Source organism: Lynx canadensis, chromosome E2, assembly GCF_007474595.2.
Source record: "Lynx canadensis isolate LIC74 chromosome E2, mLynCan4.pri.v2, whole genome shotgun sequence".
In the NCBI taxonomy this organism is placed as follows: domain Eukaryota; kingdom Metazoa; phylum Chordata; class Mammalia; order Carnivora; family Felidae; genus Lynx; species Lynx canadensis.
Window position 1 is genome coordinate 10,294,130 of NC_044317.1, and position 232,406 is coordinate 10,526,535.

At 44.7% G+C, this 232,406-nt stretch overlaps 1 protein-coding gene and 2 long non-coding RNA genes across 3 annotated transcripts; 1 reads left to right on the plus strand and 2 right to left on the minus strand.

Moving 5' to 3' along the window:
* Positions 1–59,178: 59,178 nt before the first annotated feature.
* On the plus strand, positions 59,179–198,778 carry ADAMTS18 (ADAM metallopeptidase with thrombospondin type 1 motif 18). Its single transcript, XM_030299518.1, has 23 exons — positions 59,179–59,268; positions 59,376–59,454; positions 62,185–62,501; positions 123,059–123,341; positions 125,712–125,905; positions 126,167–126,250; positions 128,148–128,307; positions 129,663–129,768; positions 132,176–132,313; positions 134,389–134,542; positions 142,780–142,875; positions 147,481–147,629; positions 154,030–154,202; positions 158,749–158,879; positions 159,714–159,837; positions 160,546–160,790; positions 179,334–179,475; positions 181,692–181,818; positions 185,160–185,364; positions 188,003–188,188; positions 190,130–190,342; positions 192,612–192,759; positions 198,616–198,778. The coding sequence occupies exons 1-23, from the start codon at positions 59,179–59,181 to the stop codon at positions 198,729–198,731; spliced, it is 3,660 nt and encodes a 1,219-aa protein (XP_030155378.1). The 3' UTR covers positions 198,732–198,778.
* Positions 191,653–194,967, minus strand: LOC115503360. Its single transcript, XR_003965352.1, has 5 exons — positions 193,905–194,967; positions 193,280–193,419; positions 192,551–192,747; positions 192,290–192,426; positions 191,653–191,924 (listed from the first exon to the last, which is right to left on the minus strand). It is a non-coding gene; the product is annotated as an uncharacterized LOC115503360 (long non-coding RNA).
* LOC115503361 lies at positions 195,088–198,852 on the minus strand. Its single transcript, XR_003965354.1, has 5 exons — positions 198,772–198,852; positions 198,557–198,673; positions 196,715–196,823; positions 196,088–196,218; positions 195,088–195,337 (listed from the first exon to the last, which is right to left on the minus strand). It is a non-coding gene; the product is annotated as an uncharacterized LOC115503361 (long non-coding RNA).
* Between the last annotated feature and the right edge of the window lie 33,554 nt (positions 198,853–232,406).

A 232,406-nucleotide genomic window follows, 5' to 3' on the forward strand; every position in this document is an offset into this window, starting at 1 on the left:
TGTTTCTGAAGTCTCTGCTGTTCCACGTGTCCTTGTCGCCTTCCCGACACTGACCTTTGCCTGGTGTGATTGGTACCTCTGGAATTAATGGTGCCAACACTCTTACTCCCACTGCCTTCCAATAGAATGATGATGCATAAAGCTTTCCTGGGGTAATATTCCCTCCCATTCTTTCCCCCCTTACCACTGTCAACCTCCTCCAGCTGCTAAGTGGGGACTTCTCTGGTGACACAGCAGCTGAGTGGGACACCTCCAGTCTTGCAGTGAAGGACGCTGAGGACGTTTGGTCTCTCTGCTCACCTTTATACTGTACCTGGCGGAGCTCATTTGCTCTGTCTTTGCAGGTAAGGTGTTCAGTTGAGCAAAATACCACTCGCCCAATACCTCCAACGTGCCAAGCGCTTTGCTAAGCACTTTGTGAGCCTTCTCCGATTTTACCTCGGCTCCCGACAAGATTCTCGATAAATGTTTGTTAGAGGGATAATTTATACAACAGTCCGTTGAAGCCAGACTTCAGCGTATTATACAGAGTCTCAAGGGGGTTCCGTAACGTGCTGAGGGGTCACCCAGGGGCTGCGGGGAAGGACCAGCACTAGGACCCCAGTGGTCTGATTCTCAAGCCCACTTTCTTAACAAGGACCAACTACTGAGGCACAATGTGCAAGAGACGGCACGTACCAACCAGGGCCGCTGGCAGGAGGGGTCAGCCCCAGTGCTGGCTGTGAGGGTGTTCCCCATTCTCTGACCCCTCTCCTCCTTACACTCGCTTATTCAACAAGTATTTATTCAATTTCTGCGACGTTCCAGGTACTGCGCTGGTGTGTGGGAGGCAAGGAAAATAGACTAACACTCCTGCCCACAGGAGTGGGAGGTGGTGGTCCTCGACAAAAAATACATACATAATGTACACATGCTGAGCGTCCCTGAGGAGATGAGTAGGCGGGCGTGCCTACCGTGTGGTAGACGAGGAGATGGTACAAATGCACGAAGACGACAGGAGTCGAATTTTGTTCTACTGTATATAAGATGCAGGATAACTGGAGGGCTCACAAGTGGCCTCTTTACCGTTAATAACTGTTGTGCTTTGAACTGTGTCCCCACAAGATACCCATGCAAGCCCTAACCCTTGGTAGCTGCCAACGTAACCTTATTTGGAAACAGGGTCTTTGCAGGTACAATTAAGATGTAAATTAAGAAGAGGATAGGGGCGCCTGGGTGGCTCAGTCGGTTGAGCGTCTGACTTCGGCTCAGGTCATGATCTCACCATTGTGGGTTCGAGCCCCGCGTTGGGTTCTGTGCTGACAGCTCAGGGCCTGGAGCCTGCTTCGGAGTCTGTGTCTCCCTCTCTCTCTGCTCCTCCCCTGCTTATACTCTCTCTCTCTCTCAAAATAAATAAATAAATAAATAAATAAATAAATAAATAAATATAAGAAGAGGAGGAAGGACACAGGGACAGACACACGGGGAGGAGAAGGCCAAGGGAAGACACACACCGACACAGAGGACAACCGTGTGATGTAGGGGTCATGAGCTGCCACAGGTCACGGAATGCCCAGGATTGCCAGCCATCACCTGAAGCAGGGAGAGAGCGTATAGTTCAGCCAGTGACTTAATTTTGGACTTCCAGCCTCTAGAACTATGAAAGGACAAATGTCTGCTGTTTTAAGCCTCACACTTCGCTATAATTTGTCAGGGCAGCCGTAGGAAACCAATACCGTAACCTGTTATTTGCCACGATTCTCCCCACGATGATAGTCCGTCGAAGCTGTGAGCCCCTGCTCGTGAAATGAGCGTCTCTGCGGTGGTGAGGGGCTTCTCCTGCCTCCCTCCACTGGTGACAGGCACACCAGGGGGCCCACCTTTTCGGCCACAGGGACTGCATGCTTTCCACTTCTTCCAGAAGGGCTACACGGCGCTGCTTCTCCACCATGGGCTTTGTCAGAAGGCAGGACCCTTGAGGAAGGGTGGCGCCCTGTCCGGGAAGTCGCGGAAGCAGTGGGCGGGCCCATATTTGCACCTTGGCCTCACTGCTGACTGTAGGATGAGCTGGGGGGTCGGTTCTATCTCCTGGCCCAGCAAAAGACACTCTCACTGTCCACGCGTAGTGGTGTCAGTCTTCTTCTGCTCCTAAAGGGTCACTCCCAGGTCCTTGTATGTCCTGCAGTTGGGAAAAGGGGGAAACACGGAATGGGGTTATGCAGACGGCATCCTCTCTGTGGGGGGGGGGGAGGGGGGAGGTGGGTTTCGATTACCCTAACATGGACTTCAGATAATTAAGGGGAAAAAAATACTTTCATTTGCCCCAGAGAGCTTCTTTGCTTGAACAAGTGTTCCTCATTAACTAAACAGAGGTGGGTTTTTTTTTTTTTTTTCTCCACCCTGCATGGCAATTGCCTCTTATTACTAGCACATAGTTCTTGGTCTCAAGCATGTTTTAAGGAATTGAAAAACAGTATATATTTCAGAGATAGGGATGAATTCGCTGGTGGGAGAAAGAGGCTTCTAGGATGCTAATGGCAGGCATGGTCGCCGGTAGATTTGGGCGCCAGCTGGTGATCTGGGGGAGGTGGTTACCTTCCCGAGAGCTGTAATTCCTAGTTCGTACAGTTACTGCCAAGATTCAATGAAATCGTGTGCCTCAAGCTCTTAGGAGTGTGGGTCAGTCTTAAGCACTTCCTCGGGCGCCCCCATTGTATTGGAGGCAGTTGGTGTTCGTTCGGGGACTGGAACCCGGGACGGTGGCTTGTTGATAGCCCAGATGCTTCTAGGTTGCACTGCCTGAGGATGCACAAAGTACCTGAACTCTTTCTGATGTGCCACACGAGGGCCTCCCCACCTTGTTTTGGTGATAGTAGACGGGTGGCTCTGCCTTTGGATTTCTCTGTCCATTCCCCGCTCCCCCAGGAAGCATCCAGCATTGTGGCATCTGAGATGCTACCCTACCTGCAGGCTAACAAGTTAGCCTGCCAAGAATTCGTGGATGTTGGCTGGAGACTTGAGACTCATGGGTCACCACTAAAGAACTTTATTACTCCTGGCCCAGAAACCAGCAGGAAGCTTCAGGTTTGTGCCAGCTTCCTTCCCCTGGCTCCCACAGGGTGATGCAAAGAGGGCCGGGCACCACCTTGCAAGTTGTAGGGTGTGTCACAGAAGAGGAACTGTGAACTTAGGGAACCTGAATCTTTATGCGGGACGGTAAGCAGGTCTGCCCACTGCTCCAGAGGAAGACACTACCTCTGTTTTCCAAGGCTGTTTGCTACACAGCCTTGGAAACGTGGTACCTAGGGGCACCTGGGTGGCACCGTCACTTGAGAGTTCGACTTCAGCTCAGGTCATGATCTCATGGTTCATGAGTTCGCGCCCTGCATTGGGCTCCATGCTGTCAGCACCGAGCCTGCTTCAGATCCTTTGTTCCCCTCTCTCTCTGCCCCTCCCCTGCTCATGCACTCCCCCCCCCCCCCCCCAAAACAAATAAACGCTTAAAAAAGATGGTATGTAACAAAAGCAGTCAATGTCTCTGCTCCCGAATGTGTAGGACTGACTCGTGCAAAATTGTCTTCTAATAGTTCTACCTGTTGCCATTTTGTGTTAAAATTATGAAGCACTAGTAGTCGTTTGGAGACTACCCCTTGTCACTCTGCTCTCCTCCCTTGTTCTTAGCCCCCTCCTGCTTTTAGTTTAGGGAGACTCTATGATGGAAAGAACAGAGTCTCCGGAACTTGGTACGGCTGGGCTTGCTGGTATTAAAATCTTGATGTGCTTCTGATTCATTAGGAAACCTTGAGCGAGTAAGTGACTTATCCTGGAGCCGTAATCTTCCCACCTGTGAAATGGGGATAAGAGGGCCTACCTTACAGGGTGAAAAAGTTTGGCACAAGAATCCTGCCTTTATATATAATTAGAATCGGCATGTGATTGTGGTAATGGGTCTGCAAAAAGGGTACCAGGGTGGAGGCTGGCCTGAGCATCAGTGACGTATTTTGAGCAAAGTTGCACAAACAGGAGCTTTCCTGCCCCAAGCTTTCCTCTGGGTTCCTTCCAAAGAAAGCTCATGTATCATCTTGGTGGGAGGCTCGTGAGCAGGCCAACTTCTCAACCTGAAGTAAGGCAGTTTTTTTTTTGTTTTTTTTTTTTACTTTTATCTGGAGCTCCTATCCCATGACTTGTGTGTATCCCTGTATGTTTTCCATTTCACCGCTATTAATCTAATGTAAGACACCCTCCACATTCCCACCCTGCCCTCCCTGGCCTACTTTCTGTGTCATTTTCACCTCCCCAAGGCCTGCCTCTCCGATTTTTTCCCTTAGCTGCCTCTCTGAGTGTGTAGGCAAGCTATAACTCACCGTCGTGGCCCTCCTCCTCCCTTCCCAGTGACTCTGTCCCTCTTCACTCCAAATGGGCCTTGGCTAGCCTCTGGAGGGGTAGGTGGGGTATGGGGGAGGCAGTCAGACATACTCCTCATGCTCAGCCCTCAGGGCATAGGTGGCTGAACTCCTCCTAGTAGCCCTACTTCTGCTCTGGGAATTTCACTTGCTTTTGATTTCTTAGGCAGAGAAAGCAAACTAGACCCTAGACTCCTTGAAGGGTCCAGAGTCAAGAGGAGTGAGAGGGCTACTGTGGCCAGGGTCCTGATTCCACCCGCATCCGAGTAAGGAGTGCATCTGTCCCATGGGAACAGCATCTTTCTTCCAGTTTCCATATTACCCTACGGGTTGGTGACCACCTGGAGAGAATGACATAGCTCCTCCCACTGAAATCTCTCTTCTGACATTTAGCTGGTATGTCGTGTCAGATCCCCTTTTAAGATGACTTCAGAGTACTGGTGGTGATGGAGAAGGAAACCAATGGTTCAAACAAAACTAATCATAACTTAACATCCATCCATCCATCAACCCATCCATGTACCATCCATTCATCCGTCCATTAACCCATCCATCCACCCACCCATTCATAATTCATCCATCCATCCATCCATCCATCATCCCTCTATCTACCCATCTATCTATTTATGTATCTTTCAATGTCTATATTGGACATTCTCTTTCAGATGACCTAAATGTTACTGATTGAAACTGTGGCATTGAGAATGAATATCTGTATATTCTGGGGTTTTTTGTTTGTTTGTTTGTTTGTTTGTTTGTTTCCTGATGAGAGAATCTCTATGGTCCAAAGTTTTGCGTGCATTAATTAGTTTCCATCTTCTAGAAAAAACCCAGCACTCGTGGCATTCACTATCCTGCCACATGTGGAATATTTGTTCTGTGGGTTTCAGGTCAGTACTAACAAGTATTCTTTGGCCATTAAGATTTTAGTGTTAGAAGTCTCATTCAGAGACTTTTATTTAGCTTGAAGCTTTATATACATATTATATATATAACTTTATATAACATATATATATTATATGTATATATATTTAAGTTAGTATAGTGTAAGTCAAGTTAGTATACTATATAGATATATATATAGTTAAGAAGTACTCTGGGCTCAGAATTGCTTTGCATTTTTCCCTTTGAACAAAAATTAAGCTTTCTTCTTTTTTTAAAGTAGGCTTCATGCCCAGTGCAAAGCCCAATGTGGGGCTTCAACTCATGACCTGAAGGTCAAGACCTGAGTTGAAATCAAGAGTTAGAGGCCTAAATATATATATATTATATATATTATATATATATTTATAATAATATATATAAAGTTATATATATATGTTATACATATAATATATATATAAAGTTAGATATATAAGTTATATATATATAAGTATATATAACTTATATATATATAATTTGTTTTTAAAAGAAAGCAGGGAATGTGATGATAGATCCCGCATCACCATGTGTTCCCATAAGAAGAGGCAATACCCAAAAATGCCAGCAGGCACTGGGCCTTCTGGCAAGCATGACAAGCAGGTGGAACCAGTGCAAAAATGGGGAATGGAAACTAAGTGCCTGGCAACAGTCCTGCGGGTGGGGGCTCGTGCCCTTATCAGAACAGTGTGGGGCAGTGGGTGCTGGGATAGGGCAGCATGGAAACCTCGCTTTCTGCGCTGGGTCTTCCAGTAGAGTCAGATCACCATGTATTGAACTGAAGCCTCCTTAAATTCTTTTATCAATGGCTTTAGGGTGGTCCCAGAGCCAGGGTGGGCTCGTGTGGCCTCAGCTACATAAAAAGAGGGGGTGTGAGGGTTGGAGATGCCTGCAGGGGTTTACTCCAAGGCCCTGAAAAATTGTGAAACAACTATTTGTAAGTTCCTTCTTTATTGAACAGATTTTTAAAAAAATTTTTTTAACATTTATTTATTTTTTGAGCGACAGAGACAGAATGTGAGTGGGGGAGGGGCAGAGAGAGAGGGAGACACAGACTCTGAAGCAGGCCCCAGGCTTTGAGCCCGACTTGGGGCTTGAACTCATGAACTGTGAGATCATGACCTGAGCCGAAGCTGGACACCCAACCGGCTGAGCCACCCAGGTGCCCCAACAGATTTTTTTTATTGTTTACTTATTTTTGAGAGATGGAGACAGAGTGTGAGCAGGGGAGGGGCAGAGAGAGAGAGGGAGACAGAATCTGAAGCAGGCTCCAGGCTCTGAGCTGTCAGCACAGAGCGGGACAAGGGGCTTGAACTCATGAGCTGTGAGATCATGACCTGCGCTGAAGTCCGACGCTCAACCAGCTGAGCCACCCAGGCACCCCTATTGAACAGATTTTTAAACCCATGTGTAGCAATAGAATGGGTTGTTGGTGACTTATTGAAGCATTTCTTAAAAACTTCCCTATGAGGTGCTGAGGGGTATTTGTCGAAGGCATCTTATCTAATCCTATACGGTGGATGGATGCAACAATACTTGTTGAAGGAGTGAAGGAACAAATAATGGGACCAGAGTCTAGGACAATGTCACAGTTGCCAATCCGCCCTTACCTTCAGTGCCACAAACCTTAATTATCCGGGTCATTTGCTCATGGGGGAAGAGATGATTTCTACCTTCCTCTTCAATCATCCAGGGTCCTCATTCAGTGTCCCTCCCATAGTCTGTCCTTCCTCCCACCTCTTTCTACTGCAGTCTGTCCTCAAAAAAGACTTCATTATTGGTCATCTGTATCTTAGCGTGATTTTAAGGCACTGGTTCTACAACCTCAGGTGTGCTTATTTCATTTCTCGTTGGAAGCAAAAGACTTTATCCCCAAGGATTAGATGTCAGGAGACCGAATGGGGTAGAAAAACAGAGGGTGGTTTCCAACCACCAGTTAGCTATGGGGACCTCTTCCTGGATCTCCCTAAAATTTACATCTTCTCTATATGCCCCCAGGCACTTCTTTGAGCCTAAATTTTCTCATTTGTAAAGTATGTTATATCCACCTCGGATGGTTTTAGCAAGTAAAATTGCAAAAAGATCCCACAAACCTCTGTACACAAAGCACGTACTAGAGTTCCTGGCACATGGTCAATGCTCAACATGGTAATTATCGTTACCCCTATTTTTGTTATCACTGTCAATACTAGAGGCTAGATTAAAAGCACAGAAATAATCATATAGAGAGTCTTTTTTAAAACATACTAAATTTTACTTTAAAGCTTTAGGGAAGGCATATCTTCCTTAACGGAAATATATTGGACATTGCATATAAAAATGATCGTGATGTAACTTGCACTTTAAAGATCACAGAAAACCTTGGCAGTGAGGCAGTTCCTTTAAGAACACAATGATAGAGTACAAAAGCATCAGCCTGGGTGTCCCAACCTTAAGGAAGCAATCCTAACTAGACAGAAAAATTCACACTTCGGGAACCCGCCTTCTAAATGTGAGGACACTATTTTCCTTCCTGACTTTCATGTTGGAATTCAAGTTCTTTTGAAGACAGATGTGTTCAGTTCGGACTGTGGTTCAAAAACCATAACATACTAAACACTGTGAAGAGTCAGGGGTGTTTGGGTTTCTAATTTCTGGGTGGACACGTTGGAACTTCTCACCAACCATGGGATGTCCGGGTACTGCAAACATTCCTGCTGAGATTCAGGCAGCCCAAAGTTGAGTTGGCGTTCACGTGAGCTGAAAGCAAAGAGTGAGGCGAGTGAGAAGTAGCCCGAGTATTAGACAAGAACCTCCCTGCTCCCTTCTATGCTCTTCCCAAGTATTTACTGACCACAGCTGGGTGACCACCTTGCCCCGTACCCACTGAGGAGACAGCATTGATGACCCACAGTCCACCACCAAGGTACGTGTGACTTAAAAAGAGAGTCCCATTCACGCTGATAATACATTCCGAGCACGCTCTCCAAGTTAAGTAAAAAAGTTACAGAAACATGGTGCATGTATCTGCTTAAGTTTCTAGGCATTTGGGGAAGGCTTCTTAAAAGACATTGTTATAGACTGTGTCTCCCCAAAATTCGAATGTTGAAGCCCAACCCCAATGTGATGGTATGAGGAGATGGGGCCTTTGGAGGTAATTAGGTGTACATGAAGTCATGAGGTTGAGGCCCTCAGGATAATATTAGTGCCCTTCTAAGAAGAGGAAGAGACACCAGGGCTTTCTCTCACCACCATATGAGGACACAATGAGAAGGTGGCCATGTGCGAGCCAGGAGGAGGACCTTCACCAAGAACCAAATCTGCTGCAACCTTGACCTTGGACTTCCAATGTCTAGAACTGTGAGAAGTAAATGTTTGTTGGGTAGGCCACCCAGTCTCTTGTATTTTGCTTTCATAGTCCAAGAAGACTAGGACGTGGGTGGCATTTGATTTGACTCTTGTAACGATGCATACAAGTTCAATAGCAAGAAGGACCGTTTTCAGCAGAGGGAGTAACACATGAAGGGAGTGTGGACAAGCACAGAGTGGACACCACATCTGTCTTTTTTTTCTCTTTGTGACTGCGTTATATGGCGAGAAGAAAGAGGGATGAAAAGGTACCAGTTGTGAAAAGTTCTTGTGCCATGCTGAGTTTGGCTTCCAATTATGAGCCAATTGGCGGGTTTCTCCCAACCAAGTCATAGCTCTTAGTTTACTATTTCTGTCCTTACTTCTCCACAGCAAATTGCAACAGTTATTTTTCTTTGTGCTGAGTGCTAGTTATTTTTATTTGTCCCTTTCACTAAATAGAGAATTGCTTGAGGTCAAAGATTCTGGTTTTCTCTTTCTTTCTTTCTTTCTTTCTTTCTTTCTTTCTTTCTTTCTTTCTCTCTCTCTCTCTCTCTCTGGTGGGAGGAATCCCATAATATGCCTAACACATGGTAGGAGCTTAATAACTAAGTATTCAAAGGTATTGTGATTAGGCCTTTGAGAAGAGGTGACATTTCAACAAGGGGCCTGAGTACAGCTGAGAAGAGCTTTCTAGGTAGTGAGAAGGGTAGGCACCAAGGGCCTAAGGCTTGGTAGACTTGGTGTCTTTGCAGAAGACAGAAAAGGCTTATGTAAGAGGAACAGCATGTGAGGAAGCCGGAGAGTAGTTTAGAGATACAGGGTTGAATGCCTTGTTGGGGAATTCATTGACATTGATGTCTGGTTTTTCCTCTGCTTCCAGTACCTCCCTAATAGCAAACTCTGATTGTGGCAGGTGGACTTATAGGTGGTCCCCAGTGATCCCTACCTCGTGGTGCTCACATTTTTATTCCTGTGTAATACTCGCCTATTGAATGTGGGCGGGATCTGTGACTTGCTTCGAACCAATATGATACGGCAAAGGTGGTAATATTCACTCCCAAGTTCAGGTTCTGTTATAAAAGATTGTGATTTCCGTCTTGCATTTTCTTTCTGGGACTTGCTTTCCTGCTCTGATGAAACAAGCTGCCATGTTGCAAGTTGCCCTAATCGTGAGGCCATAGGGTAAGATCCTGAGGATGATCTCTTGCCAACAGCCAGATGGAAACTAAAGTCATCAGTCCAACAATTTTTCAAAACTAAATTCTGCCAACAACCATATGAGCTTGAAAGCCAGTCCTTCTTCCAGCTGAACTTTTTAGATGAGCACTCAGCCCTGGTTGGCACCTCGATTGCAGTCTTGTGAGAGACCTTGAAGTAGAGGGTCCAGCTAAGCTGTGCCTGGATTCCTGCTTCATAGAAACTGTGAGATAGTAAACGCATGTTGCTTTAAGTCTCTAAACTTCTGGTAATTTGTTATGTAGCAATAGTGATGTTCCAAGATCCACTGAAACAGAAAGGAGTATGTGGGATGGATAAGAAGCCATTGGCTGGGACGCCGGGGTGGATCAGTTGGTTAAGCATCTGACTTTCAATCTCAGCTCAGGTCACGATCTCATGGTTTCGTGAGTTTGAGTCACATCAGGCTCTGTGCTGATGGTGTGGAGCCTGCTTGGGATTCTTTCTCTCCCTCTCTCTCTACCCCTCCCCCACTCATGCTGTCTCTGTCTCTCTCAAAATAAATAAATACAACTTAAAAAAAGAAGAAGCAGCAGCAGCAGAAGAAGCCATTGGCCAACTGCTTCCTGGAGCAGTGGGCCTGGCAAGTTCCCGGGTGCAGCCCTGCTATGATGTTAGCATTGCCCCACTGCAGACTAGTCTGGCTTTGTGAGACTTGGGCAAGAGGCCTCTCCTAGAATGAGTCTGTGAGTCCGCATCTTAGCTCCGACTTTCACAAAGCACGGACTTGGCCAGACAGAAGGACAAGTCTAAGAAAAATCACAGCGCTCTTTCAGAAAAGCTGTTGCCCACTAAATGTTTTCTTGGGTCTAAAAGAATTGGAAGATAAATGCTGCACACGGCTGTGGTCTTTTGTTTTGTTTTGTTTTCTGTTCTGTTCTTTTCCTAAAGTTCAGCTGAAGGAATCGCTCAGGACTCAACTTGCGGTGTCGTATGCATTGAACTTTGAAGAAAACTGAAAAACCCAGTGAATGCCAAATATTTGTTCTTGATCCTCCTTTAATGCCCTTCTGAACTTGCCTAAAATATTGGGATTCTTCCTCCAAGTCGTGTTTAATTGATATGCTCACATTTTAATCAGGGTTTATCTGGACTTGTAGAGCTTGAGTTTTGCTCAAGTGAAGTATTTGGATCTGAAGCTAAGCTTTAGGAGTACTGTAAATGCTGAGAGGCAATTCTCCAAACCATACATACCTGCTTCTATCTGTTTTATATACTGGGGTTCTCTATAAGATTGCATTTGAGGGGCACCTGGGTAATCAGTCAGTTAAGTGTCTGACTTCGGCTCAGGTCATGATCTTGCGGTCTGTGAGTTCAAACCCTGCATCGGGCTCTGTGCTGACAGCTCAGAGCCTGGAGCCTGCTGCGGATTCTGTGCCTCCCTCCCTCTCTGCCCCTCTCCTGCTCACATTCTGTCTCTGTCTCTCAAAAGTAAATAAACATTAAAAGAATTTTTTTAAAAGATTGCATTTGAAAAAACATGAAAAGGGATACAGTGAGAAAAAAAATAAGAACAATCTTAAAAAAAATTTTAAGCTTATTTATTTATTTTGGGAGAGAGAGAGCATGAGCAGAGGAGGTCCAGAGAGAGAGGGAGAGAGAATCCTAAGCCGGCTCCACACTGCCTCACACGGGGCTCCAACTCAAGAACTGTGAGATTGTGACCTGAGCCAAAACCACGAGTCAGATGCTTAACCGACTGAGCCACCCAGGTACCCCCAAAATAATAAAAAAATCTTAAAGTGTCCCCCAAACCCATGGATTTTGAGCATCTGCAAAAAATGCTGGTTATTTAAACCATGGTAGATTATATTCATATTTATATTTAAAATATGCTTATTAGTATAATCTGTTGAGTTCTTACCTAGGCCAGGTATCTGGGTGAATTTATTTCCAACATCAGTGCATCATTCATTCAATGCAAACATAGTCTTCATCCGTAGCAGGTAATAAAACATGCTCTTAATAGAGACAACCATGGCATCTTGATCCCTGCTCTTTAAGGATCTAGTGATGTGGAAGTGGACACAGTGATCACATGACCTGTGATGAGGCTCACAGTGGGCTCCAGTTTGCCAGAGACTGCCTCTGTTGACCAGAATAATTAGAAACACCCCTCTTCACTTTTAAAAAGGTCCTCATTTGGTAGATAAGCTACATAGTCCAATCTAGCTTAGGCCAATAGGCCAAAAGCCATATGTATGTAAAAAAAATAAAAAAGCGCCTTTTGGTAAAATCAATGACATTTTTTGCTTCCACTTAATGTATACAAATTTGATCATCAGCATTTATATATGCAATTTATATGTTGATGTAGTTAAGTTACGTGCTAGGGGTTTACCATGCCATGAATTATTGGCAATTTTCTCATTCTCTTGACCAATATGTAAAATTAGTCTCGCTTTATCCAGGTCAAGAGAAAACGAACTTTAGTTGACTCACTTCTTCCAGTTCCGACAGTTTCCCAGTTGCCATGGAGAATATTCATCCATTGGAAAGCATAAATATCTGCTTTCCTATATGGATATGATGACTATCGTGAGTTTCTGGGGAGGGAACCTACCACCCACACTGTACTTTCTTTTACTTTCTGCTCCTCCAAGGAATAATTGTGAATCAGAGAAAAGCAATATGGAAATCAGAGCTGAAATAGCCTATAAATCACACTTGTCATCGTTTCTCCAAACTGTGGTTGATTTATGAAACACCCTAATGCCTCATTGCTATGGCCACACCATTCGCGTGATATGAAATCACATACGCACACCATCAGGGACTAGTTAAAGACTATAGGAAGGGAGAAATAAAAACAAAACAGAATCAAAGCTGGAGAACACTGAGACACGTATGGGATCAAACGCATCAGTGGGAAATCTGGGGGATGCTGGAAATAAATGTTCACACTATGGAGAGCAAGAGGGACCATTGTTTGGTCAACACTGGATTGATTACCTATGCTAGTGGAGAATGGGGGGAGGGTCATGCAAATGCTGAAAGAATTGAATTTTGTCTCTAGGTACAAAGGTGCCCTCATGGCTCCCTCCTGGGGCCTCTGAGTTGATTATTTCAAAGCAGAGGAACAGTCAAGATTAGCTCCCAGTCAAAGCTGGGTGAAGTCTTCCCAGTCATGTTGGTAGCACAGTGCCCTGAGGGAAAGTTAAGGGTATGGCCAGGGAGAGGAAGTGGAGGCTAATAGTCCTCTTCCATCCTTAACTAAGCCAGACATTGGGGACTTGAGGAGAAACTTGGGCAACTGCCCCATATCATGTCCACCCAGATTAAAATCACAGAGCTGGGATTCAGCTTCCAGTCCCCATCAGTCTTACCCCAAGAACATACTTCCTCAGATGAGTCAATATTTAGGCTTGCTCTCCGTGGAATGTCCTTCATTTAAAAAATGTCCAAGTCCTGTGCCTTCCAGAAATCTGTCTGGGATAATTTTCTAAAATATTTCAGCAGAGAAAAATAGTCAGTGATGACGTCGTGAGGGAGGCTAATGAGAAACCTAATTGTCGTCCTTTTGGGCTGCCACGAATTTCCAGGGCACGTCCAGAAACAGCACAAACCCATCACAGCGGTACGGGGAATGGGCAGAGACACAGAGCGAGAGCGATCTGGATTGAGCTCACCTTTGCCAAGGGCAGTCCTGTCTCTTCCAATTGCAGATGATCTCGCTGGTGATGGTTATTGGGAGGTGATTCCACACTTGTGGGTCTTCTCCCCTTCACATGTTCTGCCACTTAATTTGTTTCATTTTGCCTCGTTACTTGTCATCACTTCAGGAACGGAGTCCAATCTCGTGGTCACATGGACTTGAGTTCAAGTTCCAGCCCTGTCTCTTAAAAGCTGTGGGACTTTAATCAAGTTACCTAATCTTTCTGAGCCTCAGTTCTCTCATCTGCAAAATGGAGATAATAGTAGCTAAGTGTAAATTACTTATGAGGATTAAATGGATATAAATAACCTGGCATATTGCCTGAAAGATACTAGGTCCTTAGTATAACTATGTGTGTGTGTGTGTGTGTGTGTGTGTGTGTGTGTGTGTGTGTGTGTATTAGTCAGGGTTCTCCAGAGAAACAGAACCACCCGGATGTGTGTGTGTGTGTGTGTGTGTCTGTGTGTGTGTCTGTGTGTGTGTGTGTCTACCTATCTATCTATTGCTCAACTGATTGAAGAGAGATTTATTTTAAGGAATTGGCTCATTGCAGTTGTGAAGGCTTGGTACATCCCAAATCTAGGGTAGACCAGCAGGCTGAAGACCCAGAAAGAGTTGTATCTCTAGTTCAAAAGCAGCCAGCAGGCAAAATTTCTTCTTCCTGGGAGAGGTTAGTCTTTGTTCTGTTAAGGCTTTCAACTGATTGGATGAAGCCCACCCACATTGTGGGAGTTATCTGCTTTATTCAAAGTCCACCAGTATAAATGGTCAATCTCATCCCATAAACACCTTCACAGAAACATCCAGAATAATGCTGGACCAAATATCTAGGCACCATGGCCCAGCCAAGTCGACACATCAAGTTAACCAACACAGTGTATACGTATTTAAAATGGGAGCAGCGTAGCTCCTTATACGTGTCAAATAATTTAGGCGGTGCAGACTTCCTAATACATTTTGAGTAGTCACTGACTTTATGTGGAAAAAAAAGTTGAATAACTTCGACTGGTCATTCCAGACCCCACATTTTGGATCTTTCCAATTTTATTCCACTCCAGCTGTCTGTGCCAAATCTTGAGTTAAGCAAAACTCCTCTCTCCGGCTGACCTGAAGCAAATCTTTGGGAAAAAAAAAATGAAGCATGTCTAGGCAGAGACATGCTGAAGAGAAGGAAAAGCCAGTCACTCTCTCCTCAAAAAGACATGTGACCCCCTTCTGGAACTGTAAACTCCTCATTTTGGCTTTATTGACACCATTCCACAGCTTTGATGGAGAGACCATTTGGCTTTGTCAGTTCCTTGAGGATTATGGGCCTTCTCAGAGTGGGCGGTGAGACATCCATTCTGTTACCACCCAAACCACATGGAACATAGCTTTCACTCATGGCGATCCTTGGACCCCCTTGAAATGAGCCTTTTATACATAGAAGGGTGGGCCTAGCCAAAAGGACTCTTGGATGGTCAGGTGGAGTAACTGATATTTCACACCTATGGAACCAGCAACTATGGCTCATGAGACTTGCTTTCTATAGCTTGCCTCTTGGCTTTTTGAGACATTAGTCTTGGCTTCCCCACTTGTCTCTCTCAGATTACGGTGTCACTAAATTATAGATGGCTTTGACCGTAACCATAAGCTGCCTCCACAGAAGAATATGGTTGAGAAAATGCTATGCTTCCCTGGTCTTCCTCCATCTTCCTGATGCCAACAACCATCTTAGAAGATCACACTGATGTGAAACAAGATAGGGCAAGTTAGATAGACAGGTCCTCAGATAGTTGAGGTTGTTTTAAGACCGTTGTTCCAGACTGGCCACATTGCCATGGATTCCTCTGGTAGGAATCCATCCTTACATCCCAAATATTTTTCTGAGGTGGCCATTGTTTCTACTTTTTAAAGCTTTTTCCACCTCTGTTTTTAGCATCCGTATGAGGTGAAGGCTCTCTGCCTCATCTCCCCATAGCTGCTCACATATCTGTGCCATTTTTTTTAGATTATCCACTCTCTTGCCTGACACACTGTTCTGCAAGCCACAAAGTTGCGTTCAAATATAACTCTTTCCAGGATGTCTTTCCTGGAAGTCAACCACCTTCTTCTGTTTCTGTAAGATCTATTTATCTTTGTTACAGTTCTTACCAAATTACCGTACCTATTGGGTACATGTTTCTCTCCCTGCTACATCATAAGCTCCCAAATTGGGGAATGAGGCGCCTTCCTCTTTCAACCTCCATCATCTTGTATAGACAACAGCAGAGAAGACCTTGAATAGAAGTTTGTTTGATGGATGGATGGATGGATGGATGGATGGAAGGAAACTTCAAGAAGATCTCAGAGGTGTCCCAAAGTTCTAGTACCCCCAACTTGCTGTGTGACATAGAGCAATTTGCTTGCTCTCTCTGTTTTTCTCATATGTCAAAATGAAGGTGCCTTTTATTTGATAACCAAGTCCTTTCCTGTTCCAATAATCTGGGCCTCCCCCATGCTGCTAGTTTTCTGTGTGGCGAGCAGCTTCCAAGCAACGATTCATTGCTTTTATATGGTGTCATCCTCCTCCAGCAATCCTGGGTCATGTTGTTATATCAGCTAGGACTCAAGAGAAAGTCTTGCTCTTCCAATGCTGTTTTTTGCCTGATTCACGGGGCTGAGAAAAGGCATCCTTGCACTCTCAGAAGTCCTTCCCTCCAGAATTCACATGTCCTGGGAAGGCAACTTAGCAGTACAGTCAGGACCATATACACCTTGGTGACACCAATAGACGCCACAATGGTTCTAGGCAGTTTTGCCGTAAGTATCTCTGCCTCATCACCAACTGGCTGAAGGGAATTTTGCTGTAAAATATTTTTAAAAAGATAACCAGTTGACAGTTTGGTTTAATTTCTCTTTTTTTAAGATTAAAAAAAAATATTTAAGTGTATTTATTTTTATTTTGAAAGGGAAAGAGAGCATTCAGGGGAGGGGCAGAGAGAGAGAGAGAGAGAGAGGAAGAGAGAGACTCCCAAGCAGGCTCCGTGCTAACAGCACAGAGCCCAAGGCGGGACTCGAACTCACAAGCCACGAGATCACGACCTGAGCTGAAAGCAAGAGTCAGACGCTTCACCGGCTGAGCCGCCAGGCGCCCCAGTTTGGTTTAATTTCTGCATTAACACAGTACTTTCATTTTTATGTTATATGCATCTCAGCCCTCATAATGGTCCACACAGTGGTGCAGTGTTGAATCCACATTTCTTGCGGAACTTTGGAACATCTATCAACAGACCGGTGACACTGTGCCAAGAACCAACAATAGCATAGAGGTTTCCACCACACAGCACAAAGCTCAGTTACGAATGTGCAGCTTTGTATTTGTAAACTGATACCTCTCTTGGTGAAGGAAGAAATTTTAGCGAGACAGAAAAAGTGGAACGCCAATGAGAAGATGAATCCACAAGAAAAAAAAAAGCATAGCGTGAATGAAAGACTTTGAAGACAAATGCTTAGGTAGGGTCCACAAAATAAAAGCAGTCATTTGCACAGGACTGCCGTGAATATGCACTACACATTTTGAATGTATTCAAATAGTTTGCATTTTGCAATAGTCCTTCATGGTGGTCTTCATTTCTCATGTTGCATTATGTCCTTTTTAATGAATGTCCCTCTTTTTCTTTTCATGACTCTGTCTTTTACGACAAAACTGTCTTCTGGCCAATTAGTTAACGCAACAAAAATGCTTGTGGCAACGATGCCAGACACACACCACAATCTGAGAGATACAAGAGGGAAAGCCAAGACTGGTGGCTGAAAAGCTCCGAGGCAGGTCACGAGCATCTAGACGCTCAGTATTGGAAAAGACCTAAGGTCAGTGGCTTCACCCTAGATCAGAAGCATCTTCTCTCTGTGGACATTCTCTATCTGTTTGGTTCCCCTCTGTGATGTGCAGCTCTTTATATACGGAGGCAATCCATGCTATCCTCAGACACCGAGATGGAATAATGGTCAAATTCTACTCAAACTCTACTAAAGCTGGAGCCTGCATTATTTGAGAGCCCAAACTACCGTGATATTAGACATTCACATATTCCAGCCATTAGGAGTATAGGTTCTGCATTCAGTTGTCATGAGTACTAATACACAGTCAGCCACGTGCTGTGTGACCTTGTGCAAAATACTGCTTCTCTCCCCCCCCCCCCCAGTTTTCTCACCTGCAAAATGGAGGTAATTGCAGTACCCAACTTGTAGTATTGTTATGAGGTTTAAAGGAGATGATAAAGGGGCACCTGGGTGGCTCCGCTGGCTGAGCATCAGACTTCAGCTCAGGTCACGATCTCACGGTTCATGAGTTCGAGCCCCTCGGCAGGCTCTGTGCTGACAGCTCAGAGCCTGGAGCCTGCTTCAGATTCTGTGTCTCCCTCTCTTTCTCTGTCCCTCCCCCGCTTATGCTCTCTCTCTCTCTCTCTCTCTCTCAAAATAAATAGTAAACATTAACATTTTTTAAAAATAAGGGAGATGATCAATATAAAATGCTTAGCATTATGATTAGCTCTGACTGTTAACACGTATTGAACACTATCTTGTAGCCCAACTGCCACTCAGAGGATCCTCGTTTTCCTCTTTTTAGCAGAGAGGTCATGGGGACAGACACCAAGATGGGTATTTCTAGCCACCAAATCCAGGAGTATCGCCAGAAGGGGGTTGAGTTTGGCAGCATAGTAGTGGGTTCCAAGTCTTGATCTTGCCACATCAACTACCCGTGTTGCCTTCTGGAAGTCAATCTGGGATCAGTTTACCTGTCTGTAAGCGAGAGGTTGTTACTAGGTCAACATTGCTCCCCTTTTAATGAGCGTCAGCAGCTCAATCCCTTGGAATTCCAAAACCAATGAAATTGTCTGAACAACATTAAATCTAAGCACCGAGGTGATTTTAAAATATTTTTAAGGGTGTGCATGAATTTTCACCCGGGAAAAGTCTGATGTCTCCCTTCTCTGTTTTTCCCTTCCCCACAAGACTCATTACACACCACGTTAAAATCACCATCCTAGACAGCCTCTAACTTTTCTCTTCCAGCCTAGAAATGTTCGCCCATTATGCTCATGAAACACAACCAATGGAGTTATCACTCAAAAGTTATCATGGACGTTTGTACATCTGTCAAAAGATAGCAGGAAAATTGCGTCGAGGGGAACAGTGGTATAATATTTCATAAGTTCTTTCAGTAGTATATTTTAAAATAAGTGAAAGTCGACCTGTCACGGAATGAAAACATGGTGGATCAGGGTTAATATCTTACAAAACTTGTGCACACCCTGAACTCCGGTCCATTCATCGGATCCACCCCACATAGAATTGAAAAATCATTAAGCCCACAAAAATTCCATTTGTCCATAATGTCTGCACTCATTTTTCCTTCTTCTCCACCCATGCACCAATGGCTCAGTCTTTCCCTTCTTATCAGGTTGGCCCTCACACCACTGCCCATCTCAGACCGGATTAGAGGAAGGGAGGCTTGCAAATACCTGAACGATGGGCCTCCAAGGCTGGATGACTTCCTACCTCCATCCCCGAAGGCTACATCTTTGCCCCACATTTCCTTGGCTGCCGACCCCCGCAAAGCAGCAAAAAGGAAACAATAGCCGTCAGCCCCCGCCAGGCTGTGTCTTTCCGAGATACAGCTGAATAATCAATTACTGGGTGAGTGTATCTCAATTTCCCTGGCTGCCTTCCACAGGCCTTCGAAACATCAAAGTCTACAGGAGCGGGTGGGCAGGGCCCTCCTCCCAGACACTGTCACCGTCTTGCCACTCAGCCGGAGCCCAATCTGGAGGCCGCTCCCGCCCTCACCAGCCTCGCTTTGTGTCATCCATCCTTTCCACAAGGTGCCTGGAAAGAAAGACCACTGTTTCCTTTCAGAAGGACCAGTTGGAAAGGAGAGGAGAGGAGAGGAGAGGAGAGGAGAGGAGAGGAGAGGAGAGGAGAGGAGAGGAGAGGAGAGACGAGACGGTGCAGACGGCAATGTTTGGCAATTTGGTGGCTGGGGGCCAGGACCAGGAGCTCTGAAATAGATAACTTCAAACAATTTTTGTTTCCGTTTCGGTACCTTAAGTGGCTATATGAAAATAAGGCAAAGGGATCCAAAGTGTGAGGACCTTTTGTGAGAAACCAGGGCCCTGTCGGTCCTCACGTTTCTGTGTGCCCAGAACCCACACAGTGAGAGAGGGCGCCTGGGCTGCTGGTTGTTTGCGGAGTTTACTCTAAGAAGAGTCAGAATATCAAGTGATTGAACAGAGGCATCTTGCCAGCTCGAGAGCAAGCTGGGAAACAGTTTAAGGAGCAGAAAAATTCTTGTCTGCGGAGATGTCCAGTTTTCCTGAGTGTTGGTGTGGATATTTATGTCACTTTGGGGAAAATGATGGCACAGGCGTCCGCCTGCCTGATAGGAAGGTGGCTGGCGGGCAGATCAGACGGCAGGTTCAGTTTGAATGGTTCAGTTTGAAAACAAATATTGTTTATATAATAGGTCGCACACCCCAGTGAGTCCTGCTAAAACAACGTTTTCTCAGGCTTGGGGACCTTGCTTTTTTGTTTGTTTGTTTGTTTGGCTAAAGCTGAGGACTCAGGTCCATGTTGAGCAAATGGGTTAACAAGTCTCAAAATCAGCCAGCTGGCGCAAGGGGAGCCAGACTTGGGTGTTCTCATCTGTAAAATGGGACCTGGGTTCCCTTCCCAGATGTCTGTGGTGGAGGCAAAGTGAGATCATTACCAGCTGCCAGATGGTGTGATATGATTCCTTTATTCTGGCCACCAGGAGAGTGTGATAAAGGTCACCAAGTAGCAATATGTATTTTGAAATATCCTTGGAGGGGGTCTTTCACTTGAGTACGTATGCTGACAGCAAAAAGATGTTAACTCTGTCCAGTGTGTGTTTATGGAGAGCCCACCACATGGAAGGCGCTAGGAATGGAGATTTGTTGCTATTTCAGGCACTGAATCCACAGAAAGTAGATTACTTGTTGTTTAGGGTTAAAACAGTGCGAAGAAAAATGAGTGCTGATGGGTGTGAGGTTTCATCTGGGTGGCCAGAAATTCTAAAATTAGGCAATGGTGATCGTTGCAAAGTCCTGCAAAGATACTTAAATGCATTGACTTGTACATGTTTAATGGGCAAATTGTATGGTGTGTGAATTATATCTCAATAAACCTATTAAAAAAAGGTAGAGAGGGGGGCGCCTGGGTGGCTCGGTCGGTTAAGCGTCCGACTTCGGCTCAGGTCATGATCTCACGGTCCATGAGTTCGAGCCCCGCGTCGGGCTCTGTGCTGACTGCTCAGAGCCTGGAGCCTGTTTCAGATTCTGTGTCTCCCTCTCTCTCTGCCCCTCCCCTGTTCATCCTCTGTCTCTCTCTGTCTCAAAAATAAATAAACGTTAAAAAAATAAAAAAAAAAGGTAGAGAAAGAGTATTAAAAAAAGAAAAAAAGAGCCAAAAAAAAAAACAAAAACAAAAACATAAACGATACCAGGTCTCGGGCAGGAATATACCAAACTGACTTGGTTTCTAGCCTCACAGAGCCTGAAGTCTTGTGAGATAGCCACACATTTGCTAATTGGCCAAATGAAGAGGCCGCTGGATAAAGAATAAATGGGAATCAGGCAGTGCAGCCGATCCTGGTGATCACCTCGAACTATGGATACATGTTCTGTTTTTCTCCTGCCTGAGGGCGGAGGCTGTGCCTATAGACATCCCTGCTGCCAGGTTTGGCTCTGGGATTAAGTCCTTGGCTAGGGGGGTGTGAACAGAGGTAGTGTGTGCATTTTCCAAGTCGGTAGTTTTTTCCTTTAGAACAAACTCTGTTTCCTTTTATACTATCCCCACGGACTGGGGAACCGGCAGCCCCCTTGTGAACGGGGTCAGTCCTTTGCAGATGGTGCACAGGAAGGCAGCAAGCGCAGACTACATGTTGCTCTAGACTGCGTCTCCATTGTTTCCAGTAAGAAAGCTGCTCTCATCTTTATGTTAGCTTTTTTGTACCTAACTTGTCTCTTTCTCTGGCTCCTTTAAGATTGGCTATTCATCGCTGGTTTTAAACCTGTTTCAATTACGATTTTTGACGATTTTGAGCACGTTTTGGTTGTGATACACTTCTTCGTGTCTCTCGTGTTAGAAAGTCATTGAGTCTCTTGGATCCATAGGTATATAGCTTTTATTAAATTTGAGGGGGGATTGGCCGCTATTTCTTCAAATGTTCTCTCTGCCCACACCTGTTCCACACCCCTTCTCTCCTTCACAGAATTCACTTACACATATATTAGCCTGCTTGAAATTGTCCTTTGGTTCACTGATACTCTTTTCTTTTTTTCTTTGTTTTTCTGAGTTTTATTTTGAATAGTTTCTATTGCTATAGCTGCAAGTTCACTAATCTTTTCTTCTGCATTGTCTCACCTGCAATCAGTCCCTTCGAGGGTATTTTCCATCTTACACACTATATATGTCATCTCTAGAAATTCAATGTGGATCTCTCTCTCTTTTTTTTTTTTAAATATATTTTATGTCTTTTTAAGTCAAAGCCATCTTCAGTTAAAGCTCGACTTTTGGACATCTGGAATACAGTTATAATTGTTCTAATGTCCTGTCTGTTAATTTTAACATCTGTGTCAGTTCTGGGGTGGATTTCAGCTTACTCACTTTTCTCAATTTGGGTCGTATTTTCTGGTTTCACTGCATGCCTGGTGATGTTTGGACGCTAGCCGTTGTGAATTTCACTTTGCTGGGTGATGGATATTTTTGCAAGTCCAGAAATGTGTTTTGAGATTTTTCTGATCTGCAGTGAAGTTTCTCGGCAAACAGCTTGATCAAAGTTTTGGGTCTTTGCGTGTGTGATTTGCGAGACAGGTCTGGGGGCAGCGCTCATCTGAGAGGTAATTATTCCCTATGACTGAAGCAAGACCTTCCTGAATACCCTCCCCAGTGCCCACGAAACAAGAGCCCCCGCTGGGGTACACGGCATTATCCCTGGTCCTGTAAGAGTACCAGACAACGTTCCTTTTAATCCTTTCGGATGATTCTTTCCCTCATTTTGGGTAGTTTCCTCAAATGCATGTGCCCATCACTACTCTGCTGCATATCCTGGGAGGACCATCTTGCTGATCTTTGGGGTTCTCTCCATGTGCAGCTCTTGCCTCTCCAAAAGTCTGCCCTGCATACCCGGGTCATAGATGCCTTGGCCTGCCTCGGTCTCCCTGGAGACTTAGCTCAACGATTCAACTCACAGAGTCCACCGGGGCAGACCTAGCACCAGCTTCGTTTTCCTCTATCTCTCGGGGATCACCGTCTTTTGCTGCATGCTGCATTGGAAACCATTGTTTTCCCTGTGTTTTGTCTCTTTTTGTCTGTTGGTTTGTTTTAGGGGGTTGGTTTGTTAACTTATCTTGTCTGGAAGCAGAAGATAGTCTTCCCGATACCCTACTGAATCTCATCAACGAGGCTTTGAAATAGCTAACCTATCCTCATTTTGCAGGGGAGGAAGGTGGGGTTCAGGCAGGTACCATAACTTGTCCAAGCTCACACTTGTAAGGGTGTAAGTGGAAAAGCCCAGATTTCATCCCAAGTCTCTCTCTCTCTTTTTTGAGAGAGAGAGGGAGAGGGAGTAAGTGAGCGAGGGGCAGAGAGAGAGAGAGAGAGAGAGAGAAGCAGGGCTCACCCAAAGCAGGGCTCGAGCTCACCCGATGCGGGACTCAAACTTACCAACCGTGAGATTGCGACCTGAGCTGAAGTCAGATGCTTGGTGGCTGAGCCACCCAGGGGCCCCCAAGTTTGTCTCTTAAAAATAGTGGCTTATATTCTTTCCTGTGCTGTGTATTCCCTTCACTTGAAATGCTCTTGGGTGGGAGGGAGAGTGGGAAGAGAGGGCTTGAAAATAGGACCACAGAATACTCAGAGAACTGCAGACCAGTTTCCTGTTTCTTTTGGGTGTGAATTCATTCGAGGTGAAACGGGAACATGTGGTACAGATACAGGGACCACACGGGTTATCAGCCACCTTTCTCTTTCTCATAGCAAAGGATCTTCTAGCTCAGCAGGTTTCCACGCTGAAAACAAGCAAACAAATGAACCCTTGGTTGGGGAGGATACACATCTTGGGTTATTAACAACAATAAAATTGAGAAAATAAAGATGAAAAATTAATATGCTTCGTTTCTTTTCCTGAGATTCTGGCATGTGCCCCCAATGAGAATTAGGGAGAATAAATTCTTCAACACAGAGAATTTCATACTCTGAGTGAAAGTGTGCAGTTACTATTTTCTTTCAACACCCCCTTTCTTCTGTGGATCTGCTGCTCTGCGTTCATTGTGGGTCGGCAGAGACGTGGTTGGGCATGTAACGCAGACTCAGCCAATCGTCAGAACCCCAGTGTCTCCAGCCGTGGCAACTGGCCCAGCCTTTAGTTCCATGCCCCGGGCTGGGTCACTCCAAGTTCTCCCCCAGGACTTTGTCCATCCAGGACTGAAAGAAAAGGAGTTTTGTCTTGTGGCCTACAGAATCGGAAGGCATGAGTCAGAGCTATCTGGGAGCCATCTACCAAACCATGCAAAGAACTTGTGTGCAGTAGGGGAGAATAAGACAACACATAAGAGAAACAGGCAAGAATGGAACACAGTGGGGCTAGGTGGAGGGGTGGGGAGAGGGTAATATGTCAGAAAAAAGGAGGTCATCGGGGTTTAGTCATCCATAGTCTTCACATCCCATTGGGTTCGAAGCCAGCGTGTGGATCTCCCAGTTGCTTGCTCTGATATATCTTATTTTATACTTACATTTGTTTGGGTTGGGTTTCTGTTAGTTACCACTGAATGAGTCCTCGTAAATACGGGGGGCGTGGGAAGCAATGTACCCAATACACGATCCTGAAGGGAGGCAGGGATGAAACTTCTACTCTTTCTATTTCAAATATACCAGGCAGGAGAGTGAGACTGGGACCTGTTTCTTTACCTTGGGGTGAGCAAAGGTTGCCCCCTGCACAACCGCTACTAACAATTTTTTATTATCATTGGCGTATGCATGTTGAAGCAATAAAAAGTTAGTGCTGGGCACATTCTGGGTTTCGTGTCATTCTTGCACAACCGATGAGGAAGATCTTGCTATCGTCTCCCTTTGGAAGATGAGGGAACGGAGGCTTGAAGAGTGTGAGTCCTTCGAGTTTGGACCTGGTTAGTGTTGGAGGCGGGATTCTGAAAGGGAGGCAGCCTGACCTACCAGCCATGATCTTGACGGCTGTGCTGTCTTGCCCTTGTGTCTGTGCATCAGCAGCCTCTGCCTGACTACCCAGTGATGCCGGGAGATGACCTTTGACCGGCCTCTGACAGTACACGACGAATTTTCCTTCTGTATCAGGCATTTTCGTCCGGGTTCCTCCCTGCAGGATGAAGGAGCTGGTGGAAGCTGTGTCTCAGAGGGACAGGATCGCTCCCATCTTGTAAAGCTGTGTTCTCACACTTCTTGACCCGAGTGACTCCTCATTTGCTGTTTGCTCCATTTCCGCAAGTGCTGGTCAAGGGAGCGGAGAGTGAACTCTGGCGCACGAGGGAATATCCTTAACGTAAGTTCCCGGAAAGATGCGCTATCCCGTCTTAGGTGTTGTCTGAGCGTAATTCAGACGCGGTTCCTGCTCAACCAAGAAATCGGCGTGCTTGTCCTTCAACGGCGCCAAAGCGCGTGATGTCCTAGAATTCCCAGTTGCCCTGATGGCAAAACAAGTGAGAAAAAGAAAAGTCCCAGGGAAAACCACCGGGGCCGGCACAAACTTCGCGATTTTTCAGTCTTTGAATGAATACACCATCTGCGAAGTCAAGGGGATGTGTGTCACTCAGTGCGGACAAGTGAGGCCGGGAAGCGATTTTCCTTTGAAACTCTTTTTGTTGTTAAAAAGTAAGTGGGCTTTCAACTATCGGTGGGACCAAATCGAATACTCAAGATGACACGGAGACCTCTGGCATTTTCTACAATGGCTTTTGGCTTTTATCAGCAGTAGGGTTGGGAGACGTTTCCCTGGGCTGACAGAAGAGAACTCGGTAGGGGCGGCATATTTAGACAGGGTGGGGCTGGGAAGCAAATCACAGAAAGGCCCACCCTGGGTCTGGGCTGTGGGAACAATAAACACAGGCTCGACTCCCATGTCATAGGAAGGAAGAGACCATCATTAAGCTCTTTGGAAGAACGGAACTACAGGGTCTCCAGTGGCTTTGGGGCTGGTGTCTTCCCATCCCTGAGGTCATCATCACACGTCTTTCTTTCTCACACACCAGATGGTCTCTGCCTTGGAGTTGGCAAGCTGAGGCTCCTCTTGTCCCATTTGGCCAGTACCTACAGGCTAGAGTTTGCAGGAAGCAAGTACATTTGGAACCGAGAAGACGGTACTATTGTCCCCAAGCCCACTTGAGCAGCTTCGCTCGGCAGATGGCAAACGGGGAGCCATGAGTCCTCGTGTTGGCCCTGTCACTTCCCAGCCCTGTGAATCTGGGCAAATTCCATTACCTCTCTGCACCCCAAGAGTCTCATCTAAAGAGTAAGCAGTTAGAGCCTGAAGAAACCTTAGAGGTTATCTAATTAAAACGAGCTATGACTCTAAAAATGAAGGGAATATCCAAGAGACCATTGTTGTATAGCATGTGGAATTTTCAGGAGGTTAAAAATTCCTCATGCTTATTCTCTACCGTCAGGTTGCAAGCGAAGGGGCAAAAAGTAGATTGTAGAGAAACATCAGGATCCCTCGGCACCTATTCAGGGCACCCTGTGCCCTCACACTTCCTTAATATCTGTCTTTAAGCCAACTCACGTTTTTTGTGTTTTTTTTTTTCAAATAGAAATCCTTAAAAAGGAATCCTTCCATCACTTGCCATTATAAGAATTTTAAAACATTGCATTCTTTTCATTGTATTCCCCCCCCCCCATTACCTTCTAATTAGATACTGTTGCCCAGCCTAAGATCCTAGCCCCCAGGCTCTTTCTCTCCTTAATGCTTGCTAATCTCTCTTTTTAATAGAGGAGTAGTAAAGACCTCCTCCTTCTGAGCCAGAACACTTCCTCCTGATGTAATCAGCAAGTGAGAAAGTGCGTCCCTTTTCAATAATGTTCAGCCCCGGAGATTTCATCGTTGTTTTTGTTCACGCACTTCTGAAAATGCCTGCTTCGCCTTTTCTGCTCCCGGCGATCGGGAAGGTGGATTCTCTCATGCCTAACCAGAAGCCCGAGGAAACAGTCGAATCCTTGGTAGGCTGAAATCAGTCCTGGCTCTTAAAGAGTTTTCCTTGAAATAGGGCAGGACCCTGTGCTTTAATCACTGCTTGCTTTGGTGCAAGCTTTATACGGGCCTTCCATAAAAATAAACTATTTTTAAACCACGCTGGCCCTGTCCAGTACTGACTGGAGAGTGAAAGAATAGAAGCCTCAGTAGAAAGCACCAGGCGTTGTCCAGCCCCCCACCCCTCCAACCCCGTTGAAAAGTCAAGCTTCTTGAGAACTGGTGAAGTTTGTATTTGGACGTGGCTCCTGAAGTCAGGCTGTTCCTGTGCACACAAACTTCCACGTGAGTCAAAATACTAGCACAGCAGTAAAATGTAAAGGTAGAGACTTAAATACACACACACACACACACACACACACACACACACACAATACTAAGACTAGATATAATTGCAGCAAAAGAGTTCCCTAAGGTTCCTTAAAGGAACTGTGAATACGTTACCCCGGGCTTTTTCTTACCCATAGCAACTCAGAGAAGAAATGCGTGCTACTTTGAAGATTTGGAGGTTAAAATATATGTTTGTTGGAAAATGCCTACCAAAGATCGAAAAAAAAGCATACTCTAAGTTGCCGCATTGACAAGGGAGTTTGAGGTTATGTATGAAGTTAAATTGCCCTGGAAGAGTTAGGGTGCTCTGGCTACATTTACTGCTTTCACCTGTTAATAGGATTTTATTGAGTGCCTACTCTGTGCCACACCCTGTAACAGGGATACCGGTGATAATGGGCATTATGGAGAAAAAGCAGGTTGTAATGGAGCCTTGCACTGGGAGCTGAAGGTCGTCTGTGGCTTTAGAGAAGGCTCCCCAAAGACAGTTTTGAAGCTTGCTTTCAAGGGAAAATATATGCAGGGTCAGAAGCCCCCAACTTACAAAATCATAATGATATACCTCCAAACTCATATTAGAAATAAAATCCAAGTGGAAAGAAAAGCTTTTTTTTTAGCTTCTTTAAAAAAAAATTTTTAATGTTTATTTTTGAGACAGAGAGAGACAGAGTACAAGTGGGGGGAAGGCAGAGAGAGAGAGAGAGGGAGACACAGAATCTGAAGCCGGCTCCAGGCTCTCAGCTGTCAGCACAGAGCCCGACAAGGGGCTCGAGCTCATGAACCGTGAGATGATGAGCTGAAGTTGGATGTTTAACTCACTGAGCCAGCCAGGTGCACCCCCGCCCCCATAAAAAAGCTTCTTAGATACAGCATCAGTTATATCAACTATTGACAGTAGAAATCTAATCTAGAAGATCAACAGTGGTGTCATAAATCATTTATTCAGTATATTCCTCTCTGTGGTAAATGTAACATTTGCCATTTTAACCATTTTCAAGGGTACAATTCAGTGGCATTAACTACAATTCACAGTGCTGAGCTACCATGGCCACAATCTATTTCTAAAACTTTTTTGTCAGCCCAAACAGGAACCCTGAGACCCTTAAGCAGTAACTCCCCATTCTCCCTTCCCTAACCCCTGATGATCTCCAGGTCTGCTTTCCATCTCTTTGAAGTTGCCTATCCTAGATATTCCATAGAAGCGGATCATACAATACGTGCCCTTTTGTGTCTGCCTTATTTCACTTGGTGTGATGTTTCCAGATTTATCCACATTGTAGCATGCGTCAATACTCCGCTCCTTCCTATGGCCGCACGATATTCCCTTGTGTGGATAGACGACTTCCATTGACCCACAAGTCTGTTCATGGATCTTGTATTGTTCTCACCTTTGGCTATTGTGAGTAATGCTGCAGGGAACATTGTGCATATAAGCATCTGAATCTGTTTCCAAGTCTTTTCAGCATACACCAAGTAGTGGAATTGCTGGACCTTGGTTCTCTTTAGCTTTTTGAGGAACGTACGTACTGCTTCCCGTGGTGGCTACACCATTTCCCTTCCTGTCTGCAAGGTATGCGCGTTCCCATTTCTCTACACCCTCCCCAACACTTGTTATTTTTCCAGGTTTTTGACTCTAGCCCTTGTAATGGATATGAAGCGATATCTCACTGTGGTTTTGAATTGTATTTTCCTGACGACTACGTGGGTTGTCTACCTATGCGCTCGTTGGCCATCCGTGTGTCTTGGTTAGAGAAATGTCTGTCCAAAGATTTTGCCCATTTTAAAAATCGAGTTGTTAGTCTTTTTTGGTGTCAAGTTGTAGGAGTTTTTTAAAATATGTTCTGGATATTAAACCTTTATTGCATGATATGCAAATGTTTCTCCCCATTTTGTAGGATTATCTTTTCTACTGTCCTGATGATGTCTTTGGTTGCACCAAGTTTTTGGCTTTGCCGAATCCAGTGTCTGAGGACTGCCGTCACAAAATACTCTGTTTTGTTTTGTTTTTTTTTTTTTTTTCCTTTCACCATATCAGAATTACTTTGGTTTCCTCTGAGACCTCTGTCTTTGGCTCACAGATGACCTCAATCTTGCTGCCCCTTCCCATGGTGTCTTCTCATTCCTGGTGTACCTTCATGTGTCCAAATTTCTTCTTATAAGGACACCAGCCATACTGAATTGGGGCTTACCTGTATGACCTCATGGAGCTTTAATTATCTTTTTAAATTTTTTTAATGTTTATTTATTTTTGAGAGACAGAGAGACAGAGCATGAGTAGGGGAGGGGCAGAGAGAGACAGACAGACAGACAGAATCCGAAGCAAGCTCTAGGCTCTGAGCTGTCGACACAGAGCCCGACACAGGGCTTGAACCCACAAGCCGTGATATCATGACCTAAGCCGAAGCCAGATGCCCAACCGACTGAGCCACTCTGGTGCCCCTAATTATCTTTTTAAAGGTGTTATCTCCAAATACAGTCACATTTTGAGCTCCTAGGGTTAGGGCATTAACATATGATTTCAGGGACACACAGTTCATCCCATAACAGTGTCGTATCCAATAACCATTGCCAGCTCCCATTCATTTAATTTTGTCTTCCATAAATATTCACTGACTGCTTACCCTATGGCCAACAATGTGCCAGGCACTAGATAAGTAGGACAGAAAATGCTCCTGCCCACATGAAGCCTAATTTCTTATTAAAGGAGACAGGAAATAAACAAATAAATGAGGTAATATTTGATAGGAACAAGTTCTATGGTGAAAAATGGAATAAACTTAAAATGTAGAAAATGAAATGCCAGAATAGAATAGATGGAATAGTGAGTAGGGGAGAGATCAATCCAGTGATCAGGGAAGCCCTCCCTGAGGACTTGATATTTCAGCTGGCACCTGACTGATTAGAAAGGACCAGTTATTTAAAGATCTGGGAGATGGGGCGCCTGGGTGGCGCAGTCGGTTAAGCGTCCGACTTCAGCCAGGTCACGTTCTCGCGGTCCGTGAGTTCGAGCCCTGCGTCAGGCTCTGGGCTGATGGCTCGGAGCCTGGAGCCTGTTTCCGATTCTGTGTCTCCCTCTCTCTCTGCCCCTCCCCCGTTCATGCTCTGTCTCTCTCTGTCCCAAAAATAAATAAACGTTGAAAAAAAAAATTTAATAAAGATCTGGGAGAAAATTCAAGTGGGAAACGACCCACTTAAAGTCAGTGCACTTGGCAGAGACAAGATAGGCACCCAGGTCTCTCAACGTCCTTTGGACACAAATTGGATTATGCACATCAAGGTTAACTAGCCAAATTGAATGACTCAGTATCTTATCTCTAGTGGGAGAAAAGGTAAAGGGTTGGGGGGGATGTGATTTATCTATCTATCTATCTATCTATGTATCTATCAAATTTGTGGATTCTTTGGCAGCCATGAGGGGGTAATCAAAGGACATATTAATTTGATTAGTATATTGACAAGCTCCCTAGAATGCAGGTTCCCAGAATTATGCGAGATCAATAAACAACCTTTCTTGCTGGGTACGATGGCAGACACCCAGATCAGCTGTCCTGGGGAGGGATGCGGTGCTTACATTCCATTCTCCAGACCTGGGGCTGGCCACGGTGGGATTTCTGGGCTTCCAGGGCCAACAAGAAGATTCAGATGCTTGGTCTTGGGCGGACTCGCCTGAGAAACATTGAAAAAACAAGTTGTCTTTCATGGACCCTAGTGTCGGCTCACAAAACACAGTGGTGGCTCGGTGTACAAGTCACGTCCCACTTGTACAGGCTCGTAAACCAGCTCCATTCTCAGAGTCCTTTCGGACCCCAGACCAAACTCTCCTCCTTGGGAAAGCACCACCCAAAAGCAAACACGCCCCAAACACTGCATTCTCCCACAGCACAGACCCCAAAGAGTTGCGTCGCTCAGCACAATCTCTGCTTTAGAAAACACACTATCAGAGAAGACCCTTCTCTAGGGAGAAGAGTTTCGGTCTGATTCCTTAGGAATCAGCCTTGTTTGGCCCTGTTTTCTAACTTAAGCAGCAGAGAAAACGTTTCCTTTGGGTTCTGATAAGTGTTCATCACCAGGAGCTCCAGCTCCCCTTCCTGCCCCAAGCAGGAAATTTTAAATCCCAAATTCGTTTCTCCAACCTTTGCTCATAGCATCTCGTACACGCAGGGCATTTTGCATATTCTGCCCCCAATATCTGTGCTTTCTTTTCTTTCTTTCTTATCCTTCCTCAATTGCATGTTTCTGAATATAAGCGTCATGTTTGACTCCCGTTTGTCTGTATCACGGCACCTAGCGTGCCTGCAAGAAATGTATTCTCAATAATTTTGTTAGGGAAGACCAATTCAGTGAATTTTGAAAACGGTTTGCACGTACTTTTGCCAGGTTGAGAGCTGCCATTGTTGGTTTCTGCATACCTGTAATAACGTTAACATTAGAGGGGCCAGCGCTGGTGGATATTCTAGAAAAAAAGATGATGCAACGCTGTCACGTAAGAAAAATCTAATTGCACTCTTTCCAAAGGAGAGGGATAAAACCAAGTCAAGCACATTTCTTTTTAGTTTACCACTGGGGAAATCCTATCGATATCACAATTTGTAGACTGTCCAAGTACCCACAGCCCCAAATGGAAGGCTTGATGGGACAATACCAAAGAGAAGACTCTCTACTAGAACAGAATTCTTGAAAAATCAACAGTACATGTAATGAAGTTGCAGTTTTAAACAACATATTTGTGCACGAGTGGTAGCCCTATAAATTATTAGAAGCCCAAATGGTAATATCCATGAAGAGGAACAAAAATATTCATTATGACTCAATTTTCTGTCTCATGGGAGTTAATATCAAAGAAATAATTCCAATAGCTAAAAGGCAATTCTTTACTAGTACAAATCTTTCTTCACTTACAATGAGGTTATATCCTGGTAAAGCCCGCACTGGAAATATTGTAAGTTGAAGGTGCATTTAATACATTTAACCCACTGAACCTCATGGCTTAGCCTAGCCTATCTTGAATGGGCTCAGAACACTTGCGTTAGCCTACAGTTGGGCAAAATCATCTCGCCCAAAACCTGTTTTATACTAAAGTGTTGAATATCTCATGTAATTTACCAAATACTGTAGTGCAGGGAAAACCAGAATGGCTTTATGGGTACAGATGGTTGTCAGTGTTTTGGTTGTTCACACTCACGGTTGCCTGGCCGATGGGGGGCTGAGGCTACCGTCCAGCGTCGTGAGCAGCATCAGACCACAGGTTCCTGGCCTGGGAACGTGATCCAAATTCAAAATTCAAAGTACAGTTTCTCCTGAATGCCTATCACTTGCACACCACCGTAAAGTAAAAAAAAATAAATAAATAAAAAAAATAAAAATCATAAGCTGACTCGTTGTAAAGTCAGGGACCATCTGTCTAGACAAGATTTTTTTTTTCACATTTACAAAAATGAAATGTGAAAGTTACGTAGTTGTTGGACCCTCAATGTTTTGAGATCTACAGGATCGTCTGTGCAGCTGATACATCACTCTTTGCTTAAACGTTACCACTGGTACAGCACAAACGAGGGTGTATTTTGATACTAGTTTTAAAGTGGGAACGTAAAAGCGTATCAGTGATTGCAAATAGGTAAAACCTGAGAAAAACTGGTTTCTTTTAGTTATTGAGCTGAAGTGCAAGAAACTTGTGGCTAGGTAAAGATTTCTCCTAAAGCTTTGTAAACCAATTTTCTCATTTCAGAAGGTAAATAAACTAGAATCGACAGAAGGAAGGCGCGCTCAGATTTGTTTGATAAAATAAACAAAGAAATAAGGTATTGTTCATGTGATGTCCATTCCTCTCTTGCTGGTCCGAAATGAAACTCCATCACTCTGTCTTCTAACAGCAAAGAAAAGATCAAATAAATTTTCGAAAAGCGGAAACTTTCCTAGCTAGGAAAGGAGATAGTGCTCACACGCATAAAAGCAGATATCTTCCTTTGGGGCTTGCGAAAACAGTTCTGCGGTCTGAAGATTCATTAGTGTCATTTCCTCTAAATATTGAATTTTATTAGAGAATCGGGAGGGTGCCATTAGATTAGAAATACCCAAATGTTCTAAAATGGAGACAAGTTAAATCACTTCTGAAAACCAAAGAAGTGACTTAACCTTTTTAAAGAGAAGCAATCTTGTCTAAAGAGGCTGGTGCCGATTATTAAATTGATGAGCATTTACAAATGCGTGTTGAAACGAATGCAGTTTGTATTTCTGTGCCAGAATAACTCCACATACGATGTTGATGGCTTTACCTTGAGGCTAGAGGAGCAGGGGGACAATTGCATCCTGCTTTTAGAGAAGCATTTGATAAAGTTTCCCTGATAGTCGTGTATGCAGGGTTATGACATGGGAACTAGATTATAGGGCTTCTGAACACAATCATACACGACTGAGGAGCTTGATTAATGACTTCTTGTCAACTTGGTGGGAGGTCTGCCGCAGAGTGACATGGGGATCACTCTCCGGGTCTGTCCTGTTTGTCACTGTTTATCAGCCACTTGGGTTGAAAGTATGCTTACCATATCTTCAGCTCCCACAACGTGGGAAGGGATTGCTAATTGTGTAGACGACAGACCCAAGTACACAATGAAATCAACAGGGAGAAAAGGAAGTCTTACTTTTCCGACTAATGGTAAAATTAGTACGCTTACCATGAGAGACGTGAGACTTGGTTAGAGATCAGGGAAAAGAGGTGTGATTTTTTTTTTTTTTTTGCTTGTTTCATCCATTTCTAAGGCAAATAAGGATCTTTGGAATGATAAGGACATTAAAATAAAAAGTCAGCGTTTATGGCATGGGGTCTGACAGGCCCACCTTCCTTTGTATCAGGCACATCTACAGTATTGTGTGTAGCTGGGAGCCTCACATTTCAGGAGGTTTGTTAAAAAAAGATGTAGGGGCGCCTGGGTGGCTCAGTCAGTTGAGCGTCCGACTTCGGCTCAGGTCATGATCTCACAGCTCGTGGGTTTGAGCCCCACATCGGGCTCTGTGCTGACAGCTCAGAGCCTGGAGCCCACTTTGGATCCTGTGTCTCCCTCTTTCACTTCTCCTCCCCTGTTTATGCTCTCTCTCTCTCCTTCAAAACAAAACAAAAAAAAAAAAACATTTAAAAAATTAAAAAAAAAGATTTAGAGAAATCAGAGGAAGGTCAACAAAAGAATGAAAGGGGAAAGAAAGCCAGCGGGTGCTAGATTCTTATTCTGTGCCTGGTACTGTGCTATGCTGGGAACTTTCTGTTTTACTCCTCAAGAGCCCTATGGCCTGGACACTGTGTTCATCAATTGATGAAGAGATTAAGACTCAGAATTTGATGAAGTTGCCCAAAGATTAATAACTAGCAAAGGGCCAAAGTGAGATTTGAGTCCAGAACTTTAAGTTGCCTAAACCTATACTACTTTCTTCTCCAGGGAAGCCATCCAATTTTATTGAGAACACGTGCATTGTCCTCATATCTTTCAAACATTTGCATATAGAATAGGAACGAGACTTAATTATATGGGTTTCCAGATACAAGAACTAAAGCATTTGGTGTAATTTCTTAGAGCAACCAGCTTCTGCTTAAGTTAATGCGGAGTTTTAATGAGTTTAGTGAGTAGTTTTATCCAACAGTGCAAAGATCTGTCCATATGAATCTTAAATTTCCTTTTACTGGAGCTATTTAAGCAAAGAATAGAAGGTCATCTACCATGGACATGTGGACAGGATTCCTTAATCTCTTTCTGATAAACTGGTTGAGCTCAAAGACCTGGACCATCCCTTCCAATGCTAAAAATTCTATGAGTCTATAAGTCAAGCCCACGAGAACTTCAACCCTTGGTCCTGAGAAAGGACCAATTTGCCAACCTCTCTGCTTCGGTACTTTTGAGTTCCTGAATCCCATGCATCTTTCCAGGTTGCTGGAATTTAGTTTCCAGCTCTGCAATTTACTGGCCCAGTGACCATTGGCCTCACCTTTCCACTATCACTTTTCCCACCTGCAAACGGAGGTAATAAAAATGCCTTCTTCAAACACTCGTGTGAACAACGAATGAGACATTCATTTAAAAAAAATCCTTGGGGCACCTGGGTGGCTCATTCAGTTAAGCGTCCGACTCTTGATTTTGGCTCAGGTCATGATCCTGAGGTCTGTGAGTTCTAACCCCGTGTCAGGCTCCGCACTGATGGTGTGGAGCCTGCTTGGGATTCTGTCCGTCTTCCTCTCTCTCTCTGCTCCTCTCCCCAACTCATGCTCATTCTCTCTCTCAAAATAAATAAATAAAATTAAAAAAAAATCCTAAGCACCATTCCTAGGTCACAGCAAACTCTTAATAAATGTTAATGATTGATAGTAATACAACTGATTATAGTTACGATAAACAGAGAGACTTAACATTTTCTTTCTCTTTTCTGTTCTTAAATTCTTCAAGCAAGGATATCACACTGCTCTGTGTGGCAACTTGAGGCGGGGACAGGCCACAATATCTGAGGTGCTCTTTCCCAGGCCCCCTCCCCCACCCACCTGCCCTCTTACCTCAGGATCCAGTCAGCCGTCGTGGGGAAGGACGTACCTGTTGGATTCCAGTTGGTATCACTTGATTCAGGATACAAATCAAGAACCAAGAACCCCTTCCATGGGCACCGTTGGTCTTCTTGCTAGTTTAATTCTTCAGTGTTTGTTTAATCATTGACATTTATACATGAGGCGTGTCCATTTTTAACATATTCACGTGGCTTGGAAGTATGTACAATTCAAACTGGGAATCCTGCATCATGCCATGTATCAATCCTCATCCCAACACACATCCCCACACCTACGCATTCCCCAGAGGAGAGCTTGTTTGGGAACTTGATGGGTTACCCTTCTGGATTTTCTTTTTCTCTCCAACCACAAAGAGGCCCCACCTCACGACTTCCTGTATGTATATGCTCAGCAGTCATGGGAGTGTCACCCCTCTACCTGTGATGACTGTAGGGATCAGAGAGGAAAAACGGAAAATTCTCCTCCTGATAGTAAGCGGCCATTAGGGTTAGAACTCTGCTCTAGGTCTGTTGATTCTTATCACCACGAAGGCGGCCTTGTGGTTGCTTAACCCAGACTTCTGGCTTATGGCACAAAGAATCCTGAAAAAGATGGTGAAATAAAAATTGAATTCATTAGTGTTTGCTTTGAAGCAAACACTGAGGAGAAAACTAATTTATAGGATCCTGTAAAGAAATATATAATCCAACCCGTATCACCCAAGAATGTGTCGTAATTCTCTTCTTTAAAGCGTAAGGCAGAGCAATAACCCTTACATGTTTAAGAGGCCACTTAGACATTTTGATATCTCTTATTTGGAATAAAATATGATTTGATACAACCTCAATTTCTAGCTAGTTCAGTCTTTTCCTGCCACCAACTCATGGGAGGAATTCAAGACGCTGCAATTCAGGGGAAGAAAATGTTTGTCTTTCCTCATAACGCTTCCTTTTTTGGGAGTTGTTTATATAATAATCAGAATCAGACTTTTTTTTTTTTTTCTTTTTGTAGGCTTGGCAAGTGGCTACCAATTTTGGATCCATTCTTATTTGATTAATTGGACCACAGAGAAGACCCTGGAGCAGAACTGACGAGATGTTTCCTTTTATTGTAACTAAATATTTGGGCTTTGCTGCTTTTTTTTTTTTTTTTTTGCCCGTATACACGAGACTGCAGTGTTACAGATTCTTAAATCCACGGTCGCATTTAGAACATTTGGCATTTTGTTCCGTGATACCTTCTCTTCCTGCCGGGTAACTTTTTGCAGTTTAAATTTGGAGCTCATTGTACACAAAATGTCCAGGCTTCGGGTAATGTGTCTATGACAGGTCCTTGGTGTGGCTAGCAGGCCCTTCCATATGTCACAGGATAACACGTGGTCAGGTTCTGCAGACCAGAGTTTCCCAGGCAACCGAGACGTGCCCTATGGGGATTCCTCCGGGAAGTTGAAAAAAGAGGTTGGAGATGAGAGGTCTGGAGCCACCACGTCTCCAGGCCATTGTTTTGCTTTCTTTTGTCTGCTCTCCTGCCTCCCCCTGGATTCTAACAGGAGTCTCCTACGTGGGGAGTGCATTCCTTTGCGGGCACTCCAGAAGCTTCGGGGGCGGGGGCGCGGGGGCGTAGAGAATTCAATTTTTTTTTATACAGCTTGATGTTTTAAACAATTAATATAGTCACATTTGATAAAACCGTTGTAAAGCTTGTGAAGGGAATCAAGTTACATAAACGGTAGTGAATAGTTCGGGTGGTACACAGATTTGGCCAAAAAGAAAAAAAAACAAAAAAGGTAAAACAAATAGGAGGCAGCAAAGCTACTGGACTCAGTTTCCAAAATTCCTACCATTTTTAGTTTTTCTGCTGATGTCATTTCCATATTCCTTAACAATGCTGATCACGATACCTCCTGCTTTATTTTCCTTCAAATTTACCCAATTTTTGTATCTATCTATATGACTATGTAATCTTCCTTGAATTTTTTCAGCAAGGAGGAAGTTATTATTTATTGGCTGGAGGGAGGGAGAGGGACACATATACAATACTGCTTCCTGGTTCCTCTTAACTTGGGAGTTTAGTCTAGAGCCCGATAAGCCTTTATCTTAATCCCAGCTCCTTCATTCACTAGTCAAGGGGCCTTGGGTAAATTATTTGATCTCTTTGTGCCTCCGTTTCTTGTTCTGTAATGTGGGGAGAACAACAGTACCTTCCCTGTGGGATTAAGAGGAGTCAATGGCCGACGCACGTAAATGCTTAGGATCGTTCTCAGCACACAGGAAGTACCCCCTAAATTCTAGTTATTGGGGATTCTTCTCATTATCACCGAGTTTCTAAGATGCTGTGAATTCCATGACAGCTTAGTTCAAAGGTGAAGAGGAGTGTGTTTCAGAGGGATGGTGCCTGAAATCACAGGAGTGAAGCTTTTCGAGTCCTTGCCAGGTTATATCGTTCATCAGGATTGTTCCCTTGAAATTGATGAGATTTCTGGAGATATTCCTGGTTCCAAGACTTCCTCCAAGGTAGAGCCAACTTGCGGTTGTTGGCTGGGGACATGTTTGGAGTTAATAATCTTCACGTCACATCTCAGGACATGGCATCACGGCATACTATTCCCCTGTTCTCAGAAGGCTAAGCCAAGAGAAAGTGAAATTCCTTCAGTTGACCCCAGGAATATACTCATTTCTATCCAAAGAAGTCATAATGTCATTAATCATTTAATACATTTGCCTTCCTGTCTCAACCCTGGATTTTTGTTTTGTTTGGTTTTTAAAAAACCTGTCTCAGATCACCTCTAGAAACACACCCGTTTGTCCCACCATTTTGGAGTCTCTTACAACTCCTGAAGATTGCCTTTTAATTTCATCGTAAAAGTGCGTTACAGATTATAGCTCTGAAAGAAATGAGATCTTCCAAAGTAATACACGTGATTTAGTAATATACATTTTTAAAAGTGATAAGTGTAGGGGTTCCTGGGTGGCTAAGTTGGTTAGGCGTCCAACTGCAGCTCAGGTCATGATCTCACGGTTTGTGGGTTCGAGCCCTGCATTGGGCTTGGTGCTGACAGCTCAGGGCCTGGAGCCTGTTTCCAATTCTCTTTCCTTTCTCTCTGCCCCTATCCCACTCATGCTCTGTCTGTCTGTCTCTTTCAAAAATAAACATAAAAAAATATGATAAGTATGTATGGTGAGAAAAGTCGGATGAAGTCATTGGCCTAATCCATCCCGATACGTGTAATATAAGGTAACATGTCCTTAGAGAAAGCAACATAACAAAGATAGTCTAATCTGTCTTTAAAAAAAAATTTTTTTTTTTGCTAGGATGAAATCATGCCTCAGTCTTTTCCAGTTTTTCCAATAAAGATAGACGCTTAAAGTGAATGCCCAAGTTTACTGGATGGAAGGCAAAACTCAAACACGCTCCCTTCCTTGGACCCCCCTTCCAGCTTTTCTCAAATTGGAGCTCAAAAAAAAAATAATCCTATGAGAAAGATTGAGAACATTATCTAGTCAAGGATTTATTCATGCAATAATTCCGTAAATAATATTAAGAGTCTTTCCTGTGCCTTGCACAGGGCAACAATCACTAAGGTTTGTTGAGCATTTGATGGGCAAAATGTTACGTCGTTAGAATCCTCAAAATATATGTGTGAGGCACGGACCGCTTTCCCCCCATTCACAGATGGAGGAACACACTTCTCTTCACATTTAACCAGCTTGGAAGGAACGAGTAACTTGTTTCGATGGAAGAGCCAGAGCTTTATTCCGGTGCAGGCTCTGCTGTTCTTACTTTTTTTTACCTTTTTCCTCCTCCTTCCTCCTTCATGTTATTATACAAGCTTTTACTGAGCCCCAGGTGTTGAGCCCCACATAGTGGAGTCACTCTAGGAGGGATCCTGAGACCTATTTCTCACTCTAGACTCTTTCACTGGTGTGCTTCAACCCTGAGACCTCAATGTGGGCGTCACCTCGCATTTTGAGATTTCCAACCCAAATCTTTTCCCTCAGATCCGACTCCAGGCTGACAACTGTAAGTCTCAAGGACAGTTAAGACTCAACATTTTAAAAACTTAATTCTTTTGTCTCACCCCCCACCCCCACCCCAACCCTGTCCCAAATCTGATGCTTTTCAGAGATGCTGCTTCCTTGAAAGGGATCCTCATTTCCTCTCACCATGCAAGCCAGAAACCGCGCTCATTCTGGACACCTTTGTCTCCCTCACCTCAGGACTCGGTGGTGGATCTTGCCGACACCTCCCCGTTCCATGTTTCTAGATCTCCACTTCCACCACCCTGGTCCCCCTACCTCATCTCTGGCCTGGACAACTGCATTGCCCTTCCACTTGTACTTCCTAATCCATTCTCCCATCCGTTCTCTGCACATCAGCCAGAGTGGGATTGCTCCAAATGCTCTTCCCCCCAAAAAGAGCAGATTTCGCTCCATCCCTGTCTTCACATATTTCAGTGGATGGCATGGATCTGGTAAGAGACCAACAGTCTAACACGGTTCCAATGCTATTTTGCGCAACCTGTGTGGTGACTGTTTGCCCTTTGATCTCTGCGCCTGGGCCACCCTGATTCTCCGTCAGGTCCTTAAACCAGCCACCTTCAGCCTCATGCAAGACCTTGACGTATGGCTGATGGCCTGAAAAGTCATCTCTTTTCCAAAGTTTACCACCATACTGTCTATGCCGCCTTTATTTCTCAGCTTTATTTCTCTTCCTCGCCAAAGCATTTCTCAATTTCCCGTACTGGATTAGGTCTGTAAATTTTGTTCAAAGCACTTTAAATAATTGGTGCCCGTACAGCTACCTGTGTGCATGTGTGTGTGTGTTTGATGAATATCCATTCTTTTTACTAGAAGATAAGCTCAGGAGAACAAGGACCACGTCTCTGTATTTACCCTTATGCCCGCCTATGCCTAGCGTAGAGCTAGAACATCGTAGTGGTTCGGTACATATTTGAATAAGTACATCGTGAGGAGGCACGACGGGATTACGACATGATTAAACAAACTATCTTGTGTTCTAGTTATTGGGCAAGAAACAATCTCCGTCTCTAAAGCAGGGATTCTCAAACATTGGTGAGGATCACGATCACCTGGGGAACTTATAAAGTGTGCTGGCTCCCGCCCCCAGCATTTCTGATTCAGTAGGCGTGGGTGTGTCAAAACTCTGCATTTCTAATGAGCTTCCTGGTGAGACCAGACTTCCAGAACCACAGTACGAGACCATATACATTTTTGAAGACACTTCTTCCATTTTTGAGAAATCGTTCCTTCTTCATTTACTGCACGAGGCATAGCCTTGGATGCTACAGGAAAGGGTCAGCTTTGCTCCTCCCTAGTTGTTTCCAGCCTTGGGAGAAGCTCCCATATTTCTACAACTGTGCCTGGCATGGCTCGGGGACTCAGTTTCCAGCAGGGATTTTACTCACTAGAGGACTCTTGTGATTCTCAACAGGGACAAGTGCCTGCAACTGAAACGAAAGCGCGGAGGGAGGGGAGGGAGGCTTAGGTTTCAAACATCTTTCACTGAGGAATTAGCTATAAAGAGACACACAACAATAAAGCATGAATTGAGCCCAGACACCGTCGTTCACAGCAAACTTACCCTCTGAAACTGGCTCCACGCCAGCTTGAAGCCAGGTGCCTCTCTTGGATCTGAGTCAAGTGCCCTGCGGCCACCTACGGAGCACTCAGGTAAGATCCTGAAAGCCCCTCACCTCCATCTGCCCTGCTTGATTAGTATTTCAGGTCCCACCAAAGGACTCCCAGCTGGCTGGCCCGGGTCCAGCCGCTCAGGCTCGCCCATCACATCCTCGGTGCCACCGTGGGGAGGATGGGCTAGACCGTCAGGAGGGGGATGACAACTGGGCCACCTTCGTCTCTCGGAGCTCACCTCAGAGAGGTATTGTTTACACATGATTACTGTCTTTATTATAGCTTATTATCCTGGGCCTAGTGGCTGCAGAAAGAAACGGGAGGGCCGGCCCGTCAAAGCTAAGATACAGGTTTTAATAAGATACAGAACGAAATAATAGGACTTTCTGGGGGGGAGGTGGGGTGGAGTGGCAGAAGATCAACTGTACATAGGGAAGGGCATTTATCACCTGTCCTGCAAGCAGGTGAGCTCACTGGCTCCACACAGTGATGCTCAAGTGCAATTCGGAGGGCCGGCTAGTGACACCCTGTTGGCCCAAGGGCAACTCATTTGAGTACATGCGTGTCCGGTTGAGTTGAAGGCAGAGGATTTGTGCTTGTTCTGTTAAACCTTTGCAAGTACCGAGTGGGACGGTCATGAGCACGCCTCACCAGCGTTCAGCTACACCAGGTTAGTGACCCAGGGCCCAGCTGCCGTGCCCTGGCTGCCACGGCTGCACGTGCCCCACGGCCACACTTCCGGTGGACTGCGTCCAGCCAATGAATGGGTGCAGCAGCCATACGAAGGCAGGCCTCCTGCTGGGAAACACGGGAACTCCTCTGCTGGTGCGCTCTGGCTTGAGGCCACTGCAGTGGGCTTCTAGAACCTTCCTAATATGGCACGGAAGTCTAAGATGCTTCCATCCAACGCATCATTCCCTCTCTCCTTCGCTTGCAGTGACGTGAAGTCCGCGTCCCAGACTGATGGGTTTCTTTGACTTTCTGGCTCCTGCCATTCCCCGACCCCCCCCCCCCCAAACATTACCCCTGAGATTCTTTCACATTTTCTCCTTTTAGAGGATCCTGGTAAAATGCGAAGGCAAGGGTATTCTTCACCTGGGTGAGGAAACAGGAACTTTTACTGAAAGGGGTAGATTGAGGTTCTGAGCAATGGAGAGGTTTCCTTTGTCCCTTGGTCCATGACCTCATTATCCACATCATCTACCAGAATTCTGTCTGTTTTCTGCCATCTGTTAGGTTCCCCTCTCCCAATGCGCGCGCACACACACACACACACACACACACACACTCATTCTCCTGTAGAGGATCTTCTACAAAGGTTCATCATCCCTGGAGAATAATTTGGCATTCGAGATCCCCTACATTCGTGACCCCTTTAAGACTTCTCCTCTCCCACTTCACGTGACAATCTAGGATCTTTAAAAACCACCTACCACAGCAAAGTTCATTCTTAAGGTTCTAGCCTTAGAACTAAAAATCTACTCTATTTGTGGAGTCATTAAATTAAAAAAAAAATGAAATAATGTAAATAGCCTAACAGCCCTATGATGTATATACTATGATTCCCAATTGCTTTTTATCTGGTAGGCAATTGTGAGCAATTGTTATGAATCAGGAAACATAACGCAGATGCTGTGTTGCCTTAAGAATCTTACCCAGCCATGGGGCGCCTGGGTGGCTCAGTTGGTTAAACGTCTGACTTCGGTCCGGGTCACGGTCTCACGGTTTGTGGGTTCGGGCCCCATGTCAGGCTCTGCGCTGACAGCTCAGAGCCTGGAGCCTGCTTTGGATTCTGTGTCTCCCTCTCTCTCCGCCCCTCTCCTGCTCACGCACTGTCTCTCTCTCAAAAATAAACGTTAAAAAAAAAAAAAAAAAGAATCTTACTCAGCCTCTCCGGGCTTCCACTCTGTCATTTGAGATGGTGATGTTACAGAGATATTGTGCAGATTATAGAAGATAATATTGTACGCGTGAGGAGTTAGCATAGGACCCCGTACCCTTTAATGCTCATCGGTTATTGATCATTATTGTTACAAAAGTAGTTCCAGCCCTTCGCACAAAGCACGTGGCTGTGCCAACCCTTAACACAAGGTGTGATACATAGACAGCGCTTAGTGGATATTTGCTAAATGAATATCCTTTAAGATAAGGCTTCTCAACCTCAGCACTGTTGCCAATTGGGACAGGATAACTCTTTGTTGTGGGGGGTTCTGTTCTGTGCAGCGTATGGTGTCTGGCCACGCCCTTGGCTTCTGCACACTAAATGCTAGTAGCAACCCCTATCCCGCTTTTGTCCCCCAAAATGTCCCCAGGCGCTGCCAAATGTCCCTTCGGTATAGAGATTGCCCCCAGTCGAGAACCACCAGATAAGGCAGAATTAGCACAGCCCCTAAATCTCAGAGGCTTAAAGTCCAGTAGGGAGGCTGTTCCACTTTATTTTAGTTTGGGGTTTAATTTTATACGTCCTCTGACAGAATAACACACTGTTTGAAGAGCACAGAGCCGTCATTGACCCATTTTGGAGGATTTGGGGATAGTTCGCTTCCCGTAGAGAAATCCGAGCGCAGGTTCCTACCAATTATGGTCTATTGGATTGACCTTTATAAATGGACCCATTAGGTCAGTCTGAACTCATGAGGATTTCTGGCTTGGTTTTTATCTCCATCGTTGAGAGTATATATCCCAGCTTTTATATTTTAGACATTGACAATGTGGAAATTAATAGAAGGAAACCTCATTTAGAATGGGGCTAGGAGGCCGGCAGGGGGAGCTCCCCGGCCCAGCACCCAATTGCAGACCCAACAGGAGGAGGGGAGGGGTCCTTGCAGGTGGCTACCATCTAGCCGGAGGAAGAAAGGCTTTGCTCCTCCCCTGGCAACAGCCCAGCCAATGAGAGACAGGTACAAGGCAGCCAATGAAAAGCCACCATAGTTCAAACTCCCAATTTACTCCAATGGCCTTTTCTTTTACAACAGCCGTTCCCCCGCCCCCTCTTTCCTCTATAAAAGAGCGGTGCTCCCCTTTGTGCTGTGGACTTTCCTATAGCTTGGCCTAGTCGTCTGCGGATGCCTTTCTATGCAATTCCCAAGTAAACCCATTTTTGCTGGTAAAATAACCAGCAGTTTTATTTCTAATAACAACAACAGCAACAACACTTTTTTGTAATACACCTAAACTGAAGATTAATATATCTGCCTTCTGAGGGACATGATGCTCTCCATAGCCTGAGGAAATCACTCTTTTAGCTTCTTTTCTCTTGAGGGAGATGGGGTGGGCACAAAGGGGTCTCGAACACCAGTGCTTGTCTTAGTTGTTCTGCTCTACTGCCAGGGGACAAAGGGAAGAACAACCTGTTATTTCTGCAGAGCACGTCAGTGACTTATTTGATACGCTAAGACGGGCCTGGATCTGGACAGGGGGTGGAGGCTAGATTCTTCTGCATAAAAAGCAAGGGGAAAAGAGAGGAAGGGAGAGCCTTTGGGCTTATGCGGATCTCCAGCCACATGGTGGGTGGCCAAATGACTTGTAAGAAGGGGATATCTGATACTGCCTGAAATCAGTTTAGTCTCTGCCGTAAACCCATTTGATGGTGGTGATGGTTGCACGATGTTGGGAATGCACTTAATGCCATCAAATTGTACACTTTGAAATGGTTAAAATGGTAGATTTTATGTTATGTATACTGGTGACGGGTAATTTTATGTGTCAGCTTGACCAGGCTAAGGGATACCCAGGTGACACGTAAAATATTATTTCTGGGTGTGTCTGTGAAGGTGTTTCTGGAAGAGATTAGCATTTGAACGGGCAGTCTGAGTACCGAAGGTCACCATCAAGGCCTGTGGGCATCATCTAATCCTTTGAGGGCCTGAATAGAATCAAAAGCCCCAAAAGTCAGAGGAAAGGTGAATTCCTTCTCTGTGCTTGGGCTGGGACGTCCACCTTCTCTTGCACTTGGACTTCAGCGCTCTGGTTCTCGGGCCTTTGGATTCAATACCAATGGGCTCCCCTGGTTCTCGTGTCTTCAGGCTTGGACTGCAACCACGGCACTGGCCTCCAGCTTGCAGATGGCACGTCATGGACTTCTCAGCCTCCATAATTGGATGAACCAATCCCTCCTAAGAGCTATGTTTCTATTCTACAAAGAGCCTATTGGCTCTGTTTCTCTGGACTAAGACAGTATTGCCCCACAACAAAAAATGAAAGTATTTGAGTCCCCAAACTTTTAGTTTGCCTCTCTTGAGTGGTTTGGGTGAAACAAGGCACGGTGCTCTTTGTGTGATGCAGGAGAAAGAGGAGAGTGGACGAGGTGGGAGTTGGTGACACTGAGAGTTAGGTGAGAGCCAGGAGACACATTGAGAAAGCACCTGTCTAGGAAATCCCTCAAATTCTGGCAAGACTGCTAGTGGTCCAATAGTACAAGGGATCTGGGGACCATGCCCATTGTGTTCACATTTTAAGGGACAGGGTGAATTCAGTCATCATTTGGCTTATATAAAGATGAGAGTTTGACAGGCTCAAAAAGAGGAGCCTCTGGGTGGCTCAGTTGGTTAAGCAGCCAACTCCTGGTCTCGGCTCAGGTCATGATCTCGCAGTTCATGAGATGGAGCCCTGCATTGGGCTCTGTGCTGACAGCTTGGGATTCTCTCTCTGCCCATCCCCCAATCTCTCTCTCTCTCTCTCTTTCTCTCTCCCCACCACCCTCAAAATAAATAAATAGACATTTTTTTTTTTAAAAAAGTTCAAAAAGACTGTAGTCTATGCTCTAGCTTGGAGCTTATCAATTGCTATTTATATCACTGATCTCTGTAAGGGTCAAAGGAGTTAAATAGCTATACAAATTTAATACATACCAATTTTTGATGTCCCATGCTACCTTTCCACACACCTTCCACCCTCCCTTCCACCCTCCCTTCTTCCCACCCACCCTACCCTACCTTCCCCACCCTACCTTCCACCCTCCCTTCGCATCTGTTAAATGGATTGTTTTCATATTACATCTGTACGATAGTCATTGTCTTCGGTTGTTGTTCTCGAAGTTTTTATTCTTCTCAATTTCCTCCTCCGTCCAGCATGCCTTGAGTTTTGCTTCCCTCAACTCCTTTCCCCTATAATTTAAAGATATGAAGGCCATGTTGGGTCGGGCCTGTGACTTTCCTGGGTGACTATTCTGACACACGGGGTAGCCCATGTGAATTGCGAGGGTCCTTTTTGGTGTTAAGTCTGAATTCCAAACACTGCCCATTCCCAGCTAAGGGCTGATCTAGGCAAGCCTTCAGGGATGGCTACACAGACATCTTCTGGTGGATTCCAGGAGTACGGCTTTCTTTTCCCACACAAGACTCCCTAGAAACCTGAAGCTACTGCTGCATGGTTGGGGGTGGGTTGTACCCCACCCCCACCCAATGCATCATGCTCCCTAGTAAAGGACGGTGACATGGGCCTCACATGTGTTTCTACCATTGCCACTTACCCAAATCATGTCGGCTGGCAATTACCTAACTTCTTTGTGCATCGGACAGTCTTACTTTCATTTTCCAGTTTAGGAAACTATTTTGCAGAGTACTTTGATGCTTATTTTCTTTCAGTGTTCATGGTGCTTGGCCGACTACCAAGTAAGCAATCAATTAGCAGGGTAACTTTCATCATTGTTGTTGTCACAATTATTCATTTCTCAACCGAACTGGGGTCTCTCTCCGCTACAGTGGAACTTTCTGAGATATGTGGATGCCTGGCGCCTCTATTTTCCTAATTCTACATTATTAATTAATCCTATGATATCTTTCATATGCAAAATTGAATTATAAATTGCAGCTCTTAGGGAAAGATACCACCTTGTGAATCTCATGTTTGTGGCTGCAATCCCTAGGTTTCTGAGTGATGGTATCCATAAATAAAAGGTATTGATGTAACATGTATTCATTGGGCACTTCTCTTTTGCACGGTTTGAGACAAGTAACACTTGGGCTCCAAACTCCTGTTCTTTCAACCACACTTCTTTGTGTCTGCATGTGGATGAAGAGTAAAAAGGAGAATCCAACAGGCCTGGGTCTTCATCCTGGCTCTGTTCCTCTGGCTCTGTGACCTTGGCTGGTGCCCTCACCTATCAATGAACTCAGTTTTCTCATTTGTTAGGGGAAATTAGTAATAACCCCCTCACATGCTACTGGAGGATGGAATTAGCTGCCCTACAGCACGTTCCCTGGCATAGCATTTGGTCCAGAGTAACTTCAGGAGTTATTAGTCTCTACCTCCCTTGCCCATTATAGGGGCAATGGTACAGATGTCCTTATTGCTGCCATGATTTGTTATGGCTCAGCTGTCTCACAACAAAAGGGATTCTAAATTTTTGCCAAGGGCGTTATGTTATACTCCTTTGATGGACTATGTCCCAGGCATTCACTATGCAGGGAATCTTCATATCTGCAGCATATTCCGTACATGATACTAGTCTAACAAAGCAGTGCACGCAAGGATATCCAACACGATCCCAACTATGTAAAATGGTGCTCACGGCAGGAAGATCCTATGTTATCTGTGGTCATCTTTGAGGGGTGTATAATGAATCATTTCAATCCTTTCGTTACATTTTTCTTTGTTTTTCAAGACTTTCAAAAAGAGCTTGTGCTGGTCCTTATTACTATTTTTAAATTAAGTAATTTCTTCAATCCCTCCAAAGTAGACCTACTTCGCCAGTTCCATAGTGTCTGTGGCAATTTATCTGCTTTTTTTTTCAGGCGGGGGGCGGGGGGGGGCTGTTTTTGTTTTGTTTTTGTCTGTACTCTCTTTATGTGCTTTCAAACCAAGAAAGTGTTTTATAATTAAAGCAGTGTGTTCAAAGCTGTGTGTGTTTGTGAGAGATCTTTCATTTACTGTACAGTGAGCTCATTGAACAAAGCAATATTTAGGCAATTCTGAAGAAATGTTTTTTTTTCTTTCTTTCTTTTCTTTTTTTTTTTTTTTTTTTAGGCATGAGGGAGCACGGGGCGGGGGGAGCATGGCGTGGGGGGGAGTTTCAATTGTAATGATTTTCCTCCGTGTCATTTAGCAGTTTTCCAGGGCTTTTCATTATGGCAGCACTGGGCCATTTGAGGCACTTGCTTTCTAATCAGCCCTGGACGCCTTCCAGTGAGCCTCGGCGGAAATTCACTGGGCACAGGGTTTAATTGGGGCCACCCACCACGGAGGCGCTTCCCCCCTTTGTCCGGAGAGTTGGAAGCTCTTAATGTAATGCACATAAAAACGTCCAGTATTGCAGGGCAGGAGCGAGCGGGCTCTGATGTCCCGAGGCTGTTATTATGCCCCAGTTTAATGTTAGCTTTTCAGGGAGGCTCGGTCCAATCATGGGGGATACAAGAACTCTACAGAAAGAGAGCAACATAAAGTATTAGGTTGCAGTCTGAACACAACCCCTGATGTTTGGAACCTCTCTAAATAGATCCCAGACTGCTTGAAAAATAAGAAATACCCCCCTCTCATCCCTTCTCCTATAATCCCCCTGGCACCTTGGATTCCTTAAATTAATTCATTGCAAAAGCCGGTTGAGTTCCAATAATTGGTTTTAAATGATCTGCCTCTTGAAATTGTGCCTTGCAGTCTAGTGGAAACGCCAGCCTCCAGCATGGTGGGGCCAAGTCGCTATGCAGCTTCTGGAAACAAATTGCCTGTGTAATGGGGTGCAGGCTCCATACAGCACTCCCAGCGGGATGGGGATTGTGTAACTGGGGTAGGCAGGGTGTCTAGAAGGCCAGATCATGGTGGTGTTTTGGATGATGCGGGTAAGTCAAGGGAGCTGTGACCTCTTTGCACGCTTAAAATTGGAAATGTTTAATTTGGATGTGACTGTGGCATCTGCAGGCTTCTTCCTGGCTGTGCTTCCCAGGATAATGCAGCCAGCATCCTGGGAATAAAGATTATTCTTGCTCGGCCCCTCCCCAGGGTAGCGGGATAAAGAGAGAGAGAGAGAATGGTAATGAGGCTACTGCTTATCAAGGGCTTGATCTATCTAGCACTCAACCTGATGATTAGGATGATCTCTCTCACCCCTCCCTCCATCCCTAGGAGACTGGCCCTGGAGTCAGATTCACCTGGAGTCAGAAGCCCTGACCGTGCTCCCAGTACCTTTCGGACCCATTGGCTCAGAATCTCGGGATTGGGGGGCGGGGGCTTGGCCCCCAGGCTGAGCACAACGGCCGAGGTGGGGAACTGCATGGCTTTAGCCATCAGGGTGAGCGTCCAGACACTTAGACTTATGTGAGCAGAAGAACACAGGGAAGGAGGAAAAGACCACTGTGCATTCTGGGGGAGGGAGGAAATAAAAACGGGCCACGCTGGGAATGAGGGAGGGGGAGAAAACAGCTGGAGCTTGTTCACAGGCGGGTGTGCGACCCCTTGGGTTATGGAGCCCGAGCCTCACAGGAGACCGTGGAAGTGAGTTTCCCCGGGGCAGGGCTGGCTGAGGACGTGATAGAAAGTGCCTGCCTCAGCCGTCTGGATCAGTTTCTTTCTGGGCAACCGAGGGCTCCATTCAACGTCTTTCCAAGAGTGTCTGTCCCAGCCAGTTCTCCGTACGAGAAACAGAGATGGCCGGGTGCCCTCCGCTCCAGGCCCCTGGGGAGGCGGCAGTGGCTGGGGTGGGGGTCACGGCCTCTATTGTACGTGTCTCATGGAGCTAAGGAGCCCCTCTGCCCCCAGCCAGGGGAGGTCTGCCCTGGATGAGACGCCCCATTTTCTAGTCGGAAAGGGTGCCGAATGCCAAGGGCCTAAATTAAGGCATTTGCAATGAGGACTGAGCCTGTGGCATTTCTAAAGCAGTTTTGGTAACAGCTGAGCCCCCTTCCTTCCCACATCCTGGACGCTCCCAAACCTCCCAGTTTGGGCTTCAGGGCAGATGGCCGCAGCTGGAGGATAGCTGATGGCTTTTGCTCGGTGCCTTGTTGAGTTTAAGGTGACTCTGACGCATCCGATTAAAAATGCCCTGTAAGTGATTAGAAATGTGACTCTGGAGCTTTGGATTGCAACTCAGGTTGGAATTACAGCTCAGGGAGTCACCCACGATTCAGATAGGATCTGAGCGCATGAGGGGAGGAGATGATCTTCTTGGAAAAGATAAGAGACAAGGATGCATATTCTGGGGGGCACCAATATTTAAGGAACAAAAAGGGAAGGGAAATCATTGATTAGTAAAAATTAAGGGGGAAAAACCCACAACAGGCCACAGTAATGATCTGGAACTTAGGAGGTGAGTTCTTTCTGAGAAAGAAGCACTGATCATTAGTTTCAAACGCTGTAACTATTTAAAGAAGTTAAAGCCAAAGCCTCTCTGGAATATTTTTTAATAGTTCTGAGTTAAAGGAACAAGGTGTGTGGGGGTCTTTATATTTCTACTTATTTTTATTTATTTTTTTAATGTTTATTTATTTTTGAGAGACAGAGAGTGTAAGCAGGGGAGAGGCAGAGAGAGGGGAGGGACAGAGGGTCTGAAGCAGGCTTAGCATTGAAAGCACAGAGCCTGATTCGGGGCGCGAACTCAGGAACTGTGAGATCAGGGCCTGAGCCGAAGTCAGATGCTTAACCGACTGAGCCACCCAGGAGCCCCTTCCCCTTATTTTTAAATCGCTTTAGTCTCTTTTCACAATTTTGAAATTATCCTTTGGAGTCTGGCCATGGTGGGGACCATTTCAGGGGACTTGGGGCAGAAGTGAGGGGTAAGTGACTAATGGTATGAAACTGCAGAGTGTGGCCTTTTAAATTTTTTTTTAATGTTTATTTATTTTCGAAGGAGAGAGAGAGAGAGACAGACAGACAGACAGAGCTTGAGTGGGGGAGGGGTGGAATGAGAGGGAGACACAGAATCCAAAGCAGGCTCCAGGCTCTGAGCTGTCAGCACAGAGCCCAACGCGGGGCTCGAACTCACTGACTGCGAGATCATGACCTGCGCGGAAGTGGGACGCTCAACTGACTGAGCCACCCAGGCGCCCCCGCAGAGCTCAGCCTTTTGAAGAGCTCCCTGAGAAAGCGCGACACGTGGGAAGGATGCTGGGTAAATGGAAGAAATGATAAAACTGGTGATTTAGAAGTAGAAGCAGTACATGGTGGTAGCTGGGATGAATCTTTGCTTCCAGTCAATTCTCGAATCCCGATAAGAAAAAACCTGAGAACGCACCCCCAGCTGGGCTCTATGAATGGTTGCGTCCTGCCTGAGGCTGACTCGAAGTGAGATGCAGTAGGTCCTAGGCTTCTAAATCCTGTCCCCAAAAGGTGTCTGTAGCCCAGAGGGGCTGTTCTTGTCCTAATTTGCTTATCTTCCAACTTTTGGCCCCTTCTCCGCGCCTTCCTGTGGGGAAGAGAGCACTATTTTCTTTTCTCTTCTTTTCTTTTCCTTTTTTTATTTATTGAGGTATAGCTGACATACAATATTACATTAGCTTCAGGTGTATGACCTAGTGATCCAACATTTGTATACATTGCAAAAGGATCAACACAGTAAGTCTAGTTACCCTCTGCCATCTTACAAGGTGAATACAATAGTTTTGGTATAGGCCCCATGCTGTACATTATATCCTCATCACTGGACGTTCGCATCTCTTCGTCCTTATCACCCATTTTGCTCCCCTGCCCTGTGGCAACCACCAGTCTGTTCCCCGTTTCTATGGCTCTGGGCCTTGTTTTGTTAAATTTTTAGATTCCATGCACAAGTGAAATTTTGTGGTATTTGGCTTTCTGTCCGCTTTATTTTATAACCAGACGTTATATCCTGTATAATACCCTGTAGGTCCATCCTGGTCACAAATGGCAAGATCTCATTCTTTTCTATGGCTGAGCGGTGTTCCATTGTGTATATATATACTTCTTTATGTATTCATCTGTCAATGGATACTTAGGCTGTTCCCATATCATGGCCATTGTAAATAATGCTGCAATGGAAATGGGGGTGTATATATCTTTTTGACTTACCGTTTTTGCCTTCTTCAGTGGTGTAACCCAGCAGTGGAATTGCTGGATCATATGGTAGCTCTGGTTTTCATTTTTGTGAGGGAAACTTCATACTGTTTTCCACCGTGACTGTACAAGGGAGCATCATCTTGTAATGCACACCCAGGCACTGCCTCTAGGAGCTACGGCCGTGGAATCAGATGAGAAATATTGGGGGTTCAGTCTGGAAATTGGAGGAGGGAACGTGTAAACGACACCATCTCTAAGCAAGAGTTCACAGGCCCAGTCGCACGGCCACAGGAAGAGGGCCCAAAGGAAGTTCAAGAAAGGGGAGAAGAGCTGCCATTTATTGAGCCCTGGTGGTTCTGGATTCTGCATCAGACTATTTTATTTCATTATCTTTTAAAGTTTATTTAATTTGAGAGAGATAGAGAATGAGCAGGGGAGGGGCAGAGACAGAGGGAGAGAGAGAGAATCCTAAGCAGGCTCCACACTGTCAGCACAGAGCCCAACGCAAGGCTCGAACTCACAAACCGGGAGATCATGATGTGACCTGAAACCAAGAGTCAGATGCTCAAGTGACTGAGCCACCCAGGGGCCTCCAGACATTTTATATGTGTTGCTCCTTTTGACCCTTATGAAAATAAAAATAGGTCAACGATTATTTTCTCTGTGTGAACAACAATGAACACATTAGGACTTTGTGTTCAAGGTCACATAGCAAAAGTACGAGGATTGCTCTTGTTGCAAGTGTTAGAAGACCAAGTTAAAGGGGGAAATAAAGTCGGAAGGAGGTCTCTCAGCTTAAATGGTAGTGATTCCAAAGATTCACGGGGAGCCTACGAGAATCATGGGCACCAGCTGGAGCCTGTTTATTTCCCTCTCTCCTACTTGGTGAGTTTCATTTTCGAGCTCAGGGGGATGACTGCCGACAAATCCAGGTTTTAGTCATACATTGTGACAACCTCAGCTGAAGATGGGTTCATTCTCCCAAATCGTATAGATAAACACCAGTGGATGATTCTGATAGGTCACGCTTCAGTCCAGATCCCACCCGTAATTTTTGGCCCCCCAAAAAGTGCTCTTCCAAGTTTGGGCAGGTCTAAATCACGGATTAAACCAGAAAGAGGGAGATGGAAATGTGTCGAAGGCAAATTATCCTCTCCCACCCACAAATCTAATCAAACAAGCAACAAATACTTACCACTCATCACGACAGCAAGGATTCAATCTCACGCGGGCCCTTTATTATTTCTATTATACTTTGATTCCTCCATGAGTAAGGAATGACTTGAAGGCATCCCCGAAGCTTTAAATCTTGGGGACTCAGAAGCAGTGCTGGCATTTAAGTGAGGGTGTAGGGATGGTGGAACATAGCTACCAGTTTGTGATATCTTTAGTTAGGTCAGAAACAGCCAGGCGTTGGTTAAGAGACAAATGTCTGGGCCTCATCCCAGACCCACTTTACTGGAATATTCTTGGGGATGCCCACGAGTGTGGTTCTACAATTCCCGTGTGATTTTGGTGATTTTGGTTAGTAGTAGTGCTTGCCAATCCTGGCCCGCCCAGGCTCAGTGAGGCCTGGCTGGCCTTATAGACGTGAGCTAGGGAATCACCAGGGGCAGATGTCTGAGCCTGCGTGTGCTGAGATCCTGGTGGCAGGGGAATGAGGAGAGAATATGTCACCTAGACAAGAGTTATTTCCCTTTCTTAGGCAGCCTGATATTTTCCAGAGCTTTTGCAAAGTCTCCCTATTCCACCCTTCCACTGGGCACAGAGCTCAGAACTTGGCCTTGAGTCCGGTTGTGGAAATAAGTAGGTCTAGCTCCAATACAGCCTCCTGGGCTTCGGGCAAACAAACCACTTTTAATAGTAGGTCTTGGGAAAGTACTAAAAATAGAACAGGGAAGCAGCACCCTCCAGAGCAGAATCAACAGAGGCAAGTGGAGAGGAGGAGGGAAGAGTCTCACCACACAGATAAGTTACGACACACACGCAGGTTGTGAAGCAAAGAAATCGAGGTCCGTGTCCTAAGAAGTGCAATGAGAGACTGCAATAAAACGCAAGAGGGGAGAACGTTGACAATTCCTATATGGTGTTGGATGACAATCTATTTCCAAAGCTAGCTGCTAAGCTAAGAGGCTCTGCTTCCTGCATGGTCACTGACAAATAGCAAACGAATCTGGCTACATGGCACCGGTTGGAATTTCACTCTGTGTGTGGTGCTCACCTTGCCTTTCTGGGTGGTTATCTCTAAAGAACACGGACAAAGTTTGGACCTGCCACTCTGTCATCTTCCACCTCCTCCCTCCTCCCCCACGATTTCTGAGTACTGTGTCAAGAACTTTGGCCGGAAGGAAGCCCTTCCCTTGGGGTTTTGAGGAGGTAAATAGATTTCCATCGCTTTGCTTTTCCTTTTGGCTACCGTGTTGAAATAAGTTAAACCTTGTTTTCTGTTTCTGTTTTACCCTGTTCTGGCTTTGGAGGCATGGCTTTAGATGTCTTTCTCTTCGGACATGAAAATACTCTCTCCGGGAAGCTGTTCAGTAAAACCTGATGAAATACTCAATGCAGCTTTCAAATGCCAGAGGAGGGGCAGTGTCCTTACGCTCTCCGCACGGAAAGAGGGGGAGAAAATAAGGGGTCAGTTATGGCACAAACAGTCAACAGTGGTGGGAGAAGAGCTGAATGTTCTCACTTTCCATGAAAGAGACACTTGCAGCTTCATAAAGCAGACACCAAGGGAAAAGTGGGTGAAATAGCAGGGATTGCCTTTTTTTCTCACGCTGGCCAGGAGGAGGCACATGACTGATGGCATATCCTTTTGAAGAAATGTTACACTTATGGCAATGTAGAAAGAAGAAAAACCAGTGCCTAGAATTGTATCATTGATATTAAAGAAGGAAAAAAGAGGGGAAGTATTTAAATAGGTAGGAGTGAAACCATGTGGGGGCATCTGAGTGGCTCAGTCGGTCAAGCGTCAACTCTTGGTTTTGGTTTGGGTTGTGATCTCACTCACATTTCTTGAGTTCGGGCCCTGTGTTGGGCTCTGTGCTGATAGCACAAGGAGCCTGCTTGGGATTCTCTCTCTCTCTCTCTCTCTCTCTCTCTCTCCCCCTGCTCACGTTCTCTCTCTCTCTCTCAAAATAAATAAGTAAACTTTAAAAAAAAAAGAGTGAAACCATGTAATCTTCCCATCTCAAGCTTTCCCACCATGTCCTTCCTCCCTCCCTCCCTCTCTTTCTTCTTACAAATATTTACTGAATGCTCGCGGTGTGCCAGGCTCTGGGCTAAGTCTGACAAAATACGACACAACAGGTTTTTTTCCCTTTTCCCCCTTTGGTTTACGTGATGAACTGAATGTTTGTGTCCCCGCTCATTCATGGGATGAAATCTAACACCCAAGATGGGGTCTTTGAGAGATGATTAGCCCATGATGACTGGGTCAGTGCCCTTATAAAAAGGGATGGAAGAGGGCTCCCCGGTGGTTTCCAACATATGAGGACACAGCCAAAAGAAGGCGCTCTATGAACCAGGAAGCAGGCTCTTGCCAGACACCAGATCTGCGGGCACCTGGGTCTCGGGCTTCCCGGCCTCCAGAACTGCGAGAGAGAAATGCTTGTTGTTGATATGTCACCGCTGCTGTGGTATTCTCTTAGAGCAGCCCGAACAGACTGAGACAGATTCCAATGAAGTTTATTATTTTTTAAGTGTATGTATTTATTGAGAAACAGGAAGAGAGCACAAGTGGGGGAGCAACAGAGAGACAGAGAGAGAGGGAGAAGCCCAAGCAGGCTCTGCACTGTCGGCGCTGAGACCGATGCAGGGCTTGAACTCAAAAGACTGTGAGATCCTCACCTGAGTGGACATCCAGAGTCCGGCGCTCACCTGACTGAGCCACCCAGGCGCCCTTGAACTTCAGATATTCATTATTGTGTCTTAGATTCGTACTTTTAAAATCAGCCAAGATTGGTGTTTCCAAATAACAGAGATGGGTGCTACTTTGCAATTCACAGCCCAAGGGCTGGACCTTGTGGTCCTGACTCTCTGTCACCATCTAGAGGCAATTTGTACATATTGCAGGGCTAGTTCTTGGAATATTGAGTGCATAAAATCCTCTCAGAAGGTATATATGGCTGGCTTTGCAGTGTTTATATATTGGCCCTGCAGAAGAAATTGGATCCAGTCATCTGAAAATGGATGGGACTGGACATTATGATCTCCCGAGCTATGAGTATGTGAGAAATGGGTCTTGGTTTCTGTATCAAACCGTGGAGGGCTGGGATTTACCCAGGGCAAAGGTTTACTAGGGTATGGGAGAAGAGGGATGAGCCATTTATATCAGGTTCAAGAGGAGACCTCCACACCCTTGGCGTGCAGTTCGTTTCTTACTAAAGTGCTTAAGTCACGTGTGTTAGAGTCACCCACAGGTGCTTGCCACAGATGCGTATGTGAGCACTACATCAAATCTCCTGGCTCAGAATTTCCCTGGCACATGGCCTGGGAATCTGCATAGGAAGACAGCATCACAGGTGACTGTCATGCACATTCAAATTTGACATCGGACGTATGAAGGAACAGAAGTACAGTGTATCCTCTGTTCTCCCTTTTAGAGCCCATGTATAAAGTGCTTAGAGAAACAGAGTCAATCCTGGAGATACCCTTCTGATGCATTGTGTGTATTCCTATTCCGCTGATTATAAGATCGAGGCCACAAGAGCTTAAACAGATCACGCGGGGAAACCCAGCTGGTTTGTTCCATCTGGATTTCCTCCCCGTGTGGCCTTATTTCAGGGCCTTCCCTAGCAGAAGTGCTCTGGATCTTCAGCCCCCACCCATCTCCTCCTCTCTGCTGCGACCGGTGAAACTGACCAGGCCTGTTGAGCTCTCACTCCTCGTAAGCTGTGATGTGGACCTCATCTTAGCCACCTCGGCACTCTTAGGGTCAGAGCAGGGTCCACATCCCCCTCTCCTGCTACCATCCTGGTCCAAGAGGCCCGAGTTATTTACCTTAATTCTAGCAAGTTTGCCTGCCCCCCGGCCCTGCCTCAGCCCCTCCAATCCATATCCACACAAAATCTGAGACTTTTTTTTTAAAGTTTATTTATTTTGAGACAGAGAGAGAGAGAGAGAGAGAGAGCACGAATGAGCAGAGGAGGGGCAGAGAGAGGGAGAGAGAGGAAAAGGGAGAGGATCCCAAGCAGGCTCTGGGGCATCAGTGAGGAGCCCAACGTGGGGCTCGAACTCCGGAACTGTGCGATCGTGACCCGAGCCGAAGTTCGAAGCTTACCCAACTGGGACACCCAGGGGCCTCTGAGACTTTTTAGGAGATAATGTCATCCTCTCCACTCTCTGTCTCTCACATCTGAAATCTAACAGGTTCCTTCAGGCTTCCTCTCCCCACCCCGCCAGGTCCTATTGATGTGGCCATTAGCTTTCCGCCTCTCCCTCTGGCCTGTAACTCTTCGGCCCTTTTCACGCTGGAAGACCTCCGCTTACCTTGTGCTCCCTCTCCTGGCACACAAGACCTTATTCCTCTCTTCCCTGGGAAAATCAACCCACTCTCTTTGGTCTTCCTTGGAAGGCCAACTCCAAAGAGACACGTGACGCGCAGACACTCTTAACCCCACTCCAGCTAAATTAGATTCTGCTGGCATTCTTTCTCATGTAGGCACCTATTCTGCTCCATGATAGTATTTGCGACCATTTGGGTTCTAGCGCCGTCGAGGAACCCAATCGCCGTCTTTCCCACTGGCCTGTGAGAACATATTTCGTTCATCACCGCCAGCAGGAGGGATCCCAAGATCAAACGAATGTATTGAGTCAAGAACGGGCGCGCGGCAAACGAGACGCACGTTCACCGCGACGGCAGGTACCGCTTGTTCCGGCCGAGTTCTGCGGGTCGTGGTGCTGGGGGCCGGGATTCCGTCTGGAGGAGCTGGAGGCATGGTCCCTGGGAGAAGGGAGAAAGATGAGAAGGATGAGAAGCGGTGGCCCACCGCCGGCCTGCCGTGCGCCGCGTAGGCAGCGACGAGGCTCAGGGTCCCGGCCCCCGGGCTCCTCCGCGTTTGCCAGCTCCCCGGTCCCTCGGGTGGGCTCCCGGGAGCCCAGCCGAGCCCAGTTTCCTCTTCTTTATCAAGGGGTTAATGATTCCCCCCTTGCCAAGCAGGGCCTTGAGGTAAATGGAGACAAAGCACCTGGCACTCGGGAGGCGTTCAGAGCGCGAAATACCTCGGCTGTGTCGCCGGAAGACTTGTCCAAGAGAAGTCTGCACAGGCAGCGAGGGGAGTCGCGCCGCTTACCTGGGCCTGCCCCCTCCCAGCTCGGCCCTCCGTGCGCCGAAATTACGTTTTCCGAGCCGGACCCAGGGCGCTCCCCCCTCCCTCCCCCCGCCACTCCCCCAGGGCCCTCCCCCTCCGCCTCCCCCCTCCGAGCGGGAGCCGGGGATCCCACGCCCTTGCACCAGCCCGGGGGCTCGGACGGGCCCGGGAGCCGCTGGTCGCCAATCACCGTGCGGTGGAGAGGCGGGCGCTCGGCTCGGCGCGCCGGGGGAGCCAGCTGGCGCTGCTTTCCCCGGGAGCCTCAGACGCTCGCACAGACAGACGGACGCACAGACTGGCGGGCGAGCGGGCGGGCAGGCACGGACAGCGTCCCCCGGCCGTCTGCGCTCCGAGGCGCGCGCCCGCCCCGGGGAGCCCCCACCCCCGCCCCGTGCGCCCCCCCCCCCCACCCCTCCCGGGAGCGGCGGGCGGCAGCTCCGCGGGCCGGCGCCGGCAGAAGGGAGGGCGCGCGGGCGGCCGGAGGAGGGGAGGCCCCGGCGCGCGCGGCCCGCGAGGTGAGCGGCGGCGGCTCCCACCTGGCGCCGCACCTGGAGCGCCGCGCTCCGGGCCGGCGGGGAGAATGCGCGCCGCCAGTGCGCTCCGCCCGCCGCGTCCGGCCGCCCGCAGCCGCCGCGCCCGCACCTGACCATGGAGTGCGCCCTCCTGCTCGCGTGCGCCCTGCCCGCCGCCCGCTCGGGCCCGCCGCGGGCTCCGGCGGGGCTGGGGCGCGTGGCCAAGGCAGGTGCCCGCCGAGGGGCGCGCCGAGAGCGGGGGGGGGGGGCGGGGGGCGCCCGGCGCCAGCCCCGCCGCGCCGCTCACGCGCGTTGTCACCTTTTCTCTTGCAGGCGCTCCAGCTGTGCTGCCTCTGCTGTGCGTCGGTCGCCGCAGCCCTAGCCAGTGAAGGCGGCGGCGGATTAAACGTCGGTTCGTATTTGCTCCCCACCCCGAGAAAGGGCCTTCCCGGGCACTTGTCCCTTCTTTCCCCCCCTCCCCGAAAGAGGGGAAAGTGGGAAGGCGCGTTCCACGTCCCCCCTCCCCTCCCCGCCCCGACCTGGCAGGTGTGTGCCCATCCTGGAAAGGGTTCCTGTTTGGCGGGGCGGGGGGGGGGGGGGGTGATGTGGCAAGGACTCTGAACTTATCAAAAGAATCAGTGTCTTGAGCTGAAAGTCGCATAATTGAGAAAACAATACTTTCCCTGGGTCACAGACGGCTTGTTTAAAAAACATACTGCGGTGAGAAATTAGGAAGGGGACATTCTGGTTGATAGCAGAAGGCACCTTCCTTATTTCCTTCCTTTTCTGGGAAAGCCTGTGGGAACTAATGCTTGGGGGGGGGGAGAGTGAAAAAATGCGAGACCTCCCCTTCCCCGTCTCTCCTCCTCGTTTTCCTCTCCACTTGTGTTCCTTCTCTTCTTTTCCTTCTCTCCTTTTTCCTGCCCTTGGGTCACGGATGCCCCAAGACTGCTTTTAGAAGGAGGAGAGCAGGTAAGCTGGAGGTCTCTGGGGGCTTTATCTCTTCTGAGGTTCCCAGCCAAAAACCTCCAGAGAACACCCTTCCCTCCTGTCATTTATTAACTTCCTGATGGTTGCCATTGTTTCCACCAGCTACAGGAGAACAGCTCATCCACGTGTCTAGCAAACCTGATGTCCAACCCGGATTCTAGGAGTTTTAGCCTTGCAGGGTCCTCTCCTGCTGTGGGAGAGCCAGGCGTATTGGGGAGAGGGGAAATGGCAGAGTCCTCGAATCAAGGCTGGGGAAAATGTGGGTGAGATGAGGGGAGGGGACAGAGCCAGGAATTAACTCCTGAGAAATTCACCGTTTGTCCAACCAGAGAGGCTGACTGGAGTTTCTGAAACAACCCCTCATTGTTCGATTAGAGGTCAAAAGCTGGAGGCTCCCTCTGGGGCAGGGGGATTTGTGGGCTGATGGCCTAGAGGGCTGGCTGGATAAGGCTACCCATGGCCTCCTAGGTAAGAGCAGGCAGAGTTTCAGGTGGGTTTGGGGAAGGAGGTCAGAAACATCTTCCTGCAGAGACTAGCGCATGCGCTGGCCCAGTTTCCACCCTTGGGTTTTAGCACGGTGGAGAAAGGAGGTGGTTTTTTAATAAGAAAAAGTTGCATTTAATCAAGAGTCACATTCCTGTAAAGCAGTGCAACAGAGTTTTAAGACAGAAGTAGTGTAAAAACAAAACTCAGTTTTTTAAGGGTAAGAGAGGAGGAAAACTTATGTCCCAGTTATTTTTTAATAAGCATGTCAGAGATAGTATTTCTAGTCAGAGGAGTCGAGAAAATGGGAGAGGCAGGATGTAAAGAAGACTGAGAGAAGGGTAGTGGCTCAAGCAATCAGAGTCACAGGTGGTTCATACACAGAAGAACACAGTTGAAAATTATTGTCATGTTGGGATTTTATTTTTCCAAACGGAGGCTCAATTAGCATATCGCTCATGGATCCCTCTTACCTACAAGCCTTCTGTTCATTCCTGAGCTTTTCTTACTTGGTTGTTGACTCTCTTGGGAAAAGGGAAATGCCTCTCTCTTTTCCTCCTCCAGTAACCAGGGACCCAAGTGACTCAAACATGCCTCTTAGTTATTCGGAATCATTCTAAACACTTTCCAAATTAGTTTCCCATTCTGTGCCTAGAAAGTGGAAACGCAGAATGTCTTCGAACACGCAGAAGGTCTGTCCCAAATCCTTTTGTGATGGTAGTTCTTGGTCTCAGCATTCTGTGATAGAAAACGGTGTGCTGGCTTCGGTTTTCCAGCAGCAAATAGTTGGCTGGTTTTTGGGTTTTTTTGTTTTTTGTTTTTTTGTTTTTTTGCAAGCAGCAATTAGTGCTGCTCTAGAGAGCAATGGGGAAAGTATTTTTAAACGTGCCTTCCAGGTGTTCCCCTGACTGATACTCCCTCCCTCACCAACATGTCTGAGCAATTTTAAACATCAGACTCAATAGGAAAGTTCTGACAATTTTGAGACATTTTTGAATGCATCCACTGTATTTTATGCTTACGGTGAAATGGGATTGTCCCTGGAAAAGCTCAGAGTAAAACGTTCAGAGCAATACAAGCGCTGGGGTTTTATTATCACATGTAGTTGCTCTCGGAAATCTGAAACTGCCAGTATTCGCTCGTTATCTGAGATAGCATCTCAAGTTACTCAGCACTGGGAGTTATCATTTGAAATTTAAACTCTGCCTCCCCCTATGCTCCCAGTTCAGTTTAAGCCCGAAGATACTAATCTCCTCGGAAAAAAAAAAAAATTGATGCATTTCTTTACTTCTGCGGTTCTGTATTTATTTTGTGTCCCAAAGATCACTTTTTATGTACGGATGGTTCTGCAGCTCCGAGACTCCAGTTCATCTCTCTCTGTCTCCAGACCATGAGAGAGAGTTGTGGCATTTTCTCGCAAACATTCTTGGCATTCGTGAAGATCGTGCTTGACTTCTCGGTTTGGTAGGCATCCCTGTCACAGAGCTCCTTGCAAAAGCCCCAGAGTTCTCCTCTTCGGGAGCAGCTCTGAGTTCCCGTTAAGCGAGGTGCAGGGCAGTGGAAACAAAGATACCTTTGAGCTGTCCTTTGCTCCCCGCCAGCCTGTTGGAAAGCGAGCCTTTGGCACTGTGGGTACCGGGTGCTGACAGCTAAAACTTTCCCGTTGCAGATTACGTCTTTGTCACGCCGGTGGAAGTGGACTCAGGCGGGTCGTATATTTCACACGACATTTTGCACAACGGCAGGAAAAAGCGATCGGCGGGGAGTGCCGGCAGCTCCCCGCATTACCGATTTTCAGCATTTGGACAGGAACTACATTTAGAACTGAAGCCCTCGGCGATTTTGAGCAGTCACTTTATTGTCCAGGTACTTGGAAATGATGGTGCTTTGGAGACTCCGGAACCCGCAGTGCAGCGATGCTTCTATCAGGGATTTATCAGAAATGACAGCTTCTCCTCCGTCGCTGTGTCTACGTGTGCCGGCTTGGTAAGCACCCCGCACGCTGGGTCGACTCCCCCTTTCTTGTGTTTTGTGGAACTCGAATGAACAGATGTCTGCAATATTAAGTGTTCTTCCAGCCAGCTCGACACATTCACACTGTCAGCTTTGATACTTCTAATATTCTCAATTAATCTAATCTGCTCCCAGAAAAAGAAAATAGAATAGAACTTTAATTACCATTTAGAACATTCTTTTGATGTTTAATGGTCTGGGCCTCTTTATTCTCTGTGTTTGAGACGATCCCTGAGGAAATTAATTTGATGGATGCCATTCGCTTTGTAAAGTCTTAAGAGACCCAGGCATTATATAAATCTAACAAGCTGCATGCTTCTACACTGCTTTGAGACGGGAAAACTGTATTTCAATGCAAAATTGTGTTCAGCAGCCCCGTTAAGCCCAACCTTCACTGTAGAAGGGAGGCCCTTTGTTTTCTTTGAACTAAGCTGTTCATGTCCTGCTCGCACAAGACATCCTTTTAGACTGTGGTGTGGTGTGGTGTGTTTGAGGACTGGCAGGACTGAGTGTGGCATCCAGGGAGGCAGAGCACTTAAAAAGTATTGGGGACGAGCGTCATTTCCTCTCTGTGCGATCCTCGACAGCTGAGCTCCAGGCCAAGGCTGTTGGTGTAAAACGATACTTGCCTCAGGATTCGGTCAAATCTACGAGGCAGTAAATGCGGCTCTGGGTTCGCACTGCCGTTGAGAAGCGTCTTGCACGGACGTAAGAGTGTGTGTGTGTGTGTGTGTGTGTTCGAACACATCATTGGCCATGCCCTGGCATGTCCGGAAGAAGTGTGGGAAAGCCCAAGTGGCGATGTCGTTCGTAACGTGCACGGTAAATCAGGACACCGAGCAAGGAGCGGGGCGGGAGGTGTAGGTGCCGGTGAATGAAAACTCCCACGTTCTGCGCCAGTCGAAACTTTATTATTCAACTTCGTTTTCATAGCGTGGCCTGAAATGCAGCTATCACCTTTCATCACAACTAGAGTTTTGGTGTTCTTTGGTATAATTTTGCAGTATCGGGCGAGGCAAAGATTTGACAGTTCCCAGCTAAGCTTGATCCATGTAAATGACCGCCATGACTCACTAATGACGTGGCTACGCACACCCACAAATAGATTTGGCGTTTTGTTGGTGGTGGTGGTGGTGGTGGTGTTGGGCTTGATGGTGATGGGTCTTCTGCTCTTTTCCGGGCATTGTCCCGTATTTCCCCCGTCTCCTGTCTGCTCCTGTATCCTAATGCCTTCGGGAGTGGAGGCACCTCACTGTAGTGGCTTAAGCTATCCCATTCCACATAACACCGTGGAGGTGCAAGTTATGAACCTCCATATGCCTTCGTGTCTTCAGCTCTAGAGTGGAAATAACAAGAGGGTTTACAGCACAGACAGAGCTGTGGGGATTAGGCGACTTCTTACATGGACGATGCGAAGCGGTTCCTGGCAGGGAATAATCGCTCCCTGGCGGTTCTAGTTCCGGCAACGCTTAGCCACCTCACGTACCTCTCTTGGGATTCCCCCCTCTGTGAATGACAGGAAATCTGATCAGTTGCCTCCTATCAATAGATGTCAGTTGATTTCTCCTGGGGAGGAGAGTCACCGGGAGCAAATGATCGTTTAACAAACGGGAATGAGGCAAGTGAAAAATTTCCATCGTTGTGATGGATGTGAGAGAATTGACGGCCACATGCGCCTGTGTCTAAGGCCAATGTGGGTTGGAATCATGACATTTGGATTCTGTCTCCCCTACTCCAGAAGCCAGCTGCATGTAATCAGTTAAATAACTTTTCTAGGTCTCAGTTTCCTCTCCTGCATCATGTAAAATAACTTCTCAGACCACTGCCATCTCTAGGCATCTGACTCTGATTAGCCGATTTGTTGACCCTGGCGGGGCCCACTTGCTATGGGGTAGGGTGAGAATCAAGCCGATCCCCACCTCTCCGTGACCCTGCCAAACGACTACGAAACACAAACACATACCCCCCAAACTTGATGAGAAAAAAACAACAAGAAAGAAACATGAAAGGGGAAAAAAAACCACAACTCAGAAACTGGACGCCACTCTGAGTTAATTTTTGAAGCCCCGTGTTGAAGTATAATGTGTGTATGGAAACGTGCAAAACGAACATGCAGAAAAAGGCAAAAATCATAGAGCACAGCCTAATGAACTTTCACACAGTTCGCACCCATGTACCCGCCACCAAGATGAAACAAGACATTCCCAGTGTCCCAGACGATCCCCCTGTGTCCGCTCCCCGGTCCCTACCCCACCCCCACCCCCAGAGGTAACCACTGTCCTAACTTCTAACTTAGCTTACTTTTGCCCATTTTAATATTTTACGTAAGGCAAATTACACAGTATTCGTCCGCGTGAATATTTCATCAGGTTTCCATTTAGAGGTCGGTGGGCGTCTAAGCGTTCTGGTTTGGGCTATTCTGGAGTACCGCTGAGCATTCTTGTCTGTGCCTTGTGGTGAGCCTGTGGACCCCTGTCGGAAGTATACCTAACAACGCGTTGTTGGGTGTGGCTGTGCCACTTTGCACCTGCCATCAGCGGGTATGGGAGCTCCAGTCACTCCACATCCTTGCCGACACTTACTTGTTGTCTCTGGTTTCCATTTTAGCTACCGAAGTGATGGGCGTGACGTGGTTCCCCATGACGGGTTTAGTTTGTGGTGTCCTGGTGGTGATTGCAGTCGAGTACCGTTTCTTCTGCTCACCGGCCATCTGTATGTCCTCTTTTGTGATTCGTCTCTATCCTGCAGACAGATGGTATTAATGCTTCCAGCCTATGCTGTGGTGTTTTTCCCTTTTCTCTGTCAATAGAAACCAGAATTCTGAGCAAAAACACTGCTCTGCTGGTGTGACCTCTCTGTTAGGATGGCTGCGATTCTCAATCGTTTATTTATTTTTGGGACAGAGAGAGACAGAGCATGAACGGGGGAGGGGCAGAGAGAGAGGGAGACACAGAATCGGAAACAGGCTCCAGGCTCCAAGCCATCAGCCCAGAGCCCGACGCGGGGCTCGAACTCACGGACCGCGAGATCGTGACCTGGCTGAAGTCGGACGCTTAACCGACTGCGCCACCCAGGCGCCCCGGCTGCGATTCTCTAACAAGGCATTGACCTGCTTATGAAGCACTATCAAACGGCAGTAGTGAAGACGGTGAGATCATCTGAGGTACCACGGTGAGGGGACACTTCCAGGGAGAGAGGGTGATGGGGAGGAATATTCGTGGCAGGAGGAAGACTTTCTTCATCCTTCCAGCCCCTTAGGAGTCATAGACCTTGCCCTCCTTCTTTGGCCAAACAAAAGGTTATACCTTCGCTAAAGTTCATTAGCAGCTACTCTGATGGCTTCTGAGCAGTGAATAATGGAAGAGTTCATGAGAGGGGCGAACCTCTCCATGCTTTTTTGGAGAGACTTGGCAGGGTTAACGTGCTAAAGGAGACGAGCAACTCTTCTTGCCTTGATGTAGAAGCTGACAGGAGCCGAATGAGACTGATAGGTAGAGTCTCTTCCACTGGAAGGCTCTGTGTCAGGGTTTCTACCCCCATGGAGCTGGATGACTGGCCTCGGAATGCCTTTAGAGGTTACAGCAACTTCCTGGAGTGCAATGCAGTGTGTCTCAGGACAATAGGTCACCTTTCCATAACGAAGCACCCATGGAAGAACTAACCTGTTATCTTGGTCACCAGGGAAGCCCCAGGAGAGAATGAGAAAGGGTAGGAAGGTTATAATCATGAAATAGATGCCTATGTATATACATGTGTACGTGCATATTCCAGAGAGGATGTCTCTGGCAGGGAATTTCCCTCAATAATTCAGAATTAAACTGTCCTTCGAGTATTTGCTTAAAATGCACTCCCCTCCTCACGACTGACAGGGCTCGCTTTACTCAGGAGTTGAGCAGGCCATTATTTACTTAGAACAAGGGACAGAACAGAAGTTGCAAACTTCCCTGGGTGAATCCTGCCTCCCGCGGTGTCCCAGCATGATTATTATTTTTTGGGGTTTTGAGTGCATTTAGACAGGAACTTGCCTACTCCAACTCCTCACTGCCCCCTACATCTGACTGCCTCGCACTCTGTGAGGGTGTCTTGGGTTTCAGCCTTTGTCCCAGAATCTTGGGGGTGCAGATTAACCCAATCACCATTTGCCATGTACATTCCTCCTACCGTATCTAGCCTCTCTTCCACTAACACAGCCATGGGAAGGTCATTACGTCCAGGAAGCCCATGCTGTTGTTAGCATTCGCTTCTTGGTGTTGAACTACCACCTACCTTTTTATGACTTTCACCTGTATTTCTTAATTTTGTCTTCTGGGTTGGTAGAACAAACTTGTACCTTTCTGCCTCCATGCTGGGAGATCCAAAAGGCCTTTCTGCTCAAAAATGTTTTGTCTTAGAGCTCCTTTTTTTTTTTTTTTTAAATCAGGACATTGGTTTTCAGAGTGTGATCAGCTGCATTAACTTTGCCTGAGGTGTTGAAAATTTGAATTTCTTTACCCACAACAGAAGGTCAGAGAGGCTAAGCTCAGGAATGTGTGTTTTTCTAATTCTCCAAGTGACTCCTAATGCATATTAACAGTAGAGAACCATTGGATCAAGACGGTGAACAAATAGGCAAATTGTTTTAATAACTGCTGTTGGGAAAAAAAATAATTGCTTTTGGTTTGACAGACCGATCCCATTTCTAAAAGTTAGTGGAAATGTCGTGTTTTAAGAACAGACTGAAAAGACACATTGAAAGATTATCCTTTTATTCAACAAGTTTTGATTAGCTTCTGTCAGGCACCTGTCAGGGTACAGCGGATAAAGTCACAAGCACGTTGGATGCCATGTTCTAGTTTATAGAAGAAGTTCACGGCGTAGGGTTTTAAAAATGGGGGAAGGATAGTCAAATAGTACTAAAAGCCACCTCTGGGAGATCTACTGTGCACATTAGCATATTAGCAACTTAGAAATGCCCTACTTTAAGGACATTTGTTTAAGCCTAGAATTTTCCTAACTGACAGTCTGGTACTAACAAGAAAATCGAAGCGATGATTCCCAAAAAAGATCTATTATGTATTGATTTGTAACCGGGGGGGGGGGGGGGAGATGTTCCCGGAATAAAAGGATTTCATGACCATATAAGTGGCCATATATTCCCATAGAGTTAGGAAACCTTAGGTTTAAATGCAATTAGAAGTCTTTTCTGTAATAGGGTCCACACCTTTTAATATGCTAATGTGGATTGCGGCTTGCGAAGCTCCCAGAGGTGGCATTCTAATACTAATTGGGCTGCTCCCCTCTCTTTTTTTTTTTTTTTAATTTTTTTTTTCAACGTTTATTTATTTTTGGGACAGAGAGAGACAGAGCATGAACGGGGGAGGGGCAGAGAGAGAGGGAGACACAGAATCGGAAACAGGCTCCAGGCTCCGAGCCATCAGCCCAGAGCCCGACGCGGGGCTCGAACTCACGGACCGCGAGATCGTGACCTGGCTGAAGTCGGACGCTTAACCGACTGTGCCACCCAGGCGCCCCTGCTCCCCTCTCTTGAAAGCGTACTTTCATCAATAACTTGTCCAGATTTCTGTGGTTCACCCTAAAAGAGCAATTTCTAGCTCTAAGATTACTTGCACTTTGCGGGTGCCTGATAAACCTAATTTCCATGTGTTCCCGTTGGGGAAATACACCCCTTGCTTGACACACTCGAGCACCAAGCTCCGTTCACCATGTCAGGATCAAGTGACAAGGCTCTTGGGAACTTCCGCCGTATTGCTCCCCTCCCCAGATCTGTACTAAGTGTACTTGGTGCTCTACCTTTGATGAATAACAGTGAGCGAGCTCCCAGCTGGCGAAGAGCGGAGGACTGCTCGGCCCGCTGTCTTCCCTCGTCTCCAGTCAGGATCCAGGCTCAGCACTGCATCAGAGGATCAGCGGAAAGTGCGCAGGAGATCCCTCTGGCCTCAAGTCCTGACACACCGCCTAGTTCTTGTCCCTCAGCTTACTTTCGTTTCTTCTCTCCTTGTCCCCAACAATTAAACCGTAAGTGGTGTTTCTCCTCCGTGGCTGGCTGCCCCGGTGTCCTCATGCCTTTGTTAGCGGTGGCCTCTAGACTGCTCTCCAGAGAGCCCCGGTCCCTGCGAGGAGCTTTAGAAGCGGTTGTGTTTCTGTAGGCGGTAGGACAGCTTTGATCTCCCCTTTTCAGAGTCATTTTATGACTCAGAAGGCTCAGCCATTGAGTTGTCTCTTGCTGGCCACTGCCTTCCCTACAGTCTTTAGAAAGCTGGTTTCCGTTCATAAAAGGGCTGAAGTTAAATGACTTTAGTCCAGACGTGCAGAAAGAAACTCCGCTGTCTTGCTTTGTGGCGACTTGTTAGCTAAGCGGGGGTTTGCTGAATTACATACACCCCCTTGGAACTTCTCAATCACTTGAGAGGATCATGTGAAATTAAGGATTAGACTGGGCTGTATTCACAAGTGTTTGGATACAGGCTGATCCAAATCAGAGATGTTTTCTTAGGTTATTGATTCATCAAGGGTAAAAAGATGTTTTTCTTTCTTTCTTTCTTTCTTTCTTTCTTTCTTTCTTTCTTGGCCACTCTTCAGCCATGATTTGCTGCAAGCAATACTTGTAGCAAAATGCCAGCTAATTTCTTTTTTTCTGAAAACAGGGCCAAGGTTCTTGCCAAAGAGCAGGGTCCCGAGGCTGCCTTGAGGGGTGCTCACATGGGAGGGTGGAGGGCTGACTCTTCCCCCCGGGGCTCTCTGGCTGTGAGAGGGTGGCCGCCAGAGGAATGTAACCCCCAGCCTCCAGGATTGTGAGTGCTGGGCTTTCTCCGTGCCTCTGCACCTGTTGTTTTTCACCTGTAACGTGGATGTAACTCTGTCGCTTTCGGGGGACTGTGGCGACACATGATGAGCACTTAGCCTGGCACATGCTGGGCACCCTGTCCTTCATTACCCTTGGCTTTGGACTAGGAGGGGGTCTGGGAAGGAAATGGCAATGGCACGCTGGTCCTGGAGCCTCCTCAAGCCTGTCCAAAGGGGAAGAGGGCCCTGGGTGGTGGCAATACCCTGCAGACGATATTTGGAGATTTTATGGGAGCAAGTAACCGCTACGTGATCCACCATGAAGGAGGGAAGCAAGAGAAAGGTAAAGAATAACGGCGAAAGATCAGCCCACACGTGAAGGTCTGGATGGAGGCATGCATGGTAGAGAGCGTGGTGTACCGGCTTTGAGCTCAGACTTGGAAGTCCCAGCTCTGGCCTTCAGTAACCACGTAACTCGGGTCAAATCACGGACCTCTGCACGCTTCATTTCCTCATCGGTGAGATGAGGAGAATGGGGCTTATGGATGCTGACTTGGAAGGAAAATACGGAATGGTGCAATGCTTAAAACAGCGCCTAGCGCCTAGTAATGATGTTGATAGTGGTAATGAGAGAGTGATAATTGCCATGATTGCGGACCTCCTTCCGTAAAGGTGTTTCCAACGTTGGCTAATGCCAGTCCTCTTTACCACCCGCAGGCAGGAAACTTGTAGCCACGGTAATAATAGTTTGTATTTATGGAGCACTTCCTTTCGTTATTAAAACTGGGGCCGTGGAGAGAGGAGGATTCAGCTAAGACACAGACTGAGGCCTTCATAAGATTTAACTGCCAGAGAGCGTAGGGGTGTTCAAGGTCTAAAGTAGCATACCCCCCCGGCCCCCACGCACTACAAAAGGACCGAGGCACCTAAAAACAAACAAAAAACCCCAGCATCATATTTTTAGGCCCCACCTCTGAGATTTCTGTGGATCCTGGGTAGAGCCAAGGCGTCCATTTGAGTAAACGCAAGAAAAACCTTCACAGATGGTCCCACCCAACGGGCACTGCTGACTGAATTAGCATCCTGAGTGTGTCCGCGAAGAATCTTCTCAGGGGAGACGGGACGGCTGGAACATCTTTGGGACAATTGTTTTTGCTTTATGGATGCATCGCGGCACGTAAGTGTGACTGTCCATGCTCTAACTGGCACCAGCCGATGTGTATGCTAAGAGGGCAGGCAGCGTGGCTAGTGTGGCTCCAAACGTAGAACATTCTGGTTTGTGTATCCTGGGAAGCTTCACTGGCGGGTAGAATCGCTCCACCTCGAGCTAGGTTAAGCCTAAAAAATACATTTTTTTTGGCTCAGAGATCACTCACATTCATCCTTCCCACCCTCGTCCTTGTCCTAGGATGGCTAGCCTTGAGCAAGGCGGGACCCGAGGTACCCAGTGATGTCATCACTGTTGTCTTTCTTCTGACTCTGCTCTTTTTGTGCCTCCTGAGTTCTGGAGAGGAGTCCAACGTTTCCTTGGGTGCCTGGTGTCTCAGGTGCCTTATTTAGCGGTGACACCACAGTTGGAACCTATATACTGTGTGAGAGCACGTGTGTGGGGCTCTGGACTTGATTCCCTCTCTCATCTCTCCGGTAGCCTCGGGGCCGTGCTCCATTCCTCTGTGTTTCCAAACAAGACCAAATTTTGTCTTCACTTACGTCATGATATGTGAGTTAATGCCTAAAAGGAAGTGAGGGGTGATGCACAGCAAGCCAAGGATTGCAGGTATGGGTTTGAATCTCCTTTTGAAACTAGAGTTTATTACGTCTGGTGGGGTGTGTGTGCGTGTGTGTGTGCGCGCACGCGTGCGCTCATGTGCACATTTAAAATGTCCATAAATTGTATTAGCCAACATTTTTCCTGAAGCATTTTTGTGATGGGAAAGGGGAATGCTTGGGAATAACATATATCTGGGAGTTCCTTCTGTATTGGTATGCGTACATCTATCTTATTCTTGCAACTGCTGCATATTATTCCCTTCTGGTCAATAGGTTTGTTTCCAGTCTTTTGCTGTTGCTGAAAAGGGCATGCATATGGATGAGTCTTCTTAGTTGCATGCAATTCTATATTTCCCGAGAGAGAGACACCGAGAGACCGCCTTTGTGAAAAGCTGAGGCATCACACACACACTAGACATTAGCTATGGCCAGAAATTTCCTTGCTGAGATTGATTCTAGCCACCCAACGTCACTGGCTATTACTGGCTCTGATTGGTTGTAAATCACGCATAGTTACTGAGAACTCGTTTCACCTTTGTCTTCGTTGAGCCCAAGAAAGTCACTTAGGTGAATGGTTCTCTCCAGTGGAGCACATGTGCTGGTAAAATTGCACGGTTTCCCACCATCAACGATAGACCGTTTAAGAGAAGGTGGTCCCGATGAATTCGTGAAGTCCAAATATAAACCGGCCCAGTGAGCACTGCCCATTAAAGCTTTCATGACCCATACTATTTGCCCGGGCTTCCTACCCATCTCTGTCCACAAACCCAGGAGTGCCCTTTCAGTTATATCAAGTCGTTTCTGTGGAAGCCTGTTCCCACGGTTTCTCTATCCAATTACAGGGCAGAGTACCCTCAAATACCCTAATACAAGTCTGGTGAGAGCATGCTATCTGGACGGCATGCTCACCTCTCCTGAAGGGATGCCTTTGATGGATCTAAGGATTTCATTCGTGGCTGAATTCTTTTGATTGCTTATTCATGCCGCTGAGCTCTGGAATATTTTATCTGCCCTTATTACCGCTACAAGTCAAGGGGGCGTGCTTTCTAATATAAATTATATAATGCACACCGCTAATTTACTGGAAGTCGGCTACCCTTAGTTGAGAGACGGCGCTTGAAAGGGACTGCCATAATCTAGTAAGAAGAGATTATCTCTCCAGTGATTTCCTGACCTCTCCTACAGCAGCCTGCTTTTTCAGTGTCGGCTCCTTCTGTGACTTGACCATCCTTCGCGTCCCTTTCATATTGTTCTTTGCCACCTCCGGGGGGCAGAGGAAGAGTTACCCCAGATTAATTTCTCTGTGGATGAACAGTGAACACAGTTATTCTCCAACCTCGGTTGTTGAGTGTAGGTCTGTTTTGTGCAGCACAGAGAGTCCAGATAAAGTTGGGACTTTATTTCAAAGTGACAGAAACTAGGTAGAAAATACTACTTAAATGCACTCTTGCTCTCTATATGTACTTTACATAATACACACACACACACACACACACACACACACACACGCATGCATGCATATCTTGTATTTTCCTGTGTCTTAGTCTTATCTCAGTATTTTGCACTCATTGTTTTCCAGTAGGCTGCATTGAAGCCAGATGAATTTCATGCTTTCAAAAGGATTCTTTTTGTGTGTAAAGCAAATACTAGTTTCTGTTTAATCCGGCATATGTAACAATGTCATTTATGATTAAATCACATCTAGGTCAGTGATTCTTAGCCTAGAGAGCCTTAAAAAAACACAGATGCCCAGATCCTACCCCAGACCAGTTGAAGCTGAATATCTAGGGGTGGGGCCCAGGCATGAGCATTTTTTAATGGCTCCCCCGTTGGTTCTAATGCACCGTCACTACTGAGAACCCCTGGGCCAGATAAATACCAGGGGCTTCAGAGGCTCTATGACCTTAGAAATGCCTCGTGCAATAGTTTAAGAAGGCTGGCATGTTCCAGTGCATGAGATCTCAGAAGCCCATCGTTTTTACTTACTAGTTATGTGATCTTGGCAAAATTATTCTTTTTGAAGACCTTTTATTTTGAAATACTTTTAGACTCACAAGAAGTTGCAAAAATAGTACAGAGATTTCCCATGTATCCTTCCCTCAGCTTTGGGAAATGCTCAACTCCCCGAGAATCTGGTTTCCTTATCTGTAAAGTAGAGATGGAAAAAACCCTGTGAAAGGGCTGCTTTGAGAAGGAAGTGACAAGATGATGCCATGTACAAACTGTGGCCCTGAGCTCCGCAACCCCTGCTGCGTGCACACGCGCACGCACACGTCTCCCAATTATTCATTCAGCTGCTAATTTCAGTACTGCTGGGAAGAGATTTTGCAGAGGTCCTTTCAAATCAGTTGACCTTAAGATAGGGAGATTTTGCAGGTAGGTTTGACCTGATAATTGTACGATCACGCGGAATCAGGAAAAGTCAAAGAAGTTCATGGCTCCAGGGATTTGACACGGGACAGAGTCTCTGTTGCTGGCTTTGGAGATGGAGAGGTCCATGTGGTGAAGAGTGCAGGTGGCCCCAAGGAGCTGAGAATGGCCTCTAGCCGGCTGCCAGCAAGGATCGGGGGCCTCCGTCCTACAACAGGAGGGAACCGAATTCTGCCAACAACCTCAATGAGCTTAGAAGTGGATTCTTTCCCAGAGCCTCCAGCGAGGAATGCAGCCCTGGCTGACACCCTGATTTTGGCCTTGGGAAACCCAGAGCACAGAACCTAGTCGCTCTGTGCCCAGACTTCTGACTTGTAGAGCTGTGAGCTAATAGGTGTTACTTTTAAGCTGCTAAATATGTGGCAATTTGGTTATGCAGCCATAAAAACCTAACAGAAAATTTCCACAGTGCTCACTCTGCGGCAGGTGGGTCCGGAGTAAGTCCCCTCTGTTTCCAGAATCATGGCCCTCTCATATCATCCATCAACTGCTCATGCTACCTCATGGGGCACGTCAGACCATGGGTTCAAGGAGAAGCAGTGAGTTTCCATAGATAGTCCCTACTTAAAATTGCTGAGGAAATGTGGGGCGCCTGGGTGGCTCGGTCGGTTAAGCATCCAACTTCTGCTCAGGTCAGGATCTCACGGTTCGTGAGTTCGAGCCCCGTGTCGGGCTCTGTGAGGACAGCTCAGAGCCTGGAGCCTGTTTCATATTCAGTGTCTCCCTCTGTCTCTGTCCCTCCCCTGCTTGTGCCCTGTGTCTGTCTGTCTGTCTGTCTGTCTGTCTGTCTGTCTCTCTCTCTCTCAAAAATAAACGTTAAAAAATTGTAAAATTGCTTAGGGAATTTTATACTGTTTCTCAATGGGGCACTACGGATATGGACGGATGCTTGTGGGCACTAGCCTGTGTGTTCTAGGATGCTTAGCATCTCAGGCCATTAGCTGGCAGATGCCATTGGCACTCCACAGCTGTATCAAAATGTTTCCAGATATGGCCAAGTGTCCCCAGGGGTATAATTGTCCCCAGTCGAGAATCCCTGATAGCACACAATCACAAGCTGGCGGCTTTAATAGAACGCATTTATGTAAGGTTTTTTTTTTTTCCAGAAGATACTCACTGTTGATTTCAGAGTCTTTAGGAATAATGATTTCAGTAACAGTGATGATTCAATAATGATTTTTCCTTTTGAGGAACGTATTTGGGGAGACTGTGTATGAATGGTGCGTGGGGACTGGGGGTAGATTGGAAGGCAGCAAAAAATCATCTGGAAATCTTTTTAAAGATGTGTATTTGCTTTTGAATTTCACAGCATGCCAATCCAGACTGCTGAAATTAAGTGGATCTTTGCAGAAACATATATTTCTAATAAAATTTACCCTTGCATTCTTAGGAGGGAGGGAGCCTATCTTACGAGGGAGGGAGCCTATAGGTTAGAAACGTGGATTCCATTTCTGGGTGTGCTGCCAACCTTCCATAAAAGTTGAATGTCCCCTGTATCCTGTTGATCTGCAGCAGTGGGGGCAATGGGCAGCTCTGGGAATGAGATGGGGAATGTTCTCTGTGTTTTATTAATGTGTGCTCAAGCCTGAGAATCTTGTCAAGGTGTATTGGGTTTTTCTATCTACTGAATGTAGTTGGGCAATTTATGCGTTTACAAGTAAACGTGTAAATTCTTCACCATACTTGATGAGGCAAGGAGCTCTGTTTTCACTGGAATGCAAGATAAGGCAGCTAATTTTTCCATATGCATGGACTCATCAGCTGACCTGGTTATGTAACCCATCTCTGCCATCGCTTCCTTCCGTCATCTGAAAGTGCACGGTACCTCGGTAGCTCGTACCTCCATAATAGCAACATCCTCGAAACCCCCAACTTCTTTCTAGATGTACCAGGTAGACAAATTCAAGGTCATTTGGGGACTTGTATTCTTGGCTAATTGCTTGATGTTTCTCCTTTCTTTTCTCTCTGTTCCTTCCTCCTCCCTACCACCCACCCCCTCTCGACACCCATCCACCCCTCCACCCACCCATCCTTCTAACTCAAAGCCTTAACTCCCAGCTTCTTCTGTGCTTCAGGGCTATGACAGACTGTGAAAGTACAAAAAGGATAATATGGTCCCTAAATTCCTAGATACTCCACTGTGAAGGTGGGGAGTAATGGAGACAGGAAGATAAACACTTAAGGACAGTGCAACAGAATTACTATTATGGTTAAGGTATCATTTAAAGCACCACGAGAACACAAATAAGTGTTGAGTGACTAATTTTCAGTGTGAGCAGTGTAAATGAGGGTATGTAAATAGCACATACTTTTATACACTTGTCCGTGTAAATTTCACTGCTCCCAGGTCAATTGAATTGGGTATTTCGAAAATAAAACCGATGCTGACCACTTGTTATCCCCTCTCCTGCCACCATTGTGATCCGAGCCGCTGTGCTCTGTCATCTGGATTCTTGTAGCAGCTTCCAGTCTGGTGGTTCTCTTACGTCTCTTGTGTCCCTGTAATCTATGCTTCTCACAGTTGCCAGATTCATTCACCTTCTTTTTTTCTAGCAGCTAAAGGCTTTCCATTACTCATAGTGTGTCACCCAAATTTCTTGCCATGGCCTGCAAGGTGCTATGTGATTGGGCTCCTTTCCCCCGATGTCCGGTCTTTTCTACCATCGTACATGTCAGCCCAGCTCTTCTGGCCTCCATTGCCTTTCGGCATATCCCCGGATGCCCCTGTTCCATTGACTTTGCTGTTTGAACGCTCTTCCCTCAAATGTTCACCTACCCCCTTCCTTCACCTCCTGTGTATTTCATTTCTTTGTGTAAATATCATCATCGCAGAAAGTTCTTCCCTGCACCTGTCACTCCCTCATCCCCTTATCTTGCTTTATCATTCTTCATACTACTTATCATTCGTCTAATAATCGCTTTATTATCTTGCACGTGCTGCCTTCCCTGCTTGAATAGCTGCTTCACGAGGGCCAGACTTCATCTCTGCTGTTGACACCTGTGTCTCCACTGGCAAGAGCAGACCCTGGTAAATAGTAGGCGCTCAATCAACATTTGTTACATGAATGTATGTCATTAACATCCTGGTAATTTCAAAATAACAGACATCATTTCTGTGTTTGGGATGCATCCTGAATTCATTTTTCTGAAGCGTTCATGCATGCCTTCATTCACCGGAAAAACTCATCAGTGGGTATCTTTTATGTGCAGGTCAGATATGGGGGTTCCGAGATAGCAGTGGCCACCGGTCATTTTTTGTCTGCCCAGCATCTGCTTCGCCAGTCTTTTGGCAAAGACATTGCAGTTTTCTTTGGGGACCTAGCTTTGCCACCTCTGCCTGAAGTCTTTGGAATTTGGCCGGAGGTGACATGTTTTCAGGGTGACCAGTCAGCATATCACATATCCTTGACTACAGTGATGGGTAGGGATTCATATGTAACAGGATCAGAACCAATGAAATAAAAGTCTGGGACACCTAGGGGTAGCAGAGAGGATGGGCTGTAAGTCTGGAGTTGCTGGCAACCTTTGTGTCCCCTGAGAATAGGGTCATCGTGGTCTTGATGCCTGACATTGAAGTACTTGGGGCTTTTCATTGGCGTGAAACATATCCCCCTTTCTTGTTGCTCTAGCTTAACGTTAGTTTCTGTCACTTCGAAATAAAGTCCTAAGTGTGATAGGACCCTTTCTACAAAGAACCCCCAGCCTCCCAGAGGAAGCAGGCAGGCAGAATGTAACAAGGGCCTCCAGCACGCACCGGCCGGGAGACCGATGGGGTGACTCCTCGCCCACACTGTGTGAATCGACTTTTAATGGGTGTAGAGCGGCGTATGACTACATTTACCCTTGTCGGTATTTTCTCCCGCTGGCGCATCTTGGATGCATTAACTGTCTTGCTGATTCACTCCTCTGTCTGTCAGTTGTCTTGTTATTACACACCTCTCTATGTCTGCCAACAATAACCGCAGATGGCTTTAAAGCAGCAAATACGAATGAGCACGTTATATGCCTGTCAGTGAGCAGTTGGGGAGAGACTACTCTCCGTGGTTGGCTTCGGGGATGACCTCACATGCCATAACCACTTTGAATTGATTTCTTTGGATGATGACACATGGGGCAAAGTTGTAAAGCAGGAATGCTTACGGATGGATGACATTGCTCAACATTCATGTGCAGTTCATTTGCGTCTTTGAAGAGCTTTATTTCAATGAGTCTAATTTTAGTGTGCAATGGTTTTTATTTTTAAATTATGACAACAGAAGTGTTATTTTTTCCCCCATGAAATCCTCTCTTTCTTTTTCATGATGCACAGAATTCCATCTCCTCTTTGCCCCAGCACAGTGCCGTCCAGTAGAACGTAACACAAACCGGCAGACGGCATTGAAAACGTTCTGGTAGTCCTATTTAAAGAAAGCAAAAAGAACCCGGTGAAACTTGCGTCGGTATATTTTGTTCAATCTAACCTCTTGCAAATGTCTCTTCAAAAGATCACCGATGAAAAAAATGGAGACAGTTCGATCTCATTTCACACACATGTCTTCAACATCCCGTGTGCCTTTTCCAATTTGCGCACGTTTGGTTCAGACCGGCCGCGTTGCGAGCGTTTGGGAGCAGAGCCCGTCTTGGAGGGCTAGGTCTAGCCCTCTCCTATCTGGAAGTTCCAGTTCCAGGACTTGCACGGGGAAAGTGAGTGGGTAGGAAAGAAAGACTCCCTCTTTATTTCACTTGCTAAAATTGCTTATCTTCCAAGCAGTGCTTGCGGAGGATCTTCAGGTTTGTTTCCAATATTCTCTGGTGTGGACAGGTTGACTTGTGGGTTTGGAGCCACTTTGCCGTCATACGGTTCCACATGCAGTTGTGCAGTTGTGATGGTGGAAATCAGACTTAAAATTGGGTGAGATGTTTCTTTTGAAGGTAACTGAAGGATATTATGGTTTGAAAGATTGCAAAATTTACACCTGGATTTTCTTCTAATTGTATTTGATCAAAACTTGCTAGCTTAGTAACTTTTTTTTTGTTTTTTTTTTTTTTAAGTGGAAGCCTCTTTATTAGGTCTCATTTTTCTGGTTTTCATAATAACCTTTGTAGTTATGCTAATTAATATATGGAGAAACCAGAGCGAAGTACAGTTTTAAAAAATTCCACGGTTGGGACGTTAAGAGGTAATGTCACATGATTACAAATTTCCCTCTGATGAAGGGGTTCGGTGGCAGAAAATAACCCAGATCAGTGAACAGTCAAAAATACATTGTATCTGGGGTGCCTCGGTGGCTCAGTTGTGCAACTCTTGGTGTCGGCTCAGGTGATGATCTCACGGTTTGTGAGTTCAAGCCCCCCATCAGACTCTGCGTTGACAGTGTGGATCCTGCTTGGGTCTCTCTCTGTCTCTCTCTTTCTGTCTCTCTCTCTCTCTCTCTCTCCCTTTCTTCCTCTCTCTCTACCCTCCCACATGTGTGTGTCTCTCTCAGAATACAAAAACTTAAAAAAATACATTGTATCTGACTTAGGATCACATTTAATGTATCAGAAAATTTAGTTATCTCTTTATATTTTTACTCAAATGGTGATATCTGAGCAAATTTTCCTTGCTGGTGGCTGTGCACAGAGGCAGGAGAAATCAACCGATGGATGTGCGTCTCCGTACCCTGCCCTGGGGGCTTCTTCCCTGCCGGCCACGTAGAGCTGCCTGACCATGGTTCCCATGATCAGGTCTCTTGCTGAGCCCTGCCTTCCTCAAGCCAGAAAAGTAGAGGACAGTTTTCTCAGGAACCCTTGAAATGAGGAGCAGATGGGCTTGTATTCTAACGGAAAGGAAGGAGACCTTCTCAGTCCAGGGAAATGGTCGCAGGTGCTTTACAGGTACGTCCACTTCCGCTTTCGTGTCTTGGTGGTAGACTGAACGTGTGTGGGGCTGTGTTAGGGTTCTCTTGAGAAACGGAAACAAGTGTGTGTGTATTATAGATACTCTACGCATGTAATATTAAGATCTGCCTATATCATGTTAGATCTTGATATATAGTTTATAATGATGTAATGTTCTAATATAGTATTTATTATGTATACGATAACATATATACGTATGTGTGTATTTATTCCATTTATTCCCACACATAAATAAATTTATATATATATATTTATATATACATGTATATATAATATATAATTTATATTAGTATATAATTATACATATACATATATACATATATAAAAATATGCATATATAATATATGTATATATTAATATATATAAATATATGTGTGTATATATATATTAATATATATGTGTGTGTGTGTATGTGTGTGTGTGTGTGTGTGTGTGTGTGTATATATATATATATATATATATATATATATATATGATTGACTCACATATTATGAGAAGCTGAGAAGTGCCAAGATGTGGAGTTGGCAAGCTGGAGAGCCAAGAGAGCTAAAGGTGTAGTGCCAATGTGAATCTGAGGGCAGGAAAAGACCAGCGTCCCAGTTCAAAGACCATAAGGCAGGGAGCGGTTCTCATTCCCCCTGCCTTTTCAAAGAAAATTTTTTTTTAATGTTTATTTTTGAGAGGGACAGTGTGTGAGCAGAGGAGGGGCAGAGAGGGAGACACAGAATCCGGAGCAGGCTCCAGGCTCTGAGCTGTCAGCACGGAGCCTGACACGGGGCTTGAGCTCACAAACCGTGAGATCGTGACCTGAGCCGAAGTTGGAAGCTTAACCGACCGAGCCACCCGGGCGCCCCACCCTCCGCCTTTTTGTTCTGCTCAAGGCCTGCAGTGATTGGGTGATGCCCACCCACACTGGGGAGGGAAACCTGCTTTATCCAGTCTACCGATTCAATGTTGATCTCAACCAGAAACACTCATAAAGACATACCCAGAATAATGTTTAAGCAAATATTTGAGCCCGGTCGAGCTGGCACACAGAATTGGGCGTCACAGAGTCTTTTTTTTTGCCCTCCTCTGGCACAGTTTTGTCCCTCTTCTTCTTCATAACGTGCTCTGGTCGTGCTTTCACACTTAGTAATGTGTTTATTTCAATAATGCCTATCTCCTGTGCTGGGTGACAAGTGTCATGAGGGCATGAACCCTGTCTTAAGTTTTTTTTTTTTTTTTCCCTAATCGCTGTATTTTGAGCGTATCTGTCACGGCACCTGGCACTCACTCGTTGACGCTCTCTTGAAATTGATAGAGAGAAACCTATATACATACAAAGAGGCATCTCCCCAGTATACATTCACATATGAAGTAATATTACTTCTTCAAGTTAATTCCCTCACTTATGTACGGAGTGCCAACCAGGAAGGATCCAGGAAGCATCTAGCAGTACCTGCAGAGGCACTGTTTGGGATGCAGCTCTGGAGAAGGGCGTTTGCATCACACGGATTCCACCACGAACCACGGCACTCGTGCTGGGGAGCGGAGAAACCGTGAGCGACCTTAAACTCTGTGCGTTTCTCATTTTCCTCATCCGTAACCTATGGATAAGGTCACCTGCCTCTTACGGTGGTGGTGAGTCTTCCACCCTTCGTGCAAAACCAGTGTCACAATGCCTTGGAGAGGCAATCAACGCACACACAAATGAATGAACACGTATGTCAGAAGGCCACAGTGCTCTACAGTTCTACTGGGGGTGAGGGGGGCTAAGGAGTGCTGGCTGGGGAGGGAAGACTGGGGCGGGGGCATTTGCTGTTCCCTGTTGAGTGGTCAGGAAAGGTCTCCCTGATGAACTGACAGTCGGGCAAAGGCCCGAGGATGGAAAGGAGCAGCGGTGTGGCTTTGCTGGGGAAGAGTACACCGGGAGGAAAGGCAGTGAATGGGAACGCCCTGGGGTGGGTGGGAACAGCCAGCACGCTCTAGGAGCCCCAAACACTCAAGGGGCACCTACTGTCACAATCATTGCTGCCCGTACACTCTCTTCAGCTCCTCCCCTGATACACGGAGGCAGTATGTATTTGTGCTTCGTCAGCACTTTGCAGGGAAATCAGGGTTTCAGCTGGGATAAGTGAACCAGTTCGAAATGATGCAAGGGTCTTCTAAAACCGCCGGCTAAACAGGGAGCGTCCCAAGGGCCAGAGTATTCTGTTTCTGGCCACCTTCTGAGTTTTGAGGATAAAAAGGCAGGTTTTGGAAAGATTCGCTCCGCCGAGCACGTTGTGTCGCCCTATTGATCGGAAGGAAGGTATCGTCAGCTACCTGCGCTCAGTCCTGGGTTGGGTTCTAGCTCATTTCTGCAACGGGACCTCTGACGTTTTTAGTCTTTTTCCCTGCTCATGCTCAGTTTTATTACTTACTTTTCTCCACAGAGGTTAAAATAAGAGGAATGGTCCTTGGCTACCTGCCGAGATGCTCTGGGACCCTGGAGCCTTGGTTCTAGTCCCAAAGCTCTTATTAGCTACTCTGTGACCTTGTACATATCTGGGCCTCAGTTTCCTCGTCTGAAAACAAAGGGATGGGTTTAGAGAAGCATTTGTCAAACTGCTGTTGTCAGTCTACCTGCAGAGGCATTGTTTGGAATGCCTGATAGAGAAGGTCAGGTTCGTGAGCCTCACTAAGACTCTCAGGATCTCTGGGGCTGAGACCCTGGGAATCTGGACTTTGAATAATTCTCAGTTCGTCAGGTTTTGAGAATCTGTGAAATAAAAAAATAAAATAAAAGCCTGACTCCCACATTTGAAAAAAAAATTCTGCTTCCTTCTATGTCTTTTTCAAACTTTGGGTTCAACTGATTCATGGGTCATGAATCCATTTCGTCCGTTATGATGAACGTCAGTAGGAAGGAAAATAGAGAGGAGCATAAAATACAGTCGTCTAGACAATACCGGGTTGTTTTCTAGAAAGAGCATCTTGGGAAACCTTGCAGTGTGGGTGCGTCTGTGTGTGTTTACTAAACCGGGTCATAAAGCGTGTGTGCGAATTTTTGGGACATGGCTTTTAGTCGGAAGGTTTAGAGGAGACCCTATCGTAGGGCAGCCAGATTTAATATGTGATAGACAGACTTTCTTGTCCCTCCAGAAAATTGTATTGTGTGACCGTACGACCCAGACAGACGTGGCGAATTGTAATGTGGTGACGTCTGCAGGAGCTGTGGAGTCCTTGAATAATAAATCTTTCTAGCCTTGATAGGTCTTAAAGAGTATGTACATCTCTATGCATGTGTGCCATTTTTTTTTCTTTCCCCCAAAAGCCCAAGAAAGATTTCCATTAAATATTTGAACAGAAATGGAGCATTTTCCCTCTCATGTTAGCAAATGCTTGGCTTTGATAGCCCAGCTTTTAGCCGAGCCCGGATTCAAGACAAGGCTTGTTTGACGAAGCAGACCTGTCAGAGTGCTTCGCCATCGATGCCATAAACCTGTTGATTTAAGGGTTTCAGTGTATTACTGTAGGTCATCAAGCTCCACACAGAGCACACGGGTTTTGATCTGAGGATTCAGTTCTCCATTGTAAATCTGTCAGCCTGGGCTGTTGAGTCAGCCACTGGGAGCGGAATGTCTGCGGGACTATTTATCCTGTGTCGTATCAGCTTAGGTGCACAGTTTTTTGTTACCCTCTGTGGAACAAGCCAGTCCCCCGTCAAATGCTACTTTTGACTCTAATGTAGTTTCTTATCTCTGCTTTCCTCCGTGTCCGCTTCAGCAGGACGGGGCTGCAGACAATGTAGCTTTGGTCTAGAGTTTTCCACGACAGTGTGGCCACTCCGTTCACACGGGTGCTTCTGAAATCTTGCCTACCACCTCTCTCCCTTAAAGAATGTTGCAAGTTCTGCTTTTTTTTTTTTAAATCAACTGAAATAGCGTAAGTGTAGAAAGATGCAGAAATAATGAGTAGAGAGCTCAGTTAATTTGTACAACGTGGCCACATTCATGTAACTGCCTACAGAATATCACCTGCGCCCCAAAAGGCCTGCTCTCAATGCCTCACTCCCCGAACATAACCATTATCATGGTTTCCATCACTCCAGATCACTTCTGCCTGTTTCTGAACTTTGCATCAGTGCCATCCACAGAAGGCTCTTCGTTGACTAGCTTCTTCTGTTCAACAGCATGTTTGAACATCGCTGTAGTTTATTCGTTTTTATGGCTCTAACGCTCCCCCTGCGTAAAGGGCCACACTTGATTTATCCATTTCTCCTGTTGATGGGCCTTTGGCTAGTTGGGCTGTTCCCTGCTTTGGGCAGTTCCAAATAATGCTGCAGTGAAGATTCTGTTGCAGGTCTTACGGCTCAAAGATGTACTCATTTCGGTAGGGTTTCTAGAAGTGGAATTTCCGGGTCGTGAAGCACGTGCAGTTCTACCAATTTGCTGTCCAAGTGGCTCTCCCAATTTACTTTCTCACCACTGATTTTACTTGTTCCTCATTTTTGCCAATACTTGGTCTTTTTACCTTCATCTGAACGAAGTGTCCGGAGTACCTTATTGAGATTTTTGTGTTCCTCTGATGACTAAAGAGATTGAGCGATTTGCCACATGTTTAATGGGCACTCCCAACTCATCATCAGTCTTTGGCATCCCGTATCACCACCCTTTCCTATACCCAAGATCTTAAAGGTGTTTTCCAGTGTAAAATTCTAGGAACTTGATTGACTTACGTACCTTCATTTGTGGCCTGCAGTCTACCTGGAATGTAGTTTTGTGGATGGTGTGAGGAGAATAGAATGTATCCAGCAGATACAGCCCCATTTATTTCAAAGATGATTCTTTTAAGCACACTGCATTGCAATGTTATCTTTATCATGAATCAAGTGACAGTATATGTGTTGGTCTGTTCCTGATTTCTCTATTTTATTCCATTTTTGACATTGTCTTTTTTTGTAACACCACACTTTATTAATTACTGTAGCTTTGCCATAGGTCTTGACAGCAAGTGGTAAAAACCTTTTGTCTTTGTATTTCAAGATAATCTTGGCTGTGTTGGGTTTATGTTTCCAAATGCATTTTGGGGTCCGTTTGCCAATTCCTACAAAAATGCTGCTGGGATGTTTACTTGGAATTCATTGAATTTACAGGCTAATTTTTACAATAGTATTTTTTAAAATTTATTTGGAGAGAGTGAAGGGAGAGTGAGTGGGTGAGGGGCAGAAAGAGAGGATCCCAAGCAGGCTTCACGCCGTGAGCACAGAGCCTCACGTGGGGCTTGATCCCATGAACCAGGAGATCATGACCTTAGCTGAAATCAAGAGTCGGATGCTCAACCCACTGAGCCACCCAGGCGCCCCTACGATAGTATTTTTTGATGCATGAATTTGGAATATCTTATGTGTAAGCCTTTAAATTCTTTCAATGATTTGTAGTTTTCATTATAGAGATCTTGTTCATCCTTTGTTAGATGATTTTTCTTGACTGATGTTTTTGATGCTGCTTAAAATGTAATGTCCTTATTTTCTAAATTTTTGCTACCAATATGGAGAAATGAAACTTATTTTTTATATATAGACTTTTATCTAGAAATTCTTCACTTATCAATTTTACAAATTTACTTATAAATTCTTTGGATGCCTCTACATACGATCATGTCTTCTGTGAAGTGACAATTCCCCACCCCCCCGACCAAATCTTCACAAATTTGGGGGTGGGGGGACTCTTGCCAAATCAAGGACCTTAAGTATGGTAATGAATAGAGATGATATTATTAAACCTCTTTGTTTCCATCCTGAAACAGCCCTTGGGGGGGTGGCAGTATTTTATTCTCTTACCATTAAGAACTATGTTAACTGTAGGTTTCTTTGTAGATACCCTTCATCAGATTGATAACATTCCCTTTTATTTGTAGTTTGCTAATAAATTTTTTTTAAAAATATTCAGCATCTGGAGAGCCTGGGTGGCTCAGTTGGTTGGGCATCCAACTTCGGCTCACTTCATGATCTCTGTTTGTGGGTTAGGCCCCATGTCAGGCTCTGTGCTGACAGCTCAGAGCCTGGAGCCTGCTTCGGATTCTGTGTCTCCCTCTCGCTGACCCTTCCCCGCTCACACTCTGTCTCTGTCTCTATCTCTCTCTTTCTCTCTCTAAAGTAAATAAACATTAAGAAAAATTTAAAAAATATTCAGCATCTATGGAGGGCATATGATTTTTCTACTTTTTTTCTCATTAAATGTGTTGGTTGATTTTTTTCTAGTGTTAAGCCAACCTTGCCTTTCTAGGATAAACCTTATTCGACCATGATGTGCTGTCAGTGTTAGTTATTGCGGAGGTTGATTTGCAAATAATTGTTTAGGTTTACTTACATGTGTTTGTGAGGAAAAATTGGTCTGTAACTTTATTCTCTTGTTACAGCCTTATCAAGTTGGGGTATTGAACTTAGGCTGGCTTCATAAAACAAATTGAAAAATGTTTTTTTTCTTACCACTTCCCTGGGGTTTAACTTACTGTTCCTTTATTTTTTATAGAGTCTTAGCTCATTGCTTTCCAATCTTTTGTCTTTTTTAATATATATGCTTTTAAGTCTAAACATTTCCCTAGAAGCATTACTTTAGCCGCATATCACAAGTTTTACTGTGTGAAATTTTTATTGCCATTTATGAAGAAAATTTCATAATTTCCCTTTGGATATCTTTTTTAACTCAAGGATTATTTAGAGTGATTTGATTAACTTGCAGTCATTTGGGGTTATCTTGTTGATTTTGGGTTTTCTGCTTAATTTCATGGTAGTGAGAGAATATCCATCCGCTTTTCAATCCTTTGAAATTTGTTCAATCTTGGTTCACGGCGTAGGATGTGGTCATTTTTAGGGTAAAGATAAATACTCCATATGTCCTCGAGACAAATGAGCGTTGAGTCGTTGTGCGTATGGTGTTTTACACGTCACTTTTGTCAAGTATATTCATTGAGCCGTTCAGACCATTTTTGTCCTTAATGATTTTTCTGTCTGCTTGGTCCATCAGCTTTTGAGACATATATGTTAAAGTCTCTCATGATCATTGTAAAGTTGTCTATGTTTTTTGTCAGTTTCAGGATCTCTTCCTGGTCATTTACCCCAACTTAAAATATGCAGTATCTTGCTTTATCTCTTGTAATGCTTTTTGCCTGTAAGTCTGCTTTGACAGTAACCATTTCATCTTGGTTGATGTTTTCCTGGTGTAAACTTTGTTCTATCTTTGCACTTTGAACTTTTTTGTCCTTTTAAGAGGAGTCATTTATGGGGTGTCTGGGTAGCTCAGTTAGTTGATTGTCTTGACTCTTGATTTTGGCTTAGGTCATGCTCCATCCCAGGATTGTGGGTTCGAGCCCTTTGTTAGGCTCCATGCTGAGTGTGGACCCTGCTTAAGATTGTCTTTCTGCTGCCCCTCTCCCCTGCGTGCGCACATGTGTGCGTGCACGCGCGCTCTCTCTCTAAAAAAAGAAATACTATATCTATATAAATATATATAAATATATATATATAAGTTAAAAAAAAGAGGAGTCATTTATAAATAACACGTAATGGAGTTTTGAAAATTCATTCTAAGATTCTTTTCATTTTAAACAGAGTACAGTAAAACCTTGGTTTGCGAGCATAATTTGTTCTGGAAACATGCTTGTAATCCAAAGCATTTGTATATCAAAGCGCATTTCCCCATAAGAAATAATGGAACCTCAGATGCTTCATTCCACAACCCAAAAATATTCATATAAAAATGATCACAATACTGTAATATAATATAAAATAATAAAGAAAATACAACACATAAAAATAAACAAATTAACCTGCACTTACCTTTGAGAATCTTTGTGGCTGGTGTGAGGGAGACGAGAGAGAGGGTGGTTATTGTGTAGGATGACTTTCACTATCACTAATGGAATAGCTGCTACCTGTTGGCTCAATGGAACCTTTTTCTGCGTGGGGGCCATGGTATACTCTCACATGGATGTTGGCTACAATACTGTATTCACACCATATTTAATGTAACTGCCAATAAGACAGCAGAGGAAAGGGTCTGTATCTGCAGGCAGCCTGACCTAGAACGAAGCAAAGCATTCCTAAGCTTACTCTTGTATGGAAAAGCAAAGAACTGTCCATAAATGCTTTGAAGTGACGGAAAACCCACTACTGCCAGTGGTGGGCACCTTCCAACATCTGAAACATCACCGATTTCTGCCAGACACCACGGCCTGAGACTGAGCATCTGAGCATGGGAGATGATCACCCACAATCCTGCCGGGGGGGGGGTCAGGGGGGTGGGGGACCATTTGCTCAGTTGTGATCGTGTGACGTTCGGCATCACTTGTCACTCATATGGCAAGACATCACTCGTTTATCAAGTTAAAATGTATCAGAAATATTTGCTCGTCTTGCAGGATAATCGCAGAACAAGTTGTTCACAATGCAGGGTTTTACTATATGTTATTCATATAGTCTTAATATGATTACTTGTACGTTTGGGTGTTAAATTTACTACCTATTTGTTTCCAAATGGTCCTACCTTCTCTGTTGCGTTTTTTTCTCCTTTCTTGCATTCTTTTGAGTGAATCATCATTATCACGACTGTTCTATTTCCCCTCTTTTGGCAGGTTAGCTGTGAATTATTTTAAAAATTCTTTTAGTGGTCATCCTAAAGATTTCAACGTACATCTTCGATTTGTTGGAGTGTAACATAAATGAGTACCGTTACCACTTCTGTTACAATGCAGCAAATGTGAAACATTTGACATTCATCTACTCTTACCTTGTTTGATTATTGCCATGTATTTTAATTTTTAAATCCAAGATGTCACTGTTGTTTGTAGAATTAATAATTATTTAGATTTACCCGTTTTCCCTTTTTTTGTTTTTCCTTCTCTTTACATTCTTTCATCTGGGAGTGAATATGTATGTGGGAGAGGGAGTGTGCATCCTTTCATCCATATTCTGCCTGCAGAAATCTCATTAATGTTTATTTCCATATATATCTGATAGTGACAAATACTTGTCTCAGTGTTCATTTGCCTGGACATTATCTTTAATTTTTCTTCTTCTTCCCTGGGTCTAGAATTCCAGGTTGGTCTTTTCTCCTTAAAGATAATTCTTGCCTCCTGGCTTCCATTGTTTTTGTCAAGCGGTCCATTGTCATTCTTGTTGTTGTTCCTTTTAAGGTAATTATCTTTAAAAAAAAAAAAAACTTCCTCTGCGGGGCCCAGGGTGGCTCCGACTCCTGATTTCAGCTCAGGTCCTGATCTCATGGTTCCTGGGACTGAGCTCTGCGTGGGGCTCAGCCCTGAGAGTGTGGAGCCTGCTTAGGATATATTCATTGATATTTTCTCTTTCTCTCTCTCTCCCTGCCCCCCCTTAAAAAAATAAGTAAATAAACATTTTTTAAAAAATTCCCTCTCTATCTTTAAAGAAATTTTTAACACCTTTTTGGTTTTTAACACTAATACTATGATGTGTCTAGATATGTTTTTCTTTTTTATTTAAACTTCTTGGAGCTTGGAATGCTTCTTGGATATGCGGATATTCAAGCCAATAGCTCTTGGCCATTATCTTTTCAGATTTCATGTCTTACACTGTCTCACCTCGTCTTGTGAGACTCCCAATTGCATAGGTATTACACACACATTTTCAAATCACCAATAGCATGTATATTATATACATTTTTCTACTTCCTTGTTTATCCAAGTTATCAATTCTCCCTTTAGCTGTATCTGAACTTTTGTTAAATCCCTCTGAATTCTTAACTTCAGTTATTATAGCTTCCATTCAAAAACTTGAATTTTAAAATAAACTTGGGGTTTCTAGTGCACCTTCTCTCTTCCTCAATTTCTAATGAGTTTTCGCACTTGTTACTTACTTTCCTGAACATGTTACCCACAGTTAAACTCTGTGGCCAACACCACCGACATGTGCATTATCCCCCATGATGAACATTATGTATGAGAAATTAGATTCTACATGAGCCTTCAGCTTCTTGAGGCAGTTAGGTGAGAGTAGAATCTACCAGGCAGACCAGTTGAATCCCATGAGCTGTTTTAAGGCTAAACGTCAGTCTTTGGAAAGTCTGGTCTACTTCTGCTTTTCCTTTACTTCTAGGATCTTCTGCTCCAGGTGTGTCAAGAGCAGATCGGAGGCATTCACCAGTTTTTCTTCTTCCTTGGTCAGTTTTCTTTTTATCCCTCCTTGAAACGGCCAAGACCTCGGTTTGGCTCCTCCAGATTTGGGGGTGTCTCTTTCTGCGTGGCTTTTCTGGATCGGCACCATTGATGAAGTCACAGATTCCTCAAAGAGATCAGCATTTCAGACTGTCGGCTTCACTTCCTTGTGCTTCTATTACCGTGAGATGTTGGCCCTCTTAGTTTTAGATAATTTGGTAGCCCCAAACACAAGTTTCCTTCTTTCCTAGTTTCTTGAATCATCATCATCATCATCATCATCATCATCATCATCATCACCCTGAGGTTTCTGTCTTTTTGCAATTGCTTTAAATTAGGCTGTTTAGCCTCTTCACTGAACGCCGGGAGGGGACAATGAAGTCAAATGCTCAGGTCACCTAATTGTGTTTCCCTTCACTCTTGGATCTCAACCCTTTTGGTCCTGGATGTCAGATTTTTTTTTTTTTGGGGGGGGGGGGGCTGGTACGTAGAAATCTTGCAAAGTTTATCTAGTTGTGCTCCGTGGAAAGAATGGTCTGCTGCAAGATAGTCTTGATTGACGTCTTTATTATTATACAATTGAGTTATCGAGGACCCTAAAAAAGAGAAAAAAGTAAAATTTGGGAATGATGGGAACAGCTAACACAAACTTCTGTTGCACACCTGTTTTGTGGCGGGCACCGTGCAAGCCAGGAAGAGCACTCCCGACGGGAACGGAATTCATTGAGCCCATGATCTCAGACCTCCCTCCAGCCTCCAGAACTGTGAGAAAATAAATTTCTGTTGTTTCAGTGCCCCCCCCCCCCCCCCCGAGTCTGTGTCACAACCCTGGTGGACAAATACAGGGGGTACACCACTCAAGGTGTCTCATCTATGGGGGCAGAGGAAGAATCTTTGTAGAATACTGGTTTTGTGTTGATGGAAAGTACTACTTAAAATCACGCTGAAAGAGCTCAGTCCCTAAGCAGAATTCTTCAACATTAGATGGAGTTGAAGCCTGACTATAGTCAATCTGCTCGCTAACCATTAAATCTGCTCTATTGACGAGTGAAATCTGGGCTACACCGGACTCCAAATTGAACACAAGATGTTCTCCCCGGTGGGTGGGACAGGTGCTGGAGATATTTAAAAGAATTCTATTTTTTTTTTTTTAGTTGGATTTTTCATTCACGGTTCAACAATTTTGGATGCATTTGACCAAAGACTGCTTATCTGAACATAGCTCTTACACACTGACATGTCTAGATTTTTCTCCCCCAGTCCCAGCACAGGGGTGGCCAATTGTTGCTTCACGATGAAGCCTCAAATGAAGTCTCTTGCATTCCTCTTGTCTGGATTTTGGTGTCACTTTTGGTCGAGCTGACCCTGCCCAAAATCACTTGGGATTTTTTTCCTCACCAATGGCTGAAGTAATTAACAGCAGTGCTACAAACATTTTTCTGAGGTTCAGGCCTTGTTCTTTCATTAAGACTTTGTTCAAATATCCTTTTCATTGAGAAATCTCCTCTGACTGTCCCACACTGAGTGGAAGGGCTCCTGCTCTGTGCTCCCTGGGCTTATCTTTGTCATCGTGCAGTGTTGCACTTATCTGTGTTTTTGACCATCACCGCCACGAGATCAGTGACTCCTTGAAGACAGAGACCAGATCATAATGTTTGCAGTTTCAGAAGCTGGCACGGAATCAGTCACACTAGATGCAAGGGATCACAGAGTGGACCATCTAAGAAATACTTTAGAAAAGCACATCAGCAGGATGACCTCGACTGCGCTTTGAGAATGTCTAGCCCTTCGTGACACAAACAGAACAAACAAAAAACTCTAGCATTATTAACCCACCTACCAAATATTTGAGAGTCAAAACAGATTTACTCTCATTTTCCACGTGGGTTTTTTAAACAAGATTTAGCCATGGGGTTGACAGTGACTTCTCTATGATTTTATTTTTTCTTATGATAGTTTACTGCCGTTGGTTAGGTTGTTAACTTACAGAGAAGCCCCGAGTTCATAGGATTAATATAGTTGGGAAGGAGCTGAGGCTGACACTCAAAATCCATTTCCTCTGAAACCTGGTTTTTTGGTGGCCCTAAGAAGTTATCCCCCAAATCTATTTTCTTGTCTGAGAAGTGCCTCCTTCTCTTTGGCCGCAGACATACATGCGTTGTCTCATGGAGTTTTATGATCATTGTGGCAGTGATGCGAAATCCAGTCAGTCATTCACAGCTCTTTCCTCCTTTACTTCTCTTCCTCCTCCTCCTCCTCCTCCTCCTCCTCCTCCTCCTCCTCCCCCTGCAAGGAGGCACAATACACTTTTCCCCACTTGTTGGGAGTTTCAGTTACCCAGTCAACCTTGGCCCAGAGGCGGGTGGTTCTCTTTCTGACATAATGTCAGAAGGTCAGCAGTAGCCTAGCACCACGTCACTGCCTACAGTGTATCGTCTCGTCACGTAGGCTTTTTATCATCCCCCATCATCATGAGAAGGGCTGGTCCAGTGCAAGAAGATTTTTTGAGAGAGACCGCATTCACACCACTGTCCTTACACTATATTTTCATAATTGTTCTTTCATTATTATTGCTCATCTCTCAGTATGCCTCATTTATCAATTAAACTTTATCATAGGTATGAACATACAGGAGAAAACACCGTCTATATAGTGGTTGCAGGCATGAAGAGCGTTTAGGCATTGTTCAGATAGCAACAGGCTGTATTGCGTCAGGGGAACCTGTATATCCAGAAACAAGGGAGCTGTTACTGACTTCCAACACCCTTCCCAGGGACCTCACACCCTCCGTTTCCCAGCCTCGTAAGTCCTACCGTCATGCGAGGTAGTGGGTTGAAAGCACAGGCTCTGAGCATAGACAATCTTAAGTTCAACTCCTGCGTCTGCCATGTAATAGCATCATGGCACTGGGAAATTGGCTTAAACCTTAATATCTAGGGGCACCTGGGTGGCTCAGTTGGTTAAGCATCCAACTTTTGATTTTGGCTCGGGTCATGATCATAGTTCACGACATCAAGCCCCGAGTCAGGCTCTGCACTACAGTGTGGAGACTGCTTTGGATTCTATCTCTCCCTCTCTCTTACCCTCCCTGGCTTGCATGTGTGCATTCTCTCTCTCTCTCTCTCTCTCCTCTCTCTCTCTCTCTCTCTCTCTCTCCTCTCTCCCTCCCTCCCTCCCTCCCTCCCTCCCTCCCTCCTCTCCCTCTCTCCCTCTCTCTCTCTCTCTCCCTCCCTCCCCCTCCCCCTCCTCTCTCTCTCTCCCCTCCTCCTCTTCCTTCTCCCTCCCTCTCTCCCTCCTTCTCTCCCTCGCTGTCTCCCTCCCTCTCCCTCTCTCCTCTCTCTCTCTCTCTCTCTCTCTCTTCCCCTCCCCCTCCCCCTCTCCCTCCCCCCTCCCTCCCTCCTTCTCTCCCTTTCTCTCCCTCCTTCTCCCTCTCTCAAAATACATAAGTAAACATCAAAAAAAGAAAACCTTAGTTTCTAAATAGGGATAACATACTCCCTACATGCAAGTATCATCACATGGATAAAATGAAGAGACTCAGAGAAAGCATGCTCAATGAATCCCCACCATCATTATTGACCATAATGTCACATCTTACCCAGGGACTCACATGTGTTACTGTACCTCTTAATGGCACCAGCACCTTCTTAATGACAAATTACCATGCTTTCCTCTTACCATCTACGTGATATTGGGCAAGTTACTGAGCCTCCTTGTGGATCACTTATCTTAACTATAAAGTTGACGTTACTACCCATCTCATAGTTCTTTTGAAAATGAAATTGGGGTGATGCCCATAGAGGTTTAAACCGTGCTTGGTACATTGGAAGCAGTTAACATAAAAATTATAACGTCTGTTATAATGTATAGTGGTGGTGATGCTAAAAACAATAATTATTAATAATGTATTGCCATGTGATTCTAGCCCAGCAGTTGCTTCTTGTGTACTTGACGAACATTGTGTTTTTGTGGTATCGTAGGCATGTTTTCTGTGAACAAGCCATATGAAGAAGTAAAAGAATTCACGGCATTCAACCATGGCTGGAGTTGTTGGTGTTGAGCCAGGCATCTCTTAACACTGCAGAGAGTTCGGATAATTTTTTAAGAATAAGAGCCAGAAGGTCAAACCTTCATTTTGAGGGGGGACAGCCGTGTTAATCCAGCCCGACTTTCTTTGTTTTCTAAAAACATGTTTTCTGTTGCTAGTCTTTAGATTGATGATCCATGTTGATCAAATGCAGGTTCGTTTATCAAAGAAGATAAGAAAGTACATAAACTCTTCTCTTACTTAGAGTTGATTTTTTTTTAACGTTTATTTATTTTTGAGAGAGACAGAGACAGAATGCGAGTGGGGGAGGGGCAGAGAGAGAGGGAGACACAGAGTCTGAAGCGGGCCCCCAGGCTCCGAGCTGTCAGCACAGAGCCTGATGATGCCCGGCTCAAACTCACAAACCGTGAGATCATGACCTGAGCCAAAGTCAGACGTGCAACCGACTGAGCCACCCAGGCGCCCCTCAAGGTGATTTTTTTTAAGTTGTTTATATCCTGCTTCAATCTGGGACTTCAAATGTGCTCTCAGAGTTTAAAGGCCCAGTAGTAATTCAGCCAGCACTCAAACGTGGGTTTGGTTCTCGCTCCCCATGCTCGAATGCTCCAGGACCCACACAGGGATCTGCAGGAACCTGGAAGAGCCCCCTCCGTGTCAGAGTCTGTGTTTAGGAAGGTGCCCCCAATCTCTTAGGATAATGAATACTTCCGGTGCGTGGCACTGTCTTCAGGAAGAGGACAAGAGTGATCAGGGCTGGGGGACCGGGCATCTCCCAGGGGAATAGGCCTTTCTTTGGGTGGGAATCAAATGGTGGGTCATATTTTGCGGTGTAACAGGAGATTTAGGAAATTGAATACCACCCCATATAAGTGAAGTGCTTCTACGCCTGTGTGTTTTCAACTGTTCTAGAAGAAGGCAGGGATTTTGAGTTCTAGTGTCTGCTGAAGACAGTGATTAAGGCTCTGGAGCCAGACCGGAACCACCATTTGGTGGCAATTTTCTCAAATGTTCTGTGTCTCGATTTCCACACCTCTAAAGTGCAGGTGGAAGTGGGGTCAGTAATATCACCCACTTCCAAAGATGAAGGAATTGATTTAAGTAAAGCTCTGGAAATGGCATCTGGCATGCAGTAAACATGTTTGCTGTTATCGTGGATTATTGGGCCTTGGCTCTGTCTTAATTTGGTTTTTTCTCAAAGCAGAAACTGACACAAGGATTTAGGTGCAGGTAGGAGGTAATCGCAGGAAGCGGAAGTGAGAGATACAGGGAGAATGTGATAAGGAAGGAAAAACCATGGTTATTGGGTACTTTCTAGAAGATTCTTCTGGGAGCATAGTTCTACAGAGATCTTTTGAGAAGTATAGGAATGCCTCCTGGAAGGGTGACTTTCATGGAGTCCCATCCTCTATTAGTTGAGGGCTGCCCTGGGGGTCTTGATTCACTCCATTCTCAATGCTGGAGGCCAAATGGGCTCTGACGTAGAAAGCGGCCAAAGGGCAGGTGGGCAGAGACACGGTGCTGGCTTGAGGTGGGATGTGGCCAGATGGGTGTAAGTCTGAGCCCGCCTTGAACGGCTCACTGCAGTTGGGGCTGTAGGGGGTGGTGCGAAGCATCATAGAGATTTTCCATGAGGACCCGAATCAGACGGTGGGTTTTCCACTGTGCAGGATCAGAGGTCCCCATTTTAGATTTTATCAGCTTATTTGAGAGCTCCGTGGGCATCGATTCCCTCTCTCTGACCAGGTCCACCAGATACTTCTTGGTAATAGAAAGTCTTTTTGCTCATTTTAAAGACAGATAGGCTGGCCACATGTTCACATAAGCCGCTCTCTTCTTAGAGATCGATGCACGTAGGATTCTAGATCGTAGATAGCACGGTTATCTTTAATTAGTTGGTGTAAGTGACAGTATTATTCAGGCTGATTCCAGTTGTAATGGGGGGGGGGTCGTGGTGGTGGCGGTGGTGATTAAGTCACAGCGACTTACTGAATAGTAATTATGGTTACGTATCATGTACGTAGCACTTGGTATAACCCAGGCACTATACTTTGGGTGGACGACATTAACACAGCCCAAGACAACTCCATGATGTATGTGGCAACATCTCCCCCATTTCATAATTGAAACAACTGAAGCTCAGAGAGATTAAGCAACTTCCCAGCGTCCCAACACCAGCAGGGAGGCTCCTCCCGAGAATTAGAGAAAACAACAGACATCCCTTAGTTTCATCGTCTTTTGGGAAAGGAAACCTATAAAGACTTAAGACCCCCTCTGGCTTCCCGAAGCTTGTGTTTCAAGAGTAAAAAGCTGACTCACCTGATTTCAGTGGAACAGGAAAATCTGGCCTGGCCTCTGCTGGGTTCAGGTGCTAAATGAGGAGGTCCTCAGGACCTGGCCTCTCTCCATCTCTTGGGTGTTCGATTCTTCCCCCGGCCTCCCTCAGTGGCGGCAAGGATGGCCACGAGCAGGTGCCACTCTTCCCCCAGTTTAATAATCTCAGACTAAAGACAGACCTTTAGCATGAGATCCAGCCGAGTGTGTGGGGCTGATTTTCATGGGCGGGACAGAGATGGGCTTATCACTAAACCCAAGCAGAGGGGCGGCCCCCTGAGCTCTCGGCAGGTGACAGCAGACCCACATGGAATGAAGGTGGGTGTAGAATAGAAGGCACTTTCCCACCTAGAGCGGTGGTTTCTGACCCTGAAGAGCTGCTGGCAGGTCAGAGTGCGGGTGGCCCCTCTCCAGGTTTATGTCGCCTCTGTTTCCATATATACATAAACAGATGGGCTTGTTTATAGCATCTTCCTGCAGCAGGCACTCTAGGACTTTACCCCTCACCAAACCCAAACTTCTAGATACAGATTTTCAATGCTCCCTCTCTTCAGTTTTTGAATGTCTACTTGTGGACCCATCCCCATCAGTTTTCTACCTAGAACAGCAGGTCTAAGAGCTACTAGACGATTTTGCCCCCTCCCCTCCCCCAGGGGACGTTTGGCAACGTCTGGGGACATTTTTGGTCGTCCCATCTCGGGGAGGAGGGGGATGCCGCAGGCACGTAGGGGGCTGAGACCAGGGTTGCTGCTAACCATGCCACGGTGCCCGGGAAGGACCCCACCAACAGACTTGCCCCAAATACCCAAAGAGCAGAGGCTGAGAAACCAAGCTGAGAGAAATGCCTTCAAATTGTTGTGACCAAAGTTCGTTCTCACATGCTCCGCGTTGCCGAAACTGGTACATTACTCTCAGCCCTTAGGTTATCTGACCTTTGCAAAATATTTGACAGTTTTGATGACGGACCCTCCCTTTCCTTGGAATACGTGCTACACCACCCACGGGTTTCCTGCTATTTTGACTGCTTCGTCCAGGTTCTCACCGTCATTGTTCATTAAACCTGGTGTCGCAAATGCAAATCCTGGCGATGGGCAGGATATGCAAATAAGCCGTCTGATGGATCATGTGCCTACGAGGGCACAGAAGAACTTGTGGCGAACAGGAATAGGGGCTTCTCTCCGTTAGACAAGCCACGCATCTCGGATGTGAAATCTTCCCATGTTTAATGTAGGCGACTTATTCAACGCTTTTGTAAGAAGCTCTCTGTTGGGGGGGCCTGGGTGGCTCAGTCGGTTAAGCATCTGACTCCTGATTTCGGCTCAGGTCATGATCTCACCGTTCATGGGATCGAGCCCCGCATCGGGCTCTGTACTGACAGCCTGGAGCCTGCTTGGGATTCTGTCTCTCCCTCTCTCACTGCCCCTCCCCTGCTTGCACGCTTTCACACACACACTGTCTCTCAAAATAAATAAACTTTAAAAAAATAAAAAGCCCTCTGTAGACAAAACAAAGTACATCTCTGTGTTACCAGTGTGTGGCCACCTCTCCCTTAAGTGCCAGAATTTCCTGGGGACTTTTCTACTTTTAAGATAATTGGGAAAATGAGGATCCTGCCCATTTCTCTTTCACTACACAGAGATAACTAAATGCACCAAGTTTCCTCCCTTCCCCATGGTTGATTTGTCTTCTTTCCACTCTGCGAAACAGGTTCTCAGACTATTTCTCTTCCTGTGGAATCAATAGTATTAGATCTAGGATAATAAGAGTGTCTTAAAATGCCATGCAGATTGTCATGTGTTTAGTGGACAAAGCTGGGATAGCCTTCAGTGGGCAACTCTGTGAAAGCCATACTGTTTTGGGAGTTCACCTGCCCTGTGACTGTGGCTCATGAAATAAACCTATCCTCTTTTCTCACGCGCTCTCTGGGAATCGAGATCCCTCCCGTGTGCCGGAATTTAGAACTTGCTCTTTGCAGGTTTGCTCCTGATCTGTTGTCTTCCCCTCAACGTTTGTTTTCTCATTAAGGTTTTTACCTTCGACTATTTCCTGCGGTTTGGTCGAAAATAGTTTTTCAACTTTGTGGTTCTGATAACAACTTCCTTCAAAAATTATACTAATCATGTGAAACTGGTACATACCCCATATGGTGTCTGGAAACAGTTATTTTTAAATGACTTTATGCTGAAATGTAGTCATATTTTGGTAAAAAGGCTGCGATCTGTTTTTAATTTGCAGCAGTTTGAAGCCATATTGATTTTTTTTTTTTTCTGCTGATATTTCAGATTTCCCTTTGTAGCAAACCCAGTAAGTCGATTAACCTCTCGGCTTCCATCACTGTGAAGCGGCAATAGCTTTATTTACTCAATGGGAATGTCTAGAGATTAAAAATTCTTTGATGCTCTAGGAGACTTGGGTGGAATATGGTAGGGAGTTATAGACCGGCGTGGTCTAGGGCTTGAGTTTGGTTCTCAGGTGACCGCTAGAAATTCTGGCTCTCCCAGACCAGCTGGGTGGCCGTGGGCAAGTGGCTTAACTTTTTCTGAGGCTTGGTTTCCTCATCTACAAAATATTAATGGAATTTTTCTTACCCCGGAGTGCTATCAGGTCAGTGAGACAGCCTGGCGCCCTGCCTGGTTCATAGCGGTAAGTGTTTCCTGAATGTCAAAGAGAACCACTACTAACCCTGGAGCTTGTAGTAACACTCCTTGTGTAGCAGTGGTAGGGAGGCGAGCAGTAATCCTGTCTATCACGTTTTTCTAGAGTAAGTCCAAATATGCCCAAAGGCTTTTCCTTTCTCAAAACAACAAAAAAATTTTTTTTAGTGTTTATTTGAGAGAGAGTGGGGGAGACACAGAATTCAGAAGCAGGCTCTGGACTCTGAGCTGTCAGTGCGGAGCCCAACGTGGTGCTTGAGCTCACGAGCCATGAAATCATGACCTGAGCTAAAGTCAGACGACTGAGCCACCCAGACACCCCCAAAAAGCTTTCCCTTATCCAGATTTCTCCATACTCTTGTTTGTCCTTGTCCATCCCATCCTTTTATTATTATTTATTTAACTCCTACTCAATGTCAGAGCCTTTGGTAGGTGCTGGAGATGGAATGATGGGCTTTTTTTTATGCACTGAGCATAGAGCCTGGTTAAGATTCTCTTTCTCTCTGTCTGCCCCTCACTCACTCTCTAAGAGAGAGAGAGAGAGAGAGAGAGAGAGAGAGAGAGAGCGCGCGCATGTGCGCACACACATACATCAGTAAATGCTTCATATGAAAGACGTGTGGTACAGTGAAGGCATGCTTGGTGGAGGGGGATTGAGAGGAGATAGCCCTAAAGAAAACAGTGATCAAACAGAGAGGTAGGGGCAAGAGAGTTAAGGGGCTTCTCCTCTTAACTAGGAGAAGGGAATGGCTTGTGCACATGTTCTGTAGGAGGAGGAAGCATGTCTGGCCTGAGAAACCAGCGAGGCCACGCGGTGGAGCCGCACTGGGTGGGCGGCTGGAGGAGTGGCTCCTTGGTGAGGGCTTGGAGGTAGGCAAGGGCCAGGCCCTGTGGGCTTTAGAGGGATTTCAGAGGACTTCGGCTCCCCCCCCCTTCCTACTCACCTTCCAATCCCATCTCAAACCCCATTTACTAACTGTTGATTGAGTCGGGAAGAAGACATAGTATGGTTTCTGGTTTGCCCAAAGGTAAATTTCATGAGCCTTCCTTCTGTCTCCTCTGGTGCTATGGCTCCCTGTGTCCTTCCTCAGATCTACTTAGACCAGAGGATTCTCATGAAGCCCTACCAATGAGGGAAGGTTATCCATATCCTCACCAGTCATAGGCGGATCCCAACATTACTGGTTGTGACTGGCACATTGTATGTGGTCAACAATTCGATTAAATGCTTCACATCACCTTTGTTCAATTTCTGTGTGACTGTCACGTACGTGAGAGGGGCTTTCTGGTATTAAAGTGTCTATGAACATAGGCGGTCAGTGGAACATATTTTATTAATAGCAGTGTGAATTACATTTCTCAAAGTTGGGGTGCCTCTGTCAAATCCACCAGGCCACCTTACCCCTTTGTGAGGCCCTTTCAAAAGTCGGAAAGTGGAGTATTTGTTGATTGGAAAGGAACCCCTGAGTCCCCCTTGCCTTCACTGTGCATGAAGAAAACACTAGCTTTCCCTTCTGTTCAGTTTGAATTTAAGTTTATTCATTCATTTTGAGAGAGACAGAGACAGCACGAGTCGGGGGGCGGGCAGAGAGAGGGGGAGAGAGAATCCCCGGCAGGCTCCACACTGCCACAGCAGTCCCCATGGCGGGGTTCAGACTCAGGAAACTGCGAGATCATGACCTCAGCTGAAACCAAGAGTTGGATGCTTAACCGACTGAGCCACCGAGGCGTCCCATCCTTCTGTTCAATTTTGGAACCAAATTGTCGTTGTAGTTTTTGCTATTGTTTTTGGGTATTATAATTCCCGTTATTTCTAACTCTAGCAGATTATAATTGTTCATAAAGCCCTTTACAGGGATTAAAAGGGAGATCGATAGATCCTTATTGTTGACCCCTCCTCTCCCCATGGCTGTTAATGCTTTATCAGGAACACCCAAATACTTGTTGCTTGACCTTGCCAGGTTCCAACTTGTTTGCCGCAAGCCTCTTTTACACTTCTCTAGGACTGAGAAATTGTGTAAGGTTGGTTTCTCATCTTACCACATTTCTCTTCCAAATGCACGTATACAGTGGCATTTAATTTATACCTGTAGGTAGATGGAGGTTTCTGTATGTACAAGTAGCCTGACACCTTTTAGACTTAAAAGGAAAACACAGTCTAAATGTATAAGATCAGTGACAATTTATTGGATGAAACTGATGGTAGGATAGTGACACGGTGTGTCCAATAGAACTTTCTACACTGTCCACTATGGTAGCTGCTAGCCACAGGTGGTTGACGAGCGCTTGAAATGTGGCTAGTGTGACTCAGAAGCTGTGCTTTTGGTTTTATTTCATTTAAATGAGTTAAATGTAAATATAAGTAGCCACACATAGCTGGTGGCTATTGTATTGGACAGTATACATTTGATGGGTTCAAGGGGCTGTCTACAGGAAGTCAGCAGGGTTGAGTGATTCTTCGCCTTTGGTCTACCCAGTTGCCCCCAAAAGGGATCTGAGTACCTTCTTCACCCACCCACTCTCAGTAATTAAACCCTTATAAGTCTACAACCTTAATTTTTAAACATGTGTTTACTCCCTCTTTGCCTTCATTGCTTGGTTTCTGTTGCCATTTTCTCTTCCAGAAACCCAAGCAAAGCCTCTGATGGGGTCTAGTCTTCCTTTCGATCCATCTTACGCATTTCACCTACGCTAGCTCTCCTCGGGATTAAGATCCCTGAATGACTCTCCAGTTTTCTCAGGATAAAGTCCAAAGTCGCCAGCTTTAATGAACAGAATGGCTTTTGGGGTTTTATCTCACGTTGTGAAATCCTGGCTGTTTCAATGTCAGCTGGTTGTTAAGTTTTTACTAATAATGTCGTTTTTGTTCGTCATTGCATGTGGGTTTCACATTATCTTTTTTCCACTTAGGGCTTTAAAAAAAAATCTGCCTTGGGGCGCCTGGGTGGCGCAGTCGGTTAAGCGTCCGACTTCAGCCAGGTCACGATCTCGCGGTCCGTGAGTTCAAGCCCCGCGTCAGGCTCTGGGCTGACGGCTCAGAGCCTGGAGCCTGTTTCCGATTCTGTGTCTCCCTCTCTCTCTGCCCCTCCCCCATTCATGCTCTGTCTCTCTCTGTCCCAAAAATAAATAAATGTTGAAAAAAAAATTTTTTTTTTTTAAATCTGCCTCTTTCCACCCCCCAAAGCATATACAGGCTGGTGCACATAACCATTCTATGCTTGACCAATCAAATAGCTGCAGGCTGCTGCGCCCTTCAACTTTGCTCCCTCACCTGGATATCCCTCCCCACCCCACCCCACCTGCCTTGCTAGCTCCTCAGCTGGTTATTCTCCCTCCCCTGCCCGGTTCACCTGGCTGACACTAGCCTCATTAAAGACCCAGCTTCCATACCCCTTCTTTGAAGAAATCCTAGGTGCCCCTTCAGTGATCTCCCCAGCTCCTGGGGGGTGGGGGGGGGGCGGGTAGGCATAGGGAGCAGGGCGGAAAGAGGCTGTCTTGTGACGTCTGTTTAACACTTGGTCTCCTTGGTCAGAAGCTGAACACCCTGAGGCAGGGGCCAGGGTGGTTTCGTTCCTAGGTCCATGCCTAGCCCCTTATAAGTATTAAATATTTGTTGGATGAATTAATCTGACAGTCATGTGCTGTGATGTGGGGAGTTTTCCGAACCTGCCCTCACCCTTCCCCCTCCTCCAAAACAGAAACAACCAAAATAAACCCAAACTCCTCACATAGGCTGTAATCTTACATGCATTTTATGGCATTAGATAATGCAAGGTTTGGGGCCCTCTTGCTTTTACTCATTATTAAATGGCGTCCCCGGTTCTCTAAGTAATGACTTCTTAGTTGACTGCTGCCAGCATCATTAATGGCTGCAGTCTTGTCACCAAAGGGTCGCTTGGACATCGTTCATTCAGTCAACAGATACTTGATCAGAATCCGTCATGCCTCAGACACCACTCTCAGTGCCAGGAAGCTAGGGATAAAAATTGGGACAAGAACATACAGGGTCCCTTCTCTCTACTACCCCACATACTAGTGAAAAAGATAACCAGTCAATTGAAACATCTGATACTTGGAGGCAATGAAACCGCAAATGAAATAGGCCAGCCAGGCACTCACTATGTGTCAGACGCTCTTCTAGGTGGTTTACGTATATTAATGTCGCTAATGCTCCAAGCAAGCCAAAACCTTCATTTATTCTCAGGCAAACTGAGGCCCAAAGGGTCAAATAACTCAGCCAAGGTCACAAGTCTTACAAGTAGTGGAGCCAGAATTTGAATGCAAACATTTGGTTCCAGTCGATGGCATGACCACAGTGTTGCCCACCATCATGACCTATGGAGAGGTGTTTTTGATTAAATGGTCAGGGAAGAGTTTTCTGAGAAAGTAAATCCAGCCTTATAGAGAGCGTGGGGTTTACAGTATTCCTCCTGGAGAAAGTCAGAAACAGGTTTGACAAGTTTAAATAACAACAGGAAAGCCAGCCTGCTTATGGAGTATTAAAGAGTGGGGGTGGGGAGCGGGAGTAATAGTGAGAGATAAAGCCAGAGGGACTCAAGAGCACATACCATCTTTCTCACTCAAGCTGGGTAGCTGAAGCCACAGCACCCAGATGAGGGTCGAGGTCGTCAAATACGTCAACAACTAGATAGAAGACGTACCATTTTACGTATAGTCTTGGTCATTGCTGGATAAAGGTAAGATAGTGACTGTCATCTCAGTTCACATGTTATCTTAGCTATGCTTAGAGAATCCAATGGAACCCTTTGTTTTGGGCAGAAGTTAAAGAACTCAACATCTTGCTGCTGATTTTCTCGATATGATCCTGGGAAACCAGATATGCAGTCTGTAATCTCTGATCAAAGGAGAGACATGAGGGCAGGCACAATTCACTGCACGTACAACGCTTTACGATAAAACGAAAGAATGGGTATGTGGCCTGAGTGGCTGGCTTGTGACAGAGCTGCCTTCCTGTGCCTGCTCTCGAATATTGCCTTGGAAATTGCTCCCAAGAACTACCTGTCCGTTTTTAACAGTGATCTGGAAGCCTACACGTACGTGGCTTATTGAAAATACAACTTATCCCAGGACAAGGGTGGCCCGAGCCATCTGACATTTGAACAAGTCTGTAAACTGATCCACGACCCATGACAGACTAATACGTAACTGTTGATATCAGATGGAAGTGACCCAACACTTGGCAAGAAAGCTCCTTCTCATCTTCCTGCCACACTAGCTTGTAACAGGAAGAGAATTTGCATGACTGTCGGATGAGCCAAGGAAATCTATGAGAGCATCAAGCAAAACTTGGAAATCGCTGCACACGCTCAATTAATCCCTCAGTTATATGTTAACGAGTTAACAGCATATGTGTTTGTCTAACATCCTGTCTTATTTGTGTCTTTCTGAAGCCGAATCTGGATGGAGAGTATTAGTTTAATTTAACGCAAAAGGTCATTTGCTATTTTTGCCCCCAGGGTCCCCTTCTCCATCTGTGACATCTGTTTGGAGTAGTAATCTGGATGCTACAGAAGGGCAGTTTGGTTCACAGAACAGAAATGTTTACCCATGGCAGGCTTCCGTAGCTTGTTTCTGCATGAAGACACCAAGTGTTTGCAAACTCACAGACTTGACGAGGTAAATAAACTAGGCTTCTTCTCCAGCCTTCCAAGAAAGCTGTGTTCATCTCCCTGCCTCGTGCAGTGACCACTCATTGATCTCTTAGTGAAGCTCTGTCACCAGGCAGTGTGCTTTTCAGGCATTTCCTGATAAATCCCAAGCGATGCTATAAAAAAAAAAAAAAGAATTCTCTTATTCTCGTTTTACAGTTCAGGAAATTGAGGCTAAGGGGGAAAATGCAGATAAATGAAAAGTTGCGGAGGTTGTAAGGTGTGGACTCAGAACTTGAATCTGAGTCCGGACGCAAAATCCCACTTCTTTTTCCCTTTGCTCCCTGTAGTCTCTCCATTCATAACTAGATTCCTTTTCCTTAATAGCTACATTTGTGTGTGGCACATATGTGGAGTTGGCATTGTGCTGGGTAATCTGGCAGATAGAAAAAAAGGAAAGAGAAATGCCTTGGATAATGAGACATGAGTCTTACATAAGCAGTGCATCAAATATAGGGCTGAATTAAGGCAGAGGCCTCAAAGCCAAATGTCCACAGGCACCAGACTAGTCAGGGAATGAGCAACTTGGGACAATGGGGAGGGGTGGGGGCGGCCACTTCTTAGCTGCCGTCCAAAAGCTGTTCTGTACAAAATAGCATTTCTGACTTCTCTCAAAAAATGGGATGAAATGAAATTAACACAGGGTTGAAAAACAAACCTACTGAGCGGAGAGTTCCGTCCGCAGGAAGGTGGAGAAGTTGCCAGCGCTCGACCCCTCGTAGACACATCAGTTTGAACAACTATCCATGCGTGAAAATACCTTTACAACGGTGCAGCTAAATGAATTAAAGGCTTAAGCCGAAGACTGGAAAATGTAAAACTATGTCAGAAAACAAAAATTCAACTGAGTAAATTTTAAAGATCGGGTTGGCTTTGTTCCACGATTTGTGAAGTAAGCAGCAACCCATGTAACGGATAGAAAAGAACTCCAGGAATAGCTGTACAACAGGGAAGATTTTTATAGGCAGAAGGGAGTGGGACAAGAAAATTATATTGGCAAAAAAACAAAAGTAGATTGGTTGTGGTGAGGCCACCGTCCTTTAGGGGGAGAAACAGGGGTCTTTCAGGCAAATTATGTCGTAGTGCTGACCGGGTAGTTTCTGATTGACTGGTTTAAGATTGCATTCCTGAAAGAGGCCAAAACCGTAATTAAGTTAAGTATGGTGACAGGGGCATGTAGCATAAGTGACTCTATTTGGGGACTCTTGTCTCTTTTTTAACAACTACTAGAAGAGAATATAGGGAAAATGCATCTTGACATTGCTCTGGGCAAGGAGTCTTCGGATGTGACCCAAAAAGTACACACAACAAAAGCAAAAATAGACCAATAGGATTGCATCAAACTGGAAAGCTTCTGCACAACAAAGGAGACAATAAACAAAGTGAAGAGACAACTTACGGAATGGAAAACAGTTTGCAAACTGTATTATCTGATAAGTGGTTAATATCCTAAATATATCAGGGATTCGGGCAACTCAGCCAGAAAACAAATATCCTGATCTTAAAAATGGGCAAAGGACCTGAGTAGACATGCAGATGGCCAACAGGCATATGAAAACATATTAAACACTGCTAATTAGCAAGAAAATGTAAATCAAAACTACAATGAGATATCGCCTCACACCTGTTAGAATGGCCATGATCAACAAAGAGAAGATAACAGGTGTTGCAAAGACATGGAGAAAAGGGAACCCTCGTACGCTGTTGGTGGGAATATGTGGTCGTTACGGAAAACAGTATGGGGGTTTCTCAAACAGAAATCGAACCACCATATGATCCAGCAATTCCAGTTCTGGATATATATCTAAAGGAAATGAAATTAGGGTCTCAGCGAGGGTTCTGCCTCCTCACGTTCACTACAGCATCATTCACAATAGCCAAGGGAGGAGACCCTAAGTGCCTATCGGGATGAGCAGATAAAGAAAATGTGGGACACACATACAATGGAGTAGTATTCAGCCATAAGGAAGGAAGGAATCCTGTCATTTGTAACAACATGGATGAACTGGGTGAACCTTGTGCTAAGTGGGATAAGCCAAGCAGAGAGAGACAAATACTGCCTGTACGTGGAACCTAAAAAAGTCGACCCCTAGAATCAGAGAGTAGAATGGGGATTGCCGTGGACCTAGGGTGGGGGCAATGGAGAGATGTTGGTCAAAGGGTTCAAAATATCAGTTAGGCAAGACGAATAAATTCTGAAGATCTAATGTATAGCATGGTGACTGTAGTTCACAATACTGTATTGAATACTTGAAATTTGCGAAGAGAAGATCTTACAGTGTTCAGCACAGGTACATAATATATGGTAACCTTGCGAGGCGATGGATATGTTAATTAGCTTGATTCTGGTAACCATTTCGCACTGTGTACGGCTATCAAAGCATCACACTGTACAGCTTAAGTGTGTATAGTTTTCATTTGTCAATTACATCTCAATAAAGCGGGGGGAAAAAACCTACAGAGGGCCAGCCTGGGTCTGGGGACACCAGTTTGTAGTCTGTATTCTAGAAGGTTGGCTTTGGGCAATTCCTTTGTTCTCCGTGGAGCCCGTTTTCTTTCTCTGTAAAATCAGAGGGGATGAAGTACACAAATGCTAACATCCCAGAATCCTATGATTATTTTCCTTGGTTTTACCTTAAGGCAGGGGGTGAAGGAGGGGCGGGAGAAGGTAAATAACTGAAGAAAATTGGGACCAGCCGTTTCCAACACAGCGTTCATCTCTGGCTCTTCCCCACCACCCCTGCGAGAGCTTGGGAAGCCCAGTCAGCCGCCCAGCCCCTCTCTGCAGCTACCCAATGAGTGGGCACCACGTGGCGTACCTCATCACATCTCTGACAGCTGGTTACTGGCTTGGCTTCCAGCTCCAGCTACCTTTGAAACAAATGAGTGCTGTCATTTCCAAAGAAGGCGGGGCAAAGTGGGGTGGAGACTTTGACATAACCCATCACCACTACAGAAACAAGGAAAAACATCTGTCTTCCTGATGCCGTGCATCCTGGGGCAGCAGCCTTGGGAATGGAGGAGCGTCACGTAATCCCCCCCCCCCAAACGAGTTGCGCCATCTCGCAAATCGAGGCAGACTCTGTTTGTGCCGCTCTGGCTGAGTCACAGGACACGTGCCAGTTGTTTCTTCTAGGACCATCACTCCTTTTGGCAAATGTGTATTAGACATCCGCTACCTAGATTCCCTACTCTCCACACTCAGGAGCCCAGGAAGTGTGCATGGTGAGAATATAAATAGCAGGGAGTGCCGATAATCTCCTGATGATTGCTTTTCACTAGCAAGGAGTTAGAGTTTTGATAGCGATGCTCCTGTGAAAATACCAATCTGAACTGATTTGGTATTGACAGTTTAGATTTCAGTACTGAAATGCCTGTATCTGGAATGCTTAGGCTCTTTGAGAAAGCAATCTGAAGCAATGATGGTATCATGAGTTGATAAACTGGATGTTACTTAACGTGTAATTTTATAATTTTCTATTGTCTAAATTTTTGGCCTGTTTCACAAAAAAGGCAGGCAGCCTATACAGAGTGTCAAATGAGCATATCCTCCGCTGTTAGGGAAGGCAGAATCCCTACAACTTGGGTCTAGCCAGTTTTCTTTTTCTTTTTTTAAGTATTTTTTAATGTTTATTTCTGAGAGAGAGAGAGAGAGAGAGAGATTACAAGTGGGGGAGGAGCAGAGGGGGAGAGAGACACAGAATCTGAAGCAGGCTCTGAGCTGTCAGCACAGAGCTCAACCTGGGGTTTGAACTCAGACTGTGAGATCATGACCTGAGCCGAAGTTGGACGCTTAACTGACTGAGCCACCCAGGTGCCCCTTGCCAGTTTTCTATAACATAGATGGGTTCTTGTGGCTTTCCCTTCAAAACCCTCAGCCACTTCTGAATGTACAAGAGTTTGATATCATTCTCAGAGGTGGTCTGACTTTGCATTCCCATGGAATTTTGTATATTCCTCATTCCTTCAGCGTGAGTTGAGTGTCATGCCAATGCCAGCTAAGTTCCAAGAGCATATACCTCTCTTTCATAAGTGCTGTAGTAACATGCAAGATGGTAAAGAAGCTTACGAGAGAAGCATGTAAATAAATCATAATGATGAATCAGGAGAGGGACATAATCTATCTGATTAATTGGTTATATGTTTGTCTTCCAAAGGAGAAACATCCTTAAATGTAAGCATTAATATCTTACCTATTTTTATGTCTCTTTTAGTACTAAGCATGTTGCCTTCTTTTTTTTTTAATTTTTAATTTTTTTTCACATTTATTTATTTTTGAGAGAAAGAGAGCATGAGCAGGGGAGGGGCAGAGAGAGAGGGAGACACAGAATCCGAAGCAGGCTCCAGGCTCTGAGCTGTCAACACAGAGCCCGATGCGGGGCTTGAACTCATGAACGGTGAGATCATGACCTTGGCTAAAGTCGGACGCTAAACCGACTGAGCCACCCAGGCGCCCCATGTTGCTTTATTTCTAGTTCATTAACTCTGCCAATGTTTACAGAGCACCTACCACGTGCCGGAGATGAGCAAGAGAAACACAAGCCCCAGGCTTTATGGAACTAATGGGAGCAACAACCAAGAAACACAAAAGCAAATAGCTAGGAGATAGACCATCAAGTAAGGATAAGGGCTCTATGGAAAAATAAAGCTGACTGAGATAGAGAATGGCGATATTTGCTTTGTTTTATAGGGTGGTTTGAAGAGGCAGCTTTTCGGCAAAACTAAGGGAGGTGTCTGGGAATAGAGCATTCTAGAAGCAGGACACAGTAATCACAATGGTCCGGGTGGGAGCTGGGCTGTCCTGTTGATGGAACATCGATGGAGCCAGTGTACCTAGAGTTTAATAACAAAGGAGTGAAGATGGTTTGAGAGGCGACTGGGGCTGGATTTGGACTGGACTGGACTGCAAAGCAGTTTGAAATCCATATTTCTTTGTTTGGCTCTCATCTTAGAGCACAAATGTGACCTGTTTTTTTTTTTTTAATTTTTATTTTTTTAACGTTTTATTTATTTTTGAGACAGGGAGAGACAGAGCATGAACAGGGGAGGGTCAGAGAGAGGGAGACACAGAATCTGAAACAGGCTCCAGGCTCTGAGCTGTCAGCACAGAGCCCGACGCGGGGCTCGAACTCACAGACCACGAGATCATGACCTGAGCCGAAGTCGGCCGCTTAACCGACTGAGCCACCCAGGCACCCCAAATGTGTCCTGTTTTAAGTGATGCTTTAGAAAAATGACTTTGGAGTGAGAGAGAGAGAGGGTAGGGCTTGCCAACAGAGAGACAAGACAGGAGGCCCCCGCTTTATTCTGGACCTGTGGCACTACATGACCAAACTGGAATGAGAAGACAGGGCAGGACAGCGTTGGGAGCTCAAGAGATCAAGCGTGTGTTGACATTTGTCAACATTGTTAACCACATAATGCCTCATTTGGTAAGACATCGTTAGAGAAAATGAGAATTGGAGGTTGGAAGCCCAAGTTTAACCTCTGAAACTGACATTAAAAAACATGACTTCGATGGATATGAGTTATGACTATTTCTTCTCAGACATGTAGCGTGCCCCTCCCTCCACAGGATGCTGACATGACATGTGAAGAAGGAAGACTGTTTATTAGCCGACATAGCACCAAAGCCTGGAATGATCTAGGGGGAGAGGCTGGGGGCATGGTCCCATGCGAAGTTGGTGGAGAGTCTGGTTTCTATTAAATCCAGACCTGCTAGCTATCTCTGCTTGGTCCCTCACAGTTAACCAACAGCCATTATGGTAGTCATGTGTTTTCCAAATGACATCCTTTCTTAAGCTTCCTTTGAAACTATCTGATTCTCAAGAAAAGGCTGGAGCACAGAGGATTATGTGACACAAGACTGTCGAATGGCTCCCTCCTTAGTCTTCCCTAGATGAGAAGGTCTTCATGACCAAACTGCTTGTAAGGGTCATGCAGCTTTGATATCTGTTCTTATTGTCAGGGCATGTTTTAGCTTTCTGAGGAGCTGGGAAGACGTGGTTTCCCTTTCTTATTATTCTGTGTATGTCCTTCCCAAAGATGACAGGCAGGACCTGCCGTAGTGGTTGCAAAGCAGAGTGTCCCAGGCCTGCCGTCAAAGCACTTGCAGTAAACTAGAAGGGAAGAAACCAGAGTTTGGCAGAAGGAAATCTTGAACGAGATCAGTGATGTCCAGGAAGGCTACACTCCAGAGGACAATTGAGCCAGTTCCCTCTAGATCCACGGAGAAGCTTTCTCAGTGACACTGTCGAACACCCCCCTCTTCGGTGTGAAAATGGGGAGGGGAAGTCAAAAGGATGACTCTGATTTTAGTGCCATTTGACCCCAGCCTTCATTTCTGGAGAGCTGAATCTATGAGTATTTCTCCATGTCCTTTGGATCCATCTTGGTGGGAGGTTAGGACCTACCTTAAGCCAGCTCAGAAGTTGCCAAGAGTCCCACCTTCAGAGTAAGTGGCATGGGCTGCCATCGTACTCCCCACAAAAGTCATAACCTCTCCGGAACCCTTGTTTTGTGTGGATTTTTTTTTTTCAGCTTTATGGAGATATACTAGACAAATTCAGTTGTAAAATATTTAAAGCATATGATGTGATTTGATACACATACACCGTCCGTCCCCCTCTTCGGGTTAGTTAACGCGTCACCTCACACATGTATGTTCATTCATTTATGCATTCGTTTATTTTTGTGAAAACATTTGAGTTGTACTCTTAGTAAATTTCAGTTGAACAGTACAGCGTTTCTGGAACTTTTCCTGAATCCTAACTGGATGTGTGGTTAAGAGCGAGCAGAGGCTGTGTGGTCAGCCAGCCCCGAGATACAGAGAAGTTAATGGAAGTACCCATCAAACTGAGCTGTGCGACAGGTGGGATTTTGCAGATAGGATGCCTTGTAGACTGTCTGGTACATAGGAAGCAATGAATTATTCCTCTAGGTGGGACAATAAAGGAAAGGGGAGAGGAGGAGAAGGAGACATTCCCCAACCTCTGCTGATCATTATTAACCACTTGGATTAATTACTAAATGTTGAAACATAGATTCTTTCTAAGGCTGCTTATAAAAATTATGTGCGTTTATGAGCATTTGTGTATTTTTTTGAAATTAATACTAACATACATACAATAGGGTAAGCGTGTCAACCATTTTGGCATTAATACATTAAAAAAAAAAAAGACAAGCTTTTTGGAGGTCTCTACCCTTATGAGAATGGACACAGGCATAAATGGGAACCGAATGGGCTTATACATCCCAACCCAGTGTTGCACTGTGAATCCCTGTACTCTGGTCTCGTGAGATTTGGGCTGTTGAAGTCATTAAGTGTTTATTTCAACAGGCATATTTTTAATTAGCCACATGAATAGATTTCATCAATATGTTATTAACCTCTCTGAAGAGCCGCGAGAATGGCATCCTCTATACCAGTACAGACGGTTATAGTTGAAGTACTCGGAGGAAAGAGTCGATTCATCTTTGTGTCAGTAGCTTAAACCATTGCACATGGTCAAAGCCATGTTAGTTAATATTGTTTTGGAGCCAAATTTGTCTAGTGTAAGGGAAAGCAAAGGCTAGTTCTTTTTTTTTTTTTTTTTTTTTTTTTTTTTTTTTTTTTTTTTGCTATGATGTTAGTTTTGGGAGTGTGGATGCTGGCGGGGGTGGGGGGAGGGAGGGAGAAATCTCAGAGGAGGAAAAGGAAGTTCAGAAAGATCTACACATAGGGGAGGAAACAGAAGGCATGTGGTGGTGGGGGGGTGGAATTGGAAGTGGAAGATGTGGACTGGGTAAAGTGTGGACCTGATGTGGAGTCGTTCTAATTGTTGTAATCTTTGATTTTTGAGGTTTTTTTCCCCCTCTGGCTATGACTGAGTCGGTTGTCTTGGAGGCTGCTTCCAAAAGTAGCAATTGAAATAGGCTTCTGTCGACTTTGTGAGGTGTGATAGCTTCGCCTTTCCAGTTGTGCTCTTAAATACGTCAGTTTAGGGATGTCAAAGGTCCCCCCGATGGGGGCAGTGAAGTTTTAAGTGATATTTAGTGATCTGAACCCAGGTTGAAGAAACTGACACCCCCCGGGACCGTAGTTTTTGTACGTAAGGCCCGCTGGCTGATGAGCAAGGGCTCTTTCTGAGGCACGGGTGCCCATTCTGTATTGAAGGAATCCTTCCCTGAATTGCTAACAGTGAGGAGGTCTCCTCCCAAAAGAAAAGTCTACTGGGCTCTACTTCCTGGAGTGTTTGAAGAAGTAGTCAAGACACCCCAAGCCAGGAAAGAGGGGGGGAAAAAAGCCAGGCAATCTGAAGAACTTCTGCAGAAAGATTTTTTTTTTTTTAGCTCTTCTTGCTAATTCATCCTTAGCATTACGACTCAGAAAGCCATAGAGACGGACAGGACATGGAGACTTCCCCTGCCTGGCGGAGGTCAGGCATCACCGGGAGAACTGGTCTTTGCTCAGTGATGCACCCGTGTGTACCAGAGGCAGGGGGCTCAGGGCACATCTGGAGTGATCCGCTCAGGTGTTCGCTGAATGTGGCCAGCATGTAACTTGGGAACAGTAATCTGTGGTCATGGTGCATTCTGCCGTATTCTCCAGAAAGGCAACTTTGCTTTTTTTTTTTTTTTTCCTCCCAGTAGGGACATTCCATTTATTCTTGGGGCTAATCAAAGCATCCTTTTCCCCATGTTGCTGCCTTTTTTTAATAGAGGGCCGCTGGATAAGAGATGGGGTGTTCACAGTGGACCGACGCTGGGTTTCAACATTTTAACCCGTAAACGTGTAGATGAGAAGCAACCAGAAGTTCGAGTTGTCTGTTAAACCACCTCTGCCTGTGTAGATGCAGGTGGCAAAAAGTTCTAGTGGGGCCAAAGGGGTCATTGACGAGGAGCAGCCCGGTGGTTTTCTCTCCACCTGCCCTCTGTCTTTCCCGTCCCCATCGAAAGAAACCAACAAACAAGTCAAAACTAAAACGTAGAACCTTTGAGTTAAGCAACTCTCCAAGGTGAAAAAAATCCATGATTTCTCCTGTCTTTAAATATCTTCAGTTACATTTGCAAAAACGCCATTAATATGTCTCTTTGCCAGTCTTAAAGCCTTGTGTAGTCCTCCCATTATTGTCTCGATAAACAGAATACTTATGCCACCTCAGAATTTCAGGCCCAATTGAAGGGCAAAATTAGGATAACTATACTCTGTTCGAAAACGACATGACTTCTCTGCTTTGTTCCCTCAAATAACCACATGGAATAATGATAATAATAAACATGTACTACGTGTCTCTCTGTGCCAAAGCTGTTCTTAGCACTTCAAAAGTATTAGTTCCTCTAATCCTCTAAAAATCCTCTAAGGGAAGTGATATTATTATTCCCATTTTACAAAGCAGGGACTAGATCTGATTTGTGTCCGTATCTGAGAGGTCTGTCAACTTCTTCAGGAGTAAGAAAGGATAAACCAGTCTCTCACTTAACTGCCACAGAATCGAAAAAACTGTGACTCCTAGCTTCATGGTCTCCTCTCTCCCCAGGCTGTGAGCAGTTGGGGGATATTGATAGTATCTGATTAAATGTGCATTGTGAGCTGGCTTTACAGTTTTTTGGAGGGCGATTACTGTGTGTGTGAATCGGGAAAACCTAAATCCCCTTCTAAATCATATTTGTGTTGTGAATCTAGTTGATGGTAATATTGCTGTCAAAAAAAAAAAAAAAAAAAGGATGGGAAATGCCAGATTCTTGTTGACATGTATATTTTTGGTTTTTTTCTCCCCAAATGTAAGAGATTTCCCACTCCCTCTGACCATAATAGGGAATCCTGAATATACATTCTTTTTTCAAAAGGTACGTCCACATGTGGGGGCCTGTCTGAGTTGTCTGTTAAACCATCTCTGCCTGTGTAGATGCAGATGGCAAAAAGTTCTGCTTTGTTTTCTTGGAATTGTGTGCTTTGTAGAGCACAGAGGATGTTATCAGTGTCAGTATTCTTTTGCCGTAAGAATGTCAGATTTTGTCTCCTCAGCCTGATCGTTGGTCCAGATAGTCCCACTTCTTCTCATCGAGAACCCGGGTAAACAATTTTTCTGTCATCTCAAGTCTCTGATTTCTTTTTTGAAAGTCACGACGGCTCTATGTTTTATGTTACTGTTTATGGAGCGGTTGACAATTTAGCGCAGTGCCTGGTAAATATTCACTTATTTGATCAGTGAGAAAACCCCAAGTTAGAGGTACGTTTATTCCTATTTTACAGATTGGGGGTGGGGGGGTGGGGGGAAAGCAACCAGAAGTTCAGAGTGCTTATGCCCAGTTAGCAAGCAATAGAACTTCAAGTTTACCTCTCGTCTATTTCATTTTTACGTTGAGCATTTCCCTCCTACATGGTCTCTGTGCCATTCCATTTTATCTTGATTTTTGTCGCTTCTTCACAAAATTCCAAGATATTCTCATGCCAGTGGTTTTCCCCCATTAAAGACTTTCTCAGCGTTTCCTTATTGCCTAGTCCCTCACTTCTCTGATGCTTGCTTTCTCTCCTCCTCCAACCCCTGGACGATGGACTCCTGTTTCATATTTGCTATGCTTCCTCAAGCTTTTCGCTTACTCTGAGCTGCGAGGTTTCCTCTTTGGGGGATCCTCATACATGTTGGGCAACCAGTCGGTTATTTATTCTTTGGTGCTCTTGTTTGGACAAAATAATTTTTTAAAAACAAGAATGTGATGTCTTGACTGAGGTTACAATATTCTTTTGTTGTTGCCAAGGTGAGTGATGGGTTAAAAATTAAAAAGTGAAAATTAAACTGATTTTTGATAACCACAAATATATTTATCTTTGCCAGTAGTTTGTCCAGCCAGCCTCCTGGGGGGTCCTTTGTTATTCTATTGGTCTTTCCTAAAAAGAGAACGAGAATTTTGGTACTGCCCATGGGGGTTGTCTTTTTATTACTACTTTACGGCCTTTCTTTAAGCTATATTGTGTCACATCACTAATCCATTGAATCAGTTTTTGACTCTTAGGTATAAGTGCCGGGGTACGAGTCACTTAGGACAAGGACCTTGTCCTTTCTGGAATCTGCAGTCTCCCTTTTTGTGTTAAGTTTAAAGCCTTTGATAGAATTTAAAAACAGGACCTAGAGGGAGGGTGTTGTAGGGAGGGTGTTGTAAAAGGCAATTTCTTGACGTATGATTTATACCCTGCATGTGTCCTTTATGTATTATTTGGCCATTGAAATCCAAAATAGGAAATAGGGATGCCTGGGTGGCTCGGTCGGTTAAGTGGTTAAGCGTCTGTTTCTTGATCTCAGCTCAGGTCATGATCTCACGGCTCGTGAGTTCAAGCCCTGCATCAGGCTCTGTGCTGACAGCACGGAGCCTGCTTGGGATTCCCTCTCTCCCTCTCTCTCTGCCCCTCCCTCTCTCTGCCCCTCCCTCTCTCCTCTTCCCCTCTAAATAAAAAAATTAACCTAAAAAATGAGACAGGAAACAACTGCTAACAAAGCATATTATCTTACAGTATCTCCTTTTTCAAAGTGTAAAGTGGGAAACTGTGACCTGCGTAGGATATTGGCTCTTGGTCCGTAGCCACTGAATTGTTAAATTGAGCAGCTAAGTTATGTGACAGGGTTTCTAGGTCTTTGAAACTGGAAAAGGTTGACGCTTAATGTGGGAACAGTATCCAGTCCAGAAGGGGGCGCAGCTGGTTCTTTATCTCTGGCTTCCTCTGTCCTCTGAGGGAGAGGAGTCCCCTTGGGTGGGTAGCTGGGGGCAGCTGTCAGTGTTAGCACATCCGCCTCCCCACGGATGTGAGGCCTTTGCTGTCATTCTGGAGCTGAGCTTAGGGGACGCCTAAGCACGTCCTTGGGCTCCATCCTTCTGGTAGCTCACTGGGTCTCTGCTCCCTCCTGTCCCTTCCCGGCTTCTTCCTCCTCAGATCCACCCAGACTTCCCCTGCCAGGAAAGGGATCTAGTCTCATGAAAATGCCTGTCCTCAGCAAGGCCTCCTATGACCTCCCCCCCCACCCCCGCTCCTCACCCTTTGCCCTTGCCCTTATCTTCTCTCACAGAACCCCCTTTTGTCCCCCTCGTGCTTGGCACAAAGGAATATTTCATACCTGTTTGTGTTCTTGTTTGATCCCTCCCGCCTCCATTTAACCGGAAGCCACCGGAGGGCATCTCCCTCATCACTGTTGGAACCAGAACGTTGCAGTAAGTCAAGATTGCGTCCCACATTCCACACCTCAACGGAGGGCTCCTTTTGGAGGTGCTGGGTCTGTATTTTTAAACCATAAAATGTACTTATTTGGTCAGACTCCAATGTTTTCCATCAGATTAAACGCCAAAAAGAGTACGTTTCTTCCTTCATATCCAGCGCTGTGAAATTCTTGTTGTGTGTTGAAGAATTATTCTAGATTTTTGTCCTTGTCACTCTGAACTGAGAAATAAGAGGACTGTGTGGCCCCAGTGTGTTGGTCCAGATAATGGTTGACAATGCTTCGGTTTTCCTTTTTTTTTTTTTTTAAATGCTTTCCCAGTGCAGGAGTTTGCACTGTGCGTTGGGTTTGCCTAAGGTGCTCAGGAAATGGGGAGAAGAGAGAAAAGGCCTCCAAACCGGTTGGCCCAGTTACGGCACTTAAGTGGCTTCAGTCGCTTTGATATTAGTTTAACCAGGTTAGGAAGTTAGTAAGGCAGGCGGGCTTTTGTGGGTAAATCACCCCTCCCCCCACCTTCAACTGTTCACTCTGTCTACTGGGCACTGTAAATGGTGGCTTTGGTCTTCCTGTGCACGGAAGGCGTGGGGGCCCTGGGAGGCCAAGGTCCACCTCGGAGGGACCCAATTCTGCCTTTGCTTCCAGCTGAGATTTCCTCACAGGGTTTCAATAAAGCCTTGCGGTGACTGACTTGCTCCCAGGTCACTTCCCACGTCTGGTGTCCTCGGCTTCAGGGGGAAGGGGTGCTGGCGAATCCTCAGCATGGCCCCGGGTCGGAGTTCCTTGCCTTCGCTTAGGCCACAGACATTCCTCGCCTAATAAACAAGTGTTGATTGGCTGATAGCGTGTGACTCACAGCAGGGATGCCGGTGGGTGTGGCTCCTGCTGTCCCAGAGCGTACCTGCAACTTTTAGTGCACGGTGGCGGGGAGAGGGGGGCATTATGTTTGTTTCCATCCTTGTAGGTAGGCAGGAGCAAAGGAACTGTGGCCTCTGAGAATTTGGAAGTGGGAGAGGAACAGGGCCATGGGTGTGATTTCTTTGAGGGGAAGGGGACATAAGCACCAGCCAAGCAGGTCTTTGGGAGCAGGAGATGAGAGGTCAAAGAAAAAGTATGTGCAGGTGTGTGTGGGGAGGGCCCAAGACCCCACCTTAAATATCAAGGCCAGCTAAAGACAGAAGAAGATGTTGAGGGGGGCAGTTATGGGGCCTCTGCAGGCCTCCGGCAGTCAGCAGAGGCTCAGTTGTTGTGCAGATTGAAGTCCCCACCTTCTCCATTGAGAAGAGTTTGCAGTCCTGATTTCCTTTATAAATGCAAACGTCTCTGACCGGAGGGTAACTTCTTCTTGGCTTTCAGAGCTTCTCCTAGGTGGGCTGATGGGTAAAAATAACCAGCTCAAGATAATCCTTGTGCCCAAGAGGCATGTTTGGGGCTAATTCTGTTCCCCTTCAAGTAAAAGAACACTGTAGCCTCAAAAAGTGAACTAAATGCCCTGTTGGGAAAGGTGAGAAGGGAGGGAGAGCTGCCCTGCTCCCTACGGGGCAGGGTATGCAGGGCCTGTGGACCCAGAAACGAGATTTGGATTTGAGATCAATACCTGAGTGTATGGAATGAGTTGATTACATTGGACAAGGGCTCTTGCTGATGCCAGGGGACCATATTGGAGAGGAGGCAGGTGGCTTGGGGAGACTCAACAGAAAGTATCCAAATGAGCGACGGAAGAACCTACCAGCATGACCCTGGACTGGGTGGGGAAGGGCAGGTCACTCTGAGATCCAGCCTGAACTTAATGACGGACAGGATTCCTGGATTGTGGGATTTCACTTATCTGAATTTTTATCTTGCCAGTCGATTTCTCTTCTCCCTGGATCTCCACGAGAATATGAATGTGAACTATTCTACTGCCTGTGTGCCTCTGTTCTTTATGCCAGTGCCTAGAACATGGCTGCTAATTCGGTGCTCAGTGTGAGCTGACTGAGCCAAGGAAGGCATCTGTCCGTGTCCCAGTTCTAGATAATAAGTCAGTGCGGCTACATTCCATAAGACAGTCTTTCAGAAGGCAACACCCTTCTGTAGGGGGAGGAAAATCAGGACCAAGCCACAGGTTCTGGGACTTCTTTTAGGAATGGGAAGCTGAACCCTAACATCGGGCTAACATCAGGCCCCGGGCACAGCCCATCTGGTGCCGCCCCTCCACACACGCCTCTGTGCTCCCATAGTAATCTGCTCTCACCCCGACTCCCCCTTCGCATTTGGTACCATCCTTGAATTTTTAGGCGTCTGTTTCCCCAGCAAACCACATGCTGTGTTTGTGTATCTCTTGCACAGTCGTGTGGCTGGCACTTGCCTGGCACTTAGTGTGTGTTGGTTCAGTCATGCATCGTCCATCATCCTCAGTCATCAAGACGGCCGCGGTCAAGAACGTATGATGGATTTCTGCAATGGCGATTCTAGGTCGCCTTGTAAGGTATCGGGCTGGGAAGGAATCTCCCCATTCTGCTCATGAAGAAGCTAAGGTCTAGGAGGACTGGTTCACAAAGTCTTTGGTGCATCGGGATAGTCATCTGAGAGGTTAAAGACAAAAGTTCTGATGCATGGGTCACAAGGGCAGAGAGTTGGTTTTTGATGATACGAGATCCTGCCTGGGAGTGAGGGAGTCTGCACGTACCTTTCGGATCCCTAGGTGTTTCCGATGTTGAGCAGAGTTCAAGAATTGCTGGCCGGTTCACAGACCGACAGATCACCAGGGGATCTAAATAAAATGAGGACTCTGACGCAGCAGATCTGGGGCAAGACCTGAGTCACGTCTCTCCTTTTGTTTTTTAAGCTTATTTATTTGGAGAGAGCGAGCACGCAGGGTAGGGGCAGAGAGAGAGAAAGAGAGAGAGAGAGAGGGACACGGAGAGAATCCCAAGCAGGTACAGCACTGTCAGCACAGAGCCTGCTGTGGGGCTTGATCTCACAAACTGTGAGATCATGACCTGAGCCCAGATCAAGACTCAGATGCTTAACCAGCTGAGCCACTGGGGGGGCCTCCTGAGTTGGCATCTCCGACAAGCTCCTGGGCAGACTGAAACTGCAGACCACTCTTGCTCTACCTGGCTCTGGGTGTCCAGGAACTTCTGAACCAAATGCAGGAAGAGAGAGGGTGGCGGTGCGGGAGGGAAGGCCCGGGTGCGCTCCGGCTAAAATACCTGGTGCCAAGAGACACGCTTTGTGCCGTGAACTTGGAAAGCAAAACGGTGGTTGGCTCCAGGGCTCCCAAACCGACCGGGTCTGGTCACTCACCACTGGCCAAATCCCGAGGCAGAGAGATGAACTGTGGGGAAATAAGAAAGGGGTTTATTTCACTGAGCCTAACACCAGGAAGACAGGAGACTCACGTCTCAGAGACTGGCTCCAAAGTGCTGAAAATACTTCCAGCCTATATAAGGAAAACGTGGGCCAAAGGTCAGTGGGTACCTGCAGGTGGGCAGTGAAGGTCAAATCGATCCTGGTCTTGGAGTCAGTCACGCGGGCTCAGGGCAGTCCCTGTTGCTTGAGGAGGGCGTTTCAGTCCCCACAGGATCCTTGGCCCGCTGGGTCTGTTGCCTGAGCAAAGAGATAAGCTGGAAAGAGTTGCATCGATTAGAAAGGACAGACTGAGGTCAAAGCAGAGGTGGCTGAAATCCTCGTTGACTCTTGCCTCTCCATTTTAGCAGATTTGTCTCTGGATCACGCAGCCCCAGGCCCCTCCATGGGGATGACCATGAGCACCCTCGCTCCTCCGTCACCCACGCCAGCCTGTTACTTAGCGCTTGTGGAGCCATGATGGAAGGTCTCGGTTTTTCCGGCGCTTGACGTGGGCCCCTTGAGGTCGGGGCTGCTGTCAAACTGCCCCCCTCTGCCCAGTGTTTGCCGCCGCGTCCCCCACCTCGTAGAGGCAGAGGCTCTAGGATGTCAGGGGGCGGGGCCCTGAGTCACACATGTCAAGATTAGTAGTGAAGAGTCTGGAATAGTGGCTGAGGGCATTGCCTCTGAGAGTAGAGACCTCCCAGTGCCCCAAACTATGCCTCTTGGGCATAAGGATTATTTTAGGCTGATTGTTTGAAGAAACTACAGACGTAAGAAACACTCTGTAAACTGAGCAGAAGTTGCCATTTTGTAAGCGACATTTACATCTGCAAGGGAAATCTCCATTTGTGGGGGTGTCTCCCTCTCCGCACCAGGAACATTGGTCTGGGTGACCAGACCTCTAGCAACTTGTCATGGAGAGGGCCAAGACTTCAATCTGCATCACGACCCTATCTTTTTTTATTTCTGAGCTTCTCGTAACCTCGCATGACTGCCCTTCTCCCGCCCCCATCACCCCCTCAACATCTTGTACCTTTAGCTAGAGACACTATTTACAAAGTGGTGTCTTGGGCCCTTTTGGGGAGTTCGTCACTTTTCCTGGGTAACTCCCATATATACGGAAGGTATACATGTTATTAAATGTCTGTTTTTCTCCTGTTAATCTTTTATTACAACGGTGATGGGGTTTTGGAAAGGTGCTGGGGTCCGGAGCCTGTGGCCAAGAAAGAATTCTTGAGAGTTTGGTGCAAAAAGGTCATTTTATTAAAGTGCAGGGACAGGACCCGTGGGCAGAAAGAGCTGCCCTGGGGTTGTGAGGAGTGACTGATTATATACTCCGCAGTTGGAGGAGATCAAGTCCAGAGGAAGTTCCTAAAGGGATTTTCATATGTCAAATTTAGAAGATTAATAAGATACTGGAGGCGTAGCTATTGTCAAGCTAAGGTTGTTTTTCCTCTAGTAAGCCATTAATATTATGACAGTAGGGGGTTCCTGGAGAAACCTTTTACTCTGTATTTGCCTCAAGTATTTGTCAATGGGCTGCAGGTTATAAAGAAATTATTTTTTACCTGCCATTCTTTTTATTTTATTTTATTTTTTTGTTGTTTTAAATGTACATCCAAATTAGTTAGGCTATAGTGCAACAATGATTTCAGGAGTAGATTCCTTAGTGCCCCTTCCCCCATTTAGCCCATCCCCCCTCCCATAACCCCTCCCGTAACCCTCTGTTTGTTCTCTCCGTATTTATGAGTCTCTTCTGTTTTGTCCCCCTCCCTGTTTTTATATTCTTTTTGTTTCCCTTCCCTTATGTTCATCTGTTTTGTCTCTTAAAGTCCTCCTATGAGTGAAGTCCTATGATAGTTGTCTTTCTCTGACTAACTTCACTTAGCATAATACCCTCCAGTTCCACCCACATAGTTGCAAATGGCAAGATCTCATTCTTTTTGGTTGCCGAGTAATACTCCATTGTACGTATATACCACATCTTCTTTATGTATTCATCCATGGATGGACATTTGGGCTCTTTCCATACTTGGCGATTGTCGATAGTGCTGCTATAAACATGGGGGTGCAAGTGTCCCTTTGAAACTTCACACCTGTATCCCTTGGATAAATGCCTACTAGTGAAATTGCTGGGTCGTAGGGTAGTTCTATTTTTAGTTTTTTGAGGAACCTCCATACTGTTTTCCACAGTGGCTGCACCAGTTTGCATTCCCACCAACAATGCAAAAGAGATCCTCTCTCTCCGCATCCTCGCCAACATCTGTGGTTGCCTGAGTTGTTCACGTTAGCCATTCTGACAGGGGTGAGGTGGTATCTTGTGGTGGTTTTGATTTGTATTTCCCTGATGACGCGTGACGTTGAGCATTTTTTCATGTGTCAGTGGCCATCTGGATGTCTTCTTTGGAGAAGTGTCTATTCATGTCTTTGGCCCATTTCTTCACTGGACTATTTGTTTTGTGGGTGTTGAGTTTGATAAGTTCTTTCTAGATTTTGGATACTAACCCTTTATCTGATACATCGTTTGCAAATATCTTCTCCCGTTCTGAAGGTTGCCTTTTAGTTTAGCTGATTGTTCCCTTCGCTGTGCAGAAGCTTTTTATTTTGATAAGGTCCCAATAGTTCATTTTTGCTTTTGTTTCCCTTGCCTCCGGAGACGTGTTGAGTATTTACCTGCCATTTCCTTCTTGCCTTTGTTCCCCACATCACTATGGAGGGGACGGTGATGTTAGGGCTCCAGGAAACTGAGTCTATAGGTTTCTGGAGATTAGGCTACTGATAAGGTTGCCTTTCTCTCATAATTTACCAAGGTATTTGTAAACACATGGAGACTCATGTCCTTCATGACTGTGATCTGTATCATGTAACCATTTGTTTTCTTTCCTTTCCTTTATTCTTGGACAGCTGGAAGTGTCCGAGGAATATCACACATATCCCACCTAGGGTCGGGGGAGAGGGGATTGTTAGCGTTTGCTCTGCCCTCAGATTGCCTTATGCTCTCTCATCAATGGGGTCTGACCCACGAACCTAGAAAAGTAACAGGAAAATTATTTTTCTGTCCCTATAAGGCCAGTGCTGGCTTTCCTACTTAACTGCTTTAGCCTCGGCTTCGTCCTCTCTAAAATGGGGGTAATAACATTGTAACTGCTAATGGTACATATAAAATAGATAAGTCATGTCAGTTGCTTAGTATAGTGCCCACACACAGGAAGTAGCCAATAAAGTTACTGAAAATCACCATGTAAAACAAGAGATGCATGGAATCATTAATGTTTTCTGTGTGTTTGGTTTTTAGTCAGGTCTAATAAGGACCCGAAAAAATGAATTCCTCATCTCCCCGTTACCTCAGCTGCTGGCCCAGGAACATAACTACAGTGCACCTGCAGGGCATCATCCTCACGTACTGTACAAAAGGACGGCTGAGGAGAAGGTCCAGCGTTGCCATGGCTACCTAGGCTCCAGCGGGCATCATCCTGGTCACCCCCCGAATCACATGCCCCACACATCTCGGAGTCAAGAAAGAGAGCATCACCACCCAAGGTTGCAAAAGCAGCATTTTTGTGGGCGACGCAAGAAATGTATGTAAGGAAACTTTTTCTTACTCTGTTCTTATGTGGGCCCTCCATAGTCTTTCTTGAGTGCCACTGGGTATGTTGATTTTGCAGGTTAAAATGGGGCTACCCTAAGCATCCCCTGAAATTAGTCTTAGAGGTGGACCAGTATTCATCTGTGTCAGGCAAAAGCTGGGTGATCAGTTCTTAATTCTTCTAGATTAAACTAGGAAAGATTTTTGTTTTTTTAAGTTGAGTTTGAGAGAGAGAGAGTATAAGTGAGGGAGGGACAGACGGGGAACAGAGAGAGAGAATCCCAAGCAGGTTCTGCACTGCCAGTGAGGAGCCTGATGCAGGGCTTGAACCCATGAGCCGTGAGACCATGACCTGAGCCGAAATCAAGAGTTGGACGTTCAGTTGACTCAGCCACCCAGGTGCCCCACTAGGAAAGATCTTGATAAGTTTTTGTTTGTTTTTGTTTAGCATCTCCTACTTTTTAGTTATGGGTTCCCATATCATCTTAGTTTCTATGCTCATGAGAAAAGTAGCCAGTCTTCCAGTGATGGTGTAGTTGGGTGTTTGTTCTTTTTGAGCTCTTGAAACATAGCTTCACGAGATATGAGAACATTGGCACCTCAGTAGGTGTGACAGTGAGATACAGCGACCCTTGGGCATGGTTTGTGACCTGGGCACAACCTTTTGCCTTTTGTAGACAAGCGGTGTCTAATAGAAATACAATGTCAGCCCCAAAAGTAGTTTTAAATGTCCTAATGCCATGTTTTAAAAAAAAAAATTGAAGATTGGTGGATGAATTTTAATAATGTATCTTATTTAACGCGATATATTACAAATATCTCAACGTGTAATCAATATCAAGTTATTATCTGGTAATTTACATGATGTTTTGGAAATCTAGTATTTAACCCTTAGAGCACAGTTTCAATCTAGACAATAAGTTTTCCTCAGACATACCTAATCTGTATTTGGATTTCATAACATTTAAGGTTGGAAAAGTAGAGTTATATATTCAAGTTGTTCCAAACATACTTGTTTCTCCAGAACTGAATCAAGTGTTGCTTTCTTAATTTAAATTGAAATTTATTCAAATTCAAATTAAAAATTCAGTTTCACCAGTGGCGTCACACACATTTCCAAGGCTCAGTAGCCACGAGTAGCAGAGGAGTACTGAGTTGGATAGAGAAGTTGGATAGAAGTTGGATGGTTCCACCCAAGGAGAAGAGGAACTAGTAACCCTGAGCTATTGATGGGGAGCAACAGTGAAATATCATGTCTCTACCATTTTAGTTGGTCTTTGGGGTTTGGGGTATTAACAGAAATATCCTTTTTAGGGCACACCTATTTGGCATGGATTTGAAATAATAGTGGTATTCCTAATAGTGGTGATATTCGTAGTGACACTGATACGTGTTTGATAGATATCAAAGCTAATTTTGAGAGCAGGCTTAGGACTGGTATTATGGATAGTATGTTCTTTTCATTGATGAGGAAACGGAGACTCAGGGTCACTTATCAAAGTGCCTGACCTGAGGTTTTATATCTAATTCTAAATAATTTGATCTTTTCATTCCGTGGAGAGCTGTTATGACCATTATAATGACGGTACCACTTGTTAAAGTATGAAAGTAACTCCATATTAGTATTACATTTTTAAATGTCCTGTTCCCTCCCAGCAACCCTTGGACTTGTCACTCTCCATTAACTAAAGGGATCATGTCTGCCCCACATCCTGAGACTTCCAGGTCTCTTCTCAAAGGCCATGGCCACCATAAAGGTGGTACCTGCACTCTACCTCTTACAAACTAGTTGATATCATTTTAAATTTCACCTCTGACTATGCTGTTTCCCCAATAAGTAACTCAATATTAGGTCAAGGAGTCCTTATTGACCCCTTAAAGTTTGTATTGATGAGACAGGGGTATTAGACGCGGATAATGTCCTATTGGACATATATTTCTAAATTTTATTTAGAAAGTATATGAGGTGTTAGGAATTCAGATGCAAAGGATAATGTCTACTTCTGCAGTGTTTTGTTAGTAAAATAAAATGAGCATTATCTGTTTTTAAAGACTCTTGATAAAATTGATTTTTCTTGATCTGTACCAACTAGATTTGTAGATTGTTTGGTTGTGTATTTTTTTTTTAACTCATTGAGTATTTTTGACTTATTGAATCCATCCATCCACCAACTTCTACTGAATGAACCTTTCTTCGCAAACTAAGGGCAAAGCCCCGGGACAAGCACCAAAGACATTATTTAGCAGATCAGTCAAGTGTTGGTTACCTAGACTCTCTCCTCCCCTTGTTGAGATTTCTGTCTATCTCATGCAGATGTTCTCTACTGATAATCCCTTCCAAATGCTCTTCTGTTCATTGTAGATGCCCCTAAGCCTCCCACGGAGGACACCTATCTCAGGTTTGATGAATACGGGAGTACAGGGCGACCCAGAAGATCAGCTGGAAAGTCACAAAAGGGCCTAAATGTGGAAACCCTTGTAGTAGCAGACAAGAAAATGGTGGAAAAACATGGCAAGGCAAATGTCACCACGTACATTCTCACAGTCATGAACATGGTAAGGGAGTTTGTCCGGACTCCAGCCATCCTGGTTCTCCAAATCAGGCTAAAAATCATAGAATGTCCTTGTGTGATTGAATAGCAGATATAGCTACATTATTATATTGAAAAAAAAATGAGTTTTGAGGAAATTGGCTTCATGTGTATATATATTTGGTAAAACTGAAGCCTGTATACTTACGAACATGTCTGATTGATACAGAGTTTGGGAAATTTTCAGATTTTGTTTATTTTTGTTTGATTTCAATTGTTCCAACAGGTTTCTAGCCTATTTAAAGATGGGACCATTGGGAGTGATATCAACATTGTTGTGGTGAGCCTCATTCTTCTGGAACAAGAACCTGTACGTGCCAAACTTCACTTATTTCTTAATTCATTCTGCCATTCAGAATATACTTATTGAATACCTACTATGTGCTGATCCAAGAACTAGTCACTAGAAATTCAAGCTGGAAAATATGCTGACCCTGCCCTCAAAGAAAGTACAATCAAACAGGGTTGTGTACTTAACTAGAACATCACCAAATAATTACTTATCTGTAAATATATATGGTGTCTATGTATGTATACAATGACACATACGTATGATTGAATATGCTTGTGTAATATCAACATTAAATTATATATAAAAATACAAATATTATGTAGGCTTCACAGGGAAGGTGCATTTGATAATAGCTTTAAGGGTTAGTTGGATTTTGGATCTTGGACATGCTAGGTAATTGCAGGTTGAGGTCAAAGCATATTTTGAAAATACACTGAGAGGGGCGCTTGGGTGGCTCAGTCGGTTAAACGTCCGACTTCAGCTCAGGTTACGATCTCGCGGTCCGTGAGTTCGAGCTTCGTGTCGGGCTCTGGGCTGACGGCTCAGAGCCTGGAGCCTGCTTCCGATTCTGTGTCTCCCTCTCTGTCTGCTCCTCCCCCGTTCATGCTCTCTCTCTGTCTCAAAAATAAATAAAACGTTAAAAAAAAATTGAAAAAAAAAAAAAAGAAAAATACACTGAGAATAAGTCACCAGAAAATTCTTGCAGTAAACCTACTGTCTCCCCAGCACCATCTCCAGAGAATAAATAAGGAATATTTAGCTGCCCTTGAATTGATTACCTTGAGGTGCAGGACACAGGTATGGGGTAAATTATAAAACCAGACCATATAATAACGTGTTAATTGCATGGCTCCCACTGCTTTGTAGTGTTTCTATGCTGAAACTGTATTTTTCTGAGATGGGGATTACCACTCAAACCATTTTTTAAGTCCCCTGTGGCTTCTCCTCTTCATCTGTAACCCCAGTAATTAATGTACAAAGCAAGGAGTCGGAGACAAACGAAAATTAATCTAATGGTCCAGGTGTGTAGAGCTGCAGAGGTTAACAACCTGTCACATTGCTCTTGGAATTTTAGAAAGGTAGAAAGGAGGGTGTGTGTTGTTGAGAGACACTCGTGTCTTTAACCTACCACTTATACTTCGCCCAAGGACATTGAAGCCAGAGGCATCCTAATTCACAGATAATTAAAGACCTAGTCTAAAAACCCTCCACTTGACCCAAGTCAGTAGTTGTAAGGACAGATTTTGGTAAATAATTATGTTAAGACAGATTCTGTCTTACCCCCTCAGAATCTTATAACTATTTGTTTCTACATCCGTTCACTGAGCTTTCATTTTATTGACTGATGGATGGATTGATTTTAATCTATGATGTGTCAAGCCCTTTGCTGGAAATGGTGACGTAGGCGTGAATAAGCTGTGGTCACTACCTTCCTCATGCTCTATTGAAGAGAGCGTTGAACTTTATCACCATTAACTTATAATTAGATTATAAGTTATAATCTAACTTATATAAAATATATATAATAATCTAACTATATATATAAAATATATATATAATCTAACTGTTATAAAAAGCTATAACAGTTGTGTAAAGGTGATATTAGCATGAAATGAACCTAGAGATTCCTAACTGATGCCAGGTTATTTGATTTTTTTGTAGATAGAGAATTGGTCATAAAGTATACTACTAAAACTCTGTAGCGGCTTGAAATGTTGTGAGCATTTACCTGAATAGCTTTAGGGTTGTTTTTTTTTTTTTTTAACTTGTCTCCAACCTTGGCTCAAGTATTTTCCTTTACTGACCTTTCTCCCCAGAAGCATGATGTTTCTGTGTTTGCCCGTACAAATGGAATGATTCAACGTTCTTGCCTCTGAGACACATTCATGCTCTGATTTGTGTGGGTTTCCCATAGGGAGGATTATTGATCAACCATCATGCAGACCAGTCTCTGAATAGTTTCTGTCAATGGCAGTCCGCCCTCACTGGAAAGAATGGCAAGAGGCATGACCATGCCATCCTCCTCACGGGATTTGACATTTGTTCCTGGAAGAATGAACCATGTGACACTCTAGGTATGGTATGAATGGATGCTTCACTCACACCTGCGAAAACAGTAAGGAAACTTTCTACTGGCTGGGTAGCCCTTAGGACCCTTAATAAGGAGACTTAATATTTAAATGGCGGACTATGTTCACTGTACCATCTGGTGAATGTTGTTCTATTCAACCGAAGTCAGTGTAGAATGGTGTGCTCGTTTCCTTTATTTGTTTTGTATTTTTCTTTATTAACTCTATTGATGACCATTGAGATAAATGGTTTAACTAGCCTAGTTGTGGTTTATTCTCTAAGCATCGTGACTGCAGAACTGGATAGCTGAAGAGAATTTGACTGTTCTTCATGGTACATAGCTCTGCCCCTAGTTAGCAGTCCATCCTTTAGAAAGTTACACATCCTTTAGAAAGGAACGCATCTTTTCTATATTTGCACTAGACACTGAGTAAGGACTCTATACTGCATTTTCTAGTATGTTCCATTGCATACAGTAGGGACTCCCCAGTTATTTTTGATGGATCAATGATCATCTAGATCATTGTGATGGTGGTGATGGTGATGATAGGCTGGGTTTCTCGCATCATCTCACGGACCTCATAGCAGCAAGGTGGGTGCAGTTGACCCACAAGTGTGCACGTGACACTAACTGGGTACATAGCCTATACTGGGTACATAGCCATGAGCCTGTTCTACTGCTTATGAGGACCCAGAACTGGGAAGAAAGACATTTAACACCACAGTGTGGTTCCAGATAGAATCAAGCACTGGCTGGAATGAGTTTTTAGCTGTTGTTGGCAGGAAGTCGTTTTTGAAAACAGAAGCATTTTTCACATTATAGAGAACAGGAGAATAATGCACTTAATCCGTTGACGTTGTTCAGGCCTTTTTGTGCTACCTGCTTCAGAGAAAGACCAGGACGTATGTTGTCCTAGAAAATATACCTTGAGCTTTGATGCTAATGCCACTGTTAAGTGGATGTTTTGTATTGGGCTAGCTATGATTTTAGTGGTTGCTCTGACCCAAATAACAAACTTAGATAAGGCATGTAAATGTTCAGTAGCTTACTATTCTATATATGAAACAGAAATGATAATATTCATACCTCACAGGGTTATGAGGAGGATCGGTTGATGACAATATCTTTTAAAAGGAAGGAAAATGCTGAATACTGAATTTATTTATCTGGGCAGGACAGAGAGCCATATGCCTCTAGTTCGTTTCCTGCAAAAAAATTTAAGTACATTAATCACTTAAACTAAAATTAATTACATTAATCAATTAAACTAAAACTGTGTAGAACACTTTGAAGCCATAAGACATCGGGTGTCTGTATATGGTCCCTTTGGACTAACATTTGAAAATGGTCTCTCTTTAGGGTTTGCCCCCATCAGTGGAATGTGCAGTAAGTACCGAAGTTGTACCATCAATGAGGACACAGGGCTTGGCCTGGCCTTCACCATTGCTCATGAGTCAGGGCACAAGTAAGTGACCCCTTGATTCACCACTTTATATGAGGACTGGTTGGGCAAGTCATTGGCATTCCGCTAGAATGGTAGAATAGGTAGGATAAATCCAGGGTACAGCTTAGGCTAGTACTGGACCACGGGCGCCCGGCTGGATCAGTCAGTTAAAGGTCTGATTTTAGCTCAGGTCGTGATCTTGCGGTTCGTGGCTTTGAGCCCCACATCAGGCTCTGTGCTGACAGCTCAGAGCCTGGAGCCTGCTTCGGATTTTGTGTCTTTCTCTTTGTCCCTCCCCTGCTTGAGCTCTCTGTCTCTCTCTCTCTCAAAAATAAACAAACATTAAAAAAATACAAGAATACAAAAAGAATTGTACCGGGCCGTAAGGGGAACTCAATAAAGGCCAGTCATTGTTGACGTGGCTCTTTTCAAACAACATTTCGTGGCTGCACAGAATTACATTGTGTGCATAAATGGACTAGTCCTCTAACGGCTCCTCTGGTCTTTTAGGAATTTCTTCCATGTTTTGCTGCAGTGAAGATACCTTTAGTTCATTACGCCAAGGAAATAATCATGGAGATACATACATTTCCAGACCGTAACAGCATGTTAATTGTTCAAAGACTTGTGATGCCCACACCGGATATTCTTGTAGTCGGTGTCACTGCATGTACTTAATATTCTTTTCGTTGGTGTTAGTAAATCTTTCTTTTGTGAGACTAGAGTTCGAAATGAGCAATGAGAAACCTAAGAGTCGTGAGCTGAATTTACAAGGCATCTGGTGCCAGTGCAGTTCTACAGAGAATTTTCAAACGTTGCTTGAACAGTAGCATCCACATTGGAATAAGCACACTGCTTTACAAGATGACTATTTCAAAGGGCATGCTCTTTGGAGTTTGAGTTTAGGAGTGTTTGCGTGTGTGTCTCATATTCACCATTTATATTGAATGCTCATTTTCAGAGCATTGATTAATTTCTGACTTAAAAATAAAAGCAGGGGCACCTAGGTAGCTTAGTTGGGTAAGCGTCTGATTTTGGCTCAGGTCGTGATCTCTCGGTCTGTGAGTTACAGCCCCGTGTCAGGCTCTGTACTGATAGCCCAGAGCCTGGAGCCTGCTTGGAATTCTGGTTCTCCTTCTCTCTCTTCCCCTTCTCCACTTGTGCTCGGTCTCTCTCTCAAAATAATAAATAATAAAAAAATTTTTTTTAAATATTTATTTTTGAGACAGAGAGCATGAACGAGGGAGGGTCAGAGAGAGGGAGATACAGAATCTGAAGCAGGCTCCAGGCTCCGAACTGTCAGCACAGAGCCCGATGCGGGGCTCGAACTTATGGACTGTGAGATCAGGACCTGAGCCGAAGCTGATGCTCAACCGACTGAGCCACCCAGGTGCCCCCCCCGCCAAAATCTTTTTTAATTAAAGCAAAAATTACCTACTTCACGGCTATACTTTATATTCAAATATTTTGGTGCTAGTGTCTCCTATGAGCATATTATCTTGAAAATTTGAATCCTGACCGTTACCATTACCCAATGGCTTCCCAACATTTTATGTATGTGTGCAACCACGTTCTTCGCAAGATATGAATGAACCCATTTTACTGTGAACAGAGGTGCAAAAATGCCCGGTAGGCGCAAGGCCCCTTTGTACAGAGCAGGAAATAAATAGGAATGTCAAACATAGGTCTGAATTTGTTTCTGCTCCTATCTCCTCCTGACCCTGAACTTCCTTACCACAGTTTCACAATTGGTGGCAAGAAAACAATTTGGTGTTGGAAATAAAAGAATTGGATTCTCCCATCATTTTAGTTTAGCTTCGACATCTTGACCAAAAGTTTCTCGTCCTTACACGAAAGCAGACATACCGTTCTTTGGTTTTGTGGCCAAGGCACAATAGAACAAAGCCCTTAGCATTCTTTAGACTTTGCTACGTGAACTTTACAGCACTGCAGTTAACATTGGTTTGAACCGCGTACAGGTCTACTTCGATGTGGACTCTTGTCAATAAATACAGTACAGTACTGTAAATATATTTTCCTTATGACTTTTTTTAGTAACATTTTCTTTTCTCTTACTTGATTGTAAGACTACAGTATATAATACTTCTACTATACAAAACATGCGTTAATTGGCCTTAAGTTATTGATAAGGCTTCCAGTCAGCGGTACGCTCTTAGTAGGTAAGTTTGGGGGCAGGTGGAAGTTACACTGGAATTTTCAGTTGAGGTGGGGAGGGTCAGTGCCCTTAACCCCTCTGTTGTTCAAAGGTCAGTGATACATAGTAACTCATTTTGGTTTTTTCTTGCAGAAGAAAGATAATTCTTTCTCTCACTTGGGTTCATGGGATGTCAATGCGTCTTCTTTTGATTATAATTTGGAAAATGGGTCACAGAAAGCTTTCTGTTTTTGTTTCCTCCATTTGTTTCAGCTTCGGCATGATTCACGATGGGGAAGGCAATCCCTGTAGGAAGGCTGAAGGCAATATCATGTCTCCCACACTGACAGGAAACAATGGGGTGTTTTCCTGGTCTTCGTGCAGCCGGCAGTATCTCAAGAAATTCCTTAGGTAAGACAAAGTAAAGCCAGGGGTCTTCCCCAGGTTGGAGTGGTGACAGAAAACAGCGCTCAACAGATGTTTAAAATAAATACTCTGGGGATGATGATGATGGTGGTCGTGGTGGTGGTGATATGGTCATCATTATTGCTGTTGAAAAAATACATTGAAGGTCTAATTCTGTGCTAAGTGCTCTGCACATGTTGCCTTATTCAGTCCTCATAGCAATCCTGCTAGGATCCTCATTCTCCAGTTAAGGAAATGGAGTCCTAGAGAGGCTAATTGTGTTGTTTAACATCCTATAGCTGGTGAGGTGTGGACGTAAAACACACACCGAGGTCTGCTCTGATTCTAAGATCTATGCTTATAACTATCTCCCCTTTATGACCTCCAGAGGTTGCTAGATACACATTTTACTGTGACTAATTATTTTAATGTGATCAGTTTGATCATAATAGTATTACACGTGTTAAAGCGGTGTGCATGTTTTACAATGAGTGGAATATTGGCTTGCTTAGCTATTTTGCTTGAAATGGCCATGAGCTAGCTGTATGTCCAAAAGCCATCCAGAGGAGGCAATAGTCATATAAAATCTCTTGGATAATTCAAAACTCCTACATGGCATTAGTAAAATGGGAGTTAGGAAGGTATCACTATGTGATTCATATTACATGACCCAAAGGTGGAACTCTTTGAAGTTTCCTTTAATTTTGTTCAGCAATAATATATATATTATTTGATATATATATATATTTGACCTTTGTAATTAGGATAGCCTTCTAGTTGTTGTTACATATCTCATCATGCTATGTTGACTCACAAGAACACTCAGGTTCTAATCCCATTTCCCTTTGACCAAATGTTAGGGAAACGAACAAGGTTTCTTTGGGAATTGATAATACTGATACTCTTCTTTTAAACCTATACTATTACACACTATTTGCAAGTGTTTATGGAATTTGTGATACACAACAGGCAAAGCTGATTAAATGTAAAGATGTCTAGCCAAACGACGTCCTAAAGAACAGGAAAAATTTGACAAGCCTTTTGCCAATGATAAGTTTTATCAAATGGAAGATTTTCTTATTAGTTTTAAGTTTATAATTTGGGGCTTCAAATTATCTTTTCTCTCATGGGAGAGTGGAATCAATGAATATTAATCAAGGCCAACTTAATACAGATTGAATTTCTGTCATTCATATGATATCGTTAAATGTTGGTGATGATGATGATAACAGCTGACTCGAAATGCTTATTACTCTGCCGGGTTAAGCACATTGTCGTCAGTAATGGTGTATGTCACAGTTGCTCTTCGGTCTCATGGTTGACTTGGATTCCCATCTGTCCGCCTCCAAAGTCATACTGAACCACCATGCTGTTTGACATCATAGTTTAACGATATCATAGTTTAACCACTTAAGTTGAGTGGCGGAAAGGTGTTTTTTTAACAATATCCATGCCATCAAGATTGATTTTTTTTTTTTACACATCCCAGTTGAGCACACTTGGGGGAATTGTTCTGCGTAGTGCCCCAATTCTTTCTCACGATGCTTACAAAAACCTTGTAAAGATTATTTGAGGTAAAGTACGTCTTGACCACTGCCCCATTATTTTTATATATATATATATAATTATATATATATATAAAACAACACAGCGTGACGTTCAACTCCGTGAAAATAGATACTGTCTCTGTCTAGTTTATTCTGTACCTTTAGCGTTTAACCTAATGTTCACCACACAGTAGGCACCCAATAAAAACTTGTTGAATGTTGTTGCATGAGATTGTTGGGGAGAGTTTTCAAATATACGCATCTTTGCCATCTAGCAGGCCAAATCAAATCACTTGGACAGCTATAATTCCTTTACCAGGTGAAACCTTCCATAGCTGTGTAAATTCCATCTTAGACAGGACAGGACTCACACCCTGGAAAAAATAAACATTTTAACTTTAAGTATGACCTATATGTTTAGCCATGTTCTATGTTTCTTTGTATGAATGCATTGAGAGGTGTACTGCTTTTGTGGAAAGATCACAGGTAAACACAGGAGTTAACCAGGATTTTTTTTTTTTTTTTTTCCTGCAGCACACCTCAGGCTGGGTGCCTGGTGGACGAGCCCAAGCAAACAGGACAGTATAAGTATCCAGACAAACTACCAGGACAGATTTATGATGCCGACACACAGTGCAAGTGGCAATTTGGAGCAAAAGCCAAGTTATGTAGCCTTGGTTTTGTGAAGGTATGTTTGCTTGTGATTTCAACCTCACGTTAAGATTCTGCAATGTGTCTGTGCCCCTACCAGAAGTATAAACATTTGGTTTGCGAGGCCAAGGGTTAGAGTCTGGGTTATCTCTAAAATGTCAGCTTCTTGGCATGATAATTAAGTGGCAGTTTTACTGTCGATGAATTGTCCAGGCTTATCCCCTGTAGACCATGCCTGGTTTAAATACCTTCTGACTGCATCCTGGGAAGAAAATTACTCCTGTGCAGATGAGGGTTTTATCACAAGTAGTAAATCTGGGTACAATAGCGTTTACCTACCTCTTATCATTCTGTTTCTTATTGCTGTGTTCATTTCCCTTAAATGTGATACATTTAAAATCATCACCACCTCAAAATAGATACATATGCCTCTATGGAATGTGAAAACTGTTAGCAGCCAACTTTTTCGCGTGTTAGGTCTTCCCTTCCACATGACGAGAAACATAGATGGGAAAACCCAAAAGTCCAGGATGTAGAAATGGGAGACACATTGGAACACTTGCTCAGGAACTCTAGCACTGACAATCTCAACATCAATACAAAGTAGAATCAGTTTTAAGGTTTTTCCCCTAGTATCCAAAGAGAAGCATGGAGGGGCACCTGAGTGGCTCAGTCGGTTAAGCTGCAGCCTCTTGATTTCAGCTCAGGTCATGATCTCATGATTCGTGCCATCGAGCCCCACATAGGGCTCCATGCTGACAGCTCACAGAGCCTGCTTCTTATTCTCTCTCTCCCTCTCTCTCTGCCCCTCCCATGCTCACACTTACTTGTCACAGACTATGAGTCTGGAGTTCTCTCTTGTCCAGCAAGAGAGCAGGTGCAGAATTGAATACGGGAGAGGCTAATGTGTGGGAGGAGACAAGAGCCCCAAGCAGGGGTTTCATGTCCATAGTTATTGAGCTCACAAGATATTACCTTCATCATGAATGTGAAGAAAACAAGATCTTACACACGTGAAATGTTGAGAAAACAATCAGACAGTAATCATTAGCTTGTGTAAGAAGCGAAGGGTCTGGGAGACCAGTGAGTTTGTGGTCAAGGTACATTGGCACCAGATGGAAAGTAATTTCCTGCAGGTGATATGACAAGTTACTCGTCATCCCATTACAATATCTCGCTAGGTAATCTCGGGCATTTTTGCCCTGTGGTGGTGGCTTTCTGCCCTGAGCTTTTTTCTAACTTATTTATGTAAGTGGAATCTATTTCCCCATACTTGCTCTCTCTCAAAACGAATAAATAAACTTAAAAAATTCTTTAAAAAAAAGAAAGAACAGACAGAAGCATGGAAATCCTAGGTATCTGGAAATAGGGAAATGACAAAGATTTATAGCTCCTTTTCCGTGCCGTCTTCCTATCCCCCGCCCTTTCCATCCCTCCTCTTTTCTTCTCCCTCTTCTGTGGCCACCATCCCTTCCAGCAATTGCCTCCGGAGCCTCTGCTCCACATATGGCATTCTACTTTGAGACTTCTTTTATTTTTCCTCAGTCTTCACAAAGACCTTTTGAAATGAGACTTATCTTTTTTTTTTTTTTTTTTAACATGGAGCTCAGGGAATGTGTATTCCATGTGCCCCAACCCTCAAAACTTTCAAACAAGGCACAGCATTCACACTAATGTTACGCTTCCTTCTCCCGAGTTAATATCAGTGTTTCCTCAGCTTCAGTCATTGACAGCGACATTCAGTGATTAATAATCACCTTTATTCGTGGCGGTGTATCTCTGTATTATTACGCATGTGTTGCTTTTCTAATAAATCATCTCACACCCAAATCTCTAAGTCCAGTCGTAAAAAAGTAACCACTGAATCACAGGTTTGATAGGAGATTACTTATTTTTCTAATGCTCTTTAAATGCGTAATTGTTAGAAAAGTTTATCCACCCACCGTCCACAATATTTTTGGTGTATCCTCCATGGTCCATGGGACTTACTTTGGCAAATGCCGATGTATCCTGTGCACATTAATAAATTTACGACTGCAGGGGCACCTAGGTGGCTCAGTCAGTTGAACGTCTGACTTTGGCTCAGGTCATGATCTCACTGTTCTGAGTTCGAGCCCCACATCAGGCTCTGTGCTGACAGCTCAGAGCCTGGAGCCTGCTTTGGATTCTGTCTCCATCTCTCTCTGGCCCTCCCCTGTTTATGCACTGTCTCTCTCTCTCCCTCTCTCTCTTTCTCTTTCAAATATAAATAAACATTAAAAAATAAATAAATAAATCTATAACTGTCTCTAATTGTCTGTTAAGTTGACGTGTTTGGCAGGAGTTGATAGATGTTCATCCTGTTGACAAAGTTTGTCTGACTCTCCTTTCGCTTCATTCTTAAAGGTTTCGCGAGCTTACCCCCATTCATTAATCACACGTTTATTAAACGCTTACTATGCAGCGAATCCGCAATTGGTAACGAGTTTGATTTTCTTTGCAAACATAAAGGAAGTTTTAAAAATGACTACCATTCCTTCAAGATCCTACATTCAGCAAACATTTGTGGGGTGCTTGTTCTCTGTCAGAGAGTGTGCAGCGCTTAAATAGCCATTCTTCATTTACAGATATTTTTCTGGAACTGTACCATAGTTTTCAGAGAGACAGCACCTCAGTGGGATGGTCTTCCTCGGGAACCGGGGCAAAGGGAAATGGAAACTGCAAACTAAAAGTCTGAATTGAATGAGGAAGGCGGAGGGGCTCAGTGAGTTAAGTGTCTGACTCTGGATTTTGACTCAGGTCATGATCTCACCGTTAGTGGGTTCGAGCCCTGTGTCGGGCTCTGCCCTGACAGTGCAGAACCTGCTTGGAATTCTGTCACCCTCTTTCTCTGCCCCTCCCCTGCTCTCTCTCTCTGTTTCTCTCTTTCTTAAAATAATAAACATTTAAAAATATTTTTTTAAAAAAATGAGAAAGTCACAGAGATGGGAATGCCCAGGGGGTAGAGATTTGCTTACGGGAGCAATTTGGGAAGACCAGGAGGTAAGACTGTTCGAGAATGCTGAATGTTTCCCCCCCCCCCCCACAGCCTAGGGGGCAAATACCTGCTTGTAACTTGAACCGTGGCATTACCTCTGAGAATCACAGATCTTTCCTGCCTCCCCTAAGTGGGTGGGGCTTCCAAAACAAGCAAATTTCCCGTTTGTCCTGCTGGTCTGAACAGTTCAGACCCACATCTGGCAGCTCAGGAGAAGTAATGGCATTTTGTTTTCGGTGTCTTCAAGGTCCTGTCATTGCTTTCCCTTTCAGACCTATTCTCACTGCCTTTTTAAAAAATCTTTATGCACCCCCCGCCCTGCCGGAAAGGCAGTTTTGCATGAGTTAGAAGCACGCACACTCAAAAACTTTCTCAAGTGTCTTTGGAACCGCATGCAATTATCAGCATCCCCTGGAACTTGTTAGAAGTGCAAACGCTCAGGTCTCATTCCAGTCCTGAAGCGTAAGAAAGTGTGGGGGTAGGACCTGGCAACCTATGCCTGAACAGGGGCTCTATGTGATTCTGATGCTTGCTCAGGGTTGAGAACTGCTGACTTAGGCAGTCGTCAGTTTCACACACACACACACACACACACACACACACACACACACAAACCATCTGGCTTTTGGAGTTAGGTGGACCTGAAAGTTTAAAACCTTATTCGACCGTGTCCTAGAACCCGGGTCAGATGGCTTAACCTCCCTCAGCCTTTGTGTCCACATCTGTAAGGTGAGGATAGGGATAGTTCTTCCCTGGTAGTTGTGTGGGTGCATCTGTTGGTACAGCTAATCAGGGTTTTCTCGGCTTCCTTGTCTGAGCCTGGAGCTGGCTGTCTTTCTTACCTGTCTCATCTTCTGCCAGCCGTCGGTGTCTTCACGCCAAGCTTGATCTCTGTTCCCTTTCAAAGTGTTCAGGAAAATGAGTTGGTTAGATTGGGCTGGTGGGTCCACATTATTTGGACAGACGTAAGGGAGGGTCACCTCCACAGCAACTGGAGGGAACACGCCTCTGGTTATTAAACACATATTAGCCGCTGACTGACAGCGAGGGAGTAGGTGCCGTCTGCCAGAATGCTCCAGGCTCCGGAAGAGACTCTGGTCAGTGCTTCCAGTGTGGCTTATTTTTCTAAGTTAGAAATGAGCAACCTGCACCCTGTATCTCAGCAGCCATCGGTCACTGTCACGTAGCAGGAGGTCCATTCATGTTCATTTACAGATGCACTGAGCGGGTTTGAAGCAGAATAGAAATGATAGGGAAGGTATGAATTCTAGTGAATATTTTTAGGCTCATCACCTCAGAGAACATTTCCTCTGAAAGAAGAGACATGTCAAATATAGTAGGATGGGCATGCATTTCTGGTTTCAAGAATCGGACCTCATAATGCTCAGAGGTCGTCAAAAGGTACAAAGTTCTAGAGAGTAAGTCCTGGAGATTCCATGTACATCATGGTGAGTATAGTGAATATTATAGCGCATATATGAAAGTTGGCCCGAGAGCAGATCTTGTCTGCTCATCACACGAAAAGAAAAGAAAATTTTCCTCATCACAAGAAAATAAAATTGTAAAAATATGTGGGGACAGATGGACTTATTAGCGATCTTTTGTAATACGTACGAATATCGAATCATTATGTTGTACACCTAAAACTAATATGTTTAGTGTTACACATCCATTAGACTTCTAATGTAGAAAATTTTAAAAATTTTCCAATTTTATTTTAAAAATTATCATGTAAAAAAAGAATTCGACATTGGGATGAAAGAATGGAAAAGAAAGAGAAACTCCCTAAGGATCTAAATCTAAGTGTAATCAGTAAATTGTACCTGCTTTGTAATCTAATAAATTTCCTACCTCAGGTTTCACATTTTACTAACTTCCCCCACGGACTTGGGGTTCAGCTATCTTCATGTCCTTGTATTTTTTTCAAGCCGTTTCTGCTTTCGTGTCTATAGGTCTTTGTGTATATGTCTCCCCGCCTAGCACGCTGCACGGCCACCCATGTGGCAAATACCTAATCATCTTCTACTGTTGTCAAAGATTCCAGCACAAGCGTTACCTCCTATTTTCCCCAAGGAGACTGAAACATTCCTTTCCCCCGGCCTCCATCTGTACCCTTTATGTCACCATCATAAACTTGTGATACTATGTTATAGCTGATGAGGTATGTCTCTTGCCTCAGTGGATGGACAGTATCTGTAGGGCCTAGCATGTGCCCACCATGTTGGCAGATACCCAGGAGTCATTTACTGAAATCAGAATGGCAATCAAAGCTGACATTTCTTTAGCACTCCCATTTCCATAAAGTGGACGATTATGCCTCTCTCCCCTTCTCATCCCTCCTCAAGAAAGCAGGAGTGGCTGACTTACCTGGGAGAACAAGAGGAGTCAAGGAGGACTCTAGGGCTTTTGGTTGAGCAGTCGGAAGTCTGGAGGGGTCATGTCATGAGCTGGAAGAGGCTGAACATGACTCAGGTTTGGGGGGAAAGATGGGGAATTCTGTTTCAGATGTGTTAAGGGCGTTATGAAATTTGATTCGCAAAGACCACTAACGTTTTTAGCACCTCAGGTTTCGCTCGAAGGGGCATCTTTCGGAATCTTTAGAATACAACAGGACAACACGGTCAACGATGACAGGACAGAGTATAGTATTGAGAGTCTCCTTAAAAATCACATCCAGGCAGCATGAGATCTTGGAGTCTCTGTGGTTAATTCTTTCTCCCTTAAATTATGACTTAAGTCTGGGGAATTACAGATAAGGAAAAGTTAGTTGAATATGCTGGGGAAAATAAAGAAGGAAGAGAAGCAAAAAAGTGCAAACTCCCATTTCTGTTTACTTTGAAGGGGAGCTTTCTCAGAGGGTTCTCAAGGTCGTCAAAGCATGTAGTTGGCTATAATTACGTTTGACTTATGTACTTCACCACAAAAGAAATAACATGTTCATACAGCCCGTCTGATTTCACTCTGGAATCCTGTGTTTTTGTGTTTTGCCTTATTTTCCTGGTCTTCTCCAGCTGCCCCTTTTTCTTAGCCCTGTGGCTTGGCATCGGGCTGTGGAATCTGGGTCGCCTTTGCTTCGGTCTGTCCCAAGGTCGTTTTGGCGGTGGCCACATAGGCTAGGGGTGTGGGTTATGGCTTCCTGCTGGCTGTAAGGGGGAAAACAGTTTAATTCTGAGAGCCTCTCAGACTGTGGCTTTGTTTCAATGGTGACCTCCTATTTCTCCATTTTGATATGGACTCTTTTTCCACATTAAGTTGTTCCCTCAGGCCCGGGGTGACACATGTAAGGGCTCGCGGAGATGATGAAGTTGATTCACTCGTTGGCAGACTGCCTTATGCTTTCTACTAATGTCAGTGGCCAGGTCCCCTTCTGTGGGAAACATTGACATATCGTGTCTTATGAGCTGTTTTGAGATTTGAAAGTGGTATGTGTGGCACCAGTGTGGGGCTCCTGCTGGTGGTGTTCCCGAGCGGAGTCCCGAACACCCTTCCCTTCTCTTTTGCGGAGGGGAAGGATTTTTTTGGTTCACATGATCAGGCTCCCTGCACAGATCTCTGGTTTCCCTCCATTTTCTTTCCTTGTTCTGTGGAAAACTTTTTGTGTGTGAAATAACGCCTAAGCGTGTCCTTGCCATATTTTCCAACCATGAAATCGATACAAGCTAGAATGCTTGGGGGATTGGGTGCCCGGTTAATTGACTCTTCAGGGTTACACCGAGTGACCGCAAAAATCATTTTGTTTCCTCCCTGGTGGTTCATGTTTTCCCCCAAATTGTATGCATTCACACTTCTATCCCAGTAAATAGAATGTGGCAAACGAAATGGAATCATTTTGACATTTCATGATTTTGACATTCTATTAATGACATAATTCTGAAGAGCAACTTTAGCTGTTTGAGCTGGAAGGAATCTGGTTCCGTTGCCTTATTTCATAGGTAGGTAACTGAGGCCCAGAGAAGCTGAGAGCTTTCCAACCTCCATTAATGGCAAATCCAAGCCCAGAGTAGTGGTCAAGGACGCTGGCTGGAATCAGGCCAGTTGGAGTCTGGCCTTTGCCACTTACCAGCTGTGTGACTTGGCGGCTTTGAAATGTCAATAGCTCGTTCAGTTCCCTCATCTAAATTAGTTTATGTGCGGAATTCGTTTAGTGAGCACCACTAAATGGTGTTAGTATTAGTTTCCTATGACCGCTCTAATAACTTTCCATGAACTTAATGACTTAAAGCAACACACGTTTATTTTCTTACATTTCTGGAGGTGGACACATGAAGTAAGTGCCGCTGGGCTAAAATCAAGTGTCGGCAGGCTTGTGGCCCTCCTGGAAGCTCTAGAAGAGAAGCCATTTTCTTGCCTTCTCCAGCTTCTACAGGCCTCCTTCATTCCTTGGCTCAGCGGCCCCATCCTCCGCCTTCCAAGCAGCAACATCCACCTTGGCCCTCCTCACGCTGTCCTCCCTCTGACTCTCTTCTATCTTCCCCTGCCCTCTTCAAGGGTCCCTGTGGTTGTCTTGGGCCCATCTGGAAAATCGAAGATAGTCTCCCCACCTCAAGGTCAACTGCAACCCTGATTGCATCTGCACCTTTAATTCTCCTTTGCTACGTAAATGCGCAAAGTCACAAGCACCAGTGGTAGGGATGTGGTCATTTTTGGGGGACGGTGTTCTGCCTGCCACAGTCTAGCATGAGAGTTAAGCTATTTGATGCTCTCGTGTGAAAATTGCTGAAATGCTTGAAAATTACTATAAAGATAAGGACGCTGGTGATGATCATTTACATCATTTACCCTTGAGAACAACCCTCCAGAGGAAAGAGGTGCTTCGATCATCATCTCCACAGTTGAGAAAACCACACTTCAGACCCTTCCGTAACATGTCCCTAGGGCCGGGAACCTCGAATTCGGGGGCGAGGATCTGAATCCGTTGTGCTTGATTCCAGTTTGGGCTTCTTTTGTGTCACTCATGGTGGTGGTAGTTGTCATTACAAACCAGGTCTCTTGGTTTCAAGCCAAATGGTCCCTAAATGAACTGTCGTTACCTCCCCGTCATTACCAAACACCCATGTCGGCAGTGCGGAAACTTCCTGCTTGTACATTTGCTACAGCGTATTTACCGGTTACCTGGCCGCTCCCGACGTCACTTGCCTCCGCTTCCTGGACAATGTCCCATTCCAGCTGCCTCAAAATATGATATCGTATACAAAAGACTTTGGATATTTGCATTTTTATTGTATTGACACCCTTACCAGCTTCTTCTTTTCTTTCAGGACATTTGCAAGTCCCTTTGGTGCCACCGAGTGGGTCACAGGTGTGAGACCAAGTTCATGCCCGCGGCAGAAGGGACCGTTTGTGGCTTGAGTATGGTAAACTGCATACTTGTTAGTCTCTAGTTCTGGAAACATGATAACATGTAGAAACAAACCATTGTACAAATTATCTGTACTGTAACTTCAGAATGGAGTACCTTGGCTGCTGCATACATTTTCTGACTACTCTTTAAATTAATCAGCATTATTTAAGCAGTTATTATAAAAACTCAGTGCTAATATAACCCAGTTGGCTCAAGTGTTTAGGGTGATTTTTTTTCTTTTTGCCTTTGGTTTCCATTTTTAGATGAAATATTTCTATTTCAGCAAGCTGGTGGATTTTATTGTATACTGTTTGTGTTAAACTTGATTCAGTATAGAAGAGCTTCAAGGAGCAGATGTCCTGTTTAGTAGCGAAGGAAGGACTCTACCCTGATAAAGGCCCCTACTGCTCACCTCCCAGGACCTATCGTTGGGCTTCTGACATGCTCACTGGAGTCCCATCACTTAGAGGGATTCCTAGCAAAGGATAAGCTGCATCTCCATCTAGGGTGTACCAGAAATCCTTGAGCCAGCAAATACCGTCAATCTAAAGAATCGTCTCCAATATGGGAGATTATGGGAGATTTCTGTGTTTTGAGTGAAGAACATTCATATATTAGTTCCTGGGTTTTTTCCTCCTTCCCCGCTAATGTCTGGAGGACAGGTGCACTTGACGTAGCAGGAAATGGTCCAGATTTGGGGCATTCCTTTGAAAGATCGCAACCAAGAAGCTATGAAAGAGGGGAGCATGGAGATATTCCAGGTTCTTTGATCTCTGTTTTTGGGTCTGTCAAGGCAGCACGAGCCTGTATAGAAGACTCGGTCATTTAAAGTGAACTCATTCGTGCAATAATTTATTGACTACTAGATATCAGAGACAGGAGGCTCGGGGGTTACAAAGATAAACACAATTCAGTTTTATGTCTTCAAGAACTCAGTCTAGTGGGGGGAGCTACCTGTGCAGAAGCCAATAACTCTGACCGTCTTTTGAAACATACCTTCTTTAAGCACCTACTTACTGTCGATGCTCAGAATTAGGTGTGCACTTAGAAAGAAGTACAGTGAGTGGGTACACCACGACGGATGCTGGGATTTGAATGGAAGTTCCTCAGTTGGATGGGAGAGACATTCAGTGAGAGATTGACCATGAAGGTAGAGATACAGGACCTGAAAATTAATGAATGTTCAGAGAATGCTTTCTGATATTAAGTCACTCAGCATCTTTTAGAAGATTTGCATTTTTTTTTAACTCTTTGAGTTTAAAGGAAATGAATCTTTAAAACATGGAGGCATTACATGCCACTTTTCACCCAAGATACCCATCTTAGAAAATTCCAATAAGGGTTCTCACTGAAAATATGCATGGAGTTGTTTTAGGTGTGGTAAGGGAAAGCAGTGAATTCATTAATTGAACATGTAAGTAGTGCTGAAGTCATTCTTATTTTTTAAAGCGTCAAAATTTAGGACTTGCACCTCAAGGATTAGTGGGTATATTCTGATTATGAAGGCAACAGCATTAATCATAAGAGGGATGTGCAAGAAAAAAATGGATATAAGAAATGAGGAAAGTAAGTGTCAAATGGCATAGGTTTCACATTAAAAAAAATTTTTTTTAATGTTTATTTTGAGAGTGAGAGAGAGCATGAGCGGGGGAGGGGCAGAGAGAGAGAGAGAGGGAGCCAGGATCCGAAGCAGGCTGCAAGCTCTGAGCTGTTAGCCCAGAGCCCGACCCGGGGCTTGAACTCACATACTGTAAGATCGTGACCTGAGCTGAAGTCGGACACTCAACCGACTGAGCCACCCAAGCGCTCCTAAGGTTTTTATTTCATAAATACACCAGGGATCTAGTTCCATGGGGCTGAAAATGCCCCGGGTTAGATTTTAGTTACTGTAACCTGAGACAGTTCAAGCCAGAAGTTCGAAAACAGATGTCCTAGTGCCACTCCCACCCCCATCATTATTTTAGAAGACCAGACTGCAGTTCTCAATAGTGGGGGAACGCCCTCGACTCTGAGGGTCCCCAGCACAGAAAGCATTTAGATGAGCTCCATCCATCATCACACCGGTATGGTTACCACTGCATCTACGTACGTGGTACTCTTCCTCCACGGGGGGATGAAACTGACTCTTCGCGAGACTGTGAACTCCATGAGGCCAGGGCTCTTATAAGCATAAGCATGTCTTACGCTTTATCTCGAGTGTCCTACGGATTAGCAACTATTCCATGTTGTGTTCACGTGTTCCTTTATAACTGGAACGTGACCCAATCCTTCTCCCTCCCTATCTCGTCCCTGGTCATTCGGTGACTTTTGTACCATGAATCTTCTGTAAACGTGTGAGGATATGAAAAGCCACATACTTTTATCTACTTATGTGGAGAAGGAAAGAAAGGCTCATGCTTGGTATCTGTCAGGAAAGGTGTCTGCCCAGATCTGGCCGTTCAATTTGAAATTAGAAGAAGTATATATCAGTATATGTATATAGATGGATAGCTAAATTATGTGTGTAGAATTTTATACGTATATGTGGATTATGCATGTGTGTGTCCATATATATATATATATATATATGTGTGTGTGTATATTATGAGCAACCTCTGCATGACTTAGCATAACTGCACACTTTCCTAAAAGCCTCTGCAGTTAGATCCAAAGAGGGTGTGTCGGTGTGCGTTGCATTTATATATTTATTCCTGTTTTCTATACCGAATGGACAAGCCGAAGGAAACAATCCGTTAGCAACCTAAGACAATACTCGGAAAAATAGTGAAGTAAAGTTAAATTAATTGAAGGTTTGGAATGGATCTTAAAACACATTTCTTTTTTTTTTTTTTTTTTTCAACGTTTATTTATTTTTGGGACAGAGAGAGACAGAGCATGAACGGGGGAGGGGCAGAGAGAGAGGGAGACACAGAATCGGAAACAGGCTCCAGGCTCTGAGCCATCAGCCCAGAGCCTGATGCGGGGCTCGAACTCACGGACCGCGAGATCGTGACCTGGCTGAAGTCGGACGCTTAACCGACTGCCACCCAGGCGCCCCAAAACACATTTCTTAAAAAAAGAAACCAGGGTTAAGATACATCGGTGGACCGTTTGCCTCTGAGGCGCGAAGGATCCGTATCCTGTTGAGGAGCTTTGGTTACTGAGTTTAAGTGAAGTCTCCATCTCCGTGGTGCTGCGTTAGTATTTCCTTGCTACGTTTCTCTCATCCAGAAATAGTTATTAACTCCGTAGCACCTTGGGAGGATTATGTTAGACCCTGCATGGGAAGTCCTTCTCTCCCCGTTCCTGTACCATTTCCGGCACCTAGAAGCAACTTCGTAAACTGGAACTGTTTCTCTTGTTGGCTGTTGTTTTTTTGTCTCAGCCACTGGGCTCAGCCGGGGAGAGTCCCGGCCCCGGGGGATTCCTGGGAGGATAGATTCTGATTCCTGCTTACAGTAGACAAAATCCTCTACTAACCAACTGCTTTCCCCCTGAAAGTTCTCAACAGTGTTCTGTGATTTCAGGCAGACTGTGAAATTAATCCGGGGCAAAGACAAATTAAAAACACAAGAATTAATCCGCACCCAGCAAGAATCGAAGGAAGGAAGCAGTATCTTCACCCAGGCACAGTGCACTAGCAACTCAATAAACAGCCGAGAAGCCACATGTATCCCAGGGGAAAAGCGAGGACTTGGAAAGTCAAACAGCTCTCCCATAATTCTGCGACTCAACCCTCACTCTTCGGCAGAAGCTGGCACGGTCCAAACCTCAACCCGCTGGATCTCGTGGCAGAGGCTTTCAGGAAAGTGTGCAGTTACACTAAGTCATGCAGAACTTGCTCATAATAAAAGCACCACAGGCATAAAACCACTACGAGAGGCTCAAGCAGTCCCAAGGACAGAGATGACCGGCAAAGCCTGGAATGTATCACAAAGGAAAATAGAAGGAAAGGTTAGCACAGAAAACAGCTCTCTCGCCCTGGCTTGACCAGAGCGTTGGCAAATGAAAGACCCAGAGCTAATTCATAAAAGACACTCAGAGAGTTCAAAGTCATCGGCTCAGGGTCTGGAGTAGGAGCCTTTCACACAGCCGTAAGGTCAAAGGGTGTTACCTAAAAGCACAATGCGTGTGGACGGAGAGCTAGTCTGTTTCATAAGACGTGCTCTGTAGGGATGGCTGGGGATAAACAAAAATGTCTGTTTTTATGATGAGTAATCAGAATGATAAATTCTGTGTTAGGACCTAAAAAACCGGTTCTCCTTGAGTGAATGATCCACATTGTTCTTTAAGCAGCCTTGTGTCTAAAGGTCGGGGGGGAGGCACCCTTGTCACTGTGCCTGCGAGCTCTCCCTTGGCCCTTGGGTGGAATCTTATCTGAACACGTCACCTCGACAGCTCACAAAGCATGTACTACTCGGCCGGCTGGTGACAGACCGGTCTTCGCTAGATGTCAGCCTTTCAAAACGCATGCAATAAATGCAGAGTGACCGGGTGTTCGTGAAGCGCTCTCGAGGTGTCCTGCGTTCTCCCTTTGGCCCCCATACTCGTTTTTCCTGTTCACGAACAGGTGTCTACACCTCCTTGCCCTTTCCCAGGCGGACTCTGACAAGAAACATGTCACACGTTCTTTTCACAGTGGTGTCGGCAAGGCCAGTGCGTAAAGTTTGGGGATCACGGGCCCCGGCCCGTCCATGGCCAGTGGTCCGCCTGGTCGAAGTGGTCCGAGTGTTCCCGAACTTGTGGTGGCGGAGTCAAGTATCAAGAGAGACACTGCAATAACCCCAAGTAAGGCTGCAACAGAAAATCAGTATTTGTAAGGCAAGAATGTACTGTTTTTGTTTTGTTCTGCTTACATACTGTTGGGAAGTGTTTTCTTCCCTCTGGTTAATAGCAATCAACTAGGATTTTACTGTTTGCATCGAAAGGGGTGAAGCGGTCAGGAACTTAACAGCAAGCAAGGAGTTACTCTGTGCGTGAATATGACGCCGATCAGAGACTCAGCTCAGTAGTCTGAGCTACTTTCTGAATCTAAATGAGAGCCACACGGTCACACGATCAAATGCCTGTGATGTAGACCAGAGAAGCTTGGCCAGCGGAATGTGTGTGTGTGTGTGTGTGTGTGTCAAACTGATGAACTGGGGAAAATATGCTGATTTTTGCCTTGCAGGAATGTACATCAACACGTGTTGACAGATCTGCCTGACTTTTCAAGAGAAACCAGAAGTCCAAAAAAAAAAAAAATGTGTGTGAAATTTCCCGATTGTTAAGATATTGACAACAAATTCAACTTTCTTAAAACAGAGCACCAGGAGGACTAATCACGAGGGCTACAGCCTGAGATTGGTCCCTGGCCACCTGCAGGCACCCTCGCTGGGATTCTGAACCGCCGTCTGTATTCTTTGAAAACGAAGGCGGTTTTATGTTCGTTTTATCTGCTCTAATTCCCACGTGAAATGCGTGTGAGATGTACATTTCCTGATTGCCACAGTGATGTAGAGAGAGACTGGGTTTGAGAGCGAGAGCTCAGACTGCAAATCCTGGGTCTGCCATTTATTAACTGTGTGACTTTGGGGAGTTCACTTGAACTCTGAACCTGGGCTTACGTATAAATTGGAGATAATACTACCTACCTCTGAAGTTTTGGGGGTGTGGGGATTAGAACTGGGTCTGTAGAATGCCTGACATACTGGGGAGCATGCAATGGGCGTCCAGCACAAGGACCCGGGCTCTGTGTGGCTTTTACCACCTTCATCCTGAACTCATCGGGAGCACAGGGTAGCAGAGGGTGAGTCCTCAAAAGCAAGGGGGAGGGGGTGGAGAGAGGCGTTACCGGTGAAATTGGATTTTGGAGAATGTGGTAGAGAGAGAAGAATGTGATGGGTCCTGGGAAAACAGATTTCGTTTTCCAGCACTGTTCGAGTGGTGGTGTAGCTTGAAGGTCAAGAACCCAGGCTCCTAATCCCAGGACCCGAGGTTCGCCTCCTGGCCCTGCGTCTTTCCAGCTGTGTGGCCATAGGCAGCGTACTGTCCCTGCTCTGGATTCCTCCTTGGTAAAACTGGGAAAGCGAGAGGGAGCAAAAGGGAAGTTTTAAAGAGACCTGGTATCTCATCCGAGTTAGCAATCTGCGCTGGATCAAGAGGCCAGTTTGTTCCAAGATAAAAGAAAGGGTCGGAAGACACCTTGACCATGGTTTGCTGGGTAGCAATTTGGGATAGCAGGCAGATGCAGGATTTTTCAACTTCGGCACTCTTGACGCTTGAGGCTGGAAAATCTCTGTTATGGGGTTTGTCCAGCACACGGCAGGATGTTGGGCAGCGGCCCGGCCTCTACCCACCAGATGTCAGTAGGATGACTGCCGCTCCCCCAACAACCCTGTGTCTCCAGGCACTAGAGGGGGCCAATGTCCTCTAGGGGCAAAGCCATCCCCATTTGAAACTCGCTGGCTTATCCAAGACCCGGTAACTAGGTGTGACGGTAGACAGGCTTGTGATGCATTTACAGCTTACACCAGATTATTAAAACCACCCTCCTCGTACTTTGAATGTAGCCCATATCTTGGATAGAATTCCTAAAATCATTCTATTGCTTTTCATTTTTTCAGCCTATTTCATGGATCTGGTTTTCATACATCACAACACTTTACAATCTCGGTATTTTCCCAAGAAAGAAATAGATTACCTAATTTAATAGCTCTGCTGGTAAAGTGCATGAATAACACCCCTGAGGTTTAAATTAAAACCTCTCTCATATCTGTGGGATTGAGAACTCTCATTATAATAGCGCATTGTTCATGGAAATATCATAGTGTAATTTTGGAAATGCCTAGTAAAAGAATCCCTCATGTAGTTCCATTTGGTGGTGTTTTATCATTTTAAACCAGATGAAGGCTCCTCAGGATACTGTTTACTTTGATTATGCGTCACAGATAAGACAAGTACATGAGCAGTTGTCCCAAGGCAATTGAATTAGTTGTTCTCTGTTGTTATTTCACTTCGTTGTAGTAAAGCTGGGGTGGGGTGGGGGTTCCCCTCCATTTCGGATTACTGATTTCTCCTTTGCTTTAGTTTATTATGCGTTTGGTCTGTTCCCATCACTCAGCCTAAGCAATTTCATTTTCTCCTGTGAGCAGCGCGGGGAGCTTTTATTTCACTTAATGATCGTTTTCCCAGAACATACTTTGTTTCATAAAAATGAATTATTCCTGGCCAGTTCACAGCTTTATCCAACTTGTCAGCTTCCAAAGTGTTTAGAGGTTATCTGGTCCTGGAATGACTGGTACCACACACACATGGCCCTTCTTCTTCTTTTTCCTATGCCAGGCGTGGCAGGGGGGACATTTTTAACTGGTAGAAGTTCTGTTGCCTCCCAGGTCCTACAGGGCCTCAGGAACCTTCTCCAAACATTTCTCCAGGCCTTTGCTCCCCATCCAACTAGACCAGAGACATGAGTTGCGACCTGCTGTCTAATCCAGTCACTTGACAAATGGGGAACCAGGGGAGATGGGGGGCACAAGTGCTGCCATCTTTCCCCGGGTCGCCAAGCCGGTAGTGATAGAGTCAGACCAAGAGCCCCCGGTTTTAACCCTCTGACATTGTTTCTGGTTCTCTGACTCTTCAATTATTACGCTCTGCAAGAGCCTAGTGGAATTTCTATGAAGTCTGTTCAAGCAAATAGCAAAAATTAGAGTAGTGAAAACTAAACATGCCGAGGTATTATAGAACTTTCCTAAATTGCAAGTCTATTTGACGACAAATAATACGCCACCAGAGAGTCATGGTTCTAGAATAATAATTGAATCAAACCTCTGGCCCATTTTCCAACCGGTGATTTCCAGGCTCAGGTGATTATTAGAATCACAAACTGTGCTTTAAAAAAATACTGATTTCTGGATTTTCCCTATCGTATATTATTTTTTTTGATGTTTTTATTTATTTTTGAGAGAGAGTGCACACGTGGGAGTGGGGGAGGGGCAGAGAGAGAGGAGGACAGAAGATCTGACACAGGCTCTGTGATGACAATAGTGAGCCTGATGTGGAGCTCAGACTCAGGAACTGTGAGATCACAACCTGAGCTGAAGTCAGAAACTCAACCAACTGAGCCACCCAGGTGCCCCCTGCCCCATCCTATATTCTTACTGAGTAAGTCTGGAGGGACCCAGGAGTGAGTCAGTCTGTCTGGCTCTCTTTATTAACAGAGCTCCCCTCCTGATCCCACTGATCACCCAGCCAATATTACAAACATTTGTAGTCAAGACATGATATATTATGCAGAAGTAAATATGAGTATATTTTATAATGGTCTAACGTAAGAACAAAATCATGTTCCCAGACGTTTGCTTCCTGACCGTTTATGTTTTTGTTTTTAATCTCAGTACACCAAGGGATGTCATGGTGGAATTTTCTGTTAATTTATCCCAACGCTCCTGTTTACAGCTGCAGAAAAATGTACCTCTATTTGAGGATGTGCTGGAAAAGTGCAGATTCTTACCAGTCGTTAAAAGCAGAAAGCATTTGAAAATAGTTAGGATTCTTTTGTGCTAACTCTGCCCTAGACTCAGTCCTGTATTCTTTTTTTGTTGTTGTTTGAAGATGGTATCTCATTTATTTTGTGAGCTTTGTGTTCTTTATCGCTTTATTTTATTTTATTCATGATAAATATACTTTTTAATCCCTATCCCCCATTTCACACATCCTCCCACCTCCCTCCCCCTCGGTAACTATCAGTTTGTTCTCTAGAGTTGAGTCGGATTCTTGGTTTGCTTCCTCTCTCTTTGCCCCCCCCATGATTGTTTTGTTTCTTAAATTCCACATACAAAGTGAGATCTTAGGGTATTTGTCTTTCTCTGACTCATTTCGCTTAGCATAGTATTCTCGAGCTCCATCCATGTCATTGCATGTGGCAAGATTTGAGTCTTCTTTATGGCTGAGTAATACTCTATTGTATATATATATACCACCTCTTTTTTTATCCATTCATCTACCGATGCCTACTTGGGCTGCTTCCATAGTTTGTCAGCCCTAAATTCTTTACAAACATCATCTCCATTAATCATCACAACTGCCCCCCCGTGACAGGTTACAAGGTGAAACAGAATTGCCTAAAGATAAGCGAGGAAGAGGTAGAGGATATTTAAATCCAGATCTGCCTCATTATAAAAGGCCAGCCTCCTAAGCATCGTGCATGACCGTCTTCCTCTTCCATGCTGGCCTCTGTTATTGCCTCGCTCAGTTAAATGCAGGTGGAGTGGAAGATAGGGGGCTCAGCTGCGCTCCCTCTCTCGCTGGCTGTGTGATCTTCATTCGGCAAGTTTTATGAACCTCCTCAGCCATTTTTCGCTTCATCTACAAAAAGAGGGGGTGCTGTAGAAGTTTCAAGATCTTTTCTGTGTTACGGTTTCTCAGTTGCAGTAGTAACACCTGTGGTCCTCTTTCACGGTCTTGAAACTGAGTAGTCTAAATGAAGGTTGTTTGTAAAAATCTCAGAATGTCTTTTCGTTTCTAATTGGAAAAAAAAAAGTTATTTTAATGTTTTTTCTTTTTTTGAGAGACAGAGTGCCTGTGGGGGAGGGGCAGAGAAGGAGGGAGACCGAGAATCCGAAGCGGGCTCCAGGCTCTGAGCCGTGGGCACAGAGCCCGACGCAGGGCTCGAACTCACGGATCACGAGATCATGCCCTGAGCCGAAGTTGGACGCTCAACCGACCGAGCCACCCTAGGCGCCCCAGAAATCTCAGAAAGTCTTAAACTAAGAAAGTTTTAAATATGCCTTATGAAGGTGACCATGAATAGAAAGGCTATCATATGGCACTTTAAGGGCTTTTTTTTAAGCGCTTTTTAGATAATGATTTAAGAAGTCTTCGGGGACTTGATCCAGCACGGTGACTGCTGAAATGTTGAAGTAGTCGCCCCAGAATGTTCCGAAATAGCGAAACAATCTCACTCTGGCGGTGTGACACTTCCCGTTCCTGTTGAATCCATCTTACCATGCACTTACATGAAGATTGGATAAAATATGCTGAAGCAAATACAGGGGTGTTTTACGGCATTCTTGTGCTTCCTAAAGAGACAAGGAATTTTAGTCACATAAGTTTATTCACCCGGAGCCTTCTTTCATGTTACATGTTTGCGTTGAGCTTTTGTGTGAGATGATCCATAGCTGGGTTTTCGCCTTTGGAGAAAGCTGCAAAAAGATAGGAAGGAGAAGGAGTGATTGTTTTGTGCCTGGAAGGAGCTGGTTAAGACGTTATTGGGAATTTTCAGTTTGGTTTATGCTCCTTTTTTCTTTAGATTGCCTTCTGGTTTTTGCAGTCTGCCTACCGAGATCTTAAAGAGCCTGCCATTAGATCATAATTATTTATGTTCTAATGGGATTCCCTTCTCTGGAAATCCATTTCCCATTGTGCTTGGCAGGAGAGGAGGAGGCCACCTACGAAGTTGAAAAGTGATTATGCAGATGAAAACAAGGGAATTTTTGTTCACAGTTTAGGATCAACTGGAGTAAAACATAGACAAGTCGGACAATAAATAATCAGAATACGAGCTCAATGACTGACAAAGCTGGATTGGAGATCGTGGCGAATGGGGCTTTCTGTTTTTTCTCTTCCGTGTCCCCACCTCCTATGTGGCGGCAGGTGGAGAGCACACTCTAGAAAGCTGAGTGTGTTCAGGAATGGGAGGCGAGCTGGAGAGTAGGTCGGGTCCACGTCGGAAGAGTCTTGATACCCATGTGGGGTGCGTGTGTCCGTGAGTGTAGCACACGGACACATATCCACATTCATAAGAACGTGTTGGGTGCATTTACGAGTGTCCCTAACGCCAGCGATACAATCAGTGTCGAGAAGATGCCTTCATCAACTCTTTAAGGAAATTGCCAGAATGTAAAACTTGGATCAGAGATGGCACATAAGTTTTATCTAATCTGGAGCTCGTTGCTGAGCAGTGGATGCCTACCCAAGGCCTATACTTAGGAAAGAAAGTAAAGAAAGGGAAATCTTTGACTGATGGGTCATGCCCACCATGGATACAAGAAGGGACACGGTGTGTTGTGTACAACGTTATTTCCGTTCTCGTAATGGACTGTGTGCACTGCATAGCTTGTGACAGTGTTCGTCTTGCTTGTCCCTCCTTTATTATTGCTTGTGACTAATAGTGAGCTCTAGTACTAAAGCTCTTTAATTTTATTTTTAGGCCTCAGTATGGTGGCAAGTTCTGTCCAGGTTCTAGCCGTGTATATCAGCTGTGCAATATTAACCCTTGCAGTGAAAATAGCTTGGATTTCCGAGCCCAGCAATGTGCAGAATATAACAGCAAACCTTTCCGTGGATGGTTCTACCAGTGGAAACCCTACACAAAAGTGGAAGGTAATTCGGTCTCTACGAACCTCCAACCAAGATGTCTCTCTGTGGACAGTAATGTGAATGAACACACAGGAGAAATTGGTGCCGGTACAAAAGAGTGTCAGTGTTGACATCATCCCCCAGACCCGTCCTGGCCCAGCTTTCCATTCACGTCCATGAGTTTTGTTTATTTTTCCCTACTTTTTTCTTCACAAGACACCCCTTGTCCCCCCACATCTGCAGCCAAAGGGTTCGTGTATTTGGAATGTACTTATATTTCTAAACTTACCTTTGGCATGTCAGCAATGAAGTCTCCCAGGGATGTTAATTGAAATTGGTCTGAATTGTCCAGACCAAAAACTCGTGAAATCATATATGCCCCATAGAGACACCATATTCAGCAACTGACATGTCAGATGATTGCACGCTTGGGAAGGCCTATTTGCAGGGTATAAACACACATGCACACACACACACACACACACACACACACACACAGCCATGAATTTAAAATTGTCTCTCTTCTGGGTTCTCAGTACTTATTACTTAAAGTTATGGCTTATATTTTACTTTTTTATATTAAATTGTTTTTATTTTACCTCAGTATCAAAACATTTATTTTAGTCCCACAAATTTAATGCCTTACATACAAATTTAACGTCTTGCCTCCGCAGACGAAGCTGTCACCCTTCTGGTTATTTGCTTTCTCTTACTTCCATTCACTTGCTTTATCAAAACCCCGCCGTCTTCCCTTGAGAAAGGATAACTGTGAACCCCCCAGTGCACACGTGTAGAATGGGGACACACTGAATTTAGTGACAGTTCGTGGGAAATAAACTGGAGGGATGTAGCTGAGCAAAAGCTTGAGATGAACCTGTGTTACCGGTTACAGTAGAGAAGGGAGCAGAGTCAGAGACAACACACAACACGTAGCAAATCAAAGGAGAGGGTAGTGGCACTTTGCTCAGCACCGGTTCAACCATTGCAGGAGTGCTGACATGGTCCTGGGTCATGACTGTTTGTCCAAAAGCCCAGGTGGAGATGGACGTGAAGATTCTGAAATCTGTGCCTTGGGAGGAAGCAACGAGCAATCTGTACACGTTTTTTTTTTTAAAATAGAAACTCAGCATTTATGGCGGTGTCCAGGGTTTTAAACTGCACTAAGAGATATGTACAACCTTTATTAATGAGTTTTAAACAGTTTTTGAAAGTTACACTCAATGGTACGCCTCTTTTCGTGTTTTCTGGAATAAATGTGTGCCTGCAAAGTTAGCTTGTCTAAGGGCCATTTCATTTTCTCTTGGCCTTCAGTGATAAAGCTGGGAATACATTCATTTGACAAAGAATTCTCCAGTGGAATAATTTGGAAGCTTGCCAAGGGCAAGAAAAAAGTAACTAGTTACCTACAAAAATTCAGAGATAATAACTAGAAGGGGATTTAGATTTATTTGAAATCCCTTCACAGGACAGACTTAATTCAAGGGCTAAGAACTTCCTAGACGTAGTACCTCCCCCGGGAGGCCTCTCTGGCCAGCCTGCCCAGAATATCCTTCCTTCTTGTCATCCTCTGAATCCTTAACCTGCTGGATTCTTCATAGCTCTTATTTGTGCATGAGCTTATATTATATAATCACTTTTTCATTATCTTTCTCCCCACAAGAATTTACATTCCGTGGGATGAAGCCTTGGTCCATTTTGAGCATGCTTGTATCTCCAGCATTTGAGAATAGCCCTTGCCACATGCTTGTAACTTCCAGAATGAATGAGCAAAGACATAAATCCCAACTGTCCGTAATGGATGTATCTCCCCTTCATGAGTAGTAGGCTCTCCTTCACTGGAGGCATCCTACGAGGGACTGAGTTATTATCTAGGAGGGGCTCTGCACACAGGTTCCCGGGGACAGTTAGGTAGAATACATTAAGGTGCTCTCCAATCCAGCCTTTGAAGATTTATTTTCTCTTGGTTGTATACTCCCGTGGTTCCCTGTTTCTCACGTATGGCTCTTTCCCCCAGACTCTCTTGTCCTTCCTTTCACTTGCCCTTCTGTTCTTTGCTTTGTCTTCTTGGGTATTCCTTGGTCATTCCCACAATGCGCCTTTCGTTCAAATTCAGTGTTTATGGAACGTGTTTTGTTATCACCCTTTAAATAGGTTCTGTGTCGAGTACATGAGGAGAAAGTTAACCAGCTAATTATTTTTTTACATTTATTTATTTTGAGAGAGAGAGAATCCCAAGCAGGCTCCACACTGAAAGCATGGAGCCTGATGTGGGGCTTGAACTCACGAACTGTGAGATCATGACCTGAGTTGAAATCAGGAGTCGGGAGCTTAACTGACTGAGCCACCCAGGTGCCCCAAGCAAATAAATATAACCTGTAAAATAATTTTTAAATTTCTTTAATGTTTTTATTTTATTTTTGAGAGAGAGACAGAGTGCGAACAGGGGAGGGGCAGAGAGAGAGGGAAACACAGAATCCGAACACATGGGTGTACATGCATGAATGCACGTGTACGTGGCTTTTAAAAACCTGAATCCCATTTACAGTTCATGTAAAACTGCTTTAACACACAATGTAACTTTTATTGACTCTAAAGTGCCTGGGAAGTTTCTGGTATCACAGGCAAGAAGAAAAAAATTTACTGTGTTTCTACAGAGCTTGCTATCAGAAAGGAATTACACCAATTTCCCAAATACAGGCTCTGAGCTGTCAGCACAGAGCCTGATGTGGGGTTCTAACTCACAGACCGTGAGATCATGCCCTGAGCTGAAGTTGGACACTTAACCGACTGAGCCACCCAGACATCCCACCTGTAAAATATTTTTTGGTTTCAAAGCTTTTCACTCATTTAATCACAGCCTTACTAAGTAAGGAGCCTGCCATTTTATTCACTCACTCACAGATGTTTACTGAGCATTTATGGCACAGGAGCCATTCTGCTAGATGCGGGGGGACAACGTTGACTTAAGCAGGGACCCAGCCTGGGGTCTCTGCTTCTTCTCCTTCTAATGTGTACGTAGAATCAGGAAAGACCGACCCCGATTTAAAGGTCTTGTGACAATTCAGCAGTTTGGGAAGAACAAGGGAAGATTCTAAATAAATGCAGGCAGTCTTTGTCTTCCGGTAGTGAGACTTTTTTCCTGCTTTGTTTCCAGTAGACTAGTTCACAGACTTGCCCAGGGGCTTGTGCGGGGAAAAACAGAACTTTCTAGAGCTTGTCAATTCCTAGGCATGATGGAGAAAAGAAAGGGTATAGATATGTCTTCCACAATCTCATGTGCAAAAATTAGGAGGTATTTAATAAGGCTATTAAAAGAAATTTCTAGGGGCATCTGGGTGGCTCACTTAAGCATCCAACTCTTGGTTTTGCCTCTCGTCATGATCTCACGCTCCCTGAGATCGAACCCCTCATTGGGCTCTGCGCTGACAGAATGGAGCCTGCTTGGGATTCTCTCTCCCCCTCTGGCTCTGCCCCTCCCCCACTTGCATGTGCTCACATGCTGTCCCTCTGTCTGTCTGTGTGTGTGTGTCTCTCTTTCTCTCTCAAAATACATTAAAAAAAAAAAAAACCCTTAAAATTAAAGAAGAAGCTTCTAGGTAAAGGAGAGACTTTTAGCCCACCCACACATCTGCATACTTGGATCACATTAATCTAACTTCTTTCGCATCGAAGTTTGGACTTTGTTCCTGAGAGGTTCTGTGATGCACAGCTATTTGAAAACTGTTTACACGTTTGTTGTGCAGCTGTCGTCAGGGCTTTCGTGCACTGTCGCCCACGCAGTCTCCTGTGAGAAATGTCATCTGGCCGTGCTGGCCAAGAAGAACGATTTGTATTTGGGAAATTGGCATAATTCCTTTCCGATAGCAAGAGCTCTGTAGAAACACAGTAAAATTTTTTTTCTTCTTGCCTGTGATACCAGAAACTTCCCAGGCACTTTAGAGTCAATAAAAGTTACATTTTTTGGCCTTTAGGTTCAGTTTGTTTCCTCCTCATTTTTATGACATGGTTATTCTCTGTATGTTTTATAAACATGAACCATATGTCTTTTTTGTTGTTGTTGTTCCCCAAAGTGCCTAAACTTTTTTCTCAATAAATATCTAAAGTAATCCATGTCTTAAGTCAAGGTCAGCAAACAATGGCTTGAGGGACAAATCTGACCTGTTTTCTTTTTTTTAAATAAAGTTTTATTGGAACACAGAAACACTCCTCCATTTTTATATCGTCCATAGTGGACCCTAAGTCCTGGAAAGCCTGAGATATTTGCTAACCGACGAGGGTAGCTGTACAACCCACCCATCACGTGTACTGTGGCTCTTACCAAGGATTAGAAAAATAAAATGGTTGTGTGTGAAAGCAGTTTTACATGAATTGTAAATGGGATTCAGGTTTTTAAAAGCCACTTATACGTGCATTCGTGCGTGCACACCCATACCCACATACAAAATCGTAACATTGACCATTTCAGTCACGGTCGCTTTCTAAATAAATGTAATGTACCCTTTTTGGTCATCATGTCATTTTCCGGTGATTTCCTCCTGATCACGTCCTGTCCTGCTGTCTTTGCTTCTAGAGGCAGATCGATGTAAACTGTACTGCAAGGCTGAGAACTTTGAATTTTTTTTCGCAATGTCTGGCAAGGTGAAAGACGGAACTCCTTGCTCCCCAAACAAACACGACGTTTGTATTGATGGGATCTGTGAAGTAAGCGAACATTTCTACTTTGGGACGTGTGGTCACGCTTGTGTTTCCTCATACCAAACGTGTACTGTGAGAAGTGGTACAAGAGATTCTGTGTCTGGAGAAAAGGCAGCGTAGGGACAAGGGCTCTGTTGGCAAATCGGAACTGAGGACTGTCTCCGATGTCCCCACTTACTCTCTGCGAGACCCCGTCGGACATTCTTAGTTCCTTCCGCTTCACTCCGTCCCCACGTGTATGCAATGGAGATGATGACATACCTTGCTACACCCAGTAGTCGCAACAATTAAATAAGAATATAGATAATAGTAAACTTGCCCAGCATGTTTGCTAGGTATGTTTGTTATGTGGTTAGAGCCCCACAGATGTGTTATGAAACAGTACTCGTGTTTACGGCTAGTTAGTCTGCCTTTTAATTCCATCGCGAGCCTGTGTGTGTGTGTGTGTGTGTGTGTGTGTGTGTGTGTGTGTCTGTGTTCTTTGGGGGGATTGAGTGGGGAGGGGTGGGGGCCATGCAGGTGGCCCAGCATTGTTATGTTTCAGCAGCAGAGCTCACTTGCCAGTGACTTTTTATTCCAGTTTTCCAAATGAAGAGACTCAGCGAGCTTTAGATGAGTTCTAGAACTTCCCTAGTCCTACCTCTGGTCAAGGCAGAGGAAGGATCGGAACCCCCGGTCAAACTTGAGACTCTGCTTTTAACCCTAAAACTGTACTCGCTTTCTGATTTTCTTAAGAGAAAAAAACAGGGACCCATGTACATACGTCTTGGTTATTCCTACCCACGGGCTTTTCTGATCCTTGATTTTCGCACTTTATCTATTTATTTATTTTTGTCACAGCCAGTGGGATGCGACCATGAACTGGGCTCTAACGCAGTTTTGGACGCGTGTGGTGTTTGTAAAGGGGATAATTCAACTTGCAAGTTTTATAAAGGCCTGTACCTCAACCAGCACAAGGCAAATGGTAAGAGACGCCTGCTGTTTCGTGGCCGTGGCTTTGCCGCTAAGCACGTTTGAGTCAAGCTGGGTATGGTCGAGCCATGCACCAGCTCGCCTGACATACCGAGGACGATGTCTCAGACACGTTGCAAGGACAGCAGAGGATGGGTGGTTTCTCGGGGTGAGGGGTTCGGCCAACACGTCCGACTCAGAGGCGTGTCACACAGATGCCTTTCTACCTGGCAGTCCGTCCCACGTTCTCCCCGCCTTTGTTACACAAAGGACTGCTTTTGAAGCTTCTGATTCAGGATGTGACCCCTGAGCCACACTCACAACGTTACATGAATACCCGAAGCACTTCTCCAAATGAATCTTGAGTAAAATGAAACGCAGAGTGCTCTGTCCCGAACATCACTACCTTCTCCCAGGTAGATGGAAAATAGAAAGCGTTCTTGGATTTGGTGGCCTTGGTTGTTCTGGAAAGGAGAAGAGCGTCCCTGCTGTCCACACACACGTGCTTGGGGAAGGAACATACACTTTCTCTCTGGTGTTCCTTCCCCTGGGAAAGTGACATCACTGATGGTTTGCACTTCGTAGAGCGCGAACGAATGTGCGCTCGTGGTGCCCCCGCCCCGCTCTAGAAGAGTGGACATCACCACATCTCTGAGCATCTTGGCCCCGTTGCTGCAGTGTGCAACGTGGAAAACAGCATTGTTCTGTTCTTCCCGTTTAGAATATTATCCTGTAGTCACCGTGCCAGCGGGGGCCCGAAGCATCGAGGTCCAGGAGCTACAGCCCTCCGCTGGTTACCTGGCAGTCAGAAGCCTCGGTCAGAAGTATTACCTCACGGGGGGCTGGAGCATCGACTGGCCTGGGGAGTTCACCTTCGCTGGGACCGTGTTTGAGTACCAGCGGGCCTTCAACCACCCGGAACGTCTGTATGCGCCAGGACCTACCAACGAGACGCTGGTCTTTGAAGTAAGCCCCTTCTGTTTGTTCAGTTCTCGGTGCCTCTCGCTGTGTTGGTAGTGATGGCCCGCTCTGAGCTAGCTCGAGGAACGCCCCTTCTCGTGCAGATCTGTTTCCTCGTGAGCCAACTCGCAGAGTGCCAAGAGGAACAGACAGCAGCTCGTATTTTGGCAAAGAGGGTGGGAATCTGATGGGTCTCCAAGACAGGGCGCCGGTTTTCACATTGAGGTGCCAGCTTCTCAGCCCTGCACTTGACTGCCATGAACGTTAGGGAGTAGAGGAGGAATGCCCTTGAGATAATCCCATGTTGTCTGTATCTGCCGTTTGGATAAGCCTCTTGCCCCTATTCACCGCATAGGTCCACTGGCCTAGGAGGTGGAATGATCTAGTGGAAAGAACACTTGCCTGAATGCCAAGAAAGTTTTTTTATAGCTAGTTTTGTGGTGTGCTTATTTTTGAGAGAGAGAGAGAGAGAGAGAGAGTGTTGAGGGGAGGGGCAGAGAGAGAGAGGGAGACGCTGAATCCAAAGCAGACTTCAAGCTCCGAGCTGTCAGCACAGAGCCTGACGCGGGGCTGGAACTCACAAACCGTAAGATCATGACCTAAGCGGAAGTCAGACACTTCACCGACTGAGCCACCCAGGCGCCCCTGCCAAGAAGGTTTTAATCCGAGCAAACCACCTTACTTTGGTAGGCTGTCATTTCCTTAGAGGTAAGAGAAAAACAGTGGATGGATAAAAATCATTTCTTAAAGATTATAAGAAATCTCTTCGAGAGATTTGGGGGCGCCTGGGTGGCTCAGTCACTTAAGCTTCTGACTCTTGATTTCAGCTCAGATCATGATCTCATGGTTCTGTGGGTTCAAGGCCTGTGTCCCGCTCTGCACTAACAGCACAGAACCTGCTTGGGATTCTTTGTCTCTCTCTCTCTGCCTCTTTCCATCTCTCTCTCTCTCTCTCTCTCTCTCTCTCTCTCTCTCTCTCTCTCAGAAAGAAATAAACATTAAAAATAGAGATTTGGACATCTCTCAAGAGCAGGGAACTTACGGCCCCAGTAGATGCTTGAGTTTGCACCGTGGTTCTAGATGGTGACCATGATTGTTAATTCACTAAAATTCCTATTATCTTGTCACTTGAAATACTAGGTCCTGTCACCTCTGTCTGTGTGGTGGGAGGTCCCTCAGAGATCTCGCATCACCTGCTCGGAGAAAAGCTGTGGTTAGGAAAGCGTCTTCCAACCCTCTCAGCTCTTGGATTTCAGACACGAGAGCACGAAGTCTACATCACGTTGGACTAAAGTTGGGGTGGTTGGGAGCTCAGCAGCGGATCCAGTCCCCGAAATGACCCTTTCATTAGCCCTACCGCATAAGAATGGAATTCTGATTCAACATTTTTGGGTATTGTTGCAAACCTTTTGTTTGTTCGTTTGGGTTCGATGTTCTGTGTCCTGTTTCTTTTCCATCAGGCATCTGAGCGGGAAACCTCTTTTCCGTCTCTTCAGGAAAGTTCTCTCTTCTTTAGACACGTATATTTAGCTGGCAAGGTAGGAGTTTTAGAGCAACGATGCTTCATTAGTGTTGCCAGGAGGCCTTTGATCCATCTCTGGGCAAACGTACACAAACCAAGTTCTGTGGCCACGAAACAACCCAAGTCCGGAAGCGGGCGGGATGCTTCTCACGGCTCCTGCCGCGGGCGATCGGAACAAAGTGCACATCATTCCGGGTGAGAACTAGGTTTTTTTACTGCCTCGTGACAGGCACCCGTTTGTTGTCGTTTCTCTCTCCGGTTTTGCTCGTGAACGCAAAGCTTTTCTGGTAGGTTGGCACGATCCCGCCTGCGACTCAAGGTTTGCCATTACACAGAGATTATTTGCAGAAAGACCACAACAAAGAGTAAGGCCAGAAATGATGGGAAGAGCAAAGCAGAATGACAGAGATCCTTCTTTCTTTCATCTCTGGAACCTGAAATACCCCCCCTGGCGCTGTCTGAGTTGATCGAATTAACCAGATAATTGACGCATTGTCGCTGAACCTGAGACCAGCCTGGAGCTGCTATTTGCCTTTACGCTTTGTCTTCAGTTAAACCTGATTCCTTCTCTCCTCCATCCATATTTTGTAGCCCTGCCTAAAACTAAATCTTCGGGGGGTATCCAGCAGGTCCTAAATGTCCCCTGATGGGTAGGAGTTAGCTCTGAGAAATGGAAGAAGGGCCTTAACTGGCGATGGCGTTCTGCAAATTTGGTCCCTCGTCGGTCTCTTTGCACACACAGACACCTCCTTGAAAATAGGCCAAAATGTAAGGAGAACTATTGGCGAGATCTAAACAAAATTAGAAAAACATAAAGTCTCTTCCCCAGGTTCAACTGGACATGTAGAGTATTTTTTCAATAATTTCCTACTACAATACAAATAGAACAAGAGCTGTGATAATATCTCTGTTAAGACGAGGTTGCGATTTTGCCACAATGCGTTAAGATCGCATTTGCTTAGCTGTTGTTGTAGAGTCTTGCTTTAGGGACTCATTCTACTTAGAGGTTGAATGAAAGCTTAAATTAACATCTTAGGAATGCGACCTGTCTGGAGACCATGGAGCGGGAAATTTGTATGATTAATTGGATGTGCCTTGCTTGTATTTTAGAGGAGTTAGGGTTTCATTCAAGAGTTACAACTATGTTAGGAGCTAAAAAAAAAAAAAAAAAAAGTCTAGTCACCTAGTATTATGTCTGTTTTATCTTTTCAAAGAATTGGGGTTAATGATTTTAATATTTAAAGTTTACTTTAAAGTATAAAGTTAATTATATTTAAAGATATAATTTTAATATGTCCTCAGGAGGACATCATCGAATTTCTGCGCAGTTTTTATCCCATGCTCCTACCTTTCCAAGATCAGGAGAACACAGCGATTTTTTGAAATTTAAATCACAATAAGCAATAACATACATTTTCCAAAATGACACCATGTATTAGCATCCAAGTAATCCATGGCTATAGTCTTTAAAGGAAGTTAAGTCAAGTTCACGTGCCTTTCCATACAACTATGGATTGAACCAAAATGAATACTTTGGGAGCCAAAAATGTGTTCATTCCAACATAAAAATGTTGAACGTGTTTTAGCAATCCTATGGGATGCTGGAATCAAAGGGTGGGAACTTCCAAAATGAGAAATGCCGTTCCGTCCATCTTAGCAAGTCTAAGTCTGTGAAAGAAAGCACTTTCTCTCCCGGCCTTTTAAAATTCCTAAACGTTCACTAGGTTCTTGTTGTAGGGTAAAATTCAGGAGAAGAGCATCTTTGTCAAAACACACGGCGATGGCACCGGGGGGATGATGTTTCTCTCCTTCGTGTGTATTCATCCGATCCTCCCCATATCGTAGCTCGTTCCTGTCTCCGACCACCGTGTTGGTATTGATCTGGATAACTACTTTCAAAGCACTTTTCCTCTGTTCATTTCCATGTCTGTTCTTTTCCATGTCTGATAAGGAGAAAATTAAGCAAACATTCATTGGTTGCCCATTCTGTGCTCATTCGTGTATGAGGCACTGGAGATACATAAATGGCAAAGACATAAATTATGTGGCTAAAACGTATAGTCTGCACAGCGTGTGTGTAAAACGCACAGTCTGTCAAGAGTGAGTTTCGTATGTGGTCGTCGCCATTCTTGTTCGAAGCAGCATGGTTTAGAACAGGGAACATCTGAATAGTTGGCTCCTCCTTGCCTGTGTCAACTTGGCGTGAGTCACTTCGACTGTTGTGGGTCCTAATGATTTCCCCAGGCTATCTTTTCCCCTGTATCCTGCGGCACTTTCCCCGAAGGGCTCTTATAGCAGCTCAGACCTCAGGGTAGCAGAAACATGACTTGCCTACTTTTTGTAGCCTCCCACACCGGCACAATACCTGGGACATGGTCGCTGCTCAAAAAACTGTCTCTTGAATAAATGACATCCGGTGATAAAATGTATTCATTCGTGTACAAACAAGAACCTGCTTTCGAAGCTGAGAAGTCCTGCACGGAGGTGACAAATGAGACAAACGAGAAACGCGTTGGGTCACTATGTTGTACACCTGAAATTAATGTAACAGCCCGGGTCAGCTATAGACGCAAATCGTCGTCATCATAGTAGTAACAGCGATACAAGTGAAAGGAGAGCTTCTCTGAGCAAAGTCCGGAGTGACAGGCTGTGAGGCCAGACTTCTCCTCCCCCATTTCAGCCCTTCTGCCCCAAACCACGGTCTGTGATCCAGAGTTCTCTGAAGAGGCCTAAACTTCTGCAGTACACATTTTAAAAACCACTAGGTCTCATCATCTCTTAGGACCAGCCTTAAAACCGTACTGCTGAAAGTTAAGTACAGCGAATAGCATTTAAAGTATTGAAATTGGATCTCCTAAGTTGCATTTGAGGGATCAATATGCTTTTGTAAATGCTTGCCTCTCCCGGAGGAATGATCGCACCTAAGACGTTGCTGCCCGGTTCGCAGCAGACTGAGCTTCACTTGGGAGGGGAGCGACTTGCCTGCCCTGCCAGGGGGGTGGATTTGCCAGATCTTTCCACCCATTTCTGGGCCTTGCCTAGCGCAAGGCAAGGGTAAGGCAGTCCTGGAAATAATTGACTGCTGTCAGTTAACCTCAAGAACTAAGCGCACGGCCTGACACCAAATAAAAGTGTCTTCTGCGTCTGGTTATTTTTACATGTCAAAACCTTCTAGAATGTCTTCATAGGGAAGCTCAGTTTAAACTAAATGGAAAACAGACCTTCACTTCTATCACTGAGTCACCCGATTTTAAAACGCGGTCTCTGTTACTAGCCTTCGCTCTCCTTGGAACCTTGAGTCTACATGTTTCAACATTGGCAACAGGTGGATGTCAGTTTAACCAGTGCCGGCCCCATTGATTTCCTCGGTGGCCAGGGGAAATTCCAAAGGGTAATCAAGGATTTATAGGATTGTCTTCGGTCTTAAATTTTTAAGGCATTATTTAAGCCCATCAATCAAGTTTTTATTTTGAAGCGCATGCATACATATCCATGTAAATGACTTGAAGAAAAGGAGCTAACTTTCATGAGCCTGTATTATGTTTCTGCACAGCCCAGGGAAAAACTACTCATACACACACGCACACACCCCAGCACAGAAAGAAATCAATATTGATTTGGCAATCAGATGCTTTCTGAGATCACTACAGAGACGGTTATTATAAACTAGATAATTTCCACATACTTCTGTTAGTCAGCTTTTTCCCCACAACATAAGTCTGGCATAAAGTCCAAAGAATTTCTCATTGAACTAGTGTGCTCGTTAGTCATTTGAAGGATTGAAAAGTCAGTTTATTTTTTAAGTCTTGAGGATACTATGTATGGACCTCACTGCATTATGTTGATTTGATTGGCTTTGAGAACACGAGGAAAGCTAAATATGTGTTACTTCTGTACCCCACACAGCTAGATTGTGTGTGTGTGTGTGTGTGTGTGTGTGTGTGTGTGTGGTGTAAGGAATTACATTTTGAAGTGGCAGAAATGTGAAAGCTGAACATCAGAGTTGAAATTTACACAGCCTTTATTGAAAAATAGTCATTTAATCTGAAGTACACAGACCCATGTCAAGCTTCTTGAGTAAAGCTGAAAACTTCATGTTTTTCCATGTTGAGATTGAGATATAGGTGATTTAAGGTCACTGACTTTGTTCTTTTTTTTTTATTTTTAATGTTTATTTACTTTTGAGAGAGAGAGAGAGAGAGAGAGAGAGAACAAGTGGGGGAGGGTCAGAGAGAGAGGGAGACACAGAATCCGAAGCAGGCTCCAGGCTCCGAGCTGTCAGCACAGAACCTGACATGGGGCTCGAACTCACAGACCAGGATCATGACCTGTGCCCAAGTCGGACGCTTGGCCGACTGAACCACCCAGGTGCCCCACACTGACTTTGTTCTTTGTTTAAGCAACTGTGCAAAAGGCCGGTTCAGCATCCGGTTTTAAGAGGCCTTGGCAAATGAGAATTAAAAACAAGGGTGCCTGGGTGCCTCAGGCGGTTAAGCCTCTGACTCTTGATCTCAGTGCAGGTCATGATCTCAGGGTCGTGAGTTCAAGCCCCACAGTGGGCTTTGCACTGGGTGTGAAGTCTACTTAAAAAAAAAAAAAAAAAAGTTAAACACAGAAAGTTATTTTTTCATGAGATGTCCCCTTACAGACGACACATTCTTTAGAAATGACTGAAGGTGAGATTTTTTTTTGCTCCCTCCTCCTGTCCTTCCCCTCTCCCCCTTCCTCCTCTACTTCCTTCTTGCTTTTCTACTTCCTGTCTCCCTCCTTGTCTCTTTCTCCAGATCCCTGTGTCTCTGTCTCTGTCCCCTCCCCCCTCCCCCCTTCCCCCAACAACCACCAAGTCCTATTCTCTATCAAGGTGCCATGTGGTCAGAGGGAAGGTGCGGAAATTCATCAGGAGTGTTTCATTATAAAGTAACTTCCTCTTGGTCTGATAAACAGCGACTCGGGATGACGTGGTCACACGGGTTGCTACTCGAAGACTGAAAGATGATCACCTTTGTTTTTACAGCATTCATTCCTTTTGTAAAAGGCCTTAAAAGCTCTCTTTTATGTTGAGGACTTCTTCCGTGTGAAGTGGCACGAGGGGGTGTTTAACTCTTGGGAAGCCCGTTGCATTTAATAGCGTAACCAGGGGAGAGTCTGGCCGCTGACCACAGCAGCAGCCTTTGGAATGACAGGAAGTGAGAAACAGGTTAACCCCAGGCCAGTTTCAAGGCAGAAAAAGACATCCAAAGAAAATTACTATAATCAACAACTTCCTCCACGCTTTGGCAAGAGGAGATGACAGGGTGGCGGGGACCAGGTGGGCGAGCACATTGATCAGTGACACGATGGCCTGTGAGCCCCACCGGCAGACTCTTCCCTTCGCATCCAGCTGCTTTCTTGTGACCCCGCCATCTGAATTCTCCCCACGGGAACGGGGCCAGCCTGAGTAAAGATGTGCCTTGAGATAAAACCAGGGTCGGGGAGAGGAGATTAGCCAAGTAGCACGGACTGAGTGAAGACACAAAACACAAACGAGGCAAAGGCGGAATGGAGAATTAATTCGGAACAGATGATACCAACCTCAGACTCCCGAGGACGATTCAGAGGTCCTTTTGTGATGCCACATCATTTGTCTAGATGTTTGCCGTTCGCCATTTGAAGTGTGGACCTCCCGTTAATTCATGGCAAATACTTGTGTGACAGGTTGGAGAACACTATTTCTTTTTCTTCATTAAACTCCAAGGAATGCTGGCAGGTTGAATTAGAAGTGTAGTCGAGGCTCCAAGGGTCCGCCCACACCTTTGAAGCTGCCTCATAGATGCTTTTCTCAGTCCCCATCAGGGTCTGTGCCTTACTGCCTCTTGTCGGAGGCAAGTCACATAATAGCAGTGACCATACCTGGTTGTGTTCTTCCAGCTTCGAAGCAAACGGGAAGACAAAGACAGCCAACGGGCTGAGTTGGGACGTCCCAAGTTCTTCCAGCAATCACAGGACCTTGCGAACACATCAATCCACACCACACAAGCTGTCCCTTCTCTGAGCCGTCACTCCACGTATAACGTGTGGTGCGAGTCATGGCTTCTCAGGAAGGGCCAGTCTACACAGCATGTTGTATTTCAGTTGCTAAAACAGCGGGTTCAGTGAGACATCTAAATAAACACAGGGGAAAGTGGATTGAAGAGATTAAGAATCACGTATGCTTAAACCAGACATTGGCGCACTCAAGAAATCCAAGTTCCGGGTTCAAACCCCAAGGGCAACGTAAATGCTATGGCATCCTGTTGAATACCCGTGATAAGTATTACCCACGGCTCCTACAGTTTTTAGAATTTTATTATTATTTTTTAATGTCTGTTTATTATTGAGAGAGAGAGAGAGACAGTGCGTGAGCAAGGGAGGGACAGAGAGAGAGGAAGACACAAAATCTGAAGCAGGCTTCAGGCTCTGAGCTGTCAGCACAGAGCCCGACGTGGGGCTCGAACTCAAGAACTGTGAGTTGATGACCTGAGCTGCAGTCGAACACTTAACTCACTGAGCCACCCAGACGCCCCAGTTTTTAGAATTCATAGGAAGGTCCTAGACGTTTGAGAGACAGTGTTGTAAGAGATAAGATGTCAAGTTTTGGAGTCAGACAGTATCAGAGTCTTGAGTCCAGGGTTGCTACTTAACTAGCTAGAGACCCTGTAATTGGTTTATTTATTCATAGTGCCAGGGTAAGACTAGCCCTCAGCTTCCTGGTGATATTGTGATCAACTGTAGATGATACACGTGCAATACTTTGGCAACAGTAACTATCATAAGCATCCCTGTTCTTGTTTTTAAAGCAATCAGACACGTTTGGAGGACAAGAAACTAGCTTTCTAGCTTGCGTTAATTAAAAAGCCAGTCTTTAAAGCCTATCCATAACTCTGATTTACCTGGGAGAAATCAGACAACTTTTTTGTTAGCTTTAATGGAAAAAAAAAAAGCCTTCAATTACAAAAAATGCAAAACGGGTTAAAGGCATTTATCATTTTAACATTAAAAAAAGTGGGAGCAAAAACAGAAAAAAAAAAAAAAAAAGAAAACTGCTTACCCAAGATTACTCAATGTGTCCTTTGTTTTAACTTTGTGTGCCTGAGGCAGAAACCGAACCCCCCTCCTGCAGAGGGCAGTTGGTAGAGTCCAGCCTGTCTGTGGTTTTCCAACTTAAGAAGCTGTAAATTTTATAACTCCGCACCCTGCGGTCAAAGCTGCTGAATGTTGTGTCTGAAGTCAGGTGGTTCGTGTGTTAAAGGTAGACATTAAACAGTTCTGAGGACCTGGAAGCAGTTAGGGAGGTTGCTTGCCAGCTGTAAATTAGAGACCCAGTGCCAGTTGGCTGGAAAATTCTCTGGACGAAGTCCAGTTAAGTAGACTGAATCACTGGCGGTCTTTCTAAATTTGTGCATTTAACAGCTTGCCGTACAGCCTGACAGGCGGTGCGGGGCAGCTCGGAAACCGCAGTACCGTGATCTTGTGCCTCGGGCAGGAGGCAGGGGCATCCCCGTGACCGGGAGGGCTTTTGCGTTCTCCACCGGTGCCGCGAACAGTCAGCGACCGCTTTGGACGAGGTCACTGAGGATGGCTTAACATAGACGTGCGTGGCGGGAATGACCAATTTCAAGTCACGCCTCGTCCCAGACGCGTTCCTGAGCCTTCACAGGGGCAGTTAGAGTCTCAGCTGTGTGGTTATCACATCACGTTCCTGCTTTCCAGGTTCTGGGCATGGGGGTCAGGGGGGGACAGGCGGGCGGCCTGTGGTCAAAGGGATGGCCAGGGTCACACTGAGTGCTTCCGTGCTGGCGCACCTGAACGGAGGCCATAGTCTCTACATAGGAGGGGCGGGTGACGTCATTGTTAGACCACAGGGTCGTTTAGAATTTGGAAGAGCTAAAATTGTGTCTTAAAACTGATGCAGGTGACAGCCTTAAGGTCGCGGGCAAAGCCGTCCTCGTGGATGTGGGACCTGCCAAGTCCCCGCTGTCTCGTGCTCGGAAGGGCTCTGTGTTCGGTTCAGTGCTCTCCTATCACCGCCTTGAAATTCTTAATAATTTTTCTAAGCGAGGGGACTTGCATTTTCATTTTGCGCTGGGCCCCACAATTTATGTAGCCATTCTTTAGGGGAGGGTTGATTTTTTTTTTTTTTTTTTTAACCAAGTCCTGTCTTTTTGAGAACGGGGTACGAGCAGGGCCAAAGAGATTCTGTTAGGTAGGCAGACAGCCTCTTTCCATGGGACTCTTTGCTGACATCAAACAGTGAGAAGAAGATTCCTGCACATCCTGCTCTTGGTTACTTTTCTCCTCAATACAGGGTAAAGAAAAGGGCAGAGAACACTTTATTGAGAAGCAAATAATATGTTCCAATTGGCAAATACTCGTCTTTCATATACCTGGCCTTGGTGTCTTTCTGTTTAAATAGTCACTGTCTTTCAGAGGCCTTTATGAGCTGATGTTAAGCTCTTAGGTCAGCTTTCGGCTGGTTTCTACAAATACTGTCTTTTAGCCTACGTCGTTGCACGTATGACTCTGTGTGTGAATTTCCAGCTACATCGACGTTACAGTCAAGCCTTAAGTCATTTTATTTTTTCAAGTTGAGAATCTTTTATTTATTTATGCATTCACTGAATGCATTAGTACGTCGAACAAACAAAATGTAAGTGATACCTCCTACATGCCATATATTATACGGATATATTCCTATAATCTTGTGAATACTTAAAGTAAGTTGTGTAAGTTATTTTTCTTCTTGTTTTGGCTGGATAAGGAAACTTCGTATTACTTTGATAACAGGAAATGGATTAGTTGCCTTCTTGGGGTCAAATCTGTTTGCTGCTGTGTTTTTACTTTTAGCTCAAGAATTTTACTCTTCAAGTTAATACTTACTCTTCTCAATCTATTCCAAAAAAGTAGAAAGGGAAGGAAAATTTCCAAATTGGTTCTGTGAAGTCGGCATTACCTTGGTACCAAAACCAGATAAAGACTCCACACACAAAAAAGACAACTACAGGCCAAATCTCTGATAGGTATGTGCAGAAATCCTCAGTGAAATACTGGCTGACCGAATCCATTAGTATGTTTAGAATATCATTCACCACGATCAAGTGGGATTTATTCCCGGGATGCCAGGGTGGTTCAATATTTGCAAATCAATCAGTGTGACACATAGCAGTAAGAAAAAAGGAAGAACCATATGATCGTGTCAATAGACACAGAAAAAGCATGTGACATAGTACCACATCCATTCATACAGCAGCCCTCAACAAAGTAGGTTTAGAGGAAACATACCTCAAAATACTAAAGGCCAGATGGGGAAAACCCCTAGCTAACATCATCCTCAAGAGGGAAAAGAACTGAGAACTTTCCTGCTAGTGTCAGGAACAAGACAGGAATGTCCACTTTGATCACTTGTTCTCAACAGAGTCCCGGGAGTCCTAGCTGCAGCAGTCACACAACAAAAAGAAATAAAAGGCATCCAGATCGGGGCGCCTGGGGGGGCTCAGTCAGTTAAGTCCGACTCTTGATTTTGGCTCAGGTCATGATCTCATGGTTCACGGGATCGAGCCCCACATTGATGTAAGCATGGAGCCTGCTTGGATTCTCTGTCTCTCACTCTCTCTGTCCCTCCCCAGTGTGTGTTCACGTGCACACGCTCTGTCTCCCGCGCTCAAAAACGAACATTAAAAAAAAGGCATCCGGATCAGCAAGAAAGAAGTGACATTTTCACTATTTGCAGATGACACGATACCATAGTCGGCAAACCCTAAAGACTCCAGCCAAAAACTGCTAGAACTGATACAGAATCAATGTACAAAAATCTGTTGCTTTTCTATACACCAATAAGGAAGCGGCAGAAAAGAGAAATTAAGGAATCGGTTCCATTTATAATTGGACCAAAAATAATAAGGAATAAACCAAAGAGGTAAAAGGCCTGTACTCTGAAAAGTATAAAACACTGAGGAAAGAAATACAAGATGACACAAAGGAATGGAAAAACATTCCGTGCTCGTGGATAGGAAGAACAAATATTCTTAAAACGTCAATACTCCCCAAAGCAACCTACACACTTAATGTAATCCCTATCAAAATACCAACAGCATTTTTTCACAGAACCAGAACAGACAATCCTAAAATTTGTATGGAACCAGAAAAGACCCTGAATAACCACAGCAATCCTGAAAAAGAAACCAAAAGCTGGAAGCATCACAATTCTGGACTTCAAGCTATATTACAAAGCTGTAGCAATCAAACAGTATGGTACTGGCACAAAAATAGACATATAGACGGACACCTAGGTGGCTCAGTCAGTTCAGCATCCAACTTCGGCTCGGGTCATGATACCACGGTTTGTGAGTTCAAACCCCACGTTGGGTTCTGCGCTGACAGCTCGGACCCTGCTTCAGATTCTCTGTCTCTCTGTTGTCTCTCTCTCTCTCTCTCTCTCTCTCTCTCTCTCTCTCTCTGCCCCTCCCTTGCTCATTTGCTATCTCTCAAAAATAAATAAACATTAAAAAAAATGGACACATGGCTCACTGGAACAGAATAGAAAGCCCAGAAATGAACTCACAGTTACATAGTCAATTAATTTTTGACAAAGCAGGAAGAATATCTCATGGGAAAAATCTCTTCAATAAATGGTGCTGGGAAAACCAGACAGCGACATGCAGAAGAATGAAACTGGACCACTTCTTATACCATACACAAAAATAAATTCAAAATTGATGAAAGACCAAAATGTGAGACCTGAAAACATACAAATCCTAGAGGAGAACACAGGCAGTAACTTCTTTGACATCAGCCGTAGCAATTTCTTTCTAGATACGTCTCCTGAAGCAAGGAAAGCAAAAGCAAAAATAAACTAGTGGGACTACCTCAAGATGAAAAGCATCTGCACAGCAAAGGAAATAATCAGCAAAACTAAAGGTATGCATATCCAATAAAGGGTTAGTATCTAAAATATACAAGGACCTTATAAAACTCAACCCTTCAAAACCAAATAATCCAATTTGAAAAATGGACAGAAGACGTGAATAGACATTTTCCGAAGAAAATGACCATCCAGATGGTCAACCGACGTGTGGAAAGATGCTCAACGCGCTCATCGTCAGGAAAATACAAATCAAAACTACAATGAGATATCACCTCGCGCCTGTCCAAAGGGCTAAAATCAACCACCCAAGAAACAACGGGGGTTGGTGAGGATGCAGAGAAAAGCTAACCCTCTTGCGCAGTTGGTGCGAATGCAAATCGATGCAGCCACTGTGGAAAACAGTATGGAGGTACCTCAAAGAGTTAATAATAGAACTACCTGATGATCCAGCATTTGTACTACTGTTTACCCAGAGAATACAAAAACCCTAATTCAGAGTGTTCCATGCACCCTGACGTTTATAGCAGCATTATCTACAATAGCCAAATTATGGAACAGCCCGAGTGTCCATTGGCTGATGAATGGATCAAGAAGAGGTGGTAAATATATACAATGGAATATTACTCAGCCATCAAAAGAGTGAAATCTTGCCATTCTCAATGACATGGATGGAGCTAGAAAGTATTAAGCTTAGTGAAAGAACTCAGAGAAACAAATACATTACGATTGCACTCATGTGGAATTTAAGAAACAAAACAAATGAGCAAAGGGGGGAAAAAGAGACAAACCAAGAAACAAACTCTTCACTACAGAGAACAAACGGATGGTTACCAGAGTGGAGGTGGGTAGGGGAATGGGTTGAACAAGGTGATGGGGACTAAGGAGTGCACTTGCTGTGATGAGCACTGGGTGATGTATGGAAGTGTTGAGTCACTATATTGTACACTTGAGACAAATATTATGCTGTATGTTAGCTAACTGGAACTTAAACGAAAACTTCAAAAAGTTTTTAAGAAGAATCTTACTCTTCATAGGATCCTTACATAATTTTAAGTTGAGGGAAGGCATGTGGGAAACTCAATATAAAAGTGGGCCTCTTTGGGGGGAATAGAAATCTTCAAAGAAAACATAACTTCTCTTTGTTGTTTTGTGGCTTCTTTGGTGAAATCATCCCCAAGATACTCTATTAATTAAATGACAGCTGCAAAGCTTCTTTAGGTAGTCATGTGATCTGCTCCCCATCCCAATTTTCACAGCAGCATTTAATTTTCCTTTGCAGGGCCTAAGACACTTTGTTTTTAATCCCTTAAGTCACTGTCAGAAAATTATTTTTATAATAATAAAACAGCAGCCTTATCTCCTCTCCTGGAGAATATGGCTTCTCTGTATCCCTAGAGTGCCATGGCCATGGAAATCAGAAGAGATGATGATGGTAGCTTGGACCTGGGAAGCAACAGTAGTGATAGACAAAGTGAGACATGGTCAGATAGGAGGTCCACTGAACATAAGAATAACGCCACTTCCTGGTTGATTAGATGCAGGTGTGCGAAAAAGAGAGGAGGTTGGGGTGCTTTTAACTTCTTATTTTGGCCTGAACAATTGGAAGGACTGGTCGCCATTTCGTAGGGTTGTGAAGAGTGGAGTACAGGGAGGCAAATTATGAGTTCAATGTTGTACGTCGATATGCCTTGTAAACATTCGAGTAGAGATGCTCCGGAGGCAGCTGAATGTGTGAATATGGACATCAGAGGATGGCTTTCATATCCAGCTCTGCTGTCCAGTAGGGCAGCCACTATCCACACATGGTTATCTAGGTTTGGATTTAAGCCACATGTAAAGGTTTATTTAGTCACAGGAGTATGCCAGTACTCAATAGCCACAGGTGGCTTGTGACCAGCATATGACAGGATCATACTACACTAGCATCCTTGCAGAATGTTGCCTTGGAAAGTATGGTGAGGAGTTACGAATCTGGGAGTGGTCAGCATGTCGATTGTCCTTAAAATCAGAGCACAGGATGAAATCACCCATGGAGTGAGCCTTGATACACAAGAGGTCAAGAGGTCGGAGGTCACTTTGATAATGAAGAGTTAGGAGATGAGGAGGATTCAGCCAAGGAGACTAGGAGTGAAGGTCTGTGAGGCAGGAAAAGAACTGAGAGAATGGGTTTCTGGTGGCGACGCAAGGAGGAAGTGATCCACTGTGTCTCGTGCTGGTGATTGAGTAAGAGGAGGCCCATCGACTATTGGATGTGGCAGGGTGCCCTTGAAAGAGCGGTTTCAGTGATGTGCTGAGGAGGGCCGCCTGGTCCAGAAAGATCATGGGGGAATGAGAAAGGACTCACTGAGGGATTTTTGCTATAAAGGGAATCAGTGAAATGGGACCTGAGCTGGAGAGAGATGTGGAGATGAGATCATTTTTAGGAGAGAGAAAATAGCATGCTTGGATGCTGATGGGAATGATCTAGTAGGGAAATTTCAGTAAGGCTCAAGAGAAGGGGGCACTTTTAGTAGATGAGGGCAGATGGAACCCAGAGCATAGTGGAGAATTGGGACCAAGATAGGAGGTAGGGTAGGGTAGAGTAGAGTAAGAGGAGGAGAGATGGAAGGTGTGAGTACAGATGCAGAAACAGGTTTGACAGGGAGATTGTGTAAATTCTCTTGTTGGTAGCATTGATTTTTCTTCTTGTTGGCAATGTTGATAAGTCTCTATGGGTAACGTTACTGGAGCCTGAGGGAAACTTGACATCTTGGTTGGTTTTCCTTGTTTAATAGTAATGACACTTGGATGTGGTTAATTTTTTTTCATTTTCTTAAACACATCCTGCCGTTCACAGCAACATTTAAAAATGTTTTACGTGAAACCGCAAGCCATGTATGGCTTAGGATCTAGAGTCTGTCTAAAAAGTGAAAGTAGAATATATTTTCAACGCCCATTGAAAGTGTGTTAAACCATTCTTAAGTCACCAGAAGTCTTTGAAACTCAAAAGGCAAGAACTAATACATACGTATTTTGAATTTTCTTTGCATTTCCACTGCAGTCGTCTTCGCCCTATGGTAGCAGAAGTCAGGATCTAGTTTGAATGGGGAGAATGGGGTGGTGTTAGGAAGTGGAAATGAGTGGATTTCCTTCTCTGTCATGCATGAGACCTGAGTATGTCCCCCTTACACCTGTGTGTGATACAGCCCCACGTATTGTAAAATCATCCTGCTTCGCGAGCGCCATAGCTCACTACAGTTCTTACATAGCTTGCCTATATTTTACTGCCACACATGTACAGGTGCACTGTATTACTTTCTCCCTATGAAATCTCTGGACAAAGAGATTTCACATAAAGAGATATGGCACCAAGAAAATAGAAACCCAAAGTATTACATGTAAGATACCACTTTAATTGAAGGAGAAATTGAGTTAAGTATCAATGAGCATCAGCCTTATTTTCTAAATGTAACACTTCTCCCAAAATTCTAGTTTGATCGGGAACCAAACTCTAAATTGTCTGTTTATGTAATATCACGTGAACAGAACAGAAACACAGTGAAAATCTCAAATGAGGAAAGCATACTATGTACTATTCATACAAAATGTCTTAAGTGTTATAATTAAACACATGATTCCAAGAATGGCTGTATGACACAGCTCTGAAAAGAAGAAAAAGACTACAGGGTTCTTCAGAAGTAAGGCTTCTAGGACCTTGATTTTGAGGTTTTCCTTGGTGACTCATGAAAAACTAATGAGAATATCTGTCCATTTTAATGGTATTACCTGTTGTGTTGTGTTTTGTTTTGTTTTGTTTGGGATGGAGCTAGGGAAGCAAAGACCCGTTTGTTAGCGTTTTGGTTGTTTCTGGGAGGCAACACGATTCATTTTGCTGTACAACAAATGGTGTTCACACCGTGGAATCTTCAGAGTAAGCCGTAATACTCCTGGAGACATTTAAGCTAATAGCAAAGTGGAAACCATGGCGTAGCATCCCAAGCCGTGGTCTGGTGTAATGGAGGTCCCTGAACAGCTGCCATCCACCCAACTCTAATTCAAGTGGGATCCCACCAGACAGAGAGAGCGAGCCAGGGCTTCCTATTTTTAACTGGAAATCTGCTTTGCCTTTTGGGCATGAATGCCCGGTCCTAGCGGTAAAGAATTTTCCACAAGACTCATGGGGGTGGGGGTGGGGGGGGGAGAGAAGCAGCTATTTATACTCATGTTTGAGATTAAAAGAAGGGGGAAAAAGCAGTATTAAGAAGAGAGAACATCAAGAAGGGGGGCAAATATTGTTTGCCTACACTAACAACGAGGTGATAGATTGCAATATTTAGGCACATTGGTGGTCCTACATCGATTTTAAGCTCATTCCCTAGTCACCTGTGTGATCTAGCACACATTCTTTCTTGTTTTTTCCTATGAAAAAATAAGCAGCTACGTTAGAGATTTATCATAGGCATGTTTTGAGATGATGCATAGAAAATGCCCAGCCAAAGGCCTGACGTGTGGAAAGTGCCAGTAAATGATTGCTCTCAAAGTAGTCAGACCTTTTAGGGTCAGATTTATCCTAAGTCCTTGTCCTTTTTTTTTTTTTTAAGTTTTTATTCAAATTGCAGTTAGATAAGTTTTTATTCAAATTGCAGTTAGATAATATACAGTGTACTATTCGTTTCAGGCGTACAATATAGTGACTCAACACTTGGTACGTTACCTGGTGCCCATCACAACAAAGGCCCTCCTTAATCCCCACCACCTATTTTCCCCATTCCCCCACCCCTTCCCTTCTGGTAACCATCAATTTGTTCTCTGTAGTTAAGAGTCTGATTCTTGGTTTTCCCCTCTCTTTTTTTCCCCCTTTGCTCATCTGTTTTGTTTCTTAAATTCCACATAAGAGTGAAATCATAATGTATTTGTCTTTCTTTGACTTCTGTCACTTAGCGTAAGACTCTCTGGCTCCATCCATGTCATTGCAAATGGCAAAATTTCATTCTTTTCTATGGCTGAGTAATAGTCCATTCTATGTGTAAATACCACTTCTGTGTTCATTCGTCAATCGGTAGACACTTGGGCTATTTCCATAATTTGGCTACTGTAAGCACTATAAATGTTAGGGTGCATGTATGCCTTTGGAGTAGTATTTTTGTATTCTTTGACTAAATATCTAATAGTGCGATTGCTGGATCATCAGGTAGTTCCGTTGTTAATTTTTTGAGGAACTGCCACACTGTTTTCCACAGTAGCCACACCAGTTTGCATTCCCACCAATAGTACAAGAAGGTTCCCCTCTCTCCATATCCTCGCCAACACCTGTTGTTTCTTGGGTTGTTGACTTTAGCCATCCACAGGTGTGAGGTGATAACTCATTGTCATTTAGGTTTGCATTTCCCTGATGATCGGTGATGTTGAACATCTTTTCATGTATCCTAGGTCCTTGTCCTTTTGAGATTAAATCCATTCCAGTAGACATATTAGCAACCCCTACTTCTGCCCCTGGTTTTGTTTTGTTTTGTTTTTTGTATTATCTATTTATTCTGGTACACAGTCAGTGTAGCCAAGAGCCACATTCTCTTTGAATAGATTTTCTTTGGAAATCCTATTGTAATCGTGCTTGGATTCTAAGTTGATGATCGGCAACTCTAAGCGGGGTATTCTATGGTTTTTAGAGTGTCTCCCTTGTGTCCAGCTTCTCCTGGCACAAAGGAGAAGTTTTGGCCCAGGAGGAATCATAAAAACATATATACATGGATTCAGTTTTAACCATTACCTGTGAGGCACCAACATGTGTTTCTACCTAGGTTTCAAGTTTAATGGGAAAGTTGAGACCTCATAATAGAACCTTATTTCCTTCGATATATTAGAATATTTTTCTTTTGCTTTGTTAATGGATATACCTAGAGTTGAGGGTTGTGGGCTTAGAGCAAAGGTCAAGTCACGTTTCTCCATTTAGCATCTCTCTAAATCCCAGCTTTGATGATATGGACACACTCATTTTAAAATATCAAGGGAAGACTTTAAAATCGACATAAAACATACTTGGGAGAAATGATGTGAGCCAACTTTAAGGTCAAAATGTCATACAAATACCTTTAAAGTGTTCGGTGAGATTTCTGGAATTTCGGGGTCTGACCTGTCTCTTGATCTCTGGTTTGTATCTTACACTGTCCAGGTCCTGATGCAAGGCAAAAATCCGGGGATAGCTTGGAAGTATGCACTTCCCAAGGTCATGAATGGAACTCATCCGGCCTCAAAAAGGCACAGTCATGCCTGGAGTACGGTGCAGTCTCAGTGCTCTGCGACCTGCGGTGGAGGTAGCCGATTTCCTGATTCTACCTTCCAAGTCTTTTCTCAAAGCAGGTTCTTTGATCTCACACATCTTACATGTACGATGTAAATAAGCAACAGAAGAATCGCCTTCTATGGGAACCATCCCGGTAAAAAAGCAAACGTTATTGTACTGTTTGAGGATTTTCCTAGGTAGAAGGGAACCAAGGCTCACACAACTCAAGTTCTTCATAACCAGGACTCAACAGTTATATATCTGAAATCTATGGGGGGGGGGGGGAGATTTACAAAGTATATATTTATTTGTATTTGTATTTTATATCTATTTATTTGTATTTAATTTAGCTTCTCCCTACCCTGACTTCTCTGTTGGTAAGAACCTCCCACTGAGGCTTGCGGAAGGCAGGCTCAAAACCAGTAAGAACATACACAAGGCAACTGCAAGGCATCCGTCTGAAACACAGGCGTTGTGTCATTCCGTTCCCTCCAGGGGGAGGCCAGCAAAGTCTCTCTCGGGAGGGAAGTTTGTTAAATCCGAGAAATCGGCCTCCTAAGGGAGGGAAAACCACAGCCATCCTCTCAGGGAGCCGAAGGCAAGCATTTTATCTAGATCCAAATATACCACATATCTGTGCATCAGTCAGTCTTTGTCACACGGGCCCCTTCGAGAAGAAGAATGGAAGTCCATAAAGAGATCCGTGAAGCCAAAGCATCAGTGTTGGTCATCCATTTTTCTCATTATCAGAGCATCTGATACAGTGGGTCTCCCTACTGTGTCCTATTGCCCTAAGCACAGTGGGGCATCTTGGAAGCAGACACAGAGCCGAAATACAGAAAATGAAGAAATTCTTATGTCTGTAAGGCCTCTTCAGGTGCTCATGCTAATTAACAAAACATGAGGAAATACTTATTTTTAATAGATTAAATGAGTAAAAGGGAATACATTTTTAGAGAAATAAAGGGGATTAAGAGTACACCTATCCTGATGAGCACCAGGTAATGTATAGGATTGTCAAATCCTCATGTTGTGCACCTGAAGCTAATACACTGCTGTACGTTAGTTATACTTGAGGAAAAAAGAAAAAAATGGAGAAATACCCAAAGAAGTAATAAATTTTTATTAATAAACACTTTGAAGGCTCTATGCTGTGCAGAAGAAAAATAATTTTCCCTAATCCTTTAATCTGCAAATGCCAACGTTAATACGTTGCTCTGTGTCATTCTATTATTCTCTTATGCAAACATAAAAACACGTGCATTTAATGTTCTCAGACACATGCCACAAAGATCATTTTGTCTACTTTTTTTTACTGCACAGAAACCATGCCGTAGATACCTGTTGACCCTATGCTTTTTTTCACTTAAATTATGAGCAGTTTTTCACATACCGAATGCTCTTTGAGATCATTTGCAATAACTTCCTGCTATTCCCGGGAAAGCACAGTTCCTTGGGAGGGAGAGAGAGTCAATCCATTTTCCATTCATGGAGAACAAGTCCATCCAAAGGGAGGATGCTGGAGAAGTGCACTGTGGGATTCTCCCCTTGGCTGGATTTAGCAGTCCCTTCACGAAACTTACAGACCGCGATGTGTCTGAGGCATATGAGAAGGAGAGTCCAAATGAATGCATGCTCTGGAAGTAAACAATTAAGTTTAGGGAATCCCAATATGGTTTTGGTGACCGATCTTAACCTAATCATGATCACAAGAGTGACTTTTCATCGTTTCTCGGATGCCATCGTAAGGAAACGTACCATGTAAATAGAAACAAACCGAATTCACAGAGGAGGCAGCCTTCGTATCTGGAGAGCTGACAGATAAAATTATTCACACAAAAAATATGTGCCTCTGATGAGAAGTCCTGAGATGGATACTGCAAGCCAGACAACGGGTCCCACTAAAGCAAAACAAAATAAAACAAAAAAAAACAAACAAACAAAAACCCCAAAAGGTGGTATTTATTACTTCATGGTTCGGGAATCCGCACCAGTCTTAAAACCCAAGAAGCTACACATTAAAATCATTAAAACATGAAAGCTATTATCTTGGGGGGTGGGGGGGTGGGGGAGAATGGGATTCAAATGAGTTGCAGATTTTATCAAAAGGAGGTGTTGTCATGCAGTATTTGGATTCCATACCTTGAGTTCAACATCAGAATCCTGGTAAGTCAGAAGCTAAACATGGAAATGAAATCGAACTGGTTATCTGTGATTTTCACGTTGTAACTTCTGATGTCTTATTAGGTTACATAAGCGTAAAGGCCATTTGCTTACGAGATCAAAACACTCAAGTCAGTTCCTCCTTCTGCAACGCAAGAACCAAGCCAGCAACTGAACCCAAAATATGCAATGCTTTCTCCTGCCCTGCTTAGTAAGTCATCTGGAAATGTCTTTCTGGCTATGTTTGTACTTGTATTTTCTTATTGTTGATATGAGAAAATTGAAACCCACTGCCGGTCCTTCTGATCAAAAGTGACTCAGGGAGAGACAGAGTGCCCAAAAAAGTGACAGAGGAAAAGAGGACATTTGAGGTGAAAATATGTAACTCGAAAGACACAAGTTTGCCTTAGACATGCATTTTAACTCTGGCTGTACGAACCTAACCCTGGGATTCAAAGGTGTCTTTCATTTTTCTTTTTAAATCTTTACATAGAGACCCCTCTGAACTAAAACAGATACTTAAATAACACTAAATCCTATATTGGTTGAATTTACATGTGGTTGTGTGTTTAACTTTCATATAGTCATCCAAGAATTTAACAATCATAATACTATGCAGACCATGAAACCCCAAATGCAAATTACACAGTAGCAAGTCACAAAATAAAAAGAAAGGGTAGAGGCCAAGTGGTAATCCACTTCTGATGATGGAACTCTATGGGGATCTCGGTGGGCTTGTTTTTTGGATGGATTTTAGCCACACTATTGTTTGGACGCTAATTTTAAGTAATCTTCCCAGCCGAATGGAGTCTTTTGTGTGACTTATCTTCTGCCAAATGTATTTATAGAGAATTGACAGAGTTTCTTCTAAAGCAGCGTTGTGTTCACTAATGTTTCAGATCATCTTAATAAGTAGTGTTTGCTCTGCGGTGATGCAATTATATTGCACAATCTTTTCATACACGTACATATATTTTTCCCTTGTAAGAGCACGTTTGTCATAATTGTTTCGGGCTTCAGCTATTCACCAATCCCATATGCCCATGTGTCAACCTAGTTTTTCTCACAGAATCTGGAACCAGCTGTATCCTGAACACCAAGAGTAGAAAGAAATTTGGTGGGCTTCCATGGATTTTTTTTTTCCCATTTTGCTAATAAGACATGGTTACCAGACAGTGTTATTGACCCTTGTGGAGTAAGGTGTCGTCTTTAGATGGTGTGCGTGTATTTGTGTGCGTAGGACGTGTGAGTTTGCTTGAATGGCGTGCTGATGTTTTCTGATTTTAAGCCTACTTCCCATTGTTGGTCATTTCTGCCAAGCAAAAAAAGGACCCCATTCATATGTACATCTGTGAAAAGGGAGAGAGCCTTGCTCATGCCTGACTTCTAGAACTTCCGTGATGGCCACGTGTAGAAATTCCACTCTGCAGTGACCAGATTACTAGCTATTTAAAAGCAGAACAGCCCTCCCAGTGGCTCTGCAGGATTAGAGGGATGTAATGGGCAGGATCTTCTGCTCTGTTCCTTTCTTCTCCACCTTATCATTTATAGCTTTATGTTTTCTGTTGGAATAATGGGACCCTCGGTGACTGTTTTTCCCCAGAGATACACTGGCAATGAGGTCTTAGACTGTTCGAGTTACAAGGACAGAGGAGTTCATCCAGTCTAACTCTGTTGTTTTCCCACATAACAACCATGTCATAGGCACTGACTGGAGGCCAGGCTGGATCTGGAGAAACTGTAGCTCCTCCCATCAGGGAACCCATAATGTAACGCAAGAACTGGTAGTGTAAGGAAATAATTGAGATGCAGTGAGATACGGGCTGTGAGGTCTTATGAATAGAAAATGCAGCCAGGGGGAAATGGACGGCGTTAGAAACTGGGCTTTGAGGTAGGGTTCAGAGGGACTCAGGACAGATGGAGAGGGAGCCTAGGGCCCATGGTGTGCACAACCATGAAGGTCATGAGGAAAGTCCACCTGTGTTGTGCTCTTTCCATACTTTTACAGACTCACCACATTTGCCGCATGAGGGAAAAACTTGAATCGGGTAGACGAAAATCCCATCTTTATAGGAGAATGCTGAAACTAATAATTTCCTAATAGGCGTGTTTTCTTTACGTCCTACAAGATGCGAATAACTCTACAAATAAGGAATTATTTTATTTTGGATTCTCTTTCTTTAACTAAGCTAATAGGGATTATGCAGTGTTTTAGAACATGTGTCATCTAGAACTCATGTGCTAAATTCTCTGGACTGAAGGGAAGGTTTTTAATTTCACGCATCAGGCTGGTGGGAGAAACCAGAGGAGAACATTATAGGACTAGTAAACGTGGCAGAAAGGCAAAGGCAAAGCAGAAACGTTATTTGACCTCAGTGATGGTTTGTTTCTGGAAATGAAATTTAGAACACCGGTAAGCCCACATCAGTTTTAGACAGCGCTCCTGTGACTGAAATGTGTAAGATCTTATCTCGAGGATCTTTTTTATGCCAGGCCTTCCAATCCTAGAATATCAATTAGTCGAATGCAGTGATCGGAAAGGTTACTAGTTTCAGTGCATCACCCTTCAAATTCACACCAAGTCTCAGCTGTGATAAAAGTGATCTGGCAATCTTTCTTTTTTTTTTTTTTTAAGTCTATTTTTATTTATTTTGAGAGAGAGAGAGCACACGGGAGAGGGGCATAGAGAGCGAAAAAGAGAGAGAATCCCAAGCGAGCTCCCAGCTGTCACCACAGAGCCCGACGCGGGGCTCGAACTGATCAACTGTGAGATCGTGACCTGAGCCGAGATCAAGAGTCAGATGCTTAACCAACTGACCCACCCAGGCGCCCCCACGGCAATCTTTCAATAAAGAACACAAGGTTGTGTGTCTCAAGCATTCATAAAGTTTAAGAGTAGCCAGAAAAGTTAGTTGGGGGAAGTGCGTACTTAGAAATGGCCACCTCTGAATGTGCCCCTGTCTCCTGCACGCATGTGTGATGCTTGTGCACACCTCCCCCGTCCCCTCCCGCAACCCTCCTTCCCCCTCCCGTCCCACCCCTTCCCCCTCTCGTTAATCGCTCTTCCCTTAGTTTAACTGCTGTACTTTGTATTAATTTCTCTTGTGGCGAGTGTCACATAGTACTGTCTTTGTTCACATGTCCACCTCATCACTGTGTTGTAGGCTCCTTAATGGAAACAACATTGCCTCGTTCATTTTTCCAAGCCTGATGCTTAGGAGAGTCCTTGGCACAAAGGGAAGACCCCAGTAGACTTGGCTGAATGAATGAATTGTTCGGGTCTCCAAAGGGTACACGTCTCTCCCCTTGCCAAGGGCAGGAATGTGTTTTTGCCCAAAAGTGTGTTGTGATTTCATGTGACTCCCTATCCCTGGGCCACACTAGCATAGGCTTCAAAACCTGTGGAAGAAGAATTATTCTGAATTGTCCTTAGGGGTTCTAAAATTGATGGAAGACTTTTATCAGGCGGTTAAATCTTAGGCGGTAACTGCTTTGGAAGGGATGGTCCAAAATCTGAGCTTCATTGGAAGTCATGTCGTTTTTCACCGCAAGCTGGAAGCCAGGCGAATGGAGCGTGTGCAGCAGGTCATGTGCGGGGGGCCAGCAGAGCAGGAAGATCCAGTGTGTCCAGAAGAAGCCGTTCCAGAAGGAGGAAGCAGTGTTACATTCTCTCTGCCCCGTGAGCACGCCCACTCAGGTGCGAGTCTGCAACAGTCATGCCTGCCCTCCAGAATGGAGCCTTGGACCCTGGTCTCAGGTAAGTGGGCACGAGTTGGAGTCATGAGTCTTGCTTCCTGTGGACAAAGAAAGTGGCAAAAACAGGGGTGTTGGCTCCCCCACGAGGCACTCAGCTTTTACGCTTTCCTGGGCATCACACTGAGTTAGCGTGATGAGGCATTCTCATTTGTGTTTTTTGTGATTTCTCTGCATCCTGTAGATGAGGAACCCATGCACAACATCTTAAGGTCTTACTTAGAAGTCTAGAGAGTAGAGTACGGGGGGCGCTCAGGCTAGGCTGTAGAGCACAGCTGGAAAGGATTGGAATGTCCGTGGATTGGCAGACGAAATGGCTACTGATTTCTCCAAAGCACATGGAAAATGCAGATACAAAGAAGGTGGCGTAGGAAGGATATTCAACTCTTGCTTGGTGGGGAAGAGTCGCGGGGTCAGAGGGATACAGAGGGGAGTCAGGCATAAAATTTCCTATTGTCACAAACTCTCAGTGAAAGGTAGAAAATCATGAAATCAGCCGAGGCATAGAGCCACCGGCCATTCACAAGTCAGAAGTGCTCAGTAGGGGCTCAGTTTGCCAAAGGTCCCCTCAGGCACAGCGTCTGGAAGCATCTTTGACTGTCCCAACTTGGGAGAATGATGCTACCGGCATCTACTTGATAGAGATAAACATCCCACACTGTACAGGACAGCAGCCCAGTCTCTGCTAAACCACGGATGTCAAGCCAATTTTCTGGAATAATCAAGAAGATGCAGTGCTTTCGTTGCCTGAACAATGAAGCCAGGTAGAAGTCTAGGACCACATTTCTACCATGCTTTCCTTCAGTGCATTATCCTGGAGTATTGATTTCTGATAAAGTATAGCAGTGTACTCACAAATCCCCCACAGAGTTCAGACTGAGACTTTTTGTAATTATAGAACATGGGATTTTTAAAAATGTTACAACTCTATCTGTTAAGGGAGTAAGGAGCTAGCGGTGGCAAAGAATATCTTTGAGCATGTGTAGATATGCTTTAAAATGAAGGAATGTATTGACTGATAGCAGAAGGCAAGTCTAAATAGGATACGGTATTATGTCTGGTCTCATTCTTTGCAGATAAAGAGGTACAGTTTACAAGAGGAAAATTTAAGGGCTGTTTTAGCCAAATGTGTATGCTGGGCACGTGGACAAGAAATGGGGAACCAACAGTTCCAAATGGGACATCCCCAAAAGGAGCTTTAGTTCAGAATTTGCCCCACATTTGACATAGAAATATTTTGAGAGAGTATTTTATTTCCTGAGGTTTGTTTGCTTGGTTGGTTGTTTGCTAAGAGCACATGTGTTGAGAACATCTTCATGACTAATTTGGAAGGAGTCCTTCTGAATTTATTACTGCACCCTGTCCTCCTCCTAGAGACCGGGTCTCTGGAAACCCATTCTAAAAAAAAAAAACAAAAACAAAAACAAAAAAAAAAACAACTGAAAACGTAAGAATTCTGTTGGATAAGGACCAACCATTTAGAAATGTTGAACATGAATGAAGGAGGACTTGTTTAGTGGTGCAAAGCCCTGTCTGACACCAGACACATTCGTCTGCCTGCCCCCTCTATGCTCCCTGGGAGCTGTTTGATTATCTTAGTCAGGTTCTCGAAGGCTTTATGAGTCTCAGACCGCCCTGCTGGAGAACGCGACCACAGCAGTGATCGCAGAGGGTTGGTAGAAGGTCGTGCGATAAAGAGGAAGATGCACCATCACGTGGGAGGCATGGAATGGATGTGTCCTGCTGCTGTAGTTTGCAGATGATGAGAGTACCATCACCATCCGTCTCCCTGAAGAACGTGAAGAGCCAGAAGTCATGTTGATCCTCTGAGCAGGCTTGAAATTGTGCCCAGATGTTTACATATTGACAAAGAGCCAAGGCAAGAGAGGCGCATCTCATATGGCTCTTCTGAGCAGAAAAGAAGGCTGGGGAGGGCACATGTCCCTTGAGGGCAGACCCCAGCTGGAGCCAACACCTTCTAAGTGACCTTGGAAGTTTTTTAAGTACTCATCTGAAAGCGAGGAGACTATTCCCCACCTGTCTATGTCACAGGGTTCTTAGGAAGGTCAAGAAAGGCAGATTCATTCGCAGACATTTGCCGAGTGCCTATTTGTTTATTCCCCAATAGTTAGCACCGAGCCCTGCCTAGAGGCAGCCGGTGAGTAGGAACACGAAGAACTGGACATCCCCAACCCGTTTTTGTCAATGTCACAGTCGGTTGCTATTAGATATGTACGTATATATCTATGATGCTTCTCAGCAGAAGCACAATAATCCTCCATAGCCAGGTGCCTAGACCAATTCTGCCTTGTGCCAGACAGGACCATGGTTCTACCAAGGAACAGGCCACATACCATTCTCCACCCGGCCATGTGTGCTGTGAAGAGAACACCTCGTCTCCGGACCCAGGTGACCAGCAGCCACTGGGCATTGAGACTGTTGACAGCGATTGCCAACCTGCATGTAAGGCCTCTGCATGGAGGAAAGATCCCTCCTGCTGGCTGCAAGGGCCTTCACTGGGCACTTGGTTCTAAAGCTTCAAAATAGGTTTGCAAATACTTCACTAGTAGGTTCTCCGCATTCACCTGGAAGAAAATCATTTGCAACCAGCATGCAAATAAGCTTTGTTTTTCCACCTCTAGTGCTCCAAGACCTGCGGGCGAGGGGTGAGGAAACGCGAAATCCTGTGCAAAAGCCCCCCGACGGCAGAGGATCTCCCAGAGAACCTGTGCTCCAGCGCCCCGAGGCCAGAGTCACAGGAGGGCTGTGTCTTAGGACGATGCCCCAAAAACAACCGGCTGCAGTGGGTTGTCTCTTCCTGGAGTGAGGTAGGAGTTGAGATAGTACTCAGTTTGGAGCCCGATGTGGGGCTCAGTCCCATGACCCTGAGGTCATGACCTGAGCCAAAGTCAAGAATCACACGCTCAACCAACTGAGCCACCCAGGTGTCTCTTTATTTTCTGGGTTTGTTTTTTTATATATATATTCAGCTCACCCACCAGCACCCAGATGATCAAACCTTCTTCCTGTTCCACACACATAGCACAGGTGCCTACTCATTATCCATTCTTCCCTCCGACTCTTCGGCAAATCCTGAAAAAGCACCCACCGCATGGAACAGGCCTGTGCCCGGGCGTTTATGGCACCGCAGATAGGGTATGCAGAGTGCTGTAGTGGGGGGGTCTGTAATTCCACTGGGAGAGCTTGGGGGTCCCCCAGCCCTTCCGCCAGGAGGAGTCCTTGTCAGAAGAGACTTTCCAGGGAGCTTGAGTCTGAAGGATGAGCAAGAATTGGGCAAGGGTGGGGTTGGGGGAAGGTTGTTCCCAATGGAGGGCACGCCCCAAAGGAGGGAGGGGGAGAGAAGATAACACAGCCGGTATGACAGGATGAAGGTGGGGTGGAAGCTGAAAGCTTCATCAGGACCCCAGTGTCGGGGCCACTTAGAACTTTGAATGAAGTAGAATAACATGATGCAAGGCAGGCCACCCAAGGGGCAGGCAAGGCGCTCGTGGAGAGGTTGCTGTAATCGGGACGCAGGATGAGAGCATTCCAGGGGTGGAGAGAAGCAGAATCTTCGAGAGTTCCTACGGAGGCCATTGCCACCTTCAGGCACCTGTGGGTGGAGGGGAGGTAGACCGGTGAAGATAGAAGTCTCCTGGGTTTCTGGCTGGGGAAACTCGGGCACACGCGCAGACGTAGGCAACATGAGGAAAGACGCCAAGCCTGAAGTTTCCGTCCGTACCTGACGGCCAAGGTCTCTGCTGTGGAGGAGATGGCAGTATGGTGAGGAAGACAGAGGCTGAGGATGAGATAAGGTCAATAGTGGGGATGGTAGGGTACAGTAGCGGCAGGGGGTCCAGCCCATTGGTGCCCTTTTATTCCATGTATATAGTCACACACATAGCAGTGCCTCCACTCGTCTTCCCATCCATTTTCGTTAAGAGACAGTATCGCCTAATGGCTAAATGCAGGGGTAAATCAGATGTCCCCCCATTTGCACGCAGCCCTCAGTATTTGCTCCGGGGGTGACCCCGGGCCAGCCACTCAGTATGGCAGAGCCTGGCTTCAGCATCCACACAGTGGGGCCAATAGTCGCCCCTCCCTCACGGAGCTGTTGTGTGAAGTTCAGTGTCCTTTGTTGCTTAGGATAGTTACACCAAGTTGTAAGGACACCGATCCTTACCGCTTCCTTTCATCAAGGCTCCCTGTGTTATCCCACAATGCCATTTCACATACTTGAAACAAGGCTTCTCATCCTTCATCAGCCCTCATCCTTCTCTTTTTCCTGTAGCACCGCTTCAGGCTGGAGCGCAGTCAAGTGAGAGGCAGGGTCAAGTACAGGACGAGTGAGTGGTTCTTCCCACTCAGCCTTCTCGAACCCTCATCTCTGTGCCCCGCCTCCTCGTCACCGACTCCACATCTTCAGAGAGGCCTGAGGTAGACCTGGACCCATAGATGACACCCCACATGTGGACATCCACATGAACACTACACAGAGCCCCTGTGCCCATCCTCTGCCCATCTAGTCTTTCTCTAGGAGTCAATCCGACATCCATATGGGTCACGTGGTGATGAGCTCTGAAACTTTGGGACAGTTAGCCCACATTCTCTAGTATGAGGGATGGGGTGGCTTTATCTGTAGGATCCTTGAGTGTGTGTGGTTGACCTGCCACAATCCCATCCCAGAATGTCACATAGGTGGCTCGTCTGCTCGGCAGACTTGACCGTGGAGCTCCACATACTTAATGCCTTTTTGTCCTGGCTTCTAGTGTTCGATGACCTGTGGTTTGGGCGTGAGGAAGAGGGAGATGAAATGCAGTGAGAAGGCCTTCCAGGGAAAGCTGATCACTTTCCCGGAGCGAAGGTGCCGCCATATTAAGAAACCAATTCTCGACCTGGAAGAAGCCTGCCAGCGGGGGGCTTGTCCAGCCCGTCCTGAGTTCAGTGTGGCAGCTGGATGGTATTCATCGCCGTGGCAGCAGGTAAGCACACCCAGGTTAAGGAGATGTATATTTAAGTGAGATTCCCAGAAAGGAGGGAGCCCACCGACCGTTGCTATTAGGGACCTGTCCAAAGGGAAAGAACAGAAACTCAAGTTCTGGAGGCAAAATGGTTTGTGATCTTTGGCCAGCTCCACCACCTGTGTGGTCCTGGGCTGCTTCCATAATCTGTGAGCTCTGGCTTTCACATCTAGAAAATCAAGATGGCAATATCTTGCAGAGGTAATGTTTTTCGTGAGTACCTAATATAAAATATTTATACTGGAAATGTTCACTATTGCTGCTGCCTCACTAAAGTCTTCTGTATTTTATTTTGAGAGAGAGGGAGGGAGGGAATCCCAAGAAGTCTCTGTGCTGTCAGCGCAGAGCCTGATGCAGGGATCAAACTAATGAACCATGAGATCATGACCTGGGCCAAAATCAAGAGTTGGACGCATAACCTAATGAGCCACCCAGGTGTCCCAAATCTTCTGTATTTTAGAAACAGTGCTCAGCATCTTGACTTCTTTGGTTTTTAGGTCATGTTTCTAATAATGTGATCATGGCTACCATTTGTCAAACAGCCTTGTTCATGGGGATTTCTCTCTTGTAGAAGAGGCAGGGAAAGCTCAGAGTTAGGCAATTCAGGCAAGGACACCCAGCTCTTAAGCCCAGTAGATGTTAGAGGCACCTTTATCTCAGAAGACTTAGATGAAACTTTGGTTACAGTGATTTGGTTCCGATTGGCTGGGATTGGTGTGGGAAGCGAAGGCTTAGAGATAAGCTGTGTTGGGGTTCTTACACCTTCCAGTCAACAGATGTCATGTACATAGCCCTTCAAAGAACTTGCCAGCTTGAGAGGTACCACCCACCCCGTCATTAAATATGGGGGTTGGGTGGGGGGAAATGTACGTCTACAGATCTGCGTCTCTTTAAGTATACATACATACACACTTAGGTATAATGATGTATGTGTGTGTATATACATATGCATCCACATGTCTTTGTAAGTACACATACACACATACATACGTATATATGATGTGTGTGTCTACCTATGTGTATGGGAAAGGATCTGAGAACTAAACCATGGAGAAAAAGAAAGTAGCATGATCGTGTATCTCTAATAAGCTAGACATCATGCTTAGCACTTTATATATTGCTATGGACTTCCTCTTTTTCCAGTTTTTATCACCATTTACTCACTTAAGAGAATCAAATTCCAAATCTCTTAAGATTATTTAGACAAAAGATCAGCAAACAATTACCAACTATTTATAAATAAAGTTTTATTAGAACACAGTCATGCTTGTTTTTGTTTACATATTGCCCATGGCTGCTTTCATGCTACAAAGGCAGAATAGTTGCACCAAAGACCACATGGCCCACAAAGGTGAACATATTGACTATCTTGACCTCTACGGAAAAAGTTTACCAACTTCTGGTTTAGATGATGTGATAATCATATAGCTATATTTGAATTTGGTGCTAAAATCCAAAACTCAGTCTTTCCACTCCCACGTTTTTTTCCTTCCAAATACCAGTTCATATAATGATGCTTGTCCAGAATGAAGACTTCACCTATCTACAAAATAAGAAAAAGAATGTAGTGAATTTTTAAAAGCAAAACAAAAAATAATCAGGGTAAAAGGGCTGTCTTGTTTTTCCCTGATATTATGTTATAAAATATCTTTCCCTATGTGCCTGGAAGAACTAAAAAAAGTTGATAGTCCTTGTTAGCCATCTATTTTCTTTTTTTTTAATTGAACAGCGAAATCACTGACTTCTGGGAAGCACCCACCCACTGTGCCAACTCAGAATTTGGCTGGCCACCGAGGGCATGGTTCCAAAGCTTCCTTGGATGAAGTATTATTTCCTTGCTGTCCTAATTCTGAACTATCTCTCCCCCAATACTGCATCTGCAGAGAATATCTGGAATTATTTAATTACCGTGATGAGTTGCCTAGGTTTCTGCATTCTTACGGCAGCTTCCGTATTTCTGGAAGCTCTCTTCTTTATGAGTCATTTAACTGAAGACACATTCTCTGGGGCGAGATAGGCAGCATTCCAATCAGATCACCTAGCTCCTGTGTGTTACAACAACCATGAACTTGAGCACACATACGGGTCTCTGGCCAACTCCCATTTTGCCAGCAGGCCCCCTGGACATGGCATGAAGCATGGCGATCCCTTGTATTTGACATCACTGACCTCAGAAAGGACACCCTCCAGCCAGGTGTTGCTGACTCCTTCCTCTTTCCTTCTTGTGCAGTGCACGGTGACCTGTGGAGGGGGCGTCCAGACCCGCTCGGTCCACTGCGTCCAGCAGGGCCGGCCTTCCTCCAGTTGTCTGCTCCGTCAGAAACCTCCCGTGCTACGAGCCTGTAACACAAACTTCTGTCCAGCTCCTGCAAAGAGAGGTAACAAGCCCTGTACTCCAGTCACTTTTACCAAATGGTCAGAGAGTTTTCCAAAACTCCATCGTACGTGCTTGTGCCGCTTATTCCTAGAACAACTCTGGGGGGCGCCATTCACATCACAATCTGTGAACAGTGTTGCTCAGAGGCATACGAGGCACAAATCTGGGGCAGTTCCTGCCCCAAATGCTTATTTGCATGCATGCACAGGGAAAATCTAATTCTGTGCTAAGGCTTTTTAGCTATTCTTTGAAAGGGGGCAACAGTCATCTTGCAAGTCCATTTTCTTTTAAAGTTATTTTCGAGAGAGTGTGTGCACAAGTCAGGGAGGGGAGAGAGAATCCCAGGCAGGCTCCGAGCTGTCAGTGCAGAGCCAGATGCGTGGCTCAAACTCACAAACCGTGTGGTCACGACCTGAGCTGAAGTAGGACCCTTAACCCACGGAGCCACCCAGGCGCCCACAAGTCCGTTTTTAAAAACTGTTTTAGTTGAACAAGCAAACGAAAAAGTAACCACCACACACCAGAGACTGTACCAACCAGTGGGAATGCAAGTGTGAACAGGAACTGGGGACACGGGTGACGTTCCGTGAACATTCTTCCTCCTGGGACCCACCATAGATGTTTCCTTTGTTACCGTCCGTTTAAATGAAGTGCAGGTGTGCTGGTGGAAAAACGGGAAATTGAACGATCTGGGTGAACTGTGCTTCTTTTTCAGTAGCCCAACTCATTTTGAAGAAATCTAACACCAGGGAATAGTTCCTCCCCCCTAATCAGATTTCTTTGTGCTAAAGAATTATTTTCCACCACGGGCCTGCTGAGTTTGCTTTTCATCCGATCGCAGCTTTCCCAAGACTGCTTCACTTCTTACTCCTTGCTTCCCAATTTGTGGTGAATCAGATTCAGAACTGTCACTCAGATTCTCCCCTGTCCCTATCCCTTCGCATTTTATCTCTAAGACCCTTCGCTCCAGGCTCTGGGCATCAATTTTCCCTCCTCTGCACGCTCTCCTTATCTAAGGCTTGCAACCAGAGAGAAAACTAGCAAGATAGTAGCTGCTCAGAGCCCTGTCACCTCCAGGGCAGTGCTGGAATTCTACAAACCCGCAGGCTTTCCAAGCAGACAGGTTAACGGGGGAAAGAAACACACCTTTTGAGCAAGTAGTCCTGTTATTGCAGACTGTCTCCTCCTTTCTTCCCCATCGGTGATTGCTCCTTGCTCCCCCGTTAGTCAGATGGCCCCAGACAAACCCACACGTGGACAGAATCAGAAGTGCAGGCCCCTTATGTCCTCAGAGACAGAATAAAGGACAATGGTCGATCATGCGCATTGCTCAGCAGTTCTCTCCTGGGCAGGAGTTCAAGGGGAGGAGAGCCAAGACATATGTTAGGTCCAAAATTAGTGGGGAGGCCCTTGGTGTCATTATCTTACTCATCCGGCACCGTGCCCAGCCCACCATTGGTGCTCAACGTGTGTTAAAAGAAAGATTATGCATCAAGCACGGTGAGGTTCTCTACTTCATTCAAAGCTGGGTCACTAAGCACCTGCTCTATACCCCTAGCATTCTTCAAGGGACAAAAGAACAAGGCAAGATCCTGTTCTTAAGCTACAAGGAGTCAGTGTCTCAGAGGAGGAGGAAGCTGCAACAAGAAATCTAAGTGGAGTGTTTACCAGTGTTATGATGGAGGTCGGTTCTTCATGGGTTGCAGGGATGGGGGCCTTGATAGATGACGGTATGAAAAAGGTTTATTAGAAGGACCTCTCTCCTTGCCTCTGGACTAAATCAGGTCTCTCTAGGCAAGAGGAGTCAAGTAAGAAGGCAGGTATGAAAGACACAAGTCTAGGTGTTTCTTCTTGGCCACGGTTGTGGCCTATGGTTTTACAAAGTTGGAGGCCACCTCCCGCCTCCCCCAGGGAGAGTGCCATGCCCAAAGTACTGCCCGGTTCATCTTCCCTCTTAAATCACTGGCAGGGTGACCATGGGTGGAATTTGAGTGTGTCTTCTGGTAGTGAATTTCCAACGAAGTAAGTCAACGAGAGAAAGAAATACCATATGATTTCACTCACATGTGGAATTTAAGAAACACAACAGATGAACATATGCGAAGAGGGTGGGAAGAGGAGAGAGGGAAACCAACCACAAGAGATGTTTCACGATAGGGAACAGACTATGGGTTGATGGAGGGAGGTGGGAGGGGATGGGCTTTAAGGAGGGCACTGGGCCTTGTAGCTAAGTGATGAATCACTGACTTCTACTCCTAAAACCAATATTGTACTGTATGTTTACTAACTAAAATTAAAATTTTTAAAAAGGAAAAAAAAATTAGTGGGCAGTAAGTAAATCCATGGTGACCAAGGAAAGAAATGGTAATACTTTGAACCTCCTCTGAGACTCCCATGATGGGCCATGCACACCCATGGGCAAGGTTTTAAACTTTCTGAGCTATGTATAAAATGGAGAAATGCTGCTACCTTAAGATATTATGGAGAGTTTTTCACATTTACTGTGAACCAGGAACTGTTTTGGTGTCTGATTGTAGATAGAATGATGAACAAAATGGGCAAAGCTTCCACTCTCTTACCTGGAAACAGACAACAAACCAGTAAGTATACAATGTCAGATGGTAAAGTAGAAAATAAAGCAGAGTATGGAGCACAAAAATGGGGGTGAGGAGGAGGAGGGAAAACCCGTTTAGACGGGCTTGTCACGCAAGGCCACCTGGATGATGCGATATTTGAACAGGGACCTAAAGGCGGGTGAGCTAGGTGTGTATCTAGAAGGATAGTGTTCCTGTCAGAGGGGAGAGCGCATGCAAAGGCCCTGAGGCAGCAATGTGTGAATCTGATCAGGGACAGCAAGACACCTGGAGTAGGATGTAGAAAGCAGACAGGAGTTAGGTGATTAGCTGAAGCTTGTCCTGGAAGCCTTGTCAGTCATTGGAAGGACTTGAGATTTAACTCCAACTGAGGTAGAAGCCGATACTGAACTTCAAGCCCAGAAGCAGTGGGATCTGACTTGTGGGAGGATCGCCCGCAGTTACCCAGAGAAGAAAGAGCACAGGGCCCAGGGCCGAAGGAGGACTTGTCTACTCTTGTTCGGGAGAAGTTCCCACTGGAGCAGTGGCACTCGTGGGAGTGGTGGGGTGCCAGGAGATTCTGAAGATTGAGCTTATAATATTTGTCAGTTGTTGGCATGAAGGATGGGAGGCAAAGAAAGAGGGCGCCAACAGCTCAGATAACCAGCGATTAGTGATCAGTATCCCAACCGTAATGAAACACAGGGCTCATATCGACGGCACAGTGATACGCCCCACTTCTGCTTCCGGACATACCTTGAGCTTATAGCACGAGCTGCAGGAGCCTGCTGAAATCCCATTCTTCTCCCAAGAGGGGTCCATAAAACAGTGCAGTTAGGACCGTGGTTTTAGTGGCCAGTTTTGGTCCTGATGCGGTGTCTCTGCAACTGAAACAGAAGCTGACTCAGATGTGCATTCTGATTGAATGGGCTCCATGCTAATTGATTGGGGTATAAGATACTGTACAAGTATATATTTAAAATAATGGATGTCGGGGCGCCTGGGTGGCGCAGTCGGTTAAGCGTCCGACTTCAGCCAGGTCACGATCTCGCGGTCCGTGAGTTCGAGCCCCGCGTCGGGCTCTGGGCTGATGGCTCGGAGCCTGGAGCCTGTTTCCGATTCTGTGTCTCCCTCTCTCTCTGCCCCTCGCCCGTTCATGCTCTGTCTCTCTCTGTCCCAAAAATAAATAAACGTTGAAAAAAAATTTTTTTTAAAAAAAATAAAATAATGGATGTAGCTACATCTATATGTGTACATATAGGCAAACAGAGTTTGGGTGGGTCTTCATCTCATGTCTGGCTTGGATCCCTCAGGTAATAGACGCCACACCCTTCTCCTACCAGCAGCACCCCTCCCCCACCCCTGGTGGCCCCATGTCAGTACCTATGACCATTCTTCTAGACGCTCAGGGCAAAAAGCTTATCACCATTCTTGATTCTTCTTTTTTCTCTCGTACCTTTACCAGCCTGCCAGAAAATCCTCTAGACTCTACCTTCAAGATATATCCAGGAGTTATTGAAAAGGAAAAAAAAAAAATCACTGCTACTTCTCCTTTAACCCAAGTTGAGACTTTGAACTGGTTGTTTCAGCTGTAAGAACGAATTTGTTCAACAAATACTTCTTGAGCAGCTACTCTGTGACAGGCACTAAGCCTTGGGGATAAAGTAATGAAAACAGTAGGCAAAATCTCTGCTCTCAAGGATTTTACATTCTAGAGAGGAGCCAGACGATAGGGAGGCACAGGATATGATGAGTGCTCATAGATCACTGTAGAAAAATAAAGCAAGGTAAGGAGTAGGGAGGGCTCTCTGGGAGGCCACAGAGCTTGCTGCTTGTAAGAGGGACTCTGGGAAGGCCCTACTGTCAGTGACCTTTGAGCAGAGATGTGGGATCCTGGGAGAAACCACATTTTTTCCTGGCATGATGGGCCATGAGCCAGGTGGCCCGTGTCAGGGAGGGAAGAGAGGAGGAAGATGAGGTCAAGTGTTAGTGGAGAGACCAGTTGTCGGCCATCGAAAGGACTAAACCTTTCTTTTTTTTTTTTTTTTTTTTAATTTTTTTTTTTTTCAACGTTTATTTATTTTTGGGACAGAGAGAGACAGAGCATGAACGGGGGAGGGGCAGAGAGAGAGGGAGACACAGAATCGGAAACAGGCTCCAGGCTCTGAGCCATCAGCCCAGAGCCCGACGCGGGGCTCGAACTCAGACCGCGAGATCGTGACCTGGCTGAAGTCGGACGCTTAACCGACTGCGCCACCCAGGCGCCCCAAGGACTAAACCTTTCATTCCGGGTGGACAGAGGGGCCAAAGGGAGAGTTTAGGGCTGAGACCCGGCATGAACCGACATACATTTTCAAAGGATCAGCGGGGCGACTAAGGGATGGGGGTCCAGTGGATGCATTTTAGGCAGAGGAATGAAGGCATGGGGAAGGAGGTGTAGGCAGTGCTGAATCACAGGGAGACAGGATACAAATCAGGAGCAATGGGAAAAAGAAACAGGAGAACGGAGAGCATTGCGTGCCATGTCCCAGGGCCCAGAGCAGAGCCGTTGAAGGAGGAATGTGGAAGGGACGTGGTTGGGTACCTATGGGCAGTGTGGGGCTTGGGGCCAGGTGTCTCTCAAGCCTGGCATGGAGGAAGGGGAAAACACTTGGAACCATGAAGGAAAAGGCTTCTTTGTGTATAGGGTAGACCATAAATACTTTTTTCAAGTCAAAACTCCTTGAGAATCCAGTACAAGAGCGAGGCCCTGACCCTAAAATGGACACGGCCCTTCTGGTTGGGAATCCCCGATGCCCAGTGTGCTCCGTCCAGCCCGTAATCACACGGGTTAACAACAGACGTCAGAAAGGATTGGTGTTGACTTCAGTTCACTTAACTGCAACTTGACTGTGGGATTTGTTTAAATCAACAGAGTGTTGCAGCTGGGCCTCAAATCCAGGTGTGCTGACTCCCAGTGTATTAGACCAAATCGCAGCCCAACCCCTAACACACTGTTCTAGGGATGCAACGTGTAGCTCCCAGGCTACTGGGAAGGATCACCCATGAATCTCTGGCTGGAAAGGGCGTGGCTTTTTTTTAAACACCCATCCCCCCCACCTTAACATTTAGCTAATGGTCACAGCCCCTTTTGATGTCTTAATCCCGATTCTCCCACCCTCCCAGCCAAATCCCAGTATATAACGAGCAGAACCATTCAGAGACAAAAGGCATGCGGGCCCTCACCTTAGAAAAAAGGCTAAGCTCTCTTTGATGGTGTTAAATTTTTTTTTTCCTCACTGCAGAAGATCCATCCTGTGTAGATTTCTTCAGCTGGTGTCACCTCGTTCCTCAACACGGCATCTGCAACCACAAATTTCACGGTCATCAGTGCTGCAAATCCTGCACGAGGAAGAGCTGACCTTGACGCCCTCCCTAACACCGCAGGGCCAGGGTCTCACCTCTCACCTCCGGAGCTCGAAAGCTGAACCCTGCAGACCACTCCTGCATGGCTACAGCAGCCCCCGGGGAGCTGGCTCTCAAGAAAAGACAGGCTCCTTCTCCAAGTCCCCAAAGCACACGGTACTCCGAAGCACTTGAAGATGGGAAGCGAGGACCCATCTGACTTCCAAGAGAAATGACAAAAGAACGTTTTTGATTTGCACTGTTACAGGAAAGAGGTGATGAGTCACATTGAGATACGTCACCTTTTAATTTTGACGAAGAATCTGGTCAACTCTGGGAGAGACACCCCCCCCTCCCCGCCCTTGAACTTTAGAGTGTTCCATGGCAAGGACATCTGTTTCGAAACGGTTCTTGAAGACTTAGATCCAAGACTGAGCCTTGGAGCAATCAAATACGGATGGAACACCTTGCTTAACCGTTACTCGGAGCTCACAGTTGGATGGACGCTGTGGCCAGCCCGAACTCGGTTACACAGGAAGCCAAATGGTGCTCATAACTGTGCTTGCTGCTGGACCAACAAGCTTCACGTTATGTTTATTCAGTGTGCGTGTGTTGTTTTTATTATTTTGTTCAAAGTATATCCTGCTTATAGAGAGTCTCCAAGACTAAAATTTACAACTTGAAAAGTGTTCTGAGGATTATTCTGAAAACAGGGCAACTTGGACTATTTAAGAAGATCTCCGTTGAATTGAAATTACAATCTGAAAAAAAAACCCCACAAAACTTACATCAAAGGCCAACGTTGACGTCCTACACATTATATGAACCTCGTAACTCTTGGTGCTAGCTGAACAAGGACACGGAGCCTCAAGTCTGCTCTTTGGGAATCAGAATTGGTGAGGTGTTCATTTCTGGTAAAAAGCGAGGAGGAGCTAAGTAGCAAAATCACAGTGTTAGACCATCATTTATAATGTTCCCTACATATCATCAGGGCTGCTTGGAAAATTAAAGACCACTTGTGGTTTTTCTCCTACTAACTGTCATGTTTAAAATTTCCCTAAGATTTAGTTAACAACAAGAAAAGAGTGGCAATAGAAAACCCATCTGTCTTCTTGCTATGTTAATATTAATAAATCATAAGCCAAGACCCTTCAATAAATACGAATATTTTATAATCTTACAGATGATATTTTCAGTCATCGGAAGCCAGCTGTTGATAGGCATTAATGAGCTTAAAATTGTTCTCAGTTGGAAAATACCACACTATTTTGCCAAAACCAAAGTGACTTACAAGATGGAGTCCTTCTGTAATTTTTTGAGATGTGGTTAAAATGGGCATATTTATATAATTCCACGCCATCCCTCAGTTTCTTTGATGAATGGAACCCAATTTTACTGCTTTCTCAAGTCTCAATTCAAACAGGGTTTGCCAGCTCAGCACCACCAACTAGACAGTGGTTTGTTAAATTTAGAACATCCTTCGTTCCCATTCTAATTAAAATCATGCCTTCATGAATCTCAGAGAAATAATGATTGAATAGTCTCTCAAACCACTTGGCTTGGCCTAGAGTAGCAGCCATTTTATTATCAAAAAAATATAGTTCCACATCCCCCCCCCTTGCCCTCTGAAAAATTGCAAATTATTCATTTCTTTATATAATGATCATTTTATTATTTTATGGAAAAATTAATTTATTAATAGCCTATTCTTATGTGTTCTCACTTGCTTCTCTAAGTGATATTAATTCTGAGGAAAAATGATGAATAAAACAATGGGTTATAGAGAAAAGTCAAAATATATGTGTAATATTTAATTATTTTATAAGTTTTATAATAATAAAGTGTTCTGTTTCTTTATCTTTGAGATTTGTTAAGTTCTTGAATAAATTTGAAGTCAAGTTACTTCCAAGATGATTTAACTGTGTAAGTGTTGATTAGGAATTTCAGAGAGTAGCTTTGCACTGAAAGGTAAGACACTCATTAATTGGTTCTTCTTGCTTGTGTATGAGAAAATTAGAAACCATCAAATGCCAGAGGGAAAGAGAGGAAGATTTACCATTTTTTAAAAAAAATTTTTTTAACGTTTATTTATTTTTGAGAGATAGAGAGAGCATGAACGGGGGAGGGCCAGAGAGAGAGGGTGACACAGAATCTGAAACAGGCTCCAGGCTCTGAGCTGTCAGCACAGAGCCCGACGCGGGGCTGGAACTCACAGAGCAGGAGATCATGACCTGAGCCGAAGTCGGTCGCTTAACCGACTGAGCCACCCGGTCGCCCCAAGATTTACCATTTTATGGAGATACTCAGTTATTTTTTTCCTGCTCTAATGCTGTTTCAATGTTTGTGGAAACCATCCAAGTTAGCTAGGTAAACCTACCATAAGTATAGCTGATTTTCTCTCTCCTTTGTTTTTTGCATTTGAATAGCATTCTGGTGAAGCCTTTCTTTTTGCAAAAAAAAAAAAAAAAAGGAGGGGAAGGAAGGAAAAAAAAATTAAAACGCAATTATTTCAGATTTCCCATGTTTGAAATCATCAGACCAGCGGAGAACAAAAACAATCTGGGCACAGTCCATCCAGTTGACCTGAATATATAATATTTTCCCTACGTATGTGATGTTCTGTATCTATACATATACACATATATATTTGTATGTGAATATATGTATGTATGTGAATCACTTAGGCATGCAGATCTTTAAGAGGATTTTAACATGAATTATTGCTATCTGCCAATGGTTAAGAATGAAAAAGAGAATAGATGGCATGTGAAAACAGCAAAAGAGAGGGGCGCGTGGGCGGCTCGGTTGATGAAGTATTCCACCTCGGCTCAGATCATGATCTCATAGTTTGTGAGTTCGGGCCCCCCTTCGGGCTCTGTGCTGGCAGCTCAGAGCCGGGAGCCTGCTTCCGATCCTGTGTCTCCCTCTCTCTCTGCCCTTCCCCTGATCGATCTCTGGCTCTCTGGCTCTCTCTCAAAAATAAGGTATTCTTGTACCTTTTGGTAATAAAAGATTAATGAAAGCAACCATATATTTAGTTTTTAGAGGACTCCAGGGACTTTATACATGTATGTTATCTCTTTTCATCCTCACAACACTCTAAGAAGATAACTATTTTTTTCCCTTTGCAGACAAGGACTCTGGGATTCAGAGATCACATATTTCCTCCAAGGTAGCCAGAAGACTAAGCTCCATAAAAAACAAACACTTAAATTGCTCATTTCAGTTAAAGATAGTCACTGTAATTGGTTTCGATCTGGAAAAAAATTTCCTATCTGGAAAAAAAAGAAAAATCCTCAGCGAGAACAGGGGAACTGTTCAGAGTTCCTCGGCAACATTCAGGTTAGCATCACCAAGCTGAAGATAAAGCTGGAATTTTCTGTCACTAAGAGGATTTTTATCTTTATTCCTCATTGACATTTGTGCATAGCAAAGGAAAACTGTACCTATTTAATCGTCCCTTTTCCTGATAGACACGGAGAATCGTGATGTACGTGACTTTTGTTCAGATTTGTGTGTGTAGAGAAGCCGTTGCCAGATGCAGTACCCAGAATGCATCCTTCTGAGTGTGTTCAGTTATTTAGGCCAAGGAATGGCAAACTGCCTCCCCTCTGCACATAACCACCATCCTGTCCGAACCCTACGAAGCCGTACCTGCAAGCTAAATCGTTTTCCTAAACTGTCTTTAGTGCGGGACACAGTTGAGTTCATAATCAGGTCATTTAATCACAAGAAGTGTTTACATAACTGCTGGTTGTTTTAGCGGACTTGGAGGTTCAAAGATGGTTCCTCGCATCCTAACTGGGCTGAAAAAGAGGCGCTAGTGTCTAGGAAAAGCAAACCCTCTAGGCCACGTCTCCCCAGTCCTCCTGTTGCTTTCCACCCCTCTTTCCTCCTTCCCTGCATTGCCTTGGCCTCCCCGTTGCGGCTGCCGCTATCCCATTCAGGTTAGGACACCACCCGACATGACCTAGGGTGGCGCCATGATGCCGATACCGCGTGCCGGACCACTCAGGATGAACACTTGGCACTCCGTGGCCCTCCATCCTATGGCGAACAGACTTTCTAAACTGTGCGGTACAGAGTGCTACTTTCACGGTGATAAATAAAAGTTAACCGAGCCCTTGAGAAACGGTCTTTGAAGGTGAACCAGGGCCAGAGGCTGTTCCTGCTGGAGACGAGGCCCAGACATGTCTCTCCCTCTGACTGACTCCCTCCTCTCTCTTCTTTTTATGTGGCTGGAGCACAGGAAGGACCGAGCAGCCCCGTCTTGTCAGAAGGCCAAGCCGGCCCCACTGTGTTTTAGCACAGTCCTCTGTTCCATATACCACGAGGCTGAGTGTCTCCCCTTTCTTGGAAAGAGTGTTTTCTCTCCCCAGCCCCATCCCTTTTAAAAGCCAGGTTGGATATAGATTAAGTCTGAGGACAATAGTTTCTAAATAATTAACCACATGACAATCACTTAAGGATATCTGATACATTCCCAGACCCCATTCCAGAAATGTAATTAATTGGAGGAGCAGGGCCTGGGAATTTATATTTTACAAGGCAGTCGGGTTTCTCCAAGGAAAAGCTAATTTTGGAACCAGTGGTGGAGGGCAAATAAAGAAAGTTCCTTGGCTCTGTCTTCCTTGGGCACAAGAGTTCCCTCACCACAATGCCCTCTGGCGCAGCTCCGCAGTGGCCTGAACTGATCTCGGCCAATAGGAAAGGGGGTTTTGCCTGCTCTCACCTTCTGTGTATTTCACCTGGGAAACTCTTGGGCCTGGAAATTGTGGGTCAAGAAGGGGACTCACAGGCAAGGACCAGTTCCCTGGTCATCTTTGTCTCAGTTTCTTTTTAGTAGTATTATTTTTTAATGTTTCTTTGAGAAAGAGAGAGAGCTACAGAATCCAAAGCAGGCTCCAGGCCCCGAGCTGTCAGCACAGAGACCGATGCGGGGCTCAACTCAGGAGCCCTGAGATGGTGACCTGAGCCGAAGTCGGATGCTCAGCTGACTGAGCCACTCAGGACCCCCTGTCTAGGTTTCTTATTCCCAACCAATGCGGGTAGCCCAGAGCAGGGTTTGGTGGGTGGCCGGAACCGCGGTGTTGAGGGGAATCGTCCATTTCTCTCGGGCAAGCACTCACATGCAAGAACTAGTTACTGTGTTTCTTAACCAAGAAAGGGCAGACGACAGAGAAGCCAACGAAATCCCCATTCGAAAGTGCCTTGTGGCAAATGACTCCCAGGGCCTCGTGTGCACATGCACGGAGAAACCCTCAGTGCGTGAGGAATAGTGCTCGTGAGATCCAGAGTCAAGGCAGAATGAAGACTTCCGTCCTATTTCCTGCCGGGTCACTGTGTGCCAAGAGGTGGATTCATCACTTTGATGAATCAAGGCCAGCTGTCACTTGCTTCCAAATTGCCAGAGATGCTGTGGCTGACTCGAGCCAATGGAAATGGTGACTTCGGCTTGGGTCCAACAGGAGAAAAAGACAAAGCCCTTGGCCATGTCAGGAAGGGATGCTACAGCAATGCCTTCAGCCACACTGAAGCATAAACAAGGTAATTCCATGGTCCCTCAAACTGTGCTGTTGCACATGGGCCTCTCATTTTTCTTAGTGACTCGTTAAGGTGCAGGCTTGTTGCTTTCTTTTTTCCATACTGGCTCCAGGTTCTTAAAATGAAATGTCTCTTTATATGTCTGCAGAGTCCTAAACCAATAAAGGCATAATTGTCACTGTACCCAGCAAGCTTCTTCCTTTGTTAGGATGCCCACATTGTCTAGAGTTTTTATTACTCGCAGATAGGTCTGCTGAGGGGGCAAACGCTTCACGTTTTCTTAGAGGGAAGTATCTCTTTTCCTGCCGAAGGCCTCTCTGACACCGTGACCCTCACCCTGGTGGAGTCTGGTTTGCCTACACTAACATTTTCTTTTGCACGGTTTTGCTATCCAAAATATATTCCCTCTTTCAGGAAGCATTTATTGAGCACCAACTCTGCCATGAGATCCGAACACACGAAATAGATTCGTTCCTGACCCCTGGGGACGGACTGGTGTTTGAAAACACGGGATGCTCATCCATACAATTAGGCAACGGCCCAAGGTCATACAGTCCTAAGATTGTTTTTTTTTCTTAACTCCTCTCTTTTACCCTCAACCCCAGTCACTATTTGATAATGTGTGTTTTTAGGCTGTGTTCGTGCCACAAAGGCTATGATCCTATCACATGCGTAAATCAGGATCATGCAGACTGCAGACTTTTTTTCCCCCTTCAAAAATAATAAAGTCCCCAAATTAGAGCATTAAGTAGAGAGTGGCCCACTTGCAAATTATTGTATAGGAATTAAGGAAGGCCCCTGGGAGGCTCAGTCAGTTGAGCGTCCGACTTTTGGTTTTGGCTCAGGTCATGATCTCACAGTTCATGAGATCGAGCCTCGCATCAGGCTCTGCATGGACAGTGTGCAGCCTGCTGGGGATTCTATCTCCCCCTTTCTCTCTGCACCCTCCCCTGCTTGCTCACTCTCGTTCTTGCTCCCTCCAAATAAACATTGAAAAAAAAGAAATTAAGAACTAGAAGAAGATTTCAGTATTTCTCTCTCTCTCTCTCTCTCTCTCTCTCTCTCTCACAGATGTAGACATGGAGAACTAAATATTTGAGGGCCTTTCCTAAAATTATGCAGTGAGTTAATGGTAAGTCTAGGTGTAAAGTCAGTTATAGTAATTTTCATGCAAGTACCCTTTTCACTGTGTTGTAAAATACTGATTTTTTTTTTTTGACAGGCAAATGCTTTTATTGCATTTAAGGACAATTTCAATGAGTAGTAAGTTTCAAATAGAAACCTGATAAGAAACATTGCTGACTTCATGTGCTATAAACTTACATTCCCCTCCCCCAAAAGAAATACGTACTTCAGAACCAAGAGAAGCGTAACAAATATTGTCATATTTCCTCTATGTAGGACAAAGGTGACCTCCTAAAAGTAAGAGTTGTTACAAATATCTGACCCCTTCCCTCTCCAATAGTCTGAGCCATTACTTTGCCTTGAACTATGAATTAAGAATGATGTTGGGGACGCCTGGGTGGCTCAGTTGGTTAAGCGTCCGACTTCAGCTCAGGTCATGATCTCACTGTGAGTTCGAGCCCCACGTCAGGCTCTGTGCTGACAGCTCAGGGCCTGGAGCCTGCTTTGGATTCTTTGTCTCCCTCTCTCTCTGCCCCTCCCCTGTTGATGCTCTGTCTCTGTCTCAAAGAACAAAAAAATAAAAAAAGAATGATGTTGAAGGTCACAAACTCTGTAAATATACTAAAAACCACCGGATTGGACACTTTATTTTTTTAAATTGTTTATGTTTATTTATTTCTTAAAGGGGGGGGGTGTGGAGAGGGGCAGAGAGAGAGGAGAGAGAGAATCCCAAGCAGGCTCCACACTCTCAGCACAGAGCCCAACACGGGGCTTGATCCCAAGAGTCGTGAGATCACGACCTGAGCTGAAATCAAGACTAAGATGCTTGGCCAACCGATCCACCCAGGTGCCCCTGGATTGGACACTTCAAATGGGTATATTTTATGGCATGTGAATTCTATCTCCATAAAGCACTTTAAATTAAAAAATAAGCAAGGTGGTATGAAGATCGTGGAGTAGGATCATAGAAAGATAGGCAGGGAGGGCAGAGACCTGGTCTAATCAGGACACACACCCCTTGGCACAGCAACCCACAAATAGGAAGGCTATCACAACCGCAGAGGCCCTCCGTGAGGAACTGAGGGGTCTGAGCCCCGCGTCGGTCTCCCAAGCCCCGCGAACCCGCACGGGGAAGATGAGCCCCCATCACATCTACTTTGAGAACCAGCAGGGCTAATGTCAGGGAGAGCCGGAAGGGACACCGCCCTTAAAGGGCATCTCTACAATCTCACCCAGTCCTAGGGCAGAGGCAGCAGTTTGAAAAGCACCCGGGTTATGCATGAAGAAACATCACTAATTTTAGGGCACGTACCAGAAGGATCCGTTGGAATGTTCACCAGGGACAGAAGTGCTGGTGGGTACCATTTTTTGTTCATTCCCCTTCTACCCAGCTGGGCCCATTTCTGTCTCTTTCCATCTATTGTGCTGGCACCCTGTGCCCTACCCAACTGGCCTACCTTGGGTGGCTCCCACCAAGTGGGTAGCCTCAGCCAGCACTGATGTTCCCCCACCCCCGTTGACCAGGCTTGCTTACCAGCATGCTCAGAGCAGTCAAGTCCAGGCCTCACAGACATCCACCCTGGGGGACAATCCCACATAGCAGTGAGTCTGCACCAATCATGAGCCAACCACAACAGGGAGGTACATGAACACACACAGGGGGCAGAGCTGGCTCAAGTGACAAGGGGGGAATTGTGCTATTGGGAACCATGGGACACCTTCTTCAAGATCAGGAGACGTAACTCATCTACTAAGTACATAGAAAAAAAGAGAGAGGCAGGCAAAGTGAGGAGACAGAGGACTATGTTCCAAATGAAAGAACAAGAGAGAACCTCAGAAAAAGAACTGCATGAAAGGGAGATAGGCAATCTACCAAATAAAGAGTTGCAAGTAAAGGTCATCAAGATGCTCACTGAACTTGGGAGGAGAATGGGTGAAAACAGTGAGAACTTCAACAGAGATGCAAAATGTAAAAAAAAAAAAAAGCCATTAAGAGCTGAAGAATATTATAACTGACATGAAAAATACATAGAGGGAATAACAGCAAATTGGATAATGCTGAAGAATGGATCAGCGATCTTGAGAATAAGATAGGAGATAACACCCAATCAGGATAGAAAAAACAATTAAGGAGTATAGTTTAAGGAGCTCTGGAACAACATCAGGCAAGCTAATGTTGATATTAGAGGGGTTCCAGAATGAGCAGAAAGGGACAGAAAACTTATTTGTAAAAGTAATGTCTGAAAACATCCTTAACCTGGCAAAGGAAACAGACACCCAAGTCCAGGAACCACAGAGCGTCCCAAATAAAATGACACAAAGAGACTCACAAGAGATATTATGACCCAAGTGTCAACAGTTGAAGATAGAGAATCTTAAAAGCAGCACAAGACAAACACTAGATACATGCAAGGGAACCCCCATAAGGCTATCAGCTGACTGTTCAGCAGGAAATTTACAAGCCAGGAGGGAGGACCACAATATATTCACAAGTAAAGAAACTTACAACCAAGAATACTCTACCAGCAAGGTTATCACTCAGAATCAAAGAAGAGATAAGGAATTTCCGAGGCAAGCAAATGCTCAAGGAGCTCATCATCACCAAACTGGCCTGACAAGAAATGTTAAAGGCCCTTCTTTAAACTGAAAAGAAACAGCCATCACTAGCAACAATTATGAAAAAAAAAACACAAAAATCTCACGGGTAAAACAAGCATACAGTAGTGGACCAATCACCTTTATAGCTGGTATGAAGGTTAAAAGGACAAGAGTAGTAAAATCATCCAGACCTACAGTAATTAGTCAAAGGATACCCAAAATAATAAGATGTAAAATATGACAACAAAAACAAAACCTAGGGGAGTACCCAAAAATGTAGTGCTTTTAGAATGCATTTGAACTTCAGCGACCATCAACTTAATAGAGACTGTTATATTACATAGGAGGTTCTGCACCAACCTTATGGTAACCACAAACCAAATAGCTGTAATAAGCATACAAAAAATAAAGAGAAAGGAATAAGAACATTTACTGACCAAATCACAGAGAGCAAGCGAAGAAGAATGCAGAGAAGCACTACCAAAACAAACAGAAATCAGTGAAATGGCAGTAGGTACCCATCTGTTAATAATTACTTTCAGTGTAAATGGACTGCGTGCTCCAACCAAAAGACATGGTTGAATGGGTAATATTATAGGCCGCCTACAAGAAACTGACTTCAGATGCAAAGACACCAACAGACTGAAAGTGAAGAAATGCAAACAGACGTTCCATGCAAATGGAAATGGAAAGGCAACTAGGGTAGCAATACTTGTATTCGACAAAACAGACTTTAAAACGAAAACTATAGTAAGAAACAAGGAACACAATTACATGCTGATAAAGGAATTGATCCAAGAAGAGGATAGAAGTCTTGCAGATATCTATACATCCAACATGGAGCACCTAAATACATAAAGCAAATGTTAACATAAATAAAGGGAGAAATTGACAGCATTACAATAATAGTAGGGGACTTTACCAGCCCACTTATCAATGGATACGAAAATCAATAAAGCCTTGGCCTAAAATGGCACATGAGACCAGATGGAGTTAATACATATATGCAGAACATTCTGTCAAAAACAGCAGAATACACACTCTTTTCAAGTATACATGAAACATTCTCTAGGATAGGTCACCTCTTAGGCCACAAAAATTTAAGAAGTCTCAAAAAATTTAAGACGATTGAAATCATAAGAAGCATCTTTTCCAACCACTAGAAATTATACAAAACTAGAAATTAATTAGAAGATAAAAAAACTAGAAAAAACACGAACACATGGAGGCTAGACAACATACTACTAAACAACCAATGGGTCGATAAAAAGTCAAATAGGAAATCACAATATACCTTGAGACAAATAAAAATGGAAATAGGACAGTCCATAATCTAAAAGGCACAGCAAAAACAGTTCTAAGAGCGAAGTTTATAGTGATACAGGTCCACCTCAGGAAACAAGAAAAATCTCACATAACCTAGCCTTATACCTAAAGGAACTAGAAAAAGAAGAATAAACAAAGCCCAACCTTAGTAGAAGGGAGGAAATAAATGAAATAAAGGCAAAAAAAAAATCCATGAAACTAAGCACTGTTTCTTTGAAAAGATAAACAAAACTGATACACCTTTAACCAGACTCATTGGGAAAAAGGAAGGGCCCAAATAAATAAAATCAGAAATGAAAGAGAAGTTGCAACACATCCATAGAAGTATGAGGATCCTAAGACACTACAAAGAACAATTACATGCCAACATATAGGACAACCTAGAAGAAATGGATAAATTCCTAAAAACACAATTTTCCACATCTGAATCAAGAAGTAACAAAATATGGACGACCAATTATTAGTAACGAAACCAAATCAATAATTTAAAAGCTCCCAACACACACAAGTCCAAGATCAGATAGCTTCACAGGTGAAATCTATCAAACACTTAAAGATAAACTGGCACCTATCCTTCTCAAACAATTCCAAGGAATTGGAGAGGACGGAATGTTTTCAAACATTCTGTAAGGCCAAAAACCAGACAAAGACACCACTAAAAAGGAAAATTGAAAACCACTATTCTTGATGAACATAGATGCAAAATCCTCAACAAAATATAAGCAAACCAAATTCGTTAAGAAAGAGAATCCTGTACCATGATCAAGTGGGATTTATTCCAGGGATGCAAGGATCGCTCAACATCCGCAGATCAGTCAACATGATATACCACATTTACAACAACAACAAAAGGAGCAAAAATCATTTGATCATCTCAATAAATACAGAAAAAAAATGTAATAAAATTCAACATCTACTTATGATGAAATCTCTCAGTAAAATGGGTACAGAGGTACATACCTCAACACAACAAAAGCCACAGCTAACATCACACTCAATGGTAAAAAGCTGAAAGCTTTCCTCTAAGATCAGGAAAAAGACAAGGACGCCCACTCTCACCCTAGCCCCAGCAATTAGACAAGAAAAGGAAATAAAAGTCATCCAAATTGGCAAAGAAGTAAAACTGTCACTATTTGAGACTGACATGATGCTATCTATAGAAAACCTGAAAGACTCCGCAAAAAAACTATTAGAATAAATGAATTCAGAAAACTGTAGACTACAAAATTAATATGCATAAATCTGTTGCAATTCTATATACTCTAGTGAGCTATCAGGAAGAAAAATTAAGAAAACAATCCCATTTACATTTGCATCAAAAGCTAAGAAAATACCCCAGAATAAACCCATGCTTATGTACTCAATTATTCCTCAATAAAGCAGGCAGGAACACACAATGGGGAAAAGACAGTCTCATCAATAAATGATGTTGAGAAAACTCAACAGCTACATGCAAAAGAATGAAAATGGACCACTTTCTTACATCATGCACAAAAATAAACTCAAAATGGGTTAAAGACTTAAATGTCAGACCAGAAACCATAAAACTTCTAGAAGAGAGCACAGGCAGTAAGCTCTTTGACATTGGTCTTAGCAGTATTTTTTTGGATCTGTCTCCTCAGGCAAGGGCAGCAGAAGCAAAAGTAAACACATAGAACTCTGTCAAATTATAAAGTTTTTGCACTGTGTGTTAGGATTTTAATGTTTGTTTCAAGTTTCTCAGTTTCAATAAAAATCACTAAATCTCAAGTTTCCTAAAAACGAAAGTTTTTGCACAGTGAAGGAAACCATCAACAAAACAAAAAGGCAACCCACTGAATGGGAGAAGATATTTGTAAACGATATAACTGATAAGGAGTTAATTTCCAAAGTACAGAAATAACTCATACAAGTCAATATCAAAAATACAAATAATCTGATTACAAAATGGGCAAAAGAGTTGAATAGACCTTTCTCCAAAGAAGACACGCAGATGGCCAACAGACACATGAAAAGATGCTCAATATCACTAAACATCAGGAAAACACAAATTAAAACCATCGTGAGAAATCATCTCACACCTGGCAGAATGGCTAATATTAAAAAGGTAAGACATAGCAAGTGTTGGCAAGACATGGAAAAGGGAACCCTCATTCACCATTGGTAGCAATGTAAATTGGTGCAGCCTCTATGGAAAACAGTATGGAGGTTCCTCAAAAGATTTAATATAGAACTATAATATGATCCAGCAATTCCTCTTCCAGGTATTTATCCAAAGTAAGTGAACACATGAATGCAAAAAGACATATGCACTGCGGGGCGCCTGGGTGGCCCAGTTGGTTGAACGTCCAACTTCAGCTCAGGTCACCATCTCATGGTTCTTGGGTTCGAGCCCCGTGTTGGGCTCTGTGCTGACAGCTCAGAGCCTGGAGCCTGCTTCGGATTCTGTGTCTCCCCTGTCTCTGTGCCCCTCCCCCACTCATGCTCTGTCTCTCTCTCAAAAGTGAATAAATATTAAAAAAAAAAAAGATACTTGCACCCCATGTTCATTGCAGCATTATTTACAATAGCCAAGATATGGCAGCTATCTAAGTGTCAGCTGAAAGATGCATGGACAAAGAAGTGTGGTACGTGTGTGTGTGTGTGTACATATACACATAATATGTATATTATATATTGTGTATATTATATAATATGTATATTATAAATTATGTATATATTACATATTGTGTGTGTATATATACACACACACACACACACACACACACACACACACACACACAATGGAATATTACTCAGCTATAAAAAAGAATGATGGACATTTGGAACAACATGGGTGGCCCTAAAGGGTATTATGCTAAGTCAAATAGATCAGACAGAGGAAGACAAGTATCATAGGATTTCACTTAAGTATGGAATCTAAAAACCCAAACAACAAAATAAAACAGAAACAGACTCATAGATACAGAGAACCCTCCGGTGGCTGCCAGAGGGGAAGGAGGTTGTGGGATGAGTAAAATAGGGAAAAGTTACAAATTTTCATTATAAAATAAGCCACAGGGATGTGATGTACAGGAAATGTAGGTAATAATATTGTAACAATTTTGTATGGTGATAGACGGAAACTAGATTTATAGTGGTGATCACTTCCTAATGTATATACATGTTGAATCACGATATTGTACACCTGAAACTAATATGTCAGCTACACTTCAATAACAATAAAAAAAGAATATGCTTAAAATGATGATTGTCTACGCTCACACTAATGGCACACAGGAGCTTTTCTGCAGGGCATCAATCCTTCTTGTACTGTTCACACCTCATTGGGGATATTTACTTGGTGCAACACAGAGCCCCAAAGAACTTTTTATTACAGTAGGGGCAACTTTATTCATCCATTTACTATTTCACTCAACAAATAACCAGAGAATGGTCATTTTCAACCATTGTCCTTGGTACTGACGATGCAGTCAGCATGTAAAGTCCCTAAAGGCAGGGGAGTTTCTTTTTTTGGTCTTGTTTCGTATGGTATCACTATTACTTAGAATTTCTCGAATGGATGATGCACAGAGAAACATGACAGACACACTCTGCCTCTTCAAACTATAGTCTAGTAAGAAATTCAGAAAATTAAGTAGCATTTTCAAAACAATTGAAAACCTCTACGAAAGAGAATTCTGTGGAGCCTGAAAAAGAACACTACAGGAGATTGTTTCTCCAGTTCTTTTTTGTATTTGACGACTGAGATGAAAAAGACCGTCTTAATGCTAGCATTTGTTTTACAAGTTTTCTAAATTGGCTCCCTCTACTCTTTTGAAATGGAGAAACATTCACAGTATCAGTGTTTAGAGTGTACGTTTTTTGACCCAAATGATAGCATCAGTCAATATGTTTTAAAGGGCCATATATGCCTAGTTAAAAGAGCAGTTTGATTTACTCTGTTCAGTTAGGAAGGGCAACTGGGTGGCTCAGTTGGTTGAGCATCTGACTTCAGCTCAGGTCATGATCTTGCAGTTTGTGGGTTTGAGTCCCACATGCCCCTCACAGCAAGTGCGAGCCCACATCAGTCCCTCTGTCCCCCTTCTCTCTGCCTCTCCCCTGCTCGTGCTCTTTCTCTCAAAAATAAATAAAACATTAAAAAAAAGAAACATACTGTCTTGATGATTACAGCTTTGTAGCAGAGGCCAGCAATAGCACTGCTAGGAATTTACCCAAGGGATATAGGAGTACTGATGCATAGGGGCACATGTACCCCAATGTCTATAGCAGCACCTTCAACAATAGTCAAATTATTCAAAGAGCCTAAATGTCCATCAACTGACGAATGGATAAAGATGATGTGGTTTATACCTACAATGGAATACTACTTGGCAATGAGAAAGAATGAAATCTGGCCATTTGCAGCAACGTGGATGGAACTGGAGGGTATTATGCTAAGTGAAATAAGTCAGGCAGAGAAAGACAGATACCATATGTTTTCACTCATATGTGGAACTTGAGAAACTTAACAGAAGACCATGGGGGAGGGGAAGGGGGAAAAAGAGAGAGAGAGAGTGGCAAATTCTAAGAGACTCTTAAATAGTGAGAACAAAATGAGGGTTGATGGGGGGTAGAGGAGAGGGGAAAGTAGGTGATGGGCATGAAGGAGGGCACCTGTTGGGATGAGCCCTGGGTGTTGTATGGAAACAAATTTGACAATAAATTATATAGAAAAAAGAAAAGAAAAGAAAAGAAAAGAAAAGAAAAGAAAAGAAAAGAAAAGAAAAGAAAAGAAGGCAGGAAGGAAGGAAGGACAGAAGGACAGAAGGACAGAAGGACGGATGAACAGTTGAAATAATGCTAATTAAATCCTCCTGCCCCTGACTGGATCCTATGAGGAAATAAACCAGATTGGAAGTAAACCCTTCGTTTTCATTGTGACATCATTGAAGGATAAGGACCTTGTCAGGAGCACAACTGTTTCTGCTGGAAACCCTTCTGAAGTTCTGGATTCTAGCTGCAGAAAACGGGAGAATCAGGTTCCATTAACTGTCACTGTCCCTTACTCATTCCAACTACTTATTACGAGTATGGTGGGGGCAGCTTCATCTGCATTCGTAGCAACTCCATCCCAAGGGGAAAATGTATCCACCATAAGGTTGGGCCTGGAGAGGGTGGAGGAAAGGAAAAACGAATTTGATACTACTTCCTTCTTTGTACCCCACACGTTAAAAAAAGAGGCAGACCTAGAGGAAGGTATTTTGGACACAGTTTTCTTTCATATCTCGTGAATTCTACGAAAGAGATTTTTTAAAAATCTGTTTTAAGAATCATCTGATGAAGTTTAAATGTTTTGTTCATTTCCATAAAATTTTCCTAGGGCTTACTTGGAAAACCAGTAACAACGACGTAGTAAGATACTACAGTTCCCAGAAACTAGCAACAGGAACCGGAAGAATGGAGAAGAGACCATCAGGACGTCATGATGGCTGACATTAATGCATATCTGCGATGTGCAAGGTATTTCCCCTGTATTCATCTGAATTAATTGAGTCACCTCACAAAGAAAGTTACAACCAGGATAAGGGTTAAGCAGAAACGGTGTATGATCGTAGCAGAAGCTGTATCGTGTCCGATCCATTCACACAGGGAACCCTTAGTCATTTGCCTGCACACCTATCTGTGGGGTGATTCTACTCCCAAAGCCAGCACCTGCGTATCTTCTGCCAAGGTCACGCGCTCACTGCCAGCACCCACTTTTCCTGCAAGCACAGAAAACCACAAGTGCCTGGAAATTTATTCCTTCACTCAACCCCATGCAGACTCTGAACCAGTGTGTCACTCATTCACTAGTGATCAACCGCGTCAGGAGGAATTACAGGAACTAGAACCGTCTGGATGGTCAGTAAGGTGTTGTGCCCTACATAGGAGTATCTGGCACACAGTGATACCCAACAAATAGGAACTGTAAAAATTACCATCAAGAAAAGAATACGGAATGGTGAAGAAACTAGATGTCCTTGTGAGGGCAAAGGAGACTTAAAGGGTATAAGATGAGTTCTAGGATTGTGAAGTTTTCAGGAAGTGACTTGGGAAGCAAATTCCTTGAGGGCTGAGATTTCTTGGGGCCCTACACCACCTGACCCTCAGCTGCCAGCCCTCTGGCACAGGTGCACAGCTGGTGTCCTGCAAGGACTGAGAGCTGGCAGCCTGGGAATGGCCAGCAGCCAAACGCCTTTTCCCCAAGTGGGAGGAAGTTGGTTCCTGTGTGACGATTAATTACATCCTGACTGGGTGGGCACTTTTAACGTCTTTTCCAGGGGCACTCTTGCTAGCAGAGTTCATAACTGAACTGCAGCCAGCCTCAGTCAGGGAACAGGAAACAACCTTTGGCTGGGGCCAAATCACTTGTTCTGCATCCAAATTTCGTCACCCAGGTAGGGGTCTGAATTGGAGGTCAGCCTGCGATTCTCAATGGATTGATTGTTTCCACCCATCTCCCTCCTGCAAGGTCCGGAAGACGTGAGATAGGATTTGGGGGAAGATTAACATGCTGCTTTACCATATTGTCTATCTGGAAGGCACACTCTGGGTATTGTGTGCAAGGACAAAGAGTCTTTCAGAGTTGCCCTATAAAGGACTGCATTTTGGAAGATTATGTTTGGGAGTTAGGTGTCTCAGTATCCCCAGTACGAAGTGGCAAGGAGATTTAGCAGTGATCTAGATAATCTTATCACCCCAGATCATTCAGATGTTGGTTTTACTGCCTTCAAATGCATTAGCCAAATAATCAGCAGCTAGTTCAATTACTTTCCAAAGAATCTACTGCTCTACAGACAAAAATGGGCTATTTACTGAGGCCCCATGGCATGCTAAGGTGCTTTGTATGCACTCTCTCCTAAGTTCTTGCATCAAACCCCTTGTTATCATTTCCTCCCTTGAAGCATAAGGGAAGTGAGGTTCCATAAAGGGAAATAATTCACTTAAGGTCACACGGTAAAACCTGACAGTACAGGGTTTAGAACGCAGGTCTGTTTCAGGTAACGAAATACTTGGGAGTAGAGTCAGAGTTTTAGTCTCTTTTAAGCTCATAGAGATGATTCTGGCACACAGCCAAGATAGAGAACCACAGCCGTAGACTGAATGCGCTCAACCTAAGTCACATGGCTAGTCTATGGCAAAGCTCATACTAGAACCCAGTTTTACCTGACTTGCTTTCTACAAGCTCCACTGCCCCTCAAAAATAGTAAATTCAGCCCCATTCTCAACAACGACTAATGGAACCCAATATTCTGGTTCCCTCTTGGATGCATGAGGTTCAATCCTTAATGAAAGAGATCTTAAGATTTACTGTCTCTACGCCCAGAATTGGTGAAGTAGACATTACTAAGTGCATTACTTACTAAGTACATTGGAAAGAAGACCACATTGCAAACCAGAAAACCTGGGCTTTAGATTTTGCTGTACATTAAAGCTCTACATTAATCCTCTGGATGAACTTGATGTATTCTGATTCCCTCCTTGAGCCCAGGCCATCATTAGATCTTGTGATTCTCAACCCTAAATGTACATTATAATGACCCAGAGAGAATGTAAAAAATTTTATGCCAATGCCTCATCTCCAGAGTTTCTGATTCCATTGATTTGGGATAGAGCTGTAAGTTCCCCCCCATGTTATTCTTATATTCAGCAGGGCTGGGAACTGATGATTTAATTCCAACAGCATTGTAGATGAGTCATTTCAGGGTTCTTCCAAGCCCTTGAATCTTCCACAATTTTACGACGGTTTCCATTCTCACTGAAAATCTAAGAATGACTTCAGCCTATTGTGTAAGCTGCCTGAAACTACAGTTTCTAAAGCAATTTATCTATCTGCACTGGGTGGGTTCAACAAGCAAAGATGAAAAACATCTGGGCCGAGTGTTAGTTGCTGCAGTGACATGGGACACAATGAAGACAGGGAAGATGGTCCTCGGGGAACTTGTTGATGGAAAACGCAAATCAAAACCTTTTTATATATAGGTCACTGCTGCTACGATGCTATATTGGTGGGCTTGGTGCTAGGGGACACTTGACTTCTCTGGTTCCATAAAGACCTTCTTTCCCTCCTCCTCACCCAAGAATATCTGAAAACTCACACGGATATTGGCTTAACTCTTGAATGAGAACTACTTGTACCTTTTGGATGGTGAATGTCACAAAGGAAATGGAACAAGAGCATAAATGAGCCCTGATCTACCAAGCGGGGGGGGGGGGGGGGGGATAAAGCTTAAATTGAAAACCAAATTTGAAAAAAATCAGTGTTCCCTCTTCTCAATTCCCTTGATTTCCTACTCCTAAAAGGAAGTCAGTTTTATTGTTGAATATGAACTTACTTTCAATATTTACTTAGCAAGGCCTGCACCACTCCGTCTATTTTCCCTTCTCCCAGAAAAACCACCCCACTCTAAAAGTTAGGGTTCTTGGGGCACCTGAGTGGCTCAGTTGAGTGTCCGACTTCAGCTCAGGTCATGATCTCACAGTCGGTGGGTTTGAGCCCTGCATCAGACTCAGTGCTGACAGCTCAGAGCCTGGAGCCTGCTTCGGACTCTGTGTCTCCCTCCCTCTCTGCCCCTCCCCCTGCTCAAGCTCTCTGTCTCTCAAAAATAAATAAATGTAAAAAAAAAATTTTTTTTTCGGTTAGCGTTCTGTATTAAGAGTAGAGAATACTGGAGCCCAGAGCAGAGGTAAGTGGGGTCTCCTCCAAATTTTTTCCTTTCTTTTATTAAAGAGCTCTCCTCTACCTATATCTGGCACCAGATGCCTGAGCCTTCTCTTAATGTTGTGGAATTATATCTGCTTTCCCTGTCCCTTTTGACTCATTCAATTAATTAAACCTATATGGCTTTTCTTCCAGAGAAATTTATGGGAATGACATTAAACATTTTGGATTATGAAAGATATAGAAGGATAAAAACCAAATCTATTCAAATGATCTAATTCTCTTCTAGTTTCTTCCATGAAAAAGTATGTGATAAAATTGAACCTCAATCTTTCCCATTTCCAAAAGGAGAAATTTGGGCAACATAACTTTTAAGGCTTTTTCCTGCTCAGATAGCTGTAATTTCCATTTTATCTCAGTCTTCTCCTACAGAAAGTTGTTTCCTATGAAAAGTTCACTTAGCTTTGGTGTTTAAATAAAATATAACATGTGGCCTTTTACTTTATCTTGTATCCTATTTTGTACTTTACTCCATTAGCATTGATTGTGGCCCCTAAAATTACATTTGGGTTGATGAGGGAAATGATATTAACTCATTGACCGATCCCTTAAGTACCTGTTATTTGCCAAAATTTAACTCAATATTAGAAACACCAGATAAGATATGGCCCTTTCTCTTGTATGTCTCTTTGTAGAGAGATAAAATTGTACTTTACAGTAAAATGCATCTTCTTTATAAGAGATAACATAGAAGTATGTTCCGATTGCTGTGGAAAAGCAGAAAATTATTAGTTCTGTTTAATGGATTCAGAGAATGCTCCACAAAGGCAATGTCATTTGAGGAGATCCTAGATGGATGGACAGGAGAGGACCAGTTAGAAAAGAGGTGAGGGCAGCTGAGGCAAAAGGGACAGCATGTTCAGAGTTATGAGTGCAACAGCAGGCCTCCAAGAAAGTCCCCAATCACCTCTGCCTCCTGGGACTCATGCCCTTGTATAGTTCCCTCTCATCATGAAAAAAAGCCAACTTGTGTAACCCACGAAATATGGCCAGAACAACTGTGTGATTTCCAAGGCAAGGCCGTAAAAGACACTATGGGTTCTCCATCGTGCCATCTTGGATTTTACACTGTGGAGTAGTCAGTCTCTATGTTGTAATGATGCTCAAACAGCCCATAAAGAAGCCCCTGGAAGAGGAACTGAGGGTTCCTGATGGCAATCAGAGCCATGTGAGAGCCATCCTACAAGCAGATCCTCTAGCCAAGTGTTCAGATGACAGAGACCTGCCTGACATCTTGCCTGCAACCTCATGAGACACCCCAAGCCACAACCAGACAGCTAACCACTTCTGAATTCCTGTGAGACAATAAATTTTTATTGCTGTAAGCCACCATGTTTGGGGATAGTTTGTTACACTGCAATAGATTGCTGATAGAGGTGGCATCCAAGTTTATGTCATGCTCAGAGATAAGAACGAGAATGATAAAGGATGGGGTCCAAACGGAAAGGGGAAGATCCAGTTGGAAAAGTTTCATAGTCAGAGTGGACCACAGCGAACTATTAGAGTAGACTATTGTTGATTTTAGCAATGTAGTGCTTTGATTGAATGTGTGAGTTATAAAATACACACCTAGACATGAGAGCACGAGCTGAAGGAAGGTGTTGGCACATATGATATGAAGTGTGAATGATAGGGAATTTTTTTCATTGGATTATCTGTGTCTACCTTAATTAGAGAATGATTTTCAGAGTCAAGAGAATTTATGGATTCCCACCTACTTCCCTCTTCAAGACTCTCACCCACAGCCTACTTGACAGATGACCTTGCTGCCTCTGCCCAAATATCTCCAGGAATAGGGAGCTCACCACCAGTTGAGCCAGTCACCAATACGTTTATTTGAAAAGCTGTATGACTCCCTATAATTCTAACAGATTCCTGGACTGGGTTTTAGGCTTGTATCTCCCACTGAAGAACTAGTGACCTTGGGACTAGAACTTTTAAGATCAGTGCAGACTGGATAGGATTCAAGATTCTACTGTCTGCCACTAGTTTGCTCATTCTCTTGAGACACAGAGCAGTAAAATGCTCTCTCATAGAGCAGTAATAAAGTAATAACCTCAGAAATACTTAGTAACTCTAGGTTGGGGTCTGAAAAGTAGAGCAACTGAGGCTTTACCCTTACTGCCATTTCTAGACCTGACCTTACCAAATTAAGCAATAGAATCATTTGAAGGAAAATGGAATACATCACAATCTCTCTACCTGACATCTCAATTTGCAGCTATTTCAAAGCAATGGACTGAAAGAAGAGGCTTTGTATTGATGTGTAGTTTTCTGAATACTCCAGAGAGTTGGGGCTACAACAGATCCCATGCCATCCCACTCTGATGGCTCTCAAGCCATGGATGGAGGTGGTCTGAAGTCTGCAGTCCCAGGATGTCTATGATGAAGATGAGGTAATAGTTAATCAAGATTTGGCTCAGAATAAGCTCTGGTAGAGGAAGCATGAGAAGCAGCCCAGCTTGTATAAATCCCTTGCCTCCCTGGCCCAGGGTTACAACACTTGGCGACCATCAGAGCCCTGTTAAGTGATTTGGATGTACACACAGTTGCTTAATCAGTAGGTTCAATCATCTGGGGTTTTAAGAACTTCATCATTTAGTGTATTATGTGATCTCTGTAGGTCCTGCCAAAACACAATTTCAAGACAGAGAAAACAGAGTAATGGAAGCAGCAATGTGAACAAGAAGGCCACCTTGTATCCTGTTTTACACCGGAGCTTAAACTCGCATGTCATAGCCATGTTAGTATTGTGCTGATGTAGGTCACATCCATTGATCTCTGAAACTCTATTTCAGGATAACAGGAGGCCCCATAAGTTTCACAAATATAGGGTAGGAAAACTGTACTCAAAAGTCCGGCTGACCCACTTTCAAATCATGACGGTGTCGGGACATCTAGATTCGATGCAGCAAGGTTTCCAGTTAGCTGAGACTGTCCAGCTTCAGCACCTTCATCACTCACCTCAACTCTGCATGAGGTGGGGATACTGGAGGATGACCATTTCTGCTCAGCTGGAGGACATCTCTAATGGGCAATCTCTGCTCTGGAGCACCCGGTTGAATTGACCGATACTTGATCAAATCCGCCTCATGGTCTGCAGCTCTCCGTGCCACATCCTGTGTCCCCACCCCCCAGCCCACCTCCATTTCTTTGACAGACGTCAGATCCACCCTGTAGTCTAAAGGATTTCCCTGCTGAATTCTGCCTTCTCCCTCTTTGAGCTTTCAACCTCCCAGCCCATTCCCTCCCACAGAATGACCCACTTGGACTACTAAATCCATCTGAGTGTCTGATCCCCAAAGGCTATAACTGACAGAGTAAGTTATCAAACTCTGAGAGCCAATTTCGAATTCTATTGCTACTGTACACATCATGAGAATTTGAAGAAGTTCAATAAGGTGGAATACATACAGAATCATGGCTTGTAAGTAGACCATCGGCAAGATTTTTTTTCCCTTCACTCAGCTGACATCAATAGGACCACTGGTGTGTAAAAATAAGACACACTCCTCACTTTCAGTCACCAACCGTGGTATGTATAGAATAGCATTAACCACCGTGAGTGGGGATGGGATGCTAGAAACATACAATTGTGGAAGAGTGTGACACATCTGTCACAAGTCTGTGAGCCTCTTTGATGGTGGGGACTTTGGGTTTCCTAAGTACCATGATACGTGCCAGAGAGGAGCACAGAACGGGGATGTCTAGCCTGGAATGTCAAGCACTTGGGAAGGAAACACGTGATTTGAGTCTGGAAGAAACGAACACATGTTCACCAAGCAAAAGATGCAGGTTGTTGCCAGAAGAGGTAGAAGCCCTTGTAGAGTCTGAGAGACACCAGAGAACACGGTAGAGGGAGATAAAGTCAAGATGGTCCACAGATATTATACAGCAAACTGGGGAAGGGGGCAGAGGAGCTCCAACAGAGCCACTCCATGAAGGGCTCAGGGCAGAGATTCTCTGCCCTGCTGGACAGAAAAGGAAGCCAAGTGTGGCCCATAGGGCTTAAATGCCTGGCCCATGGTCACAGAGTTGTAAAGTCACCTAGCCCCCCCCAGTAGACAGAGCTCAGGTGTCTGCTGCTCCTCTACCTAAAAGTATAGGAAGCCTCCCCTCCCACGGAGTTACTGAGGTGATCTGCACAAGCCCCGAGGAGGTCTTACTCAGCAGATTGCCTACAGAGCAAGGAGAGGGGTGCAGTTAACAACCTCAGAACCAACATTTGCGGCTTTGTCCGTGGACAGGATCTCTGCCCTCAATAGTTCGGGGAATCTGAGCTCCTTTAAAGCATGACTTTGGGGAAATAGAAGCCAATGTACACATTCACAGCATTCAATTCCCCCGAATCAATTATGCTTAAGTGATGTTAAAGGCCTGACAGAGCCACAAAAGAAAGAACAGTCTTTAACCTCAACACTGAAGCTGATCCCCTTGCCTCCATCTAAGCCATTGTGTCTGGCTCTCCTTGCAAGCCCGGGTCTGGTTCTCATTGCTTTTGCGGATTTAAGTAAAATCCTTCACATAACTGAAATTAGGGTTTGTGTTGATGATACTTCTTTTGTTAGAATATAAAAAAAAGAAAGAAAATCACCCAAATCCCTACAATCCAGGCCACTGGCCCAGTGGATACACACTGTCCCAAGAGACAGAAAAAACATCTTCCCAAAGACTAAGAGGGACGATGGTGTGGGTATCAGCACATGGGGTGTGAAATGCAGCCTCTTTTGAAAGAGCCAGATGTTCTTGAGCTGTTCCCATCCCCACCATTGCTTTTCGGTGCAGAGAGACTAATGGAAACCATGCGGAATCAGGCGGCTACTACAGAAGCTACAGACAACCTAGGGAGCGGCTGGATCGAAAGCAGCCTTTGGATGCCATCTATCTAAAAGAAACCACATCGTATACTGGGAGAGAACACAGAGACCAGCCTAGCTCAATGCCCCCCACCTTCTAGCTGGGGAAATGCAGGATTCGATTAGACAAGTGACTTGCTCCAAACCAAGGGTCAAGTTCATGGCACAGGCAGAATTAGAATCCAAACTTTCTGGTTTCCAGATCATTGCTCTGATTTGGCTCAGCTACTCAGAAGGCCATGAAAGGCTTCTGGTCTCAAGATTTCCTTTCCATTTGGGTGAGAAAAATGGGACCCAATTCCGAAAGAACAGGCTACCCAGGAAACAGTGGAAAAAACCTAAAAGCCAGTTTGGGCAGCAGTAAGAATGTTGTGAAATGCATTTTTAGATGGTATATATTGTGGTTTTCTTTGTGCATGCACTGACGGGTGTGTATTTTACCCACATGGCTCTGTGTAAACATAGACCTGTCAGTTGCCTGTACCAAGTAGTTTGGGATTGACAGAGGTGGTCCCCATCAACAGGAAAGCATTTCCACTTGTACCTGATGTTGCAACTATAGAAACACGGAACGTAGATGATGTTGGTAGGGAGAAAAGATTGCCAAAATTGAGAAGGCTCTTAGGAGATCACCTAGTTCAGCATGACCAAAAGAATAATCCACGGGAAGGGGATTTGTTGTGATACAGGGAGAAAGTACTGTGGTCAAACGGCTTTGGCAACTTGAGCCCACAACCAACAGGGTTCTTTACCACAGGATTCCTTTACTGCAGGGTCCTTACTATGGTCACGTGCACGGAGGTGTTCCAGGAGAGGAATGCAAGATAGAAACTTCCCCAGACTTCTATGTCCACTGAACATTCCTTTTCATTCTTTTTTTTTTTTTAATTTTTTTTTCAACGTTTATTTATTTTTGGGACAGAGAGAGACAGAGCATGAACGGGGGAGGGGCAGAGAGAGAGGGAGACACAGAATCGGAAACAGGCTCCAGGCTCCGAGCCATCAGCCCAGAGCCTGACGCGGGCCTCGAACTCACGGACCGCGAGATCGTGACCTGGCTGAAGTCGGACGCTTAACCGACTGTGCCACCCAGGCGCCCCTCCTTTTCATTCTAAGGACAATTTGACCAAACAAATGTTTCTTGAAAAAAAAAATCTTTAAGTGTTGACCATTTCCAACATCCTCGTTTTACATGAGTACAAAAGAGTCTCAGAGAAAAAGTGACTGTCCTTAGGTCACACTAGTCACGGTGGCAGAATCAGGACTCAAAACTAGACCTTCAGACAATAGCCAAAAAAACCCCCACAAATTCCTTTCTTGTTGCTCTACCCCAGTGTGTTTCCAATAGAGTTGTAAGTATTAAGGTGATGACTAACCAAAATAGCCAAGTATCTTGCCTGCATTATGTTGTATGATCTTGATCAAAACCCTAAGGGATAGGTACTCTCCTACTCTCCTTTTTTAAAATGTTTATTTTTGAGACAGAGTGCTTGAGCAGGGAGGGGCAGAGAGAGAGGGAGAGAGAGAGAATCCCAAGCAGGCTCGGTGTGCATCACAGAGCCCAATGCGGGGCTCAGTGCCACGACCGGGAGATCATGACCTGAGATGAAACCAAGAGTCAGACACTTCACCAACTAAGACACCCAGACCTGGGATAGACAGTCTTATTACCAGTTGTACAGATAAGGAAATAGAAACTTAATATACTAGCTATTTGGCCTTGGAATTAGTAGCACACGGAAAACAAATGAATGATTGCATGAATGATACAGGATAAGCCACTCTGGATATAAACAACTACTCCCAGATACTTTCCCAAAAAGCAGCAGCCATAGAATAATAAAGGAATATGGTGGTGCCCCATGACCATGGCAGAGATTCTGCTCTTAAACTGGAGCTGAACGGGGTGCCTGGGTGGCGCAGCCGGTTAAGCATCCGACTTCAGCCAGGTCATGATCTCGCGGTCCGTGAGTTCGAGCCCCGCGTCAGGCTCTGGGCTGATGGCTCAGAGCCTGGAGCCTGTTTCCGATTCTGTGTCTCCCTCTCTCTCTGCCCCTCGCCCGTTCATGCTCTGTCTCTCTCTGTCCCAAAAATAAATAAACGTTGAAAAAAAAAATTTTTTAATAAAAAATAAAAAAAAATAAACTGGAGCTGAAGATAACACCCAGATACAACAGGCGGGGAACTCAGTCTCCTGACCAACAGTTTATGCACAGACTAGGGACATTCTGGAGGTCCAGCAACGCAGCAGGGCTCTGAGCCTCTCTGATCACAGCCTGAGAGATCCCATCCTGGCCACAAGGAAAGCATTACCCAAGCCCTCCCACACTTCCACTATCTGTTCAAAGTTGCTCAAGTCTTTCGTACCATCGTAAAAATCCCATCTCTTGGGATTTCAGACGGTTTCCCATCCCTGCCCTCACTTCCGTGTTCCTGGCTCACAATGAAAACCTTAAAACTTTAGGCTGGACCTGGGATTGGACTCTAGCTCTGGACCCTGCATGCCGTTTGACGCTGGGCAAATCACCTAGGAGAATCATGACTTTTGTCAGTGTCATTGGCTTTACCTACCACTGGCATCTTTAAGCTTCACAACAAACCACCGGGACAACTATTGTTACTGTCTACATTTTATAAATAAGGAAATGTGGCACAGAAAAGTTAACCTAGTTCTTCAGTTTATGACCTTTGGCAGGTAACAGAGCTAGAGTTTGAACTCAAGTGGTCTGACTCCAGGGTCCAATGCTGAGTAACCACTTGATAAGCAACTTGGAGGTGCGTATATTGTGGAAGAGTGAATGAATTCTCCTCTATTGTCACAAGCCTATGAGAGAGGTATTATCCCCCCCCCCTCCATTTATAAAGATGAGCTACAAGTCTCAAAGAGATTGAAAATCTGCTAAATGTCACACAGGTCACAAGAGGAGCTAAGAGCTGCATTTCTCTAGAACCCAACCTTTTCTGATTCCATGATGCTTATGTTATCTGGAGCACAATTTTCTTGTTTGCAAATTAAGTATAGACGATGCCCCCTTCTCAAGGACTCCAGCAAAGATTACAGTATGTGAGAGACTTCATCAACTAGATGCTCAGTGATGGTCACTTATCCTCGTCTTGGTCTATGCAAACCAACAAGAAGTCGTCTCTCTGGCAGGCTGCCACATGCCGACTCTGTGTTCATGTGTTGGCTGGACGTTAGATTCACTCACCTAATTTTTTAGGGCCCTGTAAACCATATGAGGTAATATGTCTTTGTTAGTGAAAAAGACTTAGTGATGAATTCACCCAACAGCATCATTAGCCCCAGGCCTGTCTGTCCCCGAGGGAGTCCTTCCTATCTTAGCAAAACACAGACAACCTGAGGTTTGGGGGCGTGTCATTTTACAGAATCTAGCTCATCAAACACAAAATGGGCTGAATCAACAGGTCTTTATTCCTGCCACCTCTAAGAGACTCTGCTTCTCCCCAAAGCAAAACAAAGGAGTACTTTTTGCCAGCATTAAGGTTGGCCAAACAACGTAAATTCGAATTGAGAACTATTAAGCACTATTGGAGGCTTCCTCTGCGTTTCTACAGATGCTCCTTAGGGCTTCCAGCAACAAAGAGGTGTGCTTACAGAAGTAGAAGACCCTCGTCATACTTGCAACTGCTTTGAGAATGTGCCTCCACTTGATTTTCAAAACACTTTCCAAGAACATAAAGGCTAGGAGGTTGCCAGACTCCCTCAAAATAACAGAAGGATTTGCTCAAAAGAGAGTTGGCATTCTAATTTTACATCACGCTTTGGTCCTGCCCACAGAATAGCCCAAAGTGCCAGGAAACGACACGGTTTGCTATCCTTCTCCAGTGGCTTAGGTCACTCGGGCGTCATACGACCTTTGGTGATCTAAATCACCTCTTTCTTGCCTTTGCCAGAAGCTGAGTGCTGTTCATTTCTTCCTCCCACCGGCCATTGAGCAATTAAATGTCTTTTCCTTACCAACTGAAGATAAATCCACAGGAAAGAAAAACATCCTGTGGCAATCCAACTGGCAATAGACATATGTTGGCTCAGATGGCTTCTGCCCTCAGGTGCTCAAGTTCACATGCCTTCATAATGGTCCTCAGAGTCACTGGCATCGGTGTCCACACTGTAGCCAGGTGGGGTTTTTTTTTTTTTTTGCAGCCAGCTAAGAAAACAGCATATCTCCTCTTGTCCTGGTGAGGTAACAGGACCAAAACCAGGAAGCAGGACTCACCAAGGTGACCAAACAAGGGGATACACCAAGTACAAGCGGGGCTCTGACCAAATCCATAGGAACAAAATAATTCCGAGGCTACTTCATGCAGCGTCTGTGAAATGACATTTAAGCTGTATACAAACAGAACTCGTTTAAATCTCTTGATGGAAATGTTCTCTTGCTGGACTCCTGCATTGATCATACAAGGCCCTTCATAATCTTATGCAGGCAAACCAGTGCATTGTGGGGCATTGCACCTGTCGTGAGAACGTTCTTCTCTTGCTGGGTCTTTCCCCGCAATTGCTTCCCTGCTCCTTTGATACGAAACCCTGGAAACTCCTCTGAACAGTCCATCTGTGCTCACCAACCTCTCTCCCTGCTGTGCTTTGTCCTCCTCTGCTCTCCTTCCCAAATTTTATTCATCCTTAAGCTCAAGCTTCAACTCTCTGGAGTCCCCTTTCATTGACTGTACTTCGGGATTTCTCAGCATGATTGCCATAGACTGAAGCTCACAGCCACAATCTTTTGTGGTTCCTCCTGTCAAAACTAGGTATCTTTTCCTCATTCTTTTTTATAATTTTTTAAAGTTTATTTATTTTGAGAGAGAGAGAGCGCGCGAGCATGAGCAGGGGAGGAGTAGAGAAAGGAAGAGAGAGAATCCCACGTAGGCTCCACACATCTGTGCAAAACCCGATGTGGGGCTCAAACTCATGAACCGCATCATGACCTCAGTCGAAACCAAGAGTCAGGCACTTAACCAACTGAGACAGCCAGACACCCCATTTCCTCATTCTTTAGTTTCAAATTTGCTTTGACTACTAGGATGCAGGAAAAGCGATGCTAGGTGATTTCTACAATCTAGTCCTCCAGGGTGCCTTGAAAGGTCTTCCTTTAATCTCCTGAAATGCTGGCCTGTGAAATGCTGACCATGTAAAGGCGGCTGTCCTTCCCACTGCAGCCTGCCAGAAACCAGGCCATCTGGACTATCTCCCCAGTTGAGCTAACGGGTGACAGCAGGCCTGTGACTGATTCTAGACAAACCAGGACAACACCACCTGACTGAGCCCAGCCCAAACTGCAGAATCGGGAGCAAATAAATGGTCAAGGTTTTAAGACACAATATTTTGAGATGGTTTGTTAGGCAGCAATAGATAATGGATACAACGAGACCCTTTTCTTAGTGTTTGGGAAGCAGAAACGTTTCCATGTATGTATAGGAAGCCATGGGCAACTTTGTGTTGGAAAAGTGGATTATTTCCAGGGGAAAATTTTCTTTTTCCCACATTCTCAATCCAAGGGACTCCCATATTCAAGTCTCAAATTAGACTGCCTTTCTCTAAGAATTGTTCTCTGACTCCCCTGAGAAGGGATTAGGGGCTTCTCTGATGGGCTCCTTAGCACCTCGTTCTTTCCCTATTATAATACAGGTCACCCCCATGGCGGTTAATGCCGGTTTCCACATCAGATTGAAGGCTCAACGAGGCATCAGAGCCATCAGATTGAAGGCTCTGGGAGAGCTGTGGTTTATACTTCCAGACACGGAAAGGATCTTCTTCCTTCCGCTTGTGTATCTCATCACTACACCAAGTGTTTACTGGCCCTTGCCAGGTCACCCAGGCCACTGTGGGACGGTGATACGTGCCGCCATGTTTTTCCTTAAAGGAGACACCCTCTGTGTCTACTTTCTGTTCTCGGGCCTGTATCTGATCTCCAAGGGCTCCCCAAACATCCCCTGCATATTTCAATACAGGCTCTCTGCTCTCCTTAAATCAATTCTTCGCCAGCCTACAGTGTTAGAAAGAGCTGAGGGCCCAGGGGACGTCTGGCCTGGAGCAGTTAGTGCCTGACCATCCAGTCTCTCTTCTCCTGACCATTTTCCTCTGGCCAAAATGTTGGCGTCAGCAGGAGCAGTCTGGCCAAGGTGGAATAGAGGGAAATGATCACATTCACTACTTAGAACGTGACTCCAAGGCTGATGCCACTTTACTCTAATGTGGCTTTACCAGATGGATGCACGGCCCCTGTATACAACAGGCATCTGTGTCACATTCATTCCGTCTCATCTGGACCTGAGAGTATACACTTGATCTTATTTATTAACATTCTAGAAAACAAGCACAGCAATTTTCATTTAGCCGTGTTTTCAAAGTCAAATGGTTATTGGGCTCTTCCAGTGCTATTGTGATTACAGAAAATTGTGTTTTATGCAATGCCCCTGTAGAGCCACATCAAGCCAGAATTCCACGTTCCATTCCATTGAACTTGGAACTTGCCTTTGGTAGAAAAGTTTCTATGTAGCACTTGGCAAGAGTTTTTGTTTAATTCACCTGTATTCTATTTGGAAAAGGAAAAATAATTGCAATTGGCAGTAAATTCCTTTCAGAGGAATGAGTATTTCTTGTTGTCCCCATGTTGTAGGAGACACAGAGGACAAAGGAGAGAGTGTTTGGAATCAGGTAAATTCAGGATTAAATCTCTTATCTACCACGAGGTGGTTTAGGACAATGAAGAAGTGACAGAAGTGACTGGGAGAACCAAGTAATGGGGGATGAAGTTACTTCTCTCGCACCATGAAGCTAGAAATGTATTATGCTATGTATATAATTTATATATTCATTATTAAAGAAGTATATACATTTTTTAGAATTTCTTATGATAGATAACATCCATGATCATTGCACTGGGCACATAGAAGTACACAGTCTTGATTCTTTATTTGCTGTTGTTACCTACTGGATACAACCTCTGTCCATCTGGTACCCTGGGTGACCTTGGAGTCTAAAAAATCCCACCACTGAAACATGCATTTAACGTAGAACACTTCTTGTGATTACCTACTTAGATTTTGGCAAAGAAGAAATGGCACCTTGGGATTTAGTAGCTCATTGGCCCTGTCTCAGCTTGGGAATCGTGTGTGTGTGTGTGTGTGTGTGTGTGTGTGTGTGTGTGTGTGCGTGACAGTCACGTAGGGAGCCAGAGGAACCTGTTTATGAATAGGTATAGGGGTGTGTGTGGTTGGGTGGAAGGAGTTGCAGGGGAGAAGGAGTTGTAGGGGGAAACATGGAGACACGGAGACCCTCCGAACCAGCCGGCTCCGCCACCAGTGGTGAGAGCTGGAGCCCTCTTGTGTCCCTTAAATACATCCCACCTTGCCAGCTGGTAGCAGTGGAGGGTTGGCGCATCTCTGGGCAGATGCTGCCATCTTCTGGTTAGACACACACATAGCAAGTCAGACTTGACTGTTCCAGGCCAGAAGCTGGGCCTTTCCCACCTGAACCCCAAGACTCAGCTTTTGGAAGACAAGAAAACACAACGGAAAAGCCAGCTGGCCGTCAGCATAGCCCAGGATTACCTCCAAACATACTCTGGGCCCATCGTCCCCTCCACAGAGCTGCCTTTGCACTGTGCAAACTCACCAGTTACCCCTAGTTTTCTTTCTGGTCTTTGGAGGTTCTCTTTAAGACTCATGCTTCTGCTGCACTGACGTCATGTCATGTGACAATTCTGTCGTTGGAAGTGACAATTAGAATTAAGCAACTATACCAGAAAGTTTTAAAAGTTGTTCATACTCCGAAACAGAGGATCCTCAGTCCTGGTAAACAGGCTGTAGCTGAGCAGGTTATTTTTCACATTTTAACTCCTTTCTAACTTCCACCCCCACACGCCACACCCCAACCAGGCCTCTTACCTTAATGCCCCAACCATTGCACACAGCTGTGACTGCACACTTGTCCACTGCTGCCTGACCTGTTTGATTACCTCTGCTGACAGAGCTCTCACTACCCCAAGTGGCTGACTTTACCTTTGGACCACAGTATTTACCAGCAAATCTTGCTGGTTTCTTTATCCCATGAAAGACATTCACACACAAAGGGGATGTCAGTAGCCAGCTCTGTGTCATCAGAAAAATTATTCTTAGCTTCTTCAGCCTCAGCTCTCACGACATAGATCTCAAAATCTTGATCACACTTTCCTCACTGGATGGGCTTCATTTTGTTAATTGCACCTCAAATGGAGTTTACTCGACTTTTAAGAAACGGCATGAGCCAGGCGAAAACAACAGAACCATGATCTCCCTGCCCTGAACACTAGAGTCGTATCAGTGTGTTTAAAGATGTAAAAGCAGGGTGTCAATGGATAATAAAGATTCTCGCACAATGTCATCCGGATTTCTTTCACAGGAACCTCCGCTGAATTTTCTATTTTGACCCTGGTCCTTCAGCAACACAGCAATCATTCACAATTATGCCAAGGCAGGGTTTGCAAGGTTGCCATGTACCCCTCCCCTTCTCTCCACCCCCTATCCCCCCCACCGCCCGACTGGGACAGTTTAAGGCTGTGGCTTCCGCTTACCATTCTGGAAGCATGAGAAGGATTTACTGCTTTCAGTGCATGTGCCCTGATTGGTCAGAACTGTGTGGAACCCACTCATTTCATTTTACAGGTTTCTTTAAATAAACCCATTCATTTTTTACTTTAAAAAAAAAAAAAAAACCTTTCTTATTATCGTATGAAAATCTAGCCCTGGCTTCTTTAGGAGGCAAACACAAAAATAAATAGAGGGAAAGTTAAACAAGTATGTGAAGTTCTAGAAAAATATAGTTGCCGGGGGCGCCTGAGTGGCTCAATCAGTTGAGTGCCCAACTCTTGATTTAGGCTCAGGTCATGATTTCACAGTTCATGGGAGTGAGCCCCATGTCAGCCTCTGTGCTGACAGTGTGGAGCCTACTTAGGATTCTATCTCCCTCTGTCTCTCCCTCTCTCAAAATAAGTAAACATGAAAAAAAATTCTTTCAATAAAAAGGAAAAATGTAGTTGCTGACCTAAGGTGTTACTGAAAGTGGGGGAGGGTGGCATTAGAAGTTTTGGGGATGTATTTGAGGCATTTTAAATCAAAATAAAAGTGTTTCTTTTTAAACATATTTAACCATTTTTGAAAGGAGAATAACATCACCACTGAGTTTCAATGTGATTCAATGGGCCATCAGGATCATAGACATCAAGAGTAATATGAGTCCCACACTTTGGTGAAACACTGCCCTAAACCATTGATGAAGAGTATTGCATTTTGGGGCACCTGGGTGGCTCAGTCAGTTGAACATCCGACTTCAGCTCAGGTCATGCTATCACAGTTGGTTGGTTCGAGCCCCACATCAGGTTCTGGGCTGTCAATATGGAGCCTGCTTCAGATGTCTGCCCCCTTTCTCTGCCCCTCCCTTGCTCGCTCGCTCTCTTTCTCAAAAATAAACATTTGATGGGCACCTGGGTGGCTCAGTCAGTTAAGGAACTGACTTCGGCTC

Bases quoted from the DNA above. Each gene is read 5' to 3' on its own strand.
- ADAMTS18 (XM_030299518.1), top strand. From the start codon at position 59,179: ATGGAGTGCGCCCTCCTGCTCGCGTGCGCCCTGCCCGCCGCCCGCTCG. The intron at 59,455-62,184 runs GTTCGTATTTGC...TTCCCGTTGCAG, and splicing joins CGGCGGCGGATTAAACGTCG to ATTACGTCTTTGTCACGCCG. The intron at 179,476-181,691 runs GTAGCCGATTTC...ATGTCTTATTAG, and splicing joins CTCTGCGACCTGCGGTGGAG to GTTACATAAGCGTAAAGGCC.